Genomic DNA, 288,358 nt, shown 5'->3' with positions numbered 1-288,358 from the left:
CGATTCAGGGAGTTAGCAAACAAACAAACAAGATATGAAGTTGAGAGGGAAGAGGATGGGGAGGGTGTGTGCGATTTCAAAGCAGGAGAAGGATCAAAATACGTTAATACGTTGATGCATGCATGCAACTCAGATTATTAAAATGACCATTTTGATAAAAATATATTACAAGTACCTGTAAAGTTCTTCTTGTGCTGTCTTTGTTTTGTTCTGTTGCTTTTTCCCCCTCTAAGGATTAAATCCAAGACATTCCTTGTGCTAGAAACCTGAGCTTCAAGAGTGCTAGGCAGAGACTCTGTACCATTGAGCTAAACCACCAGCCCCTGATTTTTTTCTTCTTGTATTGCATGTACGATTAAATTAATAAATGGTATCATGAGGTATTTTTATTAGCTATTACATATGAAGGCAGTATAGATTAAAATGAATGGGGTCAGACCAATGTCACATACTATTTCAGAAAACTGTATAACACCTTCTATATTTTATAAGAAAAACTTAAAGTTGTAAGCATACTTAAAACTTGCTTGCTTAATTGTTGTGAGGCAGAGAACAATGCTGTTTCTTATGCATTGTTTATATATGATGTTTAAGGCGTATTTTTTCTAGGACACAGATTATCTACCAATTGCGATTAGTATTTTCTATGGTGCAGCTGGGGAAATTGAGACTCGTTTGCCTCTGGGCAGTGGTGAGAAAATGCACACCAAATTCATGGAAAGCCATTAAGGTCACCCAGAGTACCTCAGCTTGGATACCATGCAGGTGTGACTTAGACGTGCGCTTAGTAGATCGGCAAGCAACCAACCGATCCAGGTATTTCCTTCTAGGAGGTCAAGGTTTGTTGATGGAGTACATTTTAGAGGGTGCTTTGAGTGCAAAAGCTGTAGCTACCTAAGTCGTCTCAAAATGCATGCTGTCCACTTTTCATTTAAATTAAGTCTTCATAGGAATTTCTGCAAATGAGGAGGGATGTCAAGGGAGTCGGAAAACAAGCATGTGTGCACTCCTTTAGTCTGTGGCTAAAATTAAACCTGAAAAGAGGAAATGAATGAGCCAACTTCTTCCACCATTAGGTCAGCCTCTAGCCTTTATTGTTTTAAACAATCATTTTTTCCCCATTCAGATGCCTCCAAAGAGCTTTCAGATCCATGTGATGAAAGACATTTTGTATGATGCAGGGCTTACCTTACGCCAAATTAAAGTTTGGGCCTCTGCAATGAGTGAACCGTTTTCTATACACAGATCCATGGCTGTGACCCAGGGGTAAAGCAGAGAATCATTTTCCCCCCTGCCAACTGTCTTTTCGTCTCAGAATTGAATTCATCCCACTGGTCTACACCCCCCAGCTCTCTCCATTCACTGCAGTACGTAATAATAAACACCACAAAGTGAGCGGAGGAAAGCCACCGTTGTACAGGGCTGGCATCCATCTGAAATGTCCGTACAGTATGTGTTTATCGTGTTCAGCTCTCTGGCCCCTTCGTCTGTTTTACCTTTGAAAAACCTTGTTCAAACATTATGAGGCAGAACAAAATGCCCAGGAGAAAAATGGAGGCGAAACATACAGAGACAGTATGTTTACTCAAGGCTCTCGAGGGAGTAGCCAAAATAGCCTGACCAAGCTTGTGGTTCAGTCCTTCTTCCGGGAAACATCCAGACAAAGCTCATGGACAACAATGGGAACAATAAATGCTGGTAGCAGCCCTCCTTTTTCTCCATGGTCACACAAAATACGGCCACTGCATTTGGGAGGAACAAGCACAAGTGGTTGAATCACTCCCTCTTCTGTATAGGATCAATGGGTAGACAGTACAGGTGGAAAATGATGTTGTCACCAAATAAGAGCAAACATTGTAGCTTTTTGGAGGTAGGGGATGTACAGTGGTAAGCCAGAGACATCATCAAGTTGTTGTATGGGTGGGCTAGAAAGTCGATCATATTAATCTATTAAAACTAAAGGGCCTTGCTAATTTGAGTCTTATGTGAGTATGTTCATCATCAGGACACGTACCTGACACAAACCACTTAAAACTTTGTCTTAACTCACAGTTTGAGAGATTCCAGTCCACGGTTGAATGGACCCATTGCTTTGGACCCGGGGCAGGCAAACCGAGGGGATGTGCAGTAGTAACCTCCTGACTACCAGGAAGGAGCCAGGGACAACAAATGCCATTCCAGAAGGGTCCCCAATGATGTATTTCCTTCACCTAGGCCCCCACCTTCCAACAGTGCCTTCACATTATGAATCCATCAAAGAATTAATTCACTGACTTGGTCAGAACTCTGGGGATCCAGTCACTAACCCCTAAACCTATCAGCAGGAAACCAAATACTATAATACATGAGCTTTTGAAAGGACACGCCATAAGTCTTAGCAAAGTTCTTACTGGTCTTACTGTTTATTGTTTAATCTTTTATGGACTATATTAAAAGTTAAGCCCTTTGAGTTTCTTGCTATACATTCTAGACCAAAACATAGTTTGTTTAAATACACAACACTTCAGTAACTCTAAGGATGCTGTGAAAGATTCAGTAAGTTTGCTATGATTTTGATTGCCCCAGTCCAAATTAACACAAACAGCTAGTTGGTTAGAAATTATCTGTAAATCAGAGCTCTTTTGCACTCCATGTTCCTTGTTCCCCAGACTACTTTATTTGTGGTCCTCTGAAGTGCTATAGCCTCCGGGAAGACTCTGGACAGAGGGGACCTTTTCTCTGGATGCCTGCACTTATGTCAGGAAGGACCGTTTAAGTTCCTTCCTCTATTCTTACACCTTGCTCCCTGGGTCTATAGAGTGAGACAGTGGGAGTGAGACTCACCTTAGCTGGTTCCATTTGTAAGCAGATATAAATAGTAATGGCCGTGATATAAGTGAAACAACAAAGACGTAAATGAACATTTATTATGCATTGTCTCAAAATCTCTGATGTGTTTCTAATGTAGGTTAAGTAGACAATGAATTAATTTTCCGTGGAGGAAATTAAACAAATGTTGGTTTGGAGCCTATATAAAAAAATAGAATCATAGCCTGTCTCAATCTGCTAAACTCAGGGTCAAACTCTAGAACAAGCTACCTGGTGTTTCTACACGTTCAGAGTACTGCTGCCTGCTGGTTGTTATCATAAAGGGGTTTCTTTGTCATCATTTGCTGGTGCAGACTTGTAGAGTGACTTCGAAACTACAGAGATGGACTAGTTGGAGCGTAATTTGTCCTCTCCTTTATCCTAAAAGCCAAGTTTCTTTAGAGCGGGTCAATTAATCCAGATGCCTGACTTCTTGCCCCTTGAAGTGTTTGCTTCTCCCTGACTTTATGCACCTTGAGAGATCCAACTGAAGCAGACAAGAGAGATTAAGCTTAAAACAAATCTTTCTTTGCTTCCCAAAAGAACATCCTTGTTTGGAGTCACTTTGTCGTTAGTAGAATTATGGAAATATTTCACTCCGACTTATGTCATACAGGTTGTCCCAGGGCATGTCCCACTAGAAATTAACCATAAATTATCTGCCCTGAGGTGAATAGGACCCAAGTTTTCATCCCCAGCACCATATAAAAGCTGGGGTGGTTCATATCTCTAACTCTAGAGCTGGGCACATGAATGAAAGCAGACCTTGAAGCTCGTTGGCCAACCAGCCCGGCTGAAGCAATCAGTCCTGGGGTAGTAACAGCCCCTGCTTCAAGAACTGAGATAGACAAGCAAATGAACAAGATTTTTCAGCAAAGGGAAATGGGGAAAAAATGTGTTTTAATTCTTACCTTGATAGAACATTAAATTCAAAATAGAAGTAGTGGTAGAGGATAAACTAGAAAAGCTTTTAGAGAAAAACTGCAGTTCATAATGCCGGCTGTTCTTGGAGGGGACCTGACTTTGGTTCTGCTACCAAAATTGCATGGTTCACTACTGTCTGCAACGCTAGCTCCAGGGATTTCGGATGCATCTGGCCTCCTCAGACACCTGTCTGCATGTTGGGCAATACTTACCCACCCCCAACGTGTTTACACATAATTAAAAATAAAGTGGATCTTTTAAAAAGAGATCATCTTTTTAAAACCATACAACAATTAGACTATGTTTTATTAAAGAGGTGCATTAAACATATGTTACGTATAGTTAACATATATTTATAATATAGCATATAGTTAAATAATTTAACATTGTTATGGTGAAACTCTGTTATATTAACCCAACTAGAGGAGAATAAATATTATTTTTGTGTAGTTCCAAAAAAGAAAAAAAAAAGGACTCATTGGAAACATAAGGAGAGCATCTGAAACTCAGTTCGGTAACAGTGGAGATATGATTAGAACAGAGTTTAGAACTTCAACGCATTCATTATAAAAGACTGTTGTGATGTGTTTTCTGTAAGCTCATGTTTCTACCCAAATAAGGACTCCGAGACTCAAATGCGTTTATAGATACCTAGGCATGCTCCCCAAGAGCTCATAAGTTAATAACCTATGTATATTAATCTAAGCCTTGCCATGTGGCTGGTTACTTCAGGCTCCATATGTCTGTCCTCCTTCGGGTCCCCAGGGCTATCCCTCCTGTGCTTCTCTCTATCCCAGCATCCTCTCTACCAGAATCCCCACCTTCTATTTCCTGCCTCAGCTCTAGGCCAATCAGCTTTATTTGACAGTTGAAGCTTCCACACAGACAAAAGAAATTCCTTCTACAAAAGACAGCTAATAAACTTAACTCAAGGCACACGAACTCATTTGTCATCAAAGAAATTCAATTAACACTACTGTGTACCAACCAGAATATGAAAAAGAAAAGAGTCAAAAAGATCAAGTATTGATAAGGATACTTAGCTACTGGAACATTAAAAGATTGGCAACAAGATGGTGAATTAGCAAAGCTATTTTGATAAACTCTAAAATATCTGAAATATTCAAATATATTCATTCCTCCTCATCCAGCAGTTTCAGTCTTCAGCTTAGGCCCAACAGAAACTCATGCACATAGTCACCAGAAAACATGTGCTAAGATACATCACAGCACCATTACCCATGATGCTCTGGAAGCTCACTGGCAGAATAGACCGTAAACAATGACAGAGTACACTGTCAGCTCCATATTGGGTTCCAATACCGTATTGGAGATTTAAGAACGGTACTGAGTCCCAGAAAAAGAGGTGGTTTTGATAAATGAAAGCAGACATGCAAATGCAAGCTAAATGATTACTGTGATAGAAAAGTATGAAAGAGAGAAAGAATACAATTTCTGGTAACTGACACAGAGATGAAAAGAGAGAGAGAGCTGTGAAGTTGGGGAAGGACCAACTGGGGGGTACTGGCCTGTTTTCTAATCTAAGCCCCTGATGATTCTACTAGATTTAGTCTGTGAAAATTCACCAAGTCTCATAGACATGCAGATGGTTTCCTAAATAGTTTCTAAATAGATAGTTCCAGTGACTTCTTAGTAATTCCTCAACCTCTGGCTGACATCAAAAGAAAGAACTCACTCTTCTCTCTCCTCTCTCAAACACACACACACACACACACACACACACACACACACACACACACACACAAGCTGTCCTCTTTGCAATCTACTTCTTCCATTGATTTTTTTCACTATCAATATTTTTAGACTCATCATTTATAATTCATTTTAAGCTGGCAGCTGCTAATAATCATGATTTAATACTGCCGTAGCTCTGCCTTGCAGTGTTATGGTGCTTGAAAGCTCACACTTACTTCTTTGAAGCAAACCACTTTCTGATAGAAATAATACCACACTCTAATGGGGATCAAGGATAAAATCCCAAGGTAACGTTTAAAAGTAAGCAAGCTTTTTTAAGATGTGCAGCGACAAGCAGGCTGTATGGGTACACATTCAGAGTGGGCAGTTCATAGTAGAAGGAAGTAGCTTGTTCACACCGGATGACAGGACCGAGCCTAATTTCAAATGCTATCGAAAGTTATTTGGAGAATGTTTCAATGTGATTAGTAGTCAAATTACTAATTTGGGAAGTGCAAATTAAAGCACTATGAATATAGACAGTATGACAGAATATAGAATGAGAAGAGGTCCACCAACACATCAACTGTTTCCTGTATTAAAAGGCAGATGTTTGCTGAAGTATTCTTTCACATTCCTAATTATTTTATATATCAGGGATAAGTTATATTCAAAAAAGGGAAAATGAAACATTTCCCATAAGGCAGTAATCTTAGACTCAGACAAAACAAGGAACAGATTTGATGTTTAATACATTTTCTTTGCTTGGCTAAAAATAAGCTCTCATTAAACAACGAATTCAATTTACAGTTATACATTTGTAGCTGTCTATTGTTACTTGGCTGCACTCTTAATTTCATGTCTGAAATGGGACTCACCAGCACCATGTCATTCCAACTTGGAGGGTGGTCGTGGAGGGTGGGGGGAGCCTGGTCACGTGATTAGTCAGTCAACTGACTCCCAAAGCTGGAAACTTTCCTATTTCCCTCTTCACCGCCCCAAATTCACATCCTTCTGTCGTCTGTTGTAGATCTTAGCACAGAACAAGACATTTGTCTAGAGAGAAAAGGATCAACAGACACGAATCACCCTTCCTTGCTCTCACTGCTCAGGCTTGTATGCGGGCCTTTTAAGATCAGGCTGGGAGATTGCCCCTCCGTATGATTTTCTTGGCAGTAATTTCTACTTCCTCCAAGTCCAAACGGTACAGAGTATGGGAAATTACATCTGAGAGGGAGGGTTTAGAGGTAGACGATGAGCATTTTTCACTTGGAGTGAGACCCCAAGCTGCAGCCGAATGGCACATCGCTGTTATTCAGTGGGAAAAGTAAAGGCTTGTCATAAGTCTGCTGCATGAGCTCTAGAAGTCCCCAAGGCTGCCCGAGTCACTCAGGAGTGAGCCTGAAACCTGGGAGTTCTTCAACAGCAGGGTGTTCTCCTCACGCTGAGCCTCTGGGCACTTTATTGTACATGCCGATGGTTAGAAGATCGTTCGAGGGACTTCTTAGTTATTTCTCAGCCTTGAAAAACTCTCTTCTCTCTCAAGCACATGCACGCACACGCACATGCACACGCACACACACACACCTATTTCTTCCATTGATTTTTCACTATCAATATTTTTATAACCATCATTCGTAATTTATTTTAGGTTGACAGCTGCTAATAATTATGATTTAATATTGCCATAGCCCTGCCTTGCAGTATTATGGCGCTTGAAAGCTCACACTTACTCCTTTGAAGCAGACCAAATCTGATAATCTCTTTCCAGTCTGAATCGTTCCGTGGCTGAGGCACACGGTGTTTGTAGCCCATTAGAGTCATTTGTAGCCACTTAGGACCATTGCTTGTATTTACCCTTGCTACAAAAGCATTTCAGTTTGCGTAAGTATAAAAAGAGACCAAATAAGTCTGTGAGGTTGTGAATCAGGATTGTGGTCACGTTTAGAGGTGAGAGTAGATTGCGTAAGTGTCAACTACTGGACAACTCACTAACCCTTTGTTTCTGGGCGCACTTCTTTTCATAAACACAGCACTTAGGCACAAAGTAAAAGATAAAATTAAACAACTGTTTAAACCACATGCATGGAAAATTTAAAAATATGACCTTAAGGTTGGATCTTACTTTTAAACAATTTTCACTTTGTTACCATTTGTACTAAGATGTATTCTTTTGCTTGGTTATGGTATTTTATTATATTTCCAGTTAATTAATCGATTAATTAATTGTTAATATTATAATTACTTTATTATAATTAATTATAATTCATTAACCCAGTTTATTAAATTTCCAATCGATCGTGTCCCAAAAGGGATATTAAGAAACAAGGGGAAATGGTTTTCAAGCTTGTGGCAAAGGTCAGTCACAGGAAATGGCGGCTAGAGTGTTGTATTTTCGGGTGGCGAGTTGGGTTTTTTTTTATTACCTACTATGCGCTGTGAGCATGACATATGATCGCTAATATTCCCACAGCTAGGGAGATGTGACTTGTTCCCATTTGCGGACGGCTGACGGAGGCTGAGAGATCTGAATTAATTTACCCAAGTCGACGTGGACCAAGTCAGATATGTTACGTGTGCCAAAACCTGTCCTTTCTCGCAGACCCCAGGTGCCTATTTGGAGGGATAATAGCATTTTTCGCTGAGCCAGGAAGACTATTGCTTTGCCAGCTCCCATCTCACCCATCCAGAGAGGGAAAACCAATTGGTTTCCCATTTCCTAGAGAACCAGCGGGCTGGGGGCCATTAAAAAAAAAAAAAAAAAAAGCCAAACAACAACAAAAACCTCTTATCTTCCTAAGTCAATATTCATCCAGGTGATTTTGAGCACGACGACAATATGCTTCCGTTCCAATTTCAACTTTTGCTTTTAGAAAACCAAAGGGGAGAGAAAGGCAGACTGGTGGTTTAGATATTCTGAAGCCGATGAGCTTCGTCAAGTAGAGTAAATTAAATAATGAGGCAGGTATTTGGGGTAGGGAATAATATAGTTTTATGTAAGTTATGGGAAAAATCTTGAGTCAGATATATGGTTAGATCTCATGTGGTCTTAATGTTGTATCCTTGCCGTTTCACACCCTCCAGGTGATGTAGATGTTGGAGCGGGTCAACCCAAAGCCCTGGATCTGGACCTGGGTGGTAGCTCTTCTGGTCAGCCTGCCAGCTCTCCCACACCCCCACCACCAGGAGGTGCTCTCCAGCATTGCCCAGTTAGCTGCAGCCAGGAAGGGACAGGGCCAGATCTACTGTGTGGCTCAGATGAGGGGCAGGGCCTGCTCTCCCCAGCCATTCAGCCAGTGAGGGGCAGAGCCCGCTATACAGTATATGCTTTATTTAATTCTTTCCTGTCCCCAACTCCTCTCTGATCTCCCCCTCTCCCTACCCACTCAACCTCATGTTCTTTCTCCCATTTAAAAAACAAAACAAGCCACTGAGGGGTGGAGGTGGGGGTGGGGGTGGGGGTGGGGAACTGGATCTGCTATGTGGTGTCCAACTTCTCCTGAGAATGGGGCCTGCACTGAAGGGTGGTTGATATATCCAGGGTCACACCACTTAAGAAAACTCGTTTTCCCTCTCCCAACAGCTACCATTTGTGAATAGTTTCTTGGTTAAGGGTGCAACTTTGCCTCCACATCCCCTCCTCCAAGCCTGGATTTTGTCTGGCTTGAACTTGTGCGGGTCTTGTGCAGTCTGCTGCAGTCTCTATAAGTTCATACAGGCGTTCCTTCCATTGTGTTTGGAAGATACTGTTTCCTTCATCCACTACCTGTGGTCCTCCCAACCCTTCTGCCTCCCCTTCTTCATAGATTATATGTGTAATGAAGACCGCCTATCCAGGCAGGAGCACTCCAAAATCTCTCACCTTCTGCGTGTTGTCCAGCTGTGGGTTTTCTGTGTTAATTGCATCTTTGGTAAGGAGAGGCTTGTCTGGTGAGGGCTGAGTGACAGACACACTGGTCTGTGGCTACAGTAGGATGTCACTGGGAGTCATTTTATTGCTGAGTTCACTTAAGAGAACAATAGTAATAGATTATCGCCTGGGGAACAAGACCTATTAGGCTCAAGGAAGTAGAACTCTATTGCTTGAAGACACCACAAACTTATGAAATGGACCATGGAGAAATGAAGCTGGTGCTCAATTGGAAGCTTCGCTACTAATGGCTAGCATTCATAGTGTTAAAATGTGTTTTCTGTAAGCTACCATAGTGAAAGGCAATCAATCCTCAATCTCACCTAACCACAAACCCTGAGCTATCATAACAGCATGCCTGCAAGTTATGCCCACCAGTGTAATAATGACACAGACATTAGGGAAGTAACCAACCACTTTTTGAACATTGAATTTAATATCTGGTGGATGGAGAGTGGAGGGAGAGAGCAACAGTACAGCAGGATTAGGCCGCAGGATTTGGCATGGAGAGAGGCAAGAGAGAGTCCCAGAGGGCCATACCTGATACTGTTAATGAGGGTCCTGTTGGATTTTTTAAGAACGGATGCATAAAGACCAAAGTTAAGTTGATATAATTGATTTTCAAACAAACAGCTCTGTCTCTGCCTTTCTACATTGTAACTTTTCTCCATTTCTATCTAAATTCTAATGGCCTGTGTTCACAAAAGGCACTGCTAGACCTACGCTGGGGAACCACAGAGATTCATTTATCTCTGCATCAAGCATTTAACCGGCTCTTCTCTCTCACAGGTGTGCTACGTATTGGATGATCAACCTACAGTGATGAGTCAGAAATTTGTCTCCTAATTCAAGAAGCTTCCAATATTCTCATGAGTGAGTTGGTGTTCTAGTGACCTCCAAGCCATTCATGAACTATCCTCAATGTGTCAACTATTTCTGACAGTGCTTTTGTTGAACTTGTGTCAAGCCTCTTGAGCTAGAATTTTCTTCCTGTCCCATCTACCCCATAATTTAAAGATCACATTCCTTCTTCAACAAACACTACCATCCATTTCATTTTCCCTTTCTGTTCAGAGTTCCCTTTTCTGATAATTCATTATGTCCATATATTTCTCATGCCCACCATTTGCATTCTAGGAATCTGAATATTTATATCATCTCCCCAACTCTTTGATAGCAAGAACTCATAATTTTTAGTTTGCCTATGTTTAAGATACCTTCTCCAGAAGGAGTTTGTATAATCAACGTCCCTTAGTATTTGTTGAGTGAGTCACTAATCATATGACTCTGAGACTGTAATCTACATTACAAACTAGGTTGGCTAGTCCAAAAGTGTTCCTCTGGGATGAGGCACCCTGAGGTGAAATGACAGGGCAGGGTTCCACTGGGATGTTTACCGCATGGTATTTGATATGGTATCAGGTGCCAAGGGTTTTCCAAGAATGAGTGGGAATAACCATGGCGCTTTCTTTGTTTGAAGAGTAAGGAAAATAGGAAGAAAATATTAAATTAAAAAATAAACTTTAGCTCTTCTCTGAATCGCAGTCTTGTTTCTGAAGTTGTGAAATGAAGGAGAATAGATTTTTAGAGAAGTGTATAAAATCCCAATTATCAAAACTTGCCAGAAGTCTCCTTTCTTGTCTAAATAATGAAAGATGGATAGGTTTTATTGATCACTTGTAGGATTGCTCCATTTGACAGCCAGGTAGGAATAAGTGGTCGTGAGGCTTTAGGTCACTGTTTACAAGAAACACAGCACAGTCTACAAAGAGCTCTAAAGCATACTTCGAGCTCAGGGCTCTCTCCATTTTCCGCTAAGACTCCTTGTTCAAGGGGCACCCAAAACTCTCACCGAATTCCAGCTTATACCTCCGAAAAGCAATTAGATTTTAACCAAAGTCACTTTGGTATTTTGATGGTTCCCATCTGTCTGTGAAAATGAAGTTCAGAGATGCAATGAGGGCCTGACCCTGGATGAGCCACGGTATCTACAATTGTCAACACAGTGCAGAGACTAAAAGTCACATTGCAACATTGTGTTCCAGACACACTGTCTAGGTTTATTTGATTCCTAGATCCACCACTGACTACATAATCAAACTGTGGAATACGAAGGACTTAACTTCAGTTTGCCATATTGGTAAAATGGTGGTGACAAGCCTCAGTGAGTAACTGTGAAGTCTACCCTCAACGCTGAGTAAAATGTCAAGTGTGGCATCTGCTGTCCTTTGGTCTCTGGTCCATTGCTATTTGTCCCACTACCACAGAATCCAATCCCACGACACAATGGCTGCCACCTTCTTTCAGGATGGGATAGAATTTCTGCTGCTCTTGTTGCTGAGATGAGATTTTTAGCTCTAAAAGTTCCTTTTTGATGTCGAGGAAAACTGAGCATCTTAAGTTCGAACACCAACTACACAGGATGACCTTAGTAACTCCCACATAGTTACCCATTGAAAGGCTGGCTTCAAGTTACATAACTGGAAAGCATGTCCTGGGGGACTTTACACCATAATGTTTCAAATCGTGTTTTTGTGAGTGCTCTCTGTGCAGATTACTCACTGGAAAAGGGAAAGGGAATCAAGCACATTTTGAAGGCACCAATTACCCTCTCCTACTTTGAGAGAGTCTCACACTCATCAGCATTCTAAAGTCTCAAAAACTCATACTGGAAGAAAACCCACTTGGCACCATATTTATAGTATTAGGCCACTTAGAGACACTTTCCTAATATCCTGGAACTTGTTCCTCAGAGGATGGTACTCGAGAAGTGGAAGCACATGTCAGTTTACACTAATAAATGATGTTACTGGAAATAACGTTCTAGCTTGCCAATTTCTCAGAAAAATGTTGTTTGTTTTTTTAAAGATACCCTTTAGTTACTCTTGGACACAATCAAATTCTTCCTTGACAAGGTGACCATACCTACTGGATCTTTAAAGCCTTGTTCATCCTGGCATGTTAAAGAACCAACGTACACAGATTGCCTGCTGGCTTATGAAAAACTTTATGTACCTATTAACCAAGGAGAGATTGAGTTTTCCTCCCTTAGAAAGCTGACTGTTGGGGCTGGGGATTTAGCTCAGTGGTAGAGCGCTTACCTAGGAAGCGCAAGGCCCTGGGTTCGGTCCCCAGCTCCGAAAAAAAGAACCAAAAAAAAAAAAAGAAAGCTGACTGTTGAACTTCATTGTCTGCCACATATTTTGCCCTCTCACACTCGCTGTAGGAATCTATTACTGAATCTGTCTCCCACATATTTTGGAAGAAATGAGAGACCTCTTCAGCCCTGCCCACACCCCTTCCCTCTCCCCCTCCCAGTGCAGAGCAGCTGATGGGGTTTTATTGCACAGCATTGGCAGTGCGTTGTACATGGAACAAGATTGATGATGCTCATTCTAAAATGGGAAGATCCCATGTGCACCTTTTTTCTGTGATCCCTGAGAGAGAGAGTTGGCATTGGCAGCATTCAGGAAAGAGGCAACACCTCTTGATTCCTCAGTGTTGACAGTAAGAATGTGGAGTTACCATGCAAGACCACTCCGCTACCCAATTCCCTGCCATCTTCTTCTTTAAGCTCATATCCACATAGGCTGCTGCCTCCCCAGACAACACCACAAAAGAACAGTCAAGTCCCAAACTCCCCGAGGACCTACTTTGCAAGGCTGGCTATGGATGTGGGGAGAGAGACTGGAGCCTTAGCTAACAGGACTTTGTACCTAAAGACACTTTTGGTTACGGCTCTGAGGGGACTCAGATGTCCAGTCACATACACCTGAACATATGTGCATGAGCCCCTGAGAGTAACGCAGACTCCTGAACAGGAAGCAAAGGAGACCTTGCTCCTGTCTTTCTCAGCTTTCTTCCCAGCGTCACCAACTCCCAAGGCAGGTTGTGTAAACCTGGCACATCGTGACAGGATCACTGGCCTTTCATCTTTTATGCTACCAATTTGGCTGAAATAGAATCACTCAGCCTGCACAATATTGAACCATTGTCGGAGACCCAGCCAAGGTTTGGAACATAAGGCGAGCTGAGTGAACTAGCGTGGAGGCGACCCAGAGAAAGTAATTGTTCTTCTGTCAGCACGGCTGCTCCTCTACTTAGCATCTGAACAAGTTAATTTGAAACATGGCTTTCTGGAAGGAAATGGAGCGCCTCTCAGCATCCTGCAGACTCATGGGGAGAGATGGCCTTTCACCAGGTAGAAACAGCAAATTATATTTGAAATCCATTTCTATTAAAGGAGGGGGGAAAAAAAAACCTTATTTCGCCCCAGAAGCTGCCCTTTGGGGCTTGGTAGCACCATTTGACATTTGTTGTCTATCAGAGGTTCCTTTTGCTTATATAAATGTCAGACGACGAAGGAAAGAATTTTACTAATTGAACGAGGGGCAGCTTTAATTAAATAGAGCAATGCACAAAGTTTGCCCCTTTGCCAATCCTGGACTTTCAAGGAACGGATCTCAGCAGCATCTAAGTCAGACAAATTGGCTAAATTGATCCTGCTCCGTGGAAAGGGTGCTTCATCTCGGCCCAATCAATGACAGATTGAGGTGTGATGTGCAGTGAGTGCAAGGAATCAGGCAACCCGTTCTTTCCAGGCCACAAGTTGAGCTTCAAGGAGCAAAAACCACCTCTGCTTCGTGTAAGCTTTATTACCCCCCATGCACCGAGGCTCGCCCGTCTTGGGCTTCAGACTGCCCTCGCTTGTGAGCAGAGCATCGGTGTCCGTGAGCACAGCAGGCAGGAAGAGGGGTTACCTCTCCTGGACACTGTGTCTTTTGTCCTGTCTGCAGGTCGTCAGTTCTGTGTTCCGCTTTCTGTCACTAATTAAATGCCCTCAAAAGGGAAGAGTGTCAACACTTCAAATGCTGCTATGGATGTGTCGTAAAGTTATTCTTCCTACTGCAGACCTGGAAAAACAGTATTGAAGTACAGTTAGGTATGCTCCTTTGGCTGGTCTTGGGGCACATCCCAGATCCCAGTGTTGTGTGGTTTGAGTCAAGGTCACTTTTGCTCCCTACGGTGGTTTACCTGAGAAATGACCCCCACAGACTCAGATATTTGAACACCCAGTCTCTAGTTGGTGGCCATGTTTGAGAAGGCTTTGAGGAGGAGACTTGCTAGAAGAAATCCATACCTAGGGGGTGGGGTGGGGAGAGGAGTGTTATGAGAGTTCACGCTGAAATCCATTTGTGAAGTGATGGAGGACACAAGTGCATGTTCAAGGCAGTAGCAGGTCTTTGAGGTCCAAAGACTGTGGAAGCAACAGCTGGCGAAGCCACAGACTCAAATAACCCAGCAAATGGACAGACTATTCCTTCCCGTTCTCCTTTAACAAATTCCATTGGAAAAAAATTCTCATAAGTTAGCTTTTCAACCTACTCCGTGCTTAGTCTGCAACAAAGGTAACAGCACTGGTAAATCCAGGCCTATCCCTGAAATCGGGTGCTTACAGTCTTAGGAAGCCATAGTCCACGTAAAGAAACAATTCATGGCCCATGAAAGCATGGCCCTGACATCTTCCTTCATTGGTATGATCTGCCAATCCATACTCTTCTCTCAGGCGTAAGCTCAGGACTAATCCATTTTGGCACAACCTAATTCTTTAAAATGGATATGAAGCCTCAAGTCGACATCACTGAAGTCCTTTCTTAAGTTGAGGCAAGTTTGGAAAATCGTCTTGAGCTTCGTCTTCATGCCTCAGTCAGCCATGCTTACTTGAGCATCTCCTTCCTAGCCCCCATCGACTTAGGCTCTGACCATTCTGGTCAGACCCTTGATTTACACATCAGTCATTTCTCTAAGCAGAATCTTATTTTAGATGTACTTAAACCCTGATAAATCTCTACTTGTAAGTAACCTTACAATGGCGCTGTCAGCAGAAGCAACGAGCTGCCTCTCCTTCACCGCTGACCTCAGGCACGTGTCAGAGGATGTGCATAAGTGTGTGTAAGAATACCATGATGGTTTGTCAACAACTCTCTTATGACTTAACTGTATATAATTCCCCTGCTTTGGGTTTTCCTAAATTCCTATGTGCACGTGTGTCTTTATTGGGGTGTAAGAGGAAAAGTAGGAATGACGGATACTTTATGCTCTTCTGTGCCCCATTGGAAGCCCTTTTTAAAAGGTTGACATTGGTTTGGAAGATACAAGTCCTGGAAAGCTGTCTAGGGAAGGTTATTCGTACTCTTTGAAATAGAACAGTGAGCAGACTAAGTCTGTAGCAGTGAGTCATGCAGAGAAGTATAGAGAGCATGAAAGGGAGCTTCAGAATTATTAAGAAGTCTGGTACTAGAGTAAGAAGATAACACGTTCTTTGAGCCGAGGTCAATGCTGAACATGTAGATGTGATTTCTGTACGGTTAAAGCCAGCGGTAATTCATCCCAGAGCTGGGAGGGACAGAGACTAAAGGCAGGCACTAGTGCAATCATCCAAGCTGGAGTTCTTTCCCTTAACTTTGTTTTCATTTTGTTTTGCTCTGTTTCTGAGGTGAGGGCTCATGTAGCCCAGGCTGGCCTATGTGTGTAGCCAAGAGTAGCCTTGGACTCTTGGCACTCCTGCCTCAAGTTCCCAAATGCTGAAATTATAAGCATGTGCCACCATGCTTAACCATGACTTAAAGCACACTAGGGACTGACTCCGGGAGTTTGTGCATCCCAGGAGGACACATGCTCCTCACCAACTTACTCATCGCGTGAGATGCTCACGCCTATCCCTCAGTCCCCATTTCTAACCCCTTTCTTTTCACCTCTGAGTTGGATGCCAATGTCCTCACTTTGGTTCAGTGTATGCTGCTGTTGTGAGCACATGTGTGTGTGGAGTAGCAAGCTATTTCAGAGCCCACGGATACCTTACAGAGAAGATGCCTTTCAATCTAGAAGAGTAAAATGCACACACGCATGCACCACACAAATACACACACACACACACACACACACACACACACACAAACCCCTTCCCCAAATGTTCCTGACAGTCAGTTTAGACAGCATGATATCTCATAGATCCTCTCGTCGACCACTTCAAAAGAGCCAAGTGACTTTTTTGAGGTTTCTCTTCAAGACAAAGCACCCTTTATCTTTTCTGCTAGCTATCACTGTCACGGAGATCTCTGTTTCTAGTTTATACCAAGCTCCTTCTCTCCCAGGACTTCTCTGATGGCTCATTGCTTTTCTCAATGACTCTTAATCCAGGGACTGTTCTGGGGTATCCCCACTTCAGGAGCCCCAGAACAAACATTGCAAATTCAAGAAGGCCACTAAAATAGCAATCATCTCTCTCTCTCTCTCTCTCTCTCTCTCTCTCTCTCGTGTGTGTGTGTGTGTGTGTGTGTGTGTGTGTATGTGTGTGTATGTGTGTACATGCATGCAACAGAGTGGATGTCAAAGGGTAGCTTGTGGAAGTCCATTCTCTATTTTCATATATGGGTTCCAAGAATTGAACTTGGGTCCTTAGGCTTGTGGGCAAGGACTTCTAACCTTTGAGGCATCTCTTCAGACCCCTACCTATTTTCTTAACCTGTCCTAATATTATTCCTGCCCTTTATCACTATGTGCAGTCATGCAGACACACAAGTATGCCTTAGTTTGCTTGTTTTCTGTCTTTCCCTTCCTAGAAAGCAAGTGGTTATTTGCCCTGTTCACTCCAAGGCTCTTTATAGATACATGTTGAGTGTATTCCTGAATGAGCACATGAACAAATGGATTGGTATGCACAGGGAATTAAATTGAGAAGCCCAAATAAATGATAAGGTACAAAAAAAGGATCGTTATGAAAGGAATGCTTTGTCTCCCTGACAATTGGTTGGATCCACCAAGAAGCCAAAGTTGAAGGGACAACCAAACCCAAACACTATTGTGAATGCCAAGAAGAGTTTGCTGACAGGAGCCTGGCATAGCTGTCCCCTGAGAGGCTCTGCCAGAGCCTGACCAATACAGATGTGGATGCATGCAGCCAAACATCACAGGGAACCACAATGGAGGAGTTAGGGGCAGGACTGAAGGAGCTGAAGGGGTTTGCAACCCCATAGGAAGACCAGCAATATTAACTAACCAGGCACCCTAAAGCTTCCAGGGACTAAACCATCAACCAAGAGTACACATGGTAGGGCACATGGCTCCAGCTGGATATGTAGCAGAGGATAGCCTTGTCAGACATCTGTGGGAGGAAAGCCCTTGGTCCTGTGAAGGCTCAATGACCCAGCATAGGGGAATGCTAGGGTGCTCAGGAGGGAAGGGGTGGGGCATAGGGATTGGGGATAGGGGGTTTGTAGATGGGAAACTGGGAAGAGGATAATATTTGAAATGTAAATAAATAAAATAACCAAGAAAAAATATGAACAAAAACAAAAGGGAAACCAAGATTTTGAGTCTTAGAAGGTGGGAGATGAATAGTATTAAGAAACTCAAGAGTTAGGAAATAGAAACAAGTGTTAGGAAGGAAGCTTCAACGTCACAGAGAAATCCTGGTACTGAGATGTGGGTTTTCATTTCAGGAGGAAAGAAAGAGAAGAACAATGGGTAAATTATTGGCCTTGTTTCTCCTTTCCTAGGAACAGAGAAGACATGTGGCTTCCCCTCCTCTTCTTAGCATTTGATGTTAGGACAAGAGAGTGGGCCTGGCTGCAGGTGAGTTGATAGGCAGGCCAGTGCAAACCAGGAGAACTCAGTGAAAGAAACACAGTAGCTGGGATCGGCAGGGCTAACTCACTGTCTCTGTGTTGCCCATTACAAGGATGTGCAATAAAGACATTGCTCGTTTGGGACTCCAGAGTGAAGTACATGAAGCACACTAGGGCAGTGGCCAAGTTTAGAAGCTCATTTATTCATTTCTCAAACTGTAGGCAAAGGGCGTCCCAGGACTCATAAACATGCAGGTCTCCTTCAGTGTAGGTTTCTGACTCTGCGATGGTGGAAAAACGGGAGATGATCATGTGAATGATAAAAGTACGGGCAGTTCTGCAGTTGGGTGGACAGAATTAAGTCAAGAGATCAATAATGGCAACAATAATAGTTGCATTAATTTGCAGAACTCTCTGTTGCCAGTTGCTTAGAAAACACACACACACACACACACACACACACACACACACATACACATACAGACACACAGACACACACACACACACACACACAGACACACACATATTCACACACATACACACAGACACACACATACACACAGACACACACACACACAGAGACACACACACAGAGACACACACATATACACAGACACACACACACACACACACACACACACACACACACACACACACACACACAAACACACACACACACACACCCACACAGACAAACACACACACAGAGACAGACACATACACACATACACACAGACACAGATGCACACACACACATACACATGTGTGCGCACACACACAGATACACACACACACACACACGCACACACACACCGCCCTCCAATAACAATTATATCTATATTTATACTCTACTTATAGAGAAAGAGAGACTCAGAAAAGCAAAGACCTTGCCGAAGGTTTCACAGCCTCCAAGCCCACCCCTCATTGTAGGAGATGCCTCACTGCTGTGTTGGTAATCAAACCCAGAATCCCCTGTGGGCCACATTTCATTTTCTAACAAACCATCCCCAGATTTTGTTGTTCTCTTTCAGTGACTTTCTATGAACTCTTTCCAAGAGCTTTGGATTTTTTTCCTGGAAATTTCTTCAAAAGTACATGGCACAATTTCCCAATTCTAAAGCTAACATCAGTCTAGTTTTGGGCATGGAATCTGAATTTCACCAAGTGTATCTCTTGAACTCATATCCGATGAGTTAATCATTAGTGTTTCCACCACCTGACCTGCATGGGCATGTTGGTTTGTATTGCTCAATAATTAAACTTCATAGACAGAGTCTTCTTTAAACAAAAGTTTTGAAGTAGGCCTTCTTCTATCCAGGAACTGCGTAGCTCTTGGGGCTAGAAATTAGCACCCTAATGGCTGCTCCAAATTTTATAAAATCCAGGTAATTGCATTTCATTTTTAATGGCATCTATATGGAGTATTTATAAGATAGTGAAATATGATGATGGTAGACTCTTTGATCTAATGCCCCCATTGATAAACAAGGAACCAGCAACTCGCAGACTCTAAGAAGTAAGTCTGAGTTCATGTAACCCCCAGCTTTTTCAACTCCTCTCTTGAGTTTGCGTAGGAGAGCGCTTGTCTAAATACTGTCTGTGGGCACCCTAAGGTTTTAAAGAAAATCCGATTCTCCCTAATCCTGGACTCAGACAGTAACACCTCTGCCCACCAATCACAACAGCTCTTGCCAAGAATTTGGTAACTCCTACTACGCCAAGACAGCTTTTGCCTTTCTCGTGTATGCTAGACCACGGTGGAAATGGAGACTGAACACTCTTTGTAACGTTCATCTGGCACCCATGTTTTCTCTTTTTCTTGTGCCAATGGTTTTCATTAAGCAAACGATCCCTTTTCTTTCTATATAATTCTTTCTGTTGCTAAGAGGAAGTGTTTACATGTAACTTTGCCCCGCACCTGTCTGTCGCTTGGTTACGGTTGGGACTCCTGCACTTTGGTTTCCCATTTAATTTCTTCTCACCTTATTCTACCGGATCAGCTAACTGCAAGAGCTTGATCTCTCCTTTTATAAATCTTGGTCACTCTTATTCTAGATCTGTACAGACGTCTTTAGGGACTGGTGATGGGCCTCAGTAAAGGGAAGCATTCTCTGTCTTTGACAGAAGAAAGCAAGACTCTGCTTCCCTTTGCTTTGCATCGGATGTAAGTCTAGACTGCAGTCAGCTTTTGGGAGTTTCAGCTCGTAATTAACAACAATTAACAGTGCAGCCTTTGCTGGCTAATAAAAGCTCCACATATTGAAGCTCAGCTCTTTACGTAAGCACACTGGACACAGAACACTGGTTACCGCTGAGACCACTGAACTTGATAGCCATCTTCCAGTCAGGCGCCTGTGATCCGGCAGCTTCGTGAACTTGAAGGTTGCCTTCTCTCGCCCTTCATTCTGTGATGACTCTTGGATATACCCATCAATTGTTTCACTGTTTACTCCCCAGTGAGATATATACTCTCGGGGAGCTGGAGAATATTGAGAAATATGTAGTATGTGAATGGTAAATAAAATAAGTACATTTGTTTAAAGAATCAGATACTTCGCATCCACAGTCTGCGATTTACCACTCCCGTTTATTCCCATTTTAGGGTTATAATACTCAGGAGATAGTAAATAAGATAGATAGATATATGAAACGATTGGGTTTCAGGAACACAGAATGTGCTCAATGGTGAGGAAGCAGAAGGTCACATTTCTGGCCTGGTTACATAATCTTACATCTGTCATTTAACTTTCTATTTCTTCGTGTGACCCAATGAGGTTCTTCAGGGTTATTCACAGAAGCATGGGTAAGAGGTTCTTTACAAAAACCAGGACACCTGACCAGTGGCTACACCACTGAAGGAAATCTCTTTCCCTCTTCCAGAATCTGTCAATAAATTCTCAGGGAAGGAATGTAGCCTTGTGACTCCCTATCGTCTCCAAGATAGCGTGTTGCTATGCCCAACCTCATGCAGGCCATGTGCAGGCTACCATGGCTACCATGAACTCAAGAGTGTAATTGCCACAATCACGTCAGGTCTGGAGGACAACTTTCTACAACACGGCACCCCTGCCTCTGGCATTTGCATTCTCTTTGTTCTCTTTTCTAGGAAGTCCCCTCAGCCTTGGGAGAAGTGACATTCAGCTCAGAGAGCAACTTGCTATGGGATCATTATTATTTATTTCCGAGAAAGCTGACTGAGCTATAGAGACGTATATAACACATCTAACCCCATCAAAGCGAGTAGGGACAGAAGCTGAGTTTGACACCAAACTGTCGGGCTCAGGTATTTGGACTCTTCCCTCCCAGAGTATTCTACGCTGAAACAAAGTACAATCTGGCAGCCGAGTGGGAAGACCGGATCGAAATCTCAGAGCTTCAGCGCCAGCAAGAAGCCGCCACTGTCTACATCTCACAGTGATCCCCCATGATCCACTACTCTTTGTCCATCTGCACTTGGGGCAGAAACAGGTAGTCCTGATTTTCTAAGAATACCTCAGACCCAGGAGCACTTGTAGTAGAAGCTAGCAGGAAAAATATTCTTGAACACTTTATATCTGTGCCATTTGTTCAATTTTTACTCCACTGCCTTGTAGCCTGGGGTAACATCCCCTGAACTGTATATTCTTCTGTTAGGACAGCATTTGCCTGCACTGTGACTTTTAAGTAAAGGTAACAGAAGACACATTTCTTTAAAGAATTTTTGGAAAGCTAGAGATGTTAGATTTTATGCTTAATATGTGATGGCTTGTGTTCTATTCCAGTCATGGGGGAGGGAAAAACTCCTTGGATAGACAGACATACTCTCCTCATAAAAGAATAGTCATTTGTAATCCAGGTGTTGTAACGAATACCCACAATTCCATGGTCTTAACTGCACAACCGGCTGGCGCTGGATTGTGGGTTTGAAGCCAACTGAGCAAACAGCAAGACTCCATCTAAAACAAGCAACACTCACAGAGAGAAATGAGCACAGCATGGCGGCCTGGCTCCTAGAAAATCAAGCCCCCGAGATTCCAGTTTCTGACACAATAGCCCTTCAATGTTTAAATGATTAAAGCTCAATCCCTTTAAAAATCTATCAGCATCATCACCACCGCCACTACTACTACCACCATTATTATTGAGGTGTGAATTTGTGTGTGTGTGTGTGTGTGTGTGTGTGTGTGTGTGTGTGTGTCCGTGGAGGTCAGATGCCTCAGATCGCCTGGAGCAGGAGTTACAGGATGTTGTGAGGTACTGGACTTTGGAAGCTAGTGATCAAAATTTGTTCCTCTGAAAAAGGGTTATGCGTCATAGCCAGGGAGCCATCAGTCCAGCCTCCAGGCCTCAAGTGCCTCCCCTATAAAGAAAATCGCGGGATGTTCTCCATATTCTGAAATACATTCAGATCATTATGCAATGCTCGCCCCAAATGTACTTGAACAACAACCCATTTTCTAATTGCACTACCTTTCCTGGACCCGGGTTTTAAGAGGGCTGAAAGACAAGAGCTCCCAAGAAGCTAAAACTATTTGAAATTTTTTTTTGAAGGAAAAAGTTCATGGCACAGATAAACAATTCCAGAAAGGGGAAAGAAACATCCATTAAAACATAAATGAGGCACAGGGAGCCTTGCAGGGGCAAGCTCAGAATCGCTGCCGAAGAGACAACTTTCTTTTATAAGTAATCAGATAATAGGACTCTGTTAAGAAGCACAGAATAGTTAGATTCATCCACATAATTCAATTGTACAGGTTATTAAAGAGCAGTTGGCCCCTCCTACTCTAGCTTTTGTGTATTAAACTCAGACTAATCAAATTGAGGATTCCAAGAGTACTGCGTTAGTCAGCCTCATCCCTTTTAATTTGTTTAATGGCCGTGTGTGTGTGTGTGTGTGTGTGTGTGTGTGTTGACGGGCTGTCTATTGCTTAGCTTCCCAACATGTAAATAAAGAATGAGCAGGGAGACTTTTGCAGAAGAGAATAAAGTGTGCCTCCTTTCTCGAGTTGCATTCGATGTTTGAGTAATTCCTGGGAGGCGGGTGGCCAGCAACGGTACTTATTATTTCTACTGAGCGGTCCTGCAGACACAGAAGAAGAGAGGAGGCGAAGAAAGGAAGGAAGGAAGGAAGAAAAGGAGTCTGAATTTACACTCGCCGCTTCAAAAGCCCTTTTGTACTCCGCCAACTTCTCCTGGCCGAAGATGCAGTATTTGCCCAAAAGTCGCCTGCAAGAAAGCGTACAACGCGACAAAGGTGGAAAAGAGCCCACCAAAGGGCTCCTTTGCCGCCCGCCCCCATCTTCTTCAATAATCTTCCCTTCGCATAAAGGACGCGGTTCCAGAAAGGGGCACTCACTCGGGGTCTCACAATGCCCACTGGGCTTAGGAAACAAACCACCTCGTTAGCGAAGCTTCACGTTCAGTTCGGCTGCTTGGGTTCATTGTCTTTTCACCTGGCTCCAGCCATCAAGTCAACATGAATGAAGAATGGGAGTTACTTAGCATGTAGAGGCCGTCCCTCGAGCAGGCCCCTCCGAACGACGGTCTGAGCAGAGTGAGAATGGCCGTGTTGTTTGGGTTGCTCTTAGCTGCCCTTGCGCATTCAGACTTTCTGTCCATTCAGCCAGGGAGGCCACGTGTCCAGAACCTGAAAGGGGCCCCTGCTACACAGAAACTTGGTTCAACGTACCCTTTCATATGTAGGATTTTCCGTGGACTCTGTGTTTATTATCTCGGTTCAGAGCGTTTTTTTCTCAAAGGCGCACATTACATTTCCCTATCTGTTTCCACGCGGGTGCGGAAATATCAGTGTAGGTTTGCTGTAAGGGGAAAGGCAAGGGGGGGAGAAAGGAGAAATAAACGAATGTGGTGGGTAATTCCTTGATCACAGGCTTCGCAGACACCTGCTGAAATGCCACGAGCCCAGTAGGACGACTTGTTGAATGTTTGGGTTTTCGTGATGCCAATTGGCTGAGGTTTCCGAAGAACTGACTGGTTGTTTGGGCATCTTTCAGGAACAACCCTGGTTCATCTGAATTATTTAGAAATAATTACCCCATTGGTGGATGATCAAGGCCACATTCTCTCTATAGTTCCTTCCTGGACACCTGCTTTTTTTGTGCATTTAAATACTAATTAGTCTCCTCAACCTTGGGAAGAAGATCACAAGTTTAGTGCAGGAACTGCTTTCTTGAACACGTGTCATGTGCCAAGGGTTCCAGTAGCTTCTGGGATAGATAAAAAGAAGCAATTGCTACCCACCCACACTTTGAGGATTTAATGCCAGACACACAAGGATTCAGAGAAACACCACAAAACAAACACAGGGTGTTTGGCGGCTATGCAGGAATAGAGTTGAGCTCTGTTAACACTCTCGGGGGTGATTCTTCAAGGTAGTGAAGGTAGTCTGAGTTCTACAGAATGTAAATAAGCAAACCAGGTGACATGCAGTGACAAAGAATTTCAGGAAGAAAGAACTGGTGTGTGGAAGTCAAAGCTATACTAAATAGTAGGATTGGCTCAGTGCAACCAGGGCACAAAGGGTGGAAAAGACAGGGTGAGATGTGGGTGCTACACTTGAGAGAGCTTGGTCATCGTCCTGAAGCATAGAAACTTCATCTCGCTGGTGGCAGGAAGCCCCGGAGGACGAAAGCAGGTATGGGAGACCTGAGTTCCGTCTTCGTGTACATAGATCTGAAGAGTGGCCAAGGGAAGGCGGCCGGCCAGCGGGCAACTGCAGCCATTCAGAGAAGAAAGGATGAAATCCTGAAAGGAGGTTTTGGGGGTTGATTTGCAACACTTCCGGAACCATTTCCGGCAGTAGGTGGCAGTGCTGCTGGGAAGCAGAGCCTAGGGAAAGGGGAATGCAGAGCATGCTGGGGTCTGGGGCTCACGGAAACAGCGAGCTTCCCTAGGCGTTGATTTAAATGAGGCTCTTCCTGTGTAGACCGCATCTTCACCTGGGAGGTAGAAATGAATCCTTGGTGATGTGATTAAAAAAAAAAAAATCTAAAGACTACATTTTGTATCTCTGCAAAGGACCGCTTTGCGTAAATGTGTTTACAGTGTTAGGGACATTTCATGATAAAGTAGCGGCAGGGGAGTGGCTGACAAGTTAAAAGTCCGAGATCCAAAACAGCTTCTTGAGATGCTGAGAGTGGTCTAAAAACGGAAACGCGGTAGCTTGAGCTATGTTTTCATTGTCGAACGGTAAACATGGAAGAGAAGCAGACTTTATCGGCTAAAACGGAGCTTGACACGGGATTGGAACTGGAGGGAATGTCCCTTGACATAGTTTAACACAGATCTCTTTTGTTAGGATCAATGAGATCGTTTATTAAAACACAGACCCCAGCGCTATCGCCACACGGGATACTGTTTGAGAATTCCACGCGGGTAGAACCTGGTGGATCCACATTTAAAGTAGATTAACTTTTTTCTTCCAACCACCATACTCTAACCAACTTTTAGGAAAGGCTGTTAGATATCTGAGAGGGGACATGGAGATCATATCCTGATGGTGGGTATGGAATTTGAAAGAGGTTTCATGCGGATGCCCTGGTCTGCTAAAAGCAGGGTGGAACACTTAACTCTTACTTTTCAAACCATAGAAATGGGTCTAGGAAAGGAAGAGGGGGTAGTGGGCGGGTTTAACTAGAAACTAAAGACCAATGGGAAAGTTCGGCAGAAACAAATTAGTTAATATGCTTATATCAAGGTGCAATTTTAAAAACGTTCAAATGGAATTACCCTGCCAGGGGGAGTAATATGACTATCCTAGCACATGGGTTATAAAATGGAAATTCCAGTGCAAGGCATGGGCACCTCCCTCTGAGTTTTCAGTCGGGGAGGCCTCAGAGGGCTCCAGCCACACAGGATATGATGGCTGCCCTTTGTCACCTACCATAATTACATGCTAAGACCCTATTGCTAAAGACACTGCAGGCTTTAGCTGCAGGACACAGAGACGTCAGTCTCAGTAGGACAGGACAACTTGTTCATGCTGGACAGTATTCGCTGTGCTTAAACATAAATGTCATATAAGCTTCTGAGAAGAAAGATGTCGATTGTCCTACCCACTGATAGATCCTGCATGCTACAATACCAATCCTCCGGGCATGATCTGCCCATTGGAGTAACAGTGGCATGACCCTGATGGAGTCTGATTGGCTCTGAGGCCTGTTCCAAAGGAGGTAATTTTATGCCTTGTATTGTAATCCTAGTCAAATCCCCATGGCTGAGGGGGCCGTGGGCCCTATGGAAGAGCCTGCTATTGCATTGTGCTGAACACTCTCCTGTTTCTATTTCTGATTCTATTCATAAACCTCAGCCTCAATCAGAAGAACTCCCTTTTACAGTGAGCAGTAATATACGGAGAGGTACGTAACTCGCCAGCGAGCTGAGAATGAGAGGCTCAGTGCTTAGCCCTATTCGGGAGATCTATATTCACCCAGCACCGCCAAAGTTTAGGGAACGTCACAAAAGATGAGGCCAAACTCTGTAAGAGCTGGAGTCCGGGGAAAGGGAATGCTTCGACAGTCTACCTTCTGGGCACAACACAGCTATCACAGCCATGCTTTCACAACAACTGCGTTTACCTGCGTGAGGCCTACACATCATGCTAGCCAAAACTGTGACATACGTAGAGCAGGCTATCTCCAGGCCCCCATCCAATACAGAGGAGTCCTTGACAATGAGAAGATGCTGGAGAAGAGAGAATCATGCCTCTATGGAGAAGGTAGCCTCTGTTAGGTTCTTCACTCTTTAGTGAATGGCCTCACACCGATGCACATATGAGTGGCTCTAACCAGACTTAGCAGGTTATCAAAAGGGGAGATGTATGTGGCCCCACAGTTAAAAGTTGGTGCTGCTCTTGCAGGGGACCTGAGTGTGGATCTTATAAAGCGCATGCATGTGCGCACATGCGTGTGCATACACACACACACACACACACACACACACACACACTTTAAAATAAAATATCTCTTAAATCTGAAGTTGAGAGAAGTTGTTAGGTAGATATGATAAATTTGAAGAGGAAATAGATAATTTCATTATATACATCCATTGAAAATGTTTTTTAAAATGAAGAAACTTTTTAAAAAGAATATTCAGTAAATATTGGACAACAGGGTCATCCAGGTTTTATTGTTCTCCTTATATATCGGAAATCAAGTACGGTTCATATAATTCATAAAGGCCCTGAGCTTTCAGAATGGTGCGTGAGCACTGGTTCCCACTCAGTCACCAGCTCCAAGAGTTTTCCTGTTCTTCAGAGCTTTCGAGGCAGGCGTTGAATCCTCTTCAATCATGACGGACTTAGACATCGTAACTGAATCCAAGGCTGTTGTATTTGGCCTTTTGGCCCTTTGTCTAGTGTAGTGACTTTTGCAGATAGACCTCTGGGATAGCCCAGTGCAGCTCCTGTGCCAGCATCCATCATGCTTCAGCCGGGCCTTTTATGCCGCGAAGATGCTTTCCTGCCTCAAACTTCACAAAACCAACCTCTGTTGGCTTCAAACTTTTCTCTCACCCCTTGAAGTCTTCAAAAGACAGTGACAGCAGCGGGGTCTTGTTCTTTTACAGGCTGGAGGGAACACTGTGGTGGTTTGACTTTCTATTTATGCCATGAGACATCGCCCAGATAGGAACAAAGTCAGCTTTGCTTTCGTATCGTTCATGGGATCGTAGATGAGTATGTTTTTATTTTCAAGAGCTTCCATTTCATCATCACCAACCTGAAGTTTGTAGAGGGGGGGGAGCGCTCAGCCTTCTAACTGGCTTGATTTTTTGACATACATTCATCAGGAATCAATCATTTGTATCTTTTGATTGACAGTGAGATGGACAGAGCTGGGGTGGTGGCTCGGCAGTGAAGAGAATGTTCTGTTCTTACATCGAGCCCAGTTCAGGCCCTAGGACCCACACTGGGAGGCTCACAACTGCCTGCAGCTCCAGTCCAAGGGAAGTCATGCCTAGGGCTTCATTGGGGACCTGCTAGCCTCTGTAGCTACCTGGACACACACAGACACACACACACACACACACACACACACACCAAAATAATAAAAATAAATCTGTGAAGCAAGGTAAGTGACACTGGTCTTTCTTCTTGAATTCTTAGAAACAACTACAATAAATCTACCCCATATCAGTATTTTTGTGTCTCTAGGAATAGGGAAACCTGTGAGGAGAGAGATATGGAAGTGTTCGGTCAGTGGGACAGTGCAAACAGACCCCGTGTGTGTGTGTGTGTGTGTGTGTGTGTGTGTGTGTGTGTGTGTGTGTTTCAGCACATCTCCCTATAGTTAAGGACAGTAACAGCAATAATCACTGATCACTAAGAAAGATGTGACTCCATGGTAGGATGTGTCAAGGAGGCTCTGGGTTCAATCTTTAGTACCCCAAAACTGATCACAGACCACCATGAGGAATGCGATAAAAATGTTTGAAATTGATAGAATTGCCAAACCGTGACCAGATATACAAATGAATTAACATTATGGGGGAAAATTATACCGCAGACGTACTAAATGTAAGGATTTCTCACAAACATCCAGTATGTTTAAAAATACAGCGTATGAGAGGGAATTGAAAAAGGAAACTATAGTCATATTTGTGAATTTTTCAATAAAAATTAAAATGTTCAGGAAATAAAAATACAACTCAAAGTATAAAAAAGCAAAACTCAGTAAAAGTATATTTTTATTTCTAAGTGGTATGTGATACCTAGTATAAATACTGTGCAAATAATTACCATATTCTATCATTTAAAAATAATGAAAGTCGGGGTTGGGGATTTAGCTCAGTGGTAGAGCCCCCAACTCTACCAGTCCCCAACTCCGAAAAGAAAAGAAAAGAAAAAAAAATAATGAAAGTCTCTTTATATTCAATAAACATATTTTTCCTGTTTTTAGTTTGTAGATGGCTGCACTTTCAGACACAGAGCCCATGGACTGGGGTAGTCTGCTGTACGTCTTTCTTGCAATCGCTTCTTCTTGACAGAGGGGGCTAAGATAGGAGCTGGGGTAGAGGCCATCGTATGTCTTCAGAGCAGCAACCTTCCAGGCTCTGGTGCTTGCAGCCTGGAGTTTTGCTTCAGTCGCTTCTGACTGTCTCACATAGGAACCGTCTGCCAGCATCCTGGCCAAGTGCAGCCACTAGTGAATTGTCTCCCAGGTTCATTCTTTCCACAGATCTCCTGTTCATCTCCACTGTTGCTGACAGACGAGAAGGAGGAGAATTAGAAAAACACTTCTGGTTTGGGCTAATCTGGGTCAAATATGATTTCTATTATGTATGATAAAGGCATTTGAGACAGTGATAGAATCACCAAAATGTGACACAGAGACACAAAGTGAATTCACACTATGGAAAGAATTACGCTAAAAGACTTAATAAATTTAAAAAGTCTCACAAACATCCAGTATTATTTTTTTAACTCTGAATTCATTACCTTCTTTTTTTGCGACATTTTCTTTTTTAATTTTATTTTTTGGACATTTTATTATTTACATTTTAAATGTTATCCCCTTTCCATCCTCTCCCATACTCCCTCCCCCTACTTCTATGAGAACGCTCCCACTCCCACCCATCCACCTCAACGCCCTGGCATTCCCCTACATTGGGGAAATGACCCTTCACAGGACCAAGGGCTTTCCCTCCTATTGATGATGGACAATGCCATCCTCTGCTACATATGTGGCTGGGGTCATGGGTCCCTCCATGATACAGATAAAGATGCTTGCAGCTAACCATTGGACTGAGAATAGGGTCCCCAATAGAGGAGTTAGAGAAAAGACTGAAGGAGCTAAAGGGGTTTGCAACCCCATGGGAAGAACAACAATATCAACCAACCAGACCCCACCAGAGCTCCCAGGGACTAAACATCCAGTATATTAAAAAAATACAGTATATAGGAGGGCTTGAAGAAAGGATACCATGATCGGTATGTATAAATTTATAATGTATAAATGCAATCAACTGCAGATTAAAAACAGGAAAAATATTTTTATTAAATATATACAGACTTTCATTATTTTTAAACGACAGAATATAGTAATTATTTGGACAGTATGTATACTAGGTACCATAGGTCATTTAGAAATAAAACAGACATATGCTTTGCTTTATTGAGTTTTACTCTTTTATAGGTTGCAGATACTGTATGTGCCCAAACAGGTACCTCATAAACATCTCACACAAGGCACCAGAACTTTTATATTGACTTAGTCTTTTGTTTGTTGTGAGTATGAACTGGATTGATTCATTTAAAATGCAGAAAGATAGTTTCGTGACGTGAATATAATTTTGGAGGCGCAATTTCACCCATCACAGGGTCTGACATAGGTGACACAGCTGGATCTAGTGGCCTGGGACACTCCAGGATTTAGGGTGACTTTATGCTCACTCGCTCCTCCTCATGCTTCTTATAGGAAGGGCAGGTTCTAGCAATCCCCCAACTTAACTGAAGCTAGAAGGATAGAGCTCAGAACTCATGCTGTTCACCATTTATCTCAATTATTTGTATTCAGTTACAATTTGTTCCTAAAATGAATAACTGTCCCCCCACAAAATAACATAACTTTCTTGTATGTGATATCACAAGATCCTGGAGTCTTTTTTTTCTTCTTCAGCCTCTTGACCTGTTTAGACCAGGCCCTGGCTGCTGAATTAATCTTCTTGAAAGAGAAAAGCTCAAAATGTCCAAGAGTAATTTATCTTGTCAAGGTGATGGGGTGTGAATATTTATATAATGCTTACCAAGAACCACCGGCACTGTACGTGTGCTTGTAACTTAGCTTTACAGTTCACATCATTTATTACAGTTCACATCATTGAATCGCTGTGAAAACCCCACAGTATGGTTACAACTTTGCAGACAGTAAACGGGGGCATGGTGAAGGTATGGCATTTAGACTTGTCTATAGCCATAATAATTAACGTCGTTGTTATTCAAACCCAAGCAACATGGCCCTGGGAGCTAAGTCTTATCACCGGCCTAAGCTGCATTTTTTAAACGGGGCAGATGGCGTGACCATTGAGGCCATTTTATAGACTCCATTCTTAACAAGAACACACGATCACAGAGAGTAGAGATCTCTTTGTCTATCTAAAGCATATGCTTTTGTTCTGTACGGCCTTTTTATATCTGTGGGGATGAACTCATGAATAATTGATACGTAAGAATCCGAGCTCTCTCTATACATGGAAATGTCCCAAAGTAGAAATGGCTGCCGTCATCACTCTCTGAGAAACAACTGCAACCAGGCTGGCCCTGGGAAAAAGTTTTAGGAGAAACTGTACACGTTCCTCTCTTACTTTGGGAACATTTACCAGCTGTGCTTTTAAGGGCACTGTTCACCACACATCATATTTATTGCTTTGCATGTGTTCCAGTTCTTTACCAAACATGGCTCAAGTTGGCTTCTAAAACTGCCTGAGAGTATTTTAAAAATCAGTAAATTAAGAAAAGTAAATACTAACAAATGCAAGCCATTGGTACACTCATTTCTCCCGTTCTGGTAAGAATACCATGAATGTCCTTGGAAACCCTCTTCCTCTCCCCTACATGTGTTGGGTAGATTGACCCAGAAGAGTTTCTGGAATTGCTGCTGATTCCTGATGGACTTGGATTCAGACAGATCCAGTCAGAACTTCAGTCAAGCCCTGAGTACTCTAAGCATACAGAGACTGGGTAATAGATGCTAAAGCTAGCCTTCTTAAGTCTAACCAATTTTTCTCATATTCCTACCCCTCCCAATCCTTTAAGAATTTTCGTTGCCCTTATTTAGCAGGAAGAAGTTGTGAAGAGCCATCATCCCATCCCTGAGGTTTGGGTGTCTGGTTACAGTTATTTTATCAATTATAGATATGTTGTCATGTTATGGGATGTTTGGAAATGGTCATAAGTTTAAACAGAGAGGAAGTAGATAGGATGGATTGCTAATTTTATTCTTAAACAAAGCATTGTATAGCCACAATCTTACATTGGTAGAAATCTTTTTAATTGATACAATTTGAAGTTACAATTTCTTGCATGGCACAGAACATATACTGATACAGGTTAAGTTTTTCATTGATGTAAATTTTGCATGTTGACACAAATTTGAAATTAATATAGTTGCTCTTAGATAGGCATTGTGCCTATACAGCTCATTTAAGAATACAAGGTTTAGACCCAGACCTAATGGCTACTATTACAGTTTGAGATGATGAAGTAATGCAAGTTGAGGGCCAGAGAGCAAACTCATGGTTATATTAGATTCTGACCCCAACTGGGTCTGGGGTAGCAGAGATGAAATGCAGATTTTAAAAGTGTTAACTCTGGAATATTGCAGGGGAAAGTGGGTTAGTCACATGCAGTTAGGGAAGAGCCCAACCATTGAGCGAGTTAAGGCTATTAAATGTAAAGGTTGCATGTTCGTGTCTTTCATTTGTTGAATTCAGAGCCCATAGGCAGGTGCAGAGCACGCCCGTCTGGAGCTCAGAGCGGGTTAACAAATTAGCGCTCCAATTGACCTTGCGTTCAAATTCAGAAATGGGCCACAAAATGGATAAATCCAAACCTTGCCTTATTTCTCCTACACTGATTTTGGAATGGCTAACTAGTATGACTACACTTACTATAAACTAAAAAAACAAATTCTCATCGTTATGATGTGAAAATGTTCCTTCTCTTGATTGATTTGATTTATGATTTGGTGGGATGATTGGAACACTAGAAGCTATTTTGCTACCATGAGAGGGGCCCGTCTGCTCGTGGATGGCAGCCTTCCTTGTGGAAATGAGTTTGGTGGCATTGCTTTAGCATCTGAGGATTCCCTGCTCATTTGCTGTGTTGATTAAAATAAGTTGAATTTTCTGTGACTTAGAAACGGGGGGGGGGGAAGACTCTTAATTAAGACACAGATTTAAAACTATCAAAATATGAGACACAAAGCAAGGACAGGATTGGGGTTGATCCACAAAATGCATTTGCATGCGTCAAGTCGTCTCCTGATTTGGATGTGAAGCATTTTAGCAAACAGTAAGACACATGGTTGACTCAGAGTTTACAATGTATAAAGAATGGTTCTAGGACCCAGAATCTAACAGGAATTCCTTTTATGGACCTTCAGAAAGAAGAATGCATTTGGGAGGCATCATCCTGAAGCACGATAAGACTTTCTAGCTATTTCCATCTCACAGAAATAGCATGCATGTGATGCGAAGGTGATTTATTTGTGTACACGTTTTCATGAGAGCCATAGGATTGAGCTGCACTCACATGGAGTACAGAAAGGAAAAAGAAGACATACCTTGGACAGGAAGGATGGATAGAATCACCTGCCTAACTCCTTGATCCCATAACTTCAGATACCTCAGACTCAAGAGAGATACTCTCTTCTAGGAGCATTCCTAGGGGAGGAGAGGAGTGAACCGAGTGTATGATTTCTCTATGCCCCAAAATTCCAGGTTGTCATCAATATCTCAAGCGACAAGTCTACCCCATGGAATCCCAGGGCCAAGACAGCCCACAAACACACACATCAGGAACACCAATATACAGTTTTAGATATCAGGTCCATTTACCCATTGACCTCAACAGCAGATCTATGTAGATCCCAAAACCAGCCAAATCCCCAAGACTCCCAGGATAGCTGACTCACAAAAATCTTTCCTTGCTCAATAATTCAGCAAACACTAAAAAAGACAAGTACTTCTTCAAACACGCAGTCATCGATGGTGGTCTACAGCATTTAAATCACACAGAAACAAATCGCCCAAAGAACAAGACAAAACACCAGTGTCCTCTACAGAGTAATAGAGCTCTACAGTGGGCTTAACTGGCTGATAGCTGAACTGATAAACCTGCTTGCTGTCTCACACTCTCACCACCAGGACCAAGCTCTCGAGAACTTCCTGGGCTAGATTCAAAGTCAAACATTATAAAGAAGCTCAGTGAGTTTAAAGAGAATGAAGGCAACTATGAAAATTAGTAAAAAAAAAAAAAAATCACCAAATTACAAGTCCTACCCAAAGATAAAAACCGTAAAATAGAACCCATCAGAAATCCCCCAAACAAAACAAAACAAAACAAAACGACACAATCAGTATCTAAATCCCATAAAGACTGAATAGCAACCTGATCAAACAGAAGAAATGGCACCACACCTTACTCACTGTGGCACTCAGGAGAGCTGGCCCTGCCCCTCATCTTCCCTGTGGTGGCATGGGCAAGGGAGAGATGACCGCATTCCCACCCCTCAACACCTGTGGCAGGAGGGAAAGCAAGCCCTGGGATCATGAGATCAGGAGAGCTGGCTTTGCCCCTCAATGGCTACAGCATTTAGGAGAGCAGGCCCTGCACCTTGCCTGGGCAGCATAGTAAAACTGACCCTGGTGTCATGGAGGCATGTGACTCTGCCCAAGCGTGTGAAAGTAAGAGGACTGGTCCTACTTGCTGACTGCAGCATCAGGTGATCTAGCCCAGGAAGTTCTAGAGAGCTTGATCCTGGTGGTGAGAGAGTGAGACAGCTAGCAGGTTTATCAATTCAGCTATCACCCAGGCACAGATGAGCTGGCCCACCCCCATAGCTATCCCATCAATGAACTGCTAAAGTGTATGAAGGGACTGCAGATTCAAAGCCCCAGGATCTCCATGACACAGGGCAACAACAAGATATCTAAGAAGAGTCCCAGTGAAGATGTAGCAGAGGCCAGAGGCCTTGAACCAGACCAACAAGTCATCGTAATGAACATTTGTAAGCAAAGCTGTGTGGACAAAAGGGTGTACTATGGGACACACTGTGACACACTACAGCTTCCATAGTGATATTTTGTTTTTGCTTTTTGTTCTCTTTTCTTTTGGAGGTGGGTTTTCGAAGGCACTGGGTGAATATGAAGGAATGGGGAGAGGAATGGGATTGGGTGTGTGTAGGATTATAACTGGCGCCAGTTGTAGGATTAATGGGGTCCACTCGGCCACAGGGCCCTGACTGCTCCGGAAGGCAGGGAGCGCGGGAAGCTGACCACGCTTACCCCATGCCACTTCCGGGTCGGTGTCTGGCAGAACACCACTCTGGGAGTGGGGGAGCACAGTCTGCGGTTAGGGACACAGTTGAATTGGCTCGGTGGTCCCCGGTGGTCCCCGGGCCTGCAAGGAGGCCAGGACTGTTGGGTTTTCAGGCTTCTCTGGAGTGTTCTGGAAGAGCTGAGAATGGAGTAGGGGTCCGCAGGCTGGATTTAGCCCGGGGCAGAGGGGGAACGAGGGGGATGCTCCCATGGGGAGAGTCCTTGGCTTGATGGTGGCGGGTTTGGTAGCAGCCAGGGCTGGACGTTCAGGGAGGCTTTCTTTGGGAGATTAGACGGCGGCTCTGTAGCTGAAGACCTTCTCTGTGGCTCCTCATGGTGGATCCAATGAAAAGCGACACTCCGTGGTTTTAAAACATTTATTGTCATTGTGGAAAGTGGATGAGTAAAACTGTACCCCACTTCTCAGAGTGGGCCTGAGATTAAAGGTCCTCTGCAGGGAGAAGTGTCTGGGAAGGGAAGTTCATTGGCTCAGACTCCAGGCCTTTAGGTACCTCATTATAATAGGGATCTGTCTTGAGCCTACATGACCTGTGGTTCCTGTTCTCTACCTGTGGAAGGGCGTAGGGCTTAGGGTGTTGCCCTTACATGACTGATGGTCACAAATCTATGGAAGACTGCAGCTAGTGACTGGCCAGGTTTCCTGGCAGTCAGGCGAAACACATACTGTCCCTTCAGGGTCACCAGGGTCTTAAGCCTCCCTCAGCTAGGAACCAGAGCGCCTTTCAGGGTCTCACAGGGATGCATGATGTGAAACTCACAAAGAATTAATACAAATTTGAAAAGAGAGAAAGATAAGGTATAATTAAATTGTTCAAAAACAAAGGGAAAATAAAAGAAAGAAAAGTATCACTCTAAGACTATCAACCAAAATTACTATACCCAGCAAAAATAGCCTTTGTTTAAATGAAATGGAAAAATCACTCTCAAAAAAAAAATTTAAGAAAATTCATCATTGCAACTTCTGCCTTACTAGAAGTGTCTAAAAAGGCTCTTCAAGTTGAAGCAGAAGATCTTAGTCAGTAACACAGATATCTGTGAGAATAAAACTGTAGGATGTTTCACAGACAGCATTCAAGAACTGAAAAGAGGTGTAACTTCAAAGAGTTCACATGCAAACACCATTCTCAGCTGCCAAAGAGCATCCTTTGCTGATGACTCACTGGGAATCAGTCATCCTAGGCCACATCCCTCCTGACCTTTAGCCCAAGACTAGTATCTACTGAAGGTTAAAGTGGGAGAGAGTATAGGTGCCCAGCTTCAGTTACCTCGGTTTAAAGCAAAGTTAAAGAGTTAGCCCATTTTTGAAGCCTGCGTTGCCTCATAGAATTGGCTACCTTTGAAGAAAGCCTGTGTAGGATTGGCTACCTTTGAAACAACCATTTTTTATGGTCCAGCTTTTTTGCCCCACCCCCATCTCTGAATAAGTGAATCTCCCAAGAAAATTCCTAGTCACAAGTGCTGTCTACAACACTCCATCTTGGCGTCTATTCCCAAGAAACTGTAAGACAACTTTCACTTTTCGTCTCTCTTATTTTTGGTTGTGTACCTATCCTTTAATGGCTGAGCCATCCCTCCAGCCCTCACTTTTCATCTCTTAGGGGAATGGAGCGATTTATTTGGGAAGGGGAATATTAGAGCTTCTGGGAGAGTACATGAGTCCCATAGCTTCGCAGCATGTGGCTGTATTCATGTTATTTCTATCAGAGACTACTCACCTCTTTATATCCTGCAAGCGTTACATTTCGGAGACAAAAAGGGAGTTAGTAAATGACTTCCATTGCTCAAGGAGAGAAACAACTTTATTCTTAGTCATATATAGATGTAGCAACACTGGAAAATGGTTCTTTCTGGGCTTTTAATTCCCCAACCCCTGCAAACATATCATTCTACCAGAAGACAGATACCTCTCAGCCATCCTGGCTGAGAGAGCCCTGGAACCTCTCCGGTCGGTCATACAGAAATGCCCAGCTCCTTCCCACAAGACGGAGAGCTGCCAGGTACTGTGTGTCTCTTCTCTTCCATGGAAGCCTTGCTTTGTGAGGTGCTGAGGCTAAAGAATTGTGAGCAGAAACAGATTTTAAGAGCAGGTGCATGACTCAGCAGTATCCTTCCTTCCTGTGTAATGTGAGAGGTTCTGGTAACGCTCAGGTCCCAGGAAGCAAGATTGTGATGCTGGGAGCCACTAAAGATCTCAGTTACTTGTTAGCAAGACATAGCTGAGACCGGTGCAGACTCTAGCGGGATATTCTGAAATTCTAGTTACCATATACAAACCTCTGAGCGACCGCGAAGACTCTTGTCACAAAACGCCTGTCCGATGCCACACTGCTTCGTTCATTTATGCTGACATTCTAAGCACATAATACACACCCAGGAGAGAGGGATGCGGAGGGGTACCGAAGGGGGGGATTGAGGGGGGAAGGCTCCGGCCACTGCTGGTAAACAAACACTTCCTAGTACACTTTTCCTATTCATAAAAAGAGGGGAAAAAATTCATAAAGCAGCAGCAGTGGATTTAATCTTTCTTAAAAGTGTCTCCACTTTGAAGATGTTCGTCAGAAGCCCTCTGCAAACAAGCTGCGAATTTTTGATTAAACCACTTTTCTTGCTCCCACACCTGAGAGTTGTCTCGGCCGCTGTACAAAGCAGGGGCCTGCCTTTTCATCTGGACCCGTCCATTGAAACAGCTCCCAGACTCATCCGACGCCCGGTCTTGAATAGCCCCTGTCAGTCCTACCCACCAATCACCGCATTAAAAAAAAAAAAAATCCAAGAGAAGAGAGTTTTTTTTTTTTTTTGTCATCGGAACTAATAAGCAAGCTTAATAGAGACGGAGGGAAATGCCCACGGTTTCATTTTTTTAAACTTGCGTAAACACCCAAGGACAGCTGGCAAAAACCACTTGATCGACTCGAATCTTCAGATGCCGCATCAGGCCAGGATGAAAGGCTTTCCTTTCAGCTGCATGCAGGCCTTATCACCCCGTCCTGTCACTCATACTTCCTTGGCCCACCCCTAAATCCTCCAGGATTTACTGCAGATGTACCAAGCTTGCTGGAAATAATGGTAGAAGCGAAGAGGCTAGTCAGCCATCTCTGGGTGACGGGCGGGTGCGGGGAGGGGAGGGTGATTAGCACAAAAGGTGCGCTGGGGTGACAAATGAAGAGGGGGCCTGGTCCGTTGAAGATGCTAGGACTTAGACAAAGCTAACACACTAATGCCACACGGCCCTTTTTATCTGATTACTTCTGGGAACGGTGGCTCCCTACCCGGTCCTCACCCACCCACGTCACCCGTAAAAGACACAGGTTCAGTTGCTTGTTTTGGTGTGCAGTGTACCATGAAATGGTAATCTAGAAAATCGCCACGTCTCTATGAACTACAAAGTGTTTGCACACCCGACAAGAAACAAATTTGAGATCGGCAACGCATTTGTGTTCACATTGTCAACGGAAGAAAGGCTAAACAGAAAAGTGTTAAATGAAGACAAAGGAAGAGAAGGTTGACTTTTTTTTTTTTTTTTGGACTTCAACACAATTTTGTAGACTCATTTTAGGAAAACACTTAGAATAACAAATAGCAATTTCATTCATCACCCACCTTCTTGCAGAAGAAAATGAGTTTTTATTACCCACTTTAATCTTTCCTTTTATTCCCTCCTAAGGGCTCCCCCTCAACCCCACCCCAGTTAAACGTTTGCTCAGTTTGCCTGGCCCCTTAAGCAGGTGGCAGTGCTGGATGCTATGTGATGTAAAATGAGCTCAGAGCTCCTGGTATCAAAACCCCTGCTCTAGAACGGAGAATTAGCCTCTCAGTCTGTCTAATCTCCTCATTTTCGTAGAAACAAAGTGAAAGTCGCTTTATCAGAGGCTGGACCGACCGCTAACAGTTTAAACCGGACTTGGCCAAGATGAACTGTTCCTTCTGGGGGCCCCTCCTCAGCCTGGCTAAAATGTGGGACTACTTGGTGAGCAATAACCCCCCACCCATCACACCCCTTAACTCCCCACCTCCCCCACCCCCCCACCTCCCAGGGCATAGCAATTGAGATGCCCTAGATTCGTTTGCAAGAACAAAGCTCCTTGAATCTCAAAGATTCTCTTCTTCATCTTGACATCTAAATTTTATGCAGCGGTGTGTCTTAAATACTGTGCAGCAAGGTATATTTTAAATTTCCTGAACCATTGCTAGTTTTCAGTATATTCTTTGGATTTTGTGAGAAACAAACGTCTCTTCACTGAAAGGCCTAGGGAAAAATATATCAGAAAGCAAGACTGCCCCTCTAACTGGGATGTGGTGTGCATACCTACACTCTCAGCACTTGGGAAGCTGAGGCAGGAGGATCACGAGTTCAAGGCAAACCTGTTCTACCTTGTCATATTAATGGCAATCGAGCAAAGGTCCCTTCTTTGACCTGAAAACCTTTGCCCACATGAAGTCTAGCACTGCGTCAAGGTTTTCAAAGAATAGTTCTGAGAGAATTTTTCATTCCAAAAGTCACCTTACACAGGGTTCTGTGCTGTCTGTTAGTCAACTACCCCGTTTTTTTTGTTTCTTTTTTTAAAAGATTTTATTTATCTTATATATGTGCCTACACTGTCACTGTCTTCAGACACACCAGTAGAGGGCATCAAACCCCATTACAGATGGTTGTGAGCCACCATGCGGTTGCTGGGAATTGAACTCAGGACCCCTGGAAGAGCAGTCAGTGCTCTTAACCACTGAGCCATCCCTCCAGCTCCCAACCACCCACTTCTTACGCACCCGCCCAGTCCTTGTTTTCCCAAGTCACACACATGGCCATCAACCCTTCAGGCCAGGCTTGACCCCTCAATTGCTACCACCTTCTATACGTGGGTGGAAAGAACTGTTTCTTTGCTTTAATTCTCTGCTCTTACCCTCCGAAGAGCGACTTTGTTAATTTAATTATAGTTTATTCTTATTCAAGTCCCTCACACACATGGTAACATACAAGTAACGGGACAAGCGTGTTTAGAGGAACAGTGCTGGCTCTCTGCACGGCTGCTCTCAGCTGGTTCTTTAAAGATAGCTGTTAGGGGCAACACTTGGGAGGCAGAGGCAGGCAGATCTCTGTGAATTCGGGGCCATCCTGGTCTACAAAACAAGTTCTAGGACAGCCAAGGCTGTTACAGAGAAAGACTCTACCTCAAGATAACAAATAAAAAAGAGAGCTATTGGACCCTTAGCTATTTCTTCCATATTCTGTAACACAAGCCTCTCCTTCCTATTGCCTTCTCAATTAGAAAGAAAATAATTTATAAAGTATAGTTACACCGATTTGGGGGTAAGCATGTGTCCAATATTCACATTTTTGAACAAGGGTATTGAAGTACTATCAATCTTTGGTGACTCAAGACAGTAGTTATAACTATATTTCCTCCTGTTTACCTGTTATCTCCAGCCCAATTCATTTAAAAATAAAGTTTTTATTTCTATATTCGTTTTCTTTCCCAATTCACGGATTAAACTGCAGATCAGTCCTCGGTACTCTTCCAGATGTAGCCAGATGCCTTGGTTTTCTGTCCTGCCGGCTTCCCCATCACCCAGAGGCTGTTTCCTCTTTCATTTTGCAAAGCCAATGCCCGGAACTGGTTATGGCTGTTAACCAAGAAGTATCTTTGCCTCTTGTAAAACATACATCCCAAGTCACAGCACTCATTCTTCTGTTATGTCCTCATCTAACTGTAACATACTCTCTAAAAAAAAAAATCCCAAAACAACAATCACATAGGAAACTGTATATCTGTAGATTCTAACTGAAAATGTCTACCAACTAACAATTAACATCTAGCGACCTTTCTCCCTGTAAAGGACTCGAGCTGAGCATAGCCCCCTCCCCATTTGGCTCCATCCCTCCCCCATTTAACCCTATTTTCCCCCCTAAAGCTTTTTCTGCCTATGTGGTAACATAATTAGAGGTGTGGTTTTAACACATGAATTTTGGAAGCATCCCTCTAATATTACATCTTAATTTATGAAATATATGGCTCGCATCTCAGGTTTCTGTGTCTCTCAGATGAGTTATTCTAGAAGACAGTAACTTGAAGGGGACCTTGTACCGAGGAGTGAAAATCTAAGCCCTGTCATTAACCCTGGAATAGCAGGAGAGCCAGTTCTCCACCTTTGAGAGTCACAAAGCTAAGACTTGAGAATCACAGTTCCCTAAGGCGGCCCGACAAGTCCTTTGAAGGCTTATGAGTAGAGACATCTCTGATAATCCACTGTTCAGATGCTGACCTTTAGAAACAGCAGGAGATAATAATAGAAGTGAAATTTTAAAGCAGCTGTGTTTTAAGAGTAAGAGTGTCCAAGTTTGGTCTCCCATGACTGTTAATAAGCACGAATCGGAAACAAATTTGACTTAGAGGTTTACATGAAGCAGAGACCGTGGAATGGGGTACACTGACTTGGTCTTGGGTTCATGTTCTTCCTTATACAATGCAGGCCCAGGATGATACCACTCACAGTGGGCCAGGTCCTTTGGCATCAGTCAGCAGTCACAAACATGCCCCCACAGACGTACTCAATGGTCAATGTGATTGAAGGAATTCTCCAATGAAAGTTCCTTCTTCCCAGATGTGTCAAGTTGACCAGGACAATAGGTTACACCTTAACAAAGCCGACCAGGACAATAGGTTACACAGTAACAAAGCCCACCAGGACAATAGGTCGCACCAGCAGTTGGTGACTATGCATGTGCCAGGGTCAGCTGCGAGTTTTATATTTTTCTTAATCTTATCTCGCTCCTTTGCTTCCCTGACATTTTCTCTTGAAGAATAATTTGTTCATCCATTTAAGAGACCTTCGCCTAACCCAGTGTTACAAAGACTTTCTTCTACAAAGCTGTTCAAAAGTTTGGCTGTTGTAGCTCTCATAATTATTTGGTTCATATTTAAATGAAAATTTCTGAACAAGATGAGTAACATTTTTCTTTTTTTTTCTATAATTGTAGTCACATATAACATTTTCTTATCATGAATGTCTTTAAATATTTGACTGTATCATATAGGTCTCCTCCTCAACTTCATTACGCTCTGTATATCTGTATGTGATTTGTGCAATTTAATCTGGGGACCTTGATGTCTTGATTGTTGTAGATTTTTAGTAGCACATGCATTAATTTTATCACTGCTGTAACACATTAACAAATGCCTGATGAAAGCAAGCGAGGAGGAAGCGTTTAGGCTCCCCGTTCCAGGGTATACTCTGTCAGAACATTGACAGCAGCCCTTAGCTATAGCAAGAAGGGGGTCCCCCCACATGATTTCCATCATTCTCAACAGGAGTCGTGGTGCTGTCCTCTGATCCCTTGTGCCAAAGGGTAACAGCATGGGTATTCATCATGGGTAAGTCGATATCAAAAGACTCACATTCTTTTGTGTAGGAAAATATTGTTCTTTGATAAGTCAAGAGTCATGATGATGATGTTTTCTGTTTTCTTTAACCTCCTCTTTCCTGCTATCATTTTGTATAGTGATACTATCCATATTCAGGATGAGGCTTCTCAGAGTTAAACATCTCTGAAAACCCCTTAAGAGAGAGAAGCACTCCTTGAAGACACTAACTCTGATGAAGTAGACATCAAAGTTAATTATCACGTGTTGACCTTGAAATCAAATAACACAAAATTTCTTTTTTTTTATCTTTATTAACTTGAGTATTTTTTATTTACATTTCGATTGTTATTCCCCTTCCCGGTTTCTGGGTCAACATCCCCCTAACCCCTTCCCCCTCCCCTTCTTTATGGGTGTTCCCCTCCCCATCCTACCCCCCTTGCCGCCCTCCCCCCAACAGTCACATTCACTGGGGGTTCAGTCTTGACAGGACCCAGGGCTTCCCCTTCCACTGGTGCTCTTACTAGGCTATTCATTGCTACTATGAGGTTGGAGCCCAGGGTCAGTCCATGTATAGTCTTTGGGTAGTGGCTTAGTCCCTGCAAGCTCTGGTTGGTTGGCATTGTTGTTTATATGGGGTTTCAAGCCCCTTCAAGCTCTTCCAGTCCTTTCTCTGGTTCCTTCAACGGGGGTCCCGTACTCAGTTCAGTGGTTTGCTGCTGGCATTCGCCTATATAAACACAAAATTTCTAAGTTCACCCTTTCTCTGGATTTTTTGTTGTTGTTGTTGGAGATGAGGATATTCTAGGCACTGTGGTTTTATTGTGCATTTTAAATCAGCCCATCAGTTATATATTTTAAAATCAATCTAGAAGTATACTTTAAGTTGTATTTTTAAAATAATTCTATTATGTTTTATTATTTAAAACTAATTTCAGTTCTAAATGTATACAACCAACACGACAAGACTGTATTGTTTAAATTTTCATTTTATTTTAGTTTTATTTATGTGTATCTATGTGTGTGTGAGTGGGTGTCCACAGAGACTAAAAGAGGGTGTTGGGTCCACTAGAGTTAAAGTGACAGGTGTTTAGGAGCAACCTGGTGTAGATTCTGAGACCCGAACTTAGGTTATCTATAAGAACAGTATGTGCTCTGAGCCATCACTCCAGCCCTGGATTATATTTAATGTAAATATCAGCTTAGATAGTGCCACTTTAATCACTTGGGGTCTTTCAACTCATAAACATGATATATATCTCCATTTTGCTGATCATCGATTTCCTTTTATAATAGCTTACATGCTAAAATATACAAATTAAAAAGCAAGAGTCGTTTGACCTTATCGTTTTTATAAATGTTACTTTAATAACATTACCCACCCAAATGAGAAATTATTCATTAATATTCCTTAATACCATCAAATATCGGTGAAGGAGTCAAATATATTTGCTTTGTAAATGCACTTCTGTATTTCAGGACTTATTTTCTTCAACTTGGGCTCAAAGAAGTTCATGCAATGCCATTGATAGTTCTCACTTTTAGTTTATATGCTTTTCATCTTTAAAACTTCTAAAGTTTATTTTAGTGTGCCCGTGTGCATACACACGCATGCGTTGTATGTGCATGCGTGTGTGCACATGGATTGCACAGAGCTGATGGAGAAATCAAAGGACAGTTTTCTCTTTTCTTCCTTCATGTGAGTCCTGGGAATAGAACTCAGAGTCTCAGGTCTCAGGCTTGGTGTCAAGTGCTTTTACTCACTGAAGAATCTTGATGGCCTTCTTCTTCCTCCTCTCCTTCCTCCTCCTCCTCCTCCACCTCTTCTTCTTCCTCTTCTTCTTCTTCCTCTTCCTCTTCTTCTTCCTCTTCCTCTTCTTCTTCCTCCTCTTCCTCTTCCTCTTCTTCTTCCTCTTCCTCTTCCTCCTCTTCCTCTTCCTCTTCTTCTTCCTCTTCCTCTTCTTCTTCCTCTTCTTCCTCTTCTTCTTCTTCTTCTTCCTCTTCTTCTTCTTCTTCTTCTTCTTCTTCTTCTTCTCTTCCTCTTCTTCTTCCTCTTCTTCTCTCTTCCTCTTCTTCTTCTTCTTCTTCTTCTTCTTCTTCTTCTTCTTCCTCTTCCTCTTCTCTTCCTCCTCTTCCTCTTCTTCTTCCTCCTCTTCTTCTTCTTCCTTCTTCCTCTTCTTCTTCTCTTCTTCCTTCTTCTCCTTCTTCTTCTTCTTCCTCCTCCTCTTCCTCTTCCTCCTCCTCTTCCTCTTCCTCCTCCTCTCCTTCTTCTTCTCCTTCTATTCTCCTCCTCCTCCTCTCCTTCTTCTCTTCTTCTCCTTCACTTACTATGTGAAAGGGCACAGGGATGGCAATCAGAGGGACAGTTTCTAGGGGCAGGTTCTCTCTTCCACCACGTGATTCCAGAGCCTGAACTCAGATTGCAGGGTTCTCTGGCAGGTGCCTTTAGCCACTAAGCCATGCTGACTCCTCTTTGTCTTCTTGCCATATTTTAATATTGTCCATGAAACAAAACAAAGCATTTGTTCTATAATAGAGTAAACCTTCTGCATGTCGGTGGCTGCATCCCTCATCAAGTGTGGTTCCTCATATTTTCGAATGTTCGGTAAAGTGGTTCACCTGGTGAAGACTCAGTATTATGGAATGGGAAGCTGAGGAGAGCAATCAGAAGGGTCGTGATGGAGGTCTAGGTGTTTCTTCTAATGGAATGTGAGTGGCCATTGTTATCTCTATCCACCGAACCATTAAGGCAGGGAGTTAATTCTGTCATTCCATCCCCATTTACTAGCTGAAATATATCTGTAAAAGCAATATTTGCCCTTACTACCTATTTGTGTATCCTGAAGCAAGGCATATATGGTTTCTGTAACACTCTTCCTGAACTCAACAGTAAACATCTGCCCTCAGACACCATCCCGCATCTCTGATTAATTTGTGCTCTGCAAATATACAATATTATTTAATGCTCTACAAATATATATTTGTGAACATATGTGTCATCTATGCATACAAGATATACACATATAGGCATATATATATGCATCTTTATTAAGTTCATATATAAACTTAAATGACTATGATTAAGGATAACCAACAGCAGACTATAGAAACTTAGAAGGTTTTCACCAAACCTCAGGTGAGTAGCACAATTTGGCCACAATCAAAGGCAGTGTTGATCAAATATTCCTGGAGCAAGATGAAGGCACGCTCACTAGCCTTTCTAGAACAAATCCTATTTTGCTGACATTGAAGCAGTCCCAACACATATGCACATACATACATGCTTTAAACATGCAAGCTCCCTTTGAGTCTATGAATGCCTGTTCCATAGCAATTCAAGCCCTACTACAAGCTAATGGAGTTGTAGCAACTTGCTTAAACTTCCTCCAGTAAAAAAATTTAAAAAGGTCTCTGAGAGATTCTAAACAAGGAAGTCTTGAATGGATTCTGGTAACGGATCCCCAGGGGTCCAATCCTGGTTCTGCCAGGATTGTTCACTCGAGTGAAGGTCAGTAATTGTCTGAGTTTGGTGTAGTCTCCTGTGACGTGGGATGATAGTATCCTGCCTAGTGTTTAAGGAAAACAATAGCTCAGTCTGTGGCTGATGTGAGCTCAAAACAAGTGACCCTACCTATTTAACAAACCAAACTGATTCATTGTTGAAGTTTTTCGACCTGAGAAATGAGATTGTTACTGTTAACCTGAGGAAGAAGATCACTGATAGAACGCATCTTGCTCTGTGAAAAAGTCCATCCTCCAGGCAACTTATGTCAGAACGGGGTGTTCCCACTGATTCAGGATGCTAGAATCGATGAATGATTACGTGCTTGCAGACAGGAACCTAGTGTAATGGACTCCATGAAAAACCCCAAGGGATAATCTGCTACCTCCTTTGCAGAATTCATTTTCAGGCCACACCCAGATCCCAAGCCTTGGTCTCTGACTTCACTATTATCTTTCTCAGACCAAACTTATCAAGAAAACATTCTCCCCTCTACACATGGCTACACTTTGTCTTCCTAGGTTTAATCTATCCGGTCAGCATTCTTGTAAACCAAAAATTCTTCCTAAAATTCTAAAGGATGCATAGCAGCATTTATTTAATTCAGCAAAATAAGTATTTTTTTAATAATTTATTTTTTATTCACATTACATCCCAATCACAGCCCCTTCCCTTCTCTCCTCTCACTCCTGCCCTTACAAACCCCTCCCTGCACTACTCCCTTCCATTTCTCCTCAGAGAAAGGAATGTTCTCCCCTTTGGATATCACCCCACACTTGTACATCTAGTCCCAGAAGGACTAAGCACATTCTCTCCCAACTGAGGCCCAACCAAGCAGTCCAGGTAGGGGGAAGAAGATCCAAGGGCAGGGAACGAAGTCAGAGACAGCCCCTGCTCCAATTGTTAGGAGACCCTTATGAAGAGCAAGCTGCACATCTGCTACAAATGTGTGTGTGTGTGTGTGTGTGTGTGTGTGTGTGTGTGTGTGTGTGTGTGTGTGTTGGGAGAAGCCTAGGTCCCACCCTTGCAAGCTCTTTGGTTGGTAGTTCAGTCTCTGCTCGCCTCCATGGGCCCATGTTAGTTGACTTCTCCAGTCTTCCTATGCTGTCCTGGATCCCTCTGACTCACTGAATTCTACCCTCCACTCTCCCAAAGACTCCCCAAGCACTGCCTGATGTTTGGCTGTGGGTCTCTACATCTGTTTCCACCGCTGCTAGATAGAGCCTCTCAAGAGAAAATTATGCGAGGCTTCTGTCTGCAAGCATAGCAGAGTATCTATAATAGGTATCAAGGGTTGGCTCTCTCCAACCCTTGATGGATGGGATGGGTCTCAGGTTGGGCCAGTCATTGGTTGGCCATTCCCTCAGTTTCTGTTACATCCCTGAGCATCTTGTAGGCAGGACAGATTTTGGGTTGGAGGTTTCTGTGGGTACGATGCTGTTCCTCTCCCTCCACTGTAAACCCTTCCCTCTAGGAGGTGGGCTCTTCAGTCTCTATAGCCCCTGCTGGTAGGAATCTCAGCTAAGGTCACCCCCACAGACTCCCTATAGCATCTCCCATTCCCAGTCACCAGTTGGTCCCAGAGATGTTCTTCCCACCACCGCCACCGATTTCCATTCTCACTCCTGGCCTTCTCTTGCCACTCTCCCCCGACCTGACCATTTCCAAACCTCTCCTCACCCCCTCTCCCACCCAGCTCCCTCTCTCCACCCACCTCCGATGACTAGTTTGTTTCCCCTTCTGAGTGAGATTCACACACAGCAGGATGAGTCTTAATAAATATTTATTGCATGGAGCAGAGTGTACTAATTTTTCCCTAAAATGAGAGACAAAATTTCAGTGGAGGGAAATAAATATTTATGGGGCTCTGACTTGTGTTAAAAGGTTGCTCTAGGTTTTTTTTTTTTTTCTTACCACACTAACACAAATATTGGTGCTCACATCGGTATCGACACTTTTGCAGGCACCAACTCTAATATCACGGCTAATATACAATATTCCCTATACAGATACACGTATACTGAGGTTGTAGTGTCTCGTTCGGAGTTTATCCCACTTGGACGGATCGATGATAAACTCACTTCTGCTCTCTTCCCCAACCTCACTGATTATGGACAGTGCACTGCTCTCAGTGGAGAAGGAATAGGTAACTTAAAGGTGGAAAGGCAACAGCCACTGATCCCTTAAAGGGTTAGTTCTCTTAAAGAGTGCCCTTCGGATATATTTGTTTCTCAGACACTACACACAGAAGGCACAGTCCTGGATAAAAGTGTCTGCTCGGCAGCGTAGGGGACCCTAACGCTCTGAATCGGAGGGTTGGTAATCCGGATGGCAGCCATACCTCATGCAGCCTTTCTCCACACACCGTGCACCTGGTGTTACCATGTTCCCTCTTGGGTGGGATGAAAACGCGCAATGTCTAGAGCACAGAATAGCAAGGGGAAATACGGGATTTTGAACACTCCCTTACTTGAAAGGAGGCTGATCATGAGTTTCCTTCCGCCTTTTGTTAGAAGGCAGTAAGGTTGAGATGGCCCCTGCTTTAAAGAAAACAGCAAAGCTCATTTTCATACACCGTGTCTCCCACATCCTCTGGACAAACAGTGATGAATTGGCTTCTCCTCAATGGAGAGCCCCCCTGCTTTTATTGAAATGCACAGATGGGCCCTGCGTGATAAGCAGGGACTCACTGGGCGCTGGTAAAACACCAATGAGAGCAAACCAGATGACCTCCTGTTTCTTCTTCCCTCCAATGAGAACCTTTGCTCGAGCTTAACTAACATTCGATTCTGGCAGTGTGGTTCCCGTAGAGAGCCAAAGTCACAGACCCTGTCAAGTCTCCCAAAGACCAAGCAAAATGTCTTCCACACTCAACTCAGACCTTTTCTAGGTTAGTGGAAATTTAAACCTCTCAAGCCAGAGGCATGCTGGAAGTACTCGATATTTGGAAAGCTGCTTCCAGCCAAATTGGCTGTAATTGTCTTTCTGCTGCCACTGCCCTCTCCAGAATGTGTCACACATCACTGGGCATCACTTCATGTGTGAAAGTGGTCAGCCTTCATTAGCTCTTCATTGTCTGTGGAACATAAACCAGAACTAAGAATGCTGGGAAATGGCTCTCTTGGAGAAAGTTCTGGATATTCTTGTCTGTCTGCCTCTGCCTCTGCCTCTGCCTCTGCCTCTGCCTCTGCCTCTGCCTCTGCCTCTGCCTCTGCCTCTGCCTCTGCCTCTGCCTCTGCCTCTGCCTCTGCCTCTGCCTCTGCCTCTGCCTCTCTGCCTCTGCCTCTGCCTCTGCCTCTGCTCTCTGCCTCTGCCTCTTCTTCCTCCTCCTCTTCTTCTTGCCTCCTCCTCCTCCTCCTCCTTCTTCTCTTCTTCCTCTTCTTCCTCCTCCTCCTCCTCCTCCTCCTCCTCCTCCTCCTCCTCCTCCTCCTCTTCTTCTTCTTCTTCTTCCCTCTCTCTCTCTCCCCCTCTCCCCTTCTTCCTCTCCCTCCTTCTGCCCCCTTTCTACATGTATATCTCTGTCTCTGTCTCTCTTTCTCTCTCCCTCTCCCCTCTGTTTCTCTTCTCCCTGTCTGTCTCTCTGTCTTGCCTGTATATTTGTGTCTCTGTCTCTGTCTCTGTCCCTCTCCCCCTTTATCACAGCCTTTCCTAGGCTCTAGACTATTGCCATCTCTCTTGGTTGTTCACGATGACTGGATATTAAAAGTCTTCACAGACAAGACTCTTCCTTGGCCCGAGTAAGGAGTTCATTACTCGCATCCTCTCTACCAAAGCTCCCATAGCGCCCAGTGTAACCCTTGAAATTCTAGTGCTTTCGTCCACCACACCACTTACTTAAATATTTAATCACCTTTAAATGTCCTTTCTTCTCTCTCTAGAATGTACTGGCCAGGGAAAATACTGAAACTGCTTTTAGCCACAGATAACTAAGTGGCTAAACACAGTGCCGGGCACTCAAACTGATGTTGACAGTACCCGCCGTGGATGTTCTTTGATTGCCTGATGTTGAGTACAGGGATGGAAACTGGAGGCTACAAAATATTAAATTTCAAGCCTTCTGTATTTTAAGAAGTGCTTTCTTGAACTCCTAAGTCTATCTTAGCCATCCTGCTGCTACCCAGCAACAGAAGGCGGAGGCAGAGGAGGCTGTTGACCATGCCAGGTGGGTCAGGTGTTTCGCCTCAAAGTGGGCAATCCTCAACCACTTCTGTCCTATGTGTGGATGAAAGAGAGGGCTGCCGGAAGACAATGATAAGGTCTGGTTTTATTTTCTGGACATTTCCAAAGTGGTCTGAGGTTTCCAATGTACAGAATGAGACACACACACACACACACACACTTGGAGATAAAGTAGAATGGTTGCATCAGCACTGTGATGCAGTCTCAGAACCCTGGATGGAGGCTGCCCCTTTTACTCTCTGAACAAAAAAGTAGGCAGCCATCATCAATGCTATCAATGCTATGAAAAGTACCTACTTTGCCCCGGTGGTTTAATTTCATCCTACAGAAGTCTCATGAGAACCCCAGGAGGCAAACTCTATTACCATTGGTCATTTTGTAGGTGAAAAAAAAATTGAGGATAAGACCAATTAGCATTAAGTGACTTACTGTGTTGTGTGTAAGTTGTTCGAAAGGGCTCCTGACACGATAGGTTTCAATACCAACTGTATCAGTATATTTCTTACTCCCGTTACAATAGCTTGCATTTGATCACACAAGAAGGTGACACAGAAGATTTTAACATCAGAACTCTGATTCTAGGTAGAAATGTTTTATCCTAAAAATATAGGTCCATCTACTCCTTGTTCTTGCTGCTTCTAATCATCCTTGGGAAACTAAAATTAATGCTATTTTTCACACACATTTTGACTTCTCAATGAGTGACAAGCATTCTAATTTCTTGAAGGTCCAAACTTTGTCATTAAGCTATTTGAATTTTAGTTTCCTTGGAGTTTATTAAGGTGGGATATCAACTCTCATGCTGCTGTATTCAGTACTGAAGGAACCTGTTTGTCATTCTTACTTCTGAAATTAGAGAGTTCAGTAGGAAAACCTATTAACTGGCCATGATTCTATCACAGAATGGATTGTCCTAGAGATATATAAACAGAAACAAATTCCATATTTTGTCAGCACCTACCTCTTCTTCTCCTACTGGGGTTACTATCTTTCAGTGCCCAACTTTATTATATTAAATGTCACTTCCTCGAGGGTCCCTACCCTAATCCCCACCCAACACAGGGTTAGGTGCTTCTGTGAAATATTCTCGTTAGAGCATATGTTTTCATAATGGGCCATATTATAGTAGGAATTAAGCCCTTCCTAACTGTTAATCCCTTTTAAATGTCTGCTTCCTTTTTGCTACACCAAAAACTACAAAAACATGGACTGTATCTTACCCAGCTTGTACTGTAAGGACCTTGCCCAGCTTCCAAAATCTAGCTGATGTCAACATATATTTCTTTAAACGTGTAAATAAATACACTTGTCATGGTTAAATACATATGCATACTTTTCTCGTGGACTCCATTCTGCTCAAGGCAAAATTCTACTCAAACTAAAACTTCTGCCCAGCATCTGAAAGGCAAGCAGAAGGCTTCTTAAGTTGTCAGATAAAGCACAGAATGACCAGTTTAATTCAAATTTCAAATAGTATACAACCATTTAATATGCATTTATCCTAGATACTATCTAATCATTATTCATTGTTTTAATTGCACATTTCTTGGCTATTCTTTATCTTTATTTTATCAAGCCTGGGAACAAAGCAAAAGAGGAAGTAAGGAAGGACAATATGAAACTCAGGTTTGATGAGACATAAATCGATCAGTCCGCTAGATGAGGAGCTCTGATTTATTCGTACCTACGTCATTGATCCTTCACTTAAAAAACGAAACAGCCACTGCACCCTTTGATTTTATTAGTAGTTTTGAGACAATCTTCCTGCATGAAACTTAACTGCAAAACCCACTATTCTAGAAACAAAAATATAGGTTACCATCTGCACATAAAATAAATAAATGAAACTTCAGAAGTAAGGCAGCAGATGTAGAAGGCTGAACTCTTTGATAAGTAGAGTCAGGAAATTCTTACTCCTGTCTCCTCCACTCACTGTCTGTCATCTCTCATCCCACCCCTCGTGTCAAGTACAAGCCTGCTGCCAAGACACAAGCACGTTGTGAGGCAATCAATCAATACATCTTAAGTTCCTATAAGTGTCTTCACCCACAAAGGGAATGTTACACTAAAAAGAAGAGTGTAAAAATAACTCAGTGATTAATTCCATGACCCTAAAACCAGAGGAAGATGGGGTCTGTTTTCTTCCATGTTTACCAACATGGACGGCAGTGGGGAAATAAGCCTAGGGCTGTGCTGTGACTATTCTAAGACCTCCAGGTAAGAATGGGATGTCTGGGCTAGAATCTGGACATGACAAACCCTGAGCCTACGTTTCTTATATATTTCACACTCAAGCTATTATTAACAATGATAAACTCTTTTTTCTTTCTTTCTTTCTTTCTTTCTTTTTTTTTTTTTTTTTGGATCTAGAAAATTCCACACTTTCATTCTATGCCAGCTACCTTGCAACCTTGCAACGTTTTGCAAGCATCTGACAGGCACCTAGCTGCCCTTGACACTCTTGAAAGAGACTCTGAAAAGAGATATTTTTTTTCCTTACCCTTTTCTAGTAAAGATCATTCTTAGATGGAGCGAACAAAACAGTTAGTCAAAAATGAAAATAATTGATCAAAATATTTTAAGTTTTTGAATGTAGCTGTCTTCCGTTTGTAGACATATCAGATTATAGTAAAGATCTCTCTTTTTACATTTTTAAAAGGATGGCAGCTTCGGACTCAATAGTGTTAGTGAGACAATCCCTTAAGCTGTGTCAAAATGCCACTTATCCAAGATGCCACCCAGATTTGAATAATTTAGAGAGAGAGACAAAACGCAGGCAGAAAGACTGAATCATCTTTTGACTCCGGGGCTTTTGAAGGGCTGCCTCCCGCACCCCCTCCCTCCTTCCTGAAGCTGTGTCCTCTCTGTCAGCAGTGACAAGTGCCAATCAAACCTTTGGTGGTAGAGGGAGGGGCAGTGGAGAAGCCAAGCTTGGGAGGGAGGAGAAACATGAACGGCTGTGGAACAATTGCTCGAGGGAGAGTCCCTATCAGTGTGTGGTCTGGCGGGGAGAGAGGCCTCTTTCCCTTTTCTGGGCTTCTAATCTCTAACTGACTATTTACCTCTTTTTATAAACTCCAGTCTCTCGGTTGCACCAAAGGCTGCAAAACAAATCGCCTGTCAGGCAGGATTAAGCCGCTTTGTTGGCAATGATTAGCAGGTTTGCTTGTATTTTTAACATCTTCAGCAACAGCCGACCCCATCAGACAACTCGGGGGGAAAGGCTGGTCTTACTTCTGCTAAAGCTAAGTGAATGCTGAGGTAACTCCGGAGAAAGGTCGCGGCGAGGCAGGGTTAGCATGACAAATGACTGTAAAAAATATGGACACACCATTGGATTTTACGTTGTCATTTTAAACCATGTCCTCTCCCAGAGAACTGTCCCCTGGAAATATCCTGCAACATGTTCCAAACTCTGGGAAACGTTTATGCGGGTTGCTCTAAAAATTGTATCGCCAAAAACGCTCTCTCTGCTCAGCCTCCCAGGTCCAGCTTCCTACAACTTTCTGTTGCCTTCTCTCACCACGCCCACTCTAGCGCTTCACCGTAAAGATTAAACTGGTACTGCTCTTTGAAGAACCTGATGGGAAGAAAGAGCTTGCCTTCATCCCCTACCGTCCCTGGTACATGGATTGGCTGGTTTGGGGCATCAGTTTGCCACAAGCTAGAGTCACCAGAGAGGAAGGAATCTCAGTTGAGGAAATGCCTCCATGAGAGCCAGCGGTAAGGTGTTTCTCAATTAGTGATCAATGGAGGAGTGCCCAGCCCACGGTGGGTGGAGCCATCCCTAGGATAGAGGCCCTGGGTTCCATAAGAAATCAGCTAAGCAAGCCATGAGGAGCAAGCCAGTAAGCAGCACCCCTCCATGGCCTCCGCATCAGCTCCTGCCTCCAGGTTCCTGCCCTACTGGACTTCCTGTCTTAACTCTCTCCTGTAATGAACAGTGACAGCCAAATAAACCCTTTCCTCCCTGACTTTTAGTCGCGGTGTTGCACTGCAGCAATGTAAGACCTGACTAAGTCAGTTCACTTCACGCTGTTCACTGCACACTTCATACTGATCTCCCACAAGCGCTGCTCAAGGCCATCTTCCCTTCTCAGCAACCGTTAGAGAAAGGCATCGGTTCATAACCAGGCGCTTTAGCTCAAGCACTACTCAATTTACGGCCAAAATGGTGTTGAGTGAGGTCATGCGGGCCCGGAAAGGTGCGCGTGATACATTCTTTCTCAAATGTGGTTCATAGCTTCCTATCTTTGATTTTTCTGTTTAATCCAAAGCACATGTGGAAACCTGGAACCTAGAAATGGGCACAGGGGGTGGATACCATAAGGGAGAGAGAATAGTAAAATACAGTCAAAATGACAAATGGTTTTGTGTGTGTGCGCGTGTGTGTGCCCGCGCACATGCACACACACGCACGTGCGCATAATTTGAACAGAACTACCCTGCATGGGTAGACAAAGCTGTCCCAAGAAGATACAGGTCATTAGATGAAAATTTCCAGGCCAGACATGAGATATATCCTCTCAAGCCATGAGTCAGGGAGGCTCTAGACTATTGTCATCTCTCTTGGTTGTTCACGATGACTGGATATTAAAAGTCTGCTGCTGTAGAACTACTCGTGGGTGAGAAGCCAACTTTGAACTGACCACCGTCTCTCCTTACTGGGTAGCCCCCATGGTGCCAGAAGCTGCCACGCAGGAGGGAAGGGCATGCATGATTAAACCAGCCCCATGCATGCTATAACACTGACCTGCTAGCAAGATGTACTCCCTATACCATAATGGCTTGAAGTCTATGGGGATAATCAACCAATTTCTCATTATGAGACCTGCTTTCATAGGACTTCATGCCAGTACTCGGTGACTAGTCAAAAACCCTTGACTCAGGAGGTTGTAAGACCTGGGGTGGGGGTTGTTGGAGGAACTACTAGTGTTTCATTGCTAAATGATCGTGTTGCCCAAAATAACTTCTAAATATTTGTTTATATTTATCTGTGGTGCTGTCCAGGTTGGTCCGAGACATTTCACTTTACAGCTGGTAAATACAGACACTAGTTACTGCTCAGAGGGTCCAGGTATGAGGCGCTATGAGTGTCTAACTATGGCAGATCATTTGCATCAACCCCCTACCTTTTGAGTTCAGGGGACTTCGTGGAAGAGGGGCTGGAAAGAATGTAAGATCCAGCCAGTGGGGAGGAGAACTCTGAAGTGCTGACCTCCGGACATGGCATGACCACTGAACACAGGAACCCACAGGAGCCATGGTTACCTGTACATGACCTGCACAAGATCAAGACAGTTAAAATGCCAACATGGATGTGGGCAGTGCCCCAAGCCCCCAATCCTATCAAAGAAGGTAATGGCAGTTAACGGCTGCAGAAGGAGGGGAAATTACTTTCCTCTGAGCTGCTAGGAGGCTGCTCATGCCCCATTGGCTGACCCCACACCATGTGCATACTGGCAGAACTAACTGGATCCAGGGATTACTAATAACAAAAAGAATTAAAAGGAGGGAGATAATAACAGATTGGTATGATCAATACGCATTATATAAATATGTGGAACTTTCAGAGAATTAAACGAAAAAAATTTAAAAAACAGTTGTGATGGTTTGCATATGTTTGGCCCAGGGATTGGCACTATTAGAAGGTGTGGCCTTGTTGGAGGAAGTGTGTCACTATGGGGTTGGGCTTGGAGACCCTCCTCCTAGCTGCCTGAGGATGCCCAGTCTGTTCCTGGCTTCCTTCGGGTGAAGATGTAGACCTCAGCTCCTCCTGCACCATGCCTGCCTGGATGCTGCCATGTTCCCACCTTGATGCTAATGGACTGAACCTCTGAACCTCTAAGCCAGCCCCAATTAAATGTTGACCTTTATAAAACTTACATTGGTCATGGTGTCTGCTCACAACATAAGACCCTAACTAAGAAAGCAGTTACGATTAAAAGTTGCCATTTCTTGAATGTTTCCAGAAGCCTGTAGGAACCATCTGGATCTGGTGCTCTCTCTGTGGAAAGATTTTAATCTACAGATTCAATGGCTCCAATGTTGTATTTATTTTTGAGCCCTCTTGGTTGTCTGCATATTTCTAGAATTACTTTTCTGCTTTTTGTAGGATTCACAGTCTTCCAGTCCCTGCTGTGCTAACACACAAACACGTCCCCTCTTTTGTTCTAATGCTGATGACAATTTTCTACTCTGTCCCCTCCATGGGTTCCATCAGAACCACAGGTGAGGCCTTTTAACGGAATTTATTTTAACTTCGCTGTTATTTCAGTCATGTGCTTTTTTACCTTTCATCTACTTTTTCTTCTTATAATAAACATTTCCCTTTTATTTATTTAGGCTTATTACACTGCTCTCTCTATGACTTGCCTTACATGCTAGTGCTTACTTCATTAATAGGCACAGTACATGGTTCTGTGGATGACCGTGTTACACACTTAGTTCATTAGTAACTGATGTGACTTTTGCCAGGTACAACCATTCATGGCTACACATGTTTGCATTCACTACATCCCCATGTTCTTATAAGTACTAGGGTATATATATATCCTATATCATATATATATATCATATATATACTATATATATGATATATATATCCTATCTGTGAAGGATTTATATATTAAATATATATATTTAATTGCCACTCTATTTTCTTCTATAATTGATTAAGTAGATGCATGTTTTAAATTAGAAACTGTATAGAATTTTTAAATCATACTCATTTTTGTTACCACTACTTAATTTCACCATGTCTGTCACGTGCTATTTTTAATGGGTTTTACACTTCAAAGGCCTTCAAAGTTGAGCAGAAAAGACAGACATTGGACCATATCCCCTCTGTCCTCCAACATGTCTAACTTGACCCAGTACCCATGCAGCACCCAGAGTAGTGTAGGCGTTTTGATTGGGGAATCCTCAATGATAGATCAATATCACTGAAAGCCAAGTTTACAAGGGGCTTCACCCTTGATTTTGTATATTCTGTGATCTGTTCAAACTTACGACGCATGCATCCACCATGTGGTAAGACTGGGCCATAGACTCATCCCTACCTCCCTCTACCGCAGATGATGACATATATCTTCTTTTAAACTGACTCAAAAATTTTCTCTTCCAAGAATGTAAAGTCATCACAGTGATACAGCAATCTGTAGATGCCTCCTCTGTGAGGCAGAGATGGTGTTCCATCCATACCCATTGGACCAGCCTGCCAGTGGGGTTCTCCTACTGTTCTACATTCTATCATTATCTTGAATGACGCTGTTTAAGGGAGATTGGCTCTGCCAATGGTTTCTGGCTGGTGAGCTGTGCCCAGTGAGGAATCAAAAGGACTGTCAAGAGCTTTCCTATGTCAGTCATGTTGGACAATGGTTAACAAAACCATACTGCCCAGCACATCCCACACACTTCTGTGTGGACCACAGGATCACAGATCGCAAGTCTCAGTACAGCTCATACTTAGATTTCCAAAAAGCCATTCATACAACAATGCTTAAGCCTTAAACTTGTTTTGCTCTCCTGCCTAGCTTACCTCTGTTCGCATTAAGCCCTTCTCGCAGACATAGTCTACATTCCAGGTACATATAAGTAATCTTTATTCTCCTTTTTAGGGCTCTCCCAGGTCCCTCTTTTCTCTGAGAGTTGATAGCATTTGTTTTCTCTCCATTGAGAATGGTCATATTTTGCATTTCCTGTGGATTTTTTTGTGTGAACACCTATCTTTCTTCTACTGAATTATTATGTACCTTGAAGTTCCGAAGTCAAGCTCACTCATTCCGCAGTGCTCCCAGAGAAGGGGCTCACTATATAGGTGCTGGAAGAATACTTACATTTCTGTGTTCAAATGAAGGAGCATGTGTGGCTTTAACGTCAGTAAGAATCATTTTGAATACATCTGTCTGCCTGGGTATACAACGAATGTTCTAGATTAGAACAAACTAATTCTAGAGCAAGAACAGATTTCCAGAAATACTCTGACAGCACTACACTTACGGCTATAAAACTAAAGACCTGAATGTTCTGGGATTATCGTACTAAAACCACTTGTATCGGTTTGACCATTCCGTTCATATCCATGGTAGGCTTTGGCACAGGTCAAGTCTCATTTCCCATGTTGCTGGCTTTGCCTCCACTGTCTCCAGTGTGGTAAGTTAACCTGGTTAAAGGTAAAGACATCAAGAGAGGTGTCTGAGTCAGGGGAAGGGTAAGTTCCAGATCATCACGTGCACATGGACAGTATCTTAGACTGGCAAAACTATTTAGAGACTGCCTCATAGGTGGAATAAAGAAGTATTTCCAGTCAAATGCAAGACCAGTTTGTTTCCCCTGCCAGCATAGACTTTCCAATATCAATAACTGAAATTCACTGCTATTAGGATCTCCTGTTTTCCAAGCACTTAGTCTTTTTTTTTTTTTTCTGTCTATAAACAAATGCAGTCAAGTGTCCCAGTTAGCTGTCACGTTTTAGAAGCCTATCATCTGTTACGTTGATGGAGGGGCTGGTACGTATCCTAAGTGTACAGCTGGTTTGGACTTTGTATGTCAAAATATTATTTTCATATTGAGGTTCTAAACATGCATGGAGATGATGAATTCCTGGGCTTTTCTAGGTGAATGAATTCTTCAGCTGGAAATCTCATCCTCCTAATGGCTTCAGAGAAACCAAGCACAGCTCGGGAATGCGCTCACTCTGAACTCGACATGCCATCGATTCGCCCCGTCCCTACCCTGGCCAGCGGATCTGCTTCATTTTATCACCTGCAAGAGTCTCCAAAAATGTGAATGCTTCACTCTTTCTTTAAAGGGGGAACAAGAATACCCTTGGCAGGGAATAGGGAGGCAAAGTTTAGAACAGAGGCTGAAGGAATACCCATTCAGAGCCTGCCCCACATGTGGACCATACATATACAGCCACCCAATTAGATAAGATGGATGAAGCAAAGAAGTGCAGGCTGACAGGAGCTGGATGTAGATCTCTCCTGAGAGACACAGCCAGAATACAGCAAATACATAGGCGAATGCCAGCAGCAAACCACTGGACTGAGAACGGGAGCCCCCCCCCCCGAAGGAATCAGAGAAAGGACTGAAAGAGCTTGAAGGGGCTCGAGACCCCATATGTACAACAACGCCAAGCAACCAGAGCTTCCAGGGACTAAGCCACTACCCAAAGACTATACATGGACTGACCCTGGGCTCCAACCTCATAGTAGCAATGAATAGCCTAGTAAGAGCACCAGTGGAAGGGGAAGCCCTTGGTCCTGCCAAGACTGAACCCCCAGTGAATGTGATTGTTGGGGGAAGGGTGGTAATGAAGGAGGATGGGGAGGGGAACACCCATATAGAAGGGGAGGGGGAGGGGCTAGGGGGATGTTGGCCCAGAAACCGGGAAAGGGAATAACACTCGAAATGTAAATAAGAAATATCCAAGTTAATAAAGATGAAAAAAAAAAGAGTCTTCTTCAATGACTGAAGTGTAGAATTGCAGTTGGATGGTATCTGTGATCGTCTCCGTTCACGAAGCTGCAAACCCAATCATTCTCCCCATTAGAGCAGCAGTGGGTGCCTCTCCCTCAGCAGGAATCACAGAGGGTCCTCAATGACCAAGATTTCATTTCTTCCTTAGAATATTTTATATGATTTAGTAGTCAGTGAGATTGGTTCTTCTACAAAGGGATCCCCTATCATTAGTGAGAATTGCTAAAGTTCAATTGTTTTTTCTTTTTTTAAGGAACAAAATAGTCTATTACTCTGAATGAACCTGCCTTTTTCTTCTCTTCCTCCCCCCCTTTTTTTCTTTTCTTGTGTGTGTGTGTGTGTGTGTGTGTGTGTGTGTGTGTGTGTGTAGACTTAATTTGAAAAGTATTTTCATGCTTTTGTATTGTGGAATTAAGTCACCATCTCATGAAGTTTGTCCTTGTGCAGGAGAGAAGAAAATCAACTTTTTTTTCTTTTTTTTGCTTAACCTGTAAAACCATCCGCTTAGGGGAAGGATGTAGATCTGCCAGACCCAGCCACGTGCCCTAGGTTGGGAGTCTGGGGACAAGTCTAATGCCTACGAGGTACAGAGAGGGTATGCTAGTAGCTCTTTCAAGGAGGTGTTAGATGCTTCAAGTTTTAAACCAATACACTTGGTCAGTACTCCTTACGGAGCTTGTCAGCTTGTGAATCAACTATGCTGGAGATTAAATTGTGATGCTTTAAATGTCACCCATGTTACCTGACCTGAGAGAAATACTTGTAAGATGACTCTTTGCAAAACTCTTTAACCTGAATTATTAGTTACCCCTTCCCTAATCTAGAATTATCTAGAACTGTGACTGTCAAATGCTCTGTGAAGGTTGTGTGTATTTGAAAGTGTGTGTGTGTGTCTGACTGTCTATGTGTGGGGGCTGAGAACAGGCAAAGAAAAGAATCAGCCTAGAGTGACACCATCAGAACAGTAATAAGAGGCCTAGTGAGTCAGAATTCCAGCTGTCCTCTACCTCCTGTTCTGCAATATGGTTTCCTAGCTGGATCTTAGCTGCTTGTCTATAGATTAGACACAATATGGAATCCCTAGGTTAGTTTAGAGACCCTTGATAATGGTCATCATATAGTAAGTGTATAGGTTAGCTTTTACTGCTTAACAATCCAACCAAATAGCATGAAATAAACCATCTTCTATTTTCTCGTGATCCTGATATTTGGCAGTTGAGGTGGGGTTCAGCTTGGCAGTTCTGGTCTTGGCTGGACTTTTCCAGGCGTCTGCCAACGGCTCTTCCTGCAGTTGCTGGGATACCTTGGCTCCCTTCATTGTACTCCTCCATCCTTTGCTGATAAATGCAGGCTTGTTCCTCTGGAGGAGGCATCTAGGAGAGCAGATGGGAGGAAGGCCTCTTAAAGTCTGGGCCTCATAACTGGTGCAAGATTACCCCTACTGTGTTATACTAGCCAGAGCAATTTAGAAGGAAACCCCCCACAGATTGAAGCAAAGCGTAAATAGGTGGCACCATCTAAAAGAAGACATGGGGTTGGGGATTTAGCTCAGTGGTTAGGCGCTTGCCTAGGAAGCGCAAAGGCCCTGGGTTCGGTCCCCAGCTCCGAAAAAAAAAAGAACCAAAAAAAAAAAAAAAAAAAAAAAAAAGAAGAGAAGCGTGCAAAAGTCACATGCAAAGAATGTAGACATAGGGAAAACATTTATCAGGTCTCTTAATACTGTCTTTTTTTCATTGGTTTTTTTTTTTTTTTTTTTTTTTCCGGAGCTGGGGACCGAACCCAGGGCTTTGCGGTTGCTAGGCAAGCGCTCTACCACTGAGCTAAGTCCCCAACCCCTTAATACTGTCAATATACTGCAGGAGGCGTGTGCTAGACTGCGGACTTAGCTATAGGAAGAGTAGACAAAGGCATGAGCCAAACATGACCACTGCTTGTTCTCATACATAAAATTCAATAGGAACACCCTTGAACCAATTTGTTCATGTACGTCTGCTTGCTTTCACAGCACAACAATACAAGTTGGTAGTTACAACACGGATGAAATGGCCTTCAAAACTTAGCATGCCATCTGGTTGTTTAGACACAGAGATCTGCTCCAGAGTCGTGTCCCTGCCAGGGTTGTCTATGGGCTGACAGCTTTGGCCTCACCTGCGAGCTTCCTAGAAATGCAGAAGCTAAGAACCATACCAGCATGGCAACATGTAGTGAGAATTTTGGTTCCTTAAAAAATCCAGTTATGGTATGTGACTATGTTTATGTTTTTGTTATCCCAGTTGTGGGGAAAGAGGCTGTTTCACAGAGGGTGATTATGATTTGCCTCTTGCACTAGCAGGGGTGCGATTTTTTGCTAGCTGCAGATATTTTAATTCTTGGGATTCTAGAGAGGGTATAAATGTGAGACCCCAAGAGGGCCTGTGGCAACAACAACTCCTCCTCCTCCTCCTCCTCCTCCTCCTCCTCCTCCTCCTCCCTCCTCCTCCTCCTCCTCCCTCCTCCTCCTCCTCCTCCTCCCCCCCTCCTGCTGCTGCTGCTGCTGGTAGTGGTGGTTCCTGTTGATGTGTTTGCTAATGCTGAATTGCTGGATTGCTGGATTGCTGGATTACTGGATTGCTGGATTGCTGGATTGTTGGATTGTTGGATTGCTGAATTACTGGTTTGCTGAATAGCTGGATATTCTGAGGGTGAAGTTTGAATTTGCCCCTAGAAACCTGATACCCCTAATGGGCAGGAAGTAGTCTAAAGAGGTCTATGCTCCCTCTCCCTTCTAATTTCCTTTCTCTTCTACCTGGTCTTGAGGGGTTGGAAGGTTTGAAGGTAAAATAAGGATTGGGAAGGTTGTACATATAAGAACCCAATAAAATAGCTGAGACAAATATGTCAACATGATCCTGAGTCCACTAGGGTAGTTCATGGAGCTTGATAGTGCTAGGCTAGAGAGAAGCTACATGGCTTGCACATAATCTGGGGAGTATGGGAGGTCAGTGATAAGCATTGATGACTAGAGCCCAGTAAGTATTGTTTACTGTAACAGTCATGATGCCAAGCTGCTTCCAAGCCTATCCCCAGCAGACTCCGTGCCCTTGATCCAGGGCTAAAGCACGAGTGAAGTCCGCTAAGTTTAGACTGGTCAGAATGAGGCTAAAAGACACTTAATTGTCAGAAATGTGACCTGAAATAAGGCCGTAAGGATCAGCTCTGAAAGCTCACTGAGATCCAAAAGGATAAGAGATCACGCCTGACACTATAGAAGTGGGCTATGACTGATAGCCAAGGTGCCGTATAGGATAATGAGAATGGGTCACTAACCTTGTCCCTGAGAATGTGGCTGAGTTAGTCCTTGTCCTCATTGTCTTTCTGGAAGTTTAGGGTTTTTTTTTTTTTTTCAAGTATTTTAGGTGAACACATGTTAAAGGTTTGGGGTCTTTGAGTCTACGAATAAGCTCTCCATATGACTGGATGAAGAAAAACCATCTATGTGGATTTCTAATGAGAACTGATTGAAATAACTCATAGAAGTTACAGAAGCATCTAGACCATATGGTATTCTAACAACATATTACCCATCGTTTTAGTCACTGTTGCACCTTTGGGGGGGGGAGTTTGTCATTGTCATTGAAGGAAGAACCTAAAGCTGTCAGAATCCCAGGCACATCTTGGGACTAACCATAACATTTATGTCTTGCCTTTCTCCATTCTCATCAAGATGACTTTCCTTTTACCACTAGTCATCGCCTGCCTCTTCTCTGTGTGCACTTCAGTAGCTCACAATTTGGTTTCCGAATGCCTTTGCCTTGTCTTTCCCAAAAGCATTCCTCAGCTTCTATTCTATCATTAGCTGACAAATTCCCTTTACGGTTCCCACTATGTGAGGTTCTGCTTGTCCATAAGTATTCCTTTAGGCCAGACTTAGCTAGACGGTCTACAGTCGTTTCCCATCTAACTTCGGTTAGCTCTGACTAAGCAACATCATCTCCTTGGGAAAGGATACACAGGGAGCCAGTACTAGAACATACTCATTTCCATCTTCTCCTGAGCCATGCGGTCTAAGGGAGGAGGCACTGGCAGCACAGATAGGTAAGACTTACTTTATAGTAAGGGTGGAGAAACAAACTGGAGAAAGAGCTCCCAAACTTGTAGCTAGACACTCGATGAAGTCTCCACTTAAAAGAACTATAGAAAGGAATCAGGAAAAGTAAGAAGGGGGCTACATTGTCATTTACTACACCTTGGGGGGACCTTCCCCCACATGAATTTAGGTGTCTCCCTCTATTTTCAATGGTTCATTGCTGTACTAGCAGAGACGAGCGGGCAGGATTTTGGTGTTGTCATTTCCAAGGCTTGTCACCAGTTTCCGATGTGTAAATGTTTGCCCTTTCTCATCTGCCCAAAAGATGGTTTTCTGAGATTATCATACTAAAAATGAAACTTCTACAGTGAAGGTCAAATAGCCCCCACTGCCAAAGGGCAACCCCCAGAAATGGATCAGGAATTGTCTTGCTGCTGATCGGTTCAAACTGGAATGTGGCTCTTTGTATAATAAAGAACTGATGGCCAGAACTGGGGAGGGAAGTATGAGTTGGGGCTTTTGAACAAGCAGGGACCCAGGCAGCCATGTAGGTGGAGACACGAGAATCAGAAGAGACCAGCAGAAGGACAGAGGGGAGCTGGGTAGAGCTGGAAGAAGGCAGTTTGAGTCACGTGGAGAGATGGATGGGCGGAGAAGTCAGGATAAATTTAGCTGGCTAAGAGAGTGCCACAGCAAAAAGCTAACAGCTTTAAACTATATAAATGCCTTCGGGTCTTAATTAAACCTCAAGCGGACTAACTACAACTCTACTAAGACATGCAGCCACAAACCACCATGGGATTTCTATCACATGAAAAACATCCACTCATGGAAATTCATACCCACAGTTAGCGAATACCACTGTGTAACACAGCACTTACAACAAGAATACTGATCATTATTGCTATCATAGGAATATCCCTATAATTCAATATTCCTATAAAAGTTGACACTTCCTGAGTGTTCTTATTTGTTAGGTGCAAAATATTTAATATACAAGCCTTCTTTAGAACTGACAACAACTTGGCAAGTAGGACAGAAGATCCTTAAAACTTCCATAGACTTTCCGGCTCAGGCATGAAAAAAATCTGAACATCCTCCACCCAGAAACACCTGAGAAGACCAGACCCAGCACGAGAACTCAATATAAGCTCTAAACATCTCATAACACCACCATTAATATACAAGGAAACAAAGACAGGCAGGGAGATGTGATGAGAGTTACCATTCAGGCTGTTTGGTTTCAGAGGTTATACACTCTTACCTAGAAGCTTCACAGACTAGAGGAGTTAAAATTGCTCTGTAACTAGTACCAGAGAAATTATGTACCCACAAGACACAACAGTAATGGGATTAGATCTAGGTCTACAGCATATAGATAGATAGATAGATAGATAGATAGATAGATAGATAGATAGATAGACAGACAGATAGATAGATAGATAGATAACTATATATATACAACTATATATATATATATACATATATATATATATCCACAGTCTCCTCTTACTCTTACTCTTTTCCCAGTCTCTACCCACCCCATTCCCCTTCTCCTCTTTTTCTCTTCAGAAAAGGGTAGGCCTCGCATGGAGGTCAACTAGCTTTGGGGTAGGAAGTTGCATTAAGATTCATCTCCTACTAAGGCTAGATGAGGCAACTCAGCAGGAGGAAAGGCTCCCAAAAGCAGACAACAGGGTCAGAGACAGCCTCTATACCCACTGTTCAGAGTCCCACAACTACACAACTGTAACATATGTGCAATAACCTAGATCAGTCCCATGTAGCCTCCCTGGTAGTGGATTTAGTCTCTGTGAGCCCCTATGGAACCGGGTTAGTTGATTCTGTTTGTTTCCTCGTAGTGGCCTTGACCCTTCTGGCTCCTACAGTCCTCCTTCCCCCTCTTCCACAAGACTCCTGAGCTCCATCTAACATTTAACTGTGGGGCTCCGCATCTCTTCCCATCAGTTGCTAGGTGAAGCCTCACTGATGACAATTGGGCTAGGCACCAATCATGGTATTTTCATTTAATACCATGGTCTGTCATTGTTTCCCTGTCTCAGGTGAGCAGGAATGCTAATGTGTTCCTACTCCAAGATTCACCTCAGTGTTATGCCTTTGCAGCATTTACCAAAATGTTTCCATCCAGTACCATGATCACCAAGCCAAAGCTGCATATCTTTGTGGTACAAAAAAATGATTTAGACCAAATGGGAATTTTTTTCATATATCCCCTCCCAAAACTAAGAGCTTTAATATTTCAAACTATGATTAGGGTTTAACATTCTAAATTATTAATATGACTATGAATCAATTGATTAATTCATATTAATATTGAAAGCATTGTAGATCACACATGCAAGTGTCACATGTGCATGTGTGGGCACACACACACACACACACACACACACACACACATTGCTGAATGGATTTGAGGAGTGAATGGCTACTCAACAAACAGCCCCTGGTGAGTTGCAATGTTCTTAGATCCTTCCGTTGTGAAAAGACTCAGACAAACTAAATATCTAGTATATTTTATGCTAACCTTTACTCTTAAAACACGGTATACTTTTGACTATGAAACTTATAAACATACTCAGTCTTAAGATTCACCATGCCATTAGGACACCATGAGAAGGAAAAGCATTTTGCTAGGTCACTCTTCTAAGTCCTCCCTGCCTTGTCCCTGGTTTCCTCCCCCTCCCCTGCCCTGCCCGTCCCCCTCCCCTGCCCTGCCCGTCCACCTCCCCTCCCCTTCCCGCCCCCCTCCCCGGCCCTCCCCCTCCTCCTGCTCCTCTCCCCCTCCCCCTGCCCCCTTCCTCCTCCTCCCCCTCCTCCTCAGCTCCATAGCAGCAAGCCACATTAAGGTCCCACTTCATTTATTTAGATCCCTTTTAGCGGGCTAGTCACTCACCTAATGGAGCCGGACCCTCTTGCTCAGTCAGTAAACAAATTGAAAGGTAAATACAACTGAACCGATCCAGCACCCACGTCCGGCGGCTGCACCTGCCACTCCGACCACTCTCCGTGGGTAATTTAAAAAATATCTGGCAGGCGTCTCTGTTTACCTTCTGATGGTAGAATGGAAAGAACTCTGAGACCGGTGTGAGGAAATCTGGGCCAGAGCCAGGGCTTTGATCTTGAGGCTAGAATGACCATCGGCTGGTTACTTTCTTCTTTGAGGATCTAGTATTCCTTCCTTTAAAATCGTCAGGTAAGACCACACTGCCACTAGAAAGACCTTCCCAGCCTTAAAATTATATATTGACTTATTTACTATGTACTTGACAGAGACCTCATTGGAGTGTCTGCAGCCCTCTCAGGGTTCGAGGTTAACAGAGCCAACTCTGGACTGAAAAACCTGGGTGCTGAACGCCTTCGTTTTAAGACTATTTGTCAACCTTTTAAAGACCTTTTCAGAAAATATTTCCAGAATTGTCTTGCAGACTCAGTGTGTGTACATATACTTAACTGAATCCTAAGTCACTTGGAAAGCTCTTTAAAGGACAACTGAGAAAAGGAAGTCGTAAGAGATGACGCTTTCCCGGTGCGAAGGTGCATCCCTTTGACTGACAGGTTCCTCGGTTGGCTTCAGCTGGTTCACAAAGCCCGTGAATCACACATGTTCCAACTTCTACCTTCAAGCCGCCAACCAAGGAACTAATTGTTGACCTTCCCATGGTCATTACAAATTCAACACCGGAACACAGCACTGAGACCCACCTGCTCTACTAACAAGAGAAGCCAAGAGCACTCTAGATTGCATTTGTCCTTGACCTGAACCTGGCTCCTTTAAGATATGATATAAAACATTACTCCCGGGCTGGAGAGATGGCTCAATGGTTTAGAGCACTGGCTGCTCTTCTAAAGGTCATGAGTTCAATTCCCAGTAACCACATGGTGGCTCACAACCATCTGTAATGAGATCCGATGTCCTTGTCTGGTGTGTCAAGGACAGCAGCGTACTCATATACATGAAATAAATAAATAAATCTTAAAAAAAAATTAGTCCCGGTCAAGGAAGTCTTAACTTTTAAAATAGACACTCTTAGAATCATTGCTCAGCTCTGGTTTCTACATTGCTAATGCCATGAAATATCTTTTTTTTTTAAAGCAGTAAATTGCATGGAAATGTTTGATTAATCTGTGAATTATTGTTCTCTAAAAATGTTATTTTTTACATTTAAATTATGTCTTTCTTTTTGCTCAAAAAGTATTCAAAGTCATTAAAGTCTAGTCTTTGAGAAGTCATTTTATCCTGTTAAACATCTCAAAAAAATTGAACAGATATCAGCTGTATGCTCACAGACTCTTGTAGGAATAAGAACAGAAGTCTGTCCAGTTGGGCTGTACTTAAATATATGTTTTAGGAATAGTGTCAGGGTTTGGTGGCTGCATATGGGCTGGATCCCCAGGCCGGGCAGTCTTTGGGTAGCCTTTCCTTCAGTCTCTGCTCCAGTCTTTGCCCCAGTATTTCCTTTACAAATTTGGGTTCATATTTTTGAAATGGGTGGGTGTCCCCATCCCTCTACTGTGCCTAACCTCTGCATATGGTTCTCTCTCCCCTTTATTGGGTATCTCAGCTAATGTCATCCCTGTTGGGCCCTGAGAGCCTCTTAATTTCCTGGCATCTGGGACTTTCTGGTGGCTACCACCAGTCCCCCACTCCCCTATTGCTAAACACCTCTGTTCAATTTCCTGACCCTCTGTATATCATCCCTGTCTCCTCCCACATCTGATCCTGCCCCCCTTTCCCCTCCCCCTCCTTGCTTCCTTCCAAGTCCCTCCCACCCTCTACCTCCCACGGTTATTTTGTTCTCCCTTCTAAGTTCGACTGAAGCATTCACACTTTGATCTTCCTTCTTTTTGACCTTCATATGGTCTGTTAGTTGTATCGTGGGTATTCAGAGCTTTTTTCCTAATATCCACTTATCAATGAGTGCATAACATATATGCTCTTTTGTGATTGGGTTACCTCATTCAGGATGATATTTTCTAGTTCCATCCATTTGCCCTAGAATTTCATGAAATCATTGTTTTTAATAGCTGAGTAGTACTCCATTGTGTAGATGTATCACATTTTCTGTTATCCATTCCTCTGTTGAGGGACATCTGGGCTCTTTCCTGTCTCCTGAGAGGCTCTGTCAGAGCCTGATCAATACAGATGTGATGTGGATGCTTGCAGCCAACCATGGGACTGAGCAAGGAGTCCCCAGTGGAGGAGCGAGAGAAGGACTGAAGGAACTGAAGGCATTTGCAACCCCACAGAAGAAAAACAATATCAACCAACCAGACACTCCAGAGCTTGCAGGGACTAAACCACTAAACAAAATACACATGGAGGGACCCATGGCTCCAGCTGCATATGTAGCAGAGGATGGCCTTATCTGACATCAATTGGAGGAGATGCCCTTGGTCCTGTGAAGGTTCAATACCCCAGTGTACGGAAATGCTAGGACAGAGAGGTAGGAGTGGGGTGGGTGGGGGAGCACCCTCAGAGAAGTAGGAGGGAAGGGAGATAGGAAGTTTGCAAGGGAAAACCCAGAAGGGTGATAACATTTGAAGTGTAAATAAATAAAATAACCAGTAAAATTATTTATATATAAATAAAACTATGTAATGTTGTTATGGAAGCATATGTAATTATTCAAGTAACATAAAATGTGTGCTGATTTATATTTCAAAATGACTTACAATGATACTACCTAAAATAGCTTTTTCTAATACGATGAAAGAAAGTTTATTAATAAAAATTCTATCTAAATCTAGCTTGGGTGGCACTTATCCATTATGAAAATCATGATTTCCATCACAATTAGTATCTTGATAACTTTGGCTCTGCTTGCCTATCACAAAATCATAATGAGATTCCGTGGGGGAATCTCTGAATATTAGACAACGTCTTAGTAATTAGTGTATTTGAAATTAAGAAAAATTGGGAAATAAGAATCAGAAAGGTAAGTAGTTAACAAATGTATCCATGTTATACATATCCTAATATTAAAAAATTTCACAATATTCTCATTGTAATCACTGAGGAAATTTATATTAGATATAAGTGCCCAGGAGGAAGTGAGCCCCAGTTTTGCTCAGTGCCTTGCCACTTGAATTTTTTCAAATCTTCTCCAAAACATTATAATGTTTTAATACTTGTTCTATTATATTTACTAGTCTATTAACAAATTCAATGATTTCACAGTATAAAATGCATCTTTTGTGGGCAAAATGTATAATGAGTTTAACGACACATAGGTAATTATTCTTAGACACTAGATTTAGTCTAAGCACTTCTGTCCTCTCTTTCCAGCTGTAGAGGTCAAAGTGAAGCTACCTGTGGCATTGTCAGAAAGTGGGAAAAACAGAGTGAATGTGTGTCACATTAGAGAAAAGGAGGGTTTTGGGGGATTGTTTTATTTTCTTTTGCCACTTTAGGGCAGTAGCTTTCAATACCAGCTGCCCATTAGAATTACTTGGGGAGGGGGAATTCTAAAATCCAATCCCTCGGGTGATAGCCAGTTTTTTTTGTTAAATTAGACTCTCATGACATATGGCCAGACATATCTCACAATCAATTTTTACATATAGATAAGGTACGATTTAGGAAACTAGGACAAGCAAGGTAAAAGTAGGAACATGACTGCTATCTTTGTATCTCGCATCTCCAGTGAGTCATATCACAAGGAAAGCATTCTGTCACCAGGACCGTTTGGGTTTCAATGTTCTAATCCCATAACAGGTACTGACCTGCTGGAGGAATTAGGATAAAAGGATTCCTCCGCTGAGGACCAGATGCTCCCTGAGGAGATGAGAGTTACCTACTCCCTCCTTGAGAGCATCTGCTCAGTGTGCCACCAATCCATTTGTCTCTTGGCTTCCAAATGGATGCTCAGGCCTGGGTGGGGGTGGTTCTCACTCTATCTGTTCCAGGAAACTTCCACATAGTCTGTCTTTGCCTCTTGGTCACCAGAGGAATGCCCAGAATTATTTGGAAAAGAAAATATAGGCAATACCCTCTAATTTGTGTCAAGAAAAAAATTCTGATCAGCAACAATACTACTCAGGTTTATAACGACATCAGTTAAAATATCCTGCCTTGGTGTTTTGGTCCAAAACCTTGAATAGAATGTATCTTTCACTTGGATACATTGTAGTTTTCACTTTCTCCGTTTTACTTTCCACTCCTTCTCTCTCACTCTTCTAGAAAGCCTGGTAACCAAAGATGATTCCAAAGTATGTATGGGGTATGTAAACTTAATCATAGTTCATTATCTGAGATACTTCCAGAGGCAAATATGCCACCTCGTTTCTTGGAAGAACACATACTGTTATGGGACAAACAGAAAAAGAAGTTATTATTCCTGTTGTCATTTTTGTTGTTATAGTTTTTAAAAAAGAGATTCTTATATTGTTTCTATTTTTTAACCAAGGATTGAGGACAAATGTAGCCAATAAAATCATCAAATGAGCACCCTGTTTCTGTAATCCCAGGGCATGGATGATAACCCAATCCAAAAGCATAAAAGTTTTATTTTGCTATGGTTTTTGAAATGAGGCTGTGAAAACATCATCTATCAAAGAAGGATAAGCCCCATCTTCAGCACTGTGTGTTTGTTTTGTTTTAAACCATTCAGTCTTCGGCGAGACTGCTGACATGCCAAGTTGTCTCTCCTGTTCCATGTCATAGTTCTTCCAGGGCATTTTGTTTCATAGAAACACAATCTACGGATCCAGAAAGATACCCTGAGTTCTCTTAGCTCGGCAACCATGGGCAAGTTAATTCACTGCTCTGATCATCTCAGTTTTCACGTGAAAAAGAATAGCAGACCCAGCCTAAAGAGCTATTTTCTTTAGAAACAATTAATGAGAAAACAAATAAAATGCCTGCTAGTTAACCAACGGAAACAGACTAAGCAGTTTTCACCGGTACCCAGGATTACTTCCCATGAAACTGAGAGCTACTAAAGAGGGTAGCCATTATAGGAACCTCCTAAATCACAATTTTTCCCTGAAATATGTTTTTAACCTTGATGAATAGAAACCACTGAAGAAAAAAATAACAAACTATCTACACATTACTGTCCCCTAAATCAGTTTATTTAAAGGAGATATGGAACACATCTAAGAATACTGACATAGAAAGTACGAATGACTGGATGGCTTGCTCCTGCCTGAAGTGAGAAAATATGACCCAGGGGAGTTTCTACCCAGTGCCGTGCAGAGGATACAGGAAAGAGATACCTGTGGAGGAGGACTTTGCCAGGCAGAGAACTAAAATGTGAGTGGAAGATCCCACCACCACCACCAAGTGGCATAGACATAGTTCACACATCACAGATTCAGTCAAAATAAACTAATATACTAGGAGCCAAAAATGGGAGGGAGTAATTCATAGAAGGATAGTAAGATACAAATGACTTGAAAGGAAAATAATAAAATGGGGGGCGGGGACCTTTAATTAGGGAGGAAAGGAAAGTCAATACAGGAAGGTAAAACATTGGTAAAGGTGTCTGAAAAAGTCTCAAGGCATCATATCATTATTTATTTATTTAAATTGAATGTAAATATATATGTATAACACATGCATAGGCATGTATATGTGCCTATATATTTGTATATATACATATATATATATATGTACATAGATAGATTAGATTAAATGAAAATGCCCCATTTACACTGATAATTCTTCCCACAAGAGCTATAGACAATACTACAAAACTCCCAATGACAAGTATATCATACTCCATTTTGAGTTGTTGGTCAGGGTTGTTTGAGACTCCCAGATCATTATATACTATGGTCATTGTTCTTGGTCACCCCAGAAGTGGAAACGAAGTCCCCATGGCTGAAGATGCCATGCCATTTGTACATAGAAGTTGGGGCATCTGGTATGCTATCCTCCTTCTTGAGGACTAGGTTTCACAGTACCATAAAATGGCATGCAGACTTTCAAGGGAAGGAAATGACCAAAAATCCTACCCACTTATGAAGCCTATGGACTACAGCAACCACCATGGCATAATAATACTAGGGTATAATAGTGGTATGTCACATATGTAATACACGCATGCACATGCACATACACACACATTGTATATCCTGGAGGTAACCAACAGTTCCCTGATCAGAGTTAATGTGTGCTCAACAAGAGAGAAATCAGGCTTGCTACTGAAACCTAGTCAACTTCCTGGGTCTAGAAAGTCGTTAGTCTTGAAGGAGGACCTACATTAATTACTAAACCATCATAATCCCAAACTTTATTCTAAATATTTATCCTTCTACCCACAGATCTCACCCCTCACCAAAGAAACTTCTCTTTGCAACAGAGAGAGACCATTACAGAACACCACAACTGGTCAAAACGCAGAGGTCAGTTGATCGTGTGGAGCCCACCCCAAACGATACATCTACAACAGGACTCCTGTGCAGGCTTAGGGGAAATCACAGAAGAGCGGACATAAAAATTGTAGGAGCCAGAGAAACAGGAAGTTGTTTGTGCAATTGTGTCTCATAGAATGGTCAGGAAAGCCATACCCGTACAGTCTCAAAAACATGTCTATTTAGGCAAGAACCAAACAAAGACAAGAGCAGTAGGCATGCTAACATGCTAACACGGAAGAGGTAAATCTCACGGTTTATGAAGAACTAAGGGATGCTAAGAGAGCAAGAGTCCTCCCTAGGGACGAGCTCCCCATAGGTTATCTGATACCAAGTTTTTGGCCCTGAAATCCCATTTACATACAAGTAACATTATATGGAATGAAGGGGTTGTATTTGTTGACTTAAATATATATATATATATATATATATATATATATATATATATATATATATAACAATTAAATATACATAAACAATGTATACATATATATTAAACAAAGAAGAAGAGGCCATGAATTTGAGAAAGCAAGGGGGTATATGGGAGGGGCCAGAGGGAGGAAAGGGGTGGGAAATGTAAATATATTTTAACTAAATGAACATTGAAGCATAAAAATAAACAATAACAAGAAAACAAGGTGAAGAGAAGAGATGCCATCTGGCTGATTACATCAGCTCTCCTACCAATTAAAATTTCCTGGTCCATTTCTTTTAAGATACTACCCGGGAAACGGAGGACATTTTTATGAAGGGAAGTCCTACTGGACAAACATTTACCGTACACGAGTATATTTCTTTTGCAATTAATTCCTCAATGAGAGGGATGAATTTAGAGGATTTGGAAGACGACCAAGATGTATTCAAATGATCTTAATGCCGTACGACTCTGTACCAGATGTGGTTGAACTTAATTAAACAGGGTTTTTAAGGGATGCCACTGTTTGCCTGCAGGGTGGATACAACCGTCAGAGCCCAGGCATTCAAATACTAAAAGCGAAGTCATAAAAGTGGTTCGACCATACACAAATGTAATATCTTTTTAAAGACATAGACCTGAGAGAAGGGATTATCTGTTCATAGAGTCAGGGTAAACAATCTTCTCTATGGCCAACAGATGGAGGCTTAGGGTGTGGGGAGAGAAAGCAGGGAAGACTAAAATGGCCGAACTTAAAGTGACCATTTGGGTTATGTCTTAAAAGTCTCTCCTATTTATTGTGGGCCTAGCGATCATTATTACAGGGTAGAAGGAAACACAGAATCTCCTGAGCATTCAACTCCTGAGCCCATGTTATTTATTTAGTAAGCGTCTTACTTTTAATACGTGTGGCTAGCTTTATAAGAACGGAATTAATAACACTGCCATGTTCTGCCTCACCCTGTTCTCCATAATTTTATATTCACTTACTGTGCTATCTTTGTAAAATATGCCTTGTGGGGAAAAAATGAGGTTCTATGCTTTAAAAAAACAACTATGAAATGAAGATTTTATAAGAATTTTCAAGACCCTAATGGCTGTTAGATTCTCAGTGGGGGCCAGGAACACGGATTGTCATTCTTTTCTCCCAGCAATCGTAACACTTGAAGAAGAGGGTGCAAAAGCTTGGAGAGAACAGCAAGGCAACACAGCAAGGAAATCTGCAGAGAAAACCCAGCTCGTCTCAGCCCCCTCGGTTTGTATTACATTCCCTTCGTCACTGTAGTATATATTCTCTCCTTAGAACATACCCATGCCTGAGACTTAAAGTTCTCATGAGAGGTAGATTAGATATTTATAAAGACTTGAGATGGCTCAGTGAGTGAAAGCACTTGTCCCCAGCTCCAATGACCTGTGTTAGTTAGGTCCTTGGGCTCCCATAGTGGAAGAAGAGAATAGAGAATGCCATGGCACATGTGTACACACACACACACACACACACACACACACACACACACACACACACCCCAACAGCAAATTCAACAAAACTTTCTTCTGAAAAGAAGGATTTATAGGGAAATGTTTTCTCTTCAAAGCGATGAATCATTTTTTTCCTCTTAAATGTCTAGGTATCAAGCAAATAAACTGTTATCGCACGTCATCGATATCCACTTACAACTGTAGACAGCACAGCATGGTGTTTTTTCACAGCAGGATCTGATATCAGTGAGCCCATAAGAAAGTACTCTGAGGGTTTAACCTCTCTCCAGCGGCCCTTAGAGTTAGACAGTAATTCAGACAATCTGCCCAAGTAAACACTCACTGAAAGTTTCTATGGAAACAATGCATGCTCGATATGAAAACCAGGCTGTCTTTCTTCCAAATGGTGTGTGTGTGTGTGTGTGTGTGTGTGTGTGTGTGTGTGTGTGTGTGTGTAACATGCATGCTATTTGCATATATACGGGAAAGCAGTTTTCTGATCCTTTTGGAAAACACAGACATGGTAGTAACAGAAAATTCCAAAGATGAAGGAAGTCAGAAAGTGAGTTATCCGTTGCTTTGTAGAAGTCTCTTTTGAAACTAATACAGATGGAATAGCATCCTGACCTTTTGTTCTTGGCTGTGGGGTTTGCATAAACCAGATCATCTCTATCGAGTTTCTTCATTGTTAAAAACCAAATCACAAAAATATGAGAAAGTTCTTCCAAGATGTTGGTTACATAGTTGTAAAAAAGAAAAAACCTGTTAATGTTTTATTTTCTTGTAACATTTTCCATACAATTTTTGAGTGCTCCCTCCCCCCCGGAACTAACACTATGGCTCACTCCCTTGGAAGACGGAGATGAAAGGTAAATTCGGCCTCTAATCTGGTCACAGTTGAATGGGTAAGAACAATCAGAAAAACAAGAAATAGTAAGTAATGTGCTGGCATTGACCTAACCGCAGAGAGCCTGGAGAGATGGTTCAGTGGTTAGGAACACGGATGTACTTCTGAAGGACCCAGATTCAATTCGAGCACCCACATGGCATCTCACAACCGTCTGTAACTCCAGTGTCTTCACACAGACATACCTACAGGCAGAACACCAATGCACATAAAAGACAAAATAAAAAAAAAAAGTCTCCTGAAGTAAGCACACGGTGGAAGAAGGAATGGGCTAGAGTTGGGACCTCAAGGGTGATATACAGAGGGAGAGGGCTTATGGTTGATCTCGGCGGGTCAGAGGACTAGTGTGTGTGCCAGGGGTGAGTCTTAGAGTAGGTAAGAGTAGGGACCAACTTCCAGGCCTTGGGCATGTTGGGCAGAGCACCATAGACTTGTATTCTTATGCTTTTTCAGCTACCTCTAGCAACCTTACACAGAAAATATAAGAAGCATTCCTGCTTTTCAAAAATCAGAAAGGGTCGACAGTGGTGATCCCCATTGTTTAAGTATAAGCATAAAAAAGGTAAGGCAGTGGTCATACCATGTAAAAGATAAAAATGGCCGACAAGGACCGTATGTGTCAGTACCTCAGCACTCGCCAAGGGAGTCTCGTGAGCACCGGAGGGCGGAAGATCGCTCATCTCAACGGGAAAGTCTTCTGTTCTCACACCGTGCCCCTCCCTGTTTTTCCCTGGTCCAGTTCAATCCAGGAGGGAAGCAGACACTCACAAGAGGCTGCTGAACAAACAGGGACTAACAAGTTTCAGTAAAGACCATATTAAGTAGGAGAATAAACTGAAACACACAGGGCCCACGACGGGAAGGGATGCAAATCAGCCTGCTTTATGCCATCGAGATGAAAGGCGAATGCTACCCATTCGTTAGGAAACAAAAGCCAGGGTGAATAAGCAAACCCTTCAGCCCTTAGACGGTCCCAGCTTCCAGGAAAGAGTTACATGTGTCAGCGTTGACTCAGGAGGGCTGCTTGCTGGTCAAAGAACGGGTCTGCTTTACTCCCACTAACGTAGAACATCAGCTTCTCAATGTTTGGAGTCATGATCTTTCCTGATAGAAATGAAAATTTTTGCCACTTTTGAGAAATGAAGGGTATCTATGCATCTATATACTCAATTATATAAAAGAAATCCAGTGTGCTCGTTTTTGACATGTCCAGATAAAACTAGTTAGGTCCAGATAAGCATGCAAAGAGGCTTATCAGCTCATATGACTGAGATACGGTTGGCCCCAGCAGTGACTAATTGGGAGCTCAAATTATGTCACCAGGCCACAATGTTTCCAGATCTCTCTTCCAGGCTGGTTCCCTCCTGTGTTGTTCATGGCTGTGACAGGCAGGGCAAGATGGTCGGGTCAGTAAAGCAGCTCACAAGCACGAGAGTCTGAGGTCCCTCCTATTAGTGAGCCCGGGTTTAGTAAATGACAGTCTCCAAAGAAAATAAGAGCTGCCTTAAAGTGATTAAAGAGGAGATTCGTTGTCAACCTCTGGAAACACACACACACCTGTACATGCATGCATGCGTGTGAGCACGTGCACGCACACACACACACACACACACACACACCTGCCACACATACACAAACCTGCATGCACACCACACACATAAATACATACCTATACACACATATACACACATGCATGTACACATATGTACATACACATACACACATACATACACATATATACACACATATGTACATACACACACATACACACATGCATGTACACACATGTACATACACATACGCATGCACATACACGTATACACATACATACATACATACATATATACATACATACACACACCTACATGCACATACCTCATACACACATACACACACACACCTGCATGCACACACACATGCACATGACACCTCCATCACCATCCCTCATACACACAAGTTGGCCTTGGCACCTTCCACCTCCACATCTATGCCGTTATATGTAGTAAAGAGGAGCAGGTTTTCCTCCAGCAGTGCATGCTGAGGCTCTAAAGCAGCATTCAGGCGGTACGTCTTTGAGCTCTGCCTAGCTGTAGAAGCCAGCCCAGTCAAGGGAACAGCAAGGGAAGAGCGTTTATGGACTCTTGCCCATAAACATTGTTCAAGAGTTCTCCAGAGACTAGCGAACAGTCGGGATGGCTAAAGATGACCCCAAGAAACCAAAGGGCAATATGTCTGCCTATGGCCTTCTTCGTGCAGACATGCGGGGAAGAGTGTAAGAAGAGAAACCCAGAAGTTCCAGTCAATTTTGCAGAATTTTCCGAGAAGAGCTTTGAGAGGTGGAAGACAATGTCTAGCAAAGAGAAATCAAAGTTTGATGAAATGGCCGAGGCAGAGAAAGTACTCTGTGATCGGGAGATGGAAAATCAAGGGCCAGCTAAAGGAGGCAAGAAGAAGGACTCGAAAGCCCCGGGAAGACCTCAGTCTGGATTTCTCTTATTCTGCTCTGAATTCCACCCGGAGATCAAATCCACAAACCCTGGCTCCTCCATTGGAGATGTTGCAATAAAGCTGGGTGAGCCGTGGAGTAACTTAAGTGGCAGTGAAAAGCAGCCGTACATTACCAAGGCAGCAACGCTGAGGGAGAGGCATGAGAAGGAGGCGCTGACCGTAAGTCTAAAGGGAAGTTTGAGGGCGCCAAGGTTCCTGCTAAAGTTGCCCCGAAAAAGGTGGGAGCAGAGGAGGAGGAATAGGAAGAAAACGAGGAAGAGGAAGAAGAGGGAGATGAATAAAAACTGTCTCCTTGTGAATACGGTAGAGTAGGAGAGCTGTAATTGATATGTCTCTTTTTTGAGTCGTATCTATTGCCCTTGTTAGGTTTAATTACGAGATTTGATCACGATCACATTGTAGTTTCTCAGAGTGTCAGAGGTTTCCATGAAGTGGCCGTGGGTGTCCGGAGCGCCCTGAAACTGTATCAATGTTGTACATAGCTCAAACATTTTAAACTGAAAAGGCACTCTCGTGTCCTCACTCCGTGTACTTGGCTGTTGGTGTGACAAGACATTTGAAGATTTTTCTAGCATTTTGTTCTCAACTCGTAAGGTAGGGTTAACTCTATGGTTATTGGGTAGAAACCCTGAGTTGTCAACTGTACATATCTACTGTTTGTAAAGAGAACAAAACAACCCAGACAGACTCTTGATGCTCCTTGTCCGGGATGGAGACTGTGAGGGGAAGATGCCTTTCTGAGGGGCCACAGCTCAGGGCGTGCACTGTGGGGCTGGACCTGTTGACACAGTGGTGGGCATCCATTTAGCTTCAGGGAGCCTTGTCTTTGTACACGGTGGCATAGCACTCTGCTGATGTTCTTAGTTGTGGAGGGGGTCAGCTGGCATGAGAAGTGTTTGGAGATTTCTTTTTAATTAAGTGCAGTAGATTTTAAACTGTAGAGCTCACCACTGTCCGCAAAGGGAAGAACTACTACAGCGACAGAAGTTCAAGATTCCTCTGGACCTAAACCCAATTTGCAACATTCTGTTATTCTTTGTATGTTTAGAATGCTGAAATGCTTTTGAAGATAAATAACAGTATTACATTTAAAAAAAAAAAAAGAGAGGACAAAAGGAACTCAAGCTGGTCTTGAAGAGCGATTAGACAAAAAAAAAAAACCACTGATTGATCTAACTTTCCTTACTTTAACAGAAAGCTGTCTTTTAAGAATGCCCTTGTTCTTGTTTGCTCAGATTTCACATTTTCCTAAATTTCCCTCTTCTATCTGTGTGTTCTAAGAATCTGTTGAGGTCGGGATGAGGAATGACCCTAAGGTCTCGTATGTCTGGGGCTTTGTTCCAACTGTGATGCTGGGGGAAGGGGCAGGGCTAGCAAACGTGATTGAATTATGAGAGCTCGAAACTGATCACTGGGTTAATTGATGGACTCACTATGGACGGTATTATTGGGAAATATAAGAAACTGAAATGTGCAGGTCAGATGGCAGAAGTTCCTCACTGAGGCTGTGCCTGCTCCTAGCCTAGTCTTCTAGTTTTGTTTCCCACCCACCTCAAAGAAAGCAGACTTCTATAGCAAACGCTCCTTCTGCCACGATCACCTTGCAGCTAACCGTGCACTTCTGAAACCCATGAGCAAACATAAATCTTACACACACTTGAAAAACAATACATAGAGTTAAAACAGCACTGTTGACCTATGGAAGCACATTGTGTTGGGTTATTTACCTTATACTTAAAGCCTTTTGCAATCTTTGTTCATTAAAATAGCTTGCAGCATCTTGGTCCCTTGTGTCTTGAACCATCATTTAATACACACACACACACACACACACACACACACACACACACACACATATATATATATATATATATACACACACATATATATACACACAAACACACATACATACATATGTGTATATATATGGGTGTGTATGTATATGTAAATGTATATGTATATATGTGTATCTATATATGTGTGTATCTATATATATAATATAAAATATATGTATACATATATAATGTGTGTATGAAGTTGTATATGATATATATGTTTACATGTATGTGTATATGCATGTGTGTATGAAGTTGTATATGGTATATTTTTTTCATACACAATTGTGCTGGCTGGGAGCATTGGCATAATGTTAGCTTGATGATGAAGACCCTTTGACTTGACTATGATTTTAAACAGAATGGTCATGCATACACACATGCATAGCTTGCTTCAGATTTTTTGATACATGACACACCTCTTCCCATTCTGACCGCATTTAAAAATTCAACTTGCTGTGTCAAAGCGATCAGAACCTTCATCCGTTATACACTCATCCTGCCACTGAATTAGTCCTACTCTTTTATTCACTTAGCTTTTCCAGAGTGTATCCCCTCAGGAGCGTCTCACTACAACAGCATTGCATGGTATTTTAGGTGTTCTCGTAATCTATAAAGTCAGTTTTAGTTTAGTTTAGTTTTCTGGGAGCTCAGACTTTCTTCTAAGTATCTAAATGATGCTGTTCAATTTTACTCTGGACTGGCACATTGCTATTGGAAGTTTTGAGGGAATATCGTTTTAATTTCCATATAAACCACATGATTGCTTCTAGATGCCCAGAATGTCTTTTAAAATGGCATCAAAATATCCCTGGGAGGTCTACTCTTTTTCTGAAGGTAAACAGGGGTGTAGTGGGTCTGAAGAATGGCAAAATGGGTTGGGGGAAGGATGAATCACTCAGGAAGAGAAGGGAAACGGTATGAGATGAGAGAAAAATATAAATATAAAAAAATGGCATCAAGATGTCCTGGATGTGTGGGTAAATATAGGCAGCATGTGTGAAACACTAGATGGCATAGAGAGTAAGGGACCTCTCTATATGAGCCATTTCTACTACATCGGCTCCCAGGGTTCAGGGCTCATCTCAGCAGAGGGGGTGGAAGGCATGGCAGACTACAGAAAATCCATAGTTTCTGGTCACAAGAAGGCAGTGACACGTACGAATTCCAAGACGTTCTATAAGGATGCACAAGATGTGCATGAGACCAAGCCACACCAAGTGCCAGCCTGGGAAGCAAAAGTGGACATGACGTCATCCCGGGCTGAGTTGCTGTTGGTAACTGAGGGCCGTTTGGATAAGGAGAGTCTGTTGTCTCTAGAGGTGTGTTCCCTCAGAGGCAACACCCTCCAGTGAGTGTCCCTACACCCACCCACATGCCGATAGCACCGGGTGGACTTGGTGAGCATTTTTAAAGGACACGTGAAATTGAAAGAGAATAAAATTGGAGATGGATGATAGGGGAAGCGTTAGGGGAAAGGGAGTGGGGGAGGCCTCGAGCAAAGCATTGCCTGTAATGCATGAGATTCCCACAAACAACAAACGTTTAAAACAGATCAAAGAACCAAGGCTTTAAAAAAAATAGTGAAAAGCAGGAAAAGATCATTTATTCAATGTGAACACAGATCAAGGGACACCCCCAAAGTCTATCATTGGGTCCCGATGTGAGAGTAAGGTTTAAATAGAAAACTAAAACATATGTGCAACTAAGTAGTCCATACCAGGTGTGATCCCCAGCCAAGGTATTGTCTCAACTCCATGTTGCAAGGTCACCTGACAACTTGGAAATATTTCTCCAGGATATTTATCCTGCTGTAGGCACCTTCTTCAGCTATGGATTTCTCCTCTGGGTGCAGATTCCTCCTTTGGATATATTGCCTTCCTCTAGCTATACTGCCTTCCTCTGTCTGCCCCCGAGGTTTTATTCTTAGCCTCTTCTAACCAAAGATTTCCAAGGAAAATCTGATAGCCAAAGAAAGGGAAACACGCATCCCTGGGATAGCCTCGTTCCTGCTAGGCAGGCCAGTTGGCCAGCTACCTTCTACGGTAACTTAAACTTTGCTTTAGCACCCGGTTTTGTGGTGTTAGATGCCTGTGTCTGAAACAAACACCGTGAACAGAAACCAAGTAGGATTCAGGGTTAGACCATGTTCAGTTGGTGTCCGGTTACCATGCTTAAGAACCCTTTCTCCATAATCTCTTGGCTTAGAGTTATTTTGGGGATGGCTGGCACAAACAACTCCACCCTTTTGGTCTGAAACAGGATCTCAACATGAAGCCTAGCCTAAACTCCTCAACTAACGGATGAGTTCTATAGCGTATAGGCTCTAAGTTCTGTAGAATTTCAATTCGAACCCCACCAATAAGCTGATCCCCAAATTTACGTAAGAGATCAACAGACCAAGAAATTTTATTTTTAGCTAGGCAGCATCCTCACCATACCGGACCCATTCAAAAGCTGTAATGATTAAGAGTGTGCCCCTGGAACTACATCAGCCGACTGGTGCACAGAACCGAGATAACAGTATCACATACCTGAACGTTTGAACCCTAAGTTATAATTATTTCTCAGAATTTTGTTGTAGAGTCTGAAATCAGTATGGGGGGCGGTACTCAGGTTTCCCTGTTCTCAGATTCTGAGCTGGGACTGGGTTCTAATAAAGAACTACTCTCACAGGGTCAGTCTGTGGTTTTTGCCTTCATACACATACAATAACATAAAATCGGGCTGTGCAATATTCATACCGGCTTTTCTTTGGCTGTATATTATGACAGAGTGGGAAAATGTCGAAGCCGATAGGAAATGTCAATTGTTGAGTTATCTTTTGGCAACAGCTCGTTATGAGCGATGTCTCTGTTTTCAATCAGGGACAAAATGTAACAATGGGAACAGAAGCACTGCAGACACTCACAGGTGTCCCTCCTCTTCAAAACAGATTAAATTAGTAAGGAGAAGAAGAACCACTGGAGACTGTCCTGTGATTCGGGACCACGTAATTTGCAGTGGCTAAGTCTAAATACAATTACCTACGGAGCAGGCGCAACGCCCGTCCTTGTGTTACGGTGAACACGGCGAGGTGTAGAGCGGATGGAGTTCAGTTGTATGGTAAAATGGAGCTCAAGCATGGATCTGTGTCTACGAGATGCTTAGAGTGGTCTCAGCTACTCGCTGCTCTCACCGGGTCCCTGGGAAATGCTCCTCTTGCCCTGGGCTGACACCTTGCCCGCCTTCACACCAGAGTAAAGAGAACAAAATGAATCCATGAATAGCAACCAAGCATGTGTCTCCCAAGATACCCTTTTGGATGAAATCGACATGACGTTTAGGGTAAAAATGATTTTATTAGCAAGAAATATATGGGTGACAAATAGTCACTTTCAAGAAGGGAACTGATTTTAAAAGTGTGTGAAGCCTGGAGAGCGCTGTGTACGGACTTGGCCCTGCACTGTTGACACACGAAGAAGCTCTTTTTAATTAACTGGCCAGGAACTTAATATCTTCACATATGCAAGGCAAAGTCGCCTAGCCCAGGCAACCAGATACAGCCGCTTTGTCTCCTCGTTCTGCGGCCTTGGCGTGCCAGGGAACCTTCTAAGTCAAGGGCATTAGGGCTGGATCTTAAGTAATGGTTTTGTACTCAAGTGTTCCTTGGGGAAATGAGGGTATGCTGAGCACTGGCAAAAAGTACAAAGTGACCTAGCAAATTAAAAATCGACAACAAGAAGAATACACCAAAAGAAGTCAGATTAAAATATTCAAAAGATTAATTTGCTGAACAGCATGTGAGCCTCGCTGAATGGGAGATCTTTGGCGCTTTGGCAAAGAGTGAGACTGGGAGCATTATCCGAGTTTGCTTAGCTCGTTCCTAAGTCATGCCCAGTCATCAGAAACGTGGGGTTGGCTGTCTCAGGTCACACTTTAAAGGCGTGTTTTATATCTTAAGATGAATCCCACATTCCGGTTATATCTGTGCCCTTCTTAATGCCCCCCGAGCCATCGCCTTAACAAAACTAAGGATAGTTATCCCGAAAATACATTAATATTTCTTCTGATATCTTTATCTTGACACTTGGCATCTCAGAGAAGTGTACCACCGCCTTCCTAGTGTTCTTAGGTGTGCTAGACACATCTTTAAATTTTTCTTTGCCCTCTTTTAATGCTCTCTCAGCTGGGCTCACACATTGTCTACTTATGAGGTTATAGTTATCTTAAGGCCAGTTACTACAATTTCTATGTATTGATAAACGCTCACCACCAGAGTTCGTGTACGGTTTCTCATTTTAAAAAGTTCTGAAGACAGGCATTACTCCTTGTTCGTATTCATGTAATCCATAAAACCTAGAAGAAAAGACGCAGTAAATTATTCTGTGAGTTGCATATAGTTTAAATACCAAATATCATAGCTCCCTTGTCCCTTCACTCAATAATCTTTATTAAGCCACAACAGGACTTAAGTCTGAAGAGACTGGAATGAATGGCAGGATGGACAGACAATAAAGGTGGGCTGCCTGAGTCTTAGACTGGTGTGGGCTCTGCGGGTTCCTGGTAGAGAGTGGTTCTCCTCAAGTCAGTAGGAGTCACAGAGGAATGGAGGTAGGCTAGAAAGAATGACGAAAGGGGGCAACAGGAAAAAAAAAAAAACTAACAAAGCCCCAACTAGGCATCTTATGCCACCAAGTAAAACCTCCATTGCTAAAACTAGGTTAGAACTTATTGAGTACTGACCATGGGGGTCCCATGGACCCTATGCAAACACCACAGGCTATGGGTTATCTTCCATAATCCGGTAGTAAGACAGCACATACCCATGTCATCGGACACAGAGAAGTAGAGCTGGTGCCTAACGAGAAGCTCCACCCCTAGTAACTACCACTCATGGCACCAGAAAACACTCTGCTTGCGACCAGAGGAGAAAAGTAATCGGCAATGTTTCCCGTATACAAACCCTGTTACCTACAACTGTGACCTGCCCGAAAGATGTACCAGTTAAATTCTGGCACGAATGTTATGGGAATAGCCAGCCATCTTTTATCGGATTAACACAAGATGTAACCCATACTTAATGCCACTAAAGAGACCAAGAATGTGTGAGTCTAGATAGGCCCCGGTCCCTACTATTAATCTGCTAAAGGAATCTACCAATAAAACGGGTCGTGGTGATGCATTACTGTGCTGGCCCTCAGTGTGCTGCTCGACTCTCATCCAAGAAGCTTTGCCGTGCAGTAGACGGGAATCGACACAGAGATCCACCACTGGACAGGGGCAGAGAGTCTGGAGCACTCTGTCTAAATGGGATGTAGTCCCGAAACTCCTCCCCTACAGGTCCGGGGACCCATGCGGAACAGGAAACAGAAAGATTGAAAGAGTCAGAGGTGATGGATGAATCCAAGGAAATAGCGTCTTCGAGACACAACTGGACTGGTGCATATACGAGCTCATAGAGACTTTAGACGCAACCCTAAGACCTGCACAAGTTCAAGCCATAGGAATCCAAGCAATGCTAAGGAGGAAGAAAACACAGGGCCCCACCCCTAACCGAGGACCTACTTGTAATAGATGCCTGCTAGGAAAGGAACAATCCGTCTTTTCCCCAAGGGAATATCACTGGGTACATCAACCACACCCCAACAAGTAGTAGTTGGCCAAAACAAACTGGACTCCATGGATTTGGGACTTTATTTTTGTGAGTTTTTTGTTTTGTTTTGTTTTGTTTTGTTTTGTTTTTTGTTTATTGGTTTGGTTTGCTTTTGGTTTTTTTGAGACAGGATTTTTCTATATAACAGCCCTGGCTGTCCTGGAACTCACAGAGGTCCATGTGTTTCTGCCTCCCTAGTCCTGAGATTAAAGGCATGTGCTGCCACGTCTGACTTGTTTTGTTTTGTTTGTCTGTTTTGTTTATTGAAGTTAGATGGATAAGGAGGTGAGAAGGACTTGGGAGGAACTAAGGGAGGGGGAAATATAGAATCCAAATATACTGTATGAAAAACTCAAGCATAAAGAGATGTTTACTAAGATTATGCTCTCAAAGAAATACAGTGCATTTCTCATGAAGTAATTTTTCATAACACGATGAAAGATAAAAACACAGACCTTTAAAGCAAGGGGAAGATTTGGAGTATTCTGGCTTAACACGTCTATCTGGAGAAAGTTTGCAAGAATTTTCCAAAGTGAGTTTGCAAAACTAAGTCTGCAAGGGTAAGTGCCAAGCTGAAGAAGAAAACAGTTGGTCACTGGCGGGATTAGAATTTATACTCAGACCTAGTGACTTTGCTACCAAAACTTTCCCACCTATGAGATGATAAATGTCTTCGAAATGTGTTTATGATTAAGAAAATCTTCAGTGCTTGTCATCTGCTGTACCGGGAAGTTCTGCTTGGTACAGTTTGTCATAATAAAGCTACCTTAATACGCATTCAAATACCTTAATACTGCATTCAAAATCAAGGTCAAGGTCAAGGTCAAGGGACTCAGCCCTGCACCCTTTAACTCATCAAACTTACCTTCGTGGAATTCTGGCAACCATAGAAGATGCATGCCAGGATGTCTGAATAAGACTGCTGAATTAAGGTTTATTATTAAAATATTCAAGCAGAGAGTTTTGCTATATGATAAAAAGGCCAGGCCTTTTCAAAGGATATATAATAAGATATCAAAATATGCATGGCACGGTATTAAGGACTTACAAGGTGTGTTCAATGCAATCCAATTCAACTTTTGAAAAGCAAAGTTGCAGAAGTGGGCCATTACGTTCTTAGGAAAATCACCTACAATTTTAACTCATTCTTCTCAAATAATGCAATTACTAGTGATCCTGGTTTTGTCCTTTTTAAAAATATAGTTTCTGCTACCTGGTCTTATAAAATAAGCACGAATGAATATGTCATAAAAAGAACATTGTTTTGAAGATATATGTGCCTTCAAAGCACACCTAGCAAGTAGCCACTCAGTGGGTTTAATTGAGGTGGTTGTATGAGGGCGCAGTCCTGTACAAGTCTCCACAGCTACATGTGTTCAGGGTTGTGATGATGACGCTATATTCGGAAGACAGTGTAGAAGTCTCCATTCTCTGGTTCTTACCTTCTTCTGCCCCCTCTAGGCCTTGGGGTGGGAACAGCATTGATAAGAGATGTCCTGGGTCGAACACTTAACAGTCAGTTATTCTCGGTGTTAGATCAGTTATTAATCTCTGCCTTAAGCGCTGCCCATCGCAAAAAGCCTCTCTGCCTGGGCTAAAAACAGCACCGGTCTGTGGGTACAAACATTAATATTTATAGAGTTGTTTGGCTATATCTGACTAATAAACTTTTCAATGATATTTTAAATAATTGAGAATTTTATATGGTGTGTTTCAATTCTATTCACTCTCCTCTCCCCTAACTCCTTGCAGATCTACCCTGCCTCCCGCCTACCCAACTTCAAGTTCTATTTTTTTTAATATCTATAAAATTCAATTTATGTTAATCAACTTCTCTTAAGGATGGAGTATGGCCTACCCTGGAGTGTGATCAGCCTTCCAAGGGCCACCATCAAAAGAGAGTTGATTACCCCTCTCTCCGCAGCTAGCAGATGCCAGCAGCACATTAGCTAGAAGTAGAACCTCGTGGCCACCCCTGACCTATCAACACTAGGACTTCGTCATGTCTTTAGCATGTTGTCACAACCACTGCGAGTTCATATGTGCAAGTGTACTTTTGTGTCCAGAAAACATTGTTTCCTTAAAGTCACCCACCACCTCTGGCTTTTATAGTTTTTCTGCACACATGCACACACACACACACACACACACACACACACACACACACACACACCATCCCCCTTTCCACAATAATTTTGGAACCTTAGGAGAAGGGATTTTGATATAGCAGTCCCATTTCACATTCCCTGTGCAACTCCATATTAATTATTATCGCTGACTGAGGGTTGAGAAACACACTGATCTATGGGTATAACAAGTCGTTAGGAAGTTTGATAGCGTGCTACAGATTCAAATTGGCTTTGATAATAAGTTCCTTCAGCCCACATTTCCACAACAATGATGAAAAGCCTGAATTTGTAGGTGAGCTTAAGGTTTTGTGTCAGTGCTACTGGGCTAAGTAGTAGGCAGGTAGCTGGTAAAGCAGTATTTTCAAGGTGTTTCCAAAGGGTAAGTGAAATGGATGAAAATGATGGGCTCTCAACATGAGTGGGCGTGATCCTATGGCTAGGAACCTCAGAGAAGATAAAGGGTGACCGAAAAGCAAATTTAGGGATCTCATGGCGCTATACCGTATTTATTCCCTTCCCTCAGAGACATGAAGATGATTCTGAGCTCTCTGGCACTTTGACTGAAAAATGTACATCAGTGTTCTTTTCTCTAGGAGGCTTGAATCTTTAGCCTTGGACTTCGAGTCACACCATTGGCCTCCATTGTTCCAAAACTTTAGGACTTGGACAGGCACCATGTAGGCTTCTCTGATTAGCTAACTTGCAGATAGCTTATTGTGAGATTCCAGGGGCCAGTTTTCACAACAAACACATCTTGCCTTTCTTTATCTACATATCTGTCTCTGTGTGTATCTATCTATCTATCTATCTATCTATCTATCTATCTATCTATCTATCAGCTACCTATCTATCCATCCATACACATACACACACACACGCACACACACACGCACACACACACGCACACACACACATATATACATATATACACATATATCACTATTGGTTCTGTCTTTCTAGAGAACTCGAATAAATAGAAAACTGATGAAAGTATCAATAGTTACATTTAACTTCAAATTAAATCTAAACCTGAATCATATTCCATTCATATGACACATGTATTTGGGTAGACAATCTTCTTATCTCTTCTGATTTTCCCTACTCTGCCTTTGTTTCTTTGAGCCTAAGTTATCCACGCCCCTAGTTGTATACAATCTTCTACAACACCATCACTCACGCTGTCTTAGTCAATATTACTATAATAAAACTCTACAGATTGACAGCTTATGAATGATGGAAACTCCATTCTTCTGTCTCTGGAAGCTAGAAGTTAAAGATCACAGCAAGAGTGTATTCATATCCTGATGAGTGTTCCCCTGAGTTGTAGACCACCACATTCTTACTGTGGCCTTATATGCCAGGAAAAGCTCAAGGGGGTATTTTGGGTCTCTTTTATAAAGGCACTTACCTCATTAATGAGGACCAATCCCTCGAGACCAAATTACATGCCAAAGTCCCTGCCTCTTAATATTGCCTTGTTATGAGTTTAACATCTCAACATGCTCGTTCTCTATAGCTTGGTTTCTTTCCTCAAGTGCTTTGGTCCAGCCATTACGCTAAGTGACAGAAACACATCAATCACCTTTGCTAATATTTGCCCTAGCTGATTACCTTCTGCTAAGATGATGGGTTGGTAACTTTATATGTTTCGACTTTATTTCATTGTAATAAAGTCAAGAACTGTATAATAAGATAAAATACTTCACAAGTGATTTAAAATCTATAAAATAATTTTACAATCAATATCTTACCGGATCTTCTAAAAGAAGGAGGAGGAGGAAGAGAAGAAGGAGAAGAACAGGAAGAGGAAGAGGAGGAAGAGGAATCAGCTGGGACCAATGCTGTTGTAGGATGACGAAGCCAAGACAGAAATCTAATGATGTGATCAGATCTGCTCTAAGGGTATGCAGAAACTGAAACTTACCAGGGAGCGGACCTGGGAAATGACAAGGAGAGAGGAAAGTAGGCATAAGCATCTGGTGCAGGAAAAGCACTCCATGCCCAGTGCCCACCTTTGCTTTGGAAAACCTTTCCATCTGCCTGGTTTGCTTTGGCCATAGAGGATACATAGAGCTACAGGACCCCTGCCTGAATATTTTCTCTTACCAGTCTGTCAATCAAGATTACCTTTCACGTTCATCTTCAAAATACCTTTCACTTGCCTGTTTATGGGAAGTCCCTCCTCCCAGTGCACTGACCACAAATCCGGGGCAGCATTAAAGAGGAAATACTGCTCTGCCCCCAACAGCTTAGGAATGTCACCTGTCGGGGTTGGGGATTTAGCTCAGTGGTAGAGCACTTGCCTAGCGAGTGCAAGGCCCTGGGTTCGGTCCCCAGCTCTGGGTGGGGGGGAAGAAAAAAAGAGAAAGGAATGTCACCTGTCACCTGATGTCGGAGTGATGTCCTTTAAGAACAGGCAGTATGTCTATTTTTTTAAACTCAGAAAACGCTTCCAAAAGCATTAAATAGGGGCGTACCTATGCTCCCTTAATATCAAATCTTGGTAAATAATCAGGGGGAAAATACCTTAAATGCCACCAAAATTCTGAGAGTCAGATAACTGAAATGGAAAAGAAAGTCAAGTAGGCAAACTCTGGTTATATTTGTGCAAGTGGCCAGCACAGACTGTCTGGCTCATGGCTATCACTGTGGGAATGGGTGCTGAGCACTGGGTTACCAGAGAAACCAAGAGGACTGGGAACCATCTAAGGTTTGCGTGATTTGATTAGCACAGTCTCAATGTTTTTCTTTCGATGGTTAAAGTAGCTATCTTTGTAGCCCCTGTGGATTCTGAAGAAAAGGGCTGGGGGCAGCAAATCAAAGGAGTGCTAACTGGGTCATGACAAAAAGCAAGAACTTCTCAATCATGTCCATCCAATATCTGAAGATGTACAAAAGCTAAAAACCAGGCAGGTGGTGACCAGGCTAACCTTGGCTGTTTCTTGCTTAATTTGACTATTGAAACTTTTTTAATTGGGTTCTTTTCTGTTCTACACCTTTTTTTTTAAGGTAGATTATTTTTAGACAAAATAAATAACATATTTCGTGAGCAGGTGGAGAGCTAAAAAATTCCAGTCGCCAGGTGTCATACTATCAAAGAGCACACCAGGTGTCAAAAGTAGAAAAATAACTGTGGAGGGTATCTGGGGAGAATTCCAAGAAAGGTCGGACAGTCATTATGCTAACCCTGGCGACTATTTTGCTTCACAATTTAACTGCAAAGAAATCACAACTGCTAGAAAGGTGTATGTTAATTAGGAAAACCTTCAAATCCACCAGAAATGCTCGGCAGTGGGAACCTGGTTTCGGCAACACAGGTCCATAGTCTCCCTATTCTTCAGCTTCCCAGCCAGTTGAGGCTTCACCCACCTGTGGAAGTCCTGCCTGTTCTAGTCTTCCTTACAAAACTATCAGTTACAGGAACCTGTCTCTCACTCAAGTCAAAAAGACTAACAGTTGTCATTCGTCAATATCTTGCCAGGTTCTGAAGTATCTGAGCTGCAGAAGCAGGCGTTGGTTTTATGGTGGCCAATGAAAAGAACGATTCCAACACTCAAAAAGTGTGGATCGAGCCGAGCCTGGTGGTGCCCATGTTTAATCCCAGCACTCAGGAGACAGAGGCAGGTAGATCTCTGAGGCTTCAAGATTACCCTGATCTACATTTTGAAACCTTGTAAAAAACGAAAGAAGTATGGATTGAATTTATAGAGGATTTAGAGCAGGCCAGAAACTCTTCTACGAACACAAACTCTAGTGGACAGACGTCACAGGAAAATACTGAGGAAAAGGTCAGAGGTAGCACATATGTGTTGATGTATTCATGTGCACATGTACATAGATAGATGTTACACACATAGGGCGACCCCTCTGTGTCATCAGGAATTGTGTTCCAGAATACTAAAACCACACATTCTCAAGCCTGTTTTATGGAATAAGCCATACCACATGCTTTACCTCATGTCTACATGGTTTTCGAGGTAAGAGCTCATTACTCTATTGACGTCATAAAAAAGTCAACTCAGAACTGAGTCACGTGGCCCTCATCTCCTAACAGCCAGCATCCCCTAAGGTTTGCAGACAGACTCAGTACACTCAGGTCTCAGCAAAACTTCCTCGCTGTTTCAGCCTCTTTGCAGAAAGTGAGCTTAGTGTGTCCACTTTAGCTGTGCTGTTTCCTGTCATAGCCCTTCCTTCCCTGGGCATACTGAGTCCTTGCTCTTCTTGAACTTCGTCACTCTGTGGAGCGGGCGCTTGCCGTGTTCCTTTCATGGGTGGGTCCTAGGAATATTCATCATCATGACAAGAACTGTAATAGGCACGGAAGGGAAGAGGAGGGGCCAGCAAAAGAAGTTTATGGGGTCAGATATAAATTAAGAATAATGGCCAGACCCATTTGGACAAGATGGATGAAGCAAAGAAGTGCAGGCTGACAGGAACCGGATGTAGATCTCTCCTGAGAGACACAGCCAGAATACAGCAAATATGTAGGCAAATGCCAGCAGCAAACCACTGAACTGAGAACGGGACCCCCATTGAAGGAATCAGAGAAAGGACTGGAAGAGCTTGAAGGGGCTTGAGACCCCATATGAACAACAATGCCAACCAGCCAGAGCTTTCAGGGACTAAGCCACTACCCAAAGACTATACATGGACTGACCCTGGACTCTGACCTCATAGGTAGCAGTGAATATCCTAGTAAGAGCACCAGGGGAAGGGGAAGCCCTTGGTCCTGCCAAGACTGAACCCCCAGTGAACGTAATTGTTGGGGGGAGGGCAGTAATGGGGGGAGGAAGGGGAGGGGAACACCCATACAGAAGGGGAGGGGAGGGATTAGGGGGATGTTGGCCCGGAAACCGGGAAAGGGAATAACATTCGAAATGTAAATAAGAAATACTCAAGTTAATAAAGAAAAAAAAAAAGAAGAATGGCTGGGCTCACAGCCATGTGAATAGTTGTTATATTGTTTAAGGAATAATGTCAAGAGAAAGAATGTCTACATGGCTGGTACCAATACTGTGTTTTTCCAAAATATATTGCTTCGTTCAATCCACAGGTATGGAGCCCATGCGTATGAAAGAATCACTGTGTGTGTGTGTGTGTGTGTGTGTGTGTGTGTGTGTGTGTGTGTGTGTGTGTGTGTGTGTGTGTGTGTGTGTGTAAACATCTATCTACCTATTGACACATATGGTGTATATCTATGTGTGTGATTTTATGTAAATTACGTTTAGACACGTGAATCTACATAACTCATAAATACATATGAGGTACCATCATTATTTATAAGTATGATCAAAATCATTAATAGAATACCAAGAGATAACCTCTCCCTAGTGATTTACAAATAGAAAAGAATTTCACATCAATGCTTTATTTGATGCCATTAAAAGCCTCAAGGGAGAGACACGATGGCTCACGTTAATGGCATAATTTTATACATAACAAAGCCAGCGAGGAGGCAAGTGTAAGCTTGAGGAGAGTTGGGTTACACTGGCGAGCACACGGTCCAGGACAGAGGTTCCCTTCAGGGAGACAGAGGGAGCCGTGGGAGAAGAGCTGATGTCCTGTCTATCTGAACAGTTATTTAAATAACACACAAAGCGGAAAGAACAAAGGCTAAACTTCAGTCACTCGTGATAAATGCGCAGTTGTCCTTCCCGTAGAATCTGCCGCGCTGTGTTCCAACACATTCGTTTCAAAATAAAGAAGACAACATGACAGGAAAAGATGCCTCTCAGAGCTCGCACTCCCCGTCCTCAATATCTGACCAACATTACCCATGATCTCAGGGACACAGGCTCTGCTCCCTTTTTAATAGGCATCTAGTAAGCTGACCTTTCTTGCCTCTTCTCTAATGCTTTTCTTTCCCTGTTTTTCCCTCTGTCCCCTTTGACTCAGAATGAAATCATCCTGCATCTATAATCATTAGAGTGTGTGGCTAAGATGTGTTCTCCCACTGAATAGAATGTGCCCATCCTGAAGGGAGAACGCTGTCTCAGCCACCCTGCTTCTCCATAGACAACTGCCGGGTCTGGCCCATGGGTAAATAACGCATGTGCTGTGAACACAGTTAATAAGCGTCCACCGTGCAAACACATCCGCAATCTGCAGGGATTTAATCCGAAGCAATGTCCATGAATCCTGCTTCGCTCTTCTCTACGTATGTTCTTTACTGATCTGCTCTTTCTTTAGAACCAAGGGGTGGGGGTGGGGGGATGAAGAGAAAGAATACAGTTTTCTTGGAAACTTCCAGCCTTGTGTTCACAAACTCTTCAAGTACAGCTCCTTGAATATATGAGTTCCCTTAAACTTGTAAGCGAGGTTTGGTTTCATTCTACCTCAAGAAAAGTGAGGCATAGGTATTGATTTTTATCCCCCTCCGAGTCAAAGAGAGTGCAGGTGTTTAAGCATTTATGAAATTGATTGACTCCCCTCCAGCAGCCAATTGATAATAAGTTTAAGCTTTGGAGGGAGGCTGTAAAGGTTTGATTGTGTTAACAATACCAATAGTTATGGGTTCATAAATCTTAAGAGAAAGGATGCATATGTCACGTAGAGAGCATGAAAGCGTTGTTCCTTTAGCACGGATAACTATCTATTGTGTGGAGACCCGGTTGATCAGCTATTCCATTATTTGAATAAGTATCTGATGTCTTGTTTTCTTTCAAGGAGGCAGGTGCAGGATGAAGCAGGAAGCCTGCCAAGGAAGATGATAAATTACCATTTGGTGCTGGCAACCAGGGGTGTGGAAACGCCGGGCTGCCAGGGATAAAGAGAGGGAGTAACCAGAAATAGGGAAGGAAGACTCGTAACTACAGCTTCTGAGGTATTACATTTGGTTCCTCATCATCCTGGTGGTATTTTTCAGGGTCCGAGTTCATTTTTGTAAACTGCAAAATGAAGTACTATTTAAAAAAAAAAAAAAAAAAACCAACCACGCACTGGCTAGAGATTGTATTACAGCCGCCGAGGTCAGAAGAAAATTCAGCATCGAGGGGGAGCTTGACAGAGGCATCAAAATGACCTCAATAGATAAATGACTTAAAGCTAAGCTAAGCGCACTGCTGCACCCGTCGGGAGGGGGCACCTGGGCCTCATTCGCAGCAGGCGCTCGGCTCACGTCAGTTGCCTTGAACAGAGGCACACCTCTGGAGTTGTGCTCCACACCCTGAAGCTTTGAAGAGCCCACCACACTAACAGTAACCACACTGGCAATGATCACGAGTCAACTCAGGCATCTGTCCTGTTCATATCTTCTGTCTGCAGGCCACGTTTTGCATTATCTTTTTTTTTCTTAATTGGATATTTTATTTGTTTACATTTCAAACGTTAACCCCTTTCCCTGCTTTCCTCTCTGCAAACCCCCTATCCTGTCCCCTTTACCCTGCTTCTATGAGGGTGCTCCCTTACCTTTCCATTCCCGGCTAGCCACCCTAGCATTCCTCTACACTGGGGCATCAAGCAGTCACAGGACCAAAGGTCTCCCCTCCCACTGATGTCAGATAAGACCCCTTCAGCTCCTTCAGTCCTTCCCCTATCTCCTCCATTGGGGTCCCTGTGATCAGTTCAATGGTTGGCTTCGAGCATCCACATCTGTGATGGTCAGGATCTGGCAGAGCCTCTCAGGAGACATCCATATCAGGCTCCTGTCAGCATACCCTTCTTGGCATCAGCAATAGTGACTGGGTTTGTTGGCTGCAGATAGGATGGATCCCCAGGTAGGGCAGTCTCTGGATGGCCTTGCCTTCGGTCTCTCCTCCACTCTTTGTTCCCATATTTCCTTTAGACAGAAGCAATTCTGGGTTAAAATTTTGGAGATGGGTGGGAGGCCCCATCCCTCAACCAGGGGGGCCTTGCCTAACCTCTGGATATGGTCATTACAGGTTCTTCCTCCCCTTTGTGGCATGTTTCAGCTAACGTCACCTTTGTGGGGTCCTGGGAGACTCTTGCTTTGCTGGCATCTGGAACTTTATTGGCCGCCATCTTCAGTTCCCCACCCCCCATTGCTACATACCTCTGTTCAATTTCCTGACCCTCTGTACATCCTATCCCATACCTAACTCTGTCCCTCTTTTCCCCCTCCCCCTTCTCTCTTCCTCTCAAGTCACCCCCACCCTGTACTCCCATTATTACAAGAGTAGAAACTCCTGATTCATGATCTGCAACGAGGTTGGTGGAATCACCACCTGCAGTGGCTCCCCTTCACGTGTTAAATCCCACAATGCTTAAAGGTGCTCCACAGTCAGCCAGATGCTGAGGACAAGACCTGGACTCAGGTCTGTAAGGAAATGAAGGAGAGGCAAGGTAGTGTCCCAACCCATGAGAGAGACTCATCTATGACACGAGGAGTGTGCAAGGTGTGCCTGAGGGACCAGCAGCCCAGGGTCCTGGGAGTGGTGACATCTGAACTGGCAAAGGGAGGGCAGATAGGGGATACATTCTAAGAACTCATAGAAAGGGCACTAGAGATGCAGATATGACTAGCACTTCTTCCCGACCCCCGGGGCCATGTTTCTGGGACTCAGGATGGATGGAAGTGTCGATGGAAGGATATGAAACTAAAGAAGCTCCCAGGGTTTGCAGCACAAAGGATATTGGACTCCAGACTAAAAGGTTTGCAAGTTATTCTATTGTTAGTAAAAAAAAAATTCCCTGAAATATTTTGACCAGGGAAGTCATACAGGGAATTTGCATTTGGCAATAAGTATTTATAACATAACGTGGCTGTCACTGTGAGGAAATTTAACCTAAAAGCAAAGGAAGGTTTATGATTCCCAGAGTTCACTCTGAGACGGGTTATGAGGCGTTGTGGGGAGCTCACCAATCACAAAGGGATGGAGAGTATTTCTCTTAGATGGGAGGATGGGGGAGAGGGGAAAGGGAGGGAGAGAGGAGAAAAGAGCAAAAGAGGGAAGGGAAAAGGCAAACAGAAGGAATGGGGGGGGAGGCAAACTTCGCCAGGAGAGGAACCCTTAATTAGATTTTAATACTTAAAAAAGAAAGCATTTCAAAATATATAAGCATTTAAAATGAGGGGAGAAATCCAAACCGTGCCAGAATAATAAATAAGATCACGTGATCAGTTCAAACTAGAGCATGTTCCTTGGTTCTGCTTACAGCATCAGAGGTGTGTGATTCCGCTCATTTCCCGAAGTGAGGTCAGAAAGAATATTAAGACACAGGGAGCGATCTAGACATTTAATTTGCTTATTTGCTTTGCCACTAGCAAAGCAGTGATTCTGGAAAGGTCATTGGGTGTTTTCTCAGCTCCAAAATGGAGACAGAGTCTCTTGGTGCGTTCTAAGAGAGCCGTGTGATTTCTGTGAGCAGTAGAAGACCCCCATTAAGTAGGACACTGATGCCTCTACACACTGTCTGTTCTGTAAGCTCGTGACCATTTTCCATACACGTCATGGTCAGTAACAACCAAACAACACAGAGTAACACTGAACTGGTTTTCTCTGGGAAGACGCAGCAGTCAGACGGTGCTGACTAAGCCAGCCCTTTGCATTTCTGTCTACCATCACCACCAGCAGATGCATGGACAGCAGCTCTGATAAAGGCAGGCCAGTCACACAGGTACAGGGGCACAGTAGCTGGGAATCCTGGTTCTGCTTCTCCTTAGCCATGCAACCCAAGCAGCAGTCGCTCCTAACCTCAGTTTATTTGGCTGTAAAATGGGGATGATGGTGTTCATCTCACAGGAAGCAGCTGACACTGAGAGCCAAGCTTCTAAAGTGTGAGAAAAGGGAATTTCTAGAACAGTGACAAATTTGACACTCTGAAGAATAAGACTAAGCACACGAAGACATGGGTATGCATGTTCATACTACACTACACCACACACACACACACACACACACACACACACACACACACACACACACACTCAACATGAATGTAGAGGCAGACCAGTTAGGACAAGAGAGAGCATTGCTAGGAGTATGGAGAGGAGACAAGAGATGTAATATGGGGTGAATGTGATCCAAATTACATTTTGTACAATGAATGAAAATGCTAAAATAGGGTGTTGGGGATTTAGCTCAGTGGTAGAGCGCTCGCCTAGCAAACGCAAGGCCCTGGGTTCAATCCCCAGCTTCGGAAAAAAAAGAAAAAAGAAAATGCTAAAATAATACGTGTTACTGCATGCATGTATGTATGCATGTATGTGCATGTGTGTGTGCATGTGCACAAGTGTGTGTACATGTGTGTGTACATATGTGCACGTGTACCTGTGTGCTAATAAAGTCATCAATACCAAGAATATCTGCCATCAAAGGATCAGTTTTATGGGACCTGCCAGTGATTCTCGCTCAGCTACTGGGACTGGTACTCACTTCCAGGATGTGCATTTCAGTGGTCTCTTTTGTTCCCCATGCTCGTTGCCTTTAATAATTATCTCAAGAGTAAATATGGTGCTAGGCAGTGGCCACACCCAACCAGAATGGGAATTTAACCCCTTAGTTACTAGAAGACCCATCCAGGCCCTGTAATTCCAGTTCTTGAGCAGTTCAACTTCTTGTCCTATGTTCTCATCTAGGATGTGAACGATTCGCAGTCTCCGATTTCATAGTTAGACCTCTGCCAAGTGCCTTGATACTTACAACCCTGTACTGGAAGATCTAAGAGGTGAGACTATGGAGATGGAATGGAAACAGGATGACTGCATTGCCTTTGAAAGTACCACTGAGGCTATGGTCGCTCACTGTTAGGAGCACTGGTTGCTCTTCCAGGAGAACCAGGATTCTCTCCCAGCACCCACATGATTGCTCGCAAATGTCTTTAACTCCAATCCTAGGAGAGTCAAGCCCCTCTTCCAGTCTTTATGGGCACTGCATGTAAGTGCCACAAACACACATGCAGGTGGAACATTCATACACATAAAATAAAAATAAAGGTTGAAATGTTTTTAAAGTACTATGTTGCAGTAAAAATAAAGAAGGGGCGGTCGCTAGTTCCAGCACTGGAACTAGCACTAATTTATCTCTGGTTAGTATCTCTCCCAGGGCTCTCCGCTAGCTGCAAACTCTCTGGTTCCAGCCACCCAGCAGTATTGTGGCTCTGGAAGTCCAGCAGCAGCTGGCCGATCGCGGCTCCCTGCCACGGACTCTGCCCACACTCTCAGCTACCGCCCCCTGGTAGTTAAAGTATAAACTGCCAAATATCCAGCAAAATGAAGACTCAACAAACTGTAACCCAACAATCAGATTTCTATGTTAAATTCTCAATCCACAATACGTCCTCACAATAAACTTACAACCAATTGATAAGGATATAAACCGCCCACCTAGATAAGATAAATTTGCCTACAGAAATCCGTCCTAGCTACCTTGTCAATTCAAGACCACCAGGACCTGGGTCATCCATCCCTATCTCCATCTTGATTCTTCCTTTCTTCCTCTTCTCTCCCACCTTACAAAAGCTTTGTACCCACCTTATTTTTTTACTGTCCAATCATGGCTTTGACCTAACTTGTCTGCCTTCACCTGCATAATGATATCAACCTACAGTACTACTTAAAAGAAATATCAAGGAATAAGTTGTTCGGTGGAAGAGAAACACGGTATCCCTGGCTACACATTGGACATAGTAATACTATCTCTGGGTCTAATGTTCCAAGACTGTGTCCTTAAAGACTTGGTTGCCTTACCTGGTGATAATGCTTAGAATAAGGACAGTGCTATTCTAGCCAGCATTCTATGACTGTGACAAATATCAAATCTCACCAGCATTCAAAGATGAAAGGTTTCTTTGGTCTTGTAACTTTAAGGGTTGTAGCCCATGGCTAATCAGCTCACTTGCTTTTGAGCTTGAGGTGAGGCAACACACATGACACACACATGGGGGAAGGAGCCTACAGAGAGCAAAGTCCTTCCCCTCAGACCAGGGAACCAAAAGAGGAAGAGAGAGTGCAATACTAGGGCCCCACAACATCCTTGGAAGATACCCCCTGAAACCCAAAGGTCTCCCACCAGCTTATGCTTCTTAAATGTTCTACACCCCCTCCCCCCCAAAAAAAATCGCATAGACTAGGGAAGAAGAATTTAATGTATGAGCCTTTAAAAATACTCCAGCAACACTCCTGGGTTCTTAACACATGCCAGGTACTAGCTGGACCTTTTAATGTTCACAATAGCTTCACTGAGCAAACCATCCTAAAACAGTTTCATATCTGAATAAAGATCATTTGGCCCACTCCTGAAGTAATGGTTCTCCACACCCAGAACCTGAGACTATGACCATCATGAGGTCCAGTGACCCTGGTGAAAAGCAGATTTGAAGACTTATCTTCTGTTAATACATTGCAAGGACGGATGGCTCTGGTTTCAAATGTACCACCATAGCCAATTAGGGTGGCCTTTAGCTTACCATAAAATATGACCTAATATGACCTCACAGAAAACAGTGTGAGATCAAGACCAGGCAAAAGGGTAGCTTTGATCTAAAGAAACCTTGGATAGCAGGAAGTTTAGCAGTTTTCTCTCACCTAGGAGAAAACTGGGTCTTAGGAAGGGAAAGTGAACCAAGCCCGTAGGACACACAGCTAATTAAATGTCAAGGTGATCTTAGACTCGGACCCCCTGACTAGCATGTGACCTGTACGTCCCTTCTTGTCATGGAAGTGTGTATTCTCAGTATCTGGCCAGGATCTCTACTTCCCATAGACCAGAAACTCCTCCTGTTCACATGCAAAGCCGAGCTTCCTCATTTGCTCTCATTTATTTTCACAGTAACTGCATGTTCCCTTCAGACGTAGGCAGAGGAACCTTTCTCAGATTGTTTTTCACCCACTTCTTCATGATGCTCTGTACCTGTTAGGCTATTAGTCACTCCTTTTATGCTGAAGTGACTCAGTATGTGACCATCTGGGGACAAGAATCACCATTTACAATCTAGATCCTCCAATGACCCATAGGGGCATGACTGGGAGCTTACTTGACCCATTTGATAAAAAAAGGAACTTTCTCTCCCACTTGCGATCACTACATTTTTTAGGTCAGCATAACCATAGCGACATTACATACAGCATTGACTATTGAGTATATTCTGTCTACTACAATGGAAAATATATTTTCTGGCTGCTGGAGGACATGGTCTACAGAACTTTACGATCAGCTGTCATCTTGGGGTGTCACTTCAGTCCCCCAAGTCTGTTTGCTCACTATGAAAGGAAAGTTCTGGCTTCTTGAACTCACAATTTTGTGGCTTAAAGGTTGTCAAGTTGAATACATAGCAGGTCACTTGTCACTGGTGATTTCAGCTACAAAAGTCTAAGGCCAAGAAGGGCAAGCAGAAAGGACATTTTAATAGCCCCACTGTAGATACTGCATGCTCCTTCAAGGTCAAGAAACACCCTCCTAAGAGAGTATCCCCTTTGGGCTTCCAGTGGTGGAACTTGGACATCAACCCAGCCACAAAACCTTCAACCTACAACCTGTCCTACCAACAGGATGTCCTGGGGCCATGGTAGAACAGAACTCATTGGAGTGGCCAACCAGTGACTGGTCTAATTTGAGACCCATGACAAGAATGGGAGCCCATCCATGCCCGGATGACCAGAAAACAGAAGCAGAGTAGCCCAGAGACCTAGTGTTAAAACCAAATCTGACTGGCAAAAAATAAAGTCAATGAAATGATTTCTACTGATGTGCTATACTCCTAGATTCACACCGAGTCTAGGCATCACCAGAGAGGATGCCTCTGGCAGCTAATGGGAGCAGATGTAGAGACCCACGGTCAAATACTAGGTGGAAAGAGAGTCCAGTTTGGAGGCCTCCATTGAATCCCTTCCCTTGGAGCTTGGGAAACAGAAGAGGGGGGAGGGGGAATTGTGGGAGCTGGAGAGAGTGAAGACACTGGAAGAGCGCAGGTCAATGCAATCAACTAAACAGGACTCAGGGAGGCTCAGACACTGAAACAACAATTGCAGAAATTCTCTGGGTCTGCATTAGGTCCTCTGCAGATATGTTATGGTTTTTTTCTTTTTCTTTTCTTTTTTTTTTTTTTTTTTTTTTTGGCTTGGTGTTTTGGGGCAACTCCTGACAGTGGGACTGGGGTTGTCTTCAACTGTGTTCAGTTTATATCCCAGAGAAGCCTGCTCTTTTCTGGGAGGGGAGATGGGGAGGCAGAGGTAGTAGGTCAGGGGGAGAGTGGAGGTGTGGTGCACTGGGAGGAGCGGAGGGAGAGGAAGCTGTAGTCAGTATGTAACCCATGAAACAAGAATAGAAAATAGTGGGTGTGATGGTTTGTCTGTGCTCATTATTATAGGGTGTGGCCTTGTTGGAGTAGGTGCGTCACTGTGGGCGTGGCTTTAAGACCCTCAGTCTAGCTGCCTGGAAGCCAGTATTCTGCTAGCGGCCTTCAGATGAAGATGTAGAACTCTCAGCTCTGCCTGCACCATGCCTGCCTGGACACTACCATGCTCCCACCTTGATGATTCTGGACTGAACCTCTGAACCTCTAAGCCAGCCCCAATTAAATGTTGTCCTTATAAGAGTTGCCTTGGTCATGGTGTCTGCTCACAGCAGTAAAACCCTCACTAAGACAGTGGCCTTCTGGCCTTTGCTGCTCCTATAGTAGTGGCTCTCAACCTGTGGATCAAGACATTATCAGATACCTTGTACCTCAGATGTTTACATGATGACTCATAACGGTAGCAAAATCAGAGTCATGGAGTAGCAAGGAAATAATTTTATGCTTGGGGGTCACCACCACATGAAGAACTGTATTAAAGGGTCACAGCATTAGGAAGGTTGAGCATCAGTGCTCTCCAGGGGCTGTTTCCTTCCCAGAAAGGCAGCAATGGCAGAAGGGCTTTGGGGTCAGAAACCACACGAAGTGCTTTATTGTATATCCATGTTTTCAAACCCTCACAACAGGCTAAAGGTAGGTACTCTCAGCAAGATTTCTCAGTATATTTTTCAAATGGGGATTTGTAGGGCCTAAGGAATAAACCCAAAGGCACATGGCAGACATGTTGGCAGCGTGAAATTTAAAGTCAGACATGTCAGCAGTCCGTGCTCTTGAACGCATGATCAGCACTCTGGAGTCAGGCTCCTCTGCTCTTTCCACTTGAAATGTAGACCTCTGGGTGCATCTTAAAAGACACATGCCTTCCTGGGTTGTAATAGGATTGAATGCATAAGAGGTCTCTAGTCTCAGTTGACATTCCTAAACCCTTCCAGTAGATAATTTGTTCCTCTTTCTTATTGCAACTCATTTGGGAAGATGGTTTGGAATTCACTGGTATGTCTGGGAATAGAAGGTGTTTTGCTTCCCTGGTACAGAGAACATCTATGTGCACACACACATACACATGAGTATGTGTATATGCAGGTGCACATGTGTGTCTGTGTTTGAACACATTCATACAACGTACATATTTGTTTTAACCTACATTTTTCACAGCTAGAGAATAAATGAACCCTTAAGACTTCACATTTCTTGTCCTGCATAAGAAAAGACATTTGGCTTCCCAAATTTGACCAATAGACACTTTCATACAGTTATTCTTTTAATCTGGTCAGACACTTATGTTCAGTCTGAAGCTGATTTCCTTTAGGAGTTTCTAAGCTCCTATATGAGAGGTCAGGAGCAAATCTTTGTTCTCCTGACATCCTATATGCTGTGTTCAATCCACATTTAGAATATCTATGGTTTATTTTTTATGAACAAAGAAATTGACTTGGAGGAGAAAAAAATCACAACTCTCTTTTCCCACCTGTATTTCATTTAAAATTCTTTATACTAAATGTGCTAATTTCAGTTGAATTTACCCTTTATACTGGAGAGAGAGAGAGAGAGAGAGAGAGAGAGAGTGTGTCCCCTTTAACCAGTCCTTGCAGCCTGCAACTTGATCAATCTGACCAAAAGAGAAGAAAACAAGTCGATAGTTTCAGATATAACAATGTGAATATCATCAATACCAATGTTTTAAAGCTATAAATAGCTCTATAGAGGACTGTGAGCCATCATTTTGAAAACTATATTAAACACATTTCAGCTTAGAGGAAAAACGTGAATGACTATTCTTGACACAGAAGAGATAGGAAGCTGAAATTCACCGACTGATTAAAAACCTGAAATTGAATTCACAAGAGCACTTTCCTATCCCATTAAAATATAACTGTAGATCCAGATAGCCTTGTGTCAAACCTCAAAGGACACATTAATTCTGATCTTAGCGGAACTGCTCTAGAATCTAGAAAAACTAAGCACTCCAGTCCACCTTATAGGGCTATCAATTTATACTCAAACAAGTAAAGATATAAAAAAAAGTGTAATTCAATCTCATCTAATTAAAGAGATGCAAAAATCTCAAAATATTAGATGGCTGAATATTTAAAAAATATATCATGGTCCAGTAGGAAAATGACACCGTTTTTTAATCCATTTATTTCATGTTATTAGACAAGAGAAAAATTACAAGCTACTCAAGTACAGGCTCTTCTGTGTTCCCACATCTGGCAAGACTTCCTTCTTTTCAAAGTCTAAATAATGTCTATGATCAAGGGATACAAAATTTCAGTAAGGCAAGATGATTAGGCTCTATATATCTGCTGAATGTGATGCTTACACCCAACAATATTGTATAGCCATTAAATCTCTGTCAAGAAGGGGGATCTCTGATTAAGTGCTCTTAACCCAGACACACGTACACAGGAGGAAGCTTTTAGAGGTGAGGGATGAAGATCAGCCTCATTGATTATGACAATGGATTCACACATACATACTACGTTCAAACCCATCCAACTTTACAGATGAAAAATGCAGTTTTCTACATGCAAACTGTACTCCAATAAGCCCATTAACTATATGCATGTGCTTATTATACACTTATTTATTTATTATATCTTACATATAACAAAATATACAAATAAAATGGTAACCAATGGTTAGTAAGTAGACAGGGAAACAGCTACCAAACTCGTTTCTACCCCTAGTGGCTCAGCGTTTCCATCTGAAGTCATTAATACAGAAAACTCCTCTCATTGGAGGAGTGGGTGAGATGTCACGAGGACAGATGTTTGCCTGAACGTGAAGTTACTTTCCCAGAGACATCAGCTTTAAAGATTTAAATGAACACACTGTCTGTTCCTTTATGCGGATAGATCCTAGTCAGGTGGCCATGCCACAGCGGAAGTTCACACAGCCCAAACTGAACTTAGAAGGACCATGTGGGCAGCCCAAACTGAACTTGAAAGGACTGGTTTTGTTTGTTTGTTTGTTTTTTGTTTGTTTGTTTGTTTGCTTGCTTGTTTGCTTTTTTTGTTGTTGTTGTTGCTGCTGTGGTTTTTCGTTTTGGTTTTGGTTTTGGTTTTTTGGTTTTTTTGGTTTTTTTTTTTTTTTTTTTTGGATACAAATTGGAAAGGAAAGTGGATCAGGGAGGAATTGTGGGGATAGGGCCTGAGTATGATCAAACTATATTGTATGAAATTCTCAAAGGATAAAATTTAAAAACTATTAAGCTTCTTGTGTGTGTGTGTGTGTGTGTGTGTGTACAGATGGGTGCATAAGCAGAGGTAGGGAGTAGCACTGTGCCAGAGAAGAGGTAAATGACCAGAGGACTAACACTAGGAGGACTGATGAAGATGGCTTGGGGATGCTATCAGGGTTTGAGTGTCACTCCAAACCCTGTGTCCTGTGGTACTGAGAGAGTGCTGGTAAGGCAGGTCATAGGAACATGGAGCGAGATGCTGGGCATCAGACTTCCTACTGCCTTGGTACCTAAGGCAAGAGAACAGTGGTAGTAAACAGGAATCCAAGACTAAAGGAACACGCATATTATAGGAGAAGTATAAAAAAGAAGTGATTAGGGATTATTTATTGTCTGCCAGCTCTTTATTAGATGCTGATAAAGGCTTTGGAATTTCAACACCACCACCACGACTAATAACCAGAATAGGCTTTGAAGTTTCGTGTCCCAGATGGCTTATTGATCCCTTGACAAACGCTGTTTCATTCAGTCCTTCCAGCAGCTCTAAGAAGCTAGTACACTATTGGTTGTGTTTTCTAAGAAAGGACATTGAGGCTAGGGTGGGTTACGTCATTTTAGACACACGGAGAGTCATCAGCAGGCAGACATCCAGCTTGACCAGAGGGTCTGCGCTCTGAGACAATGAGAAGAGGCAGATGCCATTCTCTCTTAGATCAGGGAAAGGCATACAATGAGTCCACACTTCATCAAGGCCCTTTGTCATTGAGCGTTCTGTGCTAAGTCATTGCCACGGTTCAAAGAGCTTCGCCAGTGTTCTCATATTTAGTCCATCAAACAAACCTACAGATGGGGATCCGTCTCCTCAGTGAACAAAAATGACCCCCAGGAGGGAGATAACAACTTGCAGTCCACTTGCAAGGGGGAAGAGAGTCTAGACTCTTACTCTCAATAAACATCAGATCCTCTAAATCATCTTTCTATTTAGGAAGATGCAGTCCAGACCTCCTCTCTGTGGGTGGGGGAGGCATTCTGGGGAAAGTGACACTCTGACACTAGAAATTTACATAGTCCCAAATCACTAGCCAGTCACAGCTGAGGTTACCCTACCAGGTACCTCACTGAGATGTGTTCTTTGGAAAGACAGATCTATGCTGATGACATCCTTGACACAGAATTTCAAGAGTCTTAACAGTTGAGAGAACTGAGCTTCTATCTGGGTTAAAGGGCGCAAAACAATGATTGTGGAAGATTTTCCCTATACCTGCCGTGTCCACGTTGCCTTCCTATGGGAAGGATATTAATACGAGAATTATTATTATTATTATTATTATTATTATTATTATTATTTGCTACTTTTGCAATATGTGTCTCAGTGTGTCCCAGGTTAGTGTAATTCAATAAAAGAAAGAAAGTAAAAAGAAAACACACAGAGATCCTTCACTCCGCTGAGGACAGGCCAAGAAGATGGGAAGGAAAGATCAGATCGTGAAATTTCCTGAGCTCCTTAACTCGCCCTGAGCTCTTCATAAACCTTCACTTTTGTCACTGGTTCTCAAACTGGGGGACACGAGCCCCTCGGCAAACCTCTATCTCCAAAAAATATGTACATTACAATTCATAGCAGGAGCAAAATTACAATTGTGTAGTAGCCACAAAAATCATTTTATGGTTGGGTGTCACCACGACATGAGTTATTAAGGGGGTCACAGCATTAGGAATATTGGCAATCGAATAAATGAACCAAAAAACTTTTTTTTATTTATTGTATTAATCAGAATGCAATCTCTGGTTACTTAAAGTCAGGATTCTCAAATGATTTAACGACCATTAGGAATTCAGTGAGTGGGCTAGAGGGATGACCCAAAGGTGAAAAGCACTGGCTGCCCTTCTACCGGACTGGAATTCAACTCCCAGCACCCCCATAAGAACTCACCGTCCTCTTGCACATAGTCCCAGGGCATCCAGTGCCTTTTCTGGACTCCACCGGCACCAGGTAGACACAGGATCACAGACATATACATAGGTAAAACACCTATACACATAATTCTTTTAGAAGTCTGTGATCCCATAACTTGAATAAATTCAGCTATAACCTACATTAAACAGTAGCTCCAAAGAAAATCCTCCGACGTGAGATGGCTCAGTGGTTAAGAGCACTGACTGCTCTTCCAGCCGACCTAGTTTCCATTTCTAGCACCCACATAACGGTTCAGAACCTCGTGTGACTCCAGTTCCAAGGCAGCCGACACACTCTTCTGACCTCCTCAGGCACTATCCATATTTTGCAGACATACATGCAGACAGGCAAAATACCCATACACACCCCCCCCAAAAATAATCAATTTTAAAAGGAATATGTGGCGGTAAAAAGAAAAAAAAGCTTTCTATCAGTTCCCGCGAGCCGAATCGGCTTGCTCCAGCTGCTACTCTGCCACGGGGTCCGCAAATCGCCCACTCCCTTTTAGCCGCCCTCTCTGCGCGGGTCCCAGTAATTACCACGCCTGGCATGAGCGCGCGCGCGCGCACGCACACACAATCTCCTGTGGGCCCTTGCTCACTCTCACTCTGCGCAGCCCACAGAACCAGATCCGCACCCTCCAACTACCTCTCAGCCATTTCTTTCACACACTGTCCTCTTTATCCCAGTAAATCAAAGTTCTAGACACTGGTAGTTTAGCAATTAGATTTACATGTTAAATTCTCAATCTACAATTCTTCCACACAATAAACTTACAACCAATTGATAAGAATATAAACCGCCCACCTAGGTAAGATAAATTTGCCTCCAGAAATGCATCCCAGCTACCTTGGCCATTCAGGACCACCTGGATCTGGGTTTGTCCTTCTCTGTCTCCATCTTGAGTCTCCCTCTTTCTCCTTCTCTCCCTCCCTAAAAAAATTTGTCCTGCTTTATTCTTTTACTGTCCAATCACGGCCTTGATCTAACTTGTGCCAGCCCTCACCTGCAAAATGACATCAACCTACAGGAATACATTGAAACATCTGAACAAAAATAAAGATCTTACCTTTACAGAAGTCGAAGGTGTCATGGGAGAGGGGGTGAGGCTAGAAACGTGTGTCCTGTGACACCGTTGGAACAACGTCAAGGGAAAGCACACAGGGCAGCTTTGTACGACACAAATTGGGCATGGGAAAGTCAACCAACACCCTCACAGGGTCACCTAAGACCACCGGGAGACACATTTACATTATGATTCATAACAGTAGCACAATTGCAGTTATGAGATAGCAATGAGAGTAATTTTGTGGTTGAGTGCTATAGGATATTTGATCACATTGTGAACTCCAAGATTGTGTTATTTACTGAAAAAAAAAATCTGTTTCTAGCTGTGGTGTGACTCAGCCCTTAGCATACAACTTTAATCTCTCTGGCTAGAATGCCCTTGGTACTCACCTTTACTCCCAAACAATGAAGGTAAAGTTAGTTTGTAGAAGGAAGCAGCCATGTTTGAAAGTGATGTCTAATTGAGCGGCAAAGTGATAAAGCAAAGAACGATCTGACAGAATAGGCTATGCCCAACAGTCATGAGAAGAGAGAGGAAAGGGAAGCTACTTAGGAGAGCACTGCAGAGGAAAAAAAAAAAGAGGAGGCAGTTTTACTGGGACAGTTTTACAGAGACGGGTTGATGAGTTAGCAAGATTAGAACAGATTGCCAATGTTAGTATTAGGCCAAGCAAACCGAATCAGGAGAAGCTGAGAAAAGCCAGATTGGGTCAGTCAACTTAGTCTGAGACAGAGCAGCGGAGTTGAATTAGTCAGCCAGAGATCAGGAAAAGACTAGGAAGGGGCGAGTTTATTCAGCAGTAAGTTGAGAACATTCTAGGCCTAGATAAGATTGTACAGAGGCTAGAAGCTTCCAGGACGAGGCCTCGGTTAGCAGACTGAGGCAGTAAGACTCAGAGAGGACAATGCCACCAGGCAAATAAAGTCACCTTTACAGTTGGCCTTCACCACAGTATAAGGAACTGTATTAAAGGGTTGTAGCATTTAGAAGGTTGAGAACCACTGCTCAAGGACCGTGTCCCAGTGTTTGTCCCTATCCTATTTGTCTTAGATAGAGTTCTGTTGCTGTGAAGAGACACCATGACCAAGGCAACTCTTATAAGGACAACATTTAATTGGGGTTGGTTCACAGTCCATTACGGTCATGGCGGGAGGCATGGTAGCAGGCAGACATGGTGCTGGAGGAACCAAGAGTTCTACAGCTTGATTTGAAGGTAGCCAGGAAAAGAGCATAGGACCTCCAAGCCCACCCCCGCACATTTCCTCCAACCAGTCCACGCCTCTTCTAAGAAGGCCACCCCTCCTAATAGTGTCACTCCCTGTGGGCCAAGCCTTCAGTCACACAGGTTTATGGGGGCAAAACCTATTCAAACTACTACACCATTGAAGGCATACTCTCAGTTATGAAAACCTTTGGATTTTTCAAAACTCATTAAAGGGTAGGAACCATATAAGGTGGGAATAAGAAATACCTTAAAAGTGTTTTGAAATTATCAACACAAGTACTATTATCAAAGGCAAATGACATATATGAAACACACACACACACACACACACACACACACACACACATACACGGGGGGGATGGGAAGGGGCGGGGGGGAGGGGGCAATCTGGAGATTTAGCTCAGAGGATTCCAGTGCAGGATGAAATGTCTCTGGATTGGCTTTAAGCATCCTAAGATGTTTCACTCTATTCTATTCCATATTCTGTTTTACTTGATCCAGAAAGAGGACGCTTTACACTGACTTCTGGAGCTCAGAAGGGTTCCTAACATTTTGTGCTGTGCCTTTTCACATAATCACACGGACCACGGGGACAGCACTCTCAAGTGCTAGTGAAGCCCTGCACACAGTTCTCACATTGGGTCAGGGGATGCCTTTTGCCCATTTCCACAACCGATGTCTTACTTCAAGTTGCCACCCTCTTTCCCTGGACCCACCTCCATGCCTTCTAAATTGACTTCCTGATTCTCTTCGATATTTGCACCATTTTCTAAATTCCTAGTACAAATTTAATGTACTGCATTCCTTTCTTCACAGTCAAGAGGAAAGATAAAGTTTCGGTAAGGCCTCACGGTCCTCACGTCTGACCTTCACTGGGCCGCACAAGTTCATCTCTGCACGGCCTCACACTGCTTGGGATCTGTCTGAACACGCGAGCCTTACGCTAGCAATTTGCTTCCTCTCCAGTGTCTTGGACCAGCCAGGGCTCACACTGACGGATTCTTCTTCTTGCCTTTTGTTTTCTTTGGGCCCCCTGAATAAGTCCATTTCCCCCGTGTTATTCTGTGTTGTATGCCTCCCGTTCACTAGCACACATCATTAAGGCAATGGGCAATACCTTGGTTTGCCACCCTCCTCCCTGTCCCACTGACACACTTCAGCTGCCCAGAGAATGCTTTCTCCGTGTTGTAGAAGTGGCTGAGATCGGGAGTAAGCTGCCTTCTTTCAGGTCTAGAATTGAGACCCTGAGTGGTTCTCGACCTTCCTAACACTGAAACCCTTTAATATAGTTCCTGGTGTTGTGGTGATCCCAACCACAAAATTACTTTGCTGCCACTTCATAACTGTGATTTTGCTACTGATATGAATCATAATGCTATGTGGGGTATCTGATATGCAAACCCGCGGTTTGGGAAGCCCTGGTTCCCAGAGATTTGGTAACTTGAAACAGTGGTCAGAACCCAAACAAAATGTGGTTTTTGGAAAGACCCTTCTGACGCTTAAGAGCAGGAGAACATCATAGGCAGACGGTGGCTGCTCGCCGGAAGACACCACTTTAGTAAGACCTGGGGGGGGCGGGGGAGAAAGAACTTGGACGAGCAGAATCTTGCCAAGGACAAGTGATAGAAGTGACCTCCCCCATTCACCCAAGTCTTCCCAGAGGAGCTATTAATGAAAGGACAGGAGCTTCCACAAGGCCCTGTAGCCAGAAACTGTGTGAGTTTTATCCTTAAGACTTGGCCCCTATTTGGAAACAACGAAGCCGGAAGTTTGGTTAGCAAACCCCTTACCCGATAATATGCTTCATACGGATGCAACGTCATGGAAAGAACACCCAGCTCGTTCAGTCAGCAGTCACCCCACCTTTAGGAGGCTGTTCCTGCTACTGAGAGGCACCGGTGAATGGCAGGTGTCCCCGGCTCTGTCACAGGGAGAGTCTGTTTATATCCCGCAGGTAGAGAGGTGTTTACATCCCGTTAATGCAAACAGGTCTGCGGCTGCTCTACCTACAGGGCAACAGAGAGATGAAAGTAGGTTTTACACCCACACAAATAAACATCTACTCCAAATGCACTGGTGTCTCCTCGTCGCAGAGGACTGCGGAGATCAGAGAAGCGCGTCACAAACACAAGATGTCAAGATTTGCTAAAACCTCAAAACCTGGTGAAACGCTGGAAATCCTAAACTTCTCCCTTCCCCCCTACGCCTCAGGGTGAGGGGAAAATGAGGCCACCCTGTCACTCAAGTGAGAAGCTTTTGTTCAGTGGCCTCCTCTGGAAACCCGGCCTTAGGTAGGAAGCCCCTCTCCCCTTCCTCAGTGCAGCAAATGACCATCCAGCCTTCCGCTCCAAGATGACCAAACACCGAAAATAATTTTCTTTGAGAAGACTTTGTTCAACATAATTTGTGAGTAAAATTTCCTAAGGGCAGCGGCGAAAAGCCCAAGATAATGAGGAAGTCTTCAAACTCAGGGGAGCCGATGAGATCCGCTCTCTCCCAGTCACTGCACAGCCTTAATCAACTGTTACTAGGCAGAGTCACGAAGCCCAGTTATAGGTTACCCGATCACATGACCCACAGTGCCCCCACCATCCTGTCTCGAAGCCTTGCAGCACAGTACGTGTGACTTTGCCACTTAGGTGAAGTCACATCTACATTGTTTTTTCTTCTCATCGGGGCTTCCCTTCAACCTGTGGAGACTTTCTGAATACAGGGAAGTAGAAACCTGAACACAGAACTCCAGAGTTGTGGGGAAGGCCTGGAGGCTGTTACCAAGAAAACGAACATGTCCAGGATGTACCTCAGAGAGCAAATTGGACACAAACTTGAATTATTTCCGTATCTAGTCCAATCTGCTTTCATTTGAAACCTGAGCCTTCTTAACCTGTCCCCTTCAGTAAAGATTCCAATTTGATCTTGCTTTTCAGAACAAGCCACTGATCGTTGTTTTACATTGTTTTACACTGTATGCCATTTTGCCTTTTCAGGTACCCCTACAAAACAGAGCTCAGGATGTCAGACCAGAAAAGATCCTGTCCTGCCCTTGAATTCCCTTCTCTGTAACAGTAAGTCCCGAGTAGTGGAGTTACAGAGCTCTCAAAGGTAGTTAAATGTCTCAACATCTTGCCTTTTTCTCTCAGAAGCCCCTAATCCCAAATTTCCTATTAGTTCATTCTTTGGCAGACTCTATAATTTTCTTAATACCATGGAAAAGGAGGAATGGCACTGCCTGCAGGAAGAATAAAGCCGTGTTTATGTATTTCACTTTATAAACAACCCCTGTATTTGTTCTGCCCATCTCTTTTAGTAGCTCTGGGAACATTGTGTTGGGACGCAGCTACGTTTAATAGAGATATGCAAACTGCCAAATTTAAATAATGAATTAAGCAGTATTAAAGCATTGCTACCGTGTCATTCAGACATGAACAAGAATACTGTCCTGTTACCCATAGTTAACTGGGAGCCCCTAGTTCTAGTCCCCAAAGACCAGTCCTCTAGCTTTTCAGATTAAAAGTTTGCCCATATTTACAGCAAAGTAGAAAAACTCTGTGTATCTCAAACTTGTCTAAATGAGTGCAGAAGGTTTCACTTAGAACCTCTGTATAGAATCGAAAGTTGGACTACATCTTTTCTAAGTAACAGCACCATTTCTTAATTTCTACAAATAAAAAAAAAGCCACATTGGTTCAAATGCTTAGAAATTGGTCTGGATCAGGACAAAAGTTACCAAATTTACTTTAGCCAGCAAACTCCATAATTAGGAATTTATATCCATAAGTGTGTGATGAGTAAAACAACAACAAAAAAGCTATATAAAATGTATTTATCACAGTTCATTAGAGGAAAATGAATTTATAGAACAGCATTATAGTATGAGTTGACTTTTAAAAAATTGATTCCACGTGTGTGTACGCTAAAGAGAATATTGGAAAGGATGTGCTCCGATATGCAAATGGTGGTTGTGGTCATCAGGTGACTGGCCTACATATAATGCTTGCCCTTTTCACACCTTCAGGTAATTTCCCTTTCTTTTACTCCATTTAAAAGAATAATAAGGAGGAAACTACGAGGAAAATGATTTCCATGTTTTAAAAAAGGAGAATGGGGCAGGGAGGTGGGGGAGTGTGCCCTGAGCTGATGCTGGCCCTGCCATCTGGGTTAGTGACATGCGTGCAAAGGGCCTAAAGAGAGAGGTGGAGAAAAGGCCAGGAGGAAGGCTTCACCACACTAAATGAATAGCAAGCAATAAGCATATCAGCATCCCAAGATGTACCACTCTGCTGGGAACCGCCAGGACAAAAGAATTATCGGCCACGACAGTTCAAAGCATATTGCACCTGTCAAAACGTCCGTCATCGTCTATAGAGGCGCTCCATTCTGAGAGAGAAAGGGGAACCTCAGAGAAGTCACTCAGGAACAAGAGCTTACTTTGTCTCCTTCCTCTTGCCAACCCCTCCATCTGAAAGCCATTGAGCTCCACGCTAAAGATTGCCTGGAAGGACCAGATAATAGGAAGGTCTCTTTCATTGTCAAGGACAGTTACACTTTGAAGATGACGCTCAAAAGAGGTTAAAATGGGTCAACAAGCAATTGTTGAGCCTACGCATGGACGTGTGAAGAGAACATTGTTCAAGTCACACACACACACACACACACACAAATCTTAATCTCAAAGAATTCAACTTAAGCCTAGAGGTATGGGAAGGAGGGAACTAACATGCAATGCTGATTTTTTTTTTTAATTTCACCCTTAAGAAGAGTTAAGAGGGTTAACATACAGTTTATGGATAGCTTTTGCCATCCAAGCATCCAAGCACACTCTGTATTAAGAGATGATAATTCAAGACGGGACAAAATGAAAAGAAAAATGTGGATTTTTAAAAACATGTAAGAAATGGTCACTGTGTAGGAATTTATACTGTCAAGATTTATATTTTCTGGCTACATGCAGTGGTAATTTCAGCACGTGGGAGGTTGAGGCAAAGGGATTGCTACAAATTCAAGATCACTCTGGGCTACGAAGGGTGAGATCCGGGCTAACCTGTTCTGGTGAGACCTTGCCTCTAAAAATTATGTTTTCCAGATGTGCTTTAGGAAATGTGTGTAGCATTTAATTGGATGACTTATAAGCATCTGGAACAGAGTGCACTTAGATGGTAGTTCTTATTTTGTGCAATTTCTAGAAACCTGGAGACTTAAAGACAGCTGATGCCGGGAACAGCAGCAAGGGAGATACGAGTCAGACCAAAGAGGTTCGTGGCTGTCTCTACCTTGTACCTCCTGTGTGACTCCAGACAAGTAACTTAACCTCTCTAATTTTGATTACTTCCTTGCCAAAGTGGGTGGGGCAGAAGGTGGAAGATAATTCTGGCCTTCAAAACAAACTTTTCTCAAACTAAAACCAAAATGATTAGATTCTGAAGTTGTTGAAATAATTTACCACGTGCATGTGCTTCGAAACCTTAGGCTCTCGGATGACCATCGGCCTTTAGAAGTTTCTGTTTAGCCATGAAAATAAGCAGCAAAGACCCGAAGAGATGGCTCCGTGGTTAGGAGCACCGGCTGTTCTTCCAGAGGGCCTGGGTTCAATTCCCAGGGCTCACATGGCTGATCGCAACTGTCTAAAGCTCCAGTCCGACATCCTCTTTGGGTACCAGGCACACATATGATGCACAGGCCTACATGCAGGAAAACACCCTTGCACATAAAAACATGGCAATGCTTATAAAGAGAGAAAGTACGTCTGGGAGGGAGCAGTGGCGTTACAGGAAAGGATTCAAAATAGTGACCCGTGCCACTTGAGGGCCTGATAACACAGGACAATTAGAATTATTGTCACGAGTTCGTAAAACATTCGAGAAAACTTTCTAAAAAATAATACTGAAACATGACATTGTAGTCAGACCGAAATTCCACTTTAATTGTATTGTGTTTAGATTTACATTCACCCTCAGGAATCTACAGACAATCTACTCCTAAGCAAGCCAGAGAAAAAGTTCCCAGTGACACGCAACTAGGTCTTTGGGGTTGATCCCAGAGTTACTAAGTTACACAATCAGAATGAGTCTCTGAGGCAGGAATATACAGGTGGGGAATTGGAGAGGAAGAAGCGAAGGCCTAGGCACGGGGACAAAGGAACCTGGACAATGTAAAAGGGCAGATGGAGATGACCATATCTCACAGAGACCTTGGACTGTGTAAAAGAGGCGACCCACGCCTTGATAGCTATGACTCGGTCTTTCTAATGCCATCCTTCACTGACAACAACTTCATTTCTGTGTCCTTCATCATGTGGAAGAGTCGAGATACATTTGTAGTTACAAATAACACTGCTTTAGGACTGAAGTCGTGAACCTGCAGTTAAGAGCACTGGCTGCTCTTCCAGAGGACCCAGGTTCAGTTCTCAGTACACACGTGGTAGGTAACAGTTGTACGTAACTCCAGTTACCCACAATCCAGTGCTCTCTTCTGAACTTCGTATGCACTGCATGCAGTGCACAGGCACATATGTGCAGGAAAAAAAATTCACACGCCTAAAATAAAAATAAAAAAATTAAACGCGCCTCATTCTTTCTCTTCTGTGTGAAAGCTCAACCTTTTATAGAGAGTTCAGCTAAAAAAAATCAACCCCGGGAACGCCAATGCCACTCTTTTTTTAATAATTATTTATTTGTTCTATGTACACGAGTACAGTGTGACTGGCTTCAGACACATCAGAAGAGGCCATCAGATCCCATTACAGATGGTTGTGAGCCACCATGTGGTTGCTGGGATTTGAACTCGGGACCTCTGGAAGAGCAGTCAGTCTTACTGATCCATCTCTCCAGCTTCCAACCGCCACTCTTAAAGATGACGTTTTCTAAACTGAAGGTTCAGCCAGATGTTCAAGAGTCTGACACAGGAGAATGAGGAGTTCCAGCTAGCCCGGGCTGTATAGCAGAGCCCCTCCTTAAAAGATATAAAAGTGAATAAATGCACCGGTCAACTGTGTGAAATAAGGAGCTTGATTTACAGATGATACTGCACTGTGGTGTTTGTGAGGGAAACAACCAGAAGCCACACACTGTGTTTTAGATCCTGGTTGGTAAGTGGTAACCTACTGACTGCTCCCCTTCTGGTTCTCTGAGGAAGGTTAACAATAACGTATCTATGCTGACTGGTTTGGGGTATCAACTTGACACAAGCTATAATCATCAGAGAGAAAGGAGTCTCAGTTAAGGAAAGGCCTCCATGAGACCCAGCTGTAAGGTGTTTTCTCAATTGATGATCAGTGGGGGAGGGCCCAGCCCACTGTGGGTGGTGCCATCCCTGGGCTGATAGTCCTGGGTTCTTTAAGAAAGCAGGGTGAGCAAGCTAGGGGAAGCAAGCCAGTAAACAGCACCCCTCCATGACCTCTGCATCAGTTCCCACCTCCAGGTTCCTGCCCTGCTTGAGTTCCTGTCCTGACTTCCTCCAGTGATGGACTATGATCTGTTAGTGTGGGCCAAATGAACCCTTTCGTCCCCAACTTACTTTTGGTCAAGACACATCACATTTTGGTCACATCACAGCAATAGAAACCCTAGCTAAGACGATATCTAAAATGTTCTCTGAGAGAAACACGGCAGTGTGATCCTCAGAAGCTCCATGCAGTATAAGGCGGATGTAACCAGGAGCACTATGCACTGGCCCAGCCGTCCAGTGATAATAAGAATGCTAATTCTTGTTGGCATTATTCACCGTCGACGCAGAATAATAACGGACATTGCATACTACTCTCACTTTTCAAGATACATCGGCTCGATAGCAAGTTTCACCTTCAAATTATCCTTTGCAGCAAACAAAAGAGGACACCCCAGCTTAACAGGAAGAAACTTGGGGCAAAGAGAGAAAGTACTACCAAGCTCTGGTCGCAATCACAGAACACTATAATGTTCCCCTCCGTCACTTCAAAAGTTTGATGCTTGTCACCTCCGGTAATATCGAATGACAGTGCATCTTTTTATAAACTCCAGAATCACCTTCTGTTATGGTCTGAGCTTCATTCACAGAGTAACTGTCATTTCAGACAAAGAGCTGGCTGCTAAGAGTCCTGATGCTGCTTTGCCCAGAAATGTATTACAGATTGTCAGCCCACAGTTATGAACTCCTCCCCACTCTGGATGAATAGCATGGGATACAATTTTAATTATAGATGCTGGTAGAGTGTACACACAGCCCATACACACAACTATACTGGCCTTAATTTTATATATATATATATATATATATATGTGTGTGTGTGTATACACACATATACATATATACTCATATATAATATATAATGATAGAATGTTATAATATAGTATTGAGGTTGTTTTAATAGATGTATACAGTTCTTATTATTAGAAATAAAGCTTCCTTACCTGTGACATGGAGACAATAGAAACTATTTCATAAAGTCGTTGCGAGGAATAAATGAATTATTAGTGACTATCAAGTGCTGAGAATGGCCCCAATGTGCAATAAACGTTAACTCTATAAATTGTTTCTTTTGCATTTACTTGATCTGTTATAGAATGACTCCTGGTTTAGGAATATCCATCATGAAAGCTTCTCTCAAATACCCTCTCTCCTCCTAACCTACCAGTACTTTATGTCCATTAATATCTCCCTTTCAGGTAATTAGTGTTTTCATGAGGAGGACATTTCGTATTGATTATAAGATACTTATAGTATGTGGTGACCAACGTAAGTGAAAGTGCGCATCCCTACAGGAAGAAGCCCAAGCTGTAATTCTGAACCTGTAAATCAGTTTGCCATAGTATACAAGACCTCATTCCTGTCCTCCCTACCTGGGTTGTGTATGAAGATGCATCCTGTATTCCCTAACATGTGTTATAAATGAATGATTCAGTGTTATTTTGCTGAATTATGTCTTTGGGTCTAAATTCTAATTCTAGTTTGAGCATAAAAGTCCATGCTTGTGACAGTCAGGATTAGAAGTATTTCCCATTCATCAGTATGTATGTTCAGAGTTGGACCCATTAAGCTTTCTCCCAAATTCATGTGCTCAAAAGCAGGAAGTAACCAGAGGCATCTCATTCACTATTCGAGTAAAAATCACTTCTAAAGAGTTTCCGGTGATCGTTGAATACTTATTTATTTGAAAGAACTTCCTACCGTAAACCATGCTTAGAGTTTTCAGCGTTTTCTCTAATATTGCTCCAAATGTATTTCACAGAGCCCTAGTGTTGCCAGATGTTACTTTATACCATTTTAAAACTACATATACAAGCTGGGTATAGTGGTGTATGCCTTTAATCCTAGCACTTGGGAGGCAGAGGCAGGAGGATCTCTGTGAGTTTGAGAACAGCCTGGTCTACAGAGTTCCCAGACAGCCAGGGCTACCTAGAGAAACCCTGTCTCAAAACAAACAAACAAACAAACAAACAAACAAACAAAACACTTGTTCACATTCCAAGGGTCTCTGAGAAAGATGAGGTGCACTGAGTTAGAAGTTAGAGTTTATTGAATTTTTATTGTGAAATATATCTGGGGCCTAATGTGCTTGTGTGGCCCTCTGAGAGGAATCACAGTGAGCCGCCCCTCGCAGACTCCCCATCTCATGCCACATCTAGCCTTCCCTGGAAGAGCTTTGGGAAGCTACTTCAGACTGTAATATATACATATCTGTATCTGTTGCCTGTCTCCATTTTCTCAATTCTGGACAGAACTGCCTTTTCTGCATTGAATTTTTAGATAAATTCACTTATTTGTACCTCTATAGGTAGGGAGTCCATCTAGCATGTTAAATCCAGTTTCTGGTTTAGCATCAGCTATTAGGAATTTTAGTTAAATTGATTTTGGATCTCCATCGGCAGTGTTCTTCTGCCTTGAGAACACTGCTTGCTAACTCATAATTGAATCACATGTTAAAAAATATCTCAGAATCAAAACTCTATATAAAGTCATCAGTGTACCTACATGCTGCTCCCGAACCAAAGGTTGAGAGGTTGAACTTACAGTGGTCCCATGAACTTTGATGACAAGATACCCTAAATAATCAATCAACACTGATGATCTGCATGTTCTCCAAAATAAACCAGAACGATAAGAAAATGCTTCTTAAAAACTGCGTTAACCGAATTGAAGACCCAGAAATGAACCCACACACCTATGGGCACTTGATTTTTGACAAAGGAGCCAAAACCATCCAATGGAAAAAAGATAGCATTTTCAGCAAATGGTGCTGGTTCAACTGGAGGTCAACATGTAGAAGAATGCAGATCGATCCATGCTTATCACCCTGTACAAAGCTTAAGTCCAAGTGGATCAAGGACCTCCACATCAAACCAGATACCTCAAACTAATAGAAGAAAAACTAGGGAAGCATTTGGAACACATGGGCACTGGAAAAAATTTCCTGAACAAAACACCCATGGCTTATGCTCTAAGATCAAGAATCGACAAATGGGATCTCATAAAACTGCAAAGCTTCTGTAAGGCAAAGGACACTGTGGTTAGGACAAAACGGCAACCAACAGATTGGGAAAAGATCTTTACCAATCCTACAACAGATAGAGGGCTTATATCCAAAATATACAAAGAACTGAAGAAGTTAGACAGCAGGGAGACAAATAACCCTATTAAAAAATGGGGTTCAGAGCTAAACAGAGAATTCACAGCTGAGGAATGCCGAATGGCTGAGAAACACCTAAAGAAATGTTCAACATCGTTAGTCATAAGGGAAATGCAAATCAAAACAACCCTGAGATTTCACCTCACACCAGTGAGAATGGCTAAGATCAAAAACTCAGGTGACAGCAAATGCTGGCAAGGATGTGGAGAAAGGGGAACACTCCTCCATTGTTGGTGGGGTTGCAGACTGCTACAACCATTCTGGAAATCAGTCTGGAGGTTCCTCAGAAAATTGGACATTGAACTGCCTGAGGATCCAGCTATACCTCTCTTGGGCATATACCCAAAAGATGCCCCAACATATAAAAAAGACACGTGCTCCACTATGTTCATCGCAGCCTTATTCATAATAGCCAGAAGCTGGAAAGAACCCAGATGCCCTTCAACAGAGGAATGGATACAGAAAATGTGGTACATCTACACAATGGAATATTACTCAGCTATCAAAAACAATGACTTTATGAAATTCGTAGGCAAATGGTCGGAACTGGAAAATATCATCCTGAGTGAGGTAACCCAATCACAGAAAAACACACATGGTATGTACTCATTGATAAGTGGCTATTAGCCCAAATGCTTGAATTACCCTAGATGCCTAGAACAAATGAAACTCAAGACGGATGATCAAAATGTGAATGCAGATCGCTCCTGAGAGACACAGCCAGAATACAGCAAATACAGAGGCGTATGCCAGCAGGAAACCACTGAACTGAGAACAGGACCCCTGTTGAAAGAATCAGAGAAAGAACTGGAAGAGCTTGAAGGAGCTCAAGACCCCATATGTACAGCAATGCCAACCAACCAGAGCTTCCAGGGACTAAGCCACTACCCAAAGACTATACATGGACTGACCCTGGACTCTGACCTCGTAGGTTGCAATGAATATCCTAGTAAGAGCACCAGTGGAAGGGGAAGCCCTGGGTCCTGCTAAGACTGAACCCCTAGTGAACTAGACTGTTGGGGAGAGGGCAGCAATGGGGGGAGGGTTGGGAGGGGAATACCCATAAGGAAGGGGAGGGGGGAGGGGGATGTTTGCCCGGAAAACGGGAAAGGGAATAACACTTGAAATGTATATAAGAAATACTCAAGTTAATAATAATAATAAAAAAAAAACTGCGTTAACTGGAAACTGTCGAGTTTGGTATACCACTTTTTCAAAGTTTCTCATTCACGGCAAATACTGCTAGTTTTTTGTTTTTAATTAAATAATTTTCAGGGGAACTAAACATGTTCTAAACTAACTAACTAAAAATAACTAACTAATAATAACTAACTAACTAATACTAACTAAAAATGTAATTCACTCTTCTTACAACAGCACCCCGCTCTCATTGAAAGTCTGAGATTTTGGGAGAAGAGACGATGGCTCGGCAGTTAAGAGCACCACCTGCTCTTTGGAGAGGGCCTGAGTTCACCTCACGCCACCAGCAATTTCAGTACCAGGGGATCTCAAGCCCTCTTCTGACTCCATGGGTAACAGGCACCCATACACTTCATACGCATACATGCAGGCAAAAATCCATAAACGGAAGACACAAATAAATAAATCTTTTTTTTTTCTTTTTTTTTGGAGCTGGGTACCGAACCCAGGGCCTTGCGCTTGCTAGGCAAGCGCTCTACCACTGAGCTACATCCCCAACCCATAAATAAATCTTTTAAAAACAAATTCTGAGACTTGGAATTTGAATGCAAGGTGTGATGTTTCAAATGTAGCCAGACTGTTACCTGCATAAAGGCATGTATATGTCATTCAACTAAAGGGAAGATATTAAAGTAGTTAATCTTTATGACCTCCATGCATCAAACTTCCCAAGTCTAAGCCTGTGGGGACACTGGAGCAGACAGGCTGCATGGTGATCACATTGGTTCCTGTTTCTCCATGAGTATCGGAAGCAACAAATGTCAACCTATAAAATCACTGAGAAAGCTATCAGATGCTATTGGGATGAAACAGCCATGTATGTCTGTTAAGTTACCCAAAATGCTTGAAATGTACTGTTTAGAATAACCAGGTTGATAGTACATTCTCTAAGTAGCCAGACTTTTCTATTACAAATCAGAAACTTTGGTATCTTCTCCTTTAAAACAAACAAACAACAACAACAAAAACAACAACAAAAAAATTAAACTTATTTCTAAGGGTTTCAAAGCTACTAGCTAGGATCGGGCTTCAGGTTTCTGACACAAAACCCTTCATATAGCTTAAAGAATTTCCTTAGGCACGTCAGGAGCAACCAGATTTCGTGTTAACTATTAAATTACAGGCATTCAATTATGTTTTCCAAACATGTAGAGATCCTGAAGGCCCTTAGAAAATGCCCTTAGCCCTAAGCCTAGGCTGGCAAGTGAAACCTTCTACCTGTAACAGCAAAACAAAAGCCCGACCTTCCGATCCCAGCAGGCCACGCTGCAAAGTGGCACGCGGTGCATTGTGCGGCACGAATTCTTTGCAACAGTGGGAGACACTGCAGAACAAAACTACTATTACAAATGCTTTTAAAAGAACATTTTTTTTTTTTTGGCGGCGATAGAGACTTTTGACGTTATTTATTAGGTTCAGAAATGCTTCACAAAGCCTAACAATGGTTCTGTGGAAACCAATACATCTGAGGCCCTTTCTGTTGTTCTGGGCAGGCATTGATTGGAAGATGGGCAGAGCTCGCAGAACAATTCCTTCTCAGCAGCGTGTGTGAGTATTCACCACCGGCTTCGAAAGAGTCTGTGAACAAGCCCTATGGAAATCCCGGGGTGGGCGCGGGGCCATTGAGGAGCAAGCCTTCATTAACTTCTTGGAAAATAAACGGGTAGAGGAGCCCACGAGCAGAGGCAGGGGCTCTTTGACTACACGGGAAGGGGAAGGGGAAGGGGAAGGGGAAAGGGAGGAGATAGATGCCTTTGGCCTCCGTTCGGTGTGATAAGAATGCTTGCAGGTTGTCTCCAGTGTTGTGGTGGCAACCGTGCCTCTTCCTAATGCACTTCCACACACAGCTAGGGAATCTGTTTGAGTTGGGGATCCTGAGGCTGACACTTTTTTCTGTTGCACAGTTTCGGAAGTCCTACAGCTGATCGGCTGAGAGGAGTTCTGACTGAGATTTCTGCAGAGGCCAATGGCGGTGAAAGGTCTCATCACAGGACCTGGAAGAAAAACAAACAAACAAACAAACAACAACAACAAAAAAACAGAGCGACACTGGTACTCCAGCCTTTGGACAAGGATCCCAGAGCAGCTGGCATGGAGAGAGAGAAAAGAGAATCCCAGGCTACCCTGTGACATAATGCAAATGCCTAATTTCCCTTTGCTGGCACCTGACACGGGATCCGGAGTGTTTCAAAGGAACCTGTTCGAATCTTCCAAGAGAACGCCGGAAGTGGAAGTGGGACGCCGTCTTCTAATTCTCAGAAGTTGGTAAAGAGAAAAGTTAGTGAGTCACGTTAGGTGTGCTAGAAAAGATCAATGGCCGCTCAGACTGACAACCAACGATCTGAAAACAAGTCGGAAAGTTAGTTCCTTGGTCAATCTTATTAGACATTGTAAAACCAGATGAAAATGAAAAGAAAAAGAGATTACCTTGAAGCCAAGTCTATCCCACAGCACCCTCTCTCACTGACATTAATATCAGGTTTAATTTTCTTCTTTGCTTGATCATATATTTACATTGTTATGTAGTCTATCTGCATTTTATGCTGATAGTATTAATTTTTTTTATTTGAGAAATTCTACACATTGGCCACACACATGAGAAGTCTGTTCCTTAGTAATCTATTAAGATAATGTGCATGCTTTAAATCGTTCTCTGCAAGCCTCTATAGGCTTTGCAGTAACAAGAAAATCGCTAGGATGTTTGGAATGACCCCCGGAATTGTTTTCGAAAATGTATAAAATTGGGATACATAATAATATCTCCCTAACATAGGATGGTGAACGGCCACTGTATCTCTAAGAAATTCAATTCAATTTCCACCACATTGCTTTGTGCCTAGGAGGCACTGAATGTTTTCCACTGTGCACTTAATAAACCTGACAAACAGACAAAGAACCCAAAAAGAGTTTATCGAATCTTACTGAGCCAACATGAGAATTAATCCTGATAAAAAAAAAAAAATGGATTGTCATTTCCAAATGTCTAGTGCTGTGCAAAAACCTAATAACACCCATTACTGTGGACTCCCAGCCCTCACAGATGAACCATTTAATTATTTACCATATTCAGTGCCTTAAAAAGTCTACTGAAGTTCTGGGGACGTAGCGTAATAGGACACGACATGGGCAGAGTACACTGCCCTATCTCTTAAGCCGAAACAAACCAGGCATCCTTTCCTTCGGAACACTTCCGTAATCGTGATGATGCATTTGGCAAGCAACAGGTTTAGGAGGAGAGCGCAGTCGAGCAAAATCCAGGCCATCGGAGCCCAGCCCTGGAACATGAGCTTGGCCCGTGCCTCGCTGTTGTCTCTGGGAACGTAGAGCTTTTACTAACTCCGCCCCCTAACTGCTGATGAGATTAAATTGGTTCATTTATTCATTGGCTAGCATATGAGAATCTGATAAGGTGCCCAACAACAATTCAAGACATGGGGGACACGGAAAACGTTTCTGCACGTAGGCAGCTTTTTTCTGTTTGTGGGAGGGGAGGAAAGGTGAAGGATCCCAGCTCATGAATAAGGAAATTTAGAAGTCCTAATTTGTTGATAAATCCAAAGAGAAAAATAAAGCAAGAACGGAGATTAGGAAAAAAACCAAGTGGGTCATTCTCCACTGAAAACTTGACCATGGAAAATTAAACTAATGAAGTATTTGAGGAAAGACAAGAGTTAAGCGTTGTGAACACAGGAAGGGCTGAAGGTAGAACTGTGGTTGTCCTGTCAACGGCTTAGCACAAGGGTGTTCTGACCTGGAGTCACAGTGAGAAGTGTGAATCATGAGGTCAGCCCTACAGTAACAGAACCCCCAGCCGCCCTCCAATCCTGTTTCTAAATCATGAGAATAGCATTCTCTATCTCAGTAGAGGGATCATATAGATTAAAGCTGAAAGTGTGTGTTTACACTGGTACATTGCCTTACCCAGCGCAAGACTCAAAAGAAGTTAACCGTGTTGGAGAGATGGCTCAGTTGACAAAACGCTTGCCTCACAAGCATTAGATCCCCGGAGCCATGTAAAAAAAACACCTGGCGTGAGAAACGGGTGTTTGCAGTCCCAGAGTTGGAAAGCAGAAGATCCCTGAGACTCTCTGGTCAGCCTGCCTAACCAACTGAGTGATATCCAGGCCACTGAATCCTGTCTCAAAAGGAGGCAGCCTCCTAAGGATAAGATATGAGGCTGTCCTCTGGCCTTCACACACATACACACGAGCACATGCACATACACACACATGTGCACACATGCATGCACACACAGACACACACACACAGACACACACACACACACACGGGTGCCTGTACACACATAAACATACACACACATACATTTTTTAAAAGTATTAACCAACTCAAATAATCTGTATCCCATTATTGGGTCCAGCATCCCAGAAATGAAAAAATCTCAGACTCATTATCAGAGGACCATCATACGGAACCTGTCCTAGCATCTGGAGTGAAATCTCTCTCCTCCCACCCCCGAATTTTAAAGGCCCTCCATCACAAGAAAGCTATGTAATATCCATCCAGTCCTTCCTTCGACACAGTAGCTCCTACTGCTCTCTTTATGTTTCCTCTCCAGTTTGAGCATCACAATCACAAACATCACCCGCATCATATAGTCTCTACTGTGCTTAGGAACCTTTTTTTATGGACCCTCTAATTGCAAGCACTCTTCATAGCGCTACTTATCCTTGTCTTAGGGAGGAAGAGACCAAGCTCAAGGAACATCCGTGGAACTGGGTCGTGGCTACAGAATTGACGTGAGAGAGAGAGCTAAGACTTGACCCAAGATTTTCAGTTCCAAAACTCCTTTCTTACGTTCTTATATCTAGTCATTTACTTTTTAAAAACCTGTGTGTGTGTGCATGTTCCGTGTACGCTTGCGTGCATGCGTGCCTACCATATGTGTGCATGGTCAAACCCACATGTGCGAAGGTGAACACAGACTTGGGCACACACCAGCATGTGTGTGGAGGTTGGAGGACAACTTCGGATTTAAGGTCTCACCTTTCACCTGGTTTGAGACGGCTTCTCTACTTTTTGTTGTCCTTCAACACTGTGTGTGCTGGGGTGGCTTGACTATGGACTTCCAAGGATTCTCTTGTTTCCCCCAACTCCCGTTCTCACCGTTGAAGCTCTGGGATTATAGACATGTGTTATGTGCCCAGCTTACATGGGTTCTAGAGATTCGAACTCAGGTCTTTCAAACACCTTAGCCACTGAACTAATCTCCCCACCCCGTTTCCTTACTTTTAATCCTTTCTCCTACTGGGGCAGCTGAAGTTGAAACGCCTGACCCCATCCTATTAATTCACAGCTCCTTTATTTATAAAGCTGGAAGACTAACTGCCTAGAGGCTATGTATCGGCTTTGTAAACAGACCTAAAACGCTCAGCCTAGAGTGTACGCAGGATAGCAACTTGACGCACACGTAGGCTAGCATGACGTCACTGCTGCTGTCCGGTGTAACACCTTAATTATCGATAACTTGTAATACTTGATATCACCTCAAATGTCATGCTTGTCAAGAGGCAGTCTAAGTTGATCTGATACAGCCCTTAGCACACTTCTAGAATACGGCTTCCCACTGATTCAATTGTTGTGGTTTGCCCTGAAGTTATCTGTATTTTGATGCTAATTCCACTGCCCCAAGGACAGCTGCCTAGTCAAGGACTCAGAACTCAGGTGACTTCACCAGAACCACCTCTCCATTGAATTTGTAGAGTACTGGTGAGGGGCAGGTACAGGATAGAAGGAGGCCTGTCATTGGAGGAGAAGGAAGGATGGGCGGGAGAGAAGTTTGAAAGAAGAGGAGGAGACTTAGGGGAGAGAAGAGACAGGAGGGAGAGAGGGGAGAAGCCGTGGCAGGACAAGATGGCAGGTGATGTTAAGATTCTGCTCTGTGTATTTACAGGTTGTTATTAATGTTCTCAAGGGATGGATAGTACCAGGCACTGTATGTTTAAGTGGGCAATTACATCTTACTAATTGGATCTAAGATTATTGTGTTGTGTGTTCTTTTATGTGAGGGTTTGAGTGTAGGAAAGTGTGCAGCTGGGATGTGTTTCCGCCCAGATATCTAGCAGATATCTTGGGGCACCGCAGTGAGGACCTAGCGGGGTAAAAGACACCGTTACTCTTCATTATTTTTATATTTTTACAACAACATTCAATAATCTGTTTATATCGGAGTTAAAACCCAGAAAGTGACAAGCTGAGACAAGGAAAGTTAGAAACCACAATGCATGCGATACCTACCAGAATCTCCCTTGGAGTTGCCCAAGGGATGGTTCTGAAGTGGTATATGTCTACCTGCAGCTTCCAGAGAAATGGTATTCACCGACTGTGATCTTTTAAGCAGTTTATTGGCAGCTTGCGTTTCCAGAAATGGGCTGATCCAGGTCTGCTTGGGCAATCGTCTAGGTGGCTTCTGCATTTCATTAATAGTAAAGAAAAGATCGTCTTCCTCCATTTCACTGGACGGTGTCAGGGAAGGACAGGCTTCTCCACCAACTTCTTCGTCTAAAGAAACGGTGCTTGCAGGAGACTTGGGGATTGTGTACTGGTGAACGCAAAGTAGTCTTTTACCTGTCTTTGGACTATGGGTCTCTATAGATCCTGTAAAAGGGAAATACATTAGTTTGAAAGAATCACTTCGAAATCATCTTCTAGATTAGTGGAAGAGAGGACGGATCCAGCTAGAGAGGGATTTGGGTTTCAAAACTGAGCAAGTGTAAATGACCATAAGAGAAACTGGGGTATCTATATGGAAAGAAAAAAAAAAAAAAACCTGGGAAGAGTTGGAGAGAAACATAAAAGGCTGTGAATACTTTTAAGTCTAAGGTATAGAGTAAATACCATGTAAGTTCTGAATATAGTAGTCACTTACTCCTTGCAAGCGTCATAGCCAGCTGAGAGTATCTTTATTTCCATTTTGTAGTCAGAACACTGGCTCAAAGCCTATAAGGGCCACACACACGCACTGTGTTGAAGCTCTCATTTGCAACACCTATACCTTATACCTTCAATATCTGCACGTGTGATCTCAGTATGGAATAAAGTTTTTAAAAAATATAATTAAAGATGAAGTCCTGCTGAATGGGGTTCATTTTGTTTATCAATATTAGAAAGCTGAGACACACGTGAGCATGTGCCTCGTGGAGGAAGAGACATAGATGAAGCCCTGAAAAGATGGGGACAATGATTAGGAGCGATAGATAGATAGATAGATAGATAGATAGATAGATAGATAGATAGATAGATAGATAGATAGATAGATGATTAGGAGCAATAGATAGATAGATAGATAGATAGATAGATAGATAGATAGATAGATAGATAGATAGATAGATAGATAGATAGATAGATAGATGATTAGATAGATAGATAGATAGATAGATAGATAGATAGATAGATAGATAGATGATAGATGGATGGATGATAGATGGATGGATGGAGCAATAGATAGATAGATAGATAGATAGATAGATAGATAGATAGATAGATAGATAGATAGATAGATAGATAGATGGATGGAGATAGAGATAGATAGATAGATAGATAGATAGATAGATAGACAGATAGATAGATAGACAGATACATACATACAAACATACATACATACATACATACATACATACATACATACATACATACATACATACATGGCACATTGGTAATTCCAATGTCATGGAATCAAAGATAAGTGGGTCTCTGTCGCTTAGTGGTCAGTCATTCTAGGCTGCTTGACAAGTTCCAGGGCAAGGAGAGAGTAAATGTAAGTCTCCAACAGTCAAAGGTAGGCATGGATACAGCTAGGGCAATGTCAACTTTCCTTGTCACAGACAATGGTGCCTTGGAACTAGGGAAAAGATGGCTTAAAGAGATAGAAACAACTCTTTTTTGATATCTTAGCCAAAAGTAGTGAGCAAGTTATAGATGGAGAATCAGAAAAAAGAAGAATAAGTCTCTGAAGTCTGCAACCAGATGGATAGTATAAGGTTGTGTGTATGTATGTGAATGTATATGTATGTGTGTGTCTGTGTAGGTATGTGTAGTGTGTGTATGCATGTGTGGTGTGTGTAAATGTGTGTGCCTGTGTCTGAGTGAGTGGGTGTGTGTAGTGTGTCTGTATGTGTGTGTGTTTGTGTGTCAATGAGTGTGTGTTGTGTGTGTATCATTGTACATGTGAGAGTATGTGTATATGTATGTATTTTTATGAATGTGTGTAGTACATGTGCATATTTGCATGCGAGTCTGTGCATGTACGTGTGTTTATGTCTGTGTGTATGACTCCATGTGTGACTGTGTATGCATGGCTACATGTGTCTATATGTGAAGTATTTGCGTGCATGTGTGCAAGTACATGTTTGTGTGTGTGTGTGTGTGCACGCACGCACGCACGCGTGTATTTAGGATTATGTATAAAAAACAATTGAAATCTTTTTAGGGTTGAGAAGTGTTGGGAGGAGTATGAGAATGGACAAAGCTTATTTGTATCTAGTTACCAAATCCAAGCTTCTTGTGATTCTGTTTTGTGTAAGTAAAAACATAAATGTTGGCTTATTTTTAAGATATTATTCTTATCTTAGAATACTAGTAAAAGTCAGTGAAAGTGCCACACCTTGGAGCTAGGCATGAATCATAGCATCCTGAAATTCACGGCTCAGGAGTCTGGAAATTTCTCTTTAGTTTTACACAGCCTCGGTTTCTCATTTATAAAGTATGGAGAATTGCACCTACCTTTTAAGACTACAATGAAGAATGAGGTTAAATAGTGTTCATAATGAAGTATAACTGGCATGTAGAAACAAATATTAAATATAAACATTATTACATAATAAAATTGATGTTATATGAAAGAATAAAAATATAAAAATGTAAAGCACACAATGAAAACAATGGAACTTGAAGAAAATAAACAAAAACCAACAGTTCAAATGCTAGAATATTTATGAAGCTTTAATTAGACAAAATTAAAATAGTTTAGTACTCCTACTGCAGATATATTTAATGAAATCTTCTCATATAACAGTGACATAAAGTGAAACTTTCAATGGGGAGGTAGTAAAGAGAAAGAGAAAATTTCCAGGCTTCAGAATCTCCTTGGATTGGGTGTTAAGCAGTGTAGTTTTAAGAACTGAAGGGGATCCTGCAGAAAGCCATCGGACCAGTGATAGTATGACCAAATGGCCTAATTATTTATGCAGTCAATTGTGTCCTTTAGAAGATGCCCTGAACTTGAGTAGCTGTGAATCTGCCCTTATGTGAAAATAAGTACAGTGAAGGTAAAGTTGAGGTCACTGGGATGACCTTCTGTTCAATGTGACGAGTGTCTTTATGAGGAGCGTGATGGAGACACAAATAGAGAGGAACACCAGGGATACGAGAGATGAAGAGAAGCTCCAACTAACGAAGGAATGCCAAGAATTGCTCCCGAAAGCTAAACAAGCATTGACTAAATTCTCCCTCAGAAAGTGCAGGCAACACTATTTGAGCCTTGCTCTCCAGAGTGAGAAAATAAAGTCTCTTGCTTTAACCTGCCCAGTTTGTGATAATTTGCTACAATATCCACAAAACTATTACACACATTATAGCTCAAGTTTGCACACATTATCATAAAGTAATTACCATCAAAACTCTTCCACCCAAAATCAAAGTGTTTGGATTTTGGAGATGGAAAAGAGAAGAATTCCCAACTAACTGTGGAAGGGGAAGCTCTGGACTGGATGACTTGAGTTCTACCATGTAGAGGAGTTGGGCCAAAGTACCAGATGTAAACTCTGTATGTTGAATCACAAGTGACCAAGAGGACACTGGTCATGCTAACCGCCACATTCTGCCAAAACAGCTGTGCACACTGAGAGATAATCATAGAAAATACTCCGGAATCCCACTCAAGTGTGGTTATTCTTAGGCTATCTGTTCTATTTGAAGGGATCGGAGATCTTCCAATACTTTTATTGCCAAGAAGAAACGTAGAGTTAAAACGTTTTAGAGAGAAGAAGAATTTTTAAGAATGTTAAAAACTTCTGATTTTTAAATATTGACAATTTTTAGTATTCTAATTATGTAGTGTGGAATACACATGACACAAGTACTCTCTGAAAAAGCACAAGCCACCAGTTATCGTTTGTCACATAGTCAGACCTACAAGTGGCACAATCCCTTGCTTCCTCCTATAACCTCTTTACCTTAGAACAGGATCTTTTAAATATTCATATTGGATCTATGAAGATGCACTTGTAATCTTGGTTCACAGAAAGTCTTAGATCTAGGTATCTGGTCTACCTCCATCACATTAAACTGACTCTCTGACGTTCATTTTCATTGCTTTGTAATTTCATCTTAAACTCCAAGTTTGACGTGGTAGACGACAAAAAAGTTTAAGCTTTTCAAAAGGCAGAGAAACACTTAGAATCTTTCTGAAGTGGAAACTTCTGGTTTCTTTGGCAAGTCGGTGGTGTACAAATGATGTTTTGCTGGGGCACATGGGTGAAAGGGTGTGCTAAAGCAGTCACATGAATGAATGTTTTCCTGAAGCAGACACAAGTGAACAGATGTTTTGCTATAGCGGACGTGTGAAAGGATGCATGATGTTCAGCAGGACTAAAAATATGACCCCACAGACAGTGGGAGTTCAAACACTGGTTTGCTGTGCTCGCCTCGCTGTTCCTCACTAAGGGCATGTATTGGTCTGTCTTACATTCTATTGCTGAGCTCCATTTGTGATGATGCCATGGAGAGAAACTCACCAAAGGACTGTTCCTGATGTTCCTGCTGCTTCTTGCCACTTCTGAAGCCTCCCACTGGTTGGGCGAGCCTTGTGGTTTCTTCAGGATTGAAGTGCCTTGGCTGATTTGTGTGTGATGTCTGACAAGAAGACTGGACTGCAGCTGTTGATTCGTATTTAGTGTTTGCTCCTGGACTGGACTGCTGATCTCCTGACAATGAAGATTGGATACCCCCACCTACCTCCCCTGTGCCCTAACTTTTTCTCTTCCAATACCTCTGGTGGGTGGTGGGTGAACATTTATTACAGTAAGTTGGAAAAAATTATGCGTACATCTTTCAAACTTGTAGCTTCAGGTCTCTTGGTCCAAAAGGAAAATGAATACCACTATAACCTATGGTATCAATCCATCCGTGTTTTGTTGTTCAAATATAGTAGATAGGATGGGAGGTCTGAAGAACTTCAAATACGCTGAATTTCCATCCACATATAAGACATTAGGGATAAAGATAATTTAAATGTTACCTGAGACTATTCATCTTCAACTTCCAACTGTGTAAATATTTTGAAGGTCTAAATTTTTACACAATTACATCAAGTATCACACTAAGAAGAGCAATTAACTTGGAATTTTGTAACATATTAGGCATTCTGTATACAGTAAACAATAAAAGCAGTATGAATGACATTAAAATGGTCATTGTGGTTATTAATTTAGTTGCTTAATCAATATTTTTAAGCACCTGCTATGGATTAGATACTACTCCAATGATGAACATTTATACAGGCCAATATAAGCAATTATTTTAAGACAAAATCTATCAGTTGATTTATACTAGAATAAACTTGGGTCTTTCAAACTAGATTCTTTTCATTTCACAGATTCTTGAATCTGTTTCTAGTATCAACATTGATACCATGGCCACATCACCTGGGCTAATAGAACTACTGGTTATCCTTGGTCTTAACTAGAGAGAGCAACTTCTCAAAATTCTTCTGCAATCTTCAATGGCTCTTAATATTTTTTCTTAATTTTCCTTCCTAGCTAGTAACAAAATTTAAGCTCGATTCCAGAGCTAGTGACACAAAATCCAGCATTTCTTGGTAGGCTACACTCCTAAATCCAATTCAGTCTTTCCCAGCCTTGGCTGCATATTAGACAATATATATTAGACAACAACATATTAGACATGCCTCTTAAAAACAGGGTTCATGTCCTACCATTGGCAAACCCAGTGGGAGGGACCCAAGTATCTGTGCTGTGAGGCCCCTTTGTAATTAAATCTTATTGTTAGTGTAGAGAGTCCTTGATCTGCATAAATTATATGGGTTTCCAAAGACTACTGTAATTATTCAGCAATATGATCATAAAAATGAGCTGAAAAGTCAGTAACATCTTTCTTTTCAAATCTTTCTGCATCCAGACACCATATCAGAATCCAGCATATATACTCCTTATAACTCGTGTCACATTTTGCATGTTTTCATACTAATACTATCACTTGAGCCTCACTAAACCTCTCTGGCTTACTAATTTTTCTAAGAAACTGAATCTGAGAAAAAATAATCATCTTGACCATATGACTAAGTGAGCTGAGAGCAGGACCCAGGTAGTTTTGTTTTGCTACTTCACAATCCACATAGTGGTACCCAAGGATACACCTGACTGCAATACCCCGGGCTCAATGACATACCTATGACAGCTAACAAACACTGGGCACTGACCACAAGCTAGCCCATTCCCTACTAGCCAAGTCTAGCCTATGAAATGCTGTAGGCACTATGTCTAACATGGGGAATCAAAAATCATCATTTCCAAATGGTGGCCAGTGAATAATGGGCAGAACCAGGACATGAATCTATGCACTCCTTACATGAGATCCCCCTTAGAACCATGCTTGCAGGCTCCTGGTATAGGAATCTATAGATTATAGATACTTGTGTTTTGTTGGTAGTAGTGGTGGTGTACTGAAACTGTTCAAGTCATTTTACCTCACAAGGAACTCAGTCTGTTATTTTGCATCATAGATCTTCTATCTGCTACTAAATTCGTTTTAAATAATGTCCGACAGGAGTTTAAAGGAAGAACAAAATAAGCTTAAAATCTGCAAGCATTTTACCAAAGCGACTTTTTATTTTCTTTGAGTTGCAAAGCCATGGTAGATGCTGGTATATTCTTTTGGGGAGGTTTTCTTACTTAAGTTCTCCCTGATTTGGTTCTCCAATCCACAACCTGGAAATTATGATGTCACCTACCTTAGGTACACATCAATTACTAATAAAATAAGACTGAGAGCAGAACCAGGCAATAAGAAGTACGTATCTTAGCTGTTCTTGCTGGGTTTGTTTGTTTAAATGCCATTTCTGAAAGGCTTTGAAGAGTGCTCAGTCCATTAAGTGGTTGCCACATAAGCATGAGGGCCTGAGTCCCAGTCTCCAAGATGCAGGTATAGAAGCTGTCACATGTACTGAAGAGGCAGAGACCAGAGGATCTCTGGAATTTGCCGGCCCACGAGCCCACTGCTATCCAGATTCAGAAAAGACCTTGCCTCAAAAATACAGTTAAGAATTTGGAGAAAGACACCCAATGCCAAGCTCTGACCTCCAAATTCATGCATACACATGTGCACACAAATGAACATGTACACAACATACACACATACATACCATATACACGTACACGCAAAGGAACACATGCACAATACACACACACGCACTCCTCTTTCTCTCTCTCTCTCTATATATATAATATATATACATAATATATATTATATATATTCAAAATACACATTCAAAGAATCCAGAAATGCATTTTATGAACTCCTTCATTCAAAAATGTTCGTTAAAAACCTACTATGTGCCTTACCTTATACTTGGTGTGAGAGAGTAATATAAAAGTGATCCTCACTCTCGTGAAGATTATAATTACTGTATATGATGGGTAAGAAAAACAGCACCACTAAATAATTACAGAGAGTAGTACTAAGGAAGAACCAGAGAGTGGGGAGAAAGATTCCTGAGTGGCATTTCCTCTCAGAAGACCAGGAGTCTGAAAGACAGTTCACTCTGAAGTGAAGGATGCCATCCTGACCATTGAAAGGAGCCCCAAAGGCAGAGATAAAGTAACCTGAGGAGCTGAGGAGGAGCCTCGAGGTTTACAGCAGGTGTTAGAGATGGCAGACAACGGACCGTGCATCTAAAAGAATGCCAAGCAAGATTAATGCAAAGCTTAGCCTCAAAGTACACACCTAAGGCCATCATTCTCAAACTGCGAAAAGACAAACACAAGGTGTCTTTTTTAAAAAATGTGTAAATATGTGTGTGCATGTGCACATGCGTGCATGCCTGTTTATGCAGGTGCATGTGTCTGTGTGTATATGTTTGTATGTATAGACCAGATGTCAACTTCAGGTGTCATTCCTAAGGTACCGTCTACCTTGATTGTTTGTGGGGTTGTTTGGTTGGTTTGTTGGTTGGTTTGGTTTCTTTTCTTTTTTCTGACAAGGTCTCTCACTGCCTTGGGTAACTTGGGGAATTAATTAAGCTGACTGGACAAAGAGTCTCAGAGATCTGATATAACTGCCCCGCCTTCCCACTACTGGAATTACCAGGGCAGCCACTGCACCCAGAATTTTTACGTGGATACTGAGTATCAAACCCAGGTCTTCATTGCTTACACATCGGGCACTTCACGCACTGAGCCAGTTCCCGGCCCTAAAGAGAAAAGGTTGGAAGAAGCCAAGGAAGAGAAAATGCTATCTTAAAGGAAAGCCAGGAAAAGAAATCACAGAGAGGGACATCGGATACGCTATAGTGAGAAGGATTTAGTAAGAATCTGTTTCGAAAGTCACCACAAGAATAGATTTGTGTTCACATCATGAAAATAGAAAAAAATTATATAAGGTAATTAGCTTGATTGAGCTGGTCCATAATTATACATATTTCAAAGTACTGTTTACAAATAATATACAGTATTCTCATTTGTTAATTAAAATTACATTAAATTCACAGCAGAAATCAGAAGTCACATAATTAAGAAGGCAAAATAAAATATTCAAAGTGTTGAAAGACAAAAGTAAACACACAGTTCCATATCTAGAAAAATATATCCTTTAACATTAAAAGAATAAATTTGGAATTTCTGAGAACAGTGGTGGTCACAAAGCATTGATAGGATTCTTTCCCAATGGCACTGTCCTGCTAGAATTTTTAAAGGAAATTATTTAGAGAGAAGAAGGGTATAAATCATAAACTCAGATCTCATGGAGAAAGGCAGAACTTGAAGAAAAGATGAACACGATCATGTCTTTTTCTTCTTGTTAGTTGACCTGACAGTTAACTTCTGAAACAAAACATAAGTCCCAATGTCAATCCAAAATGGCTTCCTTTCCCATGTCTCCTGACTCCTCTGATTTACGTTTATTGAATTAGTTAACTCATAATATCTGTGGTTGCTCCTAAGTTTAATCTCCTCACAAGAGTGAAAGTTTGGTGAGAGCATGTACCAACTCCTTATTATATGCCTGGCATTTACTTGGCACTCGGAAACTAATTGTGGAAAGAAAAAAACAAGGAAATGAGCTGCTCATCTCTCAGATGGGCACTCGCCAGTTTGAAGATTACCACCCTCCATGCTCACCTCATCAGACCCCACCTGAGGCACCTCTTCCTGGATGTTGCCTGAGTTAGACCATATCATCTCTTAGGGACAGGTCCTCATCCCTCAGTTCATCGCCACCACCACACAAGCTCTAGTAATCATGGTGCCTGATCTCAAGAAAGGAAAGCCAGCAAGGGTTGTCATCAAAACAAACATGAAGAATTTAAGGACCATGCTGAGGTTCATGAGACAGTCCCTGATGTCGGCCATGAGTGTGAGCGAATGGAGTAGCCACAAACAAGGCAGCCATTTGTTATGACTCAGACACACTGCTGTTTACAAAGGTGACAATGTCTGCCTTTAAGGGGGAAAGTTGTACCTTCCTAATATCATTGGACCACAAGGCTCTCCTGTAGGGTCATGAAGTCAGCCTCTCCACACCCGAAGGAAACATCAGGCCCTCCCCACCTCGGTCACACTCTTTTGATTCTACCTCTTCCCACAATGCCAAGGGACCTGTTAAGCCACAGAGAACTCTCAGTCCAGTGCAGATCCATATAAACTGTTTCATTTCTGAACTTACAAATGTGTTTCACCAGGAAATGCAATTTAAAGAGCAGTAGCCTGGGCTGGACAACGGGGGCAACAATGTCTTTAATTCCAATCCACAGGAGTAAGAGGCAAGCAGGTTTCTGTGAGTTTGAAGTCAGCCTGGTCTACAGAGGAAGTTCAGACCATCCAAAGGCTACCTGGTGAGACGTCGTTTCAAAACCAAAACATCAGCCAAAAGCACATTGGCTGAATAGCCTGAGCATTTGATTACAGGGTTCATTATTTTTACACAAGTCTTTTCACAGTTGCTCCCCCATCTGTACAAGAATTAAGATGATCACTAAAATATTCCCTACCCATCCCCAAAAGTCTGTGAGCTTCCAAATGAGGTGTGTTAAAAAAAAAACCTATACTTTAAAAAAATTTAATTACATATGTTTACATGTTGAGACACTATGCTATCATTTTACATGTCAATAGTAGCCAAACGTACAGGCTGGGTAAATGAATTGCTAAATAAAGCGCTTGCTGTGTGTATTGGTTTGAGTAGGTTTGGCCCCCATAGACTCATGTGTTTGAATGCTTGGCTCACAGGGAGTGATACTATTAGGAGGTGTGGCCTTGTTGGAATAGGTGTGGCCTCATTGGAGAGAGTGTGTCAGTGCGGTGGTAGGCTTTGCCAGTCTTCCGTCTGCCTTCCAATCAAAATATAGAACTCTCAGCTCCTCTTAGGCCAAGCCTGCCTGCATGCTGCCCTGCTTTCACTTGATGATAATGGACTGAACCTCTGACCCTGTAAGGCAGCCCCAATTAAATGTTGTCCTTTTAAGAGTTGCTTTGGTCATGGAGTCTTATCACAGCAGTAAAACCCTAAGACACTATGCAAGCATGAGGACCTGAGTTTATACCCCTAGCAGACATGTAAAACACCAGGCTTGGTGTGCCTATAAGTCAAGCACTGAAGGGAGAGACATGTGAGTCCCGGGGCTCACTGGCCAGCAGGAACAGTGAACTCCAGAGTCTCAGTGCCTAAACATATAGGGGAGACATAATTAAGGAGAACAGCCCAACATCAGCCTCTGGCCTCCTCATGTTCCCTCTTGGGTGAGTTTATCAACTTAGGGACACACACACACACACACACACACACACACACACACACACACACACACCCCACATCAAAAAAGGAAAAAGGTGATCTCATATATCACAACTCACAAAAATAATAATGCCAGACTCACCTTACCCCATCACATGGAAATCATTCATTCTCTTATGAGCGTTATGAGCATAAAAATGGAGTCATTTTACTTTGATTGTTTTAACAATATTATAGGCAAGACTACTATGAAAATACTCGTGTACGTTCTCTACATCTCCAGGAGTGAAGAACAAACGCAGTCATCTCCCCTCCTACTAAATCTGACGCCAGCATGGTCTGCACGTGTATAATTATGGGCTGACGTCTGATCTCTCCTCTCTCTCCTGTGGAAAGTTAGCGGGAGCATGGTGACTGAGTCCAGAGAATGGTTAGGTGATCCAAAGGATTGATATTCTGCCTCTAAGTGAATAACCAGGAGCTGATATCACTTGAGAGATGGAACTCACACAATTGCAGTCTGGCCAGGCACTATTTCGTATGCAAAGGTGTTCTTGAATATCTCCTTCCTTTAAAGTGTGTTAACTTCCTTTAAAGTGTGACTTAACTTCAGCCACAGTTGGCCTGAGGTACAAAAGGTCGGGGCTTCCTGCCTGTTACCACTTCAACAATGCTCAGCCCTCTATGAAACGGCTTTCACGGCTGCCGTTTTGCACACTTGGACACACGTGGTGTCACAGTGTTGCAATCAGACTTTTTAAAACATAAAACAAACTATACTGGCAAACAGAAATTTATGAACATTTAAAAATCACAGCTTTTAATGGTCCAGAAAAACAGCTCTTCATGGCGTTTACTCTCTAAGGAAAGCATGAAGTGTTTTCCACCGAAGCCACAGAATTTATCTTACTAAATAATTCTGATGAATAAAAGCAAGGGAGAAGACAAGAGAGAAACCACCACGAGGCACCAGAATCAATTTTAAAAAAAAGGAATCCGGGCTACCTCCAACCTCAGCCTTTGTCCATGGCATCGCCAGAGACCTGTGTGGATATTATTTTGAAATTTAGAGCTTCAACTTGTCTGAACATGAATCTGCATGCTGAGTTCTTGCCTGCCTCCGTGAAATGGCAAAAAAGAACTCAACTGACCCTATTCTTGCATTAAAGCAACACGCCGTAGAAGGCCTGACTATAAACCATCTATGCTTGATTAATTAGGTTTGTAAGCATTGTTTCAGAACCAAACAATATTTCTAAAGATTTCAATAGTTCAAAGATTGCCCTATGGCCGTCTGGCCAATACATCTTCCAGCACACGCAGCTTACAAGCATTTTTCTTCCCAATATGTTGTCTTTGGTTGGTGCGACATTGTTTGAGTGTGGGGCTATTTGGGTCATGGTGGTTTTCTCCTCTGCACAGCAGTGGTGCTGAGCACAGCACTTTGACCATACATCTTCCATGTCATTCCCATCAAAGGCACATGACACTTCCTGGTGACCAATCAGGAGTGGTCCAGCATCCTAACAGAGGGCATATTGGCGAGCCAAGCTTTCTTAATGACAGCCATTGTTCGGGTCCAACAAAAGGGAGGTCCTGAATATTAACATGTGGCCTTGTGTAAGGGTCATCAGGATGGCACATCCATCATATTTCAGGGCTGAGAAAGAGAACTTTATATGTTCTGTCCGAACCTACTGCTGTCTGAATAAACGTCGTGGGCTGACAGCTGACACCAGTGAGGCAAATGGTCTCGGGCGATGACCGCCTCTTTATGTAGCTCTTTGCCCCTTTGAAGCAGCAGCAGACATTCTTGGTGAGAGATAGTATTTGAGGAATACACCTCAGGACACAGGGGATTTGAATAACCAGGCATCCCAATTAAAATACCGATTTAAGAGCACGGAGCACATCATCAGTAGGCCAAATGGCGTCTGCTTCTAACAGATGCACTGAAAAGGGAAAGCACATCCCAGCATCTTGAGTATTTCTACTGATAAATATCAATGGGCCCACGTAAGATCCATCAGTGAGATTTCGACTATGAATACAATTGGAAGAAGAGACTCAAGGCCTAACCTCATTGACAACATTGTCTTGTTGTTGTTGTTGTTGTTGATGTTGTTGTTGTTGTTGTTGTTGTTAAATGCTAAACACAGTGAACCCAAAAGGCAGAGGTGAATGGGGCTCCATGGTGTCCCAACCATTTAATACAAGAAATATGAGGTGATGGCTAGTGAATATTGTTTAAAAATAAAAATACAATGCCTCTTAAAAGATCTGGGGTAAAATACACAAGGACCAGAAAGATCAATGAACAGGAGTGGTCATCTGTGCTCTCCCTCTGGCTGTATGATTATGGGAGGGGGCAGGAGGTTAGAAGAGAGGCAGGAGAGGACAGTCCCTTTCAGATAGACCTTCCCTCCATGGGGGAGGCATCCCCTGCCTTCTGGAATGTTCTCACCATCTTAATCCTCTCTGGGTTCTTTTTCTCATGTTGTGTGTTCTCGCAGTTTGCTGGACTTGTTTTTATTATAACTCTCAATGTTTGAAAGTGCTTGTTGATAATCTTGTCTTTCACAGTCACTCCATGCCCAAAGGGAGAGAAGCAGAATGTTTATTTTATCACTGTGGATGCTCAAGAAACACTTAGGTATAAATGGCAACTTGCAAAATTAAAATAAGATTCAAGTCTGAGCTGAGCTTTTTTTTTTTTTTAACTTAAAATACATTTCTCTTTTTTCTCTCTTTTCCTAGTTTATATTTAGGCATGGTCTCTATAGATAACCTCAAATTTTCCATCCTCCTGCCTCAACCTCCCAAGGACTGGTATTGCAGGCCTGTTTCTCTTGCACTTGACCTGCAAGATGTTTCTGTAAAATGACAGAAACTCTCAATCATGTGAGGAAACTATTTGGCACTTGTAGCAATTAGCATTTGTTATCTTGCAAAGAAGGCATTAAAGCCTCACTTGTCCCTGTGCCCTTCTTTCAGAACAAGGCCCCTGATGGAGACCAGGGAGAAGATAATTTTCAGGCAGCAACTGAAACACAACACGTGAAGGCATTTGCCTAAACACCAGAGCTCAGTCCCCAAGACCCACGTGGTAAAAGGAAAGAAACTACCCCAGCAAGTGGTGATCTTCCAAAAGCAGGGGGAGGGTGGGTAGGGAGAAAGGAAGGGAGAGAGAGAGGGACAAAGAGAGCCAGAAATCATAAGAAAGGGACAGTTCCTGAGAAAATTAGTTATGTTCATAGCAGCCTTATTTGTAATAGCCAGAAGCTGGAAAGAACCCAGATGCCCTTCAACAGAGGAATGGTTACAGAAAATGTGGTGCGTCTACACAATGGAGTACTACTCAGCTATCAAAAATAATGACTTCATGAAATTCATAGGCAAACGAATGGAACTTGAAAATATCATCCTGAGTGAGGTAAGCCAAACACAGAAAACCACACATGGTATGCACTCATTGATAAGAGGATTTAGCCCAAAAGTAAGATATAATCCACAGACCACATGAAGCTCAAGAAGAAGGATGACCAAAATGCAGGTGCTTTAGTCCTTCTTAGAAGGGGGAACAAAAATATTTATAGGAGGAAATACAGAGACAAAATTTGGAGCAGAGACTGAAGGAATGGCCATCCAGAGACTGCCTCACCTGGGGACCCAGCCCATGTAAATACTGCCACCAAGCCCAGACAATATTGCTGATGCCAAGAAGTACATGTTGACAGGAGTCTGATATAGCCATCTCCTGAGAGACTCTGCCAGAGCATGACAAATTGCTCACAGCCAACCATTGAACAGGGTCCCCATTGGAAGAATTAGAGAAAGGATTGAAGGAGCTGAAGGGATTTGCAACCCCATAAGAACAACAATACCAACCAACCAAAGCTCCCAGGGACTAAACCACCATCCAAAGTGTACACATGGACAGACCCATGGCTCCAACTGCATATGTAGCAGAAGATGGCCTTGATGGGCACCAATGGGAGGGGAAGCCCTTGGTCCTGCCAAGGCTCAGTCCCCAGTGTAGGGGAATGTCAGGGTGGGGAGGCAAGAAGGGGTGTGTAGGTGAGGGAACACCTTCATAGAAGAAGAGGAAGGGGAGATGCGATAGGGGGGTTATGGACAGGAAACCGGGAAAGGGAATAACATTTGAAATGTAAATAAAAATAATCCAATAAGAAATAGGATTGCTATATTAAAAAAGAAAAGAAAATTAGTTATATATTTAAGAAATATTTTGAAAAAGTCTGTCTCTGAAATATATGTGTGTGGCTATATATACATAGTTATGCATGCTTACATGCATACAGAGAGGGGGAGGGGTGGGGGAAGGGAGGGAAGGGAGAAGGGGAGGGGGAGGGAGAGGGAGAGAGAAGTCCACTTGTCTTCCAATAGAGCTAAACCAGAGTTGTTCTTCAAAGCCAGAAGCAAGCACCAAGCTCTTTGTGCAGCTCCAGCCTGCTGTTCAGGCTCCCATAATTTCCCTGTCTCCCAAATGACTCTTTGAGAAAACTTCACAGGATACATTGTAACCAAAAGTTTTCAAGGAGTATTCCCTTTGTTAAAAGGGGGGCAGAAAGCAACCCACTAAAGGAAAGAATATTCCTCTTTTTTCTTTTCTGAATCCCATGGGGTGCCTAAATGTGCTGCACTCTATGATTCTCTATAAACAGTTGCTAAAGAAACAACATAAACATACAAAATAGCCATTCTAAGAGTTCAGACAGCTATCCTAACACTTTATTAAACTACACTGTGGTCATTTCCTTTTCCGCTCCCCCTCCAAGTGCTACAATCCCACAATTCTAAAGGTCTGAAATGGAAGCCTTCTTCTTGTTCTTAGATCTTTCTCTTTCTAGCTACAAGGAGGACAAGTCTCCAAGATGGCGTCCTACTCTTTGGTGATAGTTAATAGGTCCAGGTTCGTAAAACTGAACCACACTTGACCAGTTCGTTTCCTTCAGTGGGCTTCTGTTCTTAAGGCCTCAAAGGCCGCGTCTTAGTCCTTCATAAAGTTAGATGCCAAAAATACGCTCAGGGAGCTATTGACGTCTATACTGAAGAGACGTCAGTGAGGGAAAGAATATCATGCAATAATAAGGAAGTACAAGCAGTGATTCTTATGGTCTCAAAAGCCTCTGGGTCAGATCTTCCCCCAAGGCCTTCTTCTCCCCAATTCCATGTATTTCAGACTTATGCTCCACCTCTCTCTTTCACAATCAGAATGGTTCTAGTAAAATGAAGCTTTGCTCTCCTGCATCTGCCACAGCTGCATTTATGAGCCTAACGTCACTTCCACAAACGTCTCCTCCTGGGACACCATCGGGCTCATCTGTGTGCTTGCATGAATGGACTGCCGTGACACGTACTCGATGCACTGTGAAGACTTTCCATCCTTATAAACGTAGCTGCGTGCTTCACCATCTCTTGCTGAATTCATAAAGAGTGAGCGTGGCAGGTGAAAGAGAGCATGGGATTGCATGTCTGTTATGGATTTGTAAAAGTTTATCAGCTCCGGCCTATCGGCCCCATTCCACAGATGGGGAAGACGTAGGCTTGAAGAAATAACGTTACTTCTTCAAGGTTGCCCAACCTTCTAGGCTCAGCAGAAACCATCCAAGATACTGTTTCACGGTCCACGGCTCATATTCAATTAATGCCCCAAGCCACCCTCAAATTGTGACCTGTTTCTATCCCACCCCTCCCCATGTAGCTGAATCCTACACTTTCCGGCTTCTCACTGACCGCAGCGCCCAGCCTCTCTGTCTGTCTCTCTTCAGAAAAGAAGACAGAAATAGTTATTCTGTTCATCCAGCAAAGAGGAAATTAATGGTTGATTAGATGCCTGTTCTACACAGTGAGAATAAAAACCAGCCTTCATGGTGAATTATTGAATTAGGGGGCAACTTTCAGTGCCACTATGTCTACACAAAGCCAAACACCCCATAGACTCGGCCAAAAAAAAAAAAAATACAGTTTAGCCTCAGAAAAAAAATGAAGTCAGTTGATCAGACAAAAGATGAAGAGACAGACATCGAGACAGCAGCATCATTAATAGACCAAACAGCACAGTGACAATTCCTGATGCTCACATATAGAAAACAGAAACCCAACAGAATATACAAAAACAAGACAAAAAACAAACAAAAAACAAACAAATCTATTAAACTACTTGTGTGGAGGTGTGTATTTCCACTGATTTTTTTTTTTTCAAATCCCAAGTTTCAGATCAAAATCGAGAAAAGACAAAGACAGTGTCCAAAGATACTAAGATACACCCCAGCCCAGGATATTAAAAAGACACCTTTCTTTCGATAAGTCTGGCATATAACATGTTATGATGTAGTCCTTCAACGTGCCTTAGATTCATATTTAGAGAATGAAATACTACCCTCATTTTCTGTGACACACAGAAGCCTATCGCAGTGCATTTTATCTAAAAAAACTTCTAAATCACAAAACTCATTTGGTGTCCACACTGATAGCACAAACTCTTTATACGTGACCATTGGGTATGATTCGAGGATCTGAACTGGGTTTTTAGACAGTGGCATTTTAATATCCTGTGTCCTTTCCTTCTTTGATCCGTGTTTCGGTTATGAGCAATATTGTTAGGTCTAAACACTAAGTGGGCTATGAATCTACAGTGAGTTGTCATGTGGTCCCAGTTGGCTAGATGAGATGCTGACTTACAAATCATTTCAACTCCATCAAGATACAATTTACAGGGTTGGGGATTTAGCTCAGTGGTAGAGCGCTTGACTAGCAAGCACAAGGCCCTGGGTTCGGTCCTCAGCTCCGGACCAAAAAAAAAAAAAAGATACAATTTACAAAACTTGCAAGTCTTTGTAACTCATTAACTCACATTCCCCACCCCACCCCCCCACGAATCTAAAAGAACGGGGAAGGAGATAGACAAAGGAAATAGTCGAAATATACTATTTTGTGTACTGAGTCCCAAACTCTGAGAAGGAATGTGCGGCTGTCCCTGGTTACTGTTTCCCTAAATACTTCTGAGCCATATGGAGCGGTGCTGAGGACTGCCTATTTTAAAATGCTCTCTTCATATTCTGTTCTTTTCCGTATGCCTCGTCCTCCCTTCAGAGTCATTATTCGTTTCCATAAAAACAAGGTCTCTGTCTTACAAGCGTTCTTCTCCCAAGCCCTCCTCTCTTTGCTACTGTAGCCACGAACCACCCCTGTCATTCTAAGACCAAATGACTGAAGTGAGAAAAACAGAGAGCTAAGGAGAAGAAAAAAGAGCCATGGAGGATAACCTCTGAGCTACCCAGCTCCCATGTCTTTGTTTCTTCCAAACGATCGAATCAGTGCAGGCAAAAAACGAACCTAACATCGGTGTCAAACTCTCTCAAAGTAAAGCCAAATGTTTGCAGAAATTATTCTGGAAAGCCAAAAGGAAATAATCTGGTTAACCAAAAATTAACCAAAATGTGCTTTCGGGAAAAGGGGGCTCCCTGTAGTTCAGGGTTGACTTGGAACAATTATCCAAACAAAACAGTTGGCTTCTGTGTTGGCTACAAAGTAGTGTTTGCATAAAAGTAGAAGGAGGGGACAAATATGCATGAAAATTAAATTTAGGCCTCCAGGACTACCCTTTGCAGGCCATAGACGAGCTCATGACATGTTCACAGCTGGAACTGGTGTTGGCAGAGAAGGCCTTATTCATGGGCAGAGGGAGGGACTTCCTTTCTGAGTGACATCACGGTGGCAAGGCAAGGGGGACAGCATGAAAAGCGTCTAATGCTGACAGAGCTGGGGCCCCTGGCCCCACACTGCTTGAATCAGATGACTGACTGCCATTTCCACCGCTGAGAAATCAGTGCTTCCAGTCCAGTGAGGGCTCCTTCCCACATCCCTAACCACACGCTCACCACACACAGTGCATTAAGCAATGTTTCCACCGAGAAGGCAGATCAGAGCCAAGACGTCAGCCATTTTCTGAACAGCAAAGGTGAGTCTTGCAAAAGCAAAGTTGAAGGTTGAAGCTATGGTTCAGTGGTGGAACACTGGCTTCACATGCACGAAACTGTGAGTTTAATCCTCAGCACTTCGAATATTCTCTCTCTCTCTCTCATACTCATAGATACACACTCACACATATATAAAAACTCACAACACACTCTCATACTCGTACAAACACACATTCTCTCTCACACTGACACATATGCACACACTCACAACACACTTTCATACACACTCACACGTACACACACAACACACTCACGCTCATACACACACATTCTCATATACATAAACATTCTCATACACACACACTCTCTCTCTCTCTCTCTCACACACACACACACACACACACACACACACACACAACACACTCTCATACTCACAGACACAGAGACACATACACAGAGCTGAGGTCCATAAGATACTAAAACTGTCTTAAGACAAAGTTTTTGTGGCCTTCAATACCAGGATCTGTGTGCTCTAATGGGCATTTGACACACGTTCTAGATTTTGTTGTTGTTATCTTTATTAACTTGAGTATTTCTTATTTACATTTCGATTGTTATTTCCTTTCCTGGTTTCCGGGCCAACATCCCCTAACCCCTCCCTCTCCCTTTCTCTACGGGTGTTCCCCTCCCCATCCTCCCCCCATTACCACTCTCCCCCCAACAATCACGTTCACTGGGGGTTCAGTCTTAGCAGGACCCAGGGCTTCCCCTTCCACTGGTGCTCTTACTAGGCTATTCATTGCTACCTATGGGGTTGGAGCCCAGGGTCAGTCCATGTAGTCTTTGGGTAGTGGCTTAGTCCCTGGAAGCTCTGGTTGGGCATTGTTGTTCATATGGGGTCTCGAGCCCCTTCAAGCTCTTCCAGTCCTTTCTCTGATTCCTTCAACGGGGGTCCCATTCTCAGTTCAGTGGTTTGTTGCTGGCATTCGCCTACATATTTGCTGTATTCTGGCTGTGTCTCTCAGGAGAGATCTACATCCGGTTCCTGTCAGCCTGCACTTCTTTGCTTCATCCATCTTATCTAATTGGGTGGCTGTATATGTATGGGCCACATGTGGGGCAGGCTCTGAATATGTGTTCCTTCTGCCTCTGTTCTAAACTTTGCCTCCCTATTCCCTCCCAAGGGTATTCTTGTTCCCTTTTTTTTTTTTTTTTTTAAGCTGGCTGACTAAATTTTTATTTTCATGATCCAACCACTAAGTTGTGGCAAGTAGTTTGTCTACAAAAATCATTTGATTTTCTTGAAGAAATCAAACCGAGGGTCCTCTGGTCAGGTTGATCTCTTCCTCGGAGACTAAATAATCCACCCGTCCGTTCATATCTGACTGCTCTCCGGGCGGAAACCCGGGGTCAGCGGGTGCCCGGCGCAGGTGAAGGTGAATCAAGCTCCGTGCCGCCTCCCCAGCATAGCTTTTACTCTTGTTCCCCTTTTAAAGGAGTGAAGCATTCGCATTTTGGTCATCCTTCTTGAGTTTCATGTGTTCTGTGCATCTAGGGTAATTCAAGCATTTGGGCTAATATCCACTTATCAATGAGTGAATACCATTGTGTTTTTCTTGGGTTAGTTCACTCAGGATGATATTTTCCAGTTCCATCCATTTGACTATGAATCATAAAGTCATTGTTTTTGATAGCTGAGTAGTATTCCATTGTGTAGTTGTACCACATTTTCTGTATCCATTCCTCTGTTGAAGGGCATCTGGGTTCTTTCCAGCTTCTGGCTATTATAAATAAGGCTGCTATGAACATAGTGGAGCATGTGTCTTTGTTCTATGTTGGGGCATCTTTTGGGTATATGCCCAAGAGAGGTATAGCTGGATCCTCAGGTAGTGCAATGTCCAATTTTCTGAGGAACCTCCAGACTGATTTCCAGAATGGTTGTACCCGTCTGCAATCCCACCAACAATGGAGGAGTGTTCCTCTTTCTCCACATCCTCGACAGCATTTGCTGTCACCTGAGTTTTTGATCTTAGCCATTCTCACTGGTGTGAGGTGAAATCTCAGGGTTGTTTTGATTTGCATTTCCCTTATGACTAAAGATGTTGAACATTTCTTTAGGTGTTTCTCAGCCATTTGGCATTCCTCAGCTGTGAATTCTTTGTTTAGCTCTAACCCCATTTTTAATAGGGTTATTTGTCTCCCTGCAGTCTAACTTCTTGAGTTCTTTGTATATTTTGGATATAAGCCCTCTATCTGTTGTAGGATTGGTAAAGATCTTTTCCCAATCTGTTGGTTGTTGTTTTGTCCTAACCACAGTGTCCTTTGCCTTACAGAAACTTGGTTCTAGATTTCTGATGGCAGATTGCATACAGTGTAACATTACCTAGTTTTCAAATAAAATGTTCCCTCATCCTTAACCTGAGTGGGACCTATCATTTGTTTTGCCCACTAGAATATGACAAAAACGATAAGAGTGCTTTCTACAGTGATGAAGACAAAAGAAAAGATGGACAACTGTGCCCTATGGCAAGAAACAACTTATTATACTGAGTGATGATAATAGCCAAGTTCATAGAGTACTTTGATGTGCAAGGAAATAATCAAAGCATTTACTAGTACTAGTTAATCTAGCTCCTCTAACAATCTGAGGAGGTGATGCTGCTGCTGCTGATTCTACTCCTTTCTCTCCTCCCCTCCTCCTCTTTCTCTTCCTCCTTTCTTCCTCTTCTTCCTTCTCTTCTCCTTCTCCTTCTCCTTCTGATTCTGATTCTGATTCTGATAGATCTGATTCTGATGGATCTGATTCTGATTCTGATTCTGATTCTGATTCTGATTCTGATTCTGATTCTGATTCTGATTCTGATTCTGATTCTTCTCCTGCTTCTGCTTCTGCTTCTGCTGCTTCTTCTTCTTCTTCTCCTTCTTCTTCTTCTTTCTTCTTCTCCTTTCTTCTTCTTCTCCTTTCTTCTTCTTTCTTCTTTCTTCTTCTTTCTTCTTTCTTCTTCTTTCTTCTTCTTCTTCTTCTTCTTCTTCTTTTTCTTCTTCTTCTTTCTTCTTCTTCTTCTTCTTTCTTCTTCTTCTTCTTCTTTCTTCTTCTTCTTCTTCTTCTTCTTTCGCCTCTTCTTCTTCTTCTTCTTCCTTCTTCCTCCTTCCTCCTCCTTCTTCCTAATTCCTTTCTTCTTCTCCTTCTCCTCTTCCTCCTCCTCCTCCTCCTTCTCTTTCCTCCCCCTGACCCCACTTTCCTCTCTCTCAGCAATTAAGAAATTTGGTCCAGTGTCCCACAGATAGTAGTTGACAAAATTTATATTTAAACTCGATGCTATTTGGCTTCAGAGACCACACTCCTCCACCAGGACACAAGGTGTCTTTAGAAGGAAGAGCCTGGCAGGATTCACACTGGGTATTCAGTGGGAGCCAGGACTTCCCCAAGTGTCTCACTCCTGGATCGGGTATCCACTCATTCACTCCATAGTCTGGTTTTATTTTTTTTTAATTTTTGTTTTTGCTTATTTCTTTCAAAATCAGGGGCTCTAGTAGAAAGTTTACTCCACATGTGGACCTTTTGGTATTCCTGTTAGATCGAAGATGCCTTTTTGACACAGCAGAAACAAATAAAACTAGAATTAAATCGGAATGTCAGATGAATGCTTTCTGTACTGTGTGGGTCATGCTTGCACTCAAACGTCTGAAAATAAATTGGGTCCCCTATGTTAGATCTGAAATGTCTATGTTTCAAAAGAGTAACAGTATCATTTACCCCAGGTCATGCCATACTCTTTTGAATGGATCTCTGCCCGTGGGTTAAACCGCAGGCCAAATATGGAGAAAACTTCATTTAAGGGGGTAATGTCAATCTGGAGAAAGTAACTTTCTATGAGGAAAGGACATGAGGTGCACAAATATTCAAACAATGGAAGAAGACCCTCTAGACTCTGTGGCCCTAACAACGGAGCTAAGAACAGATACAGAACCAAACACAAAGCTCTGATTCTCTCTAGAAAGAAGCATTTTCAGAAGCATAGATGGGCCATGGTGGACTGACTTACCCCTCACTTACCATTTACAGGCTGAGAGTCAGTGTGGATTATTTGCCACACTCCAGGCATTAGTACAAATATCACTGGCAAGAAGACAGCAGCGGTCTTCACCCTTCACAACATTGTGTCCCGACAAAGGAGAGACTTAAGAAGCAGGAGGCACTGTGGCATTGAATGAGAACAGGAGAGCAGAAAAACACTCTGAGCTGTGGCAATGTAAAATGATGGCCCAGCCTGAGAAAGGAATGCTATTGTCCCTTACAGAAGACTCCAGCTTCTCAGGTTCTAGAACATAGAGCATACTCATTGACTATGTGAAAGAAGATAAACAAAGGACAAGACCATGACTCCCCAGGGTGGGAGGAGGAAGCAATATGCCTGCAGTCACTATTATTCCCAATACTACTCCCTGGCTTTTGTTTCTCTCTGCTCTTACTTCTCACTGGCTGTATTCTCACTACATGTATCATCTTGAATTACAGTTATCTTGTCTTTACTTGACTCTCATTTGCAAGGAGTATCTTTGTCTAGGTCTTCCTTGCCTGTTGTTTGTTTTGTAATGTTTTTCTTTTTCAAGACATGGTTTCTATGCGTAGCTCTGTCTATCCTGGAACTCACTATGTAGATCCGCCTGCCTCTACCTCCTGAGTGCCGGAATTAAAGGCTGTGTCACCACTGCCTGCTTCGTCATCCTTATTTTTCATACTTTGTGTCTAAGTTTGGGTGCATGTCAAAGTCTCAGCAGCCTTATTCTTTTATACCCAGGTTTTTTTCCTCCTTCCAGGCTGCTTGATGCTCAGCCGGTCTATACAGGTAGACCGCCTTCCTACTCTGCAATATGTCTGCTTTCTTACCTGTCTGGTTTACCAGGCACTTCCAGTCCCTAGCCTGTAAGCACTGCAGACAAACGTTACCCTTTCTCCCAACTTTACTAGTTGTCTTAGGGTTTCCATGGCTGTGAACAGACACCATGACCAAGGCAACTCTTATACAGGACACTGTTTAATTGGAGCTGGCTTACAGGTTCAAAGGTTCAGTCCATTATCAGCAAGGCAGGAACAGGGCAGTGTCCAGGCAGGCGTGGCCCACAAAGAACTGAGAGTTGTATACCTTGTTCAGAAGGCAGACAGGAGAAGACTATTGTCTTCCAGGCAGCTAGGGGGAGGGTCTCAAAGCCCAACCCCACGGTGACACAGTTCCTCCAACAAGGCCACACCTCGTAATAGTGCCAATCCCCCGGGCCTAGTATATTCAAACCACCACACCAGTGGTGGAGAATACTAAGGGTTTGGTCTTGTTCTATATCCTTGCATCTACTCTTAACTGGGTAGATGGCAGGGGTTGTAACTCCAGCACCAACATTCTACAGAATGAATCAGGCACAGACTGCTAAGTGGACCCAGTGAGAGTCAAAAAAGCTGACTAGCTTTCTGTCACCAACGTAGCTGCTACATCTTGAAAAGGACTTTGCTCCAGGTGTCTTCCATTCTCAAACAAGATTTGCCACTAACAAAGTCCATTTTCACAGCTAGTCTACGCAAGGCACTCTGTGGAAGTGATGCATTAAAGAAGTGTGGTCTCTAGAATTCTTAGATGGCTTCCACTCAGAGAAATGAGGATAAGTGACTGGCCACCCCTGGTTGTATCAAAAGCTTTCATAAGAAAGGAGCACCTCAGAGTAGTTTTGTGATACACGGTGAAACTAATGTTCCCATCTTAAAGATAGGAGAACTGAGGGTCACAAAATCTAAGGCTCTCAGGGATTCTGTGGCTAAAGACATGCAGGAATGGATGGAGAAAGCTATGGGAACTTGTTTTTCACGGCAATGTGACACCTCTACCATACATAACTCCACCAGGGCCTCCTTTGTCATGAGGACAAAAGGAGTAAGAATAATTGAGGGAACCATCCATTGTTACCGTAAGTTCCTGCCAGAGTATTCTAGAACATATCAACAATGCCCATGCTCACTCCAAAATCTCACCACTGATAGGAAATTAGCCAGCACCTGGTTTCAAGATGTATTCATTAGCCAGTTTAAGGCTGGGTTATGTTGCTATGACCACTGAGGCTGTAATGGTTAACTAGAGCATGGAATAACTGTTATCATTCATGATTCATGATTCGGCAAGGTGCCCCATGGACCTGGACTCAGAGAGGCTTAACCACCAGTCAAAGAGCATGGAGGGGCTGGACCTAGGCACCTCTCCCAACACACATTTGTAGCTAGCAGATGTGCAGCTTGATCCTCATGTGGGTCCCCTAACAATTGGAGCAGAGGCTGTCTCTGACTGTGTTGCTTGCCACTGGATCCCCTTCCCCTAACTGGACAACCTAATTGGGCTTCAGTGGGAAAGGATACACTGATGCCTACTGTAACTGGGATGGGATGGGATGGGATGGGATGGGATGGGATGGGATGGGATTGCTTCCTCTTCTTTGAGGAGAAGGGAAGAAGAAATGGGGGAAGGGATTTGTAAGGATGGGATTGGTAGGAGAGGAGGGATTGGGGACAGGATCGAGATGTAGAGTGAATAAATGAATTGCTATTGCTCCAAGGTATTAAATTTTTTTTTTAGATTTAATGCTAGTCTTTAAGTATCTTTGAATTTGCAATTTAAAATTTTCAAAGATAATGTAGTCTCCATGTAAACTAAAATGTTTATCTAAAAAGGGAACCCCTCTATACTCACATAGTAATTCATTAAATGTTCATGGTTGTCTTAAAAATGACCACCAGTTAAGAAAGCCCTAGAGCTCAGAGATACTAAAATCTCAGTTCCAGATGATTTCTGCAATCTCCCAACATTCTATTGTATTGAAATATTTTTAATCAGAAGCATTGTTAGTAAAAGAAACAAAAACTCAGTCATCCTTACACAGGCAGGGAGTGGGCTGTCTGGAGTGCAGAACTGACTCCTAAGGACAGCAGAAGTCAGGATGTTTGGGGACACTGTTTGGGGACACTTTCTTGTCAGTGAACTTCAGGGTGACTTTGAGAGGGAAATGTGGAACAACTCAGGGAAACTGCTGATCTAGAATCTTCAACAACAGAATCTTGTGGCAATTCTACACTCCCTAGACACTTGGCACGCTGAAGCAGGGGTTCGAGTCCACCTGCGTTTACAGTCAGGATCCTGTGCAATGCAGAGAAACTCTGTCTCAAAAGCATAAAGATGGCTAGGGATATACTTTAGTAGGCAAAATGCTTGCCTAGTGGCATGATTTCCCAGATCCAGTCTCCAGAAGAGAAAAGGAAAAAGGAAAAGAAGAAAAAGGAAATCTTCAAGAGACTACACAAGCTCCCAAGGCACATGAGTCTCTACATTGTTACCCTGTATCATTTCCTAACTAGAACTCATGAGCATCAGAAAACAGGCCTAAGACTCTAAAGATACAATGTGTCCAGCTTGCGTGCTATAGCATCTCCAGTAAAGCCTGCATCTGCAAGTGTTGTGGGTGCAACTGTGCCTGCCCTCATGAACCTGTTAAAGTGCCAACCACCTATTGCCAGAACTGGGAACTTCCTTGTACAAGGTCCTTGCAGATATAACTGAGGCGTAAGTAAGTTACACTCTACAAACCAAATCTACCCACTTATATCCTTAACAATCCAAAATAGATACAACTACAATTTTGACTTTGGCTGATAAATTTGCTGAGCCTGGTTGCTGATAGGATGTCATTACTGTTCCGAAAATCAAACAAATATTACAAAAAAAAAAGTACTCTATCTAAACACTAGTGCACAGAGAGGTATTTCAGGAGACAGGAGTGGTGATGAACACATACAATGCCTATTAAGGATTATGATATATCCTTATATATATATGGAGAGAGAGAGAGAGAGAGAGAGATCAGAGTGATAGGCAGAGGCCCACGGACAATCTGAGCATGTTCCCTGTCTCTTTACTTCAATTTCTAATGTCACCACATTTCTTCAGAGAGGAAACCATACACTACCATAATTGCAGTGAGGGGGGTTGAAAACAGATGGATTTCGTGTGACCTCCTTCCTGAGCACAAAGATAGAGCACACTAAGTTCTCAGAGTGCCTGTCACATCGCAGATGATGCCCTATGTCAGTCGTCATGTTCCCAGAAGGCAGGATTCTAATGCATCCATTCACATAACAAGGAACTCATACTGTACAGGGTGGAGGGATGTCTCAGTATTTAAAAGTGCTGGTTCTCTTCCAAACAATCCTGGTTCAATTCCTAAGCACCCCCATGGCAGCTCACAACTGTCTGTACTTTCTATTCCTGGGGATCTGACACCCCTGGATAAATATGTAGACGAAACATCAAAATGTATATAAAATAATACTAAATAATAATAGATTCATTCCATGAAGAACACAGCTTCATTTCCAAAACACTGAAGTTGGGGTAGATGTCCCAAAAGTCAAAAAGTCAACTGTAGAAACAGGAGCTAAGGAATGTAAGTAATCTTACTTCTTCATAAATTTGTCTTATTGGCTAGAAACAAATTTTCAGAGACAGTGGTTCAAAATGTAAAAGGCATAAACTCAAACACAGAACTCTTCCACCACAGATCCGGAAGGAGCACAGGAACTGTGAACCACTGTGGCCTGGGTTCAGGAGGCTGTCTAAGGCCTGCCCGGGAGACCGATTTCCACTTTACAGACTCAGGATGGTGTGGAATATTTACTGTGAGTCCGGCCACCTGCCAGCAGTGTGAGTCCTGCCTGCACTGTCACCTCAGCACCTAACTCCAAGAGCGGCTTCTTAATTAAAATTCAAGTTGCTGGGTGTAACCGACTTCAGCCTAACGGACGACTTGAATCCTTGATGCCCAGAAATGTCCAGTTCGACTCCGACGGACAGCTTGGCCAACCCTGTCATTCTGCTCTTTTCCAACGATGTGAAAATACAATGTACCCATACAATGTTCATATTCCTTTCCACTTCCCCGCGGCAGACCCACGGATGAAGGAAAATAAACGAATTCCCAGGAGCTCTCTGTAGGAGCTTTGAGGGTCCTGAATCGAACCCAGCGCTTATCTTAACTTGCCTATGTGAGATTTGCAAGCCAGAGGAAACCAAATAAGGAGTAATTTAAATTTTAATTTAAAACCTCGTCTATTTTCTTACCCCTTATCAAACTGCCAGCTTTTTACCTCCTGACAATGAGGAAGTGTCACTGGCGTAGGCCAGACCCTACCCGCAACCCAGGGATCTCTTTCATCTAAACCCCTGATCCCTTTAATAAACAAAATACGAAGAGGCAGTCAAAATTACGCTGTGCCTTTATAAAAGAAGGCCGGGAAATCCTCAGAGTACAATCCCCTCCTTGTTATTCTCCGGTGCCATGTGACGTGAAGTCACTCTGAAGGATAAAGAGACACGGGCTGCCACTAGGTCCCAGCCATGACTTCCCCAGCGTTCCCAGCCTGGCCCATCTGTTCTCCAAGGACCACATGAATGGCATATGTCAAGAGAGTCGGAGCTGTGCAAACTGCCCAAAGAAATCACTCAGCCAACTTCCCTTCGCTTCCACAGCTTCAGAGATTGCTGCCGAGCCAACCACCATATGGCGAATAATTAGTTTTTCGACTCCCCGCTCAAGAAAAATGTCTGCTTCGTTGCCAAGCCTTAGCAATATCTGCATTAATGAGGGGTGGGCGCTGAATGCCTATACATTCACAGAGCTGAGAACGCTCTTCACTGTTTTATTTCCTTTTTCAGCTTCAAGCTCTGATGACTTCTGATTTGGTCCCCTTTGACAAGGTGACGGCATCCAAAACATTTGGGAATAAACCATATTTTCTTCCTCCCTTCCCTCCTTCCTTCCTTCCCTCCTTTCCTTTTCCTTCTATGTCTCCCTTATTTACTTTTGACATTCCGTAACCCAACAGGAAATAGATTGTCACACTAAGTGCCTTCCTTTTACCTGCCCTTCTAAAAGTGAGGAATTCAACTGATATGAAGACCAGAATCCTTGAGCTAGGCAATGGGACACTTTCTGCTGCTGATACAGGGCGTTGATATCCAACGTTGAATTGCAACAGGCTCTGTGACCAAGCAGAATGCACTTATTGGCCTTCTTAAGTAAACCCTTAACTCCCTCACTGCACCTAAAGACACACAGAATACTTCAAGCACGAATATCAAAACACCCTGGCAGTCCACCACCCTGAGTGTCAGTTGTCCCACTGCCTTAAAAATGGTGCTCACAGTGGGTCATCTACAAGATGTGACTATTTTCCAATCGCCATCAATTAACATATAATTTTAAAGATCATACATGTCCTTTCCATGATCTAAGGTAAAAAAAAAATACATGCATGCATGTTTGTATCCATTTTTGATTTGTCTGTCTGTTTTGGAGCACTGAATGTCTACCCCGCCCCCATCTTGATTCTGACTGCTTTCTGACTTTGGCCTTCACAGTCTCTGCATGCAGACATATGAATCCTGAGAAGAGGAAGAAAAATGAGACAGAATTGAAATGCTCTCCGACACAGGTCTCTGAGCATCCAGACATAGATCAGTGGTTCTCAAATATCTTCAGTTTGCAGATCATCATACCAAACAGAAGAAATTGCCAAAGGCCCTCCCAACACACACAATTTGTAGCTGAAAAGGAAATGATTTCCCAGAATAAATCAAAGGAGGTGTGCCAAGGATGAGACAGAAAAAAAACTTATAAGAAAATAGGAATTGGGGCCAGACACAATAACTACCTTTTCTTTTCTTATTTTTTTCTTTTATTCTTTCTCTCTCTCTCTTTTTTTTTACTTCATTTCCTCTTGTATTTCTAACAGTCAGACTAACATGCCTAGCACCTAAATCCCCAGGGCATTGATCACTTGAGTGTCCAACACTCTCTTCTTGCTACCTAGAGCTCAGTCCCCTGCTGACTGTGTTCATTAAGCAAAGACTTCAAATGATACTGAGTCTTGCAAGCGGCGTCTGAGAGCTAGTTTTTGTTGTTGATTGTTTTCTAGATTTGTTTGATAACCTTAGCTGGGAGGAATTATAAACTTACATTGAACACAGCACCCAGTGACACCTTGAGTTGTATCTCGTTACTAATATTTCTATACTTGCAATCTGTCTTTCTGCTCTAATACCACTGGGCAAGCATGTTCTACTTATGGTCAAAAAGGACCTGATCAACTGTTTTCCACATGTTTATATCCAAAACACTTGGAGACACTGCATATTACAAAATTACACACACACCCTACAATCCAAGATTCACCATCAATCAAAATATCTCTCCTCCACCCTCTCTCTCCCCGTCTCTCTCTCTCTCCATTCCTGACTTTCAGTTTCCTCCTACTCTCAGAAAAAAAGAAGAGAGAAATACCCCCCTCCTTTGTGCTATTTTGTGGGCTAAAAACCAAGTTGTACAAACTGCCCAATGAAATTTATAGTAGGTCATCCATAAAAGGTGACCCTTTTTCCAGCATGAACAGCTAATACATGTTCAAAACACTTATCTGTTTAGTCCCAGGGACCACATAAACTCTAGACTTTAAAGGAATTATTAACAAGCTGGGCATGGGGGTTGGGGATTTAGCTCAGCGATAGAGCGCTTGCCTAGTGAGCGCAAGGCCCTGGGTTCGGTCCCCAGCTCCGGAAAAAACAAAAAAACAAGCTGGGCATGATGGCTCCTACCTCAACACTCTACAGGGATAAAGATATATAGGTGGTGTGTGTGTGTGTGTGTGTGTGTGTGTGTGTGTGTGACATAGGATAGATATTTGAAATATATTATATGCTTATATATTATAACATATACATATATAAAACACAACCTTGGGATCCAGGAGTCCTTGACTATCCTAATATTTCTTTAATGGGAAATCGGATTCTATTGCTTTTATAGGCAAAAGATTAGATATCTATTCATGTTTTATGAAGAAGAGTGAGGGCTTGCATGAATGTCTGTGCATCATGTGCATGTCTGGTGCCCATGGGGGCCACTAAAAGGTGCCAGATCCCCCCTGGAACTGGAGTTACAGGTGGTTGTTAGCTGCCATGTGGATGCTGGTCAGCAGACCCTGGTCCCTGGACCACCAACCCATCACTATGACCGCCAATACCGTAATGCTTTTGAGCAAGCTTTTAAAAAATACACATACAGAATCAGAAAAATACCTTTACTTTCACATCATTAGAAAAAAACGAAGAGCTTAAAGTGGCTTCACAGCATGACTGGTAGCTAAGTGGAAATGCTTCTCACTTGGAGGCAAAAAGCAAGGGGCTCTATAGTCCCTGGAATCTGTCGTTCCACATCCAACTTGATTCTTGGTAGAGCCACAGAAGGAAGGATGGGGTGACAATGTGGTATCTTTGCTGATAAAATGGCTCTTAACAGAAATACTTCTGTGGCCCAGCTAAAACTATCATTCTATACATTAGAGCTGAATTGTGTTTGGGCTAATTAGAAATTGGATGGGGCAGAGTTGCTCTGATCAGCACATAGTCAAGGAATGTATTCAAGGCGAAGACAAAACAGAAGTGTAAAGCCAGCTAGAAACTAAGAAGCAACGACTGGCAAAAGTGATCTTTTCTCTGTGCTACCTAGGTAGGCGTCTCTTTCCACCCAGCTGAAGCATAGTCCTACCTGACAGTTTAGTAAGCCAGGATGGAGGGCTTAGATCAAGGCTGAGAGTCTGGGCCAAAGCAGATAGAAAATATGATGGACAGAGAATTTGAATCTGAGACGTGGCTTATCAGGTGGGCATCTCTAGAGCTGGACATACTCTCACAATTCGCTTGCACCCTGTCACCTCTACACCTCCCTAATCTGCACATACCCTAGCACCTTCATGCCAGTCTGAGTTCATATTCTTTCTTCTCCATGCTCACTAATCAACAACAACGATCAAGTGGCTGCTTTGTTTAAATCATTCTCTCGGTGTTCCTATGCAAAGCTCTATTCTGCTTCCCAATCTAAAAATGCTGGTTGGGTGAACAGGAGGTGACAGTCAGGGTCATGTCTATGAGGATGGCCAGGGCCCTCCTACCCATGAGAGATAAACTGAGGTATGGGATAAGGTTTCCCTCGTCAAATCGGGATTACTGACTTTCCCTGAAACTCTCACTCACAAAAACAGCATGGTCAGGGTTGAAACATTACCTGTGCCAGGTCTCCATTTAAAAGCATATATTTTAGATGGAATGGATACATCTTTAGTTCTTAGGCCTGTGCTACCTGTGGAGTTGCTGTGATAACACTTTATACCTTCTCAACTCCGGTCACACTCATGAGGAATATCTTCCAGCATGAACCCCTGTGAGTTTCAACTCTCTGTACCACCCAGCCACCCCTTTTCTGTCTCCCCCCCCTTTTTTTGTTTTTAAGACTCAACCAGCTTCATGTGGCCACCCTGGACCATTGTCACAGGACAATGTTTGTGTTCTATCCATGTTTCCATTGGAAAATTTGACCTCTTCTACCACACCTACAAATAACTTCTCTTCGAGTAGCAATCTTGAGGATCGCCTGGCTTGCTGCCTTGGAAGAGTTTTGGGCCATGGAACAGTTCTGAGGAACATGGGCAGACTCTGAAGCCTCCTTGAGTTGAGGAGAAAGAGTGTGCATCTGTGATGATCAGCACATACAATGTTCTCGGGGACAACACGTTGGAGATAGACAGCTGAAGAGGGCTGCAAGACTTCCCACACTCAAAATCTACGAGAAACTAAGCCTTCACTGATCAGAAACAGGGAAAGGATGGAAAGGGGAGTCAAGGTGGAGGGATGGCTCTCTCGGGAAAGTGCTTAGAGCGTGAGCATCCAAGCTTGATCCCCACAACCCATATAGAAAGGTAGGTGTGGTGGCATCTGCTTGCAAGTCCAGCACTGAGGAGGTAGAGACAGTCAGATCCCTGGAACTCACTGGACAGTAGCCCCGCCTATTCAGTGGTTCCAAACCAGTTAGAAACCTTGTCTCAGAAATAGAAAAAAATGGATCCTGAAAAAGAACTCCGAGTTGTTCCCTTGGCCTCCACACACATGCTCATGCATCTGTGCATATGTGAGCGCGCGCGCACACACACACGCAAAGCCATGCACGTTTAAAATAAACACCAAACTTCTATGAACCATGTTTGTATCAACAATACAACTCTATCCCGGGTTGTCAGGGAAACAGTAAAAGTGAAGAAAAGGCATGAAAGAGGTGACAACATAAATGTCCTTCAGTGAACGACTGGGTATAAAAGGGGATATGAGTCAGATATGAATGTGAAGTTGGATGAATCAAAATAGCAGGATGAATTAAGCCATTCATAAAGGGTCACAGACTACGTAGTTCTCATTGTATGACATTCTCAAGAAGATTAAAAGTGACAAAAGAATCAACAAGGTGAACAGAAAATTGGAGAATATATGAGCATTCCTATTGAGAAGCCACTCGGCACTTTAACTATGGTTAACTTTTTGGGTGTTAAACATAGAACTGTATGCCAGCAAAGTCAATGCTATTAGTTTCCAATAAAAAAACAAAATCAAAAGATGATGCTACAATAAAATATATAAAGTATGACCGAGAGTAGGAGACAGTAATTGCAAATATACAGAACTTGATAAGGAATTTATTTCTCCAATGAAAAATTGTCAAAACTCAACAATAAGAGAAAAAGTTTGCTAAAGAAGATATGTAGCTACTAAATTAGCATGTGGGAGGAGTCGCTACATTACTGCCATCGCTATGCAAATTAAAACCACATGACCTTACTGTTGCACCCTTCAATAGAAGGAAAATAAAAACATAGCCATATAAAGACCTGGAACACAGATCACTATCAGCTTTGTCACAGCGTAAATGGAGAAAATTCAAGTGTCCTTAAACATGGGAATTAACACAAACATTATGAGTATATCTGTTCATTGGAATGGCAAGTAGGTCAAGAAGCAGTGAATTGTTGATGCAAAAACAGACAAAAAAAAAAAAAAAAAAAAAAAAAAAAAACCTCTCACCCCTGACAAAAGAGTATATACTATATCATTCTACTATCGTAAAATTCTTGAAAATGTGAACTAATCTGTGTCATGAAACAGAGCACTGATTGTTTAGAGAGCTTTTCTATTGCTGTGGTAGGACACCATGACCATGACCAGAAGCAACTTATAAAAAAGAGTATTTACTTCTTCCTATGGTTCCAGAGGAATAAGTGTCCATCACAGCTCAGAATCATGACCGGAGGCAGATGTGGTGACTGGAGAGCAAGCTGGGAACTCATCTTCGATAGCAAGCAAAAGCAGAGACAACACACTGGGGAAGCCAACTACCAGTGACATACTTCCTGTAGCAAGGCCATACATGCCGAATCTCCCAAAACAGCGCCACTGACTGGAGAATGAGTCAAATCTGTGGAGGACGTTCTAATTCAAACCCCCACAGAGTCTACTCACTGGTTCTCATCAGCTCATAACCACACCATAATGCAAAATTCATTTAGCCCAACTCTAGAAGTCTCCACAGCCTTTCAGTCTCAGCGTCGTTTAAATGCCCAGTCTCTTCTGAGACTCAAGACAATCTCTCTTTTTATTTTAATTTTATTTATTTTACATCCAGGCTGTACTTTCCCCATCCTCCTCTCCTCCCAGTCCCTTGCTCTACCCCTTCTATTTCCCCACCTCACCCCCAGCCACCCCTCCTCCATTTCTCTTCAGAAAAGGGCCAGACTCAATGGATATCAACCAGACACGGCATAGTTGCAGTAAGACTAAGCACCCCTCTCCTATTAAGGCTGGACAAGGCAATCCTGTAGAGGGAAAGGGTCCCAAAGGCAGGCAATGATATCCGAGACAGACCCCACTCCCACTGTTAAGAGTCCCACAGGAAGACCAAGCTACTCAACTGTGTCTTATGTGGAGAGGACCTAGGTCAGTCCCATACAGGGTCCCTGGTTGCCGGTTCAGTCTCTGTGACTCACCCCTCATAGGCCCAGGTTAGTTGATTTTGTTGGTTTTCTTGTGTTGACTCAAAGCAATCTCTCAATTGTATATAATACCATTCCAAAGGGGAAGGTTGGGAGATAATGAGAAAATACTGAACCAAAGCAAGATAAATCCAGGAAGGCAACTATCAAATTCTGTAGCTCCGTTCTACCATCTTTGCTGACTAGAGCATCTTTCTTAGGCTGGTTCAGCTTCCTGCATGCAGCTCCCCCTGGATGATATTTCATGCATCTGGCATCGACAATATCTTGAGGTCTCCAACAGGACGGGGCTTTACTTTCACAGTTTCATGCAAGTTAATCTCATAGCCTCCTGCCTTCTCAGGGCCCCAGGTAAGGATTACCCAGAGGCTCTCTAAAACAACAGAGGAAGCCCCTGTAGCCCCTCTATTCTTGTATCCTTCATGAGTCTACAACCAGGGCCATGTGGACAACACTGCCCAGGTAGGTTACCAGCCTGGGATGAGCCTTGGTTCGCTTGAATGCCATTGACAGCAGCTTGTGTTTGTAGCTGTTTTACAGGAGCAGGAAAGTCCTCAGGTCTCTTTCCTTGAAGGGGTCTTGCTATTGGAAGACCATTCCCTTACTCCAATGTAGATGAGGACTGGTGGGTCCTTTTCTCTTCAAACTATATTTTGTATTTCATTCTACCCAACTTCTATCCCAGTCACTGATAATAACCACACCACAGATTCAATAGTATGCTGCCTTGAACCTACCTCCATCAAAGATATCAAGCCGCTACCTTTCAATTCAGCCTCTGGAAAATTCCTTGGACAAGGGCAGAAAACAGCCAGTGTTTGCCAAGATATCTAACAGGAATGGCTTCTAGGCCAGTTGCTAATACTGTCCCCCCTGTAAAATCTCTTGTGAGCTTCAACAGTCCATGTGCCTTTCAGCTCTATTTTTCAATCTACTGCTACAATGGCCAATGCAACCTTACTTATAGCATTAAGTCACTTTACTGGTCCAAAGTTTCAGTCTTCCACACTCCTCCAAACAATGACGTGGTTAGGCTTGTCACGGCAATAGCTTATCTACTCTTTGGTACCAACTTTTCTATTCCTTTTCTGTTGCAACAATAAAACACTATGACCAGAAGCAACCTATAGAAAGGAAGAGTTTATTCGGGATTGTGGTCCCAGAGCAATAAAGGCTCCATCATGGCTCGGACACATGGCAGCTGGAGCAGCAAGACAGAAGCACACATCTTCAGCAGCGAACACAAGGCAGAGAGAGGATGCACTGAGAATGGTACAAGACTTTCAAAACCTCAAAGCCTAACCCCGGTGACACACTTCCTCCAGCAAGGCCACACCCCCAAAACCCACTGAAACATTACCCCCAAGTGGGGACCAAATAATTCAAATATCTGAGCCCACAAGAGATTCTCATTCACACCATCACAGACCTCTAATCAGTGTTGCAGACAATGGCGTAGAGATTGTCTACTTCCCTGTCCGATGTATGTTCATAAAGTTAAGAAACTACTGTTTTTGAGTATGTGTTGAGGTAATTTATAGGAGTATAGGAGTAGTTATAGGAGTAGTGTTAGAATCAAGAGACTAAAGAGAGAAGCAGTGAAATGGACCCCTCCCATTTCTAATTCGTCCATGGCAGAATAGGAAAACGATGCAGTAAGACTGGAGGGGAAAGGCCAATCTGCTCTCTCTGCTTGAGCAGGGCCATCTCCTGCCTTAGGACACGGAACTTCCTGCTTTGGTTGGTAAGACCCTGTGGCTTATACCAGTGGCCTCTCCTACCCTGTCACCCTTGCTCCTCAATTGAGAGACACACCTCTGGATTCTTTAGTTTTCAGGCTTTCAGGCTCTGAGGTTACACCGTTGGCTTTCCTAATTCCACAGCCTGAGAGTGCCTTATGTGGGGCCATCCTGCTCCCCACAATCATGGAAGCCATCCCCCATAGCAAATCTCCTGACATTCATTGGTGGTAAGTAGGTTAGTAGGTAACAGACACTTGGGACATGCCTACACCCAGGTGACTGATTTCCAGCCACACCTGTGTGTCTAGATTTCGTCCAGGTACTTAGAGAACTTAGTTGGACACTTGTGCTACTGAAACACCCTGAAGCGTCATCAGACACTCAAACTACCTGAAAGATTCCACAGTCTAATAAAGTTTTCAAGCACATAAAGGTTTGTAGATTGTCTTTTGCTACTTCATGGGTTCTTCTTTTTCCCTACCCTTTTACCTCCCCAGATAGGAGAGAAAGAAAGATGGGGGTGGGGGCTAGAGAGAGATCTAGGAATCTAATTTCTTTCTTCGTGTTTCTTCTTTGATCATGACTACTAATGAACCAAAACCATCCCACGCCCCCAAATGACCAACAACTACAATCCTGCCTCTTGGGGGCTCTAGCATTTATATACCCTGTGAAAAGTTCCAAGAATTACAAATATCGCACAATCACAGAAACTGTCTGCAGCTGGCAAAAACCATGCCTCTGCTAGAGCCTGAGGCAAATCATCGTCAGCCGCTGGGGAGCAGCCCCATATTGCCCCACCTAGGATCAAAATGAAGACATGTTCCTGTATTTCTGGTTTTTTGTTTTGTTTTGTTTTGTTGTTTGTTTGTTTTAAGGAAACTGAGATTCCAGCCTTCTCACTACAAAGGTTTGTTCAGATTGTTTTCTAGACATTACCCTACATTGAATTCAATCTGGAATAAGTTATTTCAAGAGACGTAGACAGAGATCTATCTTGAGTCCCAAGGACTCAAGGAAAGGGATAGATAAGTCAACTACCTACTGAGTATCTACTGTGGCCCAGGCACTGTATTAATTACGCTTACAAGTTGCCACTCAATCTGCCCTAATGTGATATTATTGCCTCATAATACAAAAAAAAATAAGTTTAAACAAAGTTAATCAGAAAGATTATAAATGAAAAGCATACTTGATCTTTTACATTTCAGAAACGAATCCAGATAGAAAGATTATATGCTCTTCCCATGTCTTTGTGTAGAAACAGGCCCACACTTAAAATTGCACAGTGAACACTACAAAATGTAAATAAGCCCGACGGCATTAGATTTGAATGATCACATGTTTTTTTTTTCCTGAGCTTTAATGATATGAGAGCCTCATTGTATTGTCACCATGGTCTCTGCTCTTCTTCCAGATGTCAAAAAGAAAATAGCCAGGCAAGGGTTGGGGCAGTTGGAAGGCATCATCCTCACACAGTTCGAAGCTTAAACTTCCCATCTACCAATCGGTTCTAAGGAACTGCCAGGCCCACTCAGAACACCACTCAGAACACAAAACAAGAACATATAAATGTATCCAACGGTGACCTACACTTTGTCAGAGGACCCTTGGATGGAGACAGAGAATTCCAGTTAGGCTGCCATGCCAGCACTTGAGAAACCGAGCCAGGTAGAGTTCAGGATCCAAGCTGCTTTGAGCATCAAAATAAGACTCTAAAATCTCAAGGGCTGAGAGAGAGCTCAGTGGTACAGCACCTACACAGCATATAGACGGCCATGGGCCCCATCCCAAGCACCATCTCCTGAGTCTCAACCACAAAGATAAAAAGGGGTGCCATTAATGCCCCCCAAAATACAGTTTAGTGCAAAGGTAACGGCTGAAATGGTGGTGCCAAGGACCGATGTTTACTGAACATCTCCATGCACAATTAAACATGACTTTTCTATATACAAGCTGAGAAACAGAAGTGTCACTAGTGGCTAAGAAGACCCATACAGTCCCTTCTCCTAACTACAATGCCTTAATGCTTCATCATCCTCATCTGTAATGATGTTCACATCATCACTTTGCTGCCCAACCCCTCCTCTTAGAGAGAGTAACCCACCCGCCACCTGTATGTACTTAGTGTTCAGCCCACAGACTTCTCTGATACAGATGATGGAATAAGCCTTGTATCCCATTGGCTCCGTCAAACTGTTCTTTCTCAGGTACCTCAACTGGAGGCTTGGGTACCAAATTGGCTTTGTGCAAAGCTCTGGTAAGCCTTAAGGGCACCACAGCTTGGGCGGTCTATGGCAGACCATGCACGTGGGGAAGAAGAAGGTGGGGAAGAAGAAAGTCTACAGAAAACTAATAGTGAGGCAGGGGTAGAGAGGGAGCAGAGAACCTTAGAAAGGGGAATGCAAAAATACCATAAGAACCACAATGGCTTGTGAGGAAGGAGATTAACCGGGGATAACAGACATAGACTCTCCTGTAGGGTGGGTAAAGGATCTAACTTCCCCCCACTGAGCTTGTGTGACCTCAGTCACGTGCCTTGATCACCTTGCCTCCCCTCCACATGCCACTGGAGTACTAATGGCACTCCTCCCAAGGATTTGGGGTGGAGTAAATAATACACACGTGTAAAGCAGTTTCATACAACTATCAGCAAAGAGTATCTAAGAACTGTTAGCTCACCGTAATTAAAATATGACCTTTCTATGGATGCTTTCTATTCTATAAAATGGGGACAACCATAGACCTTCCTTCATGGACAGTAAATATAGATAATATAGATAATATAGATAAAGGCTTCAAGGAGTATCTGGCACCTAGTGAGAGCTCAGTAAACTCTTCAGCACTGTGACCGCTGTTGATGACGTCATTACCATCTACCACCGCCTTCCTCATTATTAGTCCAGCACCAGCCCAGGCAATGGCAACACTGTAAATAATTAGCACTCTCAAAGATGAAGCCAATTACTCATAATACAATGATGGGACAATATCTGCCTCCGTGCAGACAGACATGTGTGTCTCTTGCATTCTGCGTCAGGGCTATTTTTGCTGGTGGTCCATTCATTAGGAAGCAGGTGTAGTACTTTACTTCACAGCCCTCTGCCTCTATTAGAGGCGAGGCTGTCGTCATCCGTGAAAGGAATAAGCAAGTGAAAGCAATCTAAATGCTCCCCAGAGGGGGAGCACGTCATTCAGTGATCATAAAGTCAAGTGTGTATAATATCGTTGAGCTACTAAAATGGTATGAACAAAGACTGACTGGGTTGGATTGAATTGTGAAGCCATATATAAAGGGGACACAATGGTTAGATCAAAGCGTTAAGGCTGCACATACTGTAGGACAGCAAGTCTAAAATAATAGCTATGTCCATACAGAGTCTTAGAAGCACTGGTGAGTTTTACATTGTAATATTTGTTCATTTATGTTTGTTTTGGAGAGAGGGGAGAGAGGGAGAGGGAGAGAGCCCACACGTGGAGACCAGAGACAGCTTTTTAATGTAGATCCTCTCTTAACCACCACATGCGTCCCAGGGATAGAATTCGGGCCGTTAGACTTGGTGGCAAGTGCTTTTGCCTACTGAGCCACCTCACTGGCCCACGATGATGAGTTTTACCAAGACAAAAGGATTTCTGACTCCACTGACCATGCTTTCTGTAGAAATAATAGGGATAGCTGCCTAATACACTATTAATTTGAATCCCCGCAATGCTAAGCACTATTGAGTACACAGGAAACCCTTCATTTTTCTTTCCTGACAGAGTAAACCAATAATAATCCTTCACGGTTTTAACTGTCATTAAATATTATGGTATGATTTGTCAAAGGCTAAATCTTTAAATAAATGATGTTCACATCAGTCTTTTCCTGGATCACATCTGTCCATGCCACAGTATCTTAAAATAAAGCAAGTCACTAGTAGTTAACAAGGTATTTGATTCTGCCCTAGAATTCTCGGCATGGCTTCCTGTGACACTCCTACAGCGAGCACATGTTTCCATGTTGATGATCCTCACCAGGAGGAACACCCCTCAGAGTGTGTATGCCCAGACCCTCGAGGCTAATGATGCCGTCAAGTCTTTAGGATGTTACGTTTCATCTTAGCACTGCTGCAGGTTAAACCCACGACTAGTTCAAGAGATACTGATAAAGAAAAGACTCAAACACTATAAAACCTTTTTTTTTTTTAAAGAAAAAAAAAGCATCTTGCTAACGTGTAATATCATATTCTAAGTCTTAATGCTGCAGAAGGTGGGAACAATGAGCCGGTCAACTGACAAGAAACAAGGAGCAACTAGATGGCCAGCCCCGCCCAGGGCTCATAGCCCTGCCCAGGACTCAGAGTTCTGCCCAGGGCCCACAGCCCTGCCCAGGGCCCACAGCCCCGCCCAGGACCCACAGCCCCCACCCAGAGCTAGCCTCACGGCTTCACAAGGGTCTGTAGAACTGAATGCTGTAAACCATGGATGTGGCAAATTGCAGACACCCAGCAGGACTCAGAGAAAGTTTACCATTGAAAAAGCAGTATGAATGTCTAGCCATCGTCTTGAGGTTTAACTTCTTTTTTCTTCCTAAAATCAAATTCTAAGAAAAACCTTATACTGCACTTGAAGAGACGTTTATTAAACACGAGTTGCTGCCTTGGTCTGTTTCCTATTGTTACAACTGACCAGCACAAATCGGGTAATTCATTTAAAATATTTAGTATTTTAATAATAATAACAAATTTATTATTTATTTAATATTATTTTTATAAATTATAATTTATAAAATTATTTAATTATAAATTATTTAATAATAAATGTATGAGAATAAATGAGATAGATATATGTCAAGAGTGGAGCAGAGTTAATTTTTAATTTTAATATTTTAAGTTAATTAATTTTCAATAAATATTATCTAACATTATTATTGCTTTCACATAATCTTCAATATTAAAAAAATTGCAGTCCACCAGTTACAGCATAAAAACTGCTTAGTGTGGATAATTTTCAATAGTGTTCATTGGCGAACTATCTATTAGCAGCAACTGTGTTTTGCTATTAACATCATGTAGAATAATAAAATCACTTCATCCTATAAAGCATACTCTTGGAGCAGATGCACCATGGTAAGTATTTAACTATGGGTTGCATTTTCAAATACTTCCTGTTACCGTATATGTTCTGTTAAGCAAACTAGTTCATTTGGCATTGGTAAATAAGAGATGACTTTAACATAATGTAATAGTTTGGAAACTGCTTTTTTCATATGTACTTTTCCTCACTATGCTAATATCTTCACCACCTCTAAGAGAAATAGGACAAGACATAGGCACAGGCAAAGGTTTCTCTGAAGTAATAACACGAATTCACCAAAGCTTCGGCACAACTAAGCAAACGACTGCATTTTTCTACAGCCTACAGAATAGAAGAAAATACTTCATAGCTAGCTATATGCCTGGCTGCGGATTAATGTCCAGAACATATGAAGAATTAAAAAAGCAAAAAAGTAAGTGGAAAAATGACATGAACAAAAAAGTTTCAGAAGTGCAACTGGCCAAGAATATTATGAAGATGTTCAATATCCCTAGGATCACAGAAATGCAAACTAAAACAACATTGAGATTCCCTCTCAACCCTGTCAGAATGGCTATAATTAAGACAATTTCCAATAATAAACCCAGGCAAGACTGTGGAGAAAGGGAGTTCATACTACTGGCAGGAGTATAAATCGGCCTGGCCAGTATGGAAATCAGTCTTGAAGTCCCTCATAAAAACTAAAACTAGAACTAGTATATGACCCAAGTCTACCACTCCTGGGTATGCACTGAAGGTCTCTAAGACAACATAGCAGAGACAACGTGCACCCATGTTCACTGCAAGAGTATTCATTAAAGTCAAGCCATGGGATCAAACCAGGAACCCATCAAAAAGAGAATGGAGAAGGATAATGTATACAGACACAGTAGTGTTTGATTTGGCCGTAAATAAGAGTGAAATTACGTCATATACTGTAAAGTGGTTGAAACTAGAGACACCCCATTAATTGAAATAAGTTAGATAATCCTGTTGTATATTATGATACTAAAATTAACATGAGGTCTTGGAAAAAAACAAGAAGGGAGGTCTTGGGTTAGCAGTAATCTTATTCATAAGTCAAACTGACAGGAAGTGAAGTGTCCCGATTGACGGCTTGTCAACTTGACCCAGTTCTGGACGATCTGAAGGAGTCTCAACCTTGAAATTGCTGAGATCAGAGCGGCTTGTGGCCACGCCTATGGGGAGTGGTCTTGACGAATGATTGATGTGGGAGGGTCCAACCTCCTGTGGGTGGTGCCACCGCGGGGTGATCTCCTGCTTTGGCTTCCTCGATGATGGACTATAACCTTTCAGATGAAATACAGTGCAGTATGATACGCTACAGCACACCCTTTTTTCCCCAAGTTGGTTTTGGCCGGCAACAGTTTTACTACAGCAACCGAAAACAAGCAAGAACAGATACCTTGGAGCTGGTGTGGGAAGCAGTTTGAGACAACCAATGAGGGTGATGGGACCTGAGCTCCGGTCTTCTTCAAAAGCAGTAAGGGCTCATAATCACTGAGTTCTTTCTCCAGACCCTCTGGAAGTGTCTTAAGGATAAAACTTGTAATCTCGTAAGTAGTAGAAGACCTTTTAAGAAGTTATATTAGCTATAGAGAATCTTACAGTGGATAAATGGGTTGATGTTGTTCCCAGTTCTCAAAACATGTCACATGCCACTTTTCAGATCTACGCTGGTGGACACATAGCAGAGCTTACAATCCCCATACTAGATCTTCCTTAACTGGAAAAAACCATTCACTCTACCTGCCTTATTGCTGGAAAGTTAAATAGGAGTGTGCCTGCCTGTCTCCATGGGACAGCAAAAGGACCTCATATTGAGACACAGAATGACCCCAAATTCAGTGCCCAGGATGAGTCTGCACAGCATTGGTCTTGGCTTGTGTGGTCGCTGCATTATGCTTGCAGAACGTGACCCGTTACTATTGGTTTTGACCTCTAAGACAGCTCGAAAATTAAGGAACTACACCTTTAGACAGAGGAGGAAGAACAATGTGAGTAACGCGTGGTCTTGTCTCTATAATTAATCAGGGAAAGACAATGAAATATAACAGGTGAAGAAGAAAAGAAAAGAAAGAGTCAGATGCAAAATACTACATATTTTATCTTGCTTGCTGTTCCTACAATTGTTATAGATTCCACAAGTACACACATGCATACACATATACATGATTTTATGCTTCCAAACTTTAAGTGCTTGAGCCCTTCATGTATTTCCTTATATTTAACTCTTTTTCCAATAGCCATTCACCTTGCTTATTTAACACTACCCATACTTAAGACTATATTACCTTTACAATATTTCAGAGTTGCAAGTTGAGGAGTAACCAGTCCCCAACCTGGTCTTTTCTCGCTGAGGCAGATGCCTTTTCAGAACATAAGTTTCCTCAAAAGCTCTAGTTATCATAGAAATCTAATGCAAAATTGTAGGTCAAGTTGGCATTTCATAATACTAATCATAAAAATAACTCATTCCTGAACCTAGCCGGAGCCCTCTCCCGGTCATTTCTAATAATTCATCAAATCCAGTTTCCAAACAAGGTAAAGAAACTAACCCTGGAGGCTGCATGAACTATTAGTGCCTAGAGAACATCAGGGTATATCCAGGGTTTGAATGGCAGATGGGTAAGTGGTACAGCACAGCAGTGCTCATCAGAACCTCTCCAAGCACAGGACTTTCTGCCTCTAAACTTTGCTTTTTCTCCTCACGCATAGCAGCTGTTCTCTCGCTCTCTAACCATTTCCTCCTTTGTGCTTTTTTTCCGCTATAAATTTGAAAATAAGGGTTTTCCAGCTCATGAATTACAACAACTCTGGGCTGACATAGGAACTCGTCTGCCCTAGGACCTCATTTCTTTAAAAGAGGGATGGCATATTAGGACTCACTAAAACACAGGCTTGGATCAGTTTCATATCCTTTTCAAAGACGCTCAGTGAGCCAATAGTGAGCAGACAGGCTATAGGTCAAAAGGATCAACAGTACCAGGGAAGCATCGGGTCTAAGTTGCCTCAACTCTAACCCAGTAAGATAGTGATTACCCCTGGGATTCATTATTTTATCACACACACACAAAAAAAAATGGAGGGAATAATAACACAACTTCCCCATAGAGTTCCTATGAGGATGAAAATGCTAGGACATAATGAAGTTCAGTGTTAGTTACTACTACTGTCTAATTAGACACAGTGTAACTGACGTTTTCCCAGGGAATACAAAGGCATGAACACACCTTGCTACATCGTTACCTACTCTTCCTCGTGGCACATGCCTTTCTTTCAGCCTCCACTCTTACTTGCAAGGGAAAGAACTACAATGTGCTACTCTTCACTCAGCAAAAAGACACAGAACATAAGCCCCAGAAGACAGCCTAAACTGTCTAGGAGTCCTAAAGGTTAGTTACCACACAGGCACAAACGAGAGTCCATCTTCCAGAAGGGTAGACCAGCAGGCCTACTGCCATGTTCCTCACAAAATGCCATTCCTTGTGTTCTCATGGAGTCTCACAGAATTCAAAAACAGAGTTGGGGGTTGGGGAGTGAGCACAAAGGCTCAGAGGCGGGGTGAGCAAAGGCAGCTGAGTTATTAATCCATGGGATTAATCCAGCATGCTAAGGAAGACTGCAGAATCGAAACCTACGTGGTTTTGATCCGCGCGGATTAGGAAACATTGCCGCTCCCTTTCACTTGCCTGTGCCTCCTTTGCTTTGTGCCTGAATCTCATTCTTCAGAGTCTGACAGGCACAGAGAGGAGAGGCCATTCACAAGAGGACCATGCAGCGGACGCTTTGACGAACGTCCTTCTCCCCTCCCTTTTGGGGAACACACTTCTTGAATTTCCCAAGAACTAAGCCCTGGGTTTGTATCTGCATCATTTCTCCCCAAATGCTGTTTCCCAGATGCAGATGTCTGTTAACCCATGAAAAGTGGTTTTGCAGCGTGAGGTAGGGTATCAAGTCCTACCACAAGCTCCTTTGCAAGAAAAGTGACGAGAAGGGAAGAGAAATGTTTTAGATCATGTTTGACGAGCAAACCCAAAGAGCCCCCACAAGAATCGGAGCTTTTTTTTTTTCTTTTCATGAACCCATAGGAGTGGAGTGGAGCTCTTGGTTGTGCCAAAGAAAGAACCAGTAATCTTCAGAGAAAGAAGGGGGGTTGGCCAGAGATGCACTGTCATGCCAGACTGCCTTCTGACCGTTAACAGTGTGATTCTGACATATGTGCAAACAAACTGGGAAAAAACAAAACCAACCACAAAATGACAGGAGCAAAGCTGTATATTCTCTGGGAGATCAAAGTGGTCTTAGCAGGGGGCTCAGCGAGAGCTGTGAGACTACTGAAGAAAATGAATCCAGCTGAGCTTGTTGTCAGCTCTATGTCAACAGGATGGTAGCTCTGGCCAGCAAACAAACAAACAAATAACATTCGCTATAGATACATCTCAAGCCTGGATCTGAGCTCTAGAAAGAATGATAGCTCCAAATTAACAAGGTCCCAAACTCTCCCACTCACTTTCCTCTTCCTGTCTTCCCCTTCTCTCCACACTCTGGTTCCTTACCCTATGGCACAGACAGAGGTCAACGTCTGGAACAGCACCTCTCAGGTGACATTCTGTGACCACCGGGTCAACATTAATTCAGAGTTCACACCAGAAAGCTGGATATTTTGGGAATCTCCTTTTAAAATAAGTTTATACACTACACTATATGACTATATAACACTACACCCTATACGTTATCTGTCTATTTTTTTTTTGTAGGGCTGCCCCAGTCCCCTATGTGGAGCTTGATATCAAGGAAGCACTTAGAATGCACTAATGAGCTGTATCATAGGAACTGATCTCGGCCAGGAACCACAGCCTTTAGATGAGTTCCCCAGCTCCCTAACTGAAGACACTCACCCTGGTGCATTTATTTGTGTGACTCCCACTGGAATTTGCAAATGTTGATGAATACATGGTCTGTGGCAAAATGAGTTTATTGACTATCTTGTCATATCAATCTCTGAACATGCATTCATGTGTTCATGTCAGTATATGCATGTGTGCACACATTTGACCACACTATTATCACCGTTTATGTCTGTTTGTATGCGTCTAAAGGTAAAAGAAGCAGAGAAAAGGAACAGCAGGGAGCCCTAAATTTTGATTAGCCATTAACCACCTTATCTGGAAAAAAATCATTTCTACAACATTCTGCAGTCTAACCACCCGGGATGTCTGAAAAGTGTTTTGTAAATGGGTGTTAGATCACCAACTCTTCTTCTTCTTGCTTTAGAGCAGAGGAGTCTGCAGAGAAATTAGGCAACTTGCACAGGGTCGCACAGACAAGCTAGGCCTGTGCTGCCAATGGTCTCGCCTCCTTTTTATTCTTCAGGTGTCAGCCATACAGAGTGAGGTTCATGTGCTATAAACTATTCTTACCAATGCAACACGACCTCTCAACGACTAAAACAAATGTGTATTCCTGCTAGAGCTCTTACTTACTCTATATGATGCTAGCTATCCTTTCCTTCCTTTTGAAATTCATGACACTTAAATGTTGCAATAATAATGCTAAGTTATTGGACATGTAATAATGCCTAGTTACTGCCCCAAGAACTTCATCTATACCATGACACTTATCACAATAGAATATAGGAATTGGATATACTAGCATATCCATTTTGCATTAAGAAAACTGAAATATGAAGAAGTTGGGAAACTTGCCCATGGTCAGGCTACTAGTCAGTGGTTGACAAGGAATTCAGACCTAATAAATCTCAGTCCAAGAAGGGAACTTGTAACTGCAGAACCTCTCCTTAGCTCCTGGCCTCTCTCTGCTTTCCTGGGCCAGAGCCCCTCCCCTTCCTGCTTTTGGAATGCTTCTATGGTTCTAGTCCCAATTCTTATATCTTCTTATCTTCTCCCCTCTCCTCATCATTTCATACATTTCCCCTAGTCCATCATCTCCTTAAGAGTCCTTAAGTCTTCTCTAGTTCAGACCCTGATTCTGGGTAACGAACTAGTAAAATGTCCATTAGAATATCTAGTACAATGTCCATTAGACACATCTAGAACAATGTCCATTAGACACATCTAATACAATGTTCATTGAACAGGAGTCCTTTGCCAACATCTGTTCAGGTGATAAAATTGCATTTGTCTTTATGGTTTTCAAGTTTCTTCTTCCACTCACAGCTGGTTTATTTAAAGAGGTAAAAAGGCAATCTAACCCCTACTTGTTACTTAAGAATATAAAGAGTTGTTGCTTTTAACCCAGGAATTGGGAGTCATAAAGAAAAAATAGTCCACCTGCCTCGCAGAGCCTAAGTGTCCAACTGCACGGCTAGTTCTTTGACAACTGCTATGACCATACTGGGCCAGGCATCTGCTACATGATCATGACAGAAAGTTCAGGAGTTGACACTGATGGTAATAAATTCACCTTGAACAGAAACTCCATTGTTGTAAAAATATAAAAAATAAAATGCTATCTTTTATCCCCCACTAGGTCCGGCACTGCGGTTCCTCAAGATATCTGCTGGATGTCTAAAGTCTCAGTCATCAAAGTGTCTCACCCGCTCTGCTCCATCCCATATCACACTGCCAAAGGCCTCTCTCTGAGCCTGGCAGCACTCTCTCTACCTATCTAGTTCCTAAGGCAGGTGTCCATGCCAGAAACACACAACCCAATTCCACAGAGGCCCAGTGTCTCCAGCCACCGCACTTTCTTACACTTAAATCACCACATGAAAGAACATACAACACACTAACCTTTGACCCAATTGATCAGATATAATTGCCCACCTGAACATACAAAGCCTGGTACACATCCATCCCTTAAGGATATTCATAACAACCTGTAAAGGTACAGCGTGGAATCATAACGTCAGCCTCCATGTTGTCCCACAGCTACTCTCTCTCTCTCTCCTCCTCTTCCATCCCCATCTCCTCCTCTTCAAACTTTTCTCCTGCCCATCCTTCCTTCTCATCCAATGGCAAGTCTCATTCTGTCTTGTACCTGCCTCACCTGCGACATCGTCCCACACTCCATCTCTCCTGTGCATGAATATTACATTTCTACTATTAGGTTTCTACATCAGCCTGTCTACTCACTGTATTTGTTTCACTGCTCTGGGAACACAGCCCAGCCAGGTAAGGAAGTTATTGGTAGACTTCAAATAGGTGATGGTGAGTCTAAGGTTGGTTCCCTCCACTGAAACTCTGGGAGGTATATGAGTTAGCTCTTGGTGCTTAATAAACCATCTCAGGGCTCAGGAGAACGTTTAGTTGATGAGATGCATTTAGCTTGTTACGTAGACATGAGGGAAGGCCTATCTTGGAAACCCAGAGAAAAATTTCAAAACCATGCATGGTGGCACATGCTTTTAATTCCAGCACTCAGGAGGCAGAGACAAATAGACCTCTGGGGTTTGCTGTCCTACTAGCCCCACCTACACAGTAAGCTCCAGGTTAACACAAGACTCTGTCACAGAAAACAAGGTGGGCATTGCTAAAAGTTGATAGCTGAGGTTGACCTTTGGCCTCTACACACACACACACACACACACACACCTAGTCAATTAATGAAAAATAATTAAATAGATAAATCATTCTAAAACCTTAACTAATCTCTAAGTGCATATTTCTGTGCGTTTGCACGTGTGAACACAAATTCCCATGATTCTGAGGGTTGACAGCTCTGTGTCATCTCAGCCAAGGCTGGAGACTATGATGAATACCATGGCAACTCTAATGATGGGCCGATTTGTCAGTCACTCCCATGTCTGCTCTCAGCTGGGTTGACAACCTCATGTTTCTTACCATTTATCTGGTAAATGCTAAATGCACCACATGCATTCCTTCTAGGACAAGGGTAAGGTTCCCAGCAGTGACAGGGAATGCCTCAAGGCAAAGCACGTTTGAATTATCTTCCTCTGTGGTACCTTCTAGAGTTCTATTAGTCAAAACTAGTAGAGTAGTTAGGCTGGGAGTCAATCTGTGAAGTAAGACTTCCCATTGATGGGAGGAAGGAACAAAACAGGAAAACACATTTCAAAGGTGCACGCATCAAGAAGTCTGTGAAGTTTCTACAGCTATTTTTACAATCTTTGTGGCCGCTTGCCTAGTCCTGAAAAGAGAAACTGGAAAGGGATGTGATCATTACTAGAGTTATTTAAGCAACAGCACCTGGGAGGAGCTGTCTCACTGATAAGAACAATTGATCATCACTATAACAGCCCAAACCTTGAGACCAAGTCTGTGGGGGGTGTGGAGTATTACTTGACTTTTGTTTTAAAAAAAAGATTTATTTCTTTTATGTATGTGGGTACACTGTCACTCTCTTCAGACACACCAGAAGAGGGCATCGGGTCCCATTACAGATGGTTGTGAGCCACCATGTGGTTGCTGGGAATTGAACTCAGGACCTCTGGAAGAGCAGCCAGTGCTCTTAACCGCTGAGCCATCTCTCCAGCCTCACTTGACTTTTTCTTAGCCTCTATAACTGGTCCATCTCCCTTTCACCTCCACCCTCTCACTTCCTCATGGTCACTGCATCCCTCTGGTTCCCTGGGCACCTTTTCTCTAACCTTCCTGCTTTCTCGTTCGTTCCTGCTACAGTTTTGTACACAAACCATGAGGCGATAACCTTTAAAAGTAGGTGGGAAGAGGAACAGAGACTTTAGCGTCCCTGTGGAATTTGGGATAAAACCCAAAGCTCTTCTTTATGACTGACAGATAATGTCAGCACTGGTTTTCATCTTAATTTACACAACACTTTCCTTTCTCCGGAATGAGTGTTAATTTTCCTAACTCCCATATATTAAGTAATTACAACTCTTCTGCATTCCTTGGATTCCATTAGTTAATCATTTTTGTTTTGTTTTGTTTTTATTTATCTTTCATTTTTGAAAATTTGTATAGAAGTTGCTCCGATATGAGATTTACTGAAGTAAAATTTACATAGTGTATAACTCATTGGTTAGCATCGAGCTATATGTCTCACCATACATGCAGATCTGTGATCATTAACAATTATTAAGGTCTAAACTAACATTCCAGTGGCTTCAACAAAGCCTCTCTGATAACTGGAAAACTCATGGTACATCTATACAATAGCCTATTACTCAACACGAAAACCATAGAGCCGGAGTGCATTAGACTAATTGAAGGAAGTCAGATTTAGGAAACTGCATGTCAAATGATTCTGTTCATAGCAGAACCTAGAAATGAGAAGACTATGATGACATCAAATGGCCTGTCTCTCATCCGACTCTGAGGTTGGGTAGGGTCTGATGAAAAGGGGATATAAGAAAATCCACCTACTCTTTTTCTTCATACCTTTTATTATCATTTATTATCTATTTCCACCTGGATAATTTATTCATCCACTTATCAATTTTTATTAGATATTTTTATTTACATTTCAAATGTTATTCCCTTTCCCGATTTCCTGGACATAAGACCCCTATCCCATCATCATTCCCTTCTTCTATAAAGGTGTTCCCCTCCCCATCTACCCCCCCTTCCTGCCCCACCCCGACATTCACTTATCAATTTTTACCTGACTTAAAAAGTACATTTCAAGAGGACAGGAATCTTACCTGTCTTATTCGTGTCTGTATTTCCAATAACAAGCCTGTTGGAAGTTACCTGGAGGCTGTTTGGTCATCCTTTATGGGGTAAACTAATGGTTATGTAAACACCCCAACACCAGCCTTTGATCTCAGCCCTTGCATTTAATCCACTATCATGCCCTCCTCCACATTGAGTCTGAATCTTCTTTTCCTCTAAATTCATAAACACACCATTCCCTTATCATCTTGTTCCTTGATGGCTATCAAGGAACTATCAAGAGTAGTTTTCCTGCCACAAGCTTGCCTTTTGATCTGTCTTTAACTGCTACTAGAGACAACTAGTTCTCCCCCTTCCCTGCCAGCCAGCCTCACTACCGATCTTCCCTTTATCAGGTGTCCAGCTAAGATCCCCTTCCTCTTACAGCACCCAGAAACAAAATGCTATTCATTTGTCCTAAGGGACAAATAGGACCAAACAAGGGTCTCAGCTCTAGGGAGTCCTTAATAACTAACTACCCCTCCATCCATTGTGACCCTTAGGCACAGCTGACCTAAAAAGACTTCAGGTCACCAAATGTAAGGTGTGTATTAAATCACTTAAAGCTATCAGGGGAAAGGACGTCGTGGTATTTCTCAAACAGTTACAGCTATAACCTCAGCTCTGAAGATTCTCATGTACTGAATTTGAATTCTTACTTTTTTTTTTCAGATAGATATGGTGGCCATTTTTGGTCTTTTGTTGTGTTTTGAAAAGATTTAAGCATTTACTTTTATTGAGTTACATCAATTGCCTGAAACTAAATGACTAAATACCTAGCAGTCTTTGTATGATATTAACAACAGTGAGATGGATCAGAACTCACTTTATTATGTGCTATAACATCCCTGAAATAGGAAATACACACTACCGTTGTCTTCTAGACTCCAAAGGAGACTGGATCCTGGACTTCTTTTCCATGGTCACCAAAACTTAAGGTTGCCCATATCTCTTATATAAAAAGGCATGCTACTTGTAAAGAGCCTACAGTACCTTCAACACAGTTTAAATGATCTCTGGATAACTACAATACAATGATAACAATGTATACGCTACATAAACACTTGCTATACCATATCGTTTAATGACAAAACTAAAACATCTGCCTATGTTTAGAGTAGAGGTACTTATCATAGGCATGAACACACTTTGAGCTTCAGTTAACTGAATCTACGGATATAAAGTCTAGGATAAGGATTTCGTCGACAGTATACAATTCAGGACATTGAAGTTGTCATAAAACCAACAAAACCTTTCAACAGCCCTGATATCCAAGTATATTAAAGAAACCAATGAAGAACTAGCCTGCCTCCATGTTAACGGAAAAGCCATCTTATAATAAAAACAAACTTGGTTTATTCCTGCTCATGATTAACCTCGGTTTCTCAAGGATTGGGCTAAGCCCCGCCTGTAACCTTAACTACAAATGGTTCTGTTCCATCTATTCTAGGAATGGCTTCATGTCTTTGTTTCAAAAGGTTGTATGACCTCCACAGACTACCTTGTTTTGACTACCTACTGTGGTTACCTTGTTTTGATCCCCTGTTGTATTCTGCTCCCGTAACCCCATTTTCCTCCATTTGGAAACCCTCTACCCCTGAGCCCTATAAAATCCTTGTCTTCCTCACACCCAGTGCTAAACTCCCAAACCTTGCTTTAAGAGGAGTCAGCCCACAGACACAAATGAAAAAGCTTGCTTTAATTAATTGCTTTCTTTAATGAATTTGATGATGATTTGCATCTGTGGTCTTTCTCCTCCCATCTTTGGTAGCAACACTGTATGAGTATACTGCACAAGGAAATAAACAAATGAAAACTTTCTAACATTAAAAATTAATAACGCAGCACATGAGTCAAAGTACAACCAGCTTCATTAATTGTTGTAAAATTGTTGCTTTTTCTTAGATAAAAAATTGGTCATACAATTCATCTCCCTTTCAAGTCAGGAAAATACTCCTCAAAATAGAGTTTATTAATACTCTCAAGTTGTCATAACAGTCTGTAATGAAAGAACATGGCAGATAAAAGTACAACTACACATCACATTGATCTCACTTTAAAAAATTAGTTTGGAAATCCATCCCTACCCCACACCTCTCTTTCCCTTTATCTCTCTGTCTCCACCTATACACACACATTTGGTACAATGTGGGTACACTTTCCACAGTGGCCCATCTAACACTTCGTTTTCCCAGGTCCTTCAGACCCAAATTTGGTAAATCAAAGTCATCAGACATGATGAGAAATGGGAAATATGGGAAGAAATAAGGTTTTACTTTTGTTTGCTTCGTTTTGGTTTTTGAAACAGGGTCTTACTATATAGTCCTGGGTGGTCTAGAACTCATTTTATAAAGCAAACTTGACCTCAAACTCATAGAGATCCACCTGCCTCTGCCTAAAGGTTTATTTTTGAGATTATCCACTCTAAGAATAATACATGCCTCTGGCTACAATGTGTTACCCTTTCTGAAAAATGAAAGCAACAATTAAATAAAGCCAGTAATATTCATGAGACAAAGGACTAATAATGTCCATGAGCCATGGGTCCAACCAAGCCATGAGCCAGTGTCCCCCAGGATTTGAAAATTTCATAAACCAATGAAGTGTCTCTTTCATTGCCGTGTTAGAATATAGCTAAAGTGTGAAAAACCTTAAGATTTTGCCTACATAGTTTATAGTTTCTTAGGAATCCACGGGCTTTCTTAGGGTTGTTGAATTTACCTGGAAATGGCAGAAAATGTAATTTATCCGTTTTATTTGATGAGGAAAATTTCTTCATGTGAGTAAGGAATCTGGAGCAGGGCAAAGCTGTAGTTTTACAACGAGGGATGGGCTGTGAGGTAAAAGAGAAAAATAAACCAAACAACGTTAGCTTTGTGACTCCAGATACAAGGCGTGCCACTTACAACTCTTACTACACTAAATGAGTGACCTTTGACTCATGGACACTAAAATGACACACATATATACACAGAGACACACAGGTATACATACATACACACATACACACTATACATACAGATGCATACACATGCAAACACATATACACATACATATACTTTTGCCTCTTTATTCCTTAAAAGTTACAATCCTGAAAACAGTTGACTCTAGATAATCACAACATGCCCACACATACAAATATACAAACATGCTAACAGACACAAACACATACAGACATACCCACAGACATAGACACATACACATATACATACATATACACATATACACACATACATACAAACATGCACACACATACACATGGATATATAAACATATATATATATACACATACATACACACATTATATACATGCAAACACATACATACACACATATATACACATGCAAACACATACATACACACATATATACACATGAACACATAAATTCACACATGCACAGATATAAATACACACACACACACACACACACACACTTTTGTGTTGGATTAAAGGAGTTAATGAACATTTTTTGATCATGCAGAAAATTTTTTACAGAGTTATACCATGTGCCAGAAATGGTTCATGAAATTGACGTTTTAGTGAAGGGTGATTAATATATATATATATATATATATATATTATATATTCTTTGTTGTTACTGTTGTTGTTGATGGTAAGATGAAAAACAAGATAAGGTTAAAAGGAATAGGAAAAAGTTGAGAGCAGAACTCTTTAATTTTTAAAGTATTTACTTTTAATTATCTCCAGGTTTGGAGGGTCTGTGTAAATCAATGACTGCAGAGAACATCAAATCCACTGAGATGAAGTTATTGTCAACTGTGAGTCCCTCAATGTGGGTACTGGGAACCAAACTCTGGTCCTCTGTAAAAACTCTAAGTGCCAGATCCATCTTCCAGGTCCTTTATATAGAAATAAGACATGGCTTCTCAGACAGAGAGATACTTCAGAATTAGACTCGTGGACAGAGGGGGCAGCTACTGCAGTGTCTTGTGAGAGGGTCATTACAAGCACAGGGAGTGCGTGGTAACTCAGAAGGGCGAGGTGGAGAAAGAGGGCGGCAGTCAGGAGATGGGAGAATGCAGGTTCAGGTCAGCTGTTGTGACCTTGAAATAACCACAATAGTAAACAGAGGCAAAACGGCTACAGAGATTGAATAGACAACAGTGAATTAAGTCACAGAAGGATGATTTCACTGGATTTTAATGAAAAGCTGTTTATTAAGTGTTGTCTCAGTGCCAACTGCCCTTCAAACGTTTATGTGCAATTTTAATTGTTTGCATATTACTGGATCTTATATCATTGCTTAGGCACTGGATACCCAATTTGTATAAATTATATACAAATACTTTTGATATTGGTATTTGGGGTAAAACTAACTTGCTCCTGAAGGAAGACTGAGCTCTTAGCTCAGCCAGCATTTTGCATAACTCTTTCAGCCCTGTAATATCCTCAGAGAAAAGTTTATGTTCCAGTCCACAAACGTTACACTGGATGAGCGTGTCTTATAAATGTCCTAAAGTAGAATCTTTCACTTTGGCATGCGTTGTTTTAAGCCAAAGAGGCAAAGATGAGAGCTTGAGAAGATACGCATTTCTCAGCCATGGGGCAAGAGTTGTCAGTTGAGAGACCCAGACTAGGGATAGCAATGACAAGAACATAGAGATCTACAGACGAAGGGTCAAGAGTAAGCCTTTCTGGTTGATGTCATTTTCGTTATTTGCTTAGCACTGGCTGAAACAATCTTTTAAATATTGTAACAGCTTATCTAAGAAACGAAGGGGGAATTTCTTCTATCTAAACGGAACACCAAGGGTGAATTCGAGACAAAAAAGAATGAGGAAGAACTAATTTGAAAGATTTGTCAACCATCACTGCCCACCCCTTTGAAAGCCTCTATACATTGAAACTGTAGAAGCTCAGGTCAGAGACCACAGACTCACGACAATCCGTGCATGACAGAATTAGGTTTGACTATAACTAAATGCAGCCAAGGTTATCTAAGAAAAAGTCTCAAAGAAGTGCCCAGATCTGATTGGCCTATAGGCATGTCTGTGGGGGACTGCCTTGACTGTTAATAAAGGAAGGCCCAACTCACTATGGGAGGCACCATTCCCTAGACAAGTAGTCCTGCGTTGTATAAGAAATCTAAGTAATAAGCCTGCAAGAGCTCTGGATCACAGAACACAGCGCCCCGATGGTTTGATGGTTTGAATGAGAATGGTCTCCATAGGCTGACACGTTTGGATGCTTGGTCCCTAAGTGGTGAAACTTTGCAAAGGATTAGGGGGGAGGGTGTGTGATCTCCAAAGCCCACCACCGTGAGCTCTTCCTACCTTGTGGTTGTTGTCTCAAGATATGAGCCTCCAACTAGTATTCTAGCCTCCTATGTGCAAGCCTGTTGCCGTGCTCCCTGACATGATGGCACGGGGCTCTAAACCTTTGGAACCCTGAGCACCGAACTCAATGCTTTTTTTTTATAACTTGCCTTGGTCATGGTGTTGCATCACAGCAACAAAAAAACTACCTGGGGAATGAACCACCACTACCCCCATCCTGGCTTCCATGACTGTGGGCCAAGTTCCTTGGTTCAAGCTAATGCTGCCTTCTCGTTCCTGCTTTGACCTCCTGCCTTAGCTTCCCTCTTCCCTCAGTGATGGACGGTAACCTGTAAAATTAAACAAGCCCTTACTTCTTCCCCTGGGAGATGCTTGACCACAGTGTTCTGTAGCAGCAACAGAGATCTAACTGGAACACTCTCCCAATTTCACTCCTTCATTCTTCTCTGTTGAACTAGGGTGAGCCTTCCTCTCTGCTTTTGGTTTCTAGTTTTCTGTGGAGCTACTGTCTCAGTTAGGGTTTCACTGCTGTGAACAGACACCGTGACCAAGGCAAGTCTTATAACATTTAACTGGGGCTGGCTTGCAAGTGCAGAGGTTCAGTCCATTATCACCAAGGCAGGAGCATGGCAGCATCCAGGCAGGCACGGTGCATCTTCATCTGAAGGTTGTCAGGAGAAGGCTGAACCCCATGTGGTCAGGATGAGGGTCTTAAAGCTCGAGTCCACAGTGACACACTTCCTCCAGCAAGGCCACACTTCCAAATAGTGCCACTGCTTGGACCAAGCGTATTCAAACCACCACAGCTACCTTTACACCAATCATTATGCTCACTTTACAGTGAGAGACTACGTAACATGCCAAGGCTGTGGAATGACTGCTGTAAGGAAGTCTCAAGTCTAAGTCTTCCCAAACCCACATTCTTTTATTTTCTAAGACAAGGTTTCCTCTGCACAGGTCTGGCTATCCTGAAACTCATCTGTAGACCATGCTGGCCTTGAACTCACAGAGATCCACCTGCCTATGTCTCACAGTGCTAGGATTAAAGACTCCCAAAACTACATTTTTTTTAACCCCACATAATATTGCTTCCTTTTCTTAGTGCTGGCACATCCAGTAATTCAAATGCACAAAGTCTAAGAGATTACACGGACCTTTTTTCTTTGTTCTCCTAACCTGCTCAACTCTGACTCTCAACTCTCTGGATCCCCAGACCCACTCCCTCCCCAACAGTCCTCTAGTGCCCATTTGCTGAGCTACTTATGGCCTTGTTTAAAGCTTGCCTTCCTAGAATTCTCCTTTTCTTATTCTTTTTCTAAAATAAAAGCCTAAGTGGGGTACACCTCTACCTGTGTTTTAAACCACCGTCCATAACTGTCCTTTTAAAAATCACCTGGGAAATATATATTTTAAAATACAAATTCTGATGCAAAGCGCCTATGGCAGAGTCTGGGAGTAGATGCTGATTTAAAAAAAAAATCTACCCAGATAAATATACAGATAACAGATAACTTCTTATTCGAATGGCGTGCTGGCTTAGTAGCACCACCCAGAAGCCCGGTATATGAGGAGCCTCTCTCACTCCACCTAGATCTCCTCAGTCCAGATCTGAATCACAGCAGCGTTTCCAGCTGATTCTCCACACACATTAAAGACGTAGTCCACAGTTTTCTGTAAAGAATTCAATGCTTTCTATAGAAGGGAAGCTGGTTATGAACCAGACGGTTGGCTCTTCCCCTAGCTGCCCATCAGAGGACACTCTCTCCTCTGCAGTCTACCACAAACTAGGGGAACTGGGGCATCAAAAGCTAATGCAGTCCACGGCCCTCATCTGAGTCACCAAGTGTCTGCTCCATGACACATGAGGCTTTTTTATTTTAATCTACGTCGTGCTGAACTGAATAGAATTGGATGTTTCCAAACGTACATTGAAATACACTGTTACAGTTGAATTGCGTGTTGCATGGAGCTAGGATTGAGCTAAAATCAAGGAACGGAGGAGAGGCCACAGGTGTTGTGAGACAAAAGGCGCCAGACTCCTGGAAGAAGGAACATCTGACCAGCGGGAAGGGACTGCCCACTATGAAGACCTGTTGCAATCACTCGATTCAGGGCCTGAAGTCGGCACGAGAGCTAAATTTTAAGGCACAACCCCGGCTCTTTTTTTTTTTTTTTTTTTTTTTAAGGAAGAGCAAACTTTCACCACAAAGATACAAGAACAGTCAATATTGATCTTCTTGACAAATGGCCCACCTCGTGCCACAGGCCACTCAAGCATCTGTTCAATGCGGCAGGCCTCCCCTTTGTCAGGAGAGAAAGCCAAGTGGCCTCATAGGCTATCAGCTGCAGATCACAAATATTGAAAAGAAATAAATTTCTCTGAATGAAAAGCACCTTTCTTTGTTTTCCAACCCTCTCTCCTCCCAAGTCATGTTGATTTTTGGGGCTGTGCATACGCCCAGCACCTGTACTTTTGAATTGTTCGTGTGCCAAGCCTATTGTGTTTTCCTTGCCGGCCTTGAGGATCCATTCTAAGTACAGTAACCAATGAAATCGTATTTTCTTTCTCTCTTGGCATTGTGTTAGAGAAGCAACCGCTTCGGGCCACCTACAGGAACTATAATTAGAAGACACAGGAGGACAGAATAGGAAACCAGAGCTCCTATACCTAGACTTCTCCCTTAGGATCATGGGAAATGCATCTTCCCCTGCAGACCAAAAAGAAGAAGCAGGGATTTCTACAACAGCCTTATTATTTGGCCGAAAGCTGATATTTTTTTCAGACGTGTTTTGCAGAAATCTGCAATCGTTCTTTGATTGAGGATTGTGGCCCAAGCAATAGCAACACAAATAATAATCTTGCAATATGTGGGCCACAGTATGAATGGCCACAGTGGCCAAGTGCCTGGTGTGGGGAAGGTGGTAGAGAAGAGGGAATCGCCAAAGAGTAGGGCAGTAAGATATATAAGGCTGTGGGGAGATAAAGGGGAAAGTTCAGTAGGAGGAGTATATGGGGGGAAGGAAGGGAAAGTGGGGTACAGAAGAAGACTTTTGCAAAAGCAAATGGAAGCGTACTACTGTGGAAGTTTCCTAAATATATACACAAGCAATTTAAGTGATGTTAACATAGAATGGTCAGGAGAATGCCCCTAGTAAAGCCACAGTACCAGAAATGGTTTACAAGTGGTTGGTCAAAGAGATCTGTATCGTAGACCTGCCCTGCATCTCAAACTCTTTCCAGGGTTCTTGGTTGTTCTCCACAACCTGATGGTAAAGCCCCTGTCGCTGAGGAAAGCACTTACGTCACGAACACAGAGGCGTTCAGTTCATGCTCAACTAGAAGCTTCACCCGCCACTGTCTTGTGTTCATGGTGTTGGTTTTGCACACCAACAGAGGAGAAAGGGAACCAATATCAAACCCAGTGACCTAAAGCAGGGACCAGCCTGGCAAGTCTATTCCCTCCACACAGAAAGGCTTCCATCGGTTGTTTTTGGTTTTTTTTGTTTGTTTGTTTGTTTGTTTTTCCTCACTTTTATTTTACTCTCATGAACTTGGGAGTCCAGACTACAACTTTGGGCCATTATGGTTTGGGTAAAACAAACATTTATATTTGAGCACATCACCGCACACCCCCTCCTATTGGTTACGGAAACTTTAGTTGAGGCAAACTGTGAAATTATGTCAAAACTCCTTGAATGAGGGCTTCCCAGTGCAAGTGCAGAAGCCAGAGCTGCTACGGTTATCTGAGCACAGCTTTTCTATCTCTCTTCACGTAAGGCAGGCTGTGCTGGATGGACTACATCCTGTGCGTCTTGCTCTTGGGGCTGAGTTTGCTGTTTTTGTAAGATGAGGGTTCAAGAAGCAGAGTACTCTGGGTAAAACCGATTCTGATAAGGGATAGCATAGTTAATGCTGGAACTCACTCTGTCTTGGGAGGAAATTTCTAGGTAATCTACCTCTCCCCCAAGTTAAAGAGACAACACTTACTACTAACACTTATGGGTACGATCAAGAGGTTTATTGTTGCTGTTGTTGTTGTTATTGTTATTGTTGTTGTTGACAGTACACACAGTAAGCCATCTCATAAAAAGTTGAAACTATACTCCTTAGGGGCATGCCTACTGCAGGCCCTCTCGGCTTCTTATAACATTCAACAGTTACGGGAAATTTCAGAAGAAACAAGGGAACACTGTGGCCCTTGTAGAGCAGACTCGTGTAAAATGGATTTGTAGGTGAAGACACTTCTTATGAAACGATTCTGTAGGCTAGGGAAATTGAGAAATCGTTCAGTGGTTAGAGGCGCTGGACGGTCTTCCAGGGAACTCTGGTTCTGTCCCACCCCTACGTGGCAGTTCACAAGCTGCTGCCACTCTGGTTTCAAAGGGGTTTCATAGCCAGCCAGGCATGCAGGGCGCAGGCACGCATGCAGGCGAACGCAGACGTAAAGATTTTTTTAAAGTACATTTAAAAATGTAAAACGCTCTGTAGGAATAACCAACTCCAGATGTATTAAAACTTATATTTCAAAATAATTTCTCAAAGATCTAGCCCAATGGTGTGAGAAACTATACAATACACTAAACAATGTCAACAGCGGCGTGGTATATATAGTGTGTATATATCATTCACATAAAAAACAGTTCTTCTGAAAATAAAAAGTCGTCAGAGATTATTTACAATATTGAAAAGGAACGTGCTAAAAGCAAAGAGTTTTTAAAATGTCCTTATAAGTACATTTATAGGAAACAAGCCAGAGAAAAATCTTTATGATCAATTAAGACACAACATTGAAGAAGCATTATTCACCATATTGTGCAAAACTGATGAGAAAATTTCATTTTTTAATTTTGTGAGTTCTGATTTTTTAGGATATTTCAAAGCTAAAATGTTTGTTTTATCACCATTCCGAAGCGACATTTTCATTTTGCTCCAGGGTCCACAAGTTATTTACAGGGATTAATAGTGTCTGTAAGAAATTTTTTTTTTCAGAATAAATCTTAAATCCTCACAGTCAATTGGGCAAGGACAAAAATACTGAATAGAGTCTGCATCTTCCCCTATGTCATTTATAGAGAACCTTTCTATCCTGGGAGGTCACTTCCTGCCAGTTTAAAATGCCTAAGGACAATACCTGGCCACACGACAGGGAAATAATAATGTCTGTCATCTACTGACACATCTTCTGGTTAAAAGACCGCACAGTACACATGTTCTCCTGACTGTCCCTGACGTTCGGCATCTCAGGCTGATGATGCCTGGTGCCACCTGACTTATGTTCTTTTCCGATCTGCCCGGGTGATATTTGTTTTATGTGTATGCCTTGTCATTTATCTCCCCCCCAAAAAAAAGTTTAAGATCTCTTTGTCACTATTGAAATAGGTTTCACAAAAAAGTGCCATCGTGTGGCTTTTCTTTCATTACACCGACCGGCATTCTGACCACTCCCTTCAACCTGGAAATTCTTGTTTTGCAGTTTTTAGGAACTTTTTTTTCTTCCGTTTTCTTTTCTCCCTTTTTCTTTCTTCTTTCTTTCTTTTTTTTTTTTGTGAAAATAACTCATAGTCTCTCACAGTGTGCGTTGGCTCTCTTCCCCGCCCCCATTTCCCTTCCCTTCCTTCATTCTCTTAAAGATTTACTTAGTTTTAGTTATGTGAATACACTGTTGCTATCTTCAGACACAGCAGAAGAGGGCATCGGATCCCATTACAGATGGTTGTGAGCCACCATGTGGTTGCTGGGATTTGAACTCAGGACCTCTGGAAGAGCAGTCAGTGCTCATAACCACTGAGCCATCTCTCCAGCCCCTTCCTCCATTCTATCCCTCTCCCCTCTCATTTCTCATTTTAACTTTTCCTTTCTACTTTCTAGGGACTTCCCGCCCACTCCCATGTGGGTTAGCACACAGTTCCTCTCCAGTGATCTCTTGTTCGCCCGATCTCTTCTCTTCTTTTTAAAAGATGGCCTCGTGTTTTATATATTTTGTCCTCTTCCTCCATGTACCGGGTGTAGGACCTGCGGGGTCAGGTTTGAACAGGTTTCTTTGATTTTCTCTGCAATGCTTCTCTGAACTTCCTCCTCTGCATATGTCAGCCTGTCCCATCCGAAAGACTTCCCTCAGGAACCTAAAGAGGCTTCAATACCCAATTCGCTTCTTTCCTTTATTTTCTCCCCTTTAAAGCTATTCATTTTGAGAATTTCCTATAAAGATTAAATATGTTTTCACCACATCTACTCCCCTAAACCCACTCCCACTCCTCTTGTGTACACACACACACACACACACACACACACACACACACACACACTCCTCTCTAAATTCATGACCACTTCCTTCATAATTGTTAATGAGGGATATACAGAAAGATAGTTATATATAAACCACTTGGTCTTTATAAGAAACACTGAGCTAGCCCAGTGAGGCTCTGCGAGGCCAAGAACAACTGGCCTGACATGACCAGTCTAGCTCAGGCTCCACGGGGCTCTGAGTGAGCTAACGGCATCACATCTGTGTCTTAGCTCCCTGAAACCAATTTGCACTGTGCCGATTAGAAGCTCTGCCATTAATTCCTTGGCATTCCAGGAGAGGAGCTGTGTAAGTGAGGGCAGTCTAAAATGTCTGCTAACAGCCCTCACTCGTCTTCACCGTCTAAGGCAGATGGCTGTTTCCTGAGATCCATCTATAGCATAGTTTCCAGCCAACTATTTCAAAAGCCCTTTCCTGACCTCAGGCAACTGGTCTCCATACTATTCCCTATGGAAGTGAAGTCAATGTCTCTTAACCCCACCAGGACTACCCTAGGCAAACACCTGGCCCCATAATGAACCCCTTATATCACAGGAGCCTGGATCCCAGAAATATTCATCTTGAGCTAGGTGACTGGGAAGGGAAGGGCTTCGAATCTCCAACCATATAGAGCTGCGAAGGCAAAAAGACTGATTTGAGGGAAGCTACGCAGCTTGGCGGGGAAAATATAACACAATGCTCGGATCCCCAAGACTGGGATTAATCACTTTTATTCTCTGAGTTCTGCCTCCAACAGTTGCCGCACACATGATCCTCCCTAAGCTCCAGCATCCTCAGCCAGAATCTGTGCATTCGGCAGGGCAATTCCTGTGGTTGTGAATGATTTCTATGGGAACAAAGCACCAAGCACAGAGAGGGTAGGGGAGTGGATGAGTTGAACAGAAAATATCAATGAACATTGAAAGGGAGAAGATAAGGATGGCAAGTGGGTAAACGTCCTTTTGAGAAACATTAAAATGGAGTAGAAAATAGATCTGGGCCTCCATTAAGGTATAAAGAAACACCTGGGTCCTTGCTATCCACAGAGAAACTGGAAGAATAGCTGTGATACATGTGACCATGACTCTTGACAGTGTTCGAGGTCATTATGTGTCCTAGGAGTGTGTCCTGTTGTCACACGGACAAAGTTACTACCTGTGCTGCCGTTATTAGTCTGTCAAATGGGGTCAGTTTCCCTTAGCTATTATTAGCCTTCTTTTTATTGGACCATAAATGAAATGCAACTGAGTTCCTGCCTATGCTGGCCCATTCATTATTCTGTACTGCGCAGGCACACATGCATGCACACACATGCAAGCATGCACACCCATTGTAAATATTTTAGACCCAAACACTGAGGAGGCATATGTAGACACAGGCAGACCAACACACATGTATAACCTTGAACCTCAATATCCAGAAGGAACTAAAAAGACCAAAGTGAAAAAAAATATATACATATATATATATATACATATATATATACATACATATATATATATATATAAAATAGGTCAAGATCTCCTTGATAGCCATTGAAATATAATTAAACTTGAAAATTTTGCTTTTCAATAATGCATAAATTCCGGCTCCTTCCGGGTCCCCCTTGGTGGCAAGGTTCACGAATGGCACTGTACCTGGGACAAAGAAATCGTAATTCAAGTATCCAATGGTTTATTCTGAAACACTCTGTCCACGTTGGATATTTGGGTGTGTAAACATCAGGACCCTGCGCCCCCACCCTCCCAGGCTTCACATCTCAGATTTCATTAGCCAATAAAACCGGGTTTATTTATAATAAAGTTAAGCCTTTCAAACCACTGACCATGGAAACCAGATTTTGAAATAATTCAGATTTGTGTTTCTGCTCTTTCTAATTAAGGGTAATATCGGGAAGCGCAGACAGTGGGTAGCATTGTTCAAGCACCATGGATTTAAGCAAGAAAATCTGATTATCAGCTCATGTCAGAAGCCAAGCGATAATGCAGCTTAGAATTCGTTTGGGCTTTTTCTTTGGCCAAAAGATAATTACCGTTCATGAGGCCTTACGTAACTGTATCTAATATCTAAGGCCCTAAAACTTATGAATAGCAAAAGCATACAATGGGCAAAGAAGAATTATCATCCTTACTATTCCTACGCCTTGTTCCACCATGATAATTTCATTACCTAGCCAAGTCGAACCTCTAAAATCAAAGTGCCGTTTCTTAAAGGACAAGAAGTTGAACAGGTTTTCTGCCTGACTTCCTCCGGCGCAAGTAATTTCTGACAGACAAGATGCAGATGAGGCAGAATTTTAATAGGAAGTGTATCAAAGCAGGCTCGGAGTTACCCAACGAGGTCACTGCACAAACAGATGTTAAGCCAGAGTAAAGGTGCTTTCTTCCGCACACCGTTTGTCCTCAGGCTTATGGCCATTGCTGAGCGTGAAGCTTCCGGTCGAGCAGATAAACAGTGAGAGCAGAAAAGCTCTGACAAACAGGACGTTGTCTCAGGATGCACAGCTGAGTGCAAGCCCTCTGTATATGTATCTCAAAGAAGAGAGGACGGAGACCCAGAGCAGAAAAATGACTTGAACTAGGCGCTTGAAATACGGCACAGGAAGCCAAATCTAAGAGTGAAGATGGATGAAATCGGGCTGCAATGCAATATGTAAGGTGATAAGCAGGAAGTCTTGTTAGCAACCACCTGGGTGGGATGTGCGACATCTTTGGCTATTTCCTAGCAAGATATTTTGCTCTCCTGTCACTATGGGACAGGAGCACTAGCCCTTGAGCACTTGCTATAATACATAGGCCATCATCATAAATGCACCACACATCTCAAGTCCTGGTCACGACCTTGCAGAATCAGGATTGTGTCTACTACACTTTACCTGTGATGAAAATGATACAGAGAGGTCAACTAGCCCCTGACACCCTAAGTGGTACAGAGTTCTTGATCTTATTGGCCCTCATAATTAGAGGCAGTTTTATCTTCCGCATTTGCTAATGGGTAACTGAAAGCATTCGGAGTTCTGGGACTCGATGCTGCATGATCTGGTCTCAGTCTGCTTGTGCGGTGGTAGCATTCGCCCAAACAGCATCCTGAAGCAAAGGGGAAGGTGCTGGGTCTCTGAAGGAGAGTCTCTGAAATGCTGGCCTAGCTGTGAGCAATCAGCAAGCCACCACACTCTCCCCCTGAGCAGAAGTCAGGTAGAAGCAATGTCCTGAGTTCCCTGCCTCCTTCCCCTGGTCCCAAAGGTAAAACCGGGGTCTGAAAGCCCTTCAGGGAGTGTCAGGGTGCAGTGCTCCACAGAGATAGGCACTGCTGAGTTAACAATCAGGAACAATGACTGAAAACATTTACAAAGTCAAAATAGATGCAGAAATTAGGTATTTTTAAATAAAGACCAAAAACTCATTTCCTGAGCCTTAGAGAGGTAGATGATTTGATTTAAAGAAAGGTAACACAGTATCAAGGCGCAATAGCAACAACAACCTTTATAAATAGGGATTCTCAGTTTAGAAAGTCCACATCTATCGCGACCACAGCACAGGGTGAATCCTGACTCTACCAAGAGCAAACTGCCTGAGTTTTCTTTTCTTTGCCTCTGTCTTCTCACCTTAGAAGCATCAGAAATAGTGATTCTGCTTCAGTCTCTGTGAGCCCTGCTTAGTGGCTTTGGTGGGAAACGTTCTCCATGCCCTCTAACTGAAGTGACAAGCATGAGGCCTGCATGGCTACACCAGGTCCTCTGCATATAACTGTCAGCTGGGTGTTTTGTGGGACTCCTAACAGTGGGGGCCAGTGTGTCTCTTGCCTGGTCTTAGGCTTCCTTTCCTCCTGGTGAGTTGCCCTGCACAGCCTGGATCTGAGGGCTTTTGCCTTGCCTTATTTTGTCTTACAGTGTCCTGCTTGGAGGCCTGCTCTTTCCCGAAGAGGATACAGAGGGGAAGTGGATCTGGGGGAATGGGAAGATGGGGGAAGCTGGGAGGAGTAGGAGGAGGAGAAACTGTGGTCGAGATGTATTGTATGAGAGAAGAATCTATTTCCAATAAAACTTTTAAAAAATGATCCCTTCACAATTACATGAGAGATCTAGAGCAGGAGATTGTTTTAAACTGTATGTGGCTGTTTCCGCTGCTTCTGACTACGTTCCCATTTATTGGTAAACTGTCTTCTTGGGAAGTGGAAATCGTGTGAGACTAGAAGGCCCCTTAGAGATTCGTGGGGATTGAGTTTATGGAGCTAATGAGGCAGCAATACCAGAGGACAAGAGAGTTGGTACTAACAGGCACAAACCTGAAAGGAGGAGCGGACAGACAATGCTTCATATCCCAGAATCCTCAGCCTCAGCCAAGGTCCTCAATACATCAACCCTTTAATCCAGTTCCTCGTGTTGTGCTGGCCCCAACCCTAAAATTAAATTAGTGGCTACTTCATAGCTGTAACCTTGCTACTGTTATGAATCACGATATAAATATCTGATATGCAGGATTTCTGATGTGGCACCCTGTGAAAAGGTCATTTGACCCAGAGCCACCAAAGGTGTTGTGACCCACAATTTGAGAACCACACTACCTTAGCCCTTCTGCTCAACTACTTCACAAGTTGATGGTGGTCTCTACCCCACTGAACTGGGGTTTACATCAACTCATTGGATGCATGCTACACATTCTATGAAACAGTGTATTATGTCCATTTTTTTTTTTACAGATACAGCAATCGCACCTAACAGTAGCTATTAGGAATGAGAGGAAACCATCATCTGCATTGAATGGAGAGCCCTGAGTTCCACAGTGCAGTGAGGATATGGCTCAGGGAGTGAAGAGTTTGCCTTACAATCATGAGGGCCTTAAGTTCAACTCCGAGAAGCCATGTGAAATTGCTGAGCATGTTAAACCCAGACGTGGGGAAGCAGAGATAGTCAGCCATCTTAGACTACTCGGCAAGCTCCGAGCTAGTGAGAGACTAGATCTCAAACAAAACAAAAACAAAAGTAAGAAATGAAACCAATACCTGAAGCTGCTCTCTAGTGTCCACATGTACACACACACACACACACACACACACACACACACACACACACAATTTCTGCAAATAAAATGTCAACTCTGAATAGGATGAGGTGTGTTACCATGAGGTGTGTTGCCAGTATCTTTCTACTAACAAAGCCAATCTCAGAGGCCACAGGAAAATTACAGACCAATACCCCCAAGAAATAAAGGCTCAAAAATCCTCAACAAAGATCTGGAGAACTGAATTCAAAAGTACATGATGATAATCATGTGTTATGACCAAGTGGAATTTATTCTTAGAATTCAAGGATGGTTCAATGTTGGGGGGGGCGGTGATGTAATAATATATTAATTAGTTTAAGATGATTATCTCAGTAGAACCCAAACTAATGTATCTAACGATTCAATGAACTTTCCTGGTAATGAACACTCAAGAAAGCTAGGACTAGGAAGAAGTGGCCTTTACATAATGAAAACTTCATGATATATCCACAACTAACATTATGCTCCGAATTAAAAGACTGATAGCTCTACATTTTGGAACAAGACAAGCTCTTGCATCTATTCAGTATTAGAAGAGCCCTGCCCATCATAATGGGGTTAAAGAAGAAAGGCAATGGAAGATAACACACGTTGGAAAGGACGAGGTAAAGCAATCGCTCTTACCTAGTGATACAATCTCATATGTAGAAAAGCCAGAAGACTCGGAATCAGCCTCGGAGTAGCTGAGATTGCAGACCCGTGCCAACAGGCCCGGCGACAGTCTAGAGTAATGTAGAAAACAAAAACAGCAGCAACAAAACAAAAGAAATCGTCCGAAATAGATCCCACGGTTTCACCTGAGATGAGGAGAATAGGGAGGGAATGACTTCAAGCTCAGCGATGGAAGAATCGGGGTCCCGAGATTCTGGGCCTGTGAGTGGCTCCCCAACCCACCCAAAGGCTTATGTCTTCATAGTCTGTAAGAAGCCCGCCACAACCGTAGAGTCTACAGGCGCGGCCCTACATTGCCTTCTGCAGCCGCCGGAGGCGCTCTTCTCCCAGGGAAAGCCAGGATTAAGCGGTCTGTGCTACAGAGGCAGCAGCAGCGTTTGAATTTGTTAGGGAGATGTTTTAAGAGATCCAAGCATAGGAATTAACCGAAAGAATAGCAGTATGGACGCAGCTTTGCCACAGCATGTGAGCTCGGCTTTCTCAAGAGCGACTCACGCTCGGTTGTCTTTACAACTGCCGTACATGCTGATATGGGTGACTTCTGAAGTTGAATTTCAAGGGTTGCTGAGCGAGTTAAAGGAAACCATGACGTAGTTTCTGAGGGGCACTGTTTAGGATCATACTGGTAGAGTAGAGGCCTGGGCTAAAAATGAAAAGTTGATAGTCTAGTTTATAAGATTTCCAGAAAAATCTAGGTAGTACTAAGACAATATTTGCTTACACTTAAGTATGATTTGTTTTAACTTAGCGTTCTTATTTAAAAGGAGTTGAAGAGGTGGCTCTGTAATACCAAGGTCCAGAGTTTGGATCCCGGTCCCCCGCAACAAGTCAGAAATCTCACACAACCTGTGTCCCCAACTCCAAGCTGGGAGGGGTCAAGAGGATTGCTAGGGCTTTCTGGTTCCAGCTTCTCTGGGAAAACACGGAGCACCAGGCTAAAGGAGAGAACCTGCCTCAAAGAAATAGAGAGAGGAACACGTGATGCCCCTTCTGGCCTCTGTAGGTGAGCACAGAACACACATGCACATGTCATTCACATACACACATAGACATCCACACAAATAATATATGAATAAATGAAATAAATCATCCAAGCATTCAATTAAAATTGAATACATGGGGCAATGGTTCTGTCAAGGCAACCTTCAGAGCAAATGTCAATCAGGCAAGAATGCTTGCCTTGTGGCTGGCAGGAGATGATTAGACTCCAAGGTAAGAGGGTGGGTCCTCTTCCTGTGTCTTCTTAATTTTTCTTGTCCACTATCCTGCCTCAGAGCATGGATCTTCCAAACCAGATTCACCCTGTAGCTCTTTTGGGGACACATTTGCCATGTTCAATTTTCTACTCATCCCAGGTAACTTTCCTCTTGCTTTTTTTTTTTTTTTTTTTTTTTTTTATAGTTTTGTCATTTTGCTTTCCACTTTGGCAGATTTTCTACAATTTTCCTTCAATTGTCTCTGACATTTTTATGCTTCCAACAATCACATCTCCATTCCATGAGCTCCCCCGGCTTGCTGATTGCCTCCTTTTAAAGGACACAGCTGTTGTTAGCCTCTGGCTGCTTCTCAGAATCCCCCAGTGTACTAATTAGATGTCTTCTCAGAGTGGAGTTTTTCTCCTGGTCTGAATGCTGTCGGTGTTCACCGTTGACATTTTCTCTGTTGGATTCTCTTAGTCCTTCTCTTTGGTATGATTGGTTTTCCTTGAATCCTGCAAGTCCTTGATACGCTGAACAAAATTGATGAGTCACTTCTGTCTTTGTGTACAAGAGAGTCTCCTTTTAAAGAGCTCAGGGCTTCCCACAATGAGGGTGAGCTTGGTAGAAGGGAAGTGTATAAACCAACTGACTTCATTTCAGAGGTGGGCTAGCCTGGGCTCTTCTGAAAGCTACAATGAAAGGACATCACTTGAAGGCTCCGACTTGCATATCAAACCTCCTAGTTCTCCCCTAAAAATGCATTTGCTTTCTTTGAAAAACATACTCTTCCAGTTTTGTCCTGCAAAAGAAGCCTTTCTGCACCCCACTTCTGCAGCCCACACAGCAGAGGGCCATCTGACTGAAGAATGCAGGGAAGCAGGTAATTGAGCATCTTTGACCCGAAACTCTCCCCACTGTGTCTCTTGGAGTCTACAGACAGCGAGTGGTTCCCATCTTCATTTTGCCCTAAAGTAAGTTTATCAGGAAATGTGCCTGTCAGCCCCATGCTCCCAGGAGATCTGGATTTCAAAGCATGACTCGGGTTGTCCAGGGAAAGTCTGTCACACTGGGGGTCAGGACAAAACGCTCATTTTCTGCCACACCTCTAAGTCAGTATCCCCAGCCAATCTGTTATTTTGCTCTCTCTTGAACTGAAATTGTTGGGGGAAAATTGTTACATCTTGGCATCTTAGCTCCAAGACCATTTTCCAGGATGCTTTGGCTTTTGTTTTGTTTTCTTACCTCTCTTCTTCAACGTGAGTCCTACACCAACCCCTTCCCATGTGAGGAGGGCATTTCCCACTGGGAAGCCACCTCCAGTGGAAGGACGCAGTGGCCATCTTCCAGACCCAATGTCGGTATCTGTTTTGTAACCTTTAACACTGTCTCAGGTTAGACTTTCTAGACATCAGAGAGGCCCTGATGCCTAGGCTGCAAGCCAGAAAGGGGAAGGTCCTCTCGGATGCTCTTCCAAGAGCTATCGAGATGAAGTAAGCTAGCTGCTCCAACACATGGCTAGAACCCCCCTGTGGTCAGTGTACTCTTTCCCTGCCAAGACCTTACCATGCTGCAATGGTGACTTAAATTGGGACCCAGAAGCAGGTGTCTCAAAAGTATATGTATTTAAGGCCATGTAACTACTATTTCACACAGCGACTCTACCTTACAGGAATGTTGCTATTCAATTTATAATACAAACTATATTATTTGAATATATATATGTATATATATATAATTTCATGTCTTAATTATAAAAGTGGTGACTGTTCACTCTAAAATCCTAAAGCATACTCTTCAGGTTGTACCACTCTCGAGATAATTAAAAGTGGAAGCGTTCCTAGGTGTTCTCGTGGGGTTCTGGGGCATAGGTGTTAGAATTACATGCACTCTTTCCTATAGACATAGCAGAACACATAATGTTGTCTCTGTGTGACCCTGAGGAGTATGGGTGACCCTCTCAAAACCAAGCTCACTTTCAAAAGCTGGCTGGGAAGCAAATCAAGGTTTTACTGAAGTCACACAAGAAGGGTCGCCTCGAGCAATGCACACTGGGATGACTGACACTCTGTACCTTTCACCTTCCTTCCTAAGGTCTGTTCTTGTGCCCGCTGCCTGTCCCTATCTCTCCAAAAGATCTGTATCTCCACAACTCTATTCTAGTTCTAGTACACACACACACACACACACACGCACGCACACACGCACCCCACTCACGCACAATTCTTCCCACCTTGCCTGTACATTAGTAAATCCTATCCATTCCACAGCAGCCACTAAGCATCCTAGAATCCTTTCCTCTATCCATCACTTGATTAACCTAATAAAGAGGCAAGTGTGGTTAAACGCATCCAAGCAAGAACGCGTCTCACTCTTCACAGGCCACTGGAAAGCTCAACACGATGAATACACACCTGCGCATCTCCGGGTCACACTGTGATACACAATACTACACTGCATTGTGATCCTCTCCAGCTTGCCTCCCCCTACAGATGTGCCCGTGTGGTTGCAGCATCCTGACTCATTAAAGGCATACAGGATTACACAGCAGTCAAAGTGCTCCTTGCTGACAAGTGCGGAAGTTGTTTCTGACTTTTTTTACATTCGAAAAGAATGCTTCACCAAATTAACCTTGATGCAGGGATCTCTTTATGTGTAAAAACTATAGATGTTTTCCTGATAAACATCGAATTGTATTTCATGGGTTCAATTTCATATAATTACTAATGTGTATGAAAATAGCTATATACATATTTATTTTAATTGAATTTTAAAATATAATTAATATATAAATATACAGATATTTTATATACACGTTTTTTTAACTGGGTGGGTTAATGAATAAAGGACCGTATCACTGAGAGTATGGCTGTAAACTACAACCAAGGTTCATCCTCTGAAGAGGATGTCCCTGCTTAACTGCTTTGGAATTGAACTTTCCTCTCCCATAACTCAAGGAAAGTAGTCTTGAGAAGCTGTTTATCTGGAATAAAATGAAGTCCTGTCAGTGATGAGACCTTTCCCCAGAGCACTGTGAGAGATCACCACTGAGCCAACTGAAACCAACTAAACCACTAAAACCAACATCCGTGAAAGTCATTTAAATAAGCATCTGAGTGCAGTGAACATTTCACAGACGGGGGGAACACCAGAAGTGTTTGAAAGCCGAGTTGTGAGAGAGCAGGACCTGGACAGCAGGCTTCGAGAGGTGCTGTGCTCATGGCACTCTATTAAGGCACTGTGGCTGTTCTAACCTTCCAGTGAAAACACCAACAATTAATTGTATGAGCACATCAAATGTTCTTAAAAATAAAAATATCCTAAGCTGGGCTGGGCTGGGCTGGGCTGGGCTGGACTGGGCTGGGCTAGGCTGGGGAGATGACTCAGCAGTTAAAAACTCTTACATTGGGGGTTGGGGATTTAGCTCAGTGGTAGAGCGCTTGCCTAGGAAGCGCAAGGCCCTGGGTTCAGTCCCCAGCTCCTGGAAAAAAAAGAACCAAAAAAAACCTCTTACATTGCTTCCTGAGGACCTTAGTTCAGTTCCTAGCATCCACTTCAGGCAGTTCCTAAAGGCCAGTAAGTCCTGTTCCAAGGGATTCACTGCCCTCTTCTGGCCCCTACAGTCACCTACATCCATGACAGACAGGCAGGCACACACACACACACACACACACACACACACACACACACACACACACACACACACACACCAAATCATAAAAACAAAACCCCGAGGTAACAGCTATGTGTACGTGCTAAAACCCCGGGAGACTTAGATGCTGTCACAAGCAAATGTATTTGTTAAACAGTGAGTGACAATGCTGAGTGACAAAGGAAGTGAATGTATTCCCAACCCTAGAAAATACAAAAGAGCAGCTAATAGCAGGGATTTGAGAATGACTTAGATCAATGTTAAATCCTAGCATTCATTCATTCATTCATTCATTCATGCATTCCTCGCTCAGTGTGATTTAAGTGGTCTGTATGCCAGGCACTAAGAAAACTGCCAGTGCATAAGTCTTCAACGTTTTCCCTTTAAAGATATTTAATCTTACATGGTATTACCTGTCACTGTCTAGAGTATAAGACTGATAATTTATAGAAAGGTATGTGCATGTAAAAACACACAGCATACTTAGCAGACATGGGCTTTTTCCTCTCCTTCCCGACTTCTACTCGGGTATTCCAGGAAAAACTGGAGATGAATCAGCATGCATGGGCTAAAGGAAGCATTAACCAATCAGAGATGGAAGATGGGCAGTTCCATCCAATTAGGTTGAACGACGCAGAACCTACTTGGTGAGGCCTAGGAACTAGACCTCTGCAACCTGTGGGCTCGGGAGCTCATGTAAAGCCCCGCATTTGCCAGGTGGAAGCGCGCCATGGTGGGAAGATCCTAATAAAACTTAGGGGGCGCCACAAGTTCAACTGTGGAGTCGGCTCCTCAGAGTGAACTGAGAAATCCCAGCCTCTGTTTCCTCTTCCAGGGACCGAGAGGTTAGGCTGCATCTTCTCCGAAAATGCCCATCAACGCAGCAAGCCACCACTCGGCAGTCCACTTGCTCGGAACTAAACAAGGAGCATCATCCGATAGCGTAAGATCTCCAGAGGGCTAGGCTTTCCCACACGGCTGAGAGATTTCCTCTTCCATCCCAAAATATAGTGTACGGAGACTAGTAAGTTAAGAAACACTCAGTGCTGAATATAAGAGCCCATTTGAAAAGAATTACCCAGTCACTTCATGTTTTTAGCAAACACTCTTACCATTGTGTGGCATTTTATTGTCCTCCGAGGTGAATAGAGCCTTTAAAGAGTGTATACGCCTGCGCTGAATGCCGTGTCAAATCTATTGGCGCTCTGTGTTTAAACACCTGCATCTCATCATCGGCCCTTCATAATATTGTTAAACAATAATTATACATATGATGAGTGGTGGATCCAAATATGTTCTTCCTTGAGATGTGCTCATTCTTGTTTTATAGGTAACCCATTCATGGCGTATAAAAGCTACTCAGGTAGATCAGCACCCACCATCCATCCATCTAATGTGCAATAAAGCGTTTAAATTCTTATAATAAATTGTTCCGTGTCATCTCCTCTATTAGAGAGTTCTTGCCCGGTTTTATAAGAATGATCAATGTTTGTTTACTCGCGTTCTAAATTCCGCTTGCCTAGCAAGATTAAAAATCTTTTTTTTAAAAATCTTGTTACTGCGAAATTTGTCTGACTGTAATTTATCTCTGTTTCTCCTTTGAAAGCAGACGCGAAAACTTGGAGGCAGGCATGGTGGTGTACACTGTTAATCCTAGCCCTCAGGACGCAGGAGAATGACCACAAGTCCTAAGCAAACCTGAGCTTCACAGAAAGACCTTTCCCTGATCAATATATCAATCAGCTTGAGGGAAGCTTGCCTTACAGGCCATCTGTACGCTATTAAAAACCAGTGTTTGGTGATCAATGTAGAGAGACTCTCAGAAGCACCGACTCAGCTACTTCCCAAACAAACAACAAAAGGCAGCCATGTGCCAGTCACTGGGGTCAAAAGGGACGAGCCCCACGAAACGGAATCCAAATAAAGAAGGTATTAATGAAATAACAGGATGACAGCCTCTAACACCCTTGGGAGCACATGACTGGAGTCACATCTGACTCTCTGGGACCCCACCCTGCCCCTTGTGAAACCGATGTTTTCATGACATAGATTTGCATGTGTTGAAGCATAGAGAGTAAGACAATCTCTTCCTAAATCAACAGGAAGAAACAGTCTAAGGTCCAGGCCTGACAGACAGCCAAAGGCCGATTCTATCCCATAGCAAGTTTGCTACTGAGTTCTTTCTTGCATTCTAGGTTACTGAGCAGTGGTATACTGAGGTTACTGGCACCTATGTTCAGGTGGCCCTAGCTCTCATGGGTAGAAACTGAATAACTAGTTAAGAATGTTGATTATGAAAACAGACTCAGAGACTAGATAGCCTGAATTTAAATCTTGTCCTTAACCAGAAAGCTTTAAAATGTTTGGTCAGCATCATGTCCATGTGGGGAAAGGAAGGTGCTAGATTTAGTTAAGTATTCTAAAACATCAGGCAACAGTAGTCTTCCTGGGTCACCTGTAAGGTGAGCCTCTGATCTCCAGCCATGAAGTCATTGCAGAACAGTCTGTGATGCTGGGGCTACCTGGACCCAAAGCGTAGCCCCTGCAGCACAGGCTGGATTGCTGAAAAGACCCATGAAGCAGACTGAAACAGCACTCCAGCTGTTGTTTCTGCTGCGGCCTGTGTGAGGTGAACAATTTCTGAAAGACCCACTTGGGCCATAGAGTGTTGACGCCAGGTCCTCCACCATGGGAAGACATCCTAAAGACGAGGCCAGCATCCCAGCCAGCAGAACCTCAGTTATCTAGAAAAATTCCTCATGGGTTACACCTTCTACCTCCAAGAAGTCGTGCCAAATGGCCCTTCAGTAGGAGCCCAAATGTGTTCCCACGTCTCAAGCAGATGCAGGAAGTGAAATCCCAGCTGATACTTGGTGCCATATTAACTTGAGAAGGATGTGGGGCCGCATGCATTGCTTTTGGATAACTCAGAAATGCTTTGAGTATACAAAGGTGTCGAATTAGTCATCATTCTGGAACTAAAGGTAACCTGGTCTATCCTCAGCAAAAGTAAAACTTCCTTTTACTCTCTTCTGCTTTGCATGAAGAAGGAACATCTGGACCCATCCCCATGCCATCGATAAGCTGTATGCAGACTGGGGTGTCTGGCAGACGCCCTCACACATGTGCTTGCATACACTCACTCCCTGAAGGTAAACAAGAATCGAGAATTGACCCAGTCTTCAGAGTCTAGGTTATCCATCCCCAGGGCCAGATCGAGCTCCTGGTCCTGAGGAGAGAAGTTAGCAGTTCTACTGGGTGGTTGCTCAGGCTGTGCTCGTCCAGAACATGGAAGGAGAAAGACCCACAACCCAGATCATCATAGCCAGATTCATTAAAACAAGAGATTAATTAAAGCAAGAGATTAAAGCAGTCCTTTTTATCCGTATACACAGGCTGCCTCCCCCTGAGGAGGGAGTCAAGAGCTCAGCATTGGATGTGAGGGAGACAAGGCTTGTATAGCTCAGGGGTAAGGGGGTTCCAAATTGAAGGGTTTGGTGGGAAAATCGGCATGGTTACGGGAGCAGAACAAACAAGTTAGTCGTGATGGCCTCTTGAATCAAAGACGTAGTTGCAAAGTGGACATAACAAGGTAGTCCTAGTCATAACAAGGGAGTTATAGGTGGTCAGATAACATTTTGAAACACAGGTAGGGTTGCAAGATGGCTATAAACAACTTTTCGAAACAAAGGCATGATTGCCATTCCTGGAACAGGCGGTACAGAACCATTGGTAGTTAAGGTTACAGGTGGGGCATAGCCCAATCCTTGAGAAACAGACGTTTAATCATCGACAGGAAAGAACCTAGTTTGTCTTTACTCTAAGATGGCTTTCAAGCCAAAAATGAAGGCAGGCTGGTTCTTCATCTGGAAACTTGCCAGAGGGATTACTTCATCTACTCTAAATCTCTCCTGCTGGAGCAGGACATGGGGACTCCTGAGACAGACAAGTGGGGAAGGAAGCTGAGCCCAGGGAGGACCAGGCTCTTCCCATGGCTGAGGTGGGCAGCAGAGGGCAAGGTTTGGGTTGGGGACAAGCCAGGCAGAGAAAAATGCTTCAGGTCGCCTCTTCTAAACCAGGAAGTGTGGAATGAGACTGGACTTTATGCTAAGTGTCATATTGTTGTCAGCTCTAACGTGACTCTGCTCTCCATTTCTCAATGTAGGGTCTTCCCTCCCAGTGAAGATGCCAAACGAGAGTAGAAGAAATGGGTCTCTGTCTTTCAGAAGTCAGGATCAGGAGAACCGGCAACATCTCACTCTTCCTCCACAGACGTTTTCATGACCTCATTTTGGAGAAACCAGCATAAGGTCATTGCGTATTTCCTTTCTTTCTGGAAGCTTTGTAATTTTAGCTGTGACATTTAAATCTTCTATTTTGAATGTGATAAAGGTAAGTATACAATTTCATTTCATTGTAGGTGGATGTCCAGTTTGCCTAGAACGTATTTAAAACACTCTTTTCCACTCAGTGAGTCACCTCAACACCCTTCTTGAAAAATCCATTAGCTGCATGTGTTTCCATCGGGGTCCTCTAAGCTGTCCCCTTGTTCTGCGTCTACTTCTATGCTGGTGCCACTCTATTTTGATCATAGTGGCATCAGATTCATTCTGAAATCAGTAAAACTTCATGAAATCTTTTCAAGTCTCTAAATTTTCCATTTTGCCTTCCAGGTTGTTTTGACTTTCAGGGATATCTTGAAATTCATGTGAATTTTAAGGTTTGGGAGGGGAAGAAAATCTCCTTTGGGATTTTGATAGATATTGGATTTGTAGGCCACTTTAGATACTGTCACATAAGCCCTGTTTAATCTTTTGATCCATGAACATATGAAGCGTCCCACTTGTTTAGGCTGTCCCAGAAGTGTAGGTACTTTCCAATGTTCAAATATTTCATTGCTCTAGCTAAATTTATTCATATTTTACAACTTTCACATGACGGGATTAAAATGGAATTGTTTTATTTCTGTTCAGACTGTTCATCGATGGATGATACAGAAACAACTAACTCTTTAGGCGCTGGTTTTAAGCCCTACAAGTCTGTTGTATGTTTGTGTGTTAGCTTTAACACAGAATCTTAAATAAGATCTGTGCAGTGACTATGGCCAATGCCCAGACACTGGAGCTAGCAGACGGACTTGAAAACCAATAACACATGCTAAAACTTAGGGGGTTCCTTGTGTGTTTCTGTCAGCCGTGCTATGGCAGAATCTGAAAACCCGAGTACCTAGCCACCAGCAGCAGGAGAGGGAGCTGTGATATCCCATGACGGAGGTAGTGCTGGGAACGGGCAGTATGAGACCATGGTTATCAGAACATTCCTCCTAGAATCCCAACCCTGGCTCTGATGTCCTGGCTCTCGCAATAATACTGTGAACTGCTTAATATGTTTCATTCAGTCTTTTCTGTGTATGGGCTATATTTGCTCGTGGGTGTGTGCGTGTTTGTGTGTGTGTGTGTGTGTGTGTGTGTGTGTGTGTGTGTGTGTGTGTATTGAGTGTCTCCCTCAATTGCCCCCTACCTCATGTTCAGAGAAATGACCCCACACTGACCCTCTAGCTCACTAATTCTGCTTGACTCGAGCCCTCCTGCCTCTTCTGTCCTTCCCAGCACTGGGACCACAGGTGTACACCACTGCCCCCAGAGTTTTGTGCGTCCACTAGAGACCTAAATTCAGACTCTCATTCTTGTGTAGCAAGCACTTTGCCAACTTAGTCATTTCCACAGCCCTTTGTTCAAAATGGGAACCCCGTTTAATAAACTGTCAACTGGTAAGAGGCCATATTCTTTCATCATGCTTTTCCTCCATAGTACTTAGTACGATTTTAATTAGCTTGTTTATTTTCCAGTTTCCATACTGGACTGAAGGGCTCTGTGAAATGAGAATCCTCTGTTTTGTTCACTGCCGTATACCTAAAGGAATGTCTGGTGTATAGTTCTCTCGCTAAAACTCACTCGTTGTAAGAATTTTAAAACACCTTACAAATCCATTTAAGCTTCATACTGTGTGTGTGTGTATGTGTGTGTTTGTGTGTGTGTGTGTTTATGTGTGTGTGTTGGAAACCTAAAGCAATATTGATCTCAGAGTTCTAATAACAATGGTCTCGACCTGCCTGCTCCTGCTCCTGCCTCTGCCATGGGATATCATAGCATCCAGTCCTGCTGCTCCCAGCCAGGTACTCGAGTTTGCAGATCCTGCCATGGTGCAGTTAGCAGAAAAGCAGCACTTCTCAGCTCTACGTGTGGCCATCCTAGGCAGAGGAGAACAGGGGAGTCACTACAGGGCCTCCCTAGGCCCCTGCATTGTTTCTGTAGGACATATTTTCTAGCTTTTGCCTGTGCTCATGATTAACCGCTTTACCAAGGTGAGTATACATTTCTCCTTTTCTCTTTATTTTTACATCGGACATGGGAAAAACCCAGCATTTTTTAAACATCTTCAGAACCACTCTTTAAATATAAAGCTGTCCTCAGGCCACCTCTGCCTCAGTAGGAGTTAATCCCTTTGTGAAGTCACAGGAGACCACACAGGGTATGAGCTTAGCACCAGGTCACTGAGAGGAAGACTTGCTCAAACTGCTTCCTTATAAAGGAAGCTGAAGCCCCTCCCTCGAAGTCCACACCTGACTTTCTTACACCTGCTGGGAAAACGACTCTTCTTTCTAGGTCATGATCTGCTCTCTAGTTACCCAATTCCCTGCTGTCCTCAGGACACCCACAGCATGGCTCACTTTCCAATGTCCGTTTACACACCAGCTGTGGGAAAACACATGCTCGCACAGCACTGAACGGTTGCTAATCATCCCTCCTGAACCACCTTCCCCTTGCTAATCCACAGCTTGTCTATAGGTCTTGAATGTCATGCGATTTAAAAGTATCTATTTCATGTTGGTCATAGATTCGGCAATTATTTGACACGTGGGATCATTTGGAAACACGCTTTCCAGAAAGCAATATGTTTTCCCATAAACACTAATATTGTCCATAAACACTAATGTTGTCCTGGGGCTATGCTGTTGAGAAAGTCTCCAGGGAAAGGACAAGCAAGGGCTGGAAAGCGGTACTGTGGACAGCTCCCTAGGAGGTACTGAGAGAGTTCCCCTCCCTATAGCCAGGCCCCAGGAGGGACCAACAACCAAGGCTGATTCCAAATTCTAACACAGCAAGTACCATCCAGCATAGGAGCCGAGACAAGGGAGGGAGAGAGAGCGTGTAGCTGAGGCAGATGTATACACAGTGCAGATGTGGGAGCTTCCAAGTCAAAGCCAGTTTGCTCCAGGAGCTTAGCTACAGGGTGGCTGAAGTCCTTTAGAGCATTTCCATCGTGTGGAAAGTGCCCGGCTCTCCCACATACTAACTGGGTAAACACCAAGTGAGTATTTACTGTGTGCCTGAGCTGGGGATACATCTAAAGTAAGGTGCGTTTGGCCCTAGCCTCACCGGAGTTTCTAGTCTGACACATAGAGATAATGAACACTCACTCATTGAATTAATCAGTTGAGGAAAACCGCTAAGTCAATAATTGTCTTCTCCTGAGCTTCAGTTCACTTCTCTTCATCCTCCTCCTGAGAGGATGATGGTGTCAGATAGGCTGTCAGGAGATTTGCTGCAATATTTGGAATTTGGTTAAACAGAATAATAAAAATACAACTTTGCAGTCACCATTAACGATGATAAAACATGTGTGGGCCTGAATGTGTATCTGTGCACCATTTACGTGCAGTGCCTGTGGAGGCCAGAAGAGGGCGATGAATCTTTTTTAAGCTGGAGTTAAGAGAGTGTCAGCTAAAATGTGGGTGCTGGAAACTGAACCCCTGTCCTTTGCAGGAGCAGTGAGTTCTCTCTACCTGCTGAGCCATACCCCTGGTTCCACATAGTGTCACATTGTTAAGATTACAGAGCATGTTATCGAACCTATTTATTTTCGATTAGCGTATAAAACATATCCTTCCAGTATTTCATACATTTGGTTTAAACTTTAAATACATGCACTTATGCACACTCCTTTCAGTCAAAAATTCTATCAATTTAGTGGTAGAATGCTATGCCAGCAATGTGTCTCCCTGGCTTTGGCCCACAGCACCACAAAAAAAAAATTATGAAAACATTATAGTTAGATATGAAAAATGTCTCCTACTGATTTCATTCACATATTATGTCACTTAAATTCAGTGAGCTATGTCATTTAGGATATATTTATAATTTATAAATATAATTTATATGTGAATAAAGTTCCTATGTAAATAGGAAGTTATAATATGGTTTGTAATGCTGTACTGAGGGCAGTGATACAAACATAAGCAGGTTGAATTTGAGCACCCGATCTTTTTTCCCACCGCAAAGTGTTTGCAATTAGAATTTAAACCCACTGTTCTAATCCTTCGGTACACTGTGACCGATGAGTCCTTCCCACAGGAGTTCCTCGGGGGACATCACCCCTGGCTGTCCCACAGGCCAGCTCTACTGGTCCTCAACAAGGGGGCGGCTGACACCTGAGAGAAACGTCAATCCAACATTCCTGGTGCATTCATCTCAGGCAGACAGGACAGTGGGGCTGAAGAAGGAAGTGCGCTTGGAAGACTGAACGGAAAACAGACTAGGAAGGGGGACATAATTATGGAGACCAAGAGAAGAGAGGGAACCAGCCCATGGATGGCTTTGGAGCCAGGATAATGTCTTAGAATTTAATGGTTAGTGAAACTGAACCCTGTTGGTGACTGTGAGCAGAACAGGATGCGTTGTGGTTTTGGAAACATCACTAAGTCCTTCAATCCAGCCCTGACCCAGAATGTATTTTTACCATCTGTTTCCTTTTCCTACCTCTCAGACATCTTTAAACTAGAAAGAAGTGTATAAACGTATCCCCTCCATAGACACGGCTATCACATAAAACCACAGACACTTGATTCTCTGACTTCATCCATTCAGGTGCACCCTTGAGGATGTGCGGATGGCTTCCACTAGTTGCTTCAAACCGGCCGCGACATTCCATTGTTTACATACTCCACGATGAATTAAGCCACTCTCCCGCTGATGAACACGTGTGTCCCTTTGGTGTTCCATGCCTCAGGAAGTCGGCGTCTGTGTTTCTTTGCCAACTCTGATTCCATGTGTTGGTGAGGACGATTGAGTAACAGCCGTTTGCGCCTGCGCCATGTTACATCGTTAAAGAAGTGGTTCTGCGCTGTGCAAAAGTCCCGTTTCTCTACATCACTCTGAGAGCCAGAGGTGGTGACTGACTCCAAAGAAACTGCCTCTTCCAGACACATCGGGGCTGATGCACTGACTCACAGAGACTGACCGCATGCACAGGACCTGCACAGGTGCACATGCAGACTAAATCCCAGCACTGAGAAGGGCAAGTGGACACAAAGCCCCACCTCTAACCAAGAAGCTACTTGCCATTGACACCTGCTGGGAGAGAAATGTTTCCTCCAATGAGATGTCACTAGGTAAGATGTCAACCATACTCCAGAGCGGGCTTCTGCCCAGGAGTAACTGGCCAACATTAAATGGACTCCACGGGATTTTGTGTCTGTGTGTGTGTGTGCATGTGTGTCTGTGTGTCTGTGTGTGTATGTGTGTGTGTCTATGTGTCTATGTGTCTGTGTGTGTATGTGTGTGTGTGTGTTATTGTGTGTGCATGTGTGTCTGTGTGTGTGTCATGTGGTGTGTGTTGTGTGTGTCTGTGTGTGTGCATGTGTGTCTGTGTGTGAGCGTTTGTTTTCACTCTTTCTTGTGTGCGCTTGTCTTTTCCTGTGTGTGTGTGTGTGTGTGTGTGTGTGTGTATGTGTGAGCGCATGTGTTGCATGCGTGTGTCTGTGTGTGCATGTGTGTCTGTGTGTGTCTGTGTGTCTGCGGTGTGTGTGTGTGTGTAGTGTAGTAGTAGTAGTTGCTGTTGTTCTGGCTGGTCATGGTGGTGTGTACATGTGAGTGTTCTTTCATTTTCATGGATTTTTTTTTTTTTTGGTTTTTTGAAAGACAGGAGAGCGAGAGAGAACACAAAGTTGGATCTGCATGGAGCTAGGGAGAAAGGGGAGGAGTTGAGGAGGAAAATACAATCAAAATATATGTATATATCAAAATATTTGTAGGAAAATTTTAGAAAGAGAACAATTTCTTATATTTCCAGTTTTCTAAATAAGTTTCCCTTCTATGAATTAATGTTAACCTAGTAAATGTCCAGAGGAATGGGAAGCATTTTTGTCCATTTGTTTTATTAATATGCATTTTGAAATTTTATTTTTATATTAAACTATTCTTTCATCATTAGAATTAATCCTAATTAGTTATAATTTACATTTTATACATGGCTGAATTTGAACTTGCTAGCACTCGATTTAATATATCTTGTAAATTAGAATGTTCTGTAATTTGTTTCCTCTTTAACTAAGGATGAGCTACATATTTTTCTCTTTCTCTTCATAACAATTTCTGGCATTTTAATCAAATTCAGCCATAGTTACAAAACCCTCTTGGCAGGCTCTTTGAGAGCAATAGGAATTTTTGAATTTTAATTGAAAAATGTTTTAATTTTTTTTCTTTTTTGCTTCTCATGTTCTAATGGAAAATGCACATTGATATCTGTTCTGACTCCTGACACAGACTTCCAAAAAGGCAAAGTTTCCTTTTTGTTTGCTGCTGCTTTGATAACAGCCATTTGACCATTTTCTTGGTGATTAACCAATGCAATATAAAAAAGCATGATACTGAAGTGTCTGCGTTCAGATGCAGGAATCAGACAGAGGAGATCCAACAGGCAATACATGACAGTGCGTCATATTTGAGATATATATATATATATATAATATATATATTATATATTATATATATGTGTGTGTGTGTGTTTCAGTATTCCTGAAGTCTATGATATGTGCTATACGGTATTTGACATACAATACAGAATACCCAAGATAAGATATATAGTAGGAAATAAAGCATTCAGTAATTAGAATATAGTTTGTGATAAACTATGACAAGTGTCTTTTTTTTTTTTAAGGAGAGGGACATCTTGAAATCTTTACTCTGTGGTTCCTCCAATGCACAAAGCCACACACAGATGGAAAAAGAAAGAACAGAAAAAAAGGAGTGGACACAGTTCAAAGCAAATGCAGGAAGCACCAAGACCCTGGCCTCAGACAGGATCCGCCACCCCTCTACACACGCAACTGAAAGCCAGAGGAAAGGAAGGCTACCCAGGAGTCGGCTGTTGACAGGCTTGAGAGGCATGCGGCTGCAATGTGTACCACGCCTCGCCAAGTGGAGGGACTTGTGACCCACCTTTAGGGAAGTCTTGCCTTCCTAGGGTCTTGGCACACTAATGGAATGGCCTTGATAAGGAGGTTCTGTTCATATCCCCTCCCCCGCCCTTTCCCTTCCCCACAAGCCCTGTGAGTCATAGACTCCATTAGCTGAATGGATTCTTACGAGGCCAACGGCTTAAGTCCCAGTGGAAAAACAAACACAGAAACATAACACTGCCGATGCCTTATTTAGACTCAGCCCTCTGCTCCACTGCGGAGAGAACCAGCAGAAAATCAGGTCATGGGTTTGTTTGTATGTTTTAAGTAGGCCATGTTTTCATCTTCTCTACACTGGCCTTTTTCCCTTAATCTTAGAACGTGAGTTGACACCTCTGGTTGCTTACTAGAGTTCTATTTCCAGTCACTGTAACCTACTTGGGGGAAAACCCAGCCACAAGCTGTGATGGAGTTTTTGTTGGTGTTTGATATTGTCTTTCTTCTTTCCAAATTTTTCTTTGTCCCACTGGTTGGTTATCTGGTTGTTGTCAGGTGGAGCTGTTTGTTTACTTGCTTGTGACAGGGTCTCACCATACAGCCCTAACTAGCCTGAAATGACTATTTTGGAAAGGGAAGACTAGAACATAAACTATCTTAGAATCACTTCCTCTAAACCCCTTCACCTACCTGGGACCTAGTGGCCTCATCAGTATTCCTGAAGTCTAAGGTCTTCGTTAGGAGTCACTGTGATCCCCTTCATGGCAAACAGGAAGGATGCAGATATATACAAAGCTCTCAGAAATGTATATTTTGGAATAAAAAGCTCCTTCTTTTTCTCAGTAGCGCTCTTGTAACAAAAGCTTGGATAGAGCTAAATCTGGGATGCTACCATTGGCTCCATGACAACAGGGCTGGCCTGCCAGTCACGGTGACCATCTCTGGATACACACACAGTCACATAGAGAGCCACAAATTCACATCATAAGGACAGACATTCAAAGCCTTCCATGAGTGGGTTATTAGCAACCAAGGAATAAAGGCGGCCTGCTCAAAGGCCACACAGAGTGTTGAAATTGCTCAATGATCAATTTTTTTCTGTATGAAACTTGTTATGTTTTATATTTTAAGACAGAAATTGTCATGCTAGACCCTCTCTATGTTGTGACACATACAGGGAGTGAAAAAGCACCTAGCACACAATTTCTATCCTTGCTAACCAAATGAGTCTTTCCTTTGTACACATACCCATGTGCTCAAAGAACGAAGAGATCGCACGATTCTCAGACACAGATTCAAGGGTCTATAGGAAAGACCGTTAACATCCTTCTTACCTGAGAACTTAAAATGCAAATGGTTTACAGTTACAATTTCCAAAATAGGTATGAAAGACCAAAGGTTGGGTCGAGTTTGGAACACAAAGAGAGGACAGTACACATGTGGTCCAAGGAACGGAATTCTGCTTACTCACGCTTATCTGAGGCGAGCCTCTGTCCCACAGGGTCACACTGCTCACAATGGGAATATAGTAAAAGGACTTCTGGAAAAGAGACGAGACATTTACTTAGCGTCACTTGACACATTTCATCACTGAGATGAGCTGTAAGCAGCTCAGAAGTTAATCCATCCTGACCTTGGCTGTCTACACTGAGTACCTGAAAATGCCCAGAGCACTGGCTTAGTTACCATGAGAACGATGGCAAACGCTAACTGTCGTCGCCACTGTTAAAAGCGTCCAGATGAAGCCACATGTAGGAAGTTTAAAAAAAAAAAACCCTCATGAACAAATTTAAAATTTCATCAATGGTGTGTTATACAGTAGTTAACGACTCTTGAGTTTAACAGGACGAAATACGACTAAACCGGTGTGCCTTTTGCCATATGCTTTTGATGTGTCTCAAACAGTATTGAGCCATCCCCAACTGATCTATCCAAAGCCATCCTGCACACTCAAGAACATTGGTAAGAAATGAATACTTCTTGGTGGAAGTCATTAATTTGGAACTGTATGTCGTGCCAAATTAACATGGCAGAAACCTGCTCGAAACAAATGAGCTATACCTATAACACGATTGCTCCGGGTAGCCAGAGAAGGTACGTCAGGATCCGATGAGGAGAGAGAACCTTGACATTCTACATAAAATGTCAACTCTTAATAAGATTACCTCAGGGTTGATTTTCTGGCTTCTTGTTTTCAATTTGCTGTTTTTCATTTCAGTTAGTCACAGGAGTGTCCCAGAGCCCTTGACTTATTACCAGCATTCGCTAAACTCAGTCTTGGTACCCTGAAGAATGAAAGCCCCAACGGGCCCAAGGTCAGGACACAGGTACACATCTGCAAAGCAGTGGTGCTTCTGCTCTTCGTCAGGATTTAAAGATTGTATTTATTGACTTGGCTATCTCGGAGGATGTATGTACCTGAGTGTATGTACGTGGACCATGAGCACGCAAGAGCCCACAGAGTCAAGAAGAGGGTGATTCCCTGGACCTGGAGGTACAGGTAGTTATGAGCAGCTTCGTGTGGGAGTTAGGAGTTAAACCTGGGTCCTCAGCACCATCAGCGAGTTCTCCTGACTGCCGAACATCTCTCCCACCCCAAGTGGACAGGACTGTAACAGGGAACGTTATAAAGACTCATGCATGGAATAGCAGTAAAGGCGATGTCATGGAGGAGAAAAGCAGGCACGTGCAGACTCAAATGTAGACAATGTGGACCTGGGAAATAGACTGCCCACTCAACAAACATAGAAAAGGAAAGGACGGTCTTCCTGAAATCCCAAACCAAGACTGAAGGATGTGAAAAATGAAAGGTCAAGATTAAGGCAGAAGAAAAAACAATAAAACTCCTGGAATCTAGAGGAAATATATGGGTGAGTAAACTGATTTTCAGAACCTAAAAGAATTATGAATGTATAATATTTTATAATTTTTATATTTGTATTTATATTTATTGTAATAAATTTATATTAAACAATATATAAATAAATTTTATATGAATATATCATATTCACAATATAATTATATTTATGTAATTACAAATATTATTAATGTTTAATTATATCAGATATACCATAAGTGTAGGCATGAGCATAATCTCCTGAAGTCAAGCAAACACATCTTTCACTTGGTAGCCCTGGTATCAATTTCTGTACATGACAAATGTACAACAGGACTGAAGAATGCAGGAAGTCCCTGCTAGGATCCCCAAATGAGTTGGAATATGAAGCAGGAAGAAATCCTAAACTATGGCCATTGGCATGCTGGGTGACGAAGTTATTTCAGATTGCACAACAAAATGAACAGCCCGAGATCGCTGACTACGTAACTCTCTATTGAGTCACCAGGACACATAGGCAGCCTTCAAATCCGGATGTGTTGTTTGACCTGGGAAATCCACCTCATAGGTGCAGGACGGAGAGACCCCTGTTTAAAGGGAAGACGATCAGGTGAAGAGTCGGACCCATGCCAAGCATGCACGTAAGTTTCCCTCCTCAGTGAATCTCTGCATTCGTTCAACCACACATTTTCATGGATGTGGGGTTTCCCAACTAGGTAACCTCTGTCTGGGATGGGCAGGACCCTCAGTACACTGGCCTGACATTGATTTCAATGGGGAGTTCTTGGTGGCACTGCTCAAGCTATGCCCATGTCAGGGGCACAGCTGAGTAGCATCATTCAGAGAAACTGTGATGGGAACACAATCGTCTCCAAGGTGTCCAGTGCAGCCCATGAACATGTGTACACAGCAGTCCTGTGATTTGTACTTTCCAAACAGCAAAGCTTCATGGCAGCCGACAGCCCCAGAGAACTAAGTACATTCTGTCCTTTGAAAAAGAAGAACAACGATTTGTTGAGGTTTGGTTGATATGCAAATGACTATGTATACTTGATGTCTACAAGTCGACAACGTCAGAGGTACCTAACCGAGAAAAGAAGCAGAGGAGATTAGGACTTAAAGCATCAACTATTTATAAAGTAAGTCTTCTTCTGAATCTTCCAGTGCAGGTAGAATTCCCTTTTCAAACACAAAGGTTATTGTGGTCCACAAGCAGAAGGTGGCGGAGAGACTTGAGATACTAAAGTAGCAGGGATACTGGTTGTCAGTCATTAACCTGATTTTCTGATGAAGTTGTCGAGCAGTTGATGCGTGCTGAAGGTTGGTAAATGAAAGCAAAATTAAAGCAGGGGAATTCTGGACACTTATAGAGCAATTAACTTGTTTGGCGGTAATGACACATTGAGCACAAACTCAAGTGCACTGAGAAAGCCACAAGAGTCGCCACGGAAAGCAAGGTGCTTTGCGCCAAAACACCCAAAATAAATAACAACAACAACAATAATGACAATAATAATACCCTGTGTTTCTTTAAACACCTAAGAGAATGCAAAATAGCCCATAAGCGATAAACGAGAGGCTCGAGTTCAATGAAAAGAAATACAGGCATAACCCACATGTTAGAGAACAGGCAGGTTACCAAAAATAAAGCCAGATCAGTTCCTTTAATTTAAGATTTTTAAAAACTTGTGTTGTGACTGTGGAAGTAGGTGTCATATCCTTCAGGATACAGGTTTTGCTCATGCTCGCTACCTGCCCGGTGAAAACACGAGCCTGCAGGCAGAAGCTCAGGGGGCCATTCCGTTGCAGATACAGGTTTCACCACTGACGTTTTTTAAATCTTCAGATGACGTTCGAATGTGCTGAATTCAATACAGTGCATGGCTAAGAGATGCAGTCAACAAACACAGTCAAGAACTTCTTTTCAGACGTGAATACTTCCAGGAAGTGGTGGCACACACCTTTAATTCCAGCCCTGGAAAGAAAGGAAGAGGAGAAGGAAGAAGGAAGAAGTAAGAAGGAAGAGAAAAAGGAAGAGGAAGAGGAAGAGGAAGAGAATGTGGCCTTAATGAAAGAATTCAAGGAGAGATAACTAATTAAAGCAAAGGAAGGGAGCACAAATTTTCATTTAAAACTTACACGAAATTTATCATCAGGCGTGTCCCTGCAGAGCTACATGCAAACTTCACTAAAGCTTTCAGACAGGATTCCACTGTTTTCAAATTTTCCAATCCTTTAAGATTTAGTGGATGAATAGAAGCAACACAATGTTCGTGGCGCGTGCATGTGTTGTGCGTGGCACGCGTCGTGCGTGGTGGAATCTTGTGCGCATGCATGCGTGGTGGGTCTTGTGGCGTCGCGTGCGTGGTGGAATCTTGTGGCGCGTGCGTGCGTGGTGCGTCTTGGCGCGTGCGGCAGCGTTCTTGTGCGTTAAATGCGTCGTCGTGCTCCCTCCCTAGGTTAGCAATAAGATGAATAGGCTACAAGAGAAAATCTTCAGATGAGCCTAGAGGACTGAGTAAAGACACAAAGATTTTCAAGCTTGAGTCAAGGTCTGGATCGCCCTCCTTTGAAAGATGGGCTGTGACAAATATCTCCCCAAATAAAGGTCTGCATGCACTCGAGGGTTAGTAACCAAAAGAAAAGTTCCCAGGAGGCTCTACAAAGGGCAGCTGGCCTTGTGGAAACATTGGCGAAGTGCTTGGGTGTCAACAATGCTAAAAGCAAATACTTGCTTTGCCCCTGGGTTTGGAACGGAAAGCGGAAGCCAGGAGATAGCTTTTGAAATCCCTGGTTAGGTCATTGAACTGCACCGAACAAAAAGATGTGTTTGCCACGATGAGCACTGTTTCTTTTTAAAAGCTGTACTTTGATTATAAGAGAAAAACCAGTTTACTTTTAGGCGTAAAATGAAGACATTAAGCTCAAAAACTCATCTCTCAAGTTAACTGAACCCCCTTTTAAAATCTAGGGTGTCTACTTAGCTCTAACCTAGGAGGGGGTGCTTCATTTGACATGGTCTTGGTTGGCCGATTGCTTCCTGACTTAAGCAGCGCCTCAACGGTGTGCCAGCAACATCACTTTATTCCCTCGGCTGCTGTCCCAGGAGCTTGTCAGGAGCCTTCATAGCCAAAGACATTCATTCGTCAGAAAATTCAAGGAATCCACTCTTCCTGAAGCAGCTATTACCTACCACGATTCTTACATTTTAATGTACAGTCAAGGTCACCTGGGACTCACTGGTTAAAGAGCCTGAGTCCCCGCTCTTGCATTAAGACTCCTGACAATGTGGTTCCCATATAACACCTTGCTGAGCAGCCAATCTTTACCCTGCCTGTTGTCTTTAACAGGTTCTGAGAGGACAGGAATGATGGAATACGCTTATAACTCCAACGCTTTGGAGGCCAATGCAGAAGAATTGCCAAGAGTAACCTGTGATAGATAACTGCTAAGAGGCCAGCCAGGGCTATTTAGCAAGACCCCATCTCAAAAAAAAAAAAAAAAAAAAAAAAAAAAAAAGGTTAAAGATAACGAAGCTTTGGAAATAGATAAATCTCTCTCCAAGGAGAGTCCTAGAAAGTATAATGGACCAGGAATTAAGCAATGTCCACTAACAATGAAACACGAAGACACGGTCTAGCCATGCCAAAAGTAAACACCACTTGTCTGGTTACTGCAATCAAGATTGTGTCACACTGTAGTGTGGTCAGCACCAAAGAAGTAAAACTAAATGGAATACAATCTCCACGGTACTTCCCCAGGAAGCTCCAAGCCCAGCAGGACAAAGGCCCTAATGGAAGGATAGATGGAGGTACCGGAGAAACTGCTCCCCGAGACATAGGTAGAAACGCAAAGAAGAAACAGGGGCCACTTCTTGAAGGGTAGATCCATTGAGCCAAATCTGGAAACAGAAGCAAATATAGATTTAGTGGCAGAGAAAGAAGCAAAATGGTAGTCGCAGAGAACAGATGTGGCCAAGCCTTTACTGGAGAACATTCTGATCCTTCGTTAGCTGCTGACGATGAGAGGAAGAGCTCTGTCCCCGGAGTGGATCGCCGAACTCTCAACCAAGACACCACTGCGTGTCTGCTATTTTTAATCAAGATTTATTTTGGAAATGAGAAGTCTGAAACCCTAAAGAATTCACTCTATCCCAAGGTTGGGATTCCAAGGTGAGTCTACCTAGTTGCAAGGCCTGTGTTCTTCTCAGGATGCCCTGCTACCTTGCTGAAGTATTTCAGAAGGTCTAAGATTGTAGAGCATGAGGCAGCCTGTGAGAAAAGAAGATGCTGATATTGCATTGCAATACAAACATTCCACCATTTTTTCCTTCCCTCAGCTAGTACTTTGAAATTTTAAATATACCAAAAAAAAAAAAAAAAAAAAAGGATCCCAGTCTCATAGTGACCTAATATTTTATCAGCCTTGGGCAAACTTCCTGTTGACAATGAATTTTTGGACCTCTTAAATAACTATAATGTTATTCTCAGTCTTGGAAGCATCTTTACCTTTGAAAGGCTTCAACTTTGAAACAGTCAAACAAGAAAGGCAGAAACCAGGCCAAGAAATGCATTCGGCAAAGACACCACTAGTCTCGTGGAGCTCTAAATGAACTTCAAAAATGAATAGGGCCCCCTGACAAGATTTGGTTTGGTCAGTAGCATCCTTGTGTAGAGCAAAACCTTCCAATGTCACACAGCAGATGTGACTGCCACAGTGTAGAACAAGTAGCTGTGTCTAAAAACTATTCCAGTATGGTAGCAAAGTTAGGAGTTCCACGATGAATGGAGAACAAGAGATAAGACAGAAGCCAGACAGGGCAATGGGTCAAGTGCTGACTTTTTATCCCCCTAATAATTAGAGAGATCTAGAAAAGATGAGGGGTGGGGCATGGAGGTGAGGAGGGAGGCTTAACACTTACAATAGTCAACTTTAAATCCAAAAGCACCAGTTTCCGATTCTAATCCTCTCTCTTCAAGGAAGACAAAAATCATCTAAGCTAAAAGATTCCGAGCCTAAGAAGTAAATCTGATTCCCCGCTAGATAAACAGGCAGGCTCTGAGCTGAACAAAATCACTCGCTCTTTGTGGGCATCGAGATCATAAATGGATTCCTCATTTGCTAATTGTCAGCCACTGGTTCCAGAAACTCAAGAAAAACAATGGACACTTTATCTGAATTTTTTTTATGAATAGAAACTTTATTTAAATGGCATTATTTAGAGATGCTGCTTCTTTTGATTAAAACATTACCAGGAAACCGGTTGCTTATTCGACTTTGGATACCCGAGGTCAACTATGCAAAAGCAACAAGGGAATATTCTTTGTCAACATCTGCTTAAAGTTGTACTCAATCAAATAGCAGGAACATGGCTCTACAAATATCCCTTCCTGCGGCTGCAAGAAAATCCAAGAAATGGACAAATGATATTATGGTACAGGCAAATATCTGCAGCTTCATTGTAAGTCGCTGATGAGCATTTGTTTTTCAAGTGTGGCTAGACACAGGAAGCTTTACAATAAAGGGCCTGGGCGGAATTCTTGGGGGGTTGGGGGTTTTATGGATCATGCATTCCATCTTGACATGTGGCTACCATTTCAGAAGAATCATTGAATTTCCAGGAACCAGCCAGTCTAGTCAAAAGAAATCACAAATCCTTAACTAACATATGCTAACTTTTCTTTGAGGAACAAAAGAAGCATCCTTGTTTGTTCCTCACCAGCAAATACCCAGCCATCTCAAAGGAGGCCTTTCACTGGGCATGTTAGCAGGGAAATTCAATTGTATTTAATTAAGTTCACCCCCCCCCCGAAAAAAAAAAGCTGCACAGAGAAACATCAAAGAGGTTATCAGGGGTCAGATGCCTGTCATGACTTTCTGACCCTCCCAAAACGCAAAATAAAAGATGGTGGTATCCCTGCTGGCAATATGGATTTCCACGTTTGTGTCTCTCTCTTTCTGCTTTAATTTAATAGCAATCGGCACAATATGGCCCGTTTTTCCCGGACAATAGTATGGGCAGAGTTAGATTTAAAGCTGTGCAAGGGGGAAGATGGGACACAAGAGAAGCTCACTGTGGTTTCCAGGGCTCAATAAGAACGTCACTTTCATACCCATCACACACACACACACACACACACACACACACACACACACACACACTAACTCAAAAATCTATTTAACATCCATTGTGTTCAAAACGGACAGATGCATGCCTCTGAAATCTCATATTTAGAAATTCTTTTCAACAGTCAGCTGCCCCATAGATGCTTTTGAAGGGAAAGGTATACACCAATACATTTTTTTTTTACCAGAAAGTAATTTTGGGGTCTCACCATCTATTAGTTCTTTAACTTGAGAATCTTAAATATTGGTTCTTCTCTAAATTTTATCATTTTTCACCTCATGCTGAGCACTTAGGACCATAACCAGAGCTCTAAAGTAGTCTCATGGAAACCAAACATAAGTTAATTAAACTGAATGTTATTTAAAGTCTTAAATGCCCGATTTTAAATGAGCACCAGACTTGTACTTACTTCCTGGGATTTCATATTTAAGAAATTATACTCTTAACTTATACAATAAAAAGTGAACCTAAGGATCTAGGGCCAGAAGTTATCTTGCCGATCATTTGAAGTTTGAATCTCTGGCCACATTTCTACCTCACTGTATCCAATCTGTAGTCAGAATTTGCACAGATGCTTTGAACCTGCTGTTTTCTAGGGCCATCCATACCCAAAGACACAGTCTTCATGAGCAAACATCGGAAACAGAACTAAATGAGATTCAATTATGAGGTCACGTGTCTCAAATTTGGATCCTAGCCCTTTAGCCAATTTAGGAACTCAAGTAATTCACTCAATCACCTCATTTACATGAAAAGAAGGTAGGTTTCTGAACCATCATCGCTGACTCAAGGTCTCTGTGGCTCTGTGCACTTAATTTTTCCTGTGTGACTGCTAGGTCAGACAACTGAATCACCTTTGACTTGAATCCATGTTCAAGTCAAACCCAACAACATGGCTGCTCTGGCAAGCATCACATCCAAAGGCCTTTTAGGCCTGTGTGATCTGGCTGGCATGTAGAAAAGGAAACACACGTTTAATCCCTCTGGCTGGGATACAGACCCTCAGTGCAGATGTTCAAGTCAACAAGAAACCACTGCCTGGAAATCCTTCTAAACTCCCTAGGAAAGAGCATCAATGCTGTCGGCATGGTTTTTGTGCCCCAAGCATGTCCCAGAGCTGAAGGGGAAGCAACGGACATCTCCCTTTATTTTTGTAGCCAATGCTTTGGAACGAGTTGCAAGAGGGACATTTAAGACTGTAACTTGGTTCCAGCAAGAAGAAAAAGAGTTGCAGAGTGGATGGGAACAGGAGGCCACTTCCAGAGTGGCTTCTTGTCTAGGGTTGAATGCAACTGTCCTCTGATGAGAAAAGCAGGCGCAAAGTAGAAGACCGTTCACTTCTGTACCGTCATCCTCCTGAAAGCCGAACCAGAAGGAGTAATGGGTGGGGTCGACAGTACTGAACTCATCTCAACCGTCCTGTAGAAGAGAAACTGTGCTCTTTAAGCCATGTAAGAAAACAGATGGACGACTAGACAAATTGACCCGTCCAAGGACACACAGTTACTAAACAAGGGGGATTTGGACCAAGATCCCCAAGACTCCAAACTCAGTTCACATTACGTTGACTCTGGAATTTATCTACCTTTGAGGAAGACCTTCGAGAAAAGACACATTTGAATTGTTTTCCTTCTTCCGTCTGTATAGAAGCACACAGAACATCTGTAGAGTCACCTGCCATCTATTTTATAAACCTGAGAAACAATTCACTCATTTACCACATAGCTGGAAAGAAGTCTGTCTCTTTCGTTAATAATATTATGCATTAATATGATATAAAAGATTACATAATCATATTAAATAGTTAATACAATATTAAATACACACCTTCTTATTGGTGTCTTCTTTAATAAAGTATATTTAATCCTTTTTAAATATTTTTGCTATTTGTGGGTGCATGTGTGTCTGTGTGAGAGAGCATGCCCACACATCCAGAGGCCAGAGGCATCAGATTACCCTGGAGTTAAGAGTTCTCGGTGGTTGTGAGCTGCCTGACATGGGTGCTGAAAGCCACACTAGAATCCTGTCCCAGAATAGAACGTTCTCTTAACCACCAAGTCTTCTTCTGACCCCTATTTAATCGTCTCAATATGAAAATTTTTAAAATAAGTAATAAACACAAGGGGGCTTATTGTCCTTTTTATTATGTAATACTATAGCAATTTGTTCTCCCCATAGTAGTCCCCTTTTCTCCATATGATATGATAACATTAGATACAAGAAAATACAAAGTTAACATTCAAAAGTAAAAGCTGATTATTGCCATAGCCAGGCTGCGTCTTTCCTTCCTAAATCCATGCATTAAAATTCATAAGACCAATGTGTTGGTATCAGAAGTTGGGGCCTTCAGGAGTTGACTTGGCCCAATGAATGGGACTGAAGACATCATCAAGTCCTAAGGGGACATTTTGGCCCCTTCTGTCATAGAATGGACAGCAATAGAGCATCGTACTCAGAGAACACTGATTCATCTAGTGTCTTGACCTTGAACTTGAAAATATGCAAGAGTGTGAACAATGAGTTTCTATTGTCTGTACATTACCCAGTCCAATAATTTTATTATAGCAACCTAAACATGCTAGGACAAATACACACACACACACGAGGAGAGAGAAGGCAGAAAGATCAAGTGGCTTAAGAACACACTGCTGCCATGTCGTGGCCCACTTGTAGTCTTAACTACTACCCAGAAAAAGCTTGATAAAGTCCCTGCTGCTCACAGACTGGGAAGCCAATGCAGCAAGCGCTAATTACTGTACTCTGAGTTTGTTGAGCATAATTAAGTAGACTATTCTTAACACTCAGGTATATGTCACATCTGGACATGTTACCAAGGCAACAAAACACCATCTGATACTCCAAGAGAAAGCACATGTTCTAGAATTCTTTCTGCAGACTAACATTTTAACTATGTCCAAATTTTTAACCTTTGATGAGCACAGGAAAAAACGTTATCATTCAGAATCGGTGAGAGACACACTGAACCCGGAGACTACTTTGATTTAATTTTACTCACTTGAATGCTAAGTACATTTTAATTCAGCCAAACAGTCATGACCAAAAAGTCTGTCTGCGGTGCAAATATATGCTGTGTTTGTCTAACAAACTTCCCGGAGAGATAAATTCTTCCTACCAGAGAGAACTTTGGATGAAGACATGGCTTCTTTAGTAGAGAGCTTACCTAGCGTGTAGGTTAAGGAAGCCACAGGAGGAAGAGGGCAGCCTGTGGCCCCAGTGCTTGGAGTTGGAGATGAGAGATGATCAAGAGGATTATCGTTGGCTACACTGTGAGTTCAAAACCAACAGAGGCTGTACAAGATGACATCTCAGAGTGTGTGTTTGTGGGTAGAGCGGACTTGGCTTTCCTTAACATGGGGTAGATGTGTCATTTGTGGAGAAAACAGATTAAACTCAAAGGTATGATACGCCCCAGTTGTCTCCTCCTCCCTTGGCCATCCCTATGCCCTTTAGGACAGAATGACAAAAGCAGCCTCTTAGGAAATCCCCACACAATGCCAAGTGTTTTATACACGTTAACACATTTCATCAGTCTTTGGAGTAGGTATTAGACGATAACCATGGTAAGTAAAACAGTGGTTTGAGTGTGTGTAAATATGATTGCTAATATCATGTTCCAGAAATAAACTATCTGAATAATCCGAGCAAAAAGCACCCTCGCCCAAAGATTAAACCCAAATACACAAATACTAACAGGAAATCATGACGGTCGGCTAACGGTGCCTATAAAATGTAATGAAATCAAATAATCCTGGCGTGATCCTGACCACGCAGCAGCATATAAAACTTGTGTGTTCTTGGTTTCTCAATGAGAGAAGAGCATGACTAGGAACCAGCATAGCCCAAGGCATCATGACGCTATAATTACAAAGATGGAAATAAACACTCTACTCTGTTGAAAGAATTAGATAGCTTAATAAGACTCTTAGATAAGACTTCATGATGATCAAAAGGGGGTAAAAATAACAGTGCAAAGGGAAACTTACTGAAACTTTAGGTTGAATTGTTCCTGTTTGGAAAAAATATACCTTTTCTTACAGATTCTGGTCAAATCTTTGAAATTAGTACACTGTACCATAACCAAGGCCTTCGTACAGTCTCATCTAGACCACAAACTAGAAAGAACCACCAGATAGCCTATTCCTCAATAATTCCCACTTCCGATGTACCTTTTGGATTAACCAAAGCTATTATTGTCTGGTTTTCTAGGCAAGCAGGAGGGCCTCCATCTACCCAAATCCGATAAGAGGGAGGCCATGGGTGATGTCATCATTGAATGTGACACTCACTCCCACACTGTGCTTACATAGTGATGGTCCAAAAATCACTCTAGCCTCCGACTCGTGAGCGGCATATATAGTACATTGAGCTCTTTGCTTTGAGTTCTTCTTTTTCCCAGACAACCTTTCTGCAAAATACCACAAAAGCCTGCGATTCAAGCTTTACAGTAGCATATGCTTTAGGAGTTTAATTTGGTTTTGAGCAGGATTAAATATGCCAAAAATCAAACCACAAGATACTCATAAAGAGGGACAGAACACAATAGTCACCTTAAGTGAAGAGTAATTATATAACAAGAATTCGCAAATTGCTTAATGGCATTTTCTTGTGGAGACAGGCACAGCTGCCACGCTGAGAAAGTGCCAAATTTTATTCTTTTCTCCCTGTTTCCAAGAAGCGAAATCCCCTCGGCCTGGTGCAAGCTTCTTGGGTTTTCTCCAGGGCATTCACATGAATTAACAGGTTATCTCTGGGGCAACTTGGTCTTCTTCTCCACGTATGTCTTAGCCTTTGTACACTGAGTGTGTAAGGTGTGTGCATGTGTGCTAGGATGCCATCTGGATGTCTGATTTGTTATAACTAAAATCGTGTTCCTTAAGGTCATGTGTTTGTATATAAAGTAAAACAAAATTTTGTAGAAAAGAAATGTAAAGGGCTAAAACTATTTCTGATTCTGACATATTTTCAGTTGATCTGCCAAGCTTATAAAACACTCAAAATATATCAGAATCTTGCATAAAGCAAAAGGTTTAATATATCAGGGAGTCAGGGAGGAGCGGTTAGCAAGTAACATAGACAGAGCTTAATATATGAAGAAATATATATTTTACACACACACACACAATCTAGTCTCAGTATTGCTACAGAGAGGCTCGAATGGGTAAGTTTCAATGAAGCCACGTAGGAATGATGGTTTCATGGATCTAATACACTCCTGAAGCTAAAGCAAGCACTCTACTTCTCCGGTGCACCCTACCCACAAAACCATAATGAATTCACTCATACAGCACGCTGTGCTTATAACTGCGTATACCAGCCATCTTGAGGTTTGCTTTGTAGAGCCCACAGATAGGCAGTTAGCCCCTACCTAACAACTCTACACACTAGGCACTCCATGAAAAGGACCTTTCATCCCCTACATTATTATGGTGTTTAATTTTAAGTTGGTGACTTTGAGAATTACAGAAATCTCTGTTTTAACATTCTGTACGCTAAGCCCTGTGCCTTAGAACAGATTGTCTCACAGAGGTAAATATGTATTTGCATACGAATTATATAAATGATACCTCAAGTACTAGGTACAGGAACAGCAGATTCATTTTAGGTTCCCATTATTTTAGTAAGAAAGGAGGCCTACCCTTCCCCTTCCCCTTAAATTCAGACACACCTGTATCTTTCCTTTCTCACTCTACCGCCCAAGTCTTTTCAGACCACTATACTAAAGCACCAGGTTAAGAACAATCTAAATATACAAATTAATCTTCTCAACAATTAAGAGAAAGTCAACGTTGAATGTGAACTAAAAATGAAAGCAATATAAAAGTAACTTCTCTTTTCTGCCCCTGAAATGTGAACAAGACTGAGTGGTTTTAACTGGAAAGCCCCCTAGCTTCTCTATGGCAACAGCCTGAGTGTTGGAAGCGACCCAAATCTGAATAACTAGCTTGTAATGATCTGTGTCTCTTGTCTCCTCAGTCTCTCACTCTACCTCCCCAAATGACCTGGATTGGCCTTTTAAGGATAGTCCAACTTCACATCACTTGCTCTGCTCAGAAATCACAAAGGCTTTCTCAGCACCTCTCATCGGCGTGCAGGTTGTCTACTCCTTTACTAGAAACGTCATTCTCTCAACCTTGGCCAGCATTCTCCACTCTACAAAATCTTACCGACCTTCTCACAAGCCCCACTGTCCTCTCTGGTCTCCATGCTTTCCCAGTGTGGGGCACGCACACTCTTCCCTTCGACTGTTATCTCTCTTTAACTGCCTCAAGGTCCTAATCATAAGGATCCAAGACATGTTTACAGAGACACTGGAATGCTAGTCTATGCTGATAATTCTAGTTCTCAGAAGACTGAGGCAAGGCTATTGATCACAAAATGAGGACCAGCCTGGGCAATGCAGTGAAACCGTTTCAAAAAGCAAAAACCAAGAACAAGAACAAAAGGGAGTCAGAGAAAAGAGTTAGGCTTTTCCCAGAGGACTCAGGTTCAATTCCCAGCATCCCCATGGCTGCTCACAATCATTCCTCCATAGCTTCCGTTCTAAGAGATCTGACACCCTCTTCTAGCCTCTGCAGGCAACAGGCATGCATGCAGTACATAGACACACAATGGAGACAAAACACCAATGCATATAAAATAGAAATAAGCAAATAAATCTATTGTTAAAATAAAGAACAAAATAAATCAGGCTTTGAGCACTTTGAGAAGAAAGATAGCCTTATCTGCTCTTAGACCCTCAATAAGGAGAAAAATTTGTACAGGATAGAACTTACATAAGATTTATCGGATAAGGAATTGTGGGGTTGATGATGGGGTTATTGGGTAAGAGGATAGATAAGGGAATGGATAAATGAGTGGATAAGTGAGGAATTAAATATTTGGATGCAGGCATGCATGGTGACATTGCATAAGATCCAAGTGACAGGGGCTACATTTCACACTTGACCTTGAACCAAATTCTGAAAATAGAACATCAATTAGGTATATAACTCTGAACTAATCCATCTTTGTTCACAATAATATTTGAAGTTAACTTTGTTCCTCTGTCTTATAACCAAGAGCTATTTATCGACTTACTCAAAGTTGTATTTTAATTAATGCCAACCCAGATCGAATTCTTAAGAACTGTATAACCAAATCCTCCTATTGACCAACTGAGAAGAAAAAAAAGGTTTTCTCAATAGTTATTTTTAATAGAGTAATCTCTATATCTGTGGAATATACAGGTTTTGGAACCATCTGTCGTCCCTAAGCATGATTCTCTCAATGTCCAAAGCCAGACCATGGAAACCAGACCCCAGCAAGCTCGTGTTGTTTGCCGTTAGATGCATACAGCCTTCTCCTGTCCACCACTAAACACTACGACAAACGGCAATCAGCAGATCTCAGGATGCTACCTTGCATCAGAAATGGGATGGTGCACACCAGTGCATTTTCTGCAATAAGCGTTGGTGTATATAAATCAGCTAAGGGCAGGCTAGAAGCGATGCTTTCAAAGTGGCTGGAGTGACATGCAAGGTGGACAGGGGAAGTCACTCCATCTGGTCACGCCTAGATGGAGGGTCACAGACAATCACTGCTGAGAGAGGAGGACCAGCCTTTTCCAGGGAGGAAGCCACTGACAGGTTATCCAATCCTAAGTGGTAACTAAACACATATACATATGAGCAATACTAAATGGGCTCACAGATTGTATTTATGCATGAATAAGGTGTGTGTGTGTGTGTGTGTGTGTGTGTCTGTGTCTGTGTCTGTGTGTGTGTGTGAGACAATAATTAAAGAGGTCATGAATTTGAGAGGAAGTTGGGGGAACACACAAAAGAGTTAAGGGAATGATAGAGGTGGTATGAGATAGTAGCCATGTACGAAATTCTCAAAATAATTTAAATTTTTAATTTAAAAAATAATAAAATAAAACCGTTAAAAGCTCATGTTAGTACATTTGGCTATCATTTTGTGCCGCCATATTGCATACCTTGTTTATATCTATCGTAAAAAGTCTGCAGTTCTTTCCCTGTGTGCTTGTCAGTCTGTGCCCATCGTGGAAACAGGATTAAGAGGGTGAATTGCAATCAGTAAGAAAAGATAAACAGCCCTATGTGGCTTCCTAAAATAAAAATCACTGTCCAAATTCGGATGAAAGACGTAAATTTCTCTGGATGGGAATATGAAGCTAGGCAGGGAGCTACGCATACAACAGGGAGGACATGGTCCTTTCAGAGACCGTAGGCAAGCTGGAGATGTGGCAGCACGTGGAGGAGAGACAGACCATCATGGCATCATGGTAGATAACAGCTGGAGAGGAAGCAGGATTTAGGTATGCCCAACTCTTGGCTGGAGACCCAACAGGAACCATAAACTTACTTCAAACATGAGCTTTTAAGCAGGCCCAGTTCTCGAGCATGAAGTTTGCAGACGACAACACGGTATCACTGTGTCATGCTTGTGTGGCAATGGGCCTGAGAAGAAGTTAGGAGTTCACTTGGAAGACATTGGGTAATCATTAAAGTAAAAAAGAAAGAAGGAAAGAAAGAAGGAAAGAAAGAAAGAAAGAAAGAAAGAAAGAAAGAAAGAAAGAAAGAAAGAAAGAAGGGAGGGAGGGAGGGAGGGAGGGAAGGAAGGAAGGAAGGAAGGAAGGAAGGAAGGAAGGAAGGAAGGAGAGGTGTTTTCATTCAAAAACACAACTTAGAAGAATCATGTCCATGTTGGCCTTACTGCAGAAGATGTATGGGATGACTAAACTAAAAGCAGCCAGGACATGGGACACATGAGTGGTGGCTTGGAGAAAGCTTGGCAAAGACAAGCCTTTAGCCTTCCAAGGCTGTTTGATAATCCCGATAATCACTATGGGCCATTGGTATTGATAATGGTAACGTCCTCAGTGATGCTCCTTACCCAGAACCCCCCAGACTACACTTCCAAACTCCTCCAATCTGCTCAGAACAAACGCCAGTCTCTTGGACCTACGTTTGTCCATTGTTTTTTTTTTTTAACTTGACTATTCTAGCCTGACCTTTGACCTTCTTAGAAACCATAAGCCAAAGATCACCCTCTAGTCACTTCCAGTCCAGGTTCCCCTCTGATAGATAGCTTGTCATATCTCGGCCAACGGTGCTCAAATCCTTACTGTTAACTTATCATTGTGTATCTCATGTAAGAACTTTATGCAAAGAGTCTCTGGCCATAAAATTAAGATTTCTATAAGAAAAAGCTTACTATAAAATCGTCCATAACTATGAATTACACAAAATTATGTTAAAAATATTTATATACACTGGGTTCGTTTTTCTCATCACTGTGACCAAATATTTGATAAGAAATAACATACAGGAGGACTTATTTTGGTCCACAGGTTTGAAAGAACGCCACTCCATCATCGGTGAGAAAGCAAGAGGCAAGAGTCAGCCCTGGGGCAGCAGCAGGTGAGGAGACTGGTGAAGATGTGTGAAGGTGTAAGGAACCAGGAAGCACGGGGAAGTTAACAGACTGGAAGCAGGGGCAGCTGGAATCCCTCAGACTTACAAAGCAGCAGCCTTTCCCTCCACCCAGCCTCGTCTCCCCGACTTCTGCCATCACTCAGAACAGCACCACCTACTGGGGACCCAGAGATGTTCAGTCATATGAGCATAAGGGGGCGTCTCAGTCAAACATATATATCATATGACATTACATACAATACATATGAAATATAAAACATTTTACTACATAGTTTAATTTAATATTGTGATATACAATATATTGTATAAAATTTGTTTTTTAATTTATTTATTTATTTATTTTATATATAAGTACACTGTAGCTGTCTTCAGACACACCAGAAGAGGGCATTGGATCCCATTACAGATGGTTGTGAGCCACCATGTGGTTGCTGGGATTTGAACTCAGGACCTCTGGAAGAGCAGTCAGTGCTCTTAACCACTGAGCCATTTCTCCAGCCTAAAATTTGTTTTTTTTTTTCAAACCCCAAGAAATGTTAGGCAGCTGCACTGTCCTTCTTGTGCGCATGCACAGTCCTTCCTGCCACGATCAATTACTTATCAACATATATTTGAAGATATTTTTTACAGATTTCTAACTAACATCTTAAGCAACTTGGTTCTATGCTGGTAGTGAAGACTGGTATGTCCCCTTAGCTCAGCTTTAGCACAGACAAAAGCAGGCACCATGTTGGAGGTCTCCTTCCTCAGAGGCTTGAAGATGGCATGAACCGCCACTTCCGGTCATTGAAGCCAGTATCTTTGTTAGATGATAACTCCCAGTCGGGGCCTCTTGCACTCGGATCTTTGCTGCTCTCAGTGTCGGCTTCAGCCTCCCGTGCCTGCTGTAGGGTCCCTAGCAGGGAGAGGAACCCACCGGGCTAGGGAGAACCAGAGGCCTCGGAAGAGATCATAAAAGTGAATTAAGGGGGCTTTCAAACGGCAAACAGGACTAAGTGTAAACTTAAAAACACTCCAGGACACAAGGCTGGTTGAACGGATATGATAAAAACCAACCAGAGGCAGCAGCGAGAGAACTAAGAAAATTTTGGAAAACTTGGGGAAAGCCCGCAGCCTCGCTTCTGTGTGGTTCCAAAGCTCGATGCACAGGAAGTACACAAGCCCTTCCGCAAGAGACCGATCAATTATCTAAGACGGTCAGACAACAGCCTTCCAGGAGGAATGGCTAATCATGATATATTCCAGTCCTGTTCTCCTGTCCTGCATTTCTGGTACACATTTACTTTCAAAAAAAAAGGGGGGGAGATAGAGGGTTGTTAGTTAGAAATGATGTTTATATCTAAAGTATATTCATTGAAACCAGAAGGGTACATTTATGTATAATGAGGTTTTTGAACTTGATTAGATTTGGTACTGAATTATTAAATAACTTCTTAAATAACGGGAGGAGGAAGAGGTGTTCCATGGAGGGCAACAGTGGAGGGTACAGAGCCTGACTGGAGGCTCTGTTTTCGAAAAACCCCTTGTTCTAGTCAAATCTGTTTAAGTTCATTGAAATAAAGTTGAGTCCTGTAAAGATCATGACTCAGAAAACACACACACACACACACACACACACACACACACACACACACACACACACACACACACGGTTTGAAGTCCCTTGTAGAAGGCTAGTGAAATGGAAGAGAACGGGCCAACCATTCTGCCTGAGCCACATGTTAATATAAGAGCCGATTATCGATCCACAAACAGGATCTCCGACTTCACTCCTGTTTACAAGGTGACGACTCAGGGCTGTGAGTTAGGAAAAAAAAAAAAAAAAAAAAAAAACGAAATGATGGACGCGAGCCACCAAGGAAAAGCGTGGGCAGGATTTGGGGCTTTTTACTGGATGAGGTCCGTTTCATTAGTGGGTCTGCGTCCCCCGCTGGGCTCTTCTTTCGAAGTCTTTTGTTTGGGATTTTTCCTTTTAAAATGATATCTCCACGGCAGACGTCCGTGCCGTCATGTAAGAAAACACTTTGCACATGTCTGAGAAACCTGTAGAGTGCTCCTGGAAAGCACAGAAATCTTTTTCAAAGAAAAATAAATAAATAAGAGAGAATAAAATGGGATTTTTTTTTTCCTTTTTTTAGGCTTCCCTAGCAGGTGGGTTCCTGGTGACTGAAAACCTCCTCCAAAAAGAAATAAGCCTGTAACTGTGTCAAGAGAAAAGGCACACAGGTCCTGATAATCCTGGCAAAACTAAATTGCAGACCTGGGAACATTAAAAAAAAAAAAAAGACACAACACCCTTCAAAAGAAAAATAAAACAATACTCCCAAAATAGGCCCGATTATGTGGGTCACTGCATACTGTGTGTGCCCCTGTAGCATTCTATCCTGGTTACTGTTGCCAGGGGACACCTGATGCTCTCATTAAATATGTTTGTCTTTCACCTCTACATTCGAGCCAGTTTTTCCCCCCTTCGATGTTCCCAGAACTGTAACAGAAATAAAAAAAAAAAAAAAATAAGGAACGGACCCCATTATTACACAAATACCTACAAAGCAGAGGGAGTGACCCCTGGGACTCCCCATGTTGTCCCTGGAAGCATTGATGCCCTCATCCCCAGGGCCTCTAGCCTTTTGTCAAAGGGTCAAAGCCAGAACCTCAGCTGAGTACCCTCTGGGAAGAATTAACAAGTTGACAATTTGGACCCCCCTCCCCAGCCTCTGGCCCGGCCTGCTTGAATGCTATAAATAGAGACATCTGGATAGAGCCCTTTCACTGCGGTAATTGAAAACGAACACGGATCAAGTTCTGGCCTGTTGTATTCATAAATCTTGAGGCTTAATTACATTAAAGGGAAATCTAGGGCCCAGCACTATGGTAACTGCAGGTTCCATTGGCCGCTTGAATCATGAATCTTTAAGATAAGTGTTTTTTTTTTTTCTTTCCCCAGCCACCCCCCCCCTCCACCACCAACTCTTTAGTAGAGTTGAATGGGAAATTTTCAAACCAGCCTTCTAGTATTAAATGTGCCAGGAAACTTCTGAGAACATTCTGGGCCCCTCTGCTTGAACATGAGCGGCCACCGCATGCCCCTGGCAGCGTGTGCTTCCTCCGCAAGATTCCTCTTCCGGGGGCTTAAAACTAGACGTATTTTTATGAGTAGCAACATACCTGACAGATATTTATTTCAAATACGTCTTTCTCCACAGGTGAACACAGAAAGTGTGCCTCTAGCTAGATTCTAAAGAGTTTTGGGGGGAGGGGGCGATAACAGGTTATCTGTGACAACTTAAAATTCTAAATGAAGTCAGAACTCTCAGCATCCCCTTCAATAACAAGTCGAGGATTGCATCCCACAGAGAGATCAGCGGACATGTGTAAATAACCTATGATGGGAATTCTTTGTTGTTCCATGCTTAAAAAAAAAAACCCAATTATTCTATTCTATTTCCAGAAGCTGGATTTCAAAGTAAGTGCCTAGCATGATGGTTTATACAGTTTATCTTTGCCATAGTTTGACATGAGGGGGGCGCCGTCCAGGCCCACTTTGACCTGACTGGTGAGGAAGACTCCCAATTCCTTCCTGGAAATACATTCACACCAGTCACCCTGCCGAAAGGAAGCCCTAGGAGGACATCTCCAATGGGATTGGAGCCTGCACTGTCTGTAGTACCTACCTCCTGTTTCTCCTCCATCCCGAGCTGTAGGATGCTGGGCAGGGGGCCCGCTTAATAAGCTACACACTGGATGGGGTCTGTGGGCTTGGAAGGGCTAGCTTTAGGCTCCTCCTGTCCTTCTGTGCCTTTATATGCACGCACATGCGCGTGCACGCACACACACACACACACACACACACACCTGCCCCCCCGCACACCTAATGCCTGCCCCCGCACACACATAATGCCTGCCCCCATAGACACACATAATGCCTGCCCGCCATAGACACACATAATGCCTGCCTCCTAACACACACACACACACACACACAGAATGCCTGCCCCCCACACTCATCTAATGCCCCCCCCCCACACACACACACACACACACACACACACACACACACACAATGCCTGCCTCCCCCACACACATACATAATGCCTGCCCCACCATCACCACACACACACATCTAATGAGAATTAACAAGAATTAACCCACGTGAAAACATGCCCAAGGCTGTGCAGAGACAGCCACCGAATTAATATTTAGCCTGAACATCCCTCAGACATGTTGGTAGGGTGTCCACCTAAAGCTACCAACTACTATGCCCACAATAAGGGAACTGTTTCTGCCTTCCGCCTCGGGAAACTATAGTCCAGAGGATCAGAAGACCAATACCGCAGGGCAAGGAGTGATGGGGAGACTCTTTTTTTTTTTTAAATCTAGAGCCCATGGTATTTTCACCAACCAAGCCACATTAGTGGGAAACTCTTTATAAAGAGCCTTTATGGAACATTCAGCTAATGTCTTGGGCAGAATAAAATAGAATGAGACCATGAACTCTGGATTCGAATCCTGTGCCGTGCTCTAATCTGTTAAGACGACTGGGGACATTCTCTTACCTTAAACAGGAAACTGTAATAACAGCATCGACACGGAAAATGCTCAGAGTCCCGAGAAAGGGGAAGTAATACAGACACACGCTACTCAGCCCACCGACTGAGAGTGCCCAGCAGAAATAGCTGAATTCTCTCACACGTGCTCTCATTGACCGTTTTCTCTTATTTCACGTCCTGTCGTGCGAGCGATCTGAGCTATGGTTTTATAGCATCTCAAGCAAATGGAGGCTTTGTAGAAAACAGATGGAAACAATAACAGCCAATCACTGCGAGCTCGGAGGGCTCAGATAGAACTCAAGTTGTCTGTCAAGCTCACATGGTGTGGTAGATTTTATCAACTGTATTCCCCCTGTTAGACACTCCCTGCAACAGTAGGTAGATGCCCTTACTGTGTGTCCCTAGTACCTCACATAATTCTTGTCACCTATTAAATGAAAAAGAAGCCAGGAATTCTCTCTCTCTCTTCCTGCGTCCCTGGGTAAGCAGCTAGTTAGCGACAAAGTCCGTTGGAGAAATACTATCGCTGTGTGGAAGTATTGATTGTGGCGATGGTTGTCCTGTGACCCTTAGTGCAGAAACTGGTGTAAAAGGATCCTAAAGTCACGGATGAGTCATGGGGAGGGGATTTACAATGTGTCGCTTGTGTTGTTACCGTCCGCGTGTGTTCAGCAATCTCAAGACACAGATGTCTGGGCAGATGTTAAGTATCTCCCGACGTAAAGTAATAAGGACACGACAAATCACTGAAGATAATCTCTAAGAAATTGGAAGTTTTTAAATATTCGTTTATTAGGGTTGTAGATTGATACACATGCCTCTGCATGCGTGTGGAGGTCACAGGACAACCCCGGGTCCTGAGACGAGAACTCAAGTGGTCAGACTTGGCAGCAAGAGCCTCTGCCCGCTGAGCTGTCAGTCCAGGCTCCACGGCTAAATGTTACTCTTAATTCGATCAAGCTCTATAGCCAAATCTAAGAGAAAATTTGTGATTTTTTTCTCTCTACACCTCCTCAGACATCCAGATTGATACGTATTCAGTCGTAAGTAGATATTAGACATTTAGTACAGCACGGCCGTGCTACAACCCACAGACCCAGAGAAGCCAGATAACAAGGAGGATGCCTGACTGTTTCTCAGAAGAGGAAACAAAATAGACTCAGAGGTGGATGGAGGGAGGGAACTGGATGGGAGAGGGGGCGGGGCGGGGAGTGGGCGGGAAGATCAGGTGTAGGGAGAGCAGGGGAGAGAGACCTTAAACCTTCAAACTGAAACCTGATCAAAAGAAAAATGAAAGAGTGATTTCAAGGTAAGTTAGTTTAAGAAATGTTTCCCGTGCTTAATCAAAACCTCGTCGCCTCCTCCTGACCCTCCTGCACCCTCGATTGTCCTTCATTTCTAAACTCAAGCATTGCAGACTTTACAGAGCTGCGGCATAGAAACGACCCCTGAGAGGCCATGAGCAGGGAGCGAGGGAGCTTCAGATGGATTTAAATGATCAGACTCCATGATGAGAAAGTCCTCCGAAGCTATGACGTGGAAAGAGGCCCAGAAAACATGTGAAACAAACCCCATCCTCCAATAGGCCTGACAACCACCTCCTGTCTTGTCCCCTACGCTGTTCAAGTGGGCGGTTGGGAAACCAGGAGAAGTGCTATCAAGGGACAGAGATGTCTGAAGAGAAAGGCAGCAACCTGAGTCTGTTTTAAATAAAACTCTCTTGAAAATAAAAATGTGATTCTGATCATTTAAAAAAAAAAAAAAAAAAAAACTGGGGTTGGGGATTTAGCTCAGTGGTAGAGCACTTGCCTAGAAGCGCAAGGCCCTGGGTTCAGTCCCCAGCTCTGAAAAAAAGAACCAAAAAAAAAAAAAACCTACCCTCACTAAAATTTCCACAAGATGTCTATCTCCATCCTGCTTTGGCGCTAGTCCTTTATTGAGCATTCATTAGGAACCTCTGTAATATAAATCTGATACCTGAGAATTTCTCCAGGTTTTCCCAATTAGATACCGCTAGCCGCTAACCATAGCGATTGTGTTCACACGGCCGCCGTCTCCATACGAAGGCAGAGAGAGGTGACTGATGAGGTCGGCCCCAGAGGACGGCAGTCAGTGGTCAAGGGTATTCTCAAGCACTAAGAAACACTGCGGTCCAGGTGGAAAGATGGCCGCCACTCAGGGTGTCCGTGACCTTCAGAGGACTGAGGATAAGGTGGTTTTCCTGGAAAGTGTTCTCACTAACATTTCAGTCCAACAAATGGGTTCCAGTTTATTGGGTCCTTGCTCCTTGTGCTGTGATCTGAGCCTGCCCTCTATTCTGCCAGTAGCTCTCTGGATGGCCCTGGCACAAACATTTTATTCCCATTCCAACAGACACTGAATTATTTTTCTAACAAATGAGACCACGTGGCGTGCGATGAGAGAGTGAGTTAGACGGTAATGGGTGTTTCAACTGGGAAAGAAATGTGATTTTTCAGATTATTTTAAAGGGAAATTGCCTCTGAAGTTTCTCTTTTCTCAATCATTCATTTGTTCATCCATCCATCCATCCATCCATCCATCCATCCATCCATGTAGCAGAGTTTATGAGATTGCGGCCTTTGCCCAGGGTCCTGAGAACAAAATATCAAATAGGACAGAGGCTAGCAGGAGCTTATAGGCTAAGGATAAAAGGGAACTGCAAATGGAGCTGAGGAAAAAGAAGGCGCTGTAGAGCACAAGGGACTGAGTATGTGGCATGAGCTTCCCTTTCCAAACACCTAAGCAGGAGAGAGTCACTTTATGGAGTACCTGGTCACAGTAACTGCTTCACTGCTCATCTTGCAGCCAAACCAAACAGCAGCGGGCAACGTCTCACACTCCGTTTATACAGGAGGAGAAAGACGCTGAGGCAGAGCCCCGAAGCCAGGGTCCTGGAGATGTTGTCTCTACCATCACAAGCGTAGCCCACACCCAGCCACCACCTTCACGGCCGCTTGGCAAGACTTTTCCCTCCATCTTACCAACCAGGAAAACCAATGCAGAGCATTTTTTACCCTTGTGAGCAACTCGGCTGTGTTCTTGAATGTTAACTCCTTGTGTATTCCAAGGTTTGCAGACTTGAGGTGCAATTAATAAGTCACAAAGTCTTGCACAAGTTTATATACAGCATAGAACAGCTACTTGTTCAGAGGTACACCAATCTGTACTGACGCCGGACATCCCACATCTTAGCCAACATTCTATATAATTTGGCATGGTGGAACTGGGGGGGAATCCCTACTTCTATCTCATTTTAAATTTCACCTGCATTTCTTGACTACATACGTGACTGTCCTCAAACCCTCGTCGGCCAACATTGGGCCTAAGAACAGAACTCAGACCTCAGCGAGGTCATCAGCCATCCTACCATTATTCATAGATTAGCCCAGAGTTTCGTCACCAATCTGCAATAGTAACATTAATAACACTATGCAAAGCAGCCAACTTATGCATACTTACCTCATGCTGGCCACTGTTCTACACAGCTCACACATGACATAACACAAGGTCTATCAGACAGCGGGGTTCCACACTTACAGCTCTCTCTTCTATTCCAATGGGGACTAAGTCACTGTAATGGCTTATTTGTAACAAATCCCGACCTCTGCCAGAAATTCTCCCAAAATTATTTTCATGTAGGAATGACTTGAACATGCCTCACGTGCAAGCTTTGGAACTTTGTCTTTTAAAGCACGTCCACTTGAATGCACTTGGAAATGCATCAAGTCCAAGTGCAACATGAAGAATGGCCGTCAAAGTAGCAGTAATAATCATAAGTCTTCCATATGAGCATGTTTTCATTTTTGTGTTCTGGGTTTTGATGTTCTTGGATGAATTATAATTTTTATCACGAAATCAAATCTTGACTTTTAAACTGTGGTTAATTATAACTGTCCTTTCTATGGGGATGTTTTTTGATTGACTAATTCACTGAAACTTTTGATTTTCAACATTGCTAAATTTTTTTGTTTTGTTTTCAGAGGTCTCTGGGGTTTTTTTGTTTTTGTTTTTTGTTTGCTTGTTTGTTTGTTTTTTTGCTAAAATTTTCTTGCACCTTGCTTTCTTTTTAATTGCATTGGAGAAAAGAAGCTGTCCTAACAGTAAGAACTTCTGCATAGGCAAAGTATACAAATACTTAAAATTAATTACAGCTCCCTGATATATCATAATGACCACACACCGAAAACTGCTGTAGAACATGCTGTGAAATTAAAAAGCATTTGGATAATAAAATTCAGAATTAGAATAAATGTGAGACAAAAGGAGGGGATGGTGAAAATGGTTTTTAAATTAAACATAGAAAGAGGATAAAAAATAAAAATGTAAGGAAATTCTTAAATCAATATGGCAAAGTCAAAATATTACTAAATGTAGTGTTTTTTTGATATCTCCAGGGCAAAAAGTAAAAGGAAAGCTAAGAAAATAGAAGACACATTGCCCAATAATTTTTTCAGTTTTACCTTTTTAATTATTTTATTCACATTCCCATCCTTGACCCCCCCCAAGTCCTCCCTACCACAGTTCCCCCTCTCCCTTGCCTCTGAGAGGGTGCTCCTCCCCTCATCAGACCTCCTCTTTCCCTGGGGCTTGGGGAGGGGGGCTGTGGACCAGTCTGGTTGGTGGCTCAGGCTCTGGCAGCACCTTGAGGTCCAGGTTCCTTGAGACTACTGGGCTTCCTATGGGGTCGCCCTCCCCTTCAGCTTCTTCAAACCTACCCCAAATCCAACCATGGGGTCCCTGACCAGTCCAATGGACGGTTGTCCTCTGAGAGGCCCTGCTAGATGATTTTAAAAATGTAAACAAAATTAGGTGGATGTATGATGGGGATAAGTGAGATATAATTCTTTAAAAATCATTTAAAAAGAGAAATGTAATCTTTAAAAATAATTTTAAAAGAATCCTGCTGGGACTCCAGTAAAAACTGGCAGTGGAAAACCACAAGGGTCCCAAAAAGAGGGCAGTGAGCCGCTAAGTTGGAGACAGGGGTTACAGTCATGAGGGCAGAGTCAGCTGATCCTGTGGCTCCTTGTCTTTCTGTGGTTTATGCTGTTGCTGAGGCTGTAGGAGGGGGAATGATCTAAGGTCCCCCAGAGCTGTCTACATCTTGGTAGGTCTCCTTCTTTACAAACCAGAGACCTCTGCTGGTCACATGTTGCTTTGCAGACGGAAGGCTGGGGAGGTTCTCCACCCTCTCTACCGGGTCCCTGAGACAAAGAGTGTCTGATCCCACAACAGTGACATCAGTACTGCTCAAGTCTTCTCATGCTCAGGACTGGGTACGCATTACCTTACTGGGTGCAGGGGGGCGGGAAGCGGCTATGACAGAGTTCTTGGGTTCTACAGCTATGAATGACAGAATCTGGGGATTTGTTTTGTTTTGTTTTCCCTCCTAATGGCCTCAGCTCATCACTTTGCATTTATTTGCAATTGATGAGATCTGCTCCTGGCCACCAAGGGTGAGGCTACTGTCCCTGTGTACTTTCCCACCTGGCTAGCCCCTCATCCTTCACCCATCTTCCTGCTCTTCATAACTGGCTCTCTCCAGCGAGGGAGGCAGGATAAATTGAGGCTCCCTGACCTGCTGCTGTTCCCTGGGTCTCAAACTCAAAACCTTAAAAAAAAAATCTTAGAGGGAAGCTCATTAAGACACAAGATGTTTACAAGGAGGCGAAACACTTTATCCTGCAGGGAAGTTCCTGAAGCTCAGAAAGTAAACAACTTAAAACAGCTGCAGGAAGTTCCTGAAACTAACTAGATCCATTAGGCCCCTCCCTACCCAAGCACTGTTAGTAGTAAGACCTACTGAGACAAGACAGGCAGCTTACAAGTAGCCACCATCCGAACTGCCTAGAGGAAACAAACCAGCCAAACTGCCTGGGAAAGGCTAAAACCAACTGAGCCACCTGCAAAGGACACTTTTCAACCTTTTGAGACGCCTGCAGGTTATGCAGTGAACACCGGCTTTGATGGCTGACACCCATACTGGGTTTGGCTTTGGTAACACACCTTTGAGCTCTTTACTCTGTTGGGAACCCTTTGCCCTGTAAGTAACTGAAATAAAATTCATGGGTTCACTAAGTTGGACTTTAGTGGTATCTGTGCTTTGGGCTTTCCACTTCCTGTCTAGAGTGAATAGATACTACTTCATACCATAGGAATAGTGTCATACAACCTAATCCCTCACGGTAGCTGGGAGTTTGGGGGTGAGTTTTTTTTTTCTTCAATTTTTTAATCTCAGAGAAGGCAGATGCACACATGGAAGGTCAGAGGACAACCTCATGTCTTTTTCTTCGCCTTCCACTTTGAGATAGGGCTTTTTTATCCATAGCCCAGGCCACACTAGCTGTCCTGCAAGCTTCCGGGCTTCTCCCAAGTGTGCCCCCACCCATCTTAGTGCCGGAACTGCAGATACGCAGTACCATGCCTGGTTTTACATGGTTTCCAGTCGAAAGTCCTCATCCTTGCTTAGCAAGTACTTTACCCACTGAGCCATCTCCCTGGATATCGGTTTTACTCTTTCAAGATGGCATCCAAGCACTGACCCCTGGGTCTTTCAGAGTGATAAATGGGATTCTCCCTCCTCAGGGCCCACTTAAAGGTGTCAGTGTCTCACCAACACCTACAACGGGATTTGAGTCATGCAAAGGCTGTAGGCTTAACCTGGACCAGGCCTGCCAGTCTCAAACAAGGTTCACCTTTGCAAGGGGTGTCTGCTCTCTTCCATCCAGAGACCATCAAAGCAGAAGCTGTGTTCATCTTACTCCTCTGTGTCTTTAAGTCTTTTTGCTTTATCTGTTGTTTTGTATTTCTTCCGGGTATCCCTTCAGTTCCTTTGTGGATTTCAGAGACTCCTATTCTTTTTCTTTGGAAGAGTCTATTTTTTTCTTACTCTAATGCCTTCCTTCACCATCTCACAAGGGGCAGCTTCGGTCCACCATGGTTACCATGGCTACCTGGAGGCACATTCCCTTCATTTCTAGCTTATCTTTAGTTTGGCAAATTCCTTGGCTTTCTCATGCTAAGCCCTTCTTGCTTCTCTGAAATATATTTAGTGTGTTTGATTTGGCCTAGTGGATTTGTGCTTAGAATTTCGCATTCATGCTCTGTACGGTAGTGGCTTTGTCTCTTAATGTTTTCATCTACACCATCCCTTTACTTTGAAACCAGAGTGTGGAGCCTGAGTTTCCAGCATCAGGTCACCATTGCACTGTTGGAATAAACTCTGTGTTCGCAAGTCACTTTGCTAGACATTGGATTAAACTCTCAAACTAATATTCTTTAAAATGCTCTATAATTTTTATCACTTGTTTTTTTCTTTGACTCCTTTCAATATAACGATTATGCTGGCCTCATAATTTAGGAGAGGGAGGTAGATCAGTTATCTGTATACTCATAGGGATGTTTTATAGCAACTGTGAAGATTTACCAAGGAGTATTGCCAGGAAACCTCATCCAGTGCCATAAGGAAGGCAGCTTTGATTGGGTCGCATTATTCCAGAAGTCACTGTTCTTGGTAATTATTTGTTCTGCCCACTTGGTCCTGCCATGATTCCTGCCTTTGCCTTTAGAGGTGCATTAACTATTCTATCAGTCTCTTGAAGTGTTTTTGGGGCATGGTGGTCGATACTGGACACTCAAATCTTCCCCCATCCACTAGAAGCTAGGAGCAGCCCAGAAGTCATTTTGAAATTTACCCAACATCAATCTCCTTTGTCTAAGATTGGTGGTGCTAATTTTTACAACCCACTCATGGGTCCGAGGATCAGCTGGAAATTCCTATGATTTAGACTAGATGTGGTTGGCCTTTTCTGACAGGTCTGTGTGCTGATACTGGGGGTCATGTAGGATGTCCTTATGTATCTGCCTCATGGCTTGCTGGCCCTGGGGCAAAATGACAAGAATGACTGAGTTACATGTTTTCCACATTCAACAAGCCAACTCAAGTGTGCATGCATGATGGGTCAGGAGTCCAAAAGCATAGGAAACCTCTCAAGGCACTGGCTGAGAACCAGTACATTACCACTCCAGAGCCATCCCTTCCACTACCTTTTATAATCACTGGAGTAACTGATGAAACTAACCCTGATGCAAAGATTAAGGAAGTGGACTCCGCATCCTTGGGGACAAGCTACCAAGGCATGTCACAAATGGTGGGACTTAAGGAGGAGTGAGTAATGGAAATGTGTGGCACAAGGAATATCCCGAAGTTTGTGGAGAAATTTGCATAAAATTAGAATAATCTATTCTTTGCATTTACAATTTTTTAATCTTTTTTTACATTGATTGATTGTGTGTGTGTGTGTGTGTGTGTGTGTGTGTGTGCACTCCTGCAAACATGCACTTATGTGCCAAAGGAGTTCAGAGATAACATGTGAGAGTTAGCTATCTTTTTCTACCGTGTCAGCTCTACACACTAAACTCAGGTTGTCAGGTTTGGCGGCAAGCCTATACCCACTGAGCCATCTTGGGTCTCAGTATTTTTTTTTTTTTTTTTACATTTTCAAAGATAAGCCTCCACCACTAAAACACTCCCCTCCCCCAGGCTTCCTGTGCTTTCTGTGGAGTACATTCACTGTGCCCCAATTGCCCTGTACACATGAAGGGGTCTGATAATACACAACATACACAAGTTAATGGAGGCAACTTCATTAGTCAAACAATAGAACCTGGGACCCATGACAATCTGGTCCTCCAAGGTCTGGAATAATTTTCTAAAAAGGTCCAGTGCTATCTACAAATGTCTCATCCCCCACACTGAAATGGAGATGCTGAAGCACACGATACCATGGGTTTCGGACCTAGGGAAAACGGGACCCTCTGAGCTAAATTCCTCTCTAGTAGGAAGAAGGAAGGGACTATGACTAGGAAAGGAATGGAGCCATAGCTGCTCTACCCAGCTCCTGCTGCTCTCAGGCCGCCACACTCTCCACACGTTCTACCATCAATATTCAGAACTACCAACAAGAAAGGTGGGAGGAGACAACCCTCAAAGCCCTGTTTCCCACTTGTCCAGCATGTCCTTGTGTCCTTGATGTTGATGATAATGAGATCTCTAAAACTGAGCCTCATGGTGTATGAAGGTTTCTGAAGCCCTCTATCTAGAGGTTACATAGAATTCCTAAACCCTATCAAAAGCGTATGTCAATATAAAAATCTTTTTATGGGTGATGTGGTACACTAATACTGAAACTCAAGAATCCATAGTTTTACAGAATGTCTTCTTCCCTATCAGAGAGAGTAGGGAAGGGAACTTTTGACCTAGTACTTGTCATGTTTGCTGTGTCAATAGCCTGTAACACCCAGAAGGGAAGAACTATGAACAAACTATAAGGAAATAAACACTGGTCATGCCTTGGGTGTCTGCCTGCTTGCAGGACACAGCCTACATTTCCATGAAAACCACAATTGCTGAAAGCTTGAGGTATATTACCAAACCCTAGAAATGGGTCAGTTGCCCAATTCTGTTTGAATCCATTCGTCTTTTTTTCCCCCCTGAAAACATCCCATCAATTTAATAGTGTTTCAGTCATGTTACTTTATTACATTAATGAATGCTCTAGAAAAACCCTCATTTTAGAAACTTGTCTGGTTTTCTTTCATTTTTTTAAAAAATGAATTTGCTTTGGAAATTTCACCAGAAGAAGGAAAATATTTGACCTAACCACTCTCCTGAAAATGTGTTTCCTAGAAACCTGTAAAGTCCACATCTAACACAAAGGAAAGGAACCTCAGTCAAATGTCTCCTTTTGTTTCTGTGAACTTTCCTCAAATACCTTCCTTGTACATAACTATGTGCTAAAGACCTACTGTGTTTGTGGAACTTGAGTCATGTTGCTTTAAAAACATGGGAACTGTGCTAGGGACAGTGGGGATGGTTCATTCACTCCAGAAAGTGTTTGCCTTGCAAGCAGGAGGAGCTAAATTCGATTCCCAGAATCTATGTTTTAAAAATCCAGGAATGTTGACATGGATGGGCTTATACTCTCTGGGACAACTGAGACAGGCACATCCCTGGGGCTCAATGGCTGACTGGTTTGATAAAATTGGTGAGCTCCAGGACGATAAGAGATCTTGTCTCTCTGACGACACCAGAGGTTGTCCCCCAGCTCCACATGCAATGTTCGCCTACACATGAACACACATGCATGTATACAAACATGAAGACGCATGCATACACTTATAAAATAAATAAAAACCATGGAAGTTTGCTTTTAGCTATTTGCTTTTGATTTTCTACCTGCGACATCTGATATAGGAGGAGAAATCTAAAAGTTTGTAATTCCAACTGGATAGGCAGATAAGACCAAATTTCTGTATCGTTACCCAAAGGAAGAGGGGGAATAGTTTTTTAATATGGTGGATGAAATAAACCCCTAGTGGGTGTTTGTTGTGCTTCTCTTAGGAATTTCACTTTCCGTCTCCTGTGCTGTGTCCTCAAACTGTAGCCTGCCCCTTTCTTGGTGGTTTAAAGATGTGGAAACGGTGAGTCTGGTATTCACACTGCAGGAAGCTGTGAACACCATATTATTAACTATCGTCTCCACAGCAATGAGGATCTGCAGCCTCCTGCCTGCGTTCCTGACTGAGGCCGTAGTTTCTAAGCTATATTCTTTTGTGCAAGGCCTCTGGTTGTCACAGCAATGCCTAGCAGTTGTGTCACCTGGGTCACGGAATGGGATCTGCACATGTCTGTTTTTAAAATATATTTAGTTTCCGTACTGTCAGAAATATCAAGTTTAGGTTGCCTAAACGCACGTTGGTCTTTCTAGCATTTGAATTAGTGGTCATGGTAACAGATGATCACAGATAGGAACCTACAATTTTATATGAAAATATGTTTTCCTCCACTTAGAACCGCACTCTGTCCTTTGGGAAAGGCGATTAAGGCGCAAGTAAAAATTTATCCTTTGTTTACCTTTGTGTCATAGACTTTTAAATTAGAGGTTTAACATTGCACTCAAAAGCCTCTTCTAACACAATTTCATATCACTCCCACTGTTTAGCAAGACCTGAAAATATTGAAATAGCAGTCCCAGTAACTAAGCAAGAGAGAGAGAAAAAATCAGTAGGCTCTGTTGCCTCTTCCCCAACTGCCCTTCAGATGAAATTAAAACCACACAACTCCATTGACCAGTCATCTTGAGACAAAGAACAAAGTTAGCCACATTATCTAGACGGGGCCATTAAAGTCAAAGACCACAGAAATCTCATTCCAGCCGCACATCCATGCATAATAACCACTTCTGGAGTCCCAGTCCCGGCTGAAAAGGCTCAGTGTCCGTAGAGAGTCTGTGCTTTTTAATCAAGAGACATTTCACATGAAGACAGGGCTGTAGGGAATCCGGGGAGTGGAGGGGGAGCCTTGCCCTCTCCACACGCTCTGAAACTGGTTTGTCTGAGTCATTCTTCTTTAAGGAAAAGAAAAAAAAGGACAAAAGTTTTTTAAAGAATTCACTACAAAACTTTTCTACCAAAAAGACTTTCAGGAAAGAGGGTCTCGGAGTATGGGAAGGCAAGATGGTTAATACGGGTTCTGCCTCCTAATGGATGTGTGAGGTCACCATGTTGCTTACTCTCTAAGTCTCGTCTGACTGAGAAACAAATTCCATTTAGTAGCAGAGTGAGGTCTCCTAGGAAAAGCATTGAGTTTAAAGAGGTCTTAGGAAATATCCCTTAATTTCTGCTCTCTAGGCTCCACCAGGAATCTCTGTGTTTAAAAATAAGTTCTCAGGCCAGAAAGATGTCTCAATAAAGGGCTTGCCACACATGAGAACCTGGGTTTGCGTTCTAGCACTCACATAAAAGGCCAGGCGTGATTGGCGAGCACCTCTCATCCCAGCGCTAAGAAGGCAGAGATAGGAGGAGGCCATCAGCTGGTCTTGCTGAATCGGTAAGCCCCAGACCCAGTGAGAAACCCTGCCTGAAAAAATAAGGGAGAGAGCGAATGAGGAAGACAACCGACGTCAACTACTACCCTACATGCATGCTCACACATGGATGCAACACACACACACACACACACACACACACACACACACACACACTCGCCTTTTTTGTTGTTGTTTTTTTAATCTTTTCTTCTCTAATGGCTCTTGCAAACTGACTTCCAGATTCTTGGATGGAGCGACTTCTGCAACTGTTACCAAACACCCAACCAATGCCCCTGCTGTACTGGTCAGTAACCAAGAGCAACCCTTGGGCTGTTTTGCATAAAACCCTCATTCGTCCACAGACTGGCTTTCTATACCAAAGTATTTCTTTCTGAAATAATCTGCTTTAATTAAGCTTGTCTTCACCGCTAGAGAAAAGGTGAAACTTGTGTCCTTGACCTCTCCAGCTCACTCAATTCTAACCAGCGCTCTTCCACAAGACCCCCCCCAACTCTGCCTGATGTTTGGCTGTGAGTCTCTGCAAGAGGACCTGCAGAATCAACCAACCTGGGCCCATGGGCGTTCACAGAGCCCGAACCACCAACTGAAGAGCATGCAGGGGCTGGACCTGGGCCCTCTACACATTTGTAGCACACTTGTAAAGTTTGGTCTTCATGTGGGTCCCCTATCAATTGGAGTGGGGACTGTCTTATACTTGATTGCCTGCCATTGGATCTCCTTCTATTACTCAGACTGCCTAGTTGGGCCTCAGTGGGAGATATGGGGATATGGGGCTGGGACTTGGAAAAATCAGGACTGGGAGGAGAGGTAGGAGGAGGCTGCAATTGGGATGTAATGTGAATACAAAAATAAATTATGGTAAAAAAGAAAGAAAGAAAAAGTGAAACTGACTTAGGAAGCTACCAAAGCATGAAATATTCACCTCTTAGGCCCATGATGAGGCCATGCCTAGCGATACTCACTTGGCTCTCTCTGGGCCCTTGCCACACCATCTCTGCTAAGGCTGCAATTCTGAGGCCTGAAGTTTGCAGTCTCAGGCTAACTGAATCCTTGCACAGAGACATACTCCTCTGAGCAACATAAGGGACGGTGTTCCTTTCAAAGGTTCCTCGGGATTGGGGACAAGTCTGTTGAGTGCTTGACTTGCACACGCAAGGCCATGAAGTTAACACTCAGGGTTCACATTTAAAATAAAACAGGTGTGACAGCAAAAGCTGTAATCTCAGTGCTGGGGAGAGAGAGGTAGGTGGATCCCTCTGGCCCACTGGCCAGGTAGCCTTTACTTGGTGAGCTCACAAGCAGTAAAGGAAGATGTCTCAACAAACAAGGCCTACAGCTCCTGAGAGACAACACTCAAGGGCTGTCTTTGAGCTTTCACATGAACTAGAATCATGTGACTTTTTGCACACAGAGTACATACGTACACAATACACACACATGCACATATACATACATGTTCACACACACATGGACACATACTATCTATTCATATACACACACATAGACGTGTACACACAAAGTTTCTGCACCTACATACACAACTGAGCTGTTTAGAAGCTCAGTTTTGAGCATTTGGTAAATATTTTCAGGCAGACATTTTTCTGTGAGAAAATGTGTTTTGAGTTATAAACAACCTATTTATAAACAGACTGTAAGAAGACCCATCTGCACATTAATCACTAAGTATATGTGTAAGTGAGCATAAATGTATGTGTCACGTCCTGTAAAACCTTGAGATGATGTGAGATTGAATACCAAGTCGCTGGCTCTCAGCCTGGGTCCTCTAACAAGACTGCGGACTTAGCATCAGGGAGAAGCAGGGAGAGGCGTGATAGGGAGACACTTTTGAGACCACTGGAATTTTTTATTTATAATCTATAGTCTACTAAAGATTTGTTGCAGGTCATCTCAACACCATAAACTTGATTCTTTACTCCTGTGGGCTTTGGGTCGGCCACCAACTGACTTAAGACTCTGCCTTTTTTTAACCTCCAAAAAGAAGTAATACACTGTTTTATTGAAAACAAAGTTTTGTGCTTTATTGAGTGAATTATGGTAAGGTTTTATTTCAGATACATGGACATAAATATATCATTTCAAATATATGCTTGAAGAGAATACACAAGCCTGCAAGCAATCTAGCCACTTTGCTCAGGCAAGGAAGCCGGGTCTCCTTTCTTCTCATGCTACATCTGTTTCCTTTCTTTGAATGACAACCTCCACAGTCCCTCTAACAGTACAGTCCTGCACCACACTGTACACTCCGGAGGATAAGCAATATCATGGGCTTAGCGATGAGAGCCAAGAAATGTTAGGGCCCCTAAGAAGTTGAACAATAGGTTCCTGATTAGAGAAATCTGCAGCCTGCTTTTCAGACACACTGCACCGGACAGCATTTCCCTCGCACTCACAGATGTGTGGACACCGGTGGGAGAGTATTCTTGGTGTCTGTGCTTACACTCATGGGATTGGAGCCACCGGGGTGTGGCAGAAAGAGTTCTGATGTAAGATTCTAAGAATACAAAGGCTTGCCTCAGCTCTGCATTTATTTTCCGGGTGATCTCAGAGAAATCATCCAGCTTTCCCGAGCTTCGCTGCTCTGCTCTGAAATCGGAGATTGGAAGTGGATGACTTCACCCACACCCAGTCCTCCATGTGACATGTTAGAACCTTTCAGACTTTTCCTTTCCACAGATAGAAAGCAGTTTACAGAACTATCTAGCTTTCTTTCCTCCCAGGGCTGTCTTCAGATGCGAATGCAGATGTCTGTGGATGGCAGTGGGTAGAGCTCAGTGATTAGCATGTGCTAAGGCCCTGGGTTCAATCCAGGGGGCGGGGACTATAAAGTGCTATGCAAATTTAGGATCTTTGAAAGAGAAAATGACCTCATTCCTAATGTCCTTTGCTTTTCTGCTTAATCTAGACCCTTTAAGGTTCAAATATGCTAATCTTCCTACAGATCGTTTAGAAAGCTGAGAGTAACGTCCACTCTTGATCAACTGCAGAACACAGCTTAAGTCCAGATGAAGAAATATTACCTACACTCAAAAAAAATGAAGGGCTGCATAATTTCACCATATATAATAAATTAATTGCTTTCTGCCTTTTCTACCAACCCAAACTAAAATGTGCCTTGAGAACCCACACATAAGGATAAATGGATGTTGGTGAGATGGCTCAGCGGTTGTGAGCACTCAATTGCACCCACAGCAGAGGGTTCACAACTGCCTGTCAGTCCAAATCTAGGGGATTCACACACTGTCTCTGTCTTCCACAGGCACCTGCACTCATGTACACATAACCTCACACACACACACACACACACACACACACACACACACACACACAATACACACCACACACAATACACACGTGTGTTGTGTGTGTATATACATATATATATATATGTTTTAATATTGTTTATTTAAAGACTAACTGCATAGCAATGTAACCTCAATGTTCCACTCACCATTGAAAGCCCAGCCATAGAGACTGCCCTAACTTTGGTAATTTGACATCTTTGTTTCTTATGTCCTATTGGTCTAGGCAGAGTTACGAACAAGACTATGACAGTGGCCAAGAGCCATTGACGGCAGTTGTGAGTTCTGACTATATCACTTGCCATCTATGGGAGATCAGGCAAAGAGGATAAATTCTAAGAGTCTGAGTTTCCTCTGTACTAAGGAAATCATTTGATATCCAGCTGGAGATGACTGTCCCGTAGCTAGGTCTGTGGAAAGCAGACAGGAAGCAAACACCATGCGTAAAAGCTGAGCATGGTGCCAGGCACACAGTGAGTGCTTCAAAACTGGGAGTTACTAACGACTGCAACTAGTCTGGATCCTCAAGTCTCAGCGTCACCAGAGCGAAGTCTTTCTCCCTCGTCATCAAGCCCCTGGCTCTTCTGATTCTTAACCTTCTTAAATGGCATTTTTATCTGCTAGTTGTGACCATGGGATCCATTGTGAAGTCAACCGGATGGGATGGAATGACTGATTATTTAAATGAAGCAGAGCGGAACTGTGAAAGGGTGGACTAAACTAGAATAGAAGAGAGTGGAGCACAGTAGGACGGAACAGAACGGAATGGACCGGAACAGGAAACAGCGGAACAGAAAGAGGTGGAACGGAATGAACAGGAATGGGGGAGGGAGTGGAACGGAATGGAAAAGAGCTGAACAGAATGGGAATGGAAAAGAACGGAATGGCATGGGGGGGGTGGGAATAGAAAAGAAAAACAATGCATTAAGGTAAAATAGAAAATGTAAAGCCCAAGTACACTGCAGTACTTGTATGCAATGTATGTAAAGAGATTTAATAGTTATACTCAATTTACATATGAGAGGGAGTGAAAAACTAAATTTCCTAAATTATGCTACCACAAAAAAATTCAAAGCCAACCCTAAAATATTCCCGTGGTAGCCTACAGCACCTATAGTGTTCCTTCTGAATGAAAAGTAAAAATAAAAATAAAAAATAAAATAAAAGATAATCATGCCTTTAAACTTTCAAGGTTTCTCCCCCCCCCCACACTTCACACTGGAATAAACAAGCAGCTGTGTGTAGGACCCCCAAACCTGAAGGAGGAGGATCCATGATAAAAAACCGGTTTGAAATAGCAGAAGCACTAGCCAACATCTAGCCCCTCAGAAACTAAGATAACGTTTGCTGTCCTCTGAGTCTGACTTTGAATGTGATGCATTAAACAGCAATGGGCAGGGGTTGGGGATTTAGCTCAGTAGTAGAGCGCTTGCCTAAGAAGCGCAAGGCCCTGGGTTCGGTCCCCAGCTCCGGAAAAAAAAAAAGAACCAAAAAAAAAAAAAAAAAAAAAAAAAAAAAAAAAACCAGCAATGGGCAGCCAATGGGTTTATTAGACCCTCAGCTGTAACCATAGAGCTGACCATGGTGGTGGAGGTCTGGGGGAGCCAGCATGAGGGCATGATTGTGGGAGACCTGGCCCCACAGCTTGTCTGCTGAGTAGTGTTATGCGCAAAGGAGAGATACCCTCTCCTCCCCTTGCCCTTCACCATCTATGGCAGGTTGGAGAGCTGGCACTGAGGTTATAAGAACAGAATAGGGGAGCAGTCCCTGCCCCTCACCAGCTGCAGCAAAAGTTGGCCCTGCACCTCTACTGGGAACACAATAAAACCGGCCCTGCTGGCATGAGCGTAGGTGACCAGCCTCAAAGGCCTGAGACCTGGGGATTTGGCTCTACCCCTTGTTGGCTGCAACATTAGATGAGCTGGCTGAGGCAGTGCTGGAGAGTAGCCCTGGTGGTGTGGGTGCAGGAGAGCTGACGGCCTAACCAGCTCAGCTATACCATCCAGACACAGATCCAGGACATTGAGTTGGCCCATCCCAACATCTTCCCTATCTATAAACTCACAGAGCACAACGAAGGGGTTGGTCTTACAGATCCGAAGCGTCAGGATCTCCATGACGCAGGATAACAACAGGATACCTGAGAGGAGTCCAGTGAGGAGCTAGCATCAATAAGGTAGCCAGATGCCTTAAACCAGACCAGTGACTCACTGCAATGAACGTTTGCAAGTAAAGAAGTGTGGACAAAAGGGTGTGCTGTGGGACACTCTGTGACACACTGCAGCCTCCCCAAGATTTTTTTTTTCTGTTGTAGAGGAGATTACAAGGCAGAAAGAGGGTACAAAAAGATGGGGAGATGAGAAGGACTCGGGTGTATGATGTGAAATTCACAAAAAAGTTAAATAAAAAAATCAAGGAATAAACAAACAAACCGACCTCAGCTGCAGGGCTGGGCGATGGTCAAGGCTGAGGAGATGTTTGCTATGCAAGCATGAATATATGAGTTCGAATCACTGATGCTAAAATAATAGATTAGATTAGATAGATAGATAGATAGATAGATAGATAGATAGATAGATGGGATAGATAGGATAGATAGATAGATAGATAGATAGATAGATAGATAGATAGATAGATAGATAGATAGATAGATAGATAGGAAGGAAGGACAGACAGAGAGACAGAATATTTAAAGCTGTGGCAGTATCCCAGCACCAGGGAGGCCAAAATAGGCAGATGCCTAGGGCTTGCTGGCCATCCTGACCTGCCCAAATCAGTGAGTTCCAGGTTCAAGGAGAGAACCTGTCTCAAAAGAGCAAGGCAAAGAACAACTGAGAAAGAGACACCCAGTGTTAGCCTCTGGCCTCCACGTCTAGGCACATATGTCCATGTGCCCCTCTCTGCATGTGTTCACACATATAAACACACGGTACATCAAATAAATAAGTTGCCGGGCCCACTGAAACATGCCTCTATAGTGTTGGGGGGTGCTGAGCATTTCTGTCAGGGTCCCTGTTTCCTCTGTGGAACTTTCAGGCGCTAGTTCAATTTAAGGGTCACTCTTTGTCCCACAAAGACCACTATACACAAGGGATTCTCTTCTACCCGTCCCCCAACAGTCTCTACTGTGTTGCCTCTTGGGTCTTTTGGGCCTTAGGGCCCAAACACGCCTCATTCGAACAGTACAAGAGGAGGAGATTTGAAGCTCTAAGCCTTAACAAGACCACGACACCCCCATTGCCATATATAATTCAAAATATTTGCTTTTTAATGACGGGGGCTGTGTGTGTGCTGAGACCAAGTCCTCCTGCTTTGTAACTCCCTAACATATTACTAATAAAGACAATATCCTGGAAATTTTAGCAGATTTGAGCTTGGGATTGCATTCTATATTTTGGTAGAGACCTTTCTCTTTTTCTCTGTCTAAGTATTTAGCCGTCAGCTTGAGCACTGTGCTATTATGTGGGGCAGAAGACTAATGTCAAATGAGGTCCATAAGACCCTATAACAAAGGCCACGAAGTCAGTATATGAAGAAAAGTAGTTGGCAAAGAAGAGGGAATCCCCATACGCCAGCTGAGGCCAATTAGAACTGTCTGGAGCCGTGAAGCCACTGGCTCAGGAGTACCCCAGAGTGCCTGAAGGCAACCTGGGGCTCATTAGAATATCAAAATGCACAACTCTGGATGGAATCTAAGAGGCCAGGGCGACATGGAATGCTCGTAGAAATACCACATATACTGATAGACTATGTCTGAAAAGGCCATGCTGTGAAAACATCACTGCTACCAAGCGAGGAATCTCTGTCCAATTCCTGATTCTGGGACAGAAGAATCCGGAAGCCCTCTGGAGGCACCACTTGTCTCTGATACCATCTATACATTAAAAAAGAGTCCAAGAAAGCTAGACTCTTCTCTACTGGGACACCGACTGACTTCTAAAAAGGTCTATCTGTTTCAAAAGATAATCTACAGCAACACCAAGTTTAACGAAGACAAAAGTCATTTTTCATAGCCTATGCCTTGGAAAGCACCTTACGGGGTCAGGAGAATGGACCCTAATCCATCAAGTCCTTGTACTAAGTAGTTATGCCAAGTGCCATTATCACTTAACAAAGGTTGTTACTTCCTGTTTTTTTTTTTTGCACCTCCCTTCGAATGATTAGATATAATAAACAAACAATACGAAAAGCTAACATTTTCGTGTTTTCAGGGGAGCCAACAAGGCTATTTGCCGTCCAGATTCGCAAGCGTTAAGGCATGCAATTATTGCATCCACGGATGGCAATCGAATAAGTAAACGTCTTAACGCAAATTACCGACAATTTGTAGCCTGCAGTCCTTCCCTGGATCCGAGTTTTACATTTATCTTCCTCTTAATTAAATGGCAATCTCTTCCATTCTTAAGGTTCAAGAGGTGGAAGCCACTTTGCGATGCTCTCCCGCTTCAGGGGAATCTTAGACGGGTTTGGATCCAGGGCAAACCCTACGGGGATGCGGGGTGGAGGAGGAGGTGACAGATCAAGCACCCTAAGAGAAAATTATCTTGAAAGTCCAAGTTCCGTTTGTGGTTTCTGTAAAGCGTACAGGCGAGTCTTGAGTGAGACCAAAAGCCCACACTGAAATAAGCCTTTTGAAAGATGTTTATGCTGTGGATGGCAGCACTTTCACGGTAGTTCTTAAATGTTCTTGCAAAGCAAGGCAGTTTACTTAAATAAGATCCACTTAACAGCCTGCGGCCTTGAGGTCTTTAAGCGGGAGGCCACACAGAGGCCTGAGGCTGCCTTACACCTTCGAGCTCCCACGAGCTCCCACAGCCGCTGGAAAATCAGACCAGAGCTCCCAGATGCCTTTGTCCTTCTCAGCCCCATCCACTCTACAATCTCAAAGCCTGCCCTCAGCATGAGAATCACTGTTGGAATCAGAGGGATCGGGGATGGAGTGCCGACCAACCACAGGACAGCAGCTACTAGTGTTTGGGTGAATAGAACTCAGGAAGACACTAGCCTGCTGGGCCTCCTTTCGGACAAGGTACTAAGAAGACGTTGTGATGTAAGGCAATTCCTTTCCTGACTGTGAGGATCACACACATAATGCACATTAAGAGTTTTAAAGAGCAGGAAGGTGAACTGGAGAGGTGTCTCAGTAGTTATTATAGCGTACTGATCATAAAAAGACCTTGGAACACCAGCCCGAGGGGGAGACAATGATCTCTTCTGACACAGGGCAGAGAGAGAGAGAGAGAGAGAGAGAGAGAGAGAGAGAGAGAGAGAGAGAGCATACACACAGAGAAACATACACACATACACACACAGAGAGATGCAGACATGTGCACATACCCTTTAAAAATAAAATAAATATTTTTTAATAAAAAGAAAAGAAAGACATCCCTCCCAAAGGGCGTTAAGATTATCTGATTGAAGATTCTTCCTCTAGGCTTTAATTTTTTACATATTTAACTTTATGCAAATTATACACAAACATGTTTTTAGAGAACCTTGAGCCTCATTGTCCATGTGTGCTGTAGGTTATAGAACGTTCTATTATCGGAGACTGTAGCTGGTTCCCATTATTGGGTAGTAACAAATAGCACCGCAGTAAAGAGCGCCGTACAGAACTCCTGACCTCGTAACCTAAATCCGAGTTTAAGATAGATGCGGAGTAGTCCATCAGTACATCTAATGCACAAAGTCAAGTCGGATGGCTCCTCAGAAGAACCCAGCAGCCGGTCGTAAGCTCAGCAGCGGCATAGAACACTTACTACACACTTCCGCCAACGTAGAAGGTTGAGTCGGTGATGATCAAGCAAGCACCATTAGTTACCTAAAGTCACTTGCTCTGGTTTCTGATTATGACATACACTATGAATAGTTCAGTTTGCGCATATATTCGGCCCATGTACGAAAGGGGCCATTGGGAAACATAAGTGCCCGCAAAGAGAATGCAATTGGCCCAAGGACAAACTATCTGCCTAGGTCCAAGTCTTTCGTTTCTCACCCACTCCAGGGTTCCTAGAGGTTTTCAGTGGGATTAAAACCTGCTTTAAAATGGGGGGGACGTACAGAAAGGTAGAAAAGGCATTTAGCAACATGTGTGCCCCACTGACACTCTTCGCAAAGTCTTCCCTCTCAAACCCTCCTGTAATTGTAGAGCAAGGCCCGAGTTCTTTGTAAGGAAAAGGAGCCATCTTTGTCCCCTTCCCTCGAACCCGGGGAGGCTTCTGGTGGCCATAAGAAGTAGAATGTCAATGCGGTGTGTTCTAACTCCACCCTAAGTGACTAAAGACAATGAAGCTTGCTCCCCGTTCTTCTCAGAGTCAGCCACGGCCTGAGAGAGACAGAGCCCTTTATCTGGAGGTCAGCAAACTGTGAAGATGTCTACAGCACATAAAAAGGCTGCGGGTAGAAATGCTGGGTGACGATTTCAAGTGAAGAGACGCTCTGAAGCAACCCAGCTCACGCGTCAGGCATGAGGGAGAGTCTCCGTTGACCTCTAATCCAGACACAACTGGGCAGAAGAAAACTACCGTGGGTGCCTTTGCTGAATAACTGACTCCCACTGTTACCTGGCGGGTACAAACGCTATTCAACAGAGGCGTGAACAGACAGTTCTCGGTGGGACATTTTTTTCAGTTTGAGAAGCGCATGAGAGCCAAACTGTTCTGACGCCACTACAAACAATGCTTCCAACGCTTCCATGCAGCTCCTTATCCTTGAGTGCGGAGAGGAGGAGGAAAGGAAGAAAGAGTAGAGAGAGAAAAGGGATCAAATGTAAGACGGGGGTCACATCTGTTCAGACACCACAAAGCAGAGAGGTGAAAGGAAAAGCTGCAAATGTCATCCCATCCCCTTCCCGCCTCTAGCTCGAGAAGAGTGTCTAGTAGATTTAAAGCAAGATTTATCACACATACACAATGGGGCAGGAACAGACAGACTAGGAGTGACTAATCAGACTCTCCGTGGAAATTCTCAGTGACTTTTACTGGAAATAAGCTGTACCATAAAGAACTGGATGCGAAGTGTTGAGATGCGAAATCACAGATGCTCAAAGAATTGGTCCACCAGGAACACGCTTTTAGCTTTAATTGAGCCACCACTTCTAGTTAAGTTTACCCAAAAGAAGATTCCCCTCCCCCTCCCTTGGTTTCTAATATAACCTCATCTCTATAAACCCAGAGAAGAAATCTGAGTCGAAACGGATTTCCCCTCAGTCAGGGCTTGCAAAGTCAACAGAGATGCTCTCCAAGGCTCTACCTTTGTGGCTCAGGAGGAGGGAAGGTGGCTGGCTCGTTCTGAAACTTCATGAAATTCTAAACATTCAGTAGTGGGGGCTAGGCAGAGCATAGGTGACGGTTTAGAGACCTTCAAGATAAATGTTCTCGAGTTTCTCTCCTTCAGTGCAAGTCAAAAGGATTCTCTGAGGAATTCAGTCCGTTTGAAGTTTTCATGTGGCCTTTTCATTTGTGTGAGATTTAGCCAGCACCCTGCAATGGCAAACGTCTCCTCCTTGTCAGTACAATCATGTAGACTCCGAAAAAGCCATCTTCCATTGAGAAGACAATTGTCTTCTATAGAGATGAGAAACAAATGCCCATGACCCGATTCACCTCATCCCAGCAGGCTTTTGCTTCAGCTTCCTCTGAGCAAACACAACCAAGTCTAGAGCAGTCAATCCTGCTGCCCCACACTGGGCCCCTGTAGTTGTTGCTATTTACCCTTCCTATTAATCTGTCAATGTTCTAGTCAAACATGCAAAACAATATGGTGGGCGCATAGTTAAGCTGGCCATTGCTAAGTAACTCGGGCCAGAGATGGAGAAAATAGAACAGCCCCAACCAACAAAATGTGAGACCTAAATGCAATTGCTCAGAAAGGTTCCACAATGCCGGCACATGACAATTTTTTTTTCAGAGTGACTCTGATTTAGCACCTCTCTTGCCAAAAAAGAGTGATCCCCACAGACGATTCAGTACCAGAATCTAAATTCAGATCGTGTCACTGCTCCTATCGTCATAGGGTAACTGTCTGGGCACGTTGTAAAAGAGAGAGGTTGTTAGAAGATGCCTTTGCCCTGAACTGAAGAAGCTATTGAGTTTAGTTTGACACACACACAGATGAGCTCATGACAGAAACACTCTGAGCTGAACAAAAGTCCTTGGTTCAGCATGCTCCGGAAAGAAAAACATGGAATTTCCTATTTCCAAAATGTAATCCAAATGTAGTCCAATGTATTTGAATGCAATTTAATAACTTGTTTCCTTGCCTCCCTTTACTGCTAGCCTAGGGGGAGTCTTCAGCTGTGGTTTGAATGTGAAATGTCTCCCGGGGGCTCGCATGTGGGAGCTTTTGATTGTCAGTCGGTGGCACTGTTTTGGGAAGCTGTGAAACCTTGAGGAGACGAAGCCCCGCCCTGGAGTGGATGACTAGGCCCAGATCCACTTCCTGTCCAGTCTTTGCTTCCTAACAATGCGACCTAGCAAATGCACGGTGACCAGCCTTGCCTCCCGCTCTGGCGATCACACCGTCTCTGTCACGTCAGACTGCATCTTCTCAAATTGTAATCTGAAACAAAGCCTTCCTCCTCTTAGCCGCTTCTTCTCTAGCATTTGGTCACAGCAGTATGGAAGGTAGCTAGAACCTTCTCAACACAGAGCTCCATCCAAACGGCCACCTCTATTCCACTGCAGTTAGCACAGAAAAAATGGAACCCGCCCGACGTGCTAGCACTGATCATATAACCAAAAAAATAATCAAGTGAAACCAACAAATGTCTAAGCCATACCCTGATTTAAAAAAAAAAAAGGCGGTGTGTGTGTCCCCCTGCTGTGGTTTCAAGAACCGTTCTGAATGGGAAGAGTGGTTGACCAATCATGACTATGGGATATCAGGACACAGAACAGCATGTTGACAGAAATGTGGTTGAAATCATGCTAAGTGGGTCCTAGGCAAATTCCCCCTGTGTGGCTACTTAGTAGCTGTTTGATTCCTGAGATGTAAATAACTTCTCTGAGATATGTCTGTTCACCCATGTCTAGGTCACATGTTCATCTTGACAGTCAAGACAGCAGAGACCATAACTGGGCTATATCCTCAAAACTAGAGGAAACAAAGAGTTTCCTAAAATGAGCTTTGGGTGACAAGAACTTTCTTGGTGGGTAGACAAAACGAGAAATGCTCCAAAACCTCAAGGGGGTGAAAAGATGAAATAGTGTATGTGTATGTGTATATATACATGTGTGTATGTATATATGTATGTATATATGTACATGCATATATATGTATATGTATACACATGTATGGTATGTATATTTTATATGTGTGTACATCTGTATATACATGTTTCTATTTATATCTATACATATTTATATATGCATATATGCGTGTATACATGCATATATACATGTGTATGTGTGTATGTATGTGTATGTATATTTTAATCTGTATATATATGTATGTGTATATGTGTGTATATATGTGCATACTATCTATAATATATATATGAAGCATTTAGTAGGTGACACACAGTATTCTGCAAGTGGTAGCCCAAATGATGGTATTTTTGTCATTAGCAATCTTTGTCCTCAAAAATATCAAGTAATGGGCTATTTATAAAAGGACATAAAATAGAGTGCCAGCTTAAATCTGGCTACTAAGGTAATATAATCCAAGATATATATATATATATATATATATATATATATATATATTGACTGAGACTAATCTAAGAAGGGACACAGGACACATAGCATAATGTTCAAATATTAAAAGTTAAAGTGGATCTTTTTTGTCTTTACTATAAACTAATTCAACATAAGACTTGATCTTCCAGCAAGCTTTGGCTTGTATAAGTAGACAGACAACTACTACAAACCCAGACAAGATGAGAAACTCTTGTCTTGGGAACAACGTGGCTTTCAACAACCAAGCTGATACTTCTCTTTAAAGCACAGACTTTTTAATCGTTTATTTTTATTTTAAGTGCATTGGCATTTTTCCTGCATGTGTATCTGTGTGAAGGTGTCAGAATTCCTGGAACTGGAGTTACACACAGTGGTGAGCTGGGACTTGAACCCAGGCCCTCTAGAAGAGCAGGCAGTGCTCTTAACCACTGAGCCATCTCATTACGAACATTTTATACCAGCTCAGCTTGTGTGCGCTAATCAGCAAAGGCCAATGCTAACACAGTAAGAGAAGAAGAGCATCTCCCTCCTGTATGTGGAGCTGATTCTGAGAAGCTACTGGTTACAGCATTAACATGAACCCCAGCCTTTAAAGAGCAGGAAAGAAGTGTGATATTTTGCACCTAGGATTCTCTGACATGCACTTTCCTCTCTAGTACTGAGTTGTAGTTCATCCTTATAAAATATTTTGTTGTGCTCCAACTTACAAAAACACAGCATGTTAAGGTGCAAAATTACATTGATTCATTCGTCCTACGGTTTAAGTATTTGACTAGGTTCTAGGTGACGCACGAAAGCAAAATTAGGCCACACCTCACCTTCCGCAGGAGACCCAGACTGAAGAGGGAGAAAACGATGGGCAGTGTGAGGTTAGAGACACATGGTGCATTGAAGACACTCTGAGCAGGTATATGAACTGTGTAAGAGTGAAAGCCATTCCACGCCAAGGAGGGGCAGAGAGCACAGAGGCTCCGGGGCAGCAAGATGGCCAGAGCCGAACAAGCTGAGGAAACAGGAAGTGAAGCTTGCGAGTTCGCTTCCGCCCCTCTCGGTACTAACGCCGCAGTCTGAAAACGGTATCTTCCTGGCACAAAGGAAAATTGCAACTGTAATTAGTTAAGGACTGTGAGACGGGATTACCCTGGGAGAGCTCAAGGGTCCTTAACTGTGGAAGGGCGAAGCAGAAGACACTGGAGCAAAGCCACTCAAGAGAGAGTCAACCTGTGGCGGCTGGCTCGGAGGAGGAGGAAAAGCTGCAGGAGCCAAGCTCTGGCAGGGTCAAGAAACCGGAAAAGACGAAGAAATGGACAGTCTCCGGGAAGCACCAGTACACTGTTAGGCTAAATTTTTTAACCCAAAAGTCGTGTTAGATGTCCGACCTGAGGGCTGGAGTTGGGGGAAAAAAGTATTTTCTGAAGGCACACACAATTATGCTCTCATTTGAATATTTCCCACATTATTGCGGGCAATAGGAACTAGCAGGATGTTTCACACCATGAGAGTAATGTCATTGATTCACAAATCAAAATGGCTGACCTGGAGCAAACCTGCTGATCAAAAAAAAAAAAAAAAAGAAGAAGAAGAAGAAAGAGAAAAGTTTCTTTCACACATTACCTGCATCCTGTTTTCCAAGAGTCTAATATTCAGAAGGCCTCTACCGTCCTCCACATGAGCCACTTTATGCATCCATTTGTGGTTTTAATCCCCTGTGACAACAGACGGAGAAAGAACCAGGTATAGTGATGGAAGGATCATTTAAGACGCTCTGCCATTCTATCGAACACATGCTATTTCCTGATGATGAATTCTGATAACACACTTTATACTTTTCCAAAATGTAACGCTATCTGTTTGTAGGCTGGGGCTCTTTTGGATTTGTTGATTTTGTTTTATTTTTGCATTGAAATCAATCTCCCCTCCCCCCCCCCCAAACAAAGGATGTGGTCATGTTGGGCCTCAAACTCAGAGAATCCCCAATACTGGAATTGCAGGAGTGTGTATTTTTTCAAATCATTTTCAGGGCATAGAAATTCAATTGTGAGGGAAAAAAAATTCTGTTTGTGTCCTAACATACTCAGGGCTGTTAGGACAGGTTATATACTTAGAGGGCTGAGACTATCCTCAGACAGCACGGAGTCTCTGGTAGAAATTCCCCTGCTTTCTTATTTCCACCAATGCTTGGAAAGTTTCTCACCTCAATTTATGACTTTATTCCGCTACTATAACAGACCCAAGAAACTGGTGCCGTGTTTAAACATGAACCATGAAGTAACCTACATCTGTGTTCCCAGACCATATATCATTCTTATTTGGTTCCAGATAAAACCATTTCTTATCCCCTTTGAGGAGAAAGCTGTTCTTTCTTTCATCGTAATCTTAAATGCAAGCTAACCAGGGCTCCTAGTAGTGCTTAATTATGTATGTGTCTGGCCATACTGGTGATCTTTAATGTAAGAAGTTGTACATCTTGCTAATACACACAGCTATCCTTCCTTCTTCCTTTCAAATACCTATGCCTTTAAGGTTTTTCGCCTTACTGCACTGGCTTGCTTCTCCAATATGTAAGGAGCTATGGTAGTATGCATGGCTGTTTTCCCCAAAAGCAGATTTACTATGAAGTAAATATTAGTAAATCCATATTTGTGTATCCCTCACCGTGGTTCTAGAAGATTCTAGGGTTGTCAAACTGTTCTAAGTACACGGGAAAAGGTCAGGACATTGGGAAACATTCTGGTCAATTAAAATGTCTTAGAAGACAGGCATGGTGGCGCATGCCTTTAATCTCAGTGCTTCTGAGGAAGAGGCCAGCAGATCTCTAAGTGATCTCTAAGTTCAAGGCCACCCTGGTCTACAGAGTGAGTTCCAGGACACCCAGGGCTGTAACACAGAAAAACCCTGTCTTAAAAACCGTGTGTGTGTGTGTGTGTGTGTGTGTGTGTGTGTGTGTGTGTGTGTGTGTATCAAGCCCTATATTCCAATCATTTCCTATGTTTTCTACTGTTGTTCATTTTTGATACATAATTCTTCATTTGTAGTTCTAACACTTGAATCTTAAGATATTTCTATCACAGAAAGCGAGATCTAAAACTGGCTACAAAGGGTCAAATAAGTCGGGAGGGAACGAATGAGGTACAAGAAATCAGAGCGGGTAGCAGTGAGAGATCAGTAGATCCTCACACTCAAGGGATGAGGCCCACAAATATTCAGTCTGCCCACAGGTCGGATTTTCTTTGTTCTTTCTGATCTTTTAAAGAATTGATGTGTTCCCGTGCTCAGGTGCAATGTGTGCCGCGTCTTTGTCTTTTTTTTTTCTTTCTTTTCTTTCTTTTTTTTTTTTTTTTTTTTTTGGTATTTTTTTTTTTATAAATTTAAGCTGACTCCTTCTATTCGCAGTTTATAAGATCCTTGTTTTTTATTTTAAACTAGGAGCAGATGGTGAATTCTGTTCAGGGTTTTAAGACGATCGCATTTGCATTTTTTACCTGTTAATGTGGTACCGTGCTAGCAAAGTTTATGACATTGAGCCAGTCGAGCATTCATGGCCATGGCGTGTTTGTCAGCACTGACTGGAATGTGTTACTCTCACAGTATTCTTTTTTTTTTTTTCAGTGACCATGAGTGAAATTCATCCTACCACCACCTTATTATCTTTACATTTTCATCAAGGTTATGCTAGTCCCGTAAGAGGACTTAGGAAATGTGCCCTTCTAAACCACTGACAGGAGTTTATACATAATTGGGTTGCTTGTCTGATGTACGTGAACTGCTTACTAGACAACGTGCTCTCATAGACGCTGTTTGTTCTTCCCTGGGGGAGGGGGTGCCTTGTTTTGCTTTGGAGACAAAGTCTTGTTATATAATATTGCCCGGACTATGACTCACAATGTAAACCAGGCTGGCCTTGAACTTAAAGACCCAACTGCCTCTGCCTCCCGAGTGCCGGATTAAAGGCGTGCTCCACCATGCCTGGCTGGGAGGCATCTTGCACATGAAACCCACTACTTGGTACACTAACCTAAGGCATTAATTGTAACGACAAACAAGACATCTGACAGCTATCCATTCCTCCTCAGAGAACAAAAGATCCGTGTTTCTAAATTCTGCTCATCTCAGGCTGTGTTTCTGTGGGTACATTTTCCTGGGTATCTACCTTTTTTTTTTTTTTAATTTCTTGAACTTTATTATTTCTGTGACTCATTGCGTGTGTTTTCCCCGGATTTTATTAGTGAGACATACGTGCAACCAGTGACCTTCCTCGTTTCTACTAGCTCCACCCGTTATTTCTGTTCATAGCCGTTTGTGTCTGAATTGCTTAGAACTTCCAGAATAGTACTCAACAGTGGTGACAGTGTCCGAGCGTGTGAGTCTAGTCTGAGTCCCTTAGCTTTTGTTGTTACGTATGACAGTGACCGTTGGTAAAATGGACACTTTATTATCTTAATGGGGGATGGTAAGAGAGGATGATAGGGTCAGAATACTAAAACGTGTTACATGCATGTATAAAACTGCCAATAAAGAATAACTCTTGTACATTTGTGTCTTAGAGTAGCTACAGCCATAGACTCTGACCAAAAGCAACCATTAGGTTAAGAAAATATCCCTACAGGCCAATCTTATGGAGGTACTTTCTCCATACAAGTGTGGCCCCCTTCTCAGACAACACTAACGTATGTCAGGTTAACAGGAATTAACAAGGACATGGGTCTTGGATGAATTTGTTTATCCTACTCCTAAAGTGCTTAATGCTAAACTATCATTAAACAGTATCCATTTAATATATACACCCATGCATTTAATATATCCAAAGTTTCCAGAACAGTAACATACATATGTATGAGTAAAATAGCTTGTTGGCTTTGCTTCATTATTCTTTTCCAAGTGAAAACACCATATGAATTGGGAACGTCTCATCAGCTTTCACGTTCCATAATTGACTGTACTATTGTGAATTTTCACTTAGCAATCTTTTGCATTCGAAAGCTCTTTCACATGCTAGAGCAAGAGAAAGTTAGTTCCCGTACCCTACTTTTTGGGGGACTATAGGTACCATGGCTTCCGTTGGGCTCCACAGAGGACAAACTGAAACAAGTACCAGGGCTGTAGAGATGGTTCAGCAGTTAATCACACAACTGCTCTTCCAGAGAACCAGGTTCAAATCCCTGTACCCACGTGGTCTTTAACAACCTTCTATAACTCCAGTTCCAGGGGATCTGACACTGTCTCATGCTTCCGTGAGCACTGCACACATGAGGTCCACAAGTGCACATGCATGTGATATACATACATGTATGCAGGCAAAATATTCATACCCAGAAAATAAATAGTCTTATCTTAAAAGAGAGTAAAATGTAGTAAGGGTCTTTCTCTCCACCTTTGTTGTTGTCTTGTGTCCTTCCCTGGCCCCAGAGGTCCCTACCTAGAGCTCTTGCTTCTCCATGACAACCAGACTTTGTGGCTGCAGAAGCTAGCCCTGCCAGACTCTCCTATCTAACGTACGGTAAGAGATCCTCATCGGTTTTGATCACCAGTATTAGGAATAGCATTCTGCCTTAAAACAGAAATGTCACTCTTCAATTCATCTTTTCTAAGACACTTTGCACACATCAATAAAACCGATGATAGGCAAAAATCAAAATGTGCCTTTAGTCTACGACCCAGGACTCCAAAGAGAAAGAGAAGATTTAGCTGAATGTGATAGCATACACTTATAATTCCTGCACTCAGGAGACCTGGGGCAGGGAATTTATGACTTCAAAGTTAGCCTTGAGTTGGTGGTTTGAACAAAAATGGCCCCCATAGGCTCATGAGGAGTACTATTAGGGGGTCTGGGCTTGTTGGAGCAGATGTGGTCTTGTTGCAGGAAGTGTGTCACTGGGGGTGGACCTTAAATTTCAGAAGTTAAAGCCAGGCCCAGTGTAACGCTCTCTTCCTGTGTCCTGCCAGTCCAGAAGTAGAACTCTCAACTTATTCTCCAGCACCATGTCTGCCTGCCTGCCACGCTCCCCACCATGACAATAGTGCACTAAACCTCTGAACACAATTAAATGGGTTCAGCCTCAATAAATGCTTTCCTTGCCGTGGTCATGATGTCTGTCACAGCATCTGATCTGCATAAAGAGGGGAATGAAGGAGAGGGAGAGGAAGAGAGAATGAGATAGACTCTATCTCCTGAATTCTCAAGGACTCTTTCCCATTCTCAGTTTTAGGGGTGTGTGTGCATGTGTCTGTGTGTCTGTGTGTGTTTGTATGTATTTGTATGTCTCTGTGTGTGTCTGTATATGTGTGTGTATGCTTTCGTGTGTCTGTATGTTTGTATATGTTTGTGTGTGTGTTTGTATGTGTATCCATGTGTCTGTATATGAGTGTGTGTGTGTGTGTGCGTATGTGTGCATGTGTCTGTGTGTGTTTATATGTGCTTGTATGTCTCTGTGTGTGTCTGTATATGTGTGTATGCTTTCGTGTGTCTGTATGTTTCTGTATGTTTGTGTGCATCCTTCTGTGTATATTTGTGTGTGTATGTGTATCCATGTGTGTCTGTATATGAATGTGTGTGTTTGTGTATATGAGTGTGTGTGTATATGAGTGTGTGTGTGTATCTGTGTATGTATGGGTCTGTGTGTGTCTATGCACATTTGTGTTTGTGTTTGTATATGTCTTTGTGTGTCTTTGTGTGTGTTTGTGTGTATGTCTGTGCGTGTCTGTGTGTATTTGTGTGTGTGTGTGTGTGTGTGTGTGTGTGTTCTTAAATAGACTTGCCAGTCATTTGTACATTTTCTCCTGATTTTCAAAATTCAGCATTGTGGAAAGCAACTATAATAACCTCACCTGCGCGCCATTAGAGTTGTTTACCCCCAAAATACCTCTAGACCCATGGCACAGCTTCCTTTTTGCTCTCCCTGCCAGCCCCTACGACCTCACACACAGTTTCTTCTCTGCACTATTCTATATGTTCTAACTCATTCACTTCCTTCATTCATTATGACCCTAAATGGTTCCTTTTTGAGGAATGGCTCCTAGCTTCCTAAGTCTTTCTCTGGGTTAATCTGACAAGATTGAATCACATTTCCAGTTCCTGTGCAAAAGCTGGAAATCTTACTGGCCAAGCTTTATGTCATGTCAAATCGCAGGTCTCCAGAAAGCTACAGAATGACTGCCCCTATGCCACCCAGAGAAGTCAGACGTTTGACCCTGCACCCAGCCATTTAGCCCCTCCATTTAGCCCCTCAACAATAGCTCAAAATTAACACACTGAAACTGAAGTCTGGATTCGCAGGTCACATGCTGGTTCACACCTGCCTTCTCCGTGTACCACATGTTGAACCGAGCATGTCCTTGCAGCTCTTCTGTCTGCATCCCAACCACAATTATTCATTCCACAGATCTCATCATTTCTCTCTAAAACATATCCAAAGGCCACCCATTCCCCTTACTTCCTTTATCACAGTTTAATGCAAGACATCATATATGCCTTATCTGAATGACGGAGGTGGCCTCCCCACAGCTCTCTAACTAGCCATTGCATGACTAGTCCTGCCAGTCAATCCATAAGGACTCTACTCTCATCTCATGATTTGGTCAGTGCCCTTATAAAAGCTTGACAGTGTGAGTGTTTCTCTCTCTCTCTCTCTCTCTCTCTCTCTCTCTCTCTCTCTCTCTCGCTCTCTCTCTCTCTCTCTCGCTCTCTCTTTCTCTTTTTAGCAGACTCTTGCCCATGTGCCTTCCCGCATAATGCGGTGGCAAGAGCATAAGGCTCTTGAAACAAGCCATCAGAACTACAACCCAAATCAGTTTCCATTCATTAGTATCTGTGGCGTTCTGTTGGGCCACCGCAAAGTGAATGAAGAAAATACTCCACGTAGGAGCAGCGATTATCTTAAAAAGGTAAACCCAGTCATAAAAAGCCCCCCATATCCTCAGCAGTTCTCCAGCCATTCCTTCGCTGCCCCACCCAAGGCTTTCCTAACCTGAGCCTAGCCTAGCTGCTCTCTCTAGTCATCTCATCATTCTTCCCAGTACACAAGGCCCCAGACATGCAGCCTTCTGACAGTGGCATGAGGCTCTTGCAGCCTCTGCTGGTCACAAACACATGGCTGTTTGCCTGGTTCCCTCTGCTTCTTCACTGGCTTCGGACTCTGGTCTCCTTTAGTTTTTATCCTAGGCCAAGAGAAGCTCACCCAGTTTAAAACTATGTCTTGGTCTCAATGCATTGGGAAAGAAATAACAAAGACCACAGGAAATGCCAAAGTGGGAAACAGAAAGAAAAAAGAAAGATCTTCAAACAGTATGACTACGTCATAAAATTAAGGGACGATAAGCAGCCGTGTATAGTGGTGCACACATTTAATTCCATCACTCAGGAGGCAGAGGCAGAGGCAGAGGCAGAGGCAGAGGCAGAGGCAGAGGCAGAGGCAGAGGCAGAGGCAGAGGCAGAGGCAGAGGCAGAGGCAGAGGCAGAGAGATCTCTGTGAGTTCAAGACTAGCCTGTCTAACATAGCAAGTTCCAGGCCAACTGGGGCTACATAGAGAAACCTTGTCTCAAAAAATAGAAAAAAAGAAAAGAAAAGAGACAAAGAAGACAAACATAAAAATAGTAGCACTCTAAGAAAAAGAAAGACAATCCCACAATTTTTCAAATAAACACAAATGTTATACATCCTTTAAGTGAATGAACATTCTAACCACTTCTTTCTAAGGATTAAGTAATTATTACCAATTCTCCTGCCTGGGAGGTTTGTATGAATTGTCTATGTTTGAAGTCGAGTGAATTCCACTGTTTTAAGAATGTAGCAAAAACATTGGCTCAAATTGAGTAAAAAAAAGCATTTGAAAAAGTCATTAAGAGCCCTTAGAAGAATTGCTTTTTTTCCCCTGGTTGTAAGTTTGTATAGCAAGGATCTAAGACATGTTTTAAAATAAAGCAACTCTCTCATACAGCCTTGGGTACATGAGGCATCATTTTCCAACAATGGCCTGGCCTTCTTGGCCTCTCTTTGTCCTTCAAAATGCCTCTTTGTAAATCACAGGTGTTCGTGGGCAGAAAGACCATCAGAGGGGAGTTTATTAAGAGTTTTTTTCTTTCCCACTTGTTCTAAACCTGTTCAGAGAGTGCTTTATCCCACATACCAAATCTCCATAAAAATCAAGAAACAAGAAGTTTTCTGTAAGTCTGCCCAACAGCCGCACTATGACATTAGTTTCGACAGCTCTGTGACCCTGTATTGTCCCAACTTTATTCACTAGTCTCTTTTTCTCTTTCTTTTTCTGTTGCCTTTTTTTTTTAAAGCCTTTATTGGCATTCGGCATTTTTTATCTACTGTAAAATAAAAAGAAGGATGGCTTTTTTAAAGCACTCTGTGTGACAGTTTAAAAAAGAAAAAGAAAGCTATCTACAGTTACTGTAGTAATGGTTTAAAGGGGGGGGAAGCACCTGCAAATCAAAGAAAGATGCTGTGGCACTGTCGCCGACACCCCCCACCCCCACCCCCTTCTCTTAAAGTTATTTCGTGGCCATTATAGAGTAGACCTGGCAATGAATTTATGTGACAGCTATGAAGTTAGTATTAAAATTGTGAATACTGCCTAGTAGTTTTCATGGCCTTACTATAAGATAGCCTCAATTTGCCACACAGCGGTGAATAGGGTACAGAAGGGGGTGTGTGTGTCCAATGAATGGGAGGAGGGTGTGTGAATGGGAAGGCTTCCCGGGAGGGGCAGCCCAGTAGTCGCCAGAGAGTGATTTATTTTTGCCAGTCCAGAAAGGAAAGTCCGAAGAAGAAGCAGCAGCCTGAAAGGCCCCGAAGCACTGGGGATAGGGGGTGGCGGTGGGGGCGGGTCCAGGGACGGGTGTCTTTACACATTTTGTCATTCCAATGCCAGTTCTAGAAGCAGGGATCAAGGCTGGGCTGTGGTAAACCCATTCCTCTAGTCTTCCCAGATCAACCATGAAATGCCAGCAGGGAGCAAATGTGGGGCCTGCTAGTACAGACCGGGAGTAAGGCAAAAGAGGGAGGGTGTCAGCCTTGATCCACTTGGAGAGAGTTCGGAGAGAGATGAAGTGTGCTGGGTGTGAGGTGGGAGAACTCTTCAGAAGCCCGGAGGATTTGGAGAGGGCATTCAGGGAAAAAAATGAGGTGAAGTCACTGCAAAGAGCAAAGGGGCGTGCTCAGGGTGCCCGGCCCCGCCCCAGGCCCCTCCCCCGACCCCTATTAGCATGCGGGCAGCGCGGGCCACGGGGCGGGGGCGGCGCAGTGGGATCGCTGCGCTGGGCGCTTTGTGGGCTGCGCTCGCCTCCACGGGGGACCATCTGCTCGCTGTCAATGCATCACCTGCTCGTCTGGGCTGTCGCCCGGGCAACCGAGGGCGGGGGAGATTAAGGAGCGTGTGCGTCTTGGTGTGGGCACTGGCTGTAGGGGCGGGGGCTTGGCGCAGTTCTGTCTCCTCTACCCTGGGACTGGTCAAGCCGAGTGGAGACGGTGGGGGGCGGGGGTTGACGACCACCAGGAGCGATCGGGCTCTTCTGCTCGCCGCACCACGGCCCATCCCGAGAGCCACCCCCACCAGAGGTGGCTGGAGTCTATAGAAGCCAAAAGCACAGGGTTCCCTTCAAAGCAACCCACCTCCTCTATGGCCAGACCAGACCCACGACGTCTCTTCTACCTGTCTACGTGCAGCAGCAGAAGCCCTATCCTGTGCCCGCCACAGCCTTCTCCAAGCGAGCTGGCCCTACACTGCCCAACCCTTTTGGACACCTCTGGGCACCTTTCTGAGAGCCCCTCAGTCTCCGGGCAACCACAATGGGGCCAGCATCGCAAGTAGACCCTGCCCCGCCCTGCCACCAAAGTCAAAGACAGTGACCACATCTCTTATCCGAGTCTGCTCTATCACCCAGCCCCAAGCCCTGGACAAGCCTTCAGCTTAAAAATATGATTACCTTTTGTCAGCGAGTTGGTTTTTCATAAAGGAGGTAGTTCTAGCGGTTACGGAGGGATTTTTTTTTTTTTTTAAACTGAAGTCCCCTACCAATCCCACCGGGCCTCTCCCTGGAATCCCAAGTGAAAAGGATAATGGCGCTACAGTCAACAGCAGGGGGCAGAGTTAAGCCATAGATCGGAACAGTGCCCATTTCCTTCAGCCTTTGAGCCAGTCTCAAATTTCATGAAAGTCCAGAAACTTTCAAGTAATTTTATTCCAACCAGTCAAGGATTTAGCTTTACCCGCAAAGGCATTTCAAGTCTGCCTGGGAAATTTATTCAGCTTAGCAGAAAAAGACCTATGAATGTTGTGTAAGGTTCCATGAACTGCAACCCAAGCCAAGACCTAGGTTTAGGTTTGATTTTGGTTTGAGTTTTGAATTTGGGCTGGGGTAACGGTGATTGGATTTTTGAGACAATGTTTCACCTGTTAGCTAACACGAACTGGCCTCAAACTCACTAGCCAAGTGTAGCATTGAGCACATTTCTTAGCCTAGGCTAGCCTATAACTCATCAGAATCTTCCTATCTGAGCTGCCCCAGTTTGGGGATTACCCACACGGGAACTTAATGCCGGCAGCCAGTTAAGATTTTGTTTGTAGGTGGTGCCTAGTAAATTCATTTAAATTAAAACAAAACAAAACAAACAAAAAAACTGTTCTAAAGTCAGGAATCCCAGCACTCCTTGTGAGGCAGAGGCAGGCAGGTCTCTGAGTTCGAGGCCAGCCTTGTCTATAGAGTGAGTTCCAGGACAGCCAGGGGTACACAGAGAAACCCTGTCTTGAAAATCAAAAACAAACAAAATGTGTGTGTGTGTGTGTGTGTGTGAGAGAGAGAGAGAGAGAGAGAGAGAGAGAGAGAGAGAGAGAGAGAGAGAGATGGTTTTTGTTTCTAATGCTTAAAATACTCTTAACAAATCTGAAAGCATGCATAAGACTCTTACCTATCATCCCAGGTTTTACAAGGATGAGGCAGAAAGATCTCTGAGTTCCAGGTCAGCCTAGGCTATGAATCAACAACAAAACAAGACAAAAGGCCAAGTTGGACCCTGGATGACTCAGAGCTGTTGTGCCCAGAAGCACTTAGGCAAGCTAATAAGCCATGCCAACGCTCTTGACAGGATTGTTAAGATGCCTCTAGACAATAATAGCACCAGTTCCACAGCTCCAACCCAGAATGTGGTTCACTGAAATGAGTGGCTATTAAGATCAGGTGCCAGCCATGGGAAATACGTTTCAGTGTTTGAATAGCAAAGCAGCTACAAAGTAGACCCGGCATGGCATCCCTGCTAAACTAGGACCCTGGAGTTACAAATTTTGAAGTAAAGGCAACCACAATACAAGTGCTCTTCTGTTTTGCACATGTTGTTTTCTTGGGACACTTTGTAGCCTAGGCTGGCCTCAGGTTCTCAGGTATCCTCTTACCTCTGCCTTCCAAGGCTTGGCTACTAGCTACAGTGCACACATGGTAACCTTGGGGCACAAATTCTATGTCCAAGTGACCAGATACAGCTGGAGGCCACTGCCTGCAAGCTATCATCAGGCAAAGGGAAGATGTTGGGGGGTGGGGGATAAATGTCTTATTCACAACTCATGCTGTGTAGAATATTCTCACATCAGCCAATTATGGGTCATTGGTCTACAGAATAATGTCAAAGGAAAGTAAATAGTCAGCATCTATACGAGAGCTCTAAGTTGATCCTTAGCCACATCTCAAACTCTTTTGAGTATCTTTGAGCTGAAAAAGCCTTATGTCTTAGGTAGACCTCATTCCAGGGTCTGGCAGCTGTTGAAGAAAAAAAGGTCATTATACTCTTTGCTTGCTTGAGGCCTTTGCCATGTACATACTGGACAATCTCTCTCTCTCTCTCTCTCTCTCTCTCTCTCTCTCTCACACACACACACACACACACACACACACACACACACACACACACACACGCATGCATGCATACAAAAATTTATCTCTATCCAAATCAATTCTTAATGTTGAACTATTTACCTCAAATTTTCTCTTGGGTTTTCTTCGTTTTCTTTCCTAACGGAGCTTCTGTTCCTTGCCGGGAAGTTTGTTATCCACCTTGCTCAGCTTCTCAAACTAAAATCCAACTAAAGTCTGTCGGCAAGTCTAATTTCTATCCTCTAATTTGTAAATGCAATGTGAGAATCAGATTAACCTTTGATTAACTTTCCTTAGTTTGCTGTCACTGGGGGTCCCGGTGATGTCATTTTCAGTGATTGCCCCCCAGAAAATGACCTACTAAAGTATCCTTAATATGCAAGATAAAGGTGAGCTATCAAAATCTCTGTGGCCTTGATAAAATAGGTACATGTGAGAAGATATGCAAACCTCCTCAAAGGATAAAGAAAATTCTGCTTAGCCAAAACTACTTTTAATTGTGACTCATAAAGGAGAATTCTGAGAAGCAAGAGTTCTCTTTGAGATGCACAATACTTTCAATATATATAGAATCAGTGTTCTCTAGAGGAACATAATTGATAATAATATATATATTCTATTACATATATTTGGGAGACTTATTCAGTTGACTTATCCCATAAAGCTCATGTAGTCCAATGAAAGTTCATTCCACAAAGCTGGATACCTCAGCAGCCCCAGTGTGGCCCCGAGGGCTTAAAACATCACTGATCCTCAGTCCAGATTGAAGGCCAAGGCAGTTCAAATCTGGTGTCAGAAGCAACAGCACCAACTACAATGGCAGGCAGACTCTCCAGCCAGAGTGGAACGTTGGCATGCACAGCACTAATTTTTCATTGGAATTCATTAAACCTGGGCTGCTGCTGGAAGATCGTGTCAACATGGCGGGGTCAGGGGAGGCATATCTCCTCTCCTCAGCCCATCCTCCCTGGAAATGCCACACACACACACACACACACACACACACACACACACAGAGAGAGAGAGAGAGAGAGAGAGAGAGAGAGAGAGAGAGAGAGAGAGAGAGAGCGCTAGTCACAACAAGCAGCTTCTTAGTTGAGTCCTGATGCGGTCAAGTCCACAGATGAACATCACTTAGAAAAGCAATGGGTTTGAGTCTGATTATTCTACCTGAATACAAGATAACACATGGCAGAGACGGGTCCCTTAGAGCCCTGAATTCCAGGCCTAGGGACAGGGAGTCCTCATCAACTATATGAAGACTGACACCCACAGTGGGCTGAGAGGGAAAGAAGTCAGGGCAGGCAGAATGCTGTTGGATTTGCTCCAGAACAGAGGTAAGACGCCCGCTGAGACCAGCAGCATCGCTGTGGGATGGGAAACGGAGGGATTTTGTTATATATGGCCACATAGGTACGGCCTTCCTGCTTTAAGGTAATTTTACCTCTACAACACTAAGTTTGGAGACTGTAAGATTATTGATATGTGTGACAGGCTGAGCCACTCTGGACACTGTGAAAATGGCTGTTGTGTGTGTAAAATGACATATATAGCAGGCTAGGGCACTGGGACCCTTACTGTGACCAATGCATCCCTACATTTGCAAAAGTTTAGGAACACACAAAATCCCTTTGCAATCTGTCCTAAGTTTAAGCTGCTGAGATGAGCAGCTAGAAGGTAAAGACAGAAAAGGGGGTTGCAGAGCTAAAGCGTTCAGCTCACCGTGATCCGGGGATTCATATCAGCACCTTCATGATCTTTCCTGAAAGTCTTTCAGAAGCAAACTCTCTGGTGGCTTGCTTAAAAGTCATAAAATCCGTCCATACTCACTTAGTGGGTACTGGCTAGTTTTACGTCAACTTGACATAAGCTAGAGTTACCTGAAGGAGTTTCCTCCCCGAGCTGCTTTAGTCACGGCATTTCATCACAGCAGCAGCAGCCTAAGGTAAGATGTTTGCCCGTTTGAAGTTGCTCGTGGACAGAAGGTCGTGGTTTAAAGGATCTAATGCTTCCAGATTGGGTAAAGGATAGGTATGGCCTCACGGGGAAGCTGGTGGACGAGAGGCAGCAAAGGGAACTATGAAGGGAAAGAAATTCTTATAATGGAGATCATCTGCACTTAGTCAAAAATAAAAACTATAAATATTAGTCAGCCACAAGACGCTAGAAATCAATATTACTTTACCACAAGAACGTTCTATAATTAAAAGGGCAGGGGGGGATATTGTACTGTATATATTAGTATAATTGCCACCAATAATATTGGGTGCTAACAGCTCTCCAGGGCTAAAGAGAACACAAATCCCCAAACCTGCCACTTAGCAGAGTGTAACACTTACCATCAAATTTGAATGATCCTTCAGATAACAGGGAAAGAAACAGCAGAGTACTCGATGCATGTTCCTGTTGTTCAGCATCAAGAAAAGTCCGGGGAAGAGACATTAACTGGGTCTCCATCTGAGTCAGACATTTGCTGGTCACTTTGTGTATAGCGTGTCGTCTAATCCTTGCTTCAAACCTGTAGGGGGGGTAAATCACTATGACATTTCAAATAGGAAACCATCCCAAAGTTGGGTTTCTTGAGCAAGGTAAAGTACCTTGCAGTTGGCAAAATCATAAGACCATGTATCTAGAATGCTTAGAGACGCATCCATGAGGGAAGAGTCTCCCAGAAGAAGGAAGGGTTGTGGAGAGTGTGTGAGGGGTAAGGAGTAGTTTCCAAGGTTCCTACTTGGGAAAATTGAGAGTAGTTGCACTTGGCAAGCTAGGAAATAGGTTTTAGAACAAGGAGCTATTGAATTACAATGTTGAAAGACACAAATGGGGACAAAATACATTTGCTCCCTCCATTATAAGGCAATAGAATGTCCTACTCTGAAACGATGAAAAAGAGATCATGTCTTAGCTCAGCCTCGTGGGCTCTAATTGTACTTCTAGCACTCTGGAGGCTGAGTCAGGCCTGACGTGAGTTCAAGGTCAGCCAAGTTATGCAGAGAGTCCCTGACTCTTAAAAAATAAATAAATAAAGTTTCAGTTTGTATGGTTCGTGAGTCAGAAAGGCTTCCAACTCGGGTGTCCAGAATGAGAAGCTGTGATTGGGTGATTGCCCGGTCTCCCCCTTGCCTGGAGTCTAAAGTCTAAAACCCTTACAGGTTATGCAAAGGGTTCCTCTCATCCCGCAGTGTCCTGGTAAACATTGAGTTAGATAAGGCCCTGACTTGTAATGTTTGCCAATTTCCCTAGTGTAAATATCCCCACTGTGCCTGATCTCAAGCTCGCCCGTCATTCGGCGGGAGTCAGGACAGCCGTGCGTGCAGAGTGCTCTAGCATACACCACCCTTGAGTCTGCTAGACCTGCCTTTCCCCTCCTTCCTGCTCTTCTCTCCCATGGAGCTGCTGGATTCTGGAGAAGGCGGAGGGGACAACTCTAGATACCACGTTCATTACGGTCACTGTTGCAATGTGGGTTAAAGTTATCTGCCTCCGGGTAGCTTGCAGCATAGGAGAGGGAGTTTTTTTTTAATCCTAATTTTTATTTGGGCTGGCTTGTCACATTGCCTCAAGAGGCCACCGCCTGGAAGTTAAAAGGCAAATCTAGCCCCAAAACACATTTTTTTTTTTGAGCTCATGCTAAATTAAAAAAAAAAAAAAAAAAAAAAAAAAAAAAACCAACAACTCTAACTAGTTTGCCAATATGTAAAACTCTGGAAAAAATACAAATTTCTAGATTATCTCAATCTTGCCCATTTAAGTGCTAATATCTGGAAGGCAGGAAGGCACCTATGCCTAGAACAAGGAAGTCGTTCAATCAATGCTCTGAGCATCCTTCAGCCCACCGGGCTGCTGTGCTGCCCTCAGTTGCTTTATTAGGGCAGTCTGGAAGCCATGCCGTCTGAACTCTCTCCTCCCTTGCATCTCCTCCCTCATCGTCTCTCAGTTTCTATAAGAATCTTTCCATCTTTGGGCTCTACGTTCACCAACGTTTTTGGTTTGTTTTTTTATTTTCTCTCCTGAAACACATCCCGCACACTTTTCGCTTAGCCATCTCCGTTCTAGCTTACTCTGATTTTCCACTATGAGTGCTCAGTAAAACTCCCAACGTCCTCCATGGCTCCTCCTCACGCCGCCAGTGATCTTTAGGAACATAGATCATCCACTGGAACGAGGCTGAGGTGGTAGAGTTCTTGTGCACAAGACCTGGGCTTGACAGCAGGTTCAACATATGCCAAGTGTGGTCCACACCTATAGTTCCAGCTCCTGAGGAGCAGAGGCAGGAGAATCAAAAGTTGGAGGCTAATTGTGACTACACAATGACTTTGAAGCCAGTCTGGTGTACATAAAACCCTGTTACAGACTAAGAATAAAGTAAAATGATAAAACGGGAACTGGGAGATGACTGCCTGGGTGAATGCTTACCAAATGAGCAGGAGGATCTGAGTTCAGTACCCAGCACCCACGTGAGTCAGGTCTGATGCTGTAAACATCATCTCAGTGCTGGTGGGGCTGGAGACAGGGAAATTCTGGGGACTTGACGGCCAGCCAGTCTAGCCAAAACAGCGATCTCCTGGTTCAGGGAGAGACCCTGTGTCAAAGCCCAGTGGAGAGGAATTGAACAAGACACCGGACACTAACATCTGACTTTCACACATCCATCCATGCACAGCCACCTACAGCTACACACACGCACACACACACACACACACACACACACACACATACATATACATACGTACACACATGCACACACACGCACACACACAGAGTAAATAAACAAATTCATTTAAGTCAGATCAGGGATTAAACAAATCTCCTTAAAAATATCCCTAGACAACATTGGAAAGCCACAACCAATAACTGAAAATAGAATTAATATGTCAATATCGGACTGACAGTATTAAAACTGTCTTTGGGGCTGGCTGAGACAAACTTTGATTGATCTCACAGACTCTTTTCTAGCACTCTATACATGATCAATTTATTCGTTTCATTTACTTTGTATATTTGTAGAAACCACTATCACCTATGGACACATAAGTCCTTCTGCAACTTCAAATTCCTTCAGGGAAACACAGCACAAGAAGGCAAACAGTCAGCGGACGCACAGCACCTGTTTCAAGCTTTTGCTCAGTCTCTTACCAACTGCATGGCCTTGTGTGAATTATCTGATCTCTCCTGATTGCTAGTTTCCTCACCTGTAAAACGGTATTAAATGTTTAAAAATAATAATAGCTAATGTTTATAAATGCTTGAATATCAGGTAGGAGAACTAAGCTTAAAGTGCCTTGCATGTAACATCTCAGTCTGTTCTCACAAGAACGTTGGGGGGGGTGACTAATATGTTTACTACTATTTTGCATATGAAGTAGACTGAGAAGAAGACACAGTTCAGTGATTTGCTCAAAGCTTCATAACTCGTGGGTGAGACGATGTTTGTCTCATTCTCAGTACAGGAGTGCTGTGTCTGCAGTGCCTTCTCACACCAGGGCTTCTTCAGAGCCCCTCTCTGTAGGTTTAGATTTTGCAAAAACTGCTTTAATAAGGGTTCTCAAACACTTCGATCCTCCTTCTAGCTCAAAGGTAGGGGAGAAAAGAGGGTAAACAGGACAAGGGGAACCTGTTTAGAAGTAGTTCTTTGGGGAGATTCCAATTGCCATTGTCAGGATACCAGTAATCCAGTTCAGTAGTGTTGAAATACCAAACATGAATCAGCAGCAGTGGCATGATCCAGCAGAAACAGCCAGGCCTCCGTCTCATTGGTACAAGTCAGCGGGAGTGACCAGAACCAGCAGGGACACCAGGAGAAGTTCTCTGCCGTGCCTCAATAAAGTGAAGTTCAGCAAAGATGAGAGACCAAGGAAGCATTATAAAGCTAGCTATGCAAGCATGCTGTCATTGTCCACGGAGTCCTATTTACACTCTCTCCAAACATCATGTGTCCTCCCATGGGTCTTGCCTCAGCAAATCATCACGTGAGTCTGCATCACATGACACAAGCGGAAACTTCCACTTCACCTCAAATCTGGGACATGATGCTCCCGTCATAAAGTGAGTGTCCCTGGAGAGTTGAGGGGTGGGGGTGAGGGGTGGGACACAGACTAAATCTGTTAAGTGACCTGTTCCTTCTGAAATGGAGACTCTGGAGAAAGAATCATTTCCTGGAAATTACCTAAATCCACCACTTCCAAATTAAAAATAATAATAAATTTCATCCCCTGAGCCAAGCTTGAACATGTCCAGCCAGCCTCGAAAATGTGTTCCACAGCAAAAGAGCTTCCTTCTGTGAAACACAAGCAATGGCCCCAAAGGGAAGGAGCCAGCAGTTGGTGCAGGCTTTCCAAGTCTGATTCAGCTCAGCGCAGCTTGCAGCTGAGCTAGCGGTGACTCCTGTCATACATGGTTACTCCATCCCTAAAGGAGCTCCTATTTTAGCCTGACTTCCCATTTGGAGCAGCGCAATCCAGCTGGCTTGCAGAGTCACTCCCACATGTGGATACAAAGTACCTTAACAGAGAGGCAATCCCCTCCCACACACGGAAGACCGTTCCCTGTGTCTTCATCACCTCTAACAGAGTCTTACACTTTCTGAGCCCGTGGAGTTCTGCCATGAAAAAGATAACTTTCTTTAAGTCTCCCCACGGCAATCACTTCATTCAGGAACAATGATGAAATCACAATATCCCTATGTCTCCCTGGGTGCCTTTCCTCTTGCAGTGTGGACTCCAGAAAAATTCGATCACAGACATTCCAGAACAGCAAGTGTCAACGCAAAAGTGGATTGGCTCGGATGTTGCGTCTTTGGTGGCGACAGCCAGGTGGTGTGCCGTCCTTAATCTCCGCCACGCTCACCGCAATCCTCTTCTGTATCCTGTCCTACATATCAGGCCCAGCCCCCGTTCTGCTAAAGAGTCGTGAGTTGCTGGGGGTCCCTAAGTCACTAAGAAAAATATGTTACATTGACACACTGGGATGATACAGGAAGCCTTTCGTTCTAGCTTTTCCCCATGGAACTTAGGGAGAATGGTTGGCCTAACTCTCAAGAGGCCCATGGGCAAAGCTCGGCAACCTTACAATCACAAGAGCATATCGGGGGTAATACGGGAGCACACTGACAGCCATGATCTTACTCGATAGAGAAGAAGCTCCTCCACACAGGTGGGATACGTTCCTGTGTGCAGCTTTCTGTGTGTGGTCCCGACCTCAGTGAAGAGACCTCAAGAGCGAAACATGAACACCAGGGAGATGGTCCAGCCATAAGTGCTTACCACATAAGCATGAGGAACTGAGATGAGTACCCAGCGCCCACACAAAAATATGAACACTTAAAACCCCAGCGCCAGGAAGGAGGAGCCTGGAGGATCCCCTGAGGCCTGTTGGCAAGTCCGTCTAGCTAAGTCAGAAAGCTCCATGTTTTGGATGAGGGGGAAAAAAATCTCAAAACAATATATGATAATGAGCTAAGGAAAAGTGTTGATATTAGCCCCTGGCCTCCACACAGGTACATACACAAGACTATGCAAGAACACGCACACAACCACGTCCGCACACGCAAAGGTGAACGACACCCAGAGTCTGTAGGATGTCATACATGTGAGGGCGGGTATGGGATAGAATGAGGCCTGTCACTGGACGAGAGGAAAGGATGGGCTGGAGAGAAGTTTGAGGGAAGAGGAGGAGACAGGAATGGAAAGGGAGGAGACTGCGGAGGGTAGCCTCGGAGAGAACATGGAGGCTGACGTTAAGGTTCCATTCTGTGTATTTACGGGTTGTAATGAATGTTCTTAAGGGATGGATGTGTACAGGGCTTGTATGTTTAGATGGGCAATTATATCTTATCAATTGGATCAGAGGTTGTCTGTTCTTATGGTGAATTAAGTTTAAGAGAGTGTGTGGTGGCTGGCACACTAAGCCGCCACGGAGTTGGGATGTGTTTCTGCCGAGATATCTAGCAGATATCTTGGGGCACTATGTATGGTGCAGGACCTAGCGGGGTAAAAGACAGCCTTTTTTATAATTTTATAACAGTCGAATTCTGCCTCCCATACTCTCACACATACATACATGGACATGCACTCATACACACACACACACACACACACACACACACACACACGTGCAAAAGGTGCTGTTACCATGATCTTTTATTGGATTCCCTAATTGCTGGAAAGTCTAAACAAAATGAGACAATTTGTATACATTTATTATATAGTTAAAATGTATATTTATGTCTTATATAGCACAAAATTAACTTACGGATGTAGTGTATATTAATGTCATTCATAATAGTCATATATGTATCGTAACAGTTACACGTGATATATATGTATAACACAGATATGTATTCATGTGTATGAGGATAAAGGCAATGTGTAACAATGCATTGTTGCACTATAAAACACACCACCTTTAGCCTTCAGTTATAGCCGTCAAATAACCTCATGCTGACTCACTCCGCTGCTGTCTCTCTTCCCTCCCAATCTAAAGAGGTAGACCTCGAATTTGGTTACTTCAAAGGGTCACTGACCTGTCACCACGCCTTGAAATTGTCAGGTGAAGACATTTCGGGGAGGGGAGTCCCCATTGACTAATGAAGCAGCATCCTTGACAAGGATGTGTACTTACCCAGGAAACTTGATTACTCTCGAAGAGGCTGGACAGTGTTACAAGGACACAGCTCTAGGGTCACTTCTACTGGAAAGCCGACTGCTTGCCACCAGGATTCTTCAGTCAGCTTGGCAAAGCCGAAACCCTGGAGGTAACCAGATGGGCTGTCATCAGACACCAGTTGAGGAATGATGAAGTTACTATCTGAGAGACCTTGGCCCCTATTTAAATAAAGATCCCCCAGAAGGATTCTGGTAATTTCGGTTCTCTCTCTCCCACTACATTTCCCATGAGGCTTTGCTTTCTTTTGAGTTTTAGGGGAAATGGTCCATGCCACATGCCCTTTGGTGAAACCTTGGGAATTTGTAAGGATGGGGACGCCAGGCTGGAGGTGAACTGATCTGTAATAGGTTAGTGGCCATCACCTGTCCCAACATTCATTTCCCCCACCTTTAGATGAAGATCTGTTGACATTTTGTCAGGGAGACCCTCCACCTTTGTGAGCTCCCATTTGCACTGAACTTATTGACGGAGTATACAACCCTTCAATGACTATTTAATGAGTAATAAATGCAGGGTGGACATGTCAGTGTCCTGGGTACTTAGATGTGTGACCTGGGGCATGATGATCAGATCAGAAGAGGATTGGTGGCCTCAGGCAGGCCATGGGGAACCAGGTTATCTCCATGAACCCTAACCATTGAAGTGTGGAGTTTCTATGTGGCTTTTCTTGTCATCGTATGGAAAGGGAACAAAGTCCCAGGAAAAGGAGCAGAGAAAGAAAGAGGGGGAAGGAGAACGAGGAGGAAGAGGAAAAGAGACAAGGAGAGGGGAGGGCAGGAGAGGAGAAGACATAAGACAAGACTAGAGAGGAGGAGAAGGGAAGCGGAGGAGGAAGGGAGCCATGTCTGCTAAATGTACCCCTGGATTTCAGTTTAATGAACAAATTCCATTTTTTCTTTGAGTTATATGAGATTACTTGCCTCTTACAAAGGAAAAACTTCTGATTAATAAAACCAACTCCATGATTATTAGACTCCCCTTCAACTGAAGTAAAATAAATATTTTTAGAGGATAGGATTTAGAGGATGAGATTGAAGAATAGGATCTTTTTCTGAAGATGAGTTAGAGCTCACCCCTGGACCCAGAGGACCCTAGGAAGGAAACTAAGACTGAGAACCAAAACCCAGTTCTCACCAGGTGTATCCACAGATACTCAAGTCTTGGATGGATATTTACTAAGTAAATGCATGGTAGCATGGCAGTCAGTACTGAGACACTGTCATGAGTGAGGGGCAGTGCCCCACCTTGTGACGCTCATGTCCCAGCACAGAAAACTAGAATACAAGAATGTATTCTGCCTCGTGGAGATGACGTCATGCACGTCCTGGTAAAGGTTTTCTTGAAAGGCAGAGGGCAAATGGAAAAGCCCAGGCGGAAGCCTTCCCACAAGACAGTGTGAGTAGAGAGACAGGGACAGAGAGACGAGATTGAGGTAGGAAAGAGGTAAAGCCACGCCAGCTTTGTAGGAACCTTAGTTTCCACTCTTAATGAGTGGGCTCCATGGGAGGGCTTTTTGGGGGGCGGGGGGAACCAGGGATAATACAATTTGACTTCAGTTCTTCACTTTAAAGGACTTTTCAATCATCTGTGGGGTCTCAGCACAGGGTGTGGACAGAATCCAAAAGTGTTTTCTCCTACAGAAACTCTACTCAATCTTTTTGGGGGGAAATAGTATGAAACCTTCTAAATCCAATTACCCTGTCATAAGTCTACCATAAATATTTTAAAACAAAGAGCCGAGCACTGAAAAACTATTCCCAAATACACCAGTAGAGAAGGGACCCAACACCATTGTTCACAAGTCAATTTTGGTTTCTCATACTCCTAGACCACCCACGAGCTAACTAAAGTGTCTGCCGAGGCTTTCTGTAGTCCTGACGGGCAGAGCGGGCACGACACTGCCATCTAGTGTGTGGAGGCCAGAGATACTGCTAACCGTTCTACAGTACACAGGACGGACTCCCTCCACACTCCACTGCACAAACACAACAATGAATTGTCCGACTCAAACACCAACAGTCCTGAGACTAAAAGGCTCTCCATTCTGGACTCAATGTGAGTCGTCGTTCTCAGACTTTCTGGTAGTGAATCTTAAACCTACATAGGAAATCAAGAAGTCATACCCCGAGTTCGGTCATCTTTCGATTCGTCCGATACTTGTAAAAGCAAATATTATGCATGCTGTTTCGAATTTAGGAACAACTCGTAGTGGAGAAAGACAAACGGGGAGGTTAAGGCTCTCAAACTAAAACGGGAGCCGGTTTGGGAGGAGGGTGGTGGAACCAGGCTTCTGAGTTCTTCGCAACAGCAAGGCTCAAGTTTAAAGATAGAGAAGAAAGTGTCATTCTCAGAAAAACAAAAGCCCCAGGTACAGACTGTGCTTGAGGGAGGAGAATGCTTTGGCAACCCCGCCTGGCTGGATAATTAAGTGATAATGAATGCAGAGCCCTGCTTTGTGCTCCATTCCAGCACACTGGACTTGAATCTGAGCTTCAAATGCTAAATCCTTCTGCGCCCGGGCCCCTCATCAGTGAAGTGCAAATGGAGGCCTTTGACTGCTCCCGAGGGCAGTCCAGAAAAGTAAAGCTGCAAACACGATGTTTTCAAACTGCCAACTGTCCAGCGGTGGGCTGCGTCGGACAGACAAACCACGAGTCGTAGGTACAAGACTGCATTCAATAAACAGTGTTTCTCTGGAGTGAGAAAGTGGGGTTAGCGGAGGGAGGGTAGAGGGGGGCGATTCATGCAAAATAGAATGACCGTCTATTTTAAAAGAGTTTTAATTTTCATTTCCTATAGAGATCGGAAGTACTCTCCAGATATTCAGTTCAAGAGAAACTTCCTTTTGACTTTATATAAATTGACTTCTTTTCAAAGGGTTAAAACGGAAATTCCACACACGCGAAAACAAAACAAAACAGAACTTAGGAGGGAAAGTCAGTGGGACCTCCGGAGACAGCAGAGCGAAGGTTCACATTCATATAACACTTTATAAACAGGCTTGGCTGTCCAGAGGAAACCAGGACTCAGCCAAGGGAGATAAACAATAGGAAGGGAAAGAAAACACACTTGTTGGCTTGGCTAGCCCCGCCCCTGCCAGGCACACTTGAGGATGCAGGCTCTCGCACAGCACGGGACTGGTTGATGACAAGGTGGTTCAGGGAGCAACTGAAGGACACACAGACATCCGAGTCTACCTATGGACAGTGCCTGACTTCCAGTCTTAAAATGGATAAGCTTAAGATTGGAGGAGGGGAGGGGGTAACAATTAAGCAGACGAATACATAGTGTGCCATTTTGAATTTTGATCTTCCCACACACGAGTGATATAGGCTGTGAGACTGTTGCGGCTTCTATGTGTAGTGTCTCTGGTGTGTTAAGAGCTTTGTGTGTACAGATAGTGCGGCTCCCAAGTGGGGCCTGGATTATGGAGCTCTCTCTCTCTCTCTCTCTCTCTCTCTCTCTCTCTCTCTCTCTCTCTCTCTCTCTCTTTCCCAGTGTCACAACGTGAGCAGCAGCCACTACACTCTCTCGCAACTCAGACGTTCTGCCCAGCAACAACAGAGTCGAATGAGGTGTTTATAATTCCATTTTTCGCCCTTTAAGAATCATCACCAACCAAAAAGAAGAAGAAAAACCATCATAATCGAGGTGTAGCATAAGCCTTGCAGTAATGTTGAAGGCCAGCAGAAACTACGGAGTTGGAAGAAGGAAAGAAAAAAAAAGATAAACACACTAGTGTGGACTCCAAGCCACGCATTAGGCAGATCGGTCAATTGCTGTATCACCAGGGACTTTGGTTACAAACGACAGACTCTCCTAAGGCCAGCTTAAGTAGAAAAGCTTATTAAAAGGCACTCGGTAGCCCCCAGAACCTGTGGGAAGACACATCCTGATGTCCTCCAGCCAGGATCTCCGTCTGTTCCTTGGGTTTTCCGGTGAACACCACCGCCATGATGCCCAACATCCATCCCTGTAGTGCCAGCCAACAAACTTTTCCAGACACAGCAGACACCATTGCCCCCGCCACGCCCAGAAGTCTGATTCCGACCCCAGCCATGCTGCCTCTGCCGCTCCTCATATATATCTGCTCGTTGGGTTGTGCCTCATGGGGGTTACCCAACTAATGAGCCCAGCCACACATCTGCCTGCATCCCTCCTCCCAAGTTCACAATATGAGGATTGTTTAAGTGATTTACTCAGAACCATTCAGAAAACGAAAGTCTAGATATGAACCCAAGCCCCTTCTGAGATGTAAACTCCTCACTTCAGCCCGGGGTTAAAAGTAAACTTCAAGTGTACATTTTATACTGTGTCCTAAAACGCCGCTCACTGTACGGGATAGTTTATGCTGTGTACTAAGCCAATGGTAGTTTAGTTCCAGCTCAGTGAGTATGCTTAACGAGCTAAAAATGCAGTAGTAGCCCCACCACTGGGAAATTATAGAAGTTCAGGCATCTTTCTTAGCCCTAGACGTCTGTTTCCACATTTTGCAGAGAAGGCATGGAGTGTTTCTCATAGAGATGATGGCACAGTATTTTTAGAAATGAGGCCAGAAACCTGGGCTACACTAGGCACACGATAGATATCAGGCTCACAGAGAAAGAAAGGTGAGTCCAGGATGTGGCTTGAATGGAATAAGAGGCTGTCCAACTTCTGTGTCCTATGTCCTAGGAAGTCCTTTTACCTCTCCACCAACCCTCAACCCAGCTCCACACAGGTACACACACACACACACACACACACACACACACACACAGAGTCACACTCACACTTAAACACACACACACACCACACACTCACAGTCACACTCACACTTAAACACACACACAGTCACACTCACACTTAAACCCACATACAAACACACACACATACACACACCAAACACTCACAATCACACTCACACTTAAACACACACACAGACACACATACAAACAGACACACGCACAGTCACACTCACACTTAAACCCACATACAGTCACACTCACACTTAAACCCACATACAAACACACACACACATACACACACACCACCCACTCACAATCACACTCACACTTAAACACACACACACAGTCACACACACACAGAGTCATACTCACACTAAAACACACACACCACACTCACAGTCACACTCACACTTAAACACACATACACACCACACTCTCACAGTCACACTCACACTTAAACACACATACAAACACACACACAGTCACACTCACATTTAAACACACATACAAACACACACACATAGTCACACTCACATTTAAACACACATACAAACACACACACAGTCACGCTCACACTTAAACACACACACAAACACACCCACAGTCACACACACAAACACACATACAAACACACACACAGTCACACTCACATTTAAACACACATACAAACACACACACATAGTCACACTCACATTTAAACACACATACAAACACACACACAGTCACACTCACACTTAAACACACACACAAACACACACTCACAGTCACACACACAGTCACACACACATAAACACACATACAAACACACACCCCCCACACACTCACAGTCACACTCACAGTCACACACACACAAACACACATACATACATACACACACACCCCACACACTCACAGTCACACTCACACTTAAACACACATACATACACACACACAGTCACACTCACATTTAAACACACATACAAACACACACACATAGTCACACTCACATTTAAACACACATACAAACACACACACAGTCACGCTCACACTTAAACACACACACAAACACACTCACAGTCACACACACAAACACACATACAAACACACACACAGTCACACTCACATTTAAACACACATACAAACACACACACATAGTCACACTCACATTTAAACACACATACAAACACACACACAGTCACACTCACACTTAAACACACACACAAACACACTCACAGTCACACACACAGTCACACACACATAAACACACATACAAACACACACACCCCACACACTCACAGTCACACTCACAGTCACACACACACAAACACACATACACACATACACACACACCCCACACACTCACAGTCACACTCACACTTAAACACACATACAAACACACACACACATACACACACACACACACACACACACACACACACACACACTGGTGACTGGAGCAGGTAATCTAGGCAGAAGAGAGAGGAAGAAGAGATCACCCCGTCTTTGGGATGAAGGAAAGAGTTAAAAGACGAACACCTTTCTTATGTATAGAGCATGGACACTTACTATAAACAACCCAAAGGACAGAAAGCAACAGAATCTAGACTGTCTGCCTCTGCGTCCCTTGGAAGGGAACAAGATAGCTCCAGATCCCAGGTATAGGGATGCATCTGGGACTGTAGCAGGGGAGAGTTCAGGAGCCAGGAACCTGTTTTCCCGAAACCCTCACTGTTGGGACGTTCCTGTGTGTTCCCTCTGTAGTGGGTAGACCTTACTAGGACTACTTCCCTCACAAAATAATTCTTGTGATCCAAAGGAAAACTAATGATTGAAACATCAGGCTGGTCCATGAATCCCTAAGGGAGAGTTTGTGGGCATGCTCAGAAAAGACACACGCACGCACACGCGCACACACAGGCACATGGCTCCTTGTCTCTCCCAATCTTCCATCAGTGCCCTTCTGCCCGTCACTTCATCACGGCTCCTATTCACCCTGGTTCTCCCAGGACCACAGAAGGAGCACGTCCTTCCCTCCTAAGTCACGAGAAGGTTGGATGCTCATTTCCACACTGCCTCCTTCCCGCTCCTCTCACAGACAGCGAGTGCCTTTATTTTGCTAGGCCATATTTCTATCACAGGCTGAAA

General features: G+C 43.1%; 1 protein-coding gene and 1 pseudogene across 1 annotated transcript; one reads left to right on the top strand and one right to left on the bottom strand.

The window, feature by feature from the left end:
* The first annotated feature begins 78,014 nt into the window (after positions 1-78,014).
* LOC116889973 lies at positions 78,015-78,611 on the top strand (annotated as a pseudogene).
* A 44,090-nt stretch (positions 78,612-122,701) lies between these two features.
* C1H12orf42 (chromosome 1 C12orf42 homolog) lies at positions 122,702-252,415 on the bottom strand. The gene is made up of 5 exons (XM_032915592.1): positions 252,077-252,415; positions 213,567-213,635; positions 181,437-181,548; positions 127,670-128,029; positions 122,702-123,408 (listed from the first exon to the last, which is right to left on the bottom strand). The coding sequence occupies exons 1-5, from the start codon at positions 252,413-252,415 to the stop codon at positions 122,951-122,953; spliced, it is 1,338 nt and encodes a 445-aa protein (XP_032771483.1). The 3' UTR covers positions 122,702-122,950.
* Positions 252,416-288,358: the final 35,943 nt, after the last annotated feature.

The sequence above is a fragment of the Rattus rattus genome, chromosome 1 (assembly GCF_011064425.1).
Source record: "Rattus rattus isolate New Zealand chromosome 1, Rrattus_CSIRO_v1, whole genome shotgun sequence".
NCBI lineage: Eukaryota > Metazoa > Chordata > Mammalia > Rodentia > Muridae > Rattus > Rattus rattus.
This window is presented reverse-complemented; position numbering and strand designations above follow the sequence as displayed.

What these genes read in the sequence shown, in the direction of transcription:
- C1H12orf42 (XM_032915592.1), bottom strand. Translation starts at nt 252,415, where the DNA reads ATGGAGATCCTGACGCTTCGGATCTGTAAGACCAACCCCTTCGTTGTG. An exon ending in GCCAACTTTTGCTGCAGCTG is followed by an intron (nt 213,636 to 252,076) that starts GTGAGGGGCAGG and finishes TCTCTTTTCCAG; the next exon opens with AAGTCCTTTTACTATATTCC. An exon ending in ACATTTTCTGCCATTTCCAG is followed by an intron (nt 128,030 to 181,436) that starts GTAAATTCAACA and finishes TCCCTTTTACAG; the next exon opens with GATCTATAGAGACCCATAGT.